Here is a 254,116-nt window from a genome sequence, read left to right as displayed (position 1 = left end):
TCTGAGATGGGGGCGTCGGGGGTCATGTGTCCCTCTGCATCACAGACATGAGCCAATGATGACACCCTGTCCACTGGGAATTCCCTCTTTTTGGGACAAAGGCGCCACGATTTGGGTTATTTATGCCTTTATACACAGTACAGCATCATATTGGTTTTAATCAGGTAATTCTCACATCTAATGATGTCAATAATTGTGGTAATTACCTAACACGTTCTACAGTATTTGCAGGTTGCAAGCATTTCATGTGTTTTGCTTTTCACTCAAAGTTTTTGTAACTCAAAGCACAAATGTGTGCTTTTATCTCTTGTACTTTAGACGTTTGCTCTGTTTAGTCCACAGAGAATAAACCTAAGAATGTCACGTCCAACTAATTCAAAACAGGCATTTGTTCAAAACATTGCTGTTAACACTATTTGGTCCGTGCTGGTCATTTAAGCACTCGTCTATTAGAATGTGTTGTATTTGCTCATCCAGACGTTTGGCAGAGTTTTTTTTTCACCCACTCAAATCAACCCAGCCACTACTGTTAGAGATAATGGATGTGATGTGTTTGCTTTTAAAGTCATCAGATGAAAAAGTAGGGAAAATAATGGAGGCAGTATTGGTAAATTAGCATTTATTATATATGCGAGTACCATCACATGGGCCAAAAAAAGAGGCCATATTTACGTAAAGGCAAATTGAAAGGTTGACGAACTGGTGAGATATACTCACATTTCAGCAGTCGCTATCCAATCTCCACCCTAACTGGATTAGTGTGGCTATCGTAATTATCGCAGGGATTTGTAATTATTAAATGACAGCTCTCTGAGGATTAATTTGGGGGATGAGGAGTCAGACTACAATGGGAGCCGCACGTCTTCTGTAAAAGCAAAAGAAGGAAAAAAAAAAAAAACGAGAGACCCTCATATTGAGTCAAGTCACTTCCTATTTGCCCTTCTCTCCTGGCTCACTTTACCCCTACGTCTAATCCGCTCCCTCCTTTGGTGATGAGCAGGTCAGTAATTGCTTGATGAGGAGTCAGGGAACATGAGCTACAATTTCAGCTTGTTTCCAAAGGGATCCCAGTGTGAAGGGCACAGACAGAACCTATAAGGTGACTTCAATTACTAATTATGCCTTGTGCTTGTTAGCGGCCGGATCAGTGGACCGTGCCAGCTGTCCTGCCCTCTGCCCTGCAATTACCTCAGCTGTTAATCACAATCTCATGTAGACTGATTGCTTGGCAGCAGCCTACATCTCATTTTCATATTAAGTATAACTGGAATTACAGGGGCTTGTTGCTTATTATGGCACATTTATTGGTCATAGGAGAGGAGGTTTTTTATATATATGTACAGTATCTGAATCTTTCATTGATTTTTTTCCCTTCAATCCACTGTACAGTATATGTCTGCGAGTCCAGGAAAGTAACGACGTCAGTACTTTTAGAAATGATGACAGTGGTTTCTCAGTGCCATTTCAAATCTGTGTCTAACTTTGCTACATGGCTATTCCAGTAAATCAAAGTGAATAACAGTGATGAAAGTGAACAAATGAAATGAAATAAAACAGGGTCACACATCACTGGAAGGGCAACAAATGGCCACTGAAATGGAAGTAATTTTTTTTCCCTTGTGTCTCGGCGAAAATGGGAAAAAAAAGCCACGAGCTTTGGTCAAAAAGCAAGTTGTCATTTTGCCTAAAGCGCCGCTAACCGCATCAACAAAAATATAGGTCTGCGTGGAACTTTGTGTGACAGAGGGGGGTCACTCATTTTAATGTGAAAGGACAGTCCTTTTGTGCAAAAGCGCTGAGCGGTCCAGAACCCGGGCGAGGTAAACGCCATCCGAGTAACCTGGATTTTCTGCAGAGGAAACCAGGTGAGCAACTAATCTGCTGCATAATGAAACATTCACCGAAATGTTTGCATATTTCACTTTTAATCCACTCTGAGAGATTACAACTATTCCATTAAAATGAATGGCATAATAAAATGTCCTCATAGCAATGCTGAAAGGTTACTCATTAAAATAACAATTATTACATTAATGCAAGTGTGTGTGTGTTAATGAAGTTAACCGTTAATGACTGTTTTTACTCCCACAGCTGAAAATATTTTTAAAATGTAATGAAAATAACATTTTAGGATTATTTTCTTAGAGGCTTCCAGCATAATTCAAATAGTTTGTCTACTGTGTTAGAAAACTACTTCTGACAGTTGTGAAGAGAAGGTATTTAAAAATGAAACAAAATCATATTTTATACATTGGCTCCACAGAGCAATGACTGGTCCAAGCAGAGCTGTGGTCTCTTCATTCGCCTACTCATCTGAATCATTATTCTGTAATAATGATTAGTATGAAACCTTTCCATCATAGTTTGTGGTAGACAATCTGCTGCGTTACAGTGAGACAGTGGGAGTGCAGGAAAATCAGCATCTTGCCAATGTTTATATAAGCTTATTCCCATAAGAGTTTATTTAACACTTCTGACAGTTTTGAACAGCTGCCCCAGAACCACATCTGCTGCGAGCGGACGGACAACTCCCCAGTCAAATAATAACTGAAGAATTATTTCTCAGCCCAACGTGAAAACAAACAGGGAAAAAAAGAGGATTCTTTTCCCTCTGTTTGCGTCATGAATTTGACCTGATGTGACTAAAGCCGCTATCATTCATAGTAAATATTAGAAAGCAATTTTACCGCAAACATGTTTCTCAAATCATATTTTGGCCCTGAAGGAGAAAGCCTATCCCTGGACCTCAGGGACGTACAGGTGGTCAGGTTTCTGAATGGGGGAAGGTGGTGGCCTATTAGGAGCCAATAACCACCATGTGGAGCTCACAGAATGATGCCTCGCCTTTTCCACCCACTCACAGACGCACTGTGATTCATATGGACCGGCTAAACAGGAAGTATTACAGTACCTGTCTCATGCTAATGTGTTAACAGCCCTCATTTTCTACCAACTTCACAACAACAACTGTGCCACGAAACAGCAACTAAAATGAAGTGCATGTTGTTACATGTTCCAGCGTCCCTCTTTTCTCACGTTCTCCACTCTCCATTTCCATTATTCTGCACAGCTTCCGCTCGATTTCCGCGCTTTCTCCGTTTTAGCCTCGCACCGAGTGACGCGCGGTCCCCGGCAGGTCGCACATGAGTCATGTGGGAGCGGAGCGGGACCAGCGTCACTGAAGGCCAAACCCCCCCCCCGCCTTCCTCCCCCATGCCCTCGCCCCCGCGTCCCCTTCTGCCCCTGCAGGCCTGGCACATGTGTGTGGTATAATTGATTCATTAATAATGCGAGCAGATGTTCCTGGTCCGGTCTGGAGCCCTGCCAGCCTGCCAGCACACCATTCTACAGCCACGGTCTGACTGACAGCCTCTCATTAGATTCCTATTGACACAGAATGGAGGGAAGTGATGTGTTTTTGATCTTCATTAGGGTGGAGGTTAAAACGCCATTACATAGGTTATATTTATTATACAAAATATGCATGAGCATGTCAGGAAGAGGCGTCAACTATTAACCAAATAACACTTTGTCCTGGTGCTTATGGAAATTGTCAGTTTTGTTGTAGGGACGTTGTGAAAGAAGCTGCTGACCCTGATCAATTTCTCTCCCTTTCCGCTCCTAATGCTCATATTGGTGATTTAATCAAACTAGCAGCAGCCTTTTGATTAGTTACACGGTAACACCAGTGTCCTAATGGTTCATCACTGTACTGTGATAGTTATGTAAATCATTGTAATCATTTGGTCTGTCACACCTTCAGGCTCCAGTACTGAATCACGGGTTAAGTATCAAATCCATATTAATCAGCGGGGACTGGGAGACAACACAGTCGGGAAACAAAACAACTTGACGTCTCCAACTATGGGAGCAACATCGCACACTCCAATCTTATCATCGAGTAACTGTGCGCGCAGACAATATCAGTTTTCAGTAAGTCGGAAAGGATACTGTTGTAGCCAAGATGTGGGGGCTTTTGTTCTAATGAGATGGAAAAGAGAGGCTTTACAGCTCGATGTGAAGGTCTAATTAATCAGTCTCTGTGGCAGTTTCCCACAGCTATCCATTAGGGTCTTATTCAACAAGTCACTGGAGCTTCAATCTCACTTTCATTGTTGGAAATAGCTCCATAATAATAACATGATTGTGGATTGATCACTGGAAAGCTCTGAAGGGAAGTGCATGCGGTGAGGAATAATGATGGGCTGCATATATCTGCGTGGATAGCCCTCAACAAGAAAGACTTTATACAAATTCAGGTTTCAGAACCAATTCAAAATTGTTCCAAAATCAATTATGTTTTTCCATAAATGTGAAACAGCTTGACAGCAGCCATAAAGGATTTTCGCAGGACTCCCTCATACTGTGCATATGAAGTAGAGGCGAGGGCACCAGGTTTTGTTTGAGGCGGGAGCTGCTGCTGAGCGCTATCTGGGCCGTCAGCGTAACGCCTCAGCGCCCCGTGGCCACTAGAACACATTTGGGATGGGAACAGTCCGTATAAATTTAAGACAACTAATACCGGCAGTCTGTTAACATCTGCTGCCCTGCGAGGTGTCACCATGGCGACCGGATGCAGGGCTGAGGACCTGGTTGTAGGGCTGCGTCTTGATTTTGATCTTGCGTTTAGTGCAAGTGAGTGTGTCAAAATCAACCCAACACATCTGTTTGAATGATTAGACTTTGGCTGGATCATGTTAATATCTTGGTTCTGTTAGTTCTAGTTCTAGTTCTGGTTCTAGGTCTACTTTGTGTCACCATTAAGCATTTGTCATTATTTTGTTTATTATATGTAATCACTGTTGATTAAGTGTCAGCATTGGTGGCACATTGTTGATTGTTGTTGAAAAAATGTTGAGTTTAGATAAAAAAAACTAATTAGCTATTAATTTTGCCCATAACATTTTGTCTGAAATTTCTGGCAGACATTCCCTGTTTGGCTGGGACTGTACAGACGCTTGGCTATAAATGTAAAACTGATCCGCCGACAGCTGATCGACAGATTACAGTATGTGTAGAGGAATAAACCCAAATATTTTCACTTAATCAAACACATTTTGTTTGATTTGCCCTGTTAAAATATACCAAGAATGAAAATCATCACCATCAATACACATTCTCCTTCAGAAAACCTTTTGCCTCAGGTCATCTGCGTTTAGTGAAGTTAAATGTCTGTGTCAGTAAAAGTTTGCGTCTTCTTTTTGCAGCCGCTGGTGATTGGACTAAAAGCCTCTCCTTAGGCTTAAGGAGGCCTTAGGCCTCATTAATGCAAAGCTAGGGAAGGGAAATTGCCTCCCTCTACCCCATAGCCTGTGTGTTGAAAGGGAGGGACCACGGTGAGAACACCGAGAGGTTAAGCAGCCTGCACATACGCACATACGTACACACACACAGCAGCGTGAGAGCCACATTCTCCCAAGCAGCAGCTAAAAATACCTAAAAGTAAGACATAGAGAATCAAACAATTAATGTGTCACCGCTCACGAGAAGTTCACGCTGCTGTCGTCAACAGAAGCAAGAGAAATAATCGTCTTAACAAAGGCGAGGACATCCAGCGTTTGTGTATCGCTAAAATTAGAAAATGTTAGTCACAGTGGTGGGTTTCTCTTTGTTCTTGTCACTTCCAGCCTCTTGGATGTTGTCCTGTCATGCAACTCAAATAAAGCTGAGACTCACCAATTAAATTGACATGGCTCAAAAGATTCGCTATCAGTCTGAGCACATACGTAATAAAAGAAATGGGGGACGTGCGGGCAGCAATAGTCTAGTTCCAACACCACAAACTGGACCAGGACTGAACCCGAAGACGGAGGTGAGCGGAACCCACACTTGTGTCGGTCAATGGCTTTACTTAATAAAAAAAGATGCAACACAGTTGAAATGCGATCACTGGAAATATTCAATACCTACTATATCACACATGAGAGAACAGGAGACTATTTAATTAAACTACACGAGAAAGCAATCTCAAATGACAGCAGAATATCTGGAGAACAAACCATACATTTAGGAGCTAGAACAAGTGGCTCCATGAGGCAGCAGCCTTAGAAAAATAGTAGACTGACTCCTAGACTCCTAACTGTAAATAACGCAGACTGACCACCTGACAAAGCAATTAGTGAACATACAATTACACAACTCACCACATACTTTGGCCAAAAATCGTTTTGTTTGTGAATTGACACACAATGTTTAGAACCTGTTCCTTCCAATGTGACACATACTGTAATGAGGCTTTGTTCAAATGTTGTTTGCACTACTACATACAGTATGTCTGCAAACATGCGATTGGCTGAAATCGGATTGACGTTTGTTTATGGTTTCGTTGCAACATCTTGGAGAATAGCAAAAAAAAGAAACGCCTTAATACTACGGAATGAAAACTGACTGTCTGAACAAAGACACAAGGGCATAATGTCCAAGCAGGAGACGCCTTGTACAAACACACACTCCTCACTTACAGTGCGAACGCGTCAAATTGTGACCGGAGGCGCTGCGGTGAAGCGTGCGCATATGCACACATTGTGTCTTTAACACATGGATAAATTGGGTCCCGCGGAGAGATTAGACAGTGACATAAAGCGAGGATGAGCGGTCACGTGGGCGTTTCAGGTGGGAGGAGGCCCGGCGCGTGTCCATCAGCCCCTGCCACTGTGTAATGAGGGACCGCAGCGCTGCAGGTTAACATTCTGTCCGTCTCCCGGAGACGACGCGTCAGTATGGATTAGGCGGCGAAAGTCGCCTCGGAGGGGGAGAAAGCCCCATCTTCAATTACAGTAAGCACAGCTCCTGGGAAGGAGCGAGGCTGAGGGCAGGAAAGTAAACATTATTAGCCTAATAACGACTCCGTTAGTTGGAACCTGCATAACCTAAAGCCAAACAGCACCCGAAACAAAGGAAGGACTGAATCCTAGTTTAAGAAGCATCACAAGGCCCAAACCTCAACGCACGGTAGAGAGTCTCAGAATTTTCTAAAGTGAATTCTCCGTGTGAGCCGGTCCCAGCACCACAGTCGGAGCCCGCTGTTTCCCATAATAGTCCCATTACTGGGTCTTGCTTTACTTCGACCTATACGCTATGGACTATTACCGCTGCCGTAGCGACGATGGAGATGTGTTTATGGCACATTATGGTGCGGATACACTTGTCTGAACATTAACTGTCTACCCTCAAGTGTTCTAACTGATAAAATGAGATTGAAACAGCTTTATGGTCCGAGCGGCGTCTAGGTGCTGCATCCGAAGCACCAGTCACCATCTGCTCTCACTTTATCGCTGGATTTACGTTTCCAGCAAATACTGGGCCAGTGTGCGAACCCTCGGACTGATTCGATCGTGTTAATGTTTCCCATTGTGTGTTTCCCATTAAGGGCAAGGAGCATCTTCGCACGGTGTCTGGGCCGCCACAGCTGGCTGCAGCGGAGGCGCACGGAACGGAGCCGCGGAGACAATGTGGGAGTCCGTTTTCTCCTCAGCGAGGAGCTTTAGCTCCAAAAGCACACTTCCATTCAGAATGAAGCAAATTAAGAGCTGTTAAAATTAAGAGACCTAAAAAGTAATATTGTCTTAAGTCTATAATGTACATTTGAGTTGATCCACACCTGTGTTATAAAAAGCAGGAAAGTTGATGTTTGGATAAAGAAAGAGACATTAAGAAGAGAAGCAGATTTAGATCCTAAGTGTTCTCAGCAGGGGGGAGATGTTTGGGCTCCCATATCTTCTGGGAGTAGCTTTAAATGGTTTTTACTGGAGAGTCATTAATATTTTACAGAGTGTAATAGGCCCTGAGCCCTGGGACTAAGTTGGCACCATCATTACAGCGCACACACCCATTAAAACTGATTAGCTCTGATGTGAAGGGCAGCCCGTGTCCACAGAATGCTCCGATAATAATTTTGTTCTAAGTATTAAACGTTGGGGCCTTTCGAGGCAAGTGAATAAACACGGCTTTTTTTACTCAGCGTGGCTCTTGCCGAGTGAACCCCCCCACTTCCCCCCTCCTCCCCCGGGTGCTAAACAACCTCCATTAAAGCCCGACAAACACTTTCGCCGCGTCTTTATCGTGCGTGCCACAACAGTTGGGGGGGGGTGCGACTTGTTTAAATCGCCTGAGCAGCGTGAAATGATAAAACTAATACGCACAAACCACTTGATCTGGTGCAGAAATGTTCTGTTCAAACCCATTCCACGCTTTGCTTCACCCTCACTTCGCCATCTCTAACTGTGTATAATCAGGCAGAAATGTTGTCAGGCTCCTTTACATATTTTTAGACAGTATTGATTTTTTTTTTTTTATTCTGTGAACCTCAACTCAATTCTTCGTACATTATACTCAGAACCACTCTGACCTACTGTACAGTATCACTGGGCTTGATTGGTCCCCAGCACCAGAATCCAGACCATCGGTGCAGATGAAGGATGCGTGAAGGTAATTTGGTGGAGCCGTGCACCATGTGCGCCGTTCCCTGCGGCTTCGCGGGGGCCGCGCTGCACTGCGAGCTGCGGGGAGGATTCCTGAGAGCTGGACGCCGTGCGGGAGAGATACGGCCATTACTGACAGCCATCCCTCCAGTGCTGGAACAGGCTCCATCAGTGCAAGGCTGTGGGCCCTAGTTATTGGCAGGTGGTGCGTGAAGCCAGTTGTCCTTGTCAGGACCCCGGGGGCAACTTTCAGCTGCACTGGGAGCCCGGAGACCCTGTCAGCTCTCTGTTAAGCATAAGCATGCTGTGATGGATCCGTCAAGGAGAGTTTTTAAGTTGTTAACACAAGAATGCGAAATTCAGTTCCTCTAAACCAACATCACTCAACTACGATGTACAGTTATATGGATTTGGATTTGGACTTTGACAGATATGTGTTGTTCTGCCCAATTTTTTGTATAGTGATTATTTCAATAGGATGTGCATCTGAAATATAAAACACATCCATAAGTGAAAATCACTCCGCAGATGTTGCACAGCAGCCAAACATTTAAAGAAGGAAAATGGCCAAAACAAAAAGGAATTCTTATTTTGGTCATAGTCCGTAAATAGTTTGTTTTAGTTTGTACAGTATTTTCTCTAAGTGTGTTTTCTTTACCTATATAACACCGATATCATAACTTACTGCTTGCTTTTATTTGTAAATCAGAAGTGGATTAACCTGGATTCTGTTTGCCATTTCAATACACGTTTATTTATTTTTCTATGTAGATTTTTCATTTCTTTTATTGAAATTCAGTCAAAACACACAATGTTGTGTGGGTTTTTTGTTGTCAAACGTAAACCCTCCAGCCAGGAAAACCACAAACCTCACCAACTGTTGGAGAAAATGAAAAACTCTGACAAGAGTTTTCTCTCCCGTTGCACTGACAGCCCATATGTTTGCTACTAGATCTCCTCTCCAGGGGCTTCTGCAGCTGTCAGCATGTCTAGGAGTCCAAGTGAAACCAAGAAAAACACACATTAGAAGAACTCAGCAGATGAATTGCTTTAATACTGGTTCCAAATCAGATCTAGGGCTGCACCTAGCACTCATCGGGGTGGATATGCTGCATAAGTACACATGCAGATGTTTATTTGCTCCCTCACTCTGGCAGGTTATCTTGACCATACTGTGCCTCTTTAGCACTGACACACAGGTGCTGACATGGAGACAGATGGGTTGCCAGTTGCCCCCTTGCTCTCCTTCTGATGGTTTCTGTGAGGATGGATGGGCTTAATCTTAAGGTGCAATTGGTCATCGCACAACCTGTGAACAAATTGACTCATTTATCGACTTGCATAGATTTTCTTAGCTCCCTATGAACGAGATCCGCTCATGAGCAAATAGCCAAACAATGCTGCCAGTGCATATCTTTACACGTATAAAAAAGGGGGACAGCTGTGATAACACACAAAGAAATCTTCTGGCAACCTCAGTGCTGTATTTTTGAAACATGTTGCGATAGCTTTTGAGCTGCCACACGACACAGCTGTTCGCAGAGGATGCCAGTTAGAAGCTACAGCAGCAGAAGCAAGCGGCTTTATGAAGACGCTACTCTGCATCTTCTGGCTGCAGTGTTTGTGTGTGTGTGTGTGTGTGTGTGTGTGTGTGTGTGTGTGTGTGTGTGTGTGTGTGTGTGTGTGTGTGTGTCGGTCTGTCGGTCTGCCTGCCTGCCTGCCTGTCTATCTGCTTGTCTGTCTGCCTGCCTGTCTGCCTGCCTGCCTGCCTGCCTGCCTGCCTGCCTGTCTGTCTGTCTGCCTGCCTGCCTGTCTGTCTGTCTGTCTGTCTGTCTGTCTGTCTGTCTGTCTGTCTGTCTGTCTGTCTGCCTGCCTGCCTGTCTGTCTGCCTGCCTGTCTGTCTGTCTGTCTGTCTGTCTGTCTGTCTGTCTGTCTGTCTGTCTGCCTGCCTGTCTATCTGCCTGTCTGTCTGTCTGCCTGCCTGTCTGTCTGCCTGTCTGTCTGTCTGTCTGCCTGCCTGTCTGTCTGTCTGCCTGCCTGCCTGTCTATCTGCCTGTCTGTCTGTCTGCCTGCCTGTCTGTCTGCCTGTCTGCCTGTCTGTCTGCTTGGCTAGCTGGCTGGCTGGCATGCTGCGATGCCAGTCTGAAGAAAGCGTCAGGAGCTGTTCCACAGATCTAGGCATTAAACTAATGTGCTGAGATCAGGGGCCAGCGACTTGCAAGCTGTCTCTTTGGCTGAAGGCTATAATAGAAATGGGCACTGGGTGAACACTGGCGATGGCACAGAAACCAAACACCTGCCGAAGTTCCTTTTCCAGGCCAGATAAACACATCTATTTCCATCCATCCCAACATCTCCGGTTGTGATTAGTGTGATCAACGATGGACCCAGGTGATGAGACTAATGCCCTGCATTGTTGGCCAGAGGGGCTGTTGAGAGCCCATGATTGGTGACAGTCATGGGTGGGACCATGCTGCACCATTACATTTTCAGCCAGCACCTGCTACTATTTATCTCACTGACCACAGCTGGTGAAACCTATGTGTTATAAAAGTGTTATTCACTGCCTTTAATGCACACAAAATAGCCTGTAACATGAAAAGTACATCAAAATGTATTTTAATAAATGTTCTTGTTTCTATTATTATGTGTTGTAGATATAATATGTAATATATAAAGTCTTATTTGTAAGAATTAGTGCTGCAGAAAGACTTAGACTAACCAACTTGATATGAAAGGAGCTTTACTTTTATTCCCAGTCATGAATTTTTCTTGACACGATCCCTGACAGACGCTGTTGCTTCTGTTTTTTCCCAACTTCTTCAGTCATCTTGATACCTCTCTAATTTCATCTCAGATCTCTCTCTGCCTCGGCGCCACCGCATTGGGCTCAAGTGAAGGAGGAATGAAACAGGAAGGATGGATTTGTTGTCGCGTCCCCATCAACTCTGAGCTCCTTAACTCTCGGAGTAAAGTAAAGAAAATGAAACCGGGATCCCTCTCAGTACTGTGTCTTTTCAAACGGATATGATGCCGAGTTTATTGTTATTATTGTCGGAGGCATCTGTGCAGTGTTGGAGGTGATCAGGCTGCACTTACAGCTCGGTGAAGCCTCCAGGCCGATTTTGTAACCTGAAAGTGTGCCGCAGCGTGGAGACCGGCGATGTCTGGAACGGGCTCCCTCTCCTCCGCTCCAGACATCACCGGTCTCGACACTGTGGCTCATAAGAGACTTACATTCTCCCCTTGTCTGGCATTAGCAATTACCGCTGCTGTGGAAAGGTCAGGAGATGTTTTTAAAATGTGACCCAGGCCTTTACCCGGCTGCTCCGCTGAAATGTTGTCATACATTCATTGGGTATCAAATGAGGTACGGCGCGTAGAGCCAAGTAGAAAGCCTTGACATTCTGACATTTATTACCAAGGTGAACGTCTGTCAGGGAAGTTTCTCTCTGTGGTTTGTCTGTTGTAGTGTGACCCGTGCTCTTTGAAAGCCTGAAGTAAATTAGCAAATGAATCAGGTCATTTCATTAGACGAAGAGAAGACACACAAAAGATGGACGTACACAATATTAACATGGATGCAGGTTTTGTTGTATTATGTCTGTGACCCATTTAATACATTTGACGCTAAATGACTGAGCTCCCCTCTCTACTCAGCAGGACTTTTATTTTAGCTAAGAAACAGGTTGATAACAGAATTGTCCAATATGTGCAGAAAGCACATTGTAAACCAAAATACCTGTACGTGCATGTACGCAATCTGACACATATTAGTCTGATTTTTATAATTTTGGTACTTTCATATGATGTTTTATATTGTGTTTTACGGAGCACGGGCTCTTTCAGCAGAGGGAGGAGGTTTGCCCCGCCGTCGTCCCTTTTGATTTTAATAGTGAAATGTAAGTCCTAATGTGAGCCTAATTCACTTCACCCCTCAGCAGTTTAGGCTTTGCCTCATCCATCTCACTTAGAAACTGCACAGCTAGCCAGATCCCCGCTGTATAAAGACATCAGCTTTATTACACTCCCTAACACAGGGATGTTAAATTATTTATCTTGTTTAGCCATGGGATTGCAAATAACCAGCAGACCCAAGTGGAATTCTAGTTAAAGTCTGTCCTGCCTACTGTTCTGCCATAGTAAATTGCAGAGGAGGAGCATGAATTATGAAAACATGTTTAAAGGTCACATCTGTATAAGTCGGGATTTGTTTAGGTTTTATTGTAATGATTCTATAAATGGCACTAACTGTAGTTCGGCTGCCACTTGGTAATCCATTCCTTCTTTCATCAAATCTAACATTTCAGACATGCTTCTATGTGATGATGAAGATGTGTCAGGTTTTGTATTCACACCAGTAACTTGATAGGAATGTCAACAATGACAAGCTCACACATTAACGCACATGGGCTTTATGTTTCCAAATGAAACAGTCCGTACTGCCACATGCAGCGATAATTATAGGAAATGCATGTTGGGCTATAGATTTGCTTGAAGCTACAGTAAATGGAACATAAGATGGATTATGTTTTTTTGAGAAATACATATATGTCAGTAGCATGTGAATGTATTATGTGCAGAACCCTGTTGCTGCTGCCTCTGCTGCACTTGCAGATTTTATTTTCTGTAAGCATTCATCACATGTTGCAGCATATTAGCTAACCTCTTACAGCTGAACTTAATCTTCTGATTATGTTACATCAGAAATCTGAGAATTCCCATAAACTTCCTTTCTCTTTTCCTCTTCAAGTTCCGTAATCAATAGATGAATGTATTTATAGGATACACTGTAGGTATTACATGTGTCTGGGTTAGAAAGCCACTACTCTATGGATAAACTGGATGATTATCATACAGTCTGCTTAGACCTCTGTCTCTGCTGGCTTTGTGTTCAGGCTCTCTTGTTCTACCTCCACACAGCCAGGAAGAGATAAGGGCACCAGAACAATGGGAGAGCCAAGGTGCATTGTTTGTTTGCTTGATAAATTATGGATAGCATTTCTGAGACGATACCATGGCCTTTACCTGAGCGTGACACCCCCTATGCCCTCATACTGCCATATTCCTTCTCTGGCCTATCCATGGTGATATTAATTATAAGAGGATGCGAAGGCCAGCTGTGGTGGTTGGAAGAAGGAACCTGGAAACGAAGTGTGTGTCCTTGCCTCTCTACACAACTGCTTTAATGAATGAATAAAGTGCAGTGATGAATTGAAAATCCAGCTTTCCCTAATTCTTTCATCATTTTAGATTATGTTTGAATGAAGCCAAAATGTTATTGAGCTGCAAACTCACCGCTGCGATAACTGACCTGGTATTAACCATTTTTTAAGCCCGTTTTTTTTAAAACAGGCATCACCAAAACTACCTCCCCCAACCACAAGCTTCAATAAAGGTTAAAGGAGAAACACAAATTACTTAGAACAACATAACCTAATTTCTCTATGTGCTTATATTGTAAGTTAAGGTAAAGGGAGAAATATGTTTATTTAAATACAACGACTTGTTAAATACTCTTAAAAATGTTTTTACTTTCATATCCGATAACAGCCTATAGGAATTATTCAGGGAAAAGATTATCTGATACTGTAGGTGTATGAGGAAGGACAAACAAACCTGAGTAAACTTTCACTTTAATGGGCAGTGTGTCATGGAAGTAACAAACACAAATTGGTCACAAACAAGAGGCACAGCCTCTAGGAAAAAATAATCAAAGCTCCAACAGAGAAAATGAAAAAATAACACCTTGATTTACTGTGTGAGATCTCCTAGTGAAAGACGTGCCTCTGAAAAGCATTTCTGGGAGTAACACGGAAAGATGTGAGCAATTTTGGAGACTCAGTCAGGAGGCACACAAGAGGGGAGTGGAGAAAGCTTTTTGACTGTCATCCTCTTCCTTGTGTCTGCCTCTCAGTGTAATTAATGCCAGCTAAAAGCTCCGGTGACCTTTTGGATAGATTTATGGACTTCACAGTGCAATAACTTAGTGTTTCCTTGTGCATCCATTTTCCTTACATTGACAGTTGTCATTTACAAGGTTCAAACATTGGCCTTTTATCTCCAGCATGAATTGTTTCCTTCCTACGTTGATTGCTTGGCACAGAGTTATAAATAGTCTGGTGTCATCCTCAGCAATTACACAATTCACCCTAAAGGCTTTTTGGAGAATGATATAATATTGCAGTTTTACACTTTGGAGTCATTATTTGACATATAGTAAAGCAGGTGTTATGTAGGTACGGTGTGATGGAAAGTATAGAAACCCACTGTCCTGTACAAGGTGTGGGTTAAAGTGGCATGTGTGTATTTGTACAGCTGGTGTCTGAATTATTCGTAGACCGGAGAAAAGCTCCCCTGAAAACCACAGCTGTGATTCTGTAAGTGTAATACTACTAATAGTAAGTACTTCTGGGAACATCTCTTTGCATCCTTTAAACATTAGTTTAAAACAAAAAAAGGATCTGAATGTTTTTGGATGCAATCATCTACCACGTGGCTTTGTACTGTTGTGTTTGTGAGCTTAATAAATAACTAAGAGTGAAACAAACTTTCTCATTTTTATCCATTTAGGTTCCCTTTATTTGAGTTTGAAAAATGAAAATCAGGGATTTTATGAGAAACAGACTCCAAATCAGTACTGCATGTCCTATTTTATTAAACTTATATTCTTCTTTATATTATATTCTTCTTTTTCTAGGTGAGGTTTTTTTATTTTGTTGTATTTAGCAGGTGTTGAGAAAAAACTCCTCTGGAATTGTGTAAAAGTAAAAGTTTAAACATTTTAACATTTAAAATGTTAAAATGTTCAATGTTCACCTTAAAAAAGGTGAACATTGAACATTTTAACATTTTAAGGCCAAATATAGGGTAACGTGCTTGTCCATCCCATAATATCACCGATGAGAGCGGGATTTGTTTTGTTTCAACCGGACGCGGATTGGCCCATCTATACACCCATACATGTATGTACCTTGCTTACATAAACACCACAGAAGAAGACGTATCCTAAAGAACCCATTTTAATAATGGTAAATATACAGTAATCATATTCAAATACAACACTATTAATTGTTTTTAAAATTGGAGGTGTGGTCGGTGAGTGCGCGAAAACAGAATGTAGAGACCTTTGGCTGTTAAGGTGCTAAGCGCGTTAGCATGCTAACAAGCTAACAGCGTTAGCTAGCTTGTTATGAACGCGCGAAAAGCTAGCCTTACTCTTTGCATGTAGGTCTTTGAATTTGCACCTGAGTGTTTCGTTGTTTGAAGTGACCGAGAATGACGCTTGGTTACAGTGGACTGGAGCGACCATGAACCGTTCCCCGCCAGTCCTCATCACTCATCCCGCAGTTTCCTCCCGCACATTCTGCAGAAGACGCTCCATGGGCCATGGATGTGTACTGTAAGTACATGTACCAAGGAATCAACAATCACAGCTACATTTGTGATGTGCAGTTATCCCCCAAACTACGTTTTAATCTCACTTTAAAACATATTGAAATTAAAGCTTTGGGGAAAAGTGACACACTGTTACTTACTAGTTTTTTCCTTGTGTGTTCTGTTCAGTCTGTAGTTTCTATATCCCGGTAAATATGTGTCCGCAAATCACTTCATCATGATTGAACACAGTAGGGTTGAGCTGTTGATTTGAGTCTTTTTGGGAAAGAAGCTCATGTTGTGGAGAAAATACAAGCCAAGTGCGGTATAATAGAATGGAAATGACCCGGCTGGCTGATATTTGATCAGAACAATGTCAGTGCTGCTCTGCCCGTGTAGCCTATTGTAGAGATACTTGAGTGCCACCGGTTTGCAGCAGAAAAGGCAAATGCACACCAATAGTTGTTTAATGGAAAATGACAGAAGTTAAATTTTATTTTGTCAAAAGAAACGACTATGGTTGTATTTTTACAACTACTCTAATGCTTGGACATCTGTTTTGCAAGAAAAAAAGTTAAACGTAAGCTCTTTTTTATTTCAAATGAAGATCAGATAAAAACCTCAAAGTTTTTTTTTGTGACAAGAGTTAAGATAAACCGTGAGATCTCCTTGTATCATCATCAAAGGTGGAGCATATTAATGTTTTTTTTATAAGATCATTAGGAAATTCCTTTTACTCAGAATCCCTATCAGTGATTCATATCATTTGGTTCTGTCATTTTTTCTCCGTAATTCAGATTAGTAGTTACAGGTTATATTACATTACATTACATTTCTAATTATTATGAAGAAAAATTCAATAACATACAGTAAGTCTGTATTAAGTAAAACTATTGTCTTACTCTGCATGTGCAATCATAGAACACAACTCTATTGGATAAAAAAGCCTAAAGGTGGAATGTTTTGTTCAATTGTGAGAAATAATTTTGCACACAATATGATCATCTCACTGCCGTCTGATCTCTCCCTGCTTCAGCAGAGGATTTCTATTGGCCATTAATGGTACAGTAGGACAAGGGTTGCTCAGTTCTCTGTGCTCATCAGCAGTGGTTAGTGTCATGAGTTTGTTGGGATCAGGGGCACTGCTTGAGGCGACAATGAGACATTGCTTGATTTACACCCATTATTTATTTTGTATTTTCCTCTGGGATTTGAAGGAAGAAAAAAAACTCTTGTGGCACATAATATCTATCTTGAAAGCAAATGTAGTACTTTGATTTGATTTGATGTGATTCATGGAAGGCACAGTTTGTACAGAATCTTTACAAACGGTAAAATCTTTACAAACTATTTTTATAAGGAAAAATATATGGATGATTTATGAAATACTTTGAAAACCTACAGTAAGAATGGTTTCACATCGTTTAATTTGATTTGTGTAAGTATAACTCTGCCTGCTTTAGAAGTGAACACAGGATAGAGAGATGGATCAAAGTGTTAAAGGCTCATGGGCTCAGACAGATTTTCTTTTAGAAAACTGTGTCCGTTATCCCATACGTTAACAAGTACAGACAGCTTCCTATTTGTCTCCAGTGATTGTCCACACACCTCAAACCCTTTGTGAAATTTGGGCTCCTACACAGAGCTCTCCATCTCAGTGAGTGAGTGGAGCCAGGTCCCAGGCAGACACCGTGAAATGGGCAGAGCTCTGGATCACAGAGCAGGCCAGTAAGCCCATACTATCCATAGCTGGTCCATTTACCATGGCCCATTAGTATGATCATGCTTTGCTGGTTCCACAAGCTTGCCATTCAGTCATCCTGCTGCTCCGAGAGTGTTTGACCACACTAATGTTCAAGATACTCTGTTCAGCTCACTAGGTAGCTTCAGTGCTAATAGCCTTGGGCTCCGTGGGCTAGTAATGACTACAGTCTGAACTAGATATGCAGGATTGATAGTTTTGATTAGATGGGGTCTCTTGGGGAATATGAAGCTTGGACTTATTGATTTGTTTTTTGTGAGATATTAATCATGACACCATCCACAAATTAGGGATGTCAGGCTGACGGAATTCTAATGAACAACCATTCTATTGTCTTTTAATTAACAAAATAGATGGAACCAGATCATATACAATAAAAATTGAAGAGGATGAATGATGGTGATGGTTCTCTAGTGTTGTTATGTTAAATATAAAATCAATAAAGTAAGCCTCCGTGTTTAAACCTAGATTGCAGAACAGTGCTGTGTTTGTGTAAAGAGAATGTATGTCCCCTTTCTGAACATTTCAGGTCATTAAATTAATACAGGTAATGTTGTGTAGGTAATGTGGTGATTTACTTTGTGTATAATACCAATGTACTAAAACCAAATGGTATATGTATGTGTGAACGCATGCAGAGCAGTTATGTCTGTTTGAGTGCTGCATGGATTCATTTACAGCTCATTGGGACATCATTTAAAGGACATATTTGGGTGCATGTAAGAAAGAGGCTGGTTGTTGAGCTTAAGCACATTCACTAGAAGTTTTGTATGAGTGACTAGTAGATTCAAGAGCACTATTCCTGCCATTCCGGTGATTTATTGGCCAGCTTGAGGCGCTTTGGCCTGGCTGTGCCTATCATACCGGGTCACGGGAGTCTCCCCATGCAGCCACAAAATTGCCCCACTTTGCTTAACTGAGGGCAGCTGACACATGAATCTATCCGTTGACAATGTGGTGAAACCTTGCGGGTCAAATATCAGAGCAAAGGTTTAATGTGAAAACAGATTAAAAGCCATAAAGGAAGTAAAGTGGGATTGTGTTTCTTGTGTGGGACAGGGCCATATGGGATGCAGGTTCAGGAGAGATGTCCACCATAATCTCAGCAGCACTCAGTAAATGTGTTTGAAATATAAAAAAATGTGTTTGCTATTGCACCTTTTCTTTACAGCCTACACTTGTTTCTTACCTAAATTACTCTTGTCCGTAAATAGCTTTGTCCCTGGTACACTAATTAGAGGACTAATTAGAGCAGAGGTCTCTCTCCTATTCAGTGTTGCATGAAGTGGACATGGCGTGACCTCTCATACATCTGTTGGCCCTTTATTTCACAGCTTTTGGGCTCACATGGTAGCTGTCATGAAAAATAACTCATGTTTTTTCAATTTTAAATTTTTTCATTTTTGCTTGTATCATCTTCTGTGAACAATGTTATTATATTGTTTTGCTGATTCATGATTTATTAACCTTATAGTTATAGTTAGACAATGGATTAATATATTATTATTAACATTATCTCTTTCTCTCTCTCGCTCTCGCTCTCTCTCTCTCTCTCTCTAGATATGGTGTACGTTGTATTATCTTTAGTTCTAGAAGTCTCTTCCTCTGTATTTCTTTCTCCCTGCCAACCCATCCAACCCCGAGGCTGACATAACTAGTTTTCATAATGGACCTCAAGAGGCTCCCACTTGGAGGAGCCTTGGTAATGTCACCGTCACATTGTTTATTTTTGGGCCTTGAGATCAAGGGCATGGGGGGCTTGGTGTTGGAGGGGCGCTCTCACCTTCACATTTCACAAGCACTAATTGCCCTATGAATTATTAACCTTAATGGAACGATGATGACAGGTTGCCTTGTCTTTTGCGTTCTAAGATCTTAATAAACTCCTTAAAAAAAGTAAGCAGACGTGTTCATATTTTATCATCTTTGGGGACTCTGTTCTTTTCTGTAGCAGGCTTCCTGGAAGACACACACTCAAAGTGAGCCAGGAAAAACTTATATAATGAACGTGAAGATATAATTAGTGCTTACATTTACACGCTTGGCTATGTTTTTTTGTGCAAAATGCTTTTTCCCTCCTGGCTAAGGTCTAGCTGCAGTAGAAGAAGCAGGTTCCCTGCATTCATACAAAGTACAGTGTATATAAATTGTTTTCTTCTCATGGATTTCAGTTGACATTTTGCCTTACGGAAGGGAAGAAAGAAAATCATTTGTTCATGTTTTTCAATGTTCTAGTGTAATCTCAAGTAACGTTTTTTGTAATAAATAATTCAGTATGCTTTCAATTAATAATGACTGTTTTATTATATCTACAAATGACAAGGTAAATGTCAAGAGCTGTGACTTATTTGATCTGAAATTGGATATGTACTGTATACAGACCCTAGCAAGAACAGGATAGTGTATACTAAGAAGTGGAGGTAATTGGGTTATTATTGACCAATGTTCCTGGTAAACTTTCCTTCTTGTTAAAAGATACTGGGCACTAGCTATTTTTTCCTGTAACCTTTGAGAAGGGATCTGGAGGATCTACTATAGAAGGAGGTGTTTCACCCCTGCACACTTTTGGCTTTTCAGCTTAGACCTTGTTATCCACAATGTTGAGTAAAGTCAGTGTTTGGTTTTCTTGCTGGAACCAGGCCAGGTTGGAGTGTCATTTTATAAATGGCCTGCTTCTGTGATAAATGTTCTCCTGTTTTAGGATCAGGACCCTGAGACTGTAATGCTCTGGGATAAGGCTATTCATAGAGGAAACTAAACAGTCGCATCCAGTAGCAGTAGAGAAACCTACCTACCATGGCACTATCCCTATTGAACCTTTCAAATTACATTTAATCATGCACCCAATATCTTAAATAAGTATATGTATACACTTCTCATGCGGCCTAAAAACTTTAGCAAATTGAATAAAACACTCATAGGAAGAGCAACAGAAGAAAACAGTGAAACAGAAAAACTTAAAAACAATCTTTTGAAAACACCACAAAATGTTGACTGCAGACACTAAAAACACCTGGATACTGTAGCTGTCATTGGTGCTGAGAATGGTAATTCTCACCTGGCGTCACATGTTTAGGTCAGCGTAATAGCCCTAAACAATAGTGTGACGTCAAATGTTGTTTTTACTAACTGTTTTATACTCTTCAATCCTACATATACAACGTACAGTATGTGTTTGTTCGTACGCTATGGTATACGTGTGTTATTATCTGTCTGATGCTGTTCAAAAGTGGGTTTGAATAACTTGGAGTCTGAACCTTTTCGTGCTGACTCTGCAAACCGTAGGTCAGCTGTCTCTGCTGAGTCCCATTTTGGATTGTTCAGCTCCCTGGTGTCCCCCTGCAGCCACACCAGTCACTAGGCCCATATAATTCCTGCTGACAAGTCACAGGGACGTCTTTGTAATTTAAGATGTAATTCCCTTTTCCTTGGAGCCGTATAAAATCTATATTGCAACCCTAAACAATAGAGGCTTTCGTGTAAGCCACACCTTGCTCCTTTTTATGTATGCAGGGAGATATTAGAGAGATGTGCAGTGGCAAGCAGTTGTTTCCAAAAAGGCCAAGCAGCAATAAAGTGGAATGAGCCCGTGTTACCGGTCATCCTGGTGGAGCTAGTTATAACCTTTTTTATGCTGTACAGTATTCCCTTTCTGACTGTGCTGTAAATCGTGTTCATATCATCCACACTGTGTGGCAATGTATGCACTTTTTTGCAGTTTAAAGGATAAGGCATGAGTATTTGCAGGGTGAAGGGCTTTCAAAGTTTCTAATTTTTACAATTTAATAAATCTAGTTTTTTCGTTAATGATAGTCAGCGCCTTCACTACTATACAAAGTGATAATCTTTTGTTAAGATGATCTCATCGTACATATGTATTTATTTAGAGCACTGGATACAGATTCATGTCACATAAGTGAAATAATCATTGTTATTATTTTTTTGCTGGTAATTTATCATTTGCCAGACAAAATGTCAAAAGCATTGAATTTCAATTTGGTATTGTTCTGCAGTAAGGCTAATTATGCATGTCTAAGTCTCCAGCTACCGTAACAATTTGTGCTTATGAGGCTGCTCATTGTGGCAGCTCCATGTGTCTGCTGCTGCAGAGGCTCCAGGCATTATTCCACTTCAGCCTGACACCAGTGTCTCTTCCAATTCCATCTCATTGCATTAGTCATTAAGCTCGGCACTGACACCACCCATCATATCATAGCCTTAATCATATCTGAGTTCCACTGTGTGTATATGAGCATATCATTAACACACACTTCCATTTTTCTCTGTCCCTCCCTGTCCGTACATTTGCTCTCACTTTGTTTTCTGGTACAGATTTGACCCTGTGTTTCATCCATCACACTGTGGTGTCCAGGTATCTGGGTAGTGACAAATGATATTCATTTTATAGAGATTCATTCATAATCATTTCCAGTGCCTTGTATGCAAAATTATTCATACTTAGGGCAGGTTGCTGGGGTGATGGAGGTTACTAACAGTGAAGCTGTGCGAAGGAGGGGGGCTCCAACATTCAGAAAAAGTCTACTATTAGCCATCCACTGGAGCAGGGAGATATGGTATTGGTGGGATTTTTCTATCTCCTGTCTCCTGGGGTAATGATGAGGGAAGTCGGGCCAGCCACACTGATTACAGAATGTGTGTGTAGGTGTGTGTGTGTAGGTAATAGCTTGTCTGAACTTTGCTGAGCTGGTGATTACAGACACCCTGTCACCCATCTAATAGACAGGTCTGGTAGGTGAAACCAGGTCCCATTTGCAGCCAGGTCCCATTTGTACATGTATGTGTGTATACTGCAAACTTGCACATGCTTGCAGACACATACATTAAGAGTGCAGTGCATATGTGTGCAGAAATGAACCAATGAGAAAACTTTTGCCCAGTAGTAATTTGTTTTCAATTTTTTTTACAGTATATGATAAAATGACGACTTCTTCCACAGATGAGCAGATAAATAGGGGGAAATTCTTAATAATTTACTGTTCCACTTGGGTCTCATGGTTCCCACTGTACTGTACATCCATAGCAGCAGTTGCTGTGTATGCTGATTGGGTAGCCACTACAAACTGGAAGCTCGGGAGGCCTAAAGTCTGCTTTACCCTCAGTTCACATTTGTGTGCTGCAGGTGCCTACTGTATCTATGACAACAGGGATCTTGGCACTTCCTCAAGCTATGGTGGATTAACCCTATCTGTAATATACTCCATTTTCAAAGCCTGACGGATGCTTGTCACACCCAGAGTCCTCAGGAGACACCATGGTCTTCTGCAATCAGAGGTTTATATGGAATTAACACAGCTGGAGTTGACAGGGAATGACAGCTGCCGAGTCCCAACTGGGACCCACTTTAGCAGGATGAAGGCATTTTTACTCGTTCTTTCTTCGTTGTTTATGATTCACAGCGATGTTCGTTCCCTGGTCACTCCGGTCCCTGGAGAGAGAGGAGATCTTGTGTTGGTTCACCACACTACCATGACAAGATGTTACTGCAGAATTACATATAATTACAGGAACATGTCAGCAGTTGAGTGGAGTGGCTGTAACTAGGAATTGCCACTAATGACTAGTTTCATAGTTACTTACTTTTAGCTATTGGATGTTTCACAGCCTGTAAGTGGGCTGTGTAACTTACACTAAGACTGTTGTGGCATTTCACTGCCCTCCCCTTCTTTTCCCCATAGGCACTCAGTGACCGCAGGTAACAGTCCTCTTCAAATGCCTGTGAACTTTTACATTGTTTTACAAGGTGAAAGATAGGAAGTGAGGATAATTAACAATGCAGTGATGTGACGTGCTATAAAATATAACCTATAGCTCCGAAGGTACTGTATGTTCTTTCAGCTGCCTCGATAGTAAATGTCAGCTATGGTTCAGCCATTGTTTTTCCACAGCAACAAAAGTGGCCACAGTGTAAGCTCTCTACACTACATGTCATAATGGCCACTGTTAAAACCTACTGTCAGTTACTTACTGTACATGGTTCATAATAAATTCTGGCCTTTAAGTGAACAACTTATCAAAGGCAAAATGTGTGAGATTTATATGAGGGTAAAATTCATCCTCTTACTTAAATATATGCATATACATTTTTAAATGGATGCATAAACCTGTTTCTGCTCAGCCATGTAAATTTCATTTACCTGTACATACTGTATCTGTTGCATAGTTGATATCTTCACAATTTTCTTCTGATTGTCTGCAAAGGTTTAGAAACAAAGACATGACGATCTGCATTTGTGTTGTACAGTGTATGTTGCAGTACAGAACTGTTTGGTGAGTTAAAGGAGAATATGTGGAGCACTGTTTTTCTCTACTTTTATTTTGTTTCATGTGTATAAGTTGTTTACTCAGTTTGGCTGGATCCACTATTTCCTAACAAAGTCCTTTCTACACCATAAATGCCAGCATGAATACTAAAAAGGTTTCTTAACTAGGATCTGTTTTAATGTTGAGGACAGTATCTGAGGTTGCAGCCAGGCTTACGACCTTAGATATGTTTTATATACAGTATATATACTCTAATTGCAGTATGTATATATTCTTCATTATCCATTATAATAAAAGATGTAACAGAGATGGTTCATATCTGAGTACATAAACTCAACAGTCCTGAACTAACCAGGCATCTGTCCAGTAAATGCAACTTCTAAATTCAATGCCCTCAATGCAAGTGGCAGGTCTGTCCTATTAAAAAGGTCTCCCCTCCCCTGTCTTTGTCTCTGTGTAAACAGATCTTTAAAAGGCGATGAGGTTGCCTGGCCCGTGCTGCTTTATCTGCAAAGTTACGATTGTCTGGAGAAGATGACCCCAAGCTATTGATTTGTGATCCCTTATGTGAACACAAACACACACACACACACACACACACACACACACACACACACACACACACACACACACACACACACACACTTTCTCTGTTTGGCTTAGTGTCACTCTTCTTTTGGCCTTCTAAAAGGTTATTTGTAGCCAGCCCATGAGATTTACAGACAGAAGAAAAAAAATCTGTCTGGAAAAACTTGCATCTATGTTTCCATAAGGGCATGTGGGCAGGTATGAAACGGTTGCGGGAGAAGCTAACTAACTGGGCATTTGCCATGGCACAGCGTCTTTTTCTCTGCAACCTTGCCATTTCTTGTCACTTTGCAGAGGCTTGACTATGTCAAGTCAATGTCAAATTTAAATGTTAATAGAATCTTAAATTATTCACCATGCATTTTAGCCCATCTGACCTCTTCCCTGGCTCCAAATGACTTCTCCATATAAATTTATAATGGTAAAATACGGGCTTGTCCTGACTTCAAGGTTTGTGTGTGTGTGTGTGTGTGTGTGTGTGTGTGTGTGTGTGTGTGTGTGTGTGTGTGTGTGTGTGTGTACACACACACACATACACACATAGAGTGTGTATATATATATATATATATATATATATATATATATATATATATATATATATATATATATATATATATATATATATATATATATATATATATATATATATATATATATAATAGTATACAGGAACATATATATATCAGCCACTTCAGTTATGTTCCGGTGGTACATCCCGTGCAAGGGATGCAAGGGATATCCCGTGCAAGGGATATCCCGTATCCCGTATCCCCTTGCACGGGATATATACATATATATAGCGTATATCAGCTCATTGGTGAAGTGGCTGATCTCAACAAATCCTACCAATGGCTTGAAAGGGCTGGGCTGAAGGACAGCACAGAGGTACTCATCCTGGCTGCACAGGAGCAGGCCCTGAGCACCAGAGCCATAGAGGCCCAGATCTACCACACCAGACAAGACCCAAGGTGTAGACTGTGCAAAGAGGCCCCAGAGACGGTCCAGCACATAACTGCAGGGTGTAAGATGCTGGCAGGCAAAGCATACATGGAACGCCATAACCAAGTGGCTGGCATAGTATACAGGAACATCTGCGCGGAGTATGGACTGGAAACCCCAAGGTCAAAGTGGGAAACACCTCCCAAGGTGGTGGAGAACGAGCGAGCCAAGATCCTGTGGGACTTCCAGATACAGACAGACAGAATGGTAATGGCGAACCAACCAGACATTGTGGTGGTGGACAAAGAGCAGAGGAAAGCCATAGTGGTGGATGTGGCAATACCAAGCGATGGCAACATCAGGAAAAAGGAACATGAGAAACTAGAGAAATACCAAGGGCTCAGAGAAGAACTGGAGAAGGCTTGGAAGGTGAAGGCCACAGTGGTGCCTGTGGTGATCGGAGCACTAGGGGCTGTGACCCCCAAACTGGAGGAGTGGCTACGACAGATCCCTGGAAAAACATCCGAAATCTCAGTCCAGAAAAGTGCAGTCCTAGGAACAGCAAGGATACTGCGCAGAACCCTCAAGCTCCCTGGCCTCTGGTAGAGGACCCGAGCTTGGAAAGTGGATGAGACCACCCGCGGAGGGTGAGAATAGAGTGTGTATATATATATAAATAATATATAATATATATCGTTATATATGTAACGAATCCCCGTTAGGGCAAATAGGCATCCAGTGTGGGTCCTTGGGCAAGACCCTTCAAGCTACCGCCTACCTCATATCATGAGAGACAATGAACCACATGAGATACCGGCTCAGACGTCGCCCGGTCTAACAAGGTCTGCGTCAGGTGTTGGGGAACCAGAGCACCTTGACAAGAAGTGGGCTACTGGAACAAGAAAGAAATGGCTGAGATGCGAGAACAAGGCTCTGTTGGAATGCTACTACTCAAGTAACCCTAGTCAGAGGGGCTACATGCAAAGAATGTGCGGTGAATGGGAACGGAGAAACCCACATTCAAGGCTGACGGCGAAGCAACTAGTAGCTCAGTGTTCCAACATCCACAAACGGCAACTGCTATCACAATTTGAGATTGACGAGATACAACACAAATGCTACGGCAAGGGGGAGCCAGGACGCCAGGTCAGAGGGGAGGTTTCACCATCTCCCCAACCGGAAATTGGGTATGAAGCCTCAATAAGCACAGATACGCTGAGCGAGGCAGCGACTGACCTGAAAGATAAGATCATGGCGAGATTGAACAGGCAACCCCGAACCCCACTACAACGGCTAAGTGAAGTACCATCAGAAAGTCTCATGGAAGATGTGAATGCAGCATTGAGAGCGATCCCTACCACAACAATCACAGAAACCAATGAGCTGATATACGCTTCAGCATCAGTGATCCTAGAGGTGCTTGGCCATAAGAGCAACCATGGGAGCCATGAGAAACAATACCCACCATGGAAACGAAGGTTGGAGGCAAAAATCAAGGCAGCTCGGAGGGAAGTGAGCCAAATGACAGAGGCCCAGAGAGGTGCAATGAAAAGACCGATGCCCAAGAAGTACAGCCAGATGCCAATACCTGAAGCACTCGAAACTGCCAAGCAAAGGCTACAAGCCTTGGCCAGCCGCCTAAAGAGATACACCAGAGATAACGAAGCCAGACGAATAAACCGGCTGTTCGCAACACAACCTGCGAAAGTGTACTCTCAATGGCAGGGTAATAACAGCAGAGCAGACCCACCAAGGCTGGAAACTGAACAGTACTGGAAAGGGATATGGGAGAGGGAGGCATCACACAACAACAATGCACAGTGGCTGGTGGATCTGAGGGAAGACCACAGCAACCTCCCTGAACAGAACCCAGTGACTATCACAGTGGCAGGCATCCAACAAAGAGTCTCAGGTATGAAAAACTGGACAGCACCCGGCCCTGACATGATCCACGCCTACTGGCTAAAGAAACTCACTGCAATCCATGAGCGCCTGGCAGCACAAATGAACCAGCTGCTAAGGGATGGGACTCACCCTGAATGGCTAACCAAAGGTCGAACGATCCTGATAATGAAGGATCCCTCAAAGGGTACTGTCCCATCCAACTACCGGCCAATAACCTGTCTCTCCACAACATGGAAGCTCATGTCAGGCATCATCGCTGCTAAGATAAGTGGGCACATGGGTCAATACATGAGCGATGCACAGAAGGGCATTGGTAAGGATACCAGAGGAGCCAAACACCAACTCCTGGTAGACAGAACAGTTGCCCAAGACTGCAGAGCGCGACACACCAACCTGTGCACAGCCTGGATCGACTACAAGAAAGCCTATGACTCAATGCCACACACATGGATCACTGAATGCTTGGAGGTGTACAACATCAACAGAACTCTAAGGGCCTTCATTGCAAACTCGATGAGGTTGTGGAAAACCACACTTGAAGCCAATGGCAAGCCACTTGCCCAAGTATCCATCAAATGTGGCATATACCAAGGAGATGCACTGTCCCCACTGCTGTTCTGCATAGGTCTGAACCCCCTCAGCCAAATAATAAACAAGACTGGCTATGGATACCGACTCCGGAACGGGGCCACCATAAGTCACCTCCTCTACATGGACGACATCAAGCTGTATGCTAAGAATGAGCGAGACATCGACTCGCTGATCCACACCACAAGGATCTACAGCTCAGACATCGGGATGTCATTCGGGCTCGAGAAATGTGGGAGGATGGTGACAAAGAGAGGCAAGGTAATCCACACAGAAGGGGTCTCACTCCCAGAAGGAAGAATAGCAGACATTGAGGACAACTACAAGTACCTTGGAATACCACAGGCGAATGGCAACCTTGAACAGGCAACAAGGAATGCGGCAACAGCCAAATACCTCCAACGAGTAAGGCAAGTCCTAAGAAGCCAGCTCAATGGCAAGAACAAATCCCAGGCAATAAACAGCTACGCCCTGCCAGTGATCAGATACCCTGCAGGAATAATAAGGTGGCAAAAGGAAGAGATACAGACCACACATGTTAAGACACGAAAGCTCCTCACCATGCATGGAGGGTTCCACCCCAAATCCAGCACCCTGAGACTATACGCTAGCCGCAAGGAAGGAGGCCGAGGACTAGTGAGCGTAAGAGCCACTATCCGGGATGAAACATCCAAGATCCATAAGTACATCAAGGATAAGGCCCCGACAGATGACGTGCTGAGTGAATGTCTCAGGCAGTGGAGCACAGAGGATGAGATGCTGGAAGAAGGACCATCATGGGAGGACAAGCCCTTACACGGGATGTACCACCGAAACATAACTGAAGTGGCTGATCTCAACAAATCCTACCAATGGCTTGAAAGGGCCGGGCTGAAGGACAGCACAGAGGCACTCATCCTGGCTGCACAGGAGCAGGCCCTGAGCACCAGAGCCATAGAGGCCCAGATCTACCACACCAGACAAGACCCAAGGTGTAGACTGTGCAAAGAGGCCCCTGAGACGGTCCAGCACATAACTGCAGGGTGTAAGATGCTGGCAGGGAAAGCATACATGGAACGCCATAACCAAGTGGCTGGCATAGTATACAGGAACATCTGCGCGGAGTATGGACTGGAAACCCCAAGATCAAAGTGGGAAACACCTCCCAAGGTGGTAGAGAACGAGCGAGCCAAGATCCTGTGGGACTTCCAGATCCAGACTGACAGAATGGTAATGGCGAACCAACCAGACATTGTGGTGGTGGACAAAGAGCAGAGGAAAGCCGTAGTGGTGGATGTGGCAATACCAAGCGATGGCAACATCAGGAAAAAGGAACATGAGAAACTAGAGAAATACCAAGGGCTCAGAGAAGAACTGGAGAAGGCTTGGAAGGTGAAGGCCACAGTGGTGCCTGTGGTGATCGGAGCACTAGGGGCTGTGACCCCCAAACTGGAGGAGTGGCTACAACAGATCCCTGGAAAAACATCCGAAATCTCAGTCCAGAAAAGTGCAGTCCTAGGAACAGCAAGGATACTGCGCAGAACCCTCAAGCTCCCTGGCCTCTGGTAGAGGACCCGAGCTTGGAAAGTGAATGAGACCACCCGCGGAGGGTGAAAATAGAGTGTGTGTATATATATATATATATATATATATATATATATATATATATATATATATATATATATATATATATATATATATATATATATATATATAGTTTTTTACACACTAATCCTGACCAGTAATCACTCTGGTTCACTGGCTAATTCTAGTTAAAGGGAGGTGGAACTTTACTTTGCTAAAAGCTTATACAAAGCGATGCCACAGCACATGTTAACTGTGAACTCACCACTAGGGCAGTTACATGTATGTGTCTGGATCCTGAACAATCTCCAGACTTCAAGCTTGTCCAATTTTCCATAACGAACATGGCCGCGCTTCTGGATTTGTGGTATTGAAAATACAGATTTTTGCAGAATAAAAAAAATGTCACTTATTTAACAGCTCCAGTTTTCATTGTAGTGACACTGTGACTTTTCTCCTGAACTTCCAGTGTGCTAACTTACCAGAACCTTTCTTTCAAAGTCACATGATGGCAGTGCTACAGGGCAGATGGCACCTTTGCAGATATTATTGTTAAACATTTCAGATGACAAGTCTTAAATCCCAATATTGCAGTGACCTTTTGAAGCGCTCTATAATCATTTCAGTATTATTTCCAGATTCCAGCGCTGGGTTTACTGTTTGTGCTGTTGTCAGTTACCAAAACAAACAGAGCAGAGCCAACATTTTTTTAAATGTCTTACTGTAGAGGCAGTAAAAAAAGGTGGACAGAGATGTTTTATTTTTTGGTTAAAGCACAATACAGTTGTTAACGAGCAAGGTGTTTTTATTAGGAGGTGTCATAGGTGAGGTGAAGCAGTTTACTGTGAATGAGCCAGTGGCATCTTCTCAGAACAATCTTTTGTTATTACAGAAAAAAAAAGCAAAGATTTCAATTAAATCGCCATGAAATAATTTATCACTTTTATTTGTCTCCAGTATCTGGCTTGTTGTTCAGCCTGGAGCTCTGCGAATAAACACAGACGAGGAAGTGCAAGGGATTGGATCCATAATGGCAGCAGCAGTGGGTAAGATTCTCATGTGTTCCAGATGTTATGATTAGACATAATGGCCTTTTTTAAATGGCAAATGAGGCTGTGGCCATAAACTATTAAGCTATGTGTAAGTAATGCATGCTAAACATCTATTATGTAATCATAGGCCTGGGCACCATATGTAAAATCAAGTCTTTTGATATCCTCACTACAAGAAAATGATAGCGAATGTGGCAGGCGCCATCATTCTTACACCCATCTGTTCCATCGCATAATCGCATCGATTGGCCAATCCTCAAGCAATAACACACGCACAAACACCTGCTCATACAAAAACTATAGGCATCTGTTGCTAAAGACTATACAATTATTACAGTTTGGAGATACACATCTCATTGGATTTGTTGAATCTACTGGAGCTTAATTCTGCAGCGGAATACAAAAAACTGTTAAGTGATGTTTCACTGGGATGCAGACAAATAATGACAAGTGCTTTGTAACCGGTCAGACCTGTGCTTTGACATTTGGGATTCTTCGACCAGATGCTCAAAAATGCTTTAGCACATGTCTGCAACTTTATAATACATACAGTAGACAAGCTGCATCCCTTTGTATTTGTCTAAACCTTGACAATGTTTCCCTAGTCTTTCATATGCATGCTTTATGAAACCACATGTCACTCCAAGTGCAGTTGGTGTGCTGCAGTGTCTATTTGAGTCTTTAAAATATGTGACAAGGTTTGAAAACAACAAAGCCCCCACACTTCAATCAAGGAAATAAAAACACATACTGAAAGGCGGACATGCCCACATAGGCAGAAACGCACATGCACGTCCCCGCGCACATGCTCGCAGTCATACACAAAGGACACGTAAAAATAGAGGAAGATGGGTTATCAAACAAAAAACGCCACGTTTAGCTGGATGAGACTGTTCAGCAGTAGTCTGTGTGTGTGTTTCTTCCCTGAGGCACAGTCATTTAACAACTGATAACCAAAAGCGGACGGCCAAATATTAGTTTTCTCCATCTCCCCCAGTACATACAGTAACTAAAGGGGTTCCCACTCTCCCTCCTTTTCCCATTCCCTCTCCTACGCCTACACTCATTACCTCTGCAGGATTGATGTTTTCTTTTGATAAAGCACCAAGGCAATATCCCATGGATTTACGAATTAATAAAATATGAAGGACGTTAATATGCACAGCATTTGCTTTTTGCTATTATTGCACAGGGGCTGGTGAAGCCCCTCACTTGCCCAATCTGGCAATCACGCTCCAGGTAAACTGTGGCCTCTCTGCCCCAGTCGGGCGGGAGGGGAGCACCGCTGACAAGACTTCAAACAGCTCCCTGAAGGACATTAAAGGGCAGGTTAAGACACAAGCAGCGCGTGTCTCTGCATCTATGACCTCATAGATTTAATGCAAATGATGCTCAGAGAAACCAAGAATCATTTTGTTTTGATACATCTGCTTCAAAAATGTCAGTAGTGATCAATAAGGTTTTAATTTGAGATGAGTACTTTTGTCATAATGCTCTATACTATTCTACATGTTAAAATAAATATTCCAATGGAGCTGTTTAATTTATGTATATTTCTTAATTATTTAGATATATAGTACTATTAGCATATAGTGGGTAGCACTGGGTCCTCACAGCTAGAAGGGCAGCTGTAGTTTGCATATTCCACCCATACCTACTGTATGAAACCTTTGAGTTAAACATGCTTTTTTTCCCCAGTCTAAAGGCATCCAGTTAGATTAATTAACGGCTCTACTGTAAATTGCCCATAGATGTGAATGGTTGTCTGTCAGCTCAGTAAAAGTCTCGTGACCTGTCCAGGGTGTGCCCTGCCTCCTGCCTAATGACAGCTGGGACTGGCTTCTGTGAAACCCATAACCTTTACGAGCAAAGCAATTAAGATAGTGGATGGACGTATGTTAGCATATATTATGTTAGTGTAGCAGGAGTTATGAGCAGCTCATTACAAGTAACAAATAGCTAAATAAAATTAAAAATAGGAACTTCTGTCATTTGGAAACAATGAACTGAGTAAGTTCATTAACCAATTTCTATTAACCAAAGCTAATACATAAACATAAATAATAAGTGAATGTGTAACTGTAGATGTATAACCTAATTATAAGAGTTATAGTATGAATGGATTACATCGTTAGGGACCCTTTGTATGAACCACAGCATAGAAATACAGCTGCACAATGTCTTAAGAAAATGATGACATACTTGCTTATTATCCTCTGCCTCTGCAAAATATTAAGATGCAATTAATTTAGAGTTTAAAATCTTACAAAGGGTGATATTTATTTAAAACCACGTCTTTCTTTGTTTTCAGAAGGCACCCTGTGTCTCTCTCATCATTGCATAGGTTGTCCAGCACTGTGGCTCCAGGTGGGTTTGCCTGACAGTCTTTAAACATGACAGATAAGAGAGAATAATTAATTTATCAGAGCAGGCCAGGCTTTAATCCCTGGTGTCCTGGTGATAAGGGAAGGCTTCTTCTCCCCTGATTCCTCTGCCGATACGGGCTTTTTCCTTGGCGGTTTCCCGTTAATAAGCCTGTCAAAGAGGCATACGACTCTGGGCTCTGTCCCGTACAGGTTATCTTGCTGCCACACGTTCCCATCTCCTCCCTGACAGCCGACAGCAACCGGGTCGCTGGGCCTTTGAAACCCTGGGAGAGCAGGGACTGTGGGCGTCTCTCTGAGGCGGCGCTGTCATTTAAACCAGTTAATTCAAACATCAGGTGGGTCCAAACCCACAGGAGATACCAGAGAAAAAAGCACAAAGCCAAGACAGACCAATGACCAGGGCAGACTTTCACAAATTTTTTTTTAAATAATCTCTTTCAACGCAATTAAATATGCAGCCAAGTTAATGAAGCTGATTGGTTGTTTGCAATATTGGAGATGTGGGGCCATGTATCATCCAGCCATAAGATGAAGTTTAAGCTCGGATGGAAGAGTAATGCGATTTTGTTGAAACAGTTTGTGCTATATAGTGCAGCCTTGGTGCAGTACTCAGCTTTAGTTCCAATAGGAGAAGATGTATAAACTACTGTTTATGCTGGATGTGTTGAAAAATCTGTCAGTCTAAAGGAGTTGCACAATATTTCTTTTCGACGATATTAAGGCATTAAGAAGGAAATGCAATACATTTAAGCTAAATCTTGAGGACCTAGTGTGATTATACTCCACATAATAGATGCAACAATGATAGTGGCTCATTTAGCTTTTAATTTGGAGGCTGAGTGGCCTGCAGAGTGGGTGAGGAGGACGACGTGTGGATCTCGGGGGAGCAGCTGGATTTGTGCTACGTAGCAGTGTGTGTGGTGGCCTCCACTGCACCGTGGTCCTTCATCTTCTCCCTGAAGCCTCACCTATTTACAGGCTGGCCGAATGCATTATCATATTTTATGTGGATAATAAAATTCACAAAGATGTTGCACTTTTCAAGAGAACTGCGTGTGAAATTTTATTTGCATGCACATTTTGTATAGAAACACACGTGTAAAGGTGAAATTTGAACATTTGGTCACTGCTATTTGAAATGTTTGACTATATAGTATATTATTTTTTAATCTAGTCCTCAATACTTTACTGTTTCATTATTGATGTTGTGTAACCGTCTTTTTTTTTTTTTTGAACCAGTAGACCAGTTTACGCAAAACAATCAAGCCAAGGTCAGTGCTGAATGATTTACTTTGTGTCTGTCTTCTGGCTAACTGGAGCACTTCAACTTTTTCGATCTGTCCAACCCAGGAGAAAAAAAAAAACATTGAGCCAATGCTTCTCCTTATCTCTTTCGCTCTTCTAATCTCCTGTGAGCGGCAGGAGTGGAAGCAAAGGGGCTGTCATTGTCCAGGGATGTGAACCTGCAACCTTTTCAATTTCACCCCACACTTCAAAGCCCTTCCGCCTGGACGATCGCACGTCCCGGACAAAGGTGCCATTTGCTTTTCATTTCCTCAACAATAAGAGAGGAAAAAGTATTGTATATTGTAATGTTCCCTCACCTTTCTGACATCAGCAGAATTGAGGTGCAGGCAAAAGATCAATACAAATTAAAAGTAAATACAAAAAAGAGAGAAGAAGAATAGGAAATACGTTACCATGTTTGGCTTTTCCTGGCTTCTCAGTGCTATTGTGATTTGCTCAAGAGATGACAGGAAAGGAGGGGAAAAGAATTTGAAACTTAAAATCCCGAGCGCTTTTATTGCTATTGTTTCAGAGCAATCACATTTAAAAGTGAAATTCTTTTAGTAATAGTGTCGTTTGAAGGCCGTATTGTCTGTTTTCACTTACTGTGAATTTACGGTCCCACATCTACTGTAGCATTCTTCATATGCACTGGTTTTACTGGGTTCCAGCTGTGTGGTTATTGTACTGGAGAAGCTGTTTCACCTTGTGCAGTGAGCCACACTACTGCATGTTAAGATGTATCGCGACATTCTTTCCACATTTCCCATAGACATTTCAGTGTTCACCTTTTCATTTGTCTTTCCTGGCATCTTCTCCTCACCTGCATTAGAGGGAAAATGCAATGCGATACATTACAGTACCAATATCTACACAACATTAAGCAAATTACATCTGCTTGGCAACATGTTCCAGTGTCTAAGCACACCTCATGGCGTGGTTGGTGGCCTCACATCGATCAAACGCAGCAGCACTGCCAGGACTGGGTAGTAGGCTGCTTGTAAAATGCCTGTTCTTGGTGAATGTGCTTTTTCAGACACTACTATCTCCTTAACAGTCCTGGAGTTAGAATTACAGTTAGTAATAGTAGTACAGTATGTTTGGAATTTAAGTTTACTTGCATAGGTTGTAATTAAGAACGACATCCCATTCCTTAAGAGTGCCTAGTATGGAGTCAGTAGAGAATCTATAGCCTCTGAAGAGAAGCTTTCATGCCATTTGTGAACTTGTGGCAGCCTTTGTCCATTCATATCGTAACTGGAGACTCATCGTAAAGGCATTGTAAGGTACAGAATGTACAGAATAACCGATACCACCATAGGATAAAACAAGGTAGGTTCATCTGGTGGTTGATCAATCCTGGGGATGTCTTTTAACATTTGCACATGACTAATACCTGACTGGTCAGTTTAATCTCCCAGACACTCAAAGTGAATACATTAGTAATGCTTTTCTGTCATACAGATGGGATATTGGAACAAAAAGAAAAGAAAAATTTTCTTCTAAATGAATACATTGTGTTATATTGGGCTCAATTTATCTAGTGTTTGGACTTGCATTTATTTGTCTAAAAGCAAGGAACATTCTCATACAGTAGAGTAATTTACTAAGGTCTGAATTCTAAAAGGAATGACTTCGCTCTGCCGTTGTCCAGTTTGTACAGTGACATCATGAACAGCATCTTGTGTGACGCAGTGCCATTTGGACTGTTATTACTTCTCCTGCAAACATATCTGAGTCAAGACATCGGATTACAATCAGTACAAATTAAAAACAAATAAAGGATGCAGAAGGAAACAGAAGGCAAAGCTCTGGATCTATTATGCTCTGATTTATAGATCAGTGATCCATAGCAGGTTGGGTCAGTGAGCTAGTGAGTGTGCATTCTAGCAGCCTCATTGCAAACTTACCTGCCAGTCAATAACCTATTTAATTTAATGTCACAGCCTATATGGGCAAGGCATATTGACAAGCTGCTGAATGCACGTTCGAGAGGCCCCCAGCTGCAAGTGCCAGATAAACTGCTTTTGAAAAATTCAATTTTGCTTCCGTGGATGCCCCTGGGTCTTTATAAATTATTCAATCCTCCGCCCAATAACACGTGGGGTAAAACTTATAGTTGAGGAGTGATTTTTGAGGGTGATCGGTTGTTGATCACCCCCCCCCCAGATCACTAATCATTACTATTCCTACATTACATCTAATTCCCATCTATGGGAAAGCTTCCTTCCCTCATACTGTAGATGACTCTCCTTTGTGATTGTTTTAGAACAGAAGATCTGCTGTAACTTTTCAACATTTAATAAAGTGGATCGCTGCTCCAATGTGTTATGCTGCAGATTGACACTATTAAAATAACCTGCTTTGCTCTTTGAAAACCATATTCACTTAGCGGTAAATGTTGAAGAGGTATGATGGCACTGTTTGAACTCTTGACAACAAAATCAAATGTTGGCATACAAATCTACTGATGCATCCTTGTGTGCATTTCAAACACTCCATTGGTTAGACGACATCTGAAGGTGACTTCCTCTACAAGTCAACATTTTTGATGCCTCTGTCCTGTCGCAGTCAATAAGCCATTTAATCTTAGTGCTCAGCCGGGTCGATGTGGCCGATGTCATGTCCGGAGCTTATTGTAGATGAGACGGGGGTTCTGGCCAGACCTGATAAACCATTCATTTCCTTGAGCTCTTTTGTCTTCCATTTGGTTCAGAGAAAAGAGCTCTTGGCCTATTTCAATCATGGATGCCTCTCTTTAATGAGCTGCTTTAATCCTGCGCTGCGAACACAGCTCGCCTTTCGGCATGACGAAAATGTACTAGATTAGAGGATTACTCATGTTTTGTATTCATGTACTAATTTGTGAACACAAGCCATTCTAGGAATCCCGTGCAAAACAATGAGATTTGAAGTTGGGGTCAGTTTTCCTATCAAAAGCTTGCATTGTCATTGCTACAGCTGGGTGATTCACCCTGCAGGTATTTGTACCTATATCTTCTTTGGAAAGCTTTCAGACCCCTCCCTTTTTTAGGTAGGGGTCTTTATACATAGGTAAAGACAACATCTCTCCACAAACATATAACATGCAGTACACATTATTAGGCAGAAAAATGCCTAATAACTAAAAATACTTAATAATGAAAGAGTAAGATTTCAGTAATCCCACTAATGGTATTTTCCACTTATGCAATGGAAAGACGAAAACTTTTGAGAAACGCTCTTTTCTTTCTATTTGATTATTTTTTTGAGGGCTGAGTAAATGAGTCTAGTTCACTTTTGTTGCTGATCAGTACAGTGTACCTCTGACTTTTCACCCTTTGATTTGTATACATCTACACGTAGGGCTCCTCACATTCAAAAAATTGTCTGATTTAGTTTCAGTTCATTCAAATGCAACCTGTGTAACGTAATTCTGCAACCCCCTCTTCAACTAGACAGTTTATAATGTGCTGCATCTCGGGTCTAACAGAGAGAGTGCTCAAATACATTTTTATTAATTTACAGTATTTCATGGCATTTGACCACAATGCAGAATTATTTCTGAATTTCTAAATGTGTGAAAATCAAAATAGCTTCTACACACTGTTTTTGCATTTGAACCCAGCATTGAAATTGAAATGTTTATTGTTTTCACAGCATTCAAATTAATGTTTAAAATTTAAATGTATTTATCTAAATGTGACGGCCCTAAGAGTAATGCATAGAGATATGAATGTTAATTCAAATGGATGACTTTTCAAGAAAGAAAGTGAATTGTGTGGCTGAAAGATCAGGTCTTTAGTTGTTTTTGTGGGAAACAATCAGTGTGAGGGGTGTTGGTGGGCAGACAAAGTGCAGCGGGACGCCTCCCAGGCTCCTCAGGATCCAGGCACAGAACATCTCAGTAAATGCGGTCAGACAGATGAGGCTCTACTCGGAGCGCTACCTCCCAAGGGCAGAGTGACATTTTCTGGGGACAATATGGGACTGCAGTGACATAGAAAACATTTCCCTCCCCCCTGACACACTGCAGTTCTGTGGCCCCTCTCTATCTCTCCATCCTTCCCTCCATTTCCTGCTCTCTTCCTCTCTGCTAATTTCCCTGGTCCTGAGTGCTGCAGTAACTGCCTCCTGCCTTTTCGTTCTGTTACAGGTCAAAAGACTTGGCAAAGTTCCAAAAGCCTGGTGGCATTATACCAGGACGTGAAATGAATGAAAATGTGAGTGGGTTCAACAAAAGAAAATGATTACAGACAGAAAGGGTAGGCAGCACCCAGTAAAACTGCAGAAGTGTGTAGTTGTTTGGTTCGTGTCTCAACTATTTTAACTCAAAGGGGTTGGCCATTACATAAAATGTAGAGTATCGTAATATGAGATAAGTCTAGGCTTTAGGTTTTTATTTTTTTAGGACCTGCAGACTTTGGTACTTCTTCTTTAATGAACTGCTGTTTATGCAATTTATTTGGTTTCATCAATCCACAGGTATTGCCGACTTTTGAATTTTTTATTTTCACATAGGGTTATAAACATTTTACAGAAGTTTAGACTACTTCAAGCATCATTTATCTATAAAAATGTCCTCCAAAAATAATATATATATAAATAATATAAATATAATTATATAAATAATATATAAATAAAATAAATTGGCCATTTTAATATTTTTAGATGAGACTGTAATGATTTTATATCTAAACAACCAATAAAGTACTTTTTAACTAAATGGTATTTGACATTCATACCTTTTAGCATTCCACTTGATCTACCCTTATTATGTGACATCACCATACATGTAGACTAACACTTTATGCCAGCTGTATGTCAGTATCCCCACATGTATTTGCTGTTTAGCCTCCTGTACTGTGCTGTCATCTTTTAGTCAGACTGCACAGCTGTCATTGTGGATTGGTACGGTGGTCTGTCTGACAGATGAGTCCTTCCCTCTGAGCGAGAGACTCCCTGCGGGGAAGTGCAAATTTCTGCACATCCAAGCATTAGCAATCATGCATAGCACCTTGATGAGAGACAGGCCCCCGCCACTTGATTGACTAGCATGCTAACGTGACGCAATGGCTACAAACACCAGTGGCACAGAAACATAAAGACTGGCGACATGCAGCCCTGTCAGGGAAACACAGAAACACGCTTGGACACACAGAACGAATCACTGCACATTAGCAGCTCATCTTCCTCCTCTCTCCTGTACTAAATAATGTGACTAGCTGATATCCATGGCTAATCCCATTAGGCTATGTCACAGAGCAGGGGACAGGTTGCCATTGAAGCTGAACAGATTAGGTATTATCGTTGATTACACAAACACAAGACACTCCATCACGGAGGAAGATGTTCTATTGTCCACTTCAGAGGAACAATAATGTGTTCAATCAGGGTTTGAGAGTTTCTTGACATGGACAGTAGAGGGTCAGAGACAATTAACTTTTAAGGGTCTAGTGAGAATCCGGGTTAAAAGCAACCAATCACATCAAGCCAGTAATTTGCTTTCCCCCTTCCTGCACATCCTAAGCCAGTTAGTGGTCGATCCAATTAAGAATTTGGTTCAAACCCGACAGCATCCTGCAGAGGAGGCCTGTAGGCTATAGCATAGAGAGCAGGACGGAGATCTCTGTGGAGGGCTGTCTGTCACACAGGGATTGTTTGACACTCGGCCTTGATTGCTCCATTTTTCTGTGCTGGGTTCCACTGTAGGAGACTAACAGGCCCAGTTCCCCACGACATTTCTGAATGTGCTCCCCAATGAGGACAAGCATGGCTCCCGCTGGGTCAGCAGGACACTGATTGGGTGAGAGGCTTTGTGCCTACCGCGAGCGAACGAGAGGATGGACCCGGCGGCCGTCTTGTTTGTTTAAGAGCAGGGAGCCGCGTGGAAATGCCTAATGTCTTAATTGGCGTGAGTGGCAACGGACGGTACCTGACGAGACTCATTAATCAGAGCAGGGTGAAAAGGCTAGTGGGTTGCATGGCGAGGGCGAGAGATGTGTGTGTGCGTGTGTGTCGCACTTTGTCCTTCTGGCTTGTACCAATCTGAAACACCCACTGACACCCTCGCAGCTGTGTCTGTCACACTCGGCACAGTGTGCAGAATGATAAAGCAACAATAATTAGAATCCATTTACACCCACACACACATGCATGTTCTCAGCAGGCATGACACAAGCACGACAACATTACATGTTTAAAAAAAGAGAGAGAGACGATTTTCATCGTACAGAGTGTGTTTTCCTCTGGTTGACATGTCCAGCGTGGCCTTTCCTATTTGGGGGCCATTTCAAGCTTTGTCACATCTCTGTTTGCAAGCCTCTAGAGGCAGCTCAACCAGTAACACACAGTCACTTTAAGAACTAGTCACAGAGACACTTGTATACACACATACAAAAGCACCCCCTTAAGGCTAGTCCATTAGACAGCAGCCATTGTGCAGGGAGTGATGTTCTTTTCTCCACTCTCTTTCTCAGCGTGTCCTTTAAGCATGTTTGGCCTGATCTTGTCCAGGTCACTTCATCTAATGGAGTAAAATTAAGGCCCCGAGGCTGGAAGTTGTGTGCTGGTCACATCCACGTTTCAGGGCAACTTTCTTTGTTTAAGGACTGTGCCGCTCTTGCGTTTCTGCCTGGGGCTCCCGCAGAAAGGAGTCACTTAACGGTCTCTTACGTTGCCGTCTTCGCTGGGTATTCATGGACGCGCCATTAAAGCAAGACATGCACTTTATGTTTGTGTGACTGCATTTGTTGACCGCATTTCACTATCCTGCGTTTCTTTGGTCGACATAACAACCAGTTGAAACACGATATTGTCATTATACTGCTATTGGAAGGCTTTATACTGTACAGTAGGTCATAAATACAACATGCATTTACTGTTGGAGTTGCTTTCACGTGACCATTTGTCAAATACTAACTTTATTTTTTTAAAGATGATGTAACACGCTAGGCTTTAACTTCAGTTTGAAGAAAACTGAGTTTGACTCTTTGCCTTTTTTATTTTCTTGCTGTTTTCTGCACCTCCTATTTTGTATACTTTTATTATTCTCCTTTTGGCTGCATTTTTATTTTAGATACTCCACAGAAAGTATGTAAAAAATATTATGCAAATGTTTGCTCAGTGTTACTTCCTCAGATGAATTCCTCAGCATTTCAGCATGATAAAGAAAACACTGGGATGAAATCAGTGGTGTATATGCTTGTGTAAATTGTGCATACACCATGTTTGTAGAATGCTTTGAGAATGCTACCGACATCTCTCTAAGTGAAATATTAACTTTGTAGAAATTGAAGGATCTCTCACTAATATCCTACCACCTACATACCACCATGAGCATCTCTACTGTAGATGACCACCTACATGCACAGTCCCACACAGCCCTTCCCATCAGGCACCGCACCGGAGGGACAGTCTGCCTGGTGGGCATGGCTTTCTTCAACTGTCCGCCCACCAAAACTCATCATCTTAATTGTTCCTTCTGTTGATGTGAAATTCAATAAAAGTGGCAGGGACCATTCTGAATTGATTGTGAATAGATGCCACTGCCTCGCTGTCTACATGACAGCTCGAGGAAAGTTGATGTACTGTATTAGACAAAGTGTGTGTGTGTGTGTGTGTGTGTGTGTGTGTGTGTGTGTGTGTGTGTGTGTGTGTGTGTGTGTGTGTGTGTGTGTGTGTGTGTGTGTGTGTGTGTGTGTGTGTGTGTGTGCGCGCGTCTTCTTCATTATCTTGGCTTGAAAAATGCTTTCCTTGGAAATGTGGCACGTTGGTGACAAATTGTGTCTGCATCGCTCACCCTCTGTTTTTTACATAACCTTGCTTGTAGGGCACTGAAAATATGTCTCCTCGCATTTGTACAGACATGTTGAGTTGCTCACAGGGCATGAATTTCTCATTGGTGCTGGAAAATGGTAAACATGAAAAACCATCAAGTGACTTTTTACATGGTTGCACTCAGGTCATAGCTCTCTGAAAGCTCAGCCCTACAACTTAAGCTCTGAATAATGATGTTTTTAGCCCCTTTGAACTTGTGCAGTACATGCAATTCAGCCAATGTTTAACTTATATTCTCAAGGCATGCTGTCTTTTTCGATGCTCCTTTACAGGTTGTACAGTGCACAGTAGGTATTGAAATCCACCAGATTAGTAATGTGTAGGTAGAAGGATAAAGGCATAACCTTCATTTATGAACTACGCTTGAAAAATGTATGAAAGAAATACTCTTTCATATCTGGTAAACGAAAGAAATCAGAATGGCGATCGTAGCAAGACGTGTCGTAACGATTGTAGCATATCCGAAATATGTGTAATAACTGGAAAATCAATATCCTAAAAGCTAATACTTCAACAATATGGAGACAAATGTTTACACTTCAATCATCTCTGCAAAAAAAGAAGAGTTTAAGTCTTCGTATGAGAACAATCAAAGTGTTTTTTTTAAACAACGCATAGGAAAAACCATCCTTTCACAATTTGGGAACACCAATGGTCTCATTTCATTCTGAGCCCAATCTAAAAAAAACAAACCTAGTTTACTGTGCACCAGCAAAATCAAAAGCAAGGAAAAAGTGACTCCATGCAAGCCCTGAAACTGGTTTTGTGCAAATTTGTTATTGGTGTTTTTCCTTAGTGCATGACTCATTTTTATAGATGGCCTAATGTAGCCAGGTTTACACACTTCTGCCATTATTTTGATCAAGATACTTAATCAACAGCTATATATTGGTAATCCTGACCCCTGTTTTGTAAATATTCTGTAAAAAAGCCAGCTTCACTTTTAATACTGTAGAACAAAGAAGTTTGGCAATTTGGTAACAGCATTAAATGCTTTTTGTGCCTTGACAATCAAGACATTGCAATGCTTGGCAGCTATTTCCTCTCTCATACTCAGGCTACATCGATTTTATGAAAGCACGGCCCTTCAACAGCCACTTGTCACTTTAAAGCCTCATCGTCCTCTAGCCCATTATTATCGTGGCTCATGAGCCCTTTCTGCCAGGGGGAATAAGACCAATTGGAAAATTGTTGCCTCATTGCCATTTTATCTTTGTTTTAAAATCTCATTCAGCATTTTTTTTACACTATTACGTGCAAGAACGTTTTCCCCAATAGACATAAGTTGAATTAAATGTGTTCACTTCTGCTATTTCCAGTGGTCTACATGGTGCTCACTCACCAGCCATCTGACAGCATTGCATCTTGTGGATGTAGGATTGCCATGAACATTCACTACAGTTCACAGGAGGCATTTATTATTGTTTCTTGTCAGTCTCATTATTGTTGCTTGTTTTTTACATATGTGGAAACCAGCTTTGTCAGCTTTAAAAAATCTATTTACCTATGTATGCAAGACTAGATTCAATAGGATCACATTTGTAAGATGCCAAAAGTAAACTGAATATCCTTAATCATTGCTGTTGCCTCAAGCTCGCTCTCATTTCAGTATTTATAGATGCAGCACATCTCAGCATGAGGTTAATGTACAAGTGTGTCAACTTGGGAGGCTGATACATGATGTCAGTGAGATGCCCATACCCACTGGGCCTTTCCTAAATGATGTAGATTAATTTCCAGTATCGGCTAAAGTTGAATGGTTTAACACTTTTTGATGCTTGTGTTTGTACTTTTAGTTTTTATAATGATGCAAGTACAGTAACAGGAGGTGCTTGTGTTTGACTCGTAGTAGAGACTTATAATGTTATAGTTGGTGCTGTGAAGGACACAATAACTTTATGCTTGTGTACTGTTAAAATAGTAAATGTAATTTCACATACAGAATAATATTGAACACACCCATTCCAAGAATTTTTGCTTATGATGTACAGAACACACTTTGATCAGACATACAGTAACATTACAGCCCCAGACAGTTTGATTTCAACAATAATGGCATCTGTTGCTACAGTACAGTAAGTGTGATATTTCAGGGAGCAAGTAGATGCATCTGTAATTTGTTTTTGACAAGGGCAGGACTGTGGTGGCTAAACGACCCGGTCAGAGCATTTCCAAACCCACAGCAGTGAGGAGTGATCGCAATCTGCAGTTGGCAGTGGTGAATTGGCGACAGGGTCAGGAGCAGCGAACGCTGTTCTGTGGTTTGATCCAAAATACAGTATGAGCTACTGAAGCTGGAATTGCTGAAAGTCAATACTAGATCTGAATAGGAAGGTGTCAGAACACCAGTGCGTAACAGTTAGGTGTCTAGAGGGCTGCATACAGTAGCATTTTTATTCAGTGTTGAAAACAATACACAAGACTTCATATTCAGAAATCCAGAGCTTCACCCTGTTAAGAAGATTAGATTTCATAATATTTTATTCTAAGAAGATTTGTAGCTTTGAGAATAATTGTGGAAGAAATTGCCTCCAGTGTTAATGTTTTTTTAATTCACTTGAAAGTAGAGCTGTGCGATATTACAATACATATCTTCTGTATGGCAAATAAGTATTTCCCTGAAAGAACCTTTAGACATGTTTGATAGAACAGCAATAGCTTTCATCCTATCAATGTAATCAGGCTACTGTAGAAGAAGCAGTAAGGTTGTGTGTGGGCTTCTGCTGTTTTAGTCCATCATACACAGCTCAAGACTTGACTGTGTTTCACGGCTGGTGTTTCCCCCAAAGCATTCAGAGCATCTCACCTGCACAGTGGCAGGTGCAGCTGTTCTCATGTGAGGTTGTTTGTTTGGGGCAACACATATTCAGATGAGTATATGTATATATAATATATTGTAGATGTATACTGTAATGACTGTGTTTATCTACTGTACTGTACATAAATGTGTATTGTTATGAAAATCCTAAAGTCTATATATATGTCCTATAGTCCTTATAGTCTAATATGTGAGACAAGGCTGGATCACTGCTTTGTGGACTCTTAATGCTGTTACCTGCTGCATCTCGCTTTGTCTGTCTTTGTGTCTGTTGAATTCTCTCTACTGTGGAGGCATCATGGAGTGTGCCACTGTTTGTGCTAGGATTAGATGTGGAATACATAAATAAATGGATTAGTGCGATCAGTGTCAATCTCCAACAGAAATGGTTTGTATTGCCTAAGGTGTCGTTATTCTACTGAGACAAAGACAAGTCATGATTAATTAGTTCCGAAACGCTGCATTATTGCGGTGACTCAAGAGCGAGACGAACATAAACAAATTTAATTTGGAATACAGTATTTTTTAACTTTGATGTTGTATGATTTTTGTTGATATTCTCGTAATTATTCTTATGCTCAGTAAATCTTCTACTCTGTTCAGTGAAATGCATCTTTCAAATCTCGCCTGGGAAATACGTCCTGTTATTGCCGTGGATAAATAAATAAATTCAGCTATGTACCATGTCTCAAATAACTCTGGTTTCAAAGTGATTATTGCTCCAGTGGGGAGCGGTAACTAAAACATGGGAGAGTCTTATTGGCATTAAAGGAGGTATCATAACAGCTCTGAGTCACTCCCAGGTCCAGCTGTGCTCAACAGAACAAGAAGTTTCTAATTTCATCCAGGTTTATTGAGGTGTCAGATTGCGCGCGCCATGGGCTCACACTCCAATGGCCTCTCAGACCTTAACTTTCTGTCTCAATCAGGGAAAATGATTGCCTGGCTGGCTGCTACCGGCCTTCACCATCCTGTAATTACACTTACTTACATTTAGAGACACATGCCTGGCAGCTGTGGCTGGGCCTCCTCAGCTCCCACTGAGGGGCTGAGGTCTATGCATCTACAGTATAGGGGCTCAGCTGATGTAGCAGGTAGATTCATAGAACTTCCTCAGTTTGCATTTAATTCAGCATAATAACATTAATAATTACGTGTGTTAACCTTGTCATATTGCTTTATTAGATTTTTTTTAATGATTCAAGAAACACATACTGTCAAACACGCCCACGTAGAATTTTTTGATTTTGGAACAGAAAGAAAAAGCGCCTATCATAAAGCAGGAAAATAACAATAGAGCAGCTCTGGGGTGTGTAATGATGCTGTCCTCCTCTAAACAAGCCCACGGCGGGCCCATCCGAACAGCTGCATCGCCTCACCACTTTGGCTGTGTTTCACAAAGCCGCTGTGGCGCCCAGTTTTGTTTATTCTGCAACTTCCACCAAAGCAGCCTGAGCTTCCTGTGTAAACCCAGCCCAGTTGTTTAGAAGTTTTGTTGGGTAGGCTCATCGCACACTAGGCTGGGCGGCCATCTGTTAAGTTCATTGTTTCTCTGCTTAATGAGTTTTATACATCACAAGAACAAAAAAATGTCCTCACATCAACATAATGGGACGTCTTTCCCTTTTTCTATTTGTTTCTGGATTGCCGACACGGAGATCTCACGATGCATTGTTTGCATATAATGCATATGAATATATTGTTATTCAAATACAGTACATCAGTTCACGTTCATTGTCAAATCTTACACTTAAACATTGTTTAATTGTCTTTTTTTACTCTTTAACTTTTAACTAAAGTGTGATAGTTTTACTGGATCTGCTGAAAGAGGACACTAAGCAAACAACTTGGATTTAATCTAATGCCATCTTTTCAATATAAAAATGGAATGTTTCCAATGTAGATTATGTCTTCACATGCACTGTTAGTCTTCGTGCTGCATTCAAGAACCACTTAGTAGTGACAGACTGCCTTCTGGTGATGCATGTGAACATTTTATACATACAGTGCATTGAAATTTTAAAAATCTCTCCTTTGTTTGCAGTAGGTCTTAGGAGACATGTGCCACCTTTTTAAATTATCAGTGTCTTCTCTCTGACCTCATCTGTAACTTGCAATTATGAAATCTTCAAAAGGTACTGTCCACATTTATAGAACTACAGTATGTCAACCTACCTGTATTTGCTCAATTTGCTTTGTGTACTGTGGAATTACCCTGTCTCTTGACCTCCACGTTATCACGGCGCGGTTAGTTTCAGACGGTTTCATGGTTCAGGGCGTTCGCATGTCAGAACACTGGCATGTGACCGCACATGACAGCACCTGCAGATCTGATTGTCTTATTAAGTCGAGTCTGATTGCACTTTGAGCATGAAATTAACCTTTCAGGCAATTTGCCTTTCACTCTTCCTGCCAGCATTGGTTCTGCAGAAAAGGTGTCAGCAGTGAGATGCGCGCGGTTGTGGTCTCTAAATTCAAAGTGAAGGCAGGATAAACATGACCATGAAGACAGACAGAACCACAAACAAAACATTCAGCTGGAATGCTCAAACAACACACAAGCAGTAAGTGACGCACCCCAGCTGAATGCCTTGACAATGGATAATTTATCTGTCATGTCCATGGCATATGCCTCAATTAGAAAGTAATTTTCTACAAACATCATTGTTGAGCTTTCTGGTCTATTTTTCTTGCTTTCCGCAGTGATTCAGCTGCAACAATGCTATACATTAGGCGCATTATCACTGCCTCCAGGGGCTGTTTGATCACAAAACATAGAATCCAGCTTTCTAAGGACTGCAAGAGAGAAATCTGGGCCAAGGGTTATATATTGCATCATGATGATGGGCCATTTTGCAGAATGGAGCCCAATATGGAATGACTTTCTTTAGGAAGTGCAGAAAATGGCCATCAGAGCTGCAGGCCAGAACAAAGAGGCTTCATTATCGTCTGTGGCGCTCATTCTGTGACTGTGGAAGTAATGAGAAATCAAATGGAACTGCAGGGAAAACTACAAAAAGCAGGACCAAATGTTTAAGGTTACACAACTGTTGAAAATGTGTTGAAGCTATAGTATTTCACCGTCTTGCATGTCAATAATTGCATCGACTTTTGGAGGTGGCCATATTATCGCATTTCTGCAGGATATAAAGGACAAGTCAACCTGCATGTGCTGTAATGAGCTTTTTGATTAAGAACGAAAATCCGCTGGAGGGAATAAAAAGTCTTGAGATCGAGTAATTTCTCTGGTGCCACGCCGCTACGCCTGCCTGCGTACATGGAGAGCATTAAGCGGCTGCTGTAGCCAAGCGTCCTCATCCTCCTCCAGCTCACTCTGCCCAGCCAGGAAGTCGGAAACAAGCGCTTCTGTTCAGCGCTTATGCATCTGTGTGCATTGTCGTTTAAAATTCCATGGCTTGGTAGCAGCTATTTAGCCTTTTAAACGCTCCTATTAGAGCCTCATTCAGATTTGCACTGTGGATGTGTGATGGGCAGAATAGCCTGAGTGTGGATGAGAGGGCATTAGCGCGGCGTGTGTTCCTCTGTCGGCCCCTGGATGAGGCCCCTGCCATCAGCTCCATGGTTAACACGCTCCTTTGTCACACCTCAGCTTTGTTATTTATTACCGCCCCGTCTTTCTGTCTCCATTCCGCTGCCGTTGTTCGTCTGTGCATCCTGTTCTGCTTCTGTTGTACGTTTGGCCCATGTGCCCACTTCATTATTCTCCTCCTCGCTTCATTACGGTCTAAAGATGGGCTGTCATCACAGACGACTGCAGTGCATTAGCGGTGTCCTCTCCTCTTCCCTCTGCTGGTTTGACAGGACACCCAGCGCAGCACAGCAGAGGCCACGGTGTCATGAGGCACGGACATGTTTTCATGTCTCTTATTTGCTAGATAGCGCTACATCGGCGCTCGTCCAAGATCCTCCCCCAGAGCTGTTATCAGCGGGAACAAAAGTCACCTGCCTGCCTGTATGAGATCCAGGCAAATCAAGCAGGAGGCTTCTAGAGGGAGGAAAAGAGGCCATAGGGATGCTTCTAATTAAAGCGCGTGGTGAATTTTTAGGTATCAGTAGGGTGGCTGTGTGCTTCGCTGTAAAGCTTCAGGGCTCTGGTAGGCCGTATATTGACAACATGCTGGGGCTGCACACTGAGATAATCATCCTCTATTCAGATGAGGATCAGGCAGTTTTGTCTGCCGGAATCCTTAACACCCTGTCCCTGCGATATAAACACCAGGCACGCGACGCCTGGCGGAAGGGCTGACACCGATGAAGCATAGCTGCTGATTAAATTACGCCGTTCATCAAGTGATTTTCTTTTGAGTGATGGCATGAGTCACACTCGCTCCTTATTGTTCCTAAGAACATTCTGGTAATCAGGATGAACTTCTTAGACTCACAAGGGTCTATGACAAGATTTGTGGTCTTCATGAAGGCAATTCTTAAAAACAAGTTTCTCATTCCACTTGAATGAAAAGAGACACCAACTGATTTACAAGAATCTGACTCATCTATGTTTTTAGAAATATGTAATTACAGGTTTTAAAGAGCATCAGAATATTGCAGCGGCAGTTATTCCTACATATCTTTTCCTCACAGCCTTAATTTGTACACTCACCTCTAGGGGGCAGTGTGGGAGCCTGACTTTTTAGGACTGCAGGAGCACTAATTTCACGCCTGTATAAAATATGCCCTTTTATCCAAAGCTTGTTCAATGAAACATGCTGCAATGATACATTTCCAACAGATTAATTAATGTGTTTTTTTATAAAAGCATGTTAATAGATGTATGCATTTAATCAATATGTAAATACCATGTCTTATCGGTGCCTCTATTGGTATCTCTCTCTCCCCCTAAATCCATCATCAAAGCTTTTTTTCTGGGGTCGCCACTCCTCATCATGTTATCTATGGTAAAAAGCTGGCGGGAGGGATATAAGGCGTGTGATGTATACGGCGTAGTATGGAAGTATATGGGCCCAGAGTCCATCTGTGGCAGAACATGAAGGTTCCTGTGTCATTACCCACTCCACTGCACTTACATCTTCAATTAACAGCAGCCAGATACTGATTACATGTTTTCAGGATGTTGCTCTGCCTCTGTGACCGATCTCCCCACACTCTGCTGGGCTCCAGGCTGCCAGCAGAAAAGCAAAGGTTGCGCACACATGGAATGAAAGCATATGCGCCTTGAGTATCTTTTTCGCTCTGCAGACGCGCTAAGAAAGTGTAACCGAGGAAGTGGTGCATAATCACCACTCCAGGTGTAAAGAAATGTGCCGCGTGTTTTCCCCCGTCGTTGCATATGGGGCGCATAATCAGTTAGCTCTTGACCTTGACTTGTATCATTAATTCAGTGAGTAAACTTTTAGCCTTTCTCACCAGCTGTGCTCAGAAATGACAGAATTGGTTCCCTTGAAGGTTAAGCACCGTTCAAGAGTTTTTACTTTTCTTTGATGGGGGGGATGTGCTGTCAGCTGTCTATCTGTGCATCCATCCAGGCCCTTCTGCCTGTAATCCATCTATTTTGTACAAACATTTAGCCAAACATTTGGGATACACTATACATTGTCTACAGTCAAAGGCTTCTGCCTATTGTTGGCTGCACTGATGAGGTGCCATAGTCCTTTTTCGGCCAGCTGAGGGTGAATTATAAAGCACTCAAGTCCAGTTTTACTTAAAATAGTTTCTGTCTGGATGTCTCCCCACCAACGCCCCCACCTACCTTCAAATTACATTAGGATCCTCTAGTACATTAACCACCAGACAAATCAAATTGCCATTTCTGGAGGAGGATCACAGTTAAATGAACCTTTCAAGAGATTTGGACCCAGACTGACTTTTAAAATCTCATCAGGCAAAAGGCTTGTCCTTGGTTTGCCCTTTAGACCCCAGTGCAATACGGCAGCACCTCCCTAGCTTTAGTTTACAAGGAAACAATGTCTACCGCTCCTCACTGTTTGCTGTTCTACAGAAGTCAAATAAAGCGGCGCTGATTGAAGCAGGGTCAGTGTAGAGATGTCCTCTTCTTCGGTGGGACGTGACTATCTAAAGTGAAATGAGCTGGAAAATCTGCTGTCACGAGGTGAGAAAGGAGACCCAGAGCGAGGAGGGAAATGGATTGTAGTCAGTGTCAGATCTGACTTTTGATAACAGCCGAGGGGGCCTTTGTGTGAGCGGACACACTTATGTGCAGTTAGCGGGGGCAGTCATGCTCTAGTCGATATAATTCACATGAACCGTAAAGGGCAGAGGTCAGACGCTCACTCACAGTCTCGGCTGCGTTGCATTGAAGCAAGATTGCAACATGCTAAATGGGAAAAACCCAGTACATTTGAGGACAAGCCCCCCCTCTTATTTTACAGTAAAGCTGTGCTGCTTTGAGTGTTTGGGTATGATATTTTATGAGTTTTTATTTGCATAACCCAGAGAAAGGTAAGAAGCGACTGAGATAAATGATTCAAAGATGGTTAGACAGATGTAGTGTGAGCACATCAGATCTGATGCTCTGACAGCAGGACCTTTAAACCTGAACATTCCTCCACGTTTACTGTACCTTTCCTCCTGCCCACTGCAACAAACAGTGTCTGGTGACCTTTATTCAGTAAAACACAACAAAATATCCCAAACCTTGAGCTCAGTGACTCCATGTTAGTAGAATGAACCACCTTACATTTTCAAGGAAAAAGTACACAAGTAGCTCAGCTGTAGTACAGTACAGTATATAGTTCCTGCTGCTGTGATGCACTATGGTACCAGCTTGTGGAGCACCAGTCTGAACTGCTTTTAGATTAAAGACATAGAGACACAGAGATTGTATGCAGTGGAATACAGTAGTACTTTCAAAAAAACTACTATAAACTGTGTTTGTTTTGCTTGACAGAAATTGTGTTGTGTCGTGGTAAATGTGTTCTTTTCTATATTTGGGGGTCCTGAAATAACATGGCTGGAGGGCAAGGCACCCATTCTGACTATGGGGTTTGAAAACCTTACGGCCACAAGGGTGTAATTGCTTTAATTGTGGTAAAGGTGAAGGCAGTTTAAAGGATTGATTAAGGGATTTGGTTTCACGCTGAACAAACCGAGGAGGGAGCCAAGGTCACAGCCAGGGGCCAAGAAAAACAAATATGGCTGTCAGCCTGCTCTGTCGCGCATGGAATGATGCAATTTACACACATCCACTCTCAAAGAAACAAAAACACACCTTTAGTCCTCTCACACCTCTCTTTATATTGAGCGACAATTTTTTCGTACATTTACACAGTCTTGTTTACTTCGACAGTGGTGTTAACCAATATCCAAGAAAATACAACGCTTTGTCTTAATTTTTAGTACTAAATCCAATTTGTTTATCCTGTATCTTGCATGAGATTTAATTAAACTTGACATTTGTTATCTTAATCCAAACAGCTTGTATATAAACAGTTATAGTTGCAGTGACGTGCATGTTCTTTTTTATGCTCCAAGCTTAAAAGGTAAGCAGATTGAAATATTTTATTACAGCTTCACTATGTGCAACACGTCAGAGGTTAAAGAACCCTGAATGTCAGGAAATGTGGCTTATAATGGGTCTGTGTTTATCCTCCTGTTCTAATTCAGTGGCAGCTCCTTCTGCAGTGAGAGACCTTTTAAACACAGGGTCAATGCCACCGCTAAAGATAGTGGTTTATAACTGAATTAGGAAATTCAATCTCCTAAAACAAGATCGTGCCTTCTTTCGAAAAAGACTTACTCCACACTTTTAGTGTAATTGCCAACACAATTATGCTAATTTAGAGGTTCTGTACTTAATGCAGAGGCTGTTTTTTTCTTAACCAAAATCGTGCACTAATCTAAAGAGAGAAAGTTCCTTTATTTGAGATAAAGGACTCAGATAAAATGCCTGTACAGTACTGTACCCTTTTACTGCCTGTAGAGTTCTGTCTTGGAGAAAATATTTTCATTCAGATTTTATCCACTGTGCACATTTTTTTACTTCTAAATTTAGTTAAATAACTACAAACGCCGTCATTTTGCACTCACTGGATCCTTAGAAGCCTTCAAAGCATCCTGTGCCACACATAGTGTTTTCCTTCACTTAGAGATGTATTTGCCTCTGGCCTCTGCTCTTCCCAGCTGGTCACATCTGTGTGAACAAGCAGATCAGCCACAGCCATACAGCCTGTGTACGGGACTCGTGAGCAGTTGTTGCTTGGCAACCTTAAAACTCTTGGTGATTGGGGATGTCTAGCCGCATGGCGGATGGGGAAGGTTAAATGAAGAGGTTTGAGCTAAAAGGGCCGAGTTTCTCAGAGGCTAACCAGCTCCTCTCCTGCCCTGTTAGGACATATTCTGAATACAGATGTACAACATCCTGTTGGACCATTCCCTGCCACAAAAACTCAAGAACAGCATGTAAAGTGTCGTTTAAATGAAACAGACAGCGGATAGATTACGATTCCCTCGCAAGTTGAACTCACTGTACGGGACACAGAGCAGTCCACATGTGGGTGTGCTTCTTTTGTGGAGTGTGGGTTTGTAGTGTAGTGTGTGATGCACTGTGTCACCATGACACTGTCCTACACTGTATAGCCAAGGGCATGCAATCATAATTGCTGCGAGTGATTCAATTATGATTTAATTCTGTCTAATCCACAGGGGGCACGAGGTGCAATGGGACATTAGAAATGGATAATTTACTTCACTGTCGAGAGTTTTACACTGCTCTTCTTTTTATTCATGTCAGAATACACAATATGCCGTGCACCAATTAAAACACTGCACATATCTCATACAAACATTTACAGCTGTACAAATGTGTTTTGGTGTTTTTCCTTTTCTTCCTGCGATGTCTCATTAGGTCGTGGCTCCATTAGCGCCATAACTCTCACAGGGAAGCTACAGTCATGCTACATTAGGAATATGGCCTCATAGATTTCACATTAAATTCCTTTTCTTTGGCAAATCACAGCATTAATAAATAGTGGTGCTCAACAAACCACACTCAGACGCTTGATAGTGCTCAAGCTGCTACACAGTGTTGAAGAAGCGATAGTGTCACACTCAGGAGGGCTGTTACAGTATCTTAATGTTTGCTGCTTCCCTATCTGTGGTCATAGTGTGATGAGGCCTGCAGTCTGGCAAACAGCAGTCATGTGTGAACTGTAATCATGGGGTGTCAATCATGTGCCTGAAGCTTTCACTCAGGAATCAATCAGCCTTGGGCGACTTACAGGCAAATCAACACTTCTGCAGGTGGAAAGGATGGACTGGCTGACTGGCAGCTTATTCTCTCTACCAGGGGAGACGTCCACACTGCAGACTCACCATTTTCTATATCGCAAATCTCGTACTGTTGTCTGTTATTGGAGCAAAAAACATTTAGTGCGTTGGAAGGGTTACGTAGATGTGTTATATGTGATGTAATAAATACGGTGTGTAGATTTAAGCATAAAGGGTTGCACCGTTTGATGAATTCATGCTTTAATAATGTCCAATAACCAAATAAAGGTAAAAAAAATGATTTATGGAAGTATTCAGACTATTCGCTCCCATTTGTAGTCAGGTGCATCCTGTTTGCTTTGATTAGCTTTGAAATGTCTCTGGAATGTGTTTGAAGTCTGAACTGATGGGGCACATATGGGAGCAAATAAACCAGGCGATGACGTGTGTGTGAAAGTCTTTGTAGACCTCTGCTTATTCTCTGGGTAACACCGTTTGCATTGGAAAGCACAGTGGCAGCAGTATCGCGCAGACAAAATCCAGAGGTCCATTAAGAACCTGGTCCTCGATTCATGACCCAAGACCGCTCCAGCAGCTCTCGTTCCCACATAACAGGGATTTAAAGCACACAGCTACGATGACGCCGACACGCCCTCTAACAGTCCTTGAACTTCACACGTGGTCTAGGTCCATATGTGACCCCTATAGAACATCTGGGAACATCTAAGGCTTGACCTACCAAACCACAACAAGTTCACAGATGCTCCTCATCCAGTCTGATGGGCTTTAAAAAAACTGCCAGTGGTAATGAGTTAAACTGCCTAATTTCAGAAGTGAGAAGCTGGGCGAGATTTAACCAAGAACCAAAGCTGTTATTATGGATTCGTCCAGAATCACAGCTGATTGGCGTAATACTGGGTGCATCATTTACTGTAACCTTTTTTTAATGTGAAAGTTTTCTATTTTCAAACAACAGGCAAACTGTGTAACTTTTATCAACAACAGTTATTGAGTTTACTCTGATTGTATCTACTACAACTACAGAATACTTGTTTCTGTAGATGCTGTTGGCTGGGGAGAATATACACGACTGTGTTGCCCTTCAGCTGAACTTGCCCCTTGTCTCTGCTGCAGATCTAATCACTGTATTGACATGTTTCATAAACATTTAAGAGACTTTTTAGAACTTAAACAGATACTATACACACTCTGACCTCTAAACACTCCCTTTTTTCAAAGAATTACACCCATTGTATTTCACCAGCTACAGTGGGTTCTCATGGGTGGATAAAAAATATACTGTACTGTATATGCAGCATACAACACAGAAGAAAAGGCTTAAACCAGGACCTGTGTCATAATAAGACCAGTTATCTTCTGTCTTGTTTCCATTGTCTTGTTTTCCTGAACATAATGTATAATGCATAAATTAGAAAATGTCAAGAAGAGAGAAACATGCAGACGCAGAGTAGGATCACAAAATACCAGTAACATTTGGTTCTGTTAATTCACACCGAAGGAAGCCTTGTTTCTCCAGAAACAGACTGTGACAGCTAAATAATATTTTTTTTCCTTGACATTTTCTCTGGCCACAAAATTCTTGCAACAACATGTTTTGCTTCAAAAAAAAAAGAGCAGAAAAAAGCACTGAATAGGCTGAAAACAAGAGTGAGGGTGTGTGCTCCTGAGGTTGTCTGTGGAAATCATGCTGGAGCCTCGCTGGCATCAGCGGCGCTCGGCGTGCGGCACAGAGGTACATGCCAGAGCAGGCTGCATAAAAATAGTAGCGTTACTAAGGATCTCCACTGGTCATGGCTCCCTGGGGAGGAAGCCTCCATGCGCTCCCTGAGACACCTCTATGCACAGTCACATATAAACACACCCAAACAAACGAGGGAAACAAAAGCCAAACACAGAATGGCTTGATGAGAATCTCATGGGAAATATAAAGGGATATAAGCCTGTTGTACAAGATCCTGGCGCTGATAACTAATAATTGTTGTTATAGTCGTACAATATTTTTGTAAAGGATGGGAACATGTTTGTGGCTCTATTGAGAGACCTGAAAAAGATATGGAAGATAATTACGGAGAAAACAAAGCAAAGATTTAATTAATATTAATGCTTAAAGTAATTGCCTTAATAACTGTAATGACTGGGATATGAGATGGTAAAACATAAGCTTTTCTTTATGCAAATTCTAATAAATAAATAAATAAATGATAGATACTGTAATAGGGTCATCGTTTCTTAAATAAAAGATGTATAACATAAATAAAACAGTAGAATGCAAATATGTAATGTATATTTCTCATATGTATTGACAAGGGGTAACTAGGGAATGGCAATAGATACTGAGCATTCACCTATACTTCTATGTCTTTACCCCTTAAACGGCAGCATTATTGACACGTCCTCTGTACACACAGATGTCTGCATTCTATCCAGGCTTTCACTTAGGAGAAGCAAGAAGCTTTATAAATGACTCTGTAAATGTGGAGCTCCGGTAGGGATTTCTCTTTTTTTACCGGCCAAAATATTGCAGTGAACACTTACTGTATTATTTGTCTTGTTAATTTGTTTTTTTATAGTTCTACGAGACTAACAAGATTTATACAGATTCGAGAAGCAGCTGTAACAAATTCAAGTACGTGTTGTTAATTATCAAACAAGGTCATGGCTTCACTACAAACTAACAACATTCTCTGAAGTTACATGAAATTCTAGAGCCACAGACTCTAAGATGGTGCGTTAAGAAACTAGGCGTGGACCCATGAGGGTTCAAACAAGAGAACTGAAGAATAAAATGCAAAATACAAACAAAGTTCATAAATGAACCAACCAGAAAGCAATATCACTGCTAAATACAGGAAGTACTAAATGTGAAATGGCAAAAACAAGCATAAAAATGGACAGACACCACATCCATATACACCACAACATGCAGGTTTGACTGTCCAGTAATTGGCAAAACAGGAAACAGCATTGCAACATACACAAAATGAAGAAAAACCCAAAGACACCTCTATGAATTTCAGCATACCCTGTATATACAGTACCATGGATTATTACGTTTGCAGCAGTGTGTTTACTGCCAATGTCAATTTATGTTTAAATGGTGGTGTAGTATCTAACAGTGCATTTGTGTGGACTGGATAATTAGTGGTGACGCAAACACAAGCACAAAACATTTGTTTTGTGAGCTGCTGTTTTTCACTAATTCACACGTGGATGCTTTCATTGCTGCTTGGTTTCTTTAGAAGGATGTGAATGAAGCCTCTCGTTTTTCACAGCTTGTTAGCTTTAGTTATACCTGTTACATTCGCTGAAAAACAAGGCAACGTGCCACAGAAGAGTCTCTGGGAGAGGAGCCAAGGACTTTAAAAGACCATGTACATTTTTAATGTCATTTTCCTAGCTGATGATAGCCCAGGTCGACCTAAGGATACATTTGGTGTTTCAGCACCATTTCAATGGTGAATAATTTATGATTAAGAAATGAAAGTTTGATCTGATCTGATATAAATTCTAATCACTGGCAAAGTGAGAAATGATTGAAGGGTCTGGCGATGGCCGACAGATGCTGCAGTGGTTGTTGCTACGTACAGTACAGTAATGTATGTTGCTCCCTGCCCTGCCGACAGGAGAATGAGGCTGAAAAAGCTGATTCACATTCTTTATGTAACACTGCAGAAAGCGTGTTTATGCATAATGTGACCCTTGATGGTGAAGTGAGACCACATGTATTGTGAGGAGTAATTGATTTGTGTCACACAAACTGGTTTTGTCCGTGTTCAGTGGAGTTAGTTTGCAGACTGTCCTGCTTCTTATCGCGCCTTCTTTGAGCCCAGGTCCTTGTTTGATTGAAGGAATGAAGGCGCTAATGACTGTGTCAGATTGTGATGCTGGCATTTCCCTGTTGACATCCTCAATCCCTCAATTACGCTCCATATCTGGACGAGCCCCTGGCTGGGGCCCCATGTGAAAGGCCAGGCTGGATTAAGGTATCACTGTGATGGCATGTTACCTTATGGACAGACAGGCAGGCAGAGCGCCTAAATCCCCGTCTGGAGCAGAGCTGGTCTCAAGCAGCTCGTAAGCTCTCATCAGTCTCACCTCCTGCCTTGCAGCTCTCCCTCGTACTTAGGAGATCAAGCATGATGGCGTATGACGGTGTGTATAATTGCTTTGTCCTCTATCTGTCTTTTTCCTTTGTCCAGTCTCAGCTGGAAAGAACCAAATTAAATGAGCTGAGACATGAGGAGAACCTGAGTTATTTCTGTCAAAGGGTTTCTGTCTCGTGTCCAGGAGCAAATGTCAGATTGCTGACATTCCAATGATATTTTTATTCATGTCATCCAGTGTTTCACCCTCACTTTCATACATCTGGTAACTTAGAAGTGCCGGAGTCTCCTGTTTTTGTATTGAAGTGGCGCTGGCTGTATATCTTGTTCCCGTTGTGTTTTACAGGGTTCATAAACCCTAAAATCAGCAAGCTAAGGTAGAGCAGTAATCCCAGGCATCGCAGCCATTTGTGGGGATTTTCCTCCTCTCCTTTACAGATACCACGGATAACGTGCTTGTCTTATTTTCCTCTGTAACACTCGTGAGTCAGAAAATGTCTTTCTCATTGTTGCAGAACATATCCTCCCCTCCAAAACCGTGAAGGATAAGGATATTCAAGGTCCCTTGTTAGTATGCAAAACAATGCATCATATTTTCCACAGTGTCTCATTTCCAATTGCAAATGGGGAAGGAAGGGAAAATACGCGGCAGATTACGGCGTTAAACAATTTGGTTCTGCTTAATAGCGACTGCTTTGATTTGGTGCTGCGTCGCCGAGATGAGCGCGGACGAGGAGCGATTGAGATGCGCGGGGGAGCCTGTTCCTGGCCGCCCGCTCTGCTAAGCAGGCCCACTTCACCGTGATAAGAGGTCATCGCTGGTGGAGTGTGGAAATGTGTCTAATTAAAACAAAATGCTTTATCAAGAGCTGCAGCGAAGTGAGCGGTCTCGGTAAAATAAAAATAGCCAGCAATTTCCTGAGATTCATATTCCGATAAGCATCTTATTAAAGCGGTCCACTGTTAAGGGAAATGCTTTGCATTGTAAGAAGAGTTTAGCTCATTTGCTCATGTACATGAGATGATGTACAGTAGTAGAACATCTGCGTGCGTGCGTGTGTGTTCATGTGTGTAAGAGTACAACAAACTTTGGGTTTTGCTCACCTTGCAGTTACTGGAGGGTGGGGTGTGAATGATTTGATGCTGTGGGCACAAAGGACTTAATTGTTTTTTTTTTACATCATCATTATTCATCTTTTGTGACAGCTCAATTGTGGCACTGATGTGTTGAAAGATGGACCATCTGTAATCGCTCTCCCTCCCTGTTGCTATTTTGGAGGTGCCATGTTGCCGTGCTGATGGCAGCTGAGTCCATGATTTGCTGCCACGAGTCTGATGTGTGATATTACAACCCGAGCCCGCAGCTCATGCCTCCCAGCGAGTTCAAAATAATAATAAAATAATAATAATAATACAATGCCTTTCTCAGCAAACACACCAGAGCAGCTCGCAATTACCAGGTCTCCTGCGATCGTATCTCTGTGGAAATTAATTGCTGTTTTAATTTAGTTTCTCCATCGACAAACGCTGACGGGCCTTAAGAGTCGCCTCCAATCGGAGCCTGAGGTTGGAGACGCAGATCGGCCGCATTGTGTTCAGCCGGACCTCAGGGTAGCAGAAAAGCAGCCACAGCTATGAAACCTCTTCAAAATGCACTCAGCAGAAATATCACTCTTATGCACCAAATAGTTGCAATTTGTTGACTAACACCTGAACTGAATGTGTTGCTGTTCGATTAAATTTGACTTTTGCGTCCTCTCCTAGTCACGCGAACTATTCCTCTTCAGAGTAGAGCGGGAAGCGATCATCACAGCGTGGCGGTGGGCTGCCGAGGCTCCATCAGCGGCCCATTACTGATGTAATGGGCCACCTGTACGAATGCGGCTTCTGTGTGGAAGCGCCTACCGCATGTGCGTTTGCTGATTGCACGGCATTAGTCCCCAGAGCCTTTGGAGTATTTATCCACTACCCACTCTTAACAGGTGGACGGTAGGAACTAAGCAGCGGGGGTGGACTTCCTTAATGGACCTGGTTCAAATGTAGCACACATCTGCGTCCTGAGACACATGCTGCACATTGTGGACTCTGCAGTGAATAACAAGGTGATGCTCTGCAGAATGAAAACTGAATATGGTTTATTTTAGTAGGATGTAAGCGTGTGTTTTTGTTGCTTGCCCTGCTTGAAGCGAAACAAAGCTAATATGTGTAAATCATTACTGTTATGAATTAGTATCTTAACTGTCTTCACAGTTTAGACCCTGAGAGTTCAGTTTTCCATCTAATTGTTTTCTGCTCTTTGTTTTTCTACGCAGCTCACGCGGCTCAGGCAGGACAGGGATCGGGCCTTCGGTGCAGTCAACAGGTTGCCACGTTCCCTCGTGATACCTACCTTCAAATATGGCCGGAGGGCGAGAGAATTAAAGGCATCACAAGAGGCCCCTTTGAAACCCTCCAACTTAGCGTGAAATCACTGCGCGCCAGCACTTTGATCCACAAATGGTCAAGCGGCAGCCGACCATCGCGCTCCGCTTCCGTGGGGAAAACGCACGCCGGGAACAGCGCCGGCACCCCCCCCCTCCCCTCCTGCACCTGACCGCCTTGATTTGCTCAGTGAACCGATCCTCCAGCTAATAAGCTTCGTGCCTCGCCGCACTGCATTGCCTCCTCTCTGTCTTCCATCACGCGTGCCTTTCGACGCGGAGCTGCCCTGTGCAGCCAGAGGTAAACAGCAGGTACTGCGCCGCATCACAGTCATAATTCCACTAATTAACCCCCTCACCCACCGTATCCCTCGAGTGTCAGCCGCGGCTCCTCGCTCGCTAACTGATCTGTCTGCCGGCGTGGCTGCCGAACAGGACCATAATGATCGATGACGTGTGCTTTGATTTCAGATTGGACCTGTTCTGTTTCCACTTCTAGAAGTGGAGGAGTGGTACCAGTGAAAACGTGGACATAGACCTTCACTACTACACAAGTTGGGAGGTTATAATAAAAGCCTTTGACTAAAGGTAGGCCTGCATGATGAGCACTGCCCTGTACTTTTGCTCATGAGTTGGGGTGGATGAAGCAGAACAAAATAGAAATCTGGATGCTTTCCAGTATCTACTTAACAGAAGGTTAAGAAATTAATCTTATTACACAGTGTTATGACAGGGACACGGCCGTAGTTGCATTCTTTGCCATCTCAGACATCTTTATTTCCCTCGTAGACAATGTTAAAGCAGTCGACATGAGGCTGATAGAATCATACATCATGTACTAACCGAGCGCTCACCTTGTAAAACGACTTCATCCATCCTCCCTTTCTGCGCAAAACAGGTAGAAGCTCTTCCCGTCAGTTCTGTGCAACAACATGTTCTTTTGATATGAATTGAGTTATGCCGCAATCAAACAAATAATGGGCCCGATCCAAACAGGGCGCCTCCATACCGGGCCTTGACTAATGGATTGAAAAAGTCTGTATTTGATTACCCCCGCCGCCCAGAGTTGACTGAGATCCATTTGAAAGGTAGTGCAGTGGAATTCCAATATGGACACCCTCCAGCTATTGACCCTGTCTTTAAGTGGGCACTGTGCTTTTAGTGTACTTACACTGGCTGTTCCACATCTTCCTCCTCCTGGCACTTTTGCAATACTTTTGATGGCAGACACTGGCTCCTTTTTTCCCTACGCCGCATTATTGATGCATCGCAGAATATGGATAGCCTACTTCTTGTCATAACCCAGGAAGGACACGGATGCAGCAACACGGTGCCGGCGTTGATCTATTTACGTACAGTATCTGTCCATGTTTAAAATAGGGGAAAATAAATATAATATCCTGTAATCAGGATCCATTTGATTGGCTCAAGGAAGGACATGAAGTATTGAGATCACTAATCAAATATTTATCCTTTATGAATAAAAATGTGATGTAATGATGGGCAAGTTCTTCTTAGGCCTTTTCTCTTAAATGAATACAATTTAGTGCTGTTTCCAGCCCATGTAACACAAATCTTATGACTATAAAAGAAGAGACTAGACTACACGGTAGCAGCACTAAGTGAGAAAGATATAGCTCTTAATGCATGTTTCCACAGAAAAGCGCTTAACATGCACAGTCAGATGGAGTCGGGATGATCTCTCCACCCTATTGAACTCCTTAAGCGGAACCCGCAGAGCACCACTCCACTGATGCCGTGCCGCTTTTAAGACCACTTTGAGACTGAACTTTCACCAAGGCTGGAACATCGTCTGCAGCGTGGCGCGATCAGCGAGGCAGAGAGCGAAGGAACTCATAAAAGGAATGAAGGAATTAAGAAACAATATGAGGAGAGGGGGGGGGGGGGGGGGGTCTGCGCGTGAGTGGGAGCAGGTTTCCAGTGTGGTCCATAGATGGCAGTGTTCCTACAGTAACCGTTGGACGGACTCGTCACTGACTGGCAGGCAAAACTCCATGATGGGTAAGAAACGTTTCTTTTACAGAACGTGGAGCAATTGTTTCTTTTATAAATGTCGGGAAATATTATCAATATTTAATCACCGTGTAATAACGATTTCTAAAGGGTGTGATAATTAGAGAAGTGGCATTCTTAGAGAGCTTCTCCGAGTGCTCTCCAAATTGTAGGAAATTACGCTCTTAAGTATTTCAGAAACTTAAGAACATTAATCAAGGAGCGGGTTATTGCTCATGTATTCTCTACTGTACTGTAATTACTCAGTTTGTCATTAGCAGAAGTCAGCTGTCCGCATATATACAGTACGTGTTTATAAATACAATATAGTATAATCCTGATGCTGCTATAGAGAATTTAGACACCGTGTGTTGTGTTGTGCATTGCTGGTGTGTGTCTCTGGGCGGAAACAGTTAACACAATAATGAGCCGGAGTGCGAGGGGGCTGGGTTTAAACGCGCAGCGTGCCGGCGGCGGCGAACACACACTACTGTACATTGATGGAGGCGCTCGTCGGTGTCAGCCGGGCAGAGCCGTGTGAGGAAGCCACGCTGCGGGTCTGAGGCGACGGACGCTGCGAAACCCACGCCGGCGGACGATGGCAAGCACCCGGTCACGGCCCGTGCGTAGCCCGCGCGCGCTGTAGAGCAGCCGAGGGGGGGACGTCCACTGAAGGAATGCGTTTCCCCGACGAGGGTCTAGCGAAGTGACGCCGAGGGGTCAGCTCAGATGCCGGAGCCTCCGCCGCGAAGTTTGCGCACCGAATTCGCAGCGACTCGCGGGGATGACGGTGTTTTGACTTGAATGAATGACGCCGCCGCCGCTGAGCAGGTTTCACGCGCAGATTGATTTAAGGACCTGGAAGAAGTAGTGAACGTGAAATTATCGACGCATCCTCCAAGGGAAGATTTTTTTTTTCCACACCGAGCATTTGGGAACATTTTTTTTTAATTCTCACTGTGGATGTGAGTGCAGCGCATCAGTTGAAACCAACAAGGCAGCACCCGCGCTGCAGGGGATCAGAACCGGGAGATCCAGTTTAAATGATGGGGTGAGTGACGGTCATCGCGGCGGTTTGGACGAAATCCGCTTTGCGGGGTGTGAATACTTATGTAAATCCCGCATGATTGTCATACGCTCTGCGAAACCCAAACAGCCCCGCGGGTCCGCGGCTAAAATCCGACACTGCGGTGAGACAAGTGAACAGAGACGTTTTTCATTTGGGGCTGCGGGCTCACGCGCGGCAGCAACGCGTGTCAGTGTTTCATTGTTGCCTCGCCACAGCTCCACGCACTGCCACGCGTAAATGAAGGATGAGCTGCGACCAGAAATTGTGCGGTTCGGCTGGAATCGGCGCGTTGGGACTAGAGCAGACTTTTAACACAGGTGTTGCTCTACATCCTTTGCCACCGTTTACGCTCTACACTCCTTAATTAAAATGATGCCGGTACTTTAAAGATGACACCTGCTCTACAGAGATGATACTTTAACTTAGCGACGTTCAAGTGAAATGATCCATAGTCTGATCTTGAATATCGGAGTTTGGAGACTATGGACCACTCTTTGCTGTTGTGTGTCTCATATTGTTGAATTATTTAGGGTGGTTTTATTTATAGTATAATAGATTGATATTTTGTATATTTTAGCAGTTGACCACAGACCTGTCACTGTAGGAAGCGAACCTTTTCAGAGCTGAAGACTGATCGAGTCCACTTCCTCTAAATTCGGTAAATTTCCCTGACGGCTTTGTTCCCCTTGTTCTCAAGTGGCAGAAGCCGAAGCCCAAATTGCAACAAAACACAACAGTTGTAATCACTGCAGCCAACTGGCATCGCTTTAGGATTCCAGACAGACTAAAGACCTCATCTGTCCAATTCAGCAGATGCACCTACAAATCTTCATTCTGTGTCAGACAGTCAGCGCTCTGGCAAGTGCCCGTGACAGTGACTCTAAAGAAAATAAATGTTGTCTTAAGTAGAAAATTGCCTCCCATTTGCATGAAAATAAGTTGCATCTGCCACGGTTGATGGGTAGCATATTAATCCCTCTGCCCGCGCAATCAAAACCCGCTCCTTCTTGGTGAAATTACTTTTTTGCGTGTTTGAATGGTGACCCCCCTCACATCATTATTTTATTATCCATCTCAAAGCCAATCAGAAGTTTGACCCTGGAGCAGCCACCAGGGTGGAAATTGCTGCCTTTGGTAGAACAAACCGGCACTCAGCATTAGTTTGATTATCGCATGCTGATTATATTCACATAATTAGCTCCAAACTAATGAAAAACAAAACACTCGCTCGTAGTGGGCTGCTACCACTGAGCAATCAGTCCCTCTGACCGCTCGGCTTAAGAGCAGCTGCCATTTAACCGTTTCATCTGTTGCCGAAGTTCACTTTCTTCAAATGTAACGTCATCAAAAGACTCTGGCGTTGTGTAAATAATTGCATTTTCATAGAGCAGAGCTGTTGTTGATATCCTCACTTTCTGCTTTGCTGCTTGTTCTCCCTTTAAATAATGGAGGATATGAGTGAGGATGTTAGGAATTCTACTCAATGAATCACTTTCAAGTGGTGCCTTTGAAGGCACGCCGTCCAAGAAAGCCTTTCAAGAAGCACAACATCACACATCCAGCCAATCAATAGGTTAAACCCCACCAAGCTGGGCAGATATTGCTTGGACTGGGCCGACGTGGGCCGATGGCTGATGTTTGTCGGCCGCTGCCTCTCGTCTCTTTAGTGGCGCTGCGGTCCTTTGAGCGGCTTCACGGGGGAAGCTGAGGGGTCAGGTGGACGTTTAGGGGAATGCAGGAGTGATTTGTAGAAGTCTGCAGAGAGCTATCCCACATCTCACCCCCCCAGAGACACTTCAGCCTGCGCTCCTGTTCTGTACCGGCTCTTTACTTGTTGTCAAATACGAGAATATTTTTAGTCGGCGTTGGGCAAGACTTGTGTTCACTGCACATCTAACCTTGACCTTTGGGAAGCTAATTTTGTTTACAGATAAGTGACCGATCTCAGTGAAATCTCTTATCTTTAGAGGAACTGGCCGTCGGATGTGTCCCGTGGTTTGTTGTCAGAGCATAACCCTCCTGTCGCCGTCTGTTGTATCAGCATCTGCGATGATTGGCTCACGTGGCTCAACAGCGTCCTCTGTTGATGACCGGCACCGGGCCTGAACCGCGAGCCCGGCTAATTGCTCAGCCCCCTCCACTCACTCTGCTGTGATGACGGCGCGCGTCTCCTGAGTAGACGCTTAGGAGCGCGTTGTTAGCGTTTGCTAGCGTTTTACCGTGTGCTATGTCACCACCAGCGTTCACACAACACAGAGCTTCCTCTCCGGATTCCCCCTGAAGGCAGGCCGGATTCACTGTAGTTTAGCTTGAGAGATTCTGACAAGTCGCTACGCATGCAGGCAGCATCCTTGACCTATTTCTTAATGAGTGAATACTGCAAAAGAGCTCAGTGGCTGTGTATTTGGAAAGAAGCTACCCCCACCATCCCAACTGTCTTTGGCTTGCACGCACACACACACACACACGAACACACACGCAGATAATAGTGCTCTTGTGAGTCCACTGACGCATTCTCCCACAGATATAGATCCGCTCCTTTCTATCTGCTGGAGTGTACAAATAGAGAACGAGTGTTTGTTTTAATGCGATTCCCTCCCTGTTTATCTGAACCTCTCAACTGTCCAGCTGTCACAACAGAGATCTCAATCTCCCTGACCCACACGCGCGCCACGCTCACTCAGCCTTGTTGTGCGCCTGTTCGCGTCGGGAAGCGGCGGCCGCGGCCCGGCGCGCGCGGGCGCGCATGCGCACGCGCATCGACGCGGGCGGAGATCTGGATCTGCGGTGACATTGATCAAGTGGAGTGCAGCCAGGGAGAACATTTAGCCGGAGAAGCGCCTGGCTCCGCTGAAAAGCAGGAGATCACAGCTGCCGCTTTGGCCAAATCCACACAGCGGGCCCCTCTGCACTTTCTGCCTCCTCTGTGATCAAAGATGCACAACATGAGTTTTCCACCTGCCTTTGATGGTTAAAGGAACCGACTCCACAATAGGTCTCCGCGGGCCCAACAAACATTAGAGCTGTTGGTTTACTACTGTGCTATGCAGATTAGGCGTGTGAGGACTAGCAAGCGTGTCCCTCAGTATCAGCTACAGCTAGACACATTTTGCTACAGCGATTCTAACACTGATACTCAGATATCAGGGAGGTGTCAGGTAAAAGCACGGTGCTGACTTTGGACACTGTGTAACAAAACGACAAAACGAATTGCAGCAGCAAATCAAAATGATCCCTAGACGACAGCATTTAGCAAACATTATTACAATTCATCTAGTTAAATGTTCTGAAGCTTGATTTTCCCTGCGTATAATCTAGTGATGCGTAATCATCCTATAAACATGTTCCCTTAATAGTATTATCATATATGTGATCATAAATACTCATATTCAGATCTGACATTAGTTTTTTTTTCTCAAATTGCCAAGACAACAGGAAACCACACAGCTCCATTTTTTGGTCTGGTGGCGCTGCTGTAGCCGTTTTCATCATCTTGAGTAGCAGTGCTCATAGCCTTCACTGACTTATTGAATCGTTGAAGCCATTTTAAATTGATGACTACAGGCCACTACATTGTTAAGTAGCAGCTTGCCCAGTATGAGCAACACAGAGTGCAAAAATCAATGCCACTCCTTTGCATTTCATTTTTCACCATACACAGCCGGGTGAAGACCACACTTTTTTTTTTATTGCTGTGCACTTTTTCTGCTGCCGTGTTTTCTGTGCTGGGACTTTTTGTTGTTTTTTGATGTGAGCGACCCCCTAGACCGGCTCCAGCTAGGACCGACGGTGAACAACCCCGTCCGGACCCTGCTCAACCCACTGATGGGTGCGAGTTAGCATTGAACCCCAGTGTGCACTCTGCTGTCCCAAAGGCTTGCCAGTTTGCTGAAACAAAGCCTTTTGTGGGGACGCTAAACCCAACAGATGGGGAAATGGACAGTAAATGAAAGTGGAGGGGAAGGGGAATAAAGGAATTTAGTGGAGCATGTTTGTGGGAAGGCATTTAGGCTGCTCCTTTGGGAAGCCTAACACCCTCACAATGCCATACTGGCAGAACTTAAATGTACTCTCGTTGACATGCTGCGAGAGCGGCTGTGGGCCCTGTGTGAGTGGAAGGCAGCCCGCTTGCCGGGGCTCTCCAGGGCCTGGGAAGCCTTTATTAAGATGTTAATAGAACTGCCTTCATGACACATTTCCATGGGACAGGATCCCTCGCCTTTGCCATTCTTTAGTGCTTCAATCTGCCTACCACAATCATCAGTCCCTCTCCCTCACGCAACAGCCTGCTTAGGCATTCAGCTCCATCTCCGCATTCCCCTGTCCAGGCGCTCATTCTGTTTATCTGATCTCAGCCGTCAGAACCCATCCTATATTTTACCCCGTGTAACGAAATTACGCGATGCCAGCGATAAGGGCAGCAGCCCTGGCACAGGGACCCGGCGGAATAACAAGTCCGGCTGTTTATTTGTCACCGATCTTCACACCGGCTGGAATCAGGCTGTCACCCTAGCAGGCCACGAGGCCTGTTTCGCTCTTTCTTCCCGCCAAAGACATTCGTCTGGCAGCTTGTTTCCAGGACGCTACCTACATTGCACTTCTCTGAACCGGCTCCCAGAGCAGCCCGAGCAGCGTATCGAAGCAACATCAACAAAAAGGAGAAAAGTGGAGAAGGACCTTGAGCTTTACATACAAATGCCTTGACTTCATTCTAGTCAAAGGCGTTGAATGTATTGTTCTCTACCATCTCCTCCTTTTACACCCTTTAGAAGATGAGCCTCTTGAGCCTGGCACCATCAATAATCAATTAGCTGGTGCGACGGGTGGATGTGCGTTTTTGTTTAGTGCAAACTTGACAATAAGTGAGCAACAAAGGGGAAGAGAGGGAGCGAGGGGGCTTGTGTTGGACACCAAGGGAGCAGCTGGCGGGAGCAGATGACGGTGTGCATGTGTAAGTCGCGTTTGTCTGCGCGTGTTTGTGTCCGTTTTCCATTTCTGTTTGTTTGACTGTGTGACACATGCGGCTTTTTGTGTTTGTGGAGCTCGCGTGCATGTCCTGGGGGGCGGCGGGGTGGGCAGCGGGAGCGGTGCCGCTGTGGGCTGCCCACACTGCCCCCTTGTGATGAGGATGCCCCTTCCCGCCACCGTCGCCATGGTTACCGCAGTGCGAGAGGCGCAGACATTGTTTGTCTGGTCTGCTCGTGTTCCATAGGGGAGCGCAGCCAACTGCTGCTTTGTCTCTGCACTCCATACACTTAAGCCTGATTTCAACCAGGACTATTATCGCCATTAGCCCTGAGCCATTTCAGAGCCCAGTGTAATTTTCTTACACAATCGATTCGAGTAGCTTTTTTAACTTTTGCCCAAGAACACTCTCTACGTTAACTGAATTCGTTCTGTATTGAAGCGTCCTGGTGGAGTTGCAGGCGACACACCGCTTGTTCACTTGCTGTGCTTCGGGGTTCTGTTGCATGTAGGTACATGCGTCGCCTGTGCGCCTTCTTTGTTACACTTTTGCAGCCAACCTTGGCTTTATCTGGGTAGATAGCTCCTCTCAGTGTGAGCCAGCAGCTTTAAGTCATTCTCCGGCCTCAGCTGAGAACAGAAAGCAAATAAGGCCTTGAATGAAAACAGAGGAAATAAGGCCTTCCAGATTCATTCCTGAGTGAGATAGCAAAGAGAAAAGCTGGTCTGGGGGGGTCCTCCCTCCTCCACGTACAGCACAGTATAACGGGTTCCTTTTCTCGCAGACCTGTACTGTAGATTTTCGTTAAATTTTTACATGAGTTGGTCTAAATGCTGGTGAAAGACACTGAAACTCCTCCAATTTCGAGACAAAGTGCTGGATGTGCTACGATAGAGCCCGGTGTGGTGGCTTGTTTCCTTGCAATGCTGTAAAAGTGTGAAGGCAAATGTTTGCAAGCAGTGAGCTGAGTGACACATCTATATATGTGACATGCTAGGTCAGTTTCCCCTTTCCTTCAGTGCCTGCTTGTGGCTTTACAAAGTTCTGTGGGACACATCATGAACAAACTTGTGGGTTGTGCTTCTGCCGCCAGTCCTACCGCTCCAGACTCTTTACTTTGGCACGAGGTGATCGGAGGTGTTCGGGCCGGGGGAAATGGAGTCTCCTTTGGGATAATGGTTATGTTTATACATAATTAGACAATGAAGCCAGTGGAAGAAATGGCATAAAAAGTCCAGAATTCCCACCTCCATTCTGTGGCTTCCCTGGAATTCTTACCATAAAGTCATTATTAAGATTTCAAGAACGTATTTGCTTGTCTTGTTGATTTTGACCTTGACTCGACCTTAAAGATTATAGCATTGTATTCCAGTGCTTCATTCATCAAGGACAGGGTTTTGTGGAATGTGTGGGATGCCGAGGAACAATAAATTCCTTTCTCCCCTAATGCAGTGCATTTCTGGAAGCCAATCTTATCAAATGATATCAGCAAAAATGGCCGCTGCGAATCACGCTGTACAAACTAAAGCCAGCTGCAGTTTTACAGTGGGTTTCTGTGAGAGTGGTAATTGTCGGGGCCAGCGGTATTGTATCAAGATGCATCCATCAGGGAGGAAGTTCCATGTTGTTTCAGCGTTCTGCCTCGCTAGTGCCCCTCGCTATCAAAAGGAAGCACTGGATGCACTCACCAGAAAGGCAGCAGCTCAGCGAGCTGATGTGACAGCAGCGTCTCTCACCTCACCTGAAGTAGACGCCAGGACAGCAATTAACAGAGCAAACGACAGAATACGATAACACGCCGTGCAAAACACAAACAAAAGGCGCTCCGGCTTCACACATCAGTGGCAATGTAGGTCAGGAGCGCTGTCGTGTCCGCGGCGTTTAGGCGGAATGAGTCGCGGTATCTAAGACAATTAGTGTGGGAGCGACGGCCAAGGCTTCTGCAGCCGAGGACTCCAAATCCCTGTGTCGTCCGTGGAGATGGTGATTAAGTGTGACTGCAGTGTTACATTTGCCTGCCTGAGGGAGGCAGGAGGAGAAGAAGGGAGAGGAGTCAGAGGAGAGGGCAAGTCGGTACTTGAACGCAGCGCGCGAGCATCTTTTTGTGTCTTCGTCTGCAACATTTAGGGACTCACTCTGGTAACTGGCGACTGAGGCCGCGTTTCCCAGCCGGCCGGGTTCACGGAGGGCACCCGGCAGCTCCTGCGACGTCTCCCACTCGTCCTGCCAAGAGGACGCGGGAGACGCTCGGCGTTAAAACGATCCCTTCCTCACTGCAGAAGGCGTCTCTGAGCTTGTAGCTGCAGTGTTCTCTGTTAAGCACTTTGAACAAGCCTCATTGCCTCCGCTGCCGCCAGCCCCCCCCCCCCACACACGTTTCACAGAGAACATGTTCAACCTGACAGGGGTGAATAGGTGAGGCGGATTTGCATTTTATTACACAAGGCGGACGCAGCGTTTCGGGCAGTCCTTCGGTGAACATAATGTCGAATCGAAACAATTTGTTGCGCGAGGTTTCAAGTCGCTTAATTAATGTTGTTATTCACAAAATCCACATAACAGGAGGATTTGATCTGCACAATTAGGCGTGCGTGGAGTCCAGTTTATGCCTTCTTTCAGCGCTGGCGATTAACAGTATAGAGTTTCCTCTCCTTGGTTCGCAGTCTGCCCTCCTGCCTCCTCTCTTCATTGGAGTTGTGTAGACGGACGCCACAGCCGACTGCCACATGACCTACAGTGCGTGCTTGGAGGTGTCAGCACATTTTTGCGTTCACCTACATTACTGAACAGCCTGCGGTCTGCTGCTCACCTACACACAGATGGGAATCAGAGGGAGGGGCACTGTGGATGGGAGAACTTTCACTGCTAAGTAGTCATAAAGTCTACATAAGCACATTCTTACGCATTAGAGTCCTCACACACACATATTTTTTTCTTACCGCAGCGTAAATCCTTCATTTATTCCTGCTATTCAGCTGCTGACAAGGTTGATAAAGGACACCTCACCTTTGTTTATTTTGCCAAGGCCACGGTGTTTGTGGGCTTTGTCGAACAAAGCAGCAGGAGATTCAGTAGCTTATTCCCTGAAAAGCTCAAATGCGGTTGCCTGCGTGTCCGACCACCTGAACACGAACAGTAGGTGTGTGTTACACCATGCAGCCCCACCACCTCTTTCTTTTTAACCCAAACGCAGTCGCACTCAAATGCAGACAGGAGGACGGGCATTCTGGTTGCTCTGCCTTTGGAGTCATTGTTCCTTTATTTTGCTCCTGAGCTGCCAGAGGAATCTGTTTCTGTGATTATGTGACATCTGAGCTGCGTGCAACATCTGGCAACGCACGGCTCTTAGTAGGAAATGGAATGGAAAGGAATTAGCTGCTGAACGACACGATTTGAAGCGCATTACTGGCCGAGATGTATGACTTCATTCAACTGAAACGCTGGGCAACACTGAGAGGTGTCAGCCACAAGCTTTCTCTCCACTTCTGGGGAGATACTATCATTGATAATTCATCTCGGCGAGATGGTGTGTGTAGATGAGACAGATTCTGTGAGTCAGATGAGGATATGAATATGGGGTGCGTATCCTCAAGCTGGACTTGCTGCTTTTGGCTCATACTTCTCCCTTGACTACTGGAGGTCAGGGGTCATTTATAGCAGCGCTCAGGAGACGGGCTGTAACAAGTCGCCGAAGGTCCGGCCTGCTCTGCCACTGGGACAAAACAGAGGAAGAAAGAGGGAGGTCTGGGCTTTTAAATCCGTGACACTGAGTCAGACGGGAAGAGGGGAGGAAGCTGGAAGGGAGGGACGGAACAGGAAGGCAGAAATGTTTTCGTAGAAGTCAAGGGCACGGTCGGTGCCAGGCCGAGGTGTAAGTAAGCGTCGCATGAAAACACGGGGCCGTGGGTTTAGAGGTTGATTTAGGTGCTTCTGCTCCAGACAAGGGGATGATATGCTCATTAAGTCCTAGTTTGCCCCAGCCACACTGAACCAGCACTGAAGCAAGCAAGCAACCAACCAAGTGCCCTAATTATTCCTCCTCGGCGTGTTAGTTTGCCCCAGCTGCTGCCATTTATGTTACTGATGAAATGCTGAATGGGCCCTTTTTCCCCTTCGTTACACATTCTCCAGGGGAGCAAATAGTTGATTTCTATCGCTTTTCTCCTTCCTGTTATTGCAGGTTTCTGCTGAAGTATGATTATATGTTTTGCCTACTGTTGATGCAGTTTATGCGGAGCAGCAGCAGCAGCAGCAGGACTGCTTGGCCAAAGGGGGCGGCTGCCAAGTGCTCCAAACCGCGGTTTGCCCTCGTATCCCCCGGCTGAGAAATGACAGAATGTGGTGATAGGAGGAAATACTGGGACTGCCCACGGCTGCGTTTATGCTGACTCCAACGGCGGCATCAATTTCATCATATCCTCCGCCGCAGCACACTTATCATGGAGAGGTTTGAGCTGCGCCCCTCGACTGGATGGAGCGAGGCCGGCCTGCCTGCCTGCCCGGGCCTCATTTTACTGCTTCACTAAACCCGCGGTCCACTGTGCTGGCTTTTAAAGCATTCAAGCCGCAGCGTCCTCCCCTCAGCTTCATCATCTCCGTGTGCGGTCGGAGGAAAAAAAAACCTTACTGTGAGGTAAAAGCTGCCACGGTGGAATTCAAATGGCCTGCGTCTGGCATCAGACACACTGACCACGCATGGGAACGCGCCTTCCTTTGATTATTGCTCTGTCTGTTCATGTTCTTTTTTTCTTCATATTGGTCTTTCCGACTTTATTGCTCCTTCTCTCGCCTCGTTCTTTTTTTTTTTTGGTGGCGCTCTGTCTTTTTGTCTCTCTCTCTCTCTCTTTTACGCTCTGGGATCTGCTCCCAAGCTGCTTCACTCTCCCAACAATGAAGCAGATGCTAATTTTAATCATCTTACCAGCAGAGATGAGTCTTTGATCAAACTTAATGCTCGGCTTGGCGGCGAGATTGTGGCCGGGCTTGTAAATGTGATCCGGTGACTGAGGCGATGGCGGCTCCTTCGTTGTGCAGCTCTTACACTTAAGCTTGTTGCACACGTATTTCGCTCGCCCAAGACCTTCCACGATGTGCAGTCGCTACATTGTGAGAAGCGCACTCTATTTCACAGTGGAGCATAGAGAATTTAGGCAGCTCCTGCTCTGAATGTCAATATTATGCCTCCCTCCAGCACTACTTATGCACATCCATGTGCGTGTGATTACGTAATGACATGCTTTCCAGAAATCCAAGCCTCTCTCCCGGGCGACTCTGCGGACGTGGAGCCAGAGGAATACTGACCGACAGTTGTGCGAGGCTCAGTGGCCACGCATTAAAAATGCCCATCTCCAGCGTGTGTCTGAGGAATATGGACGGCCTGACTATCTCCTTGTTAAATCTACAGCGGGGCAGGGGACATATTCACAAGCCTCTGGCCTGTGAAAATGGGCATGAGGCACTTGTTCCCAGGCTCAGTGATGTAGAGTAGATGGCTGGTAGTAGCTCTTCATACAGTACGTTACAGGCAGCCTCGACAGCTATGACGTACGGCGGAGGCTTCACTGGGCTCCGTCTCATTTCAGGGAGCTCGGCCTTGCGCGGGTCACCGCACAGGGCCGGGCCGAGGCCCAGAGTTACTGCAGGTGTGACGCCTGAGAGCGGGACCAGGCAGGTACATGCAACGCCCTGCCTGTTTGCAGCCGCACATTATAAGTCAAAGGAGTCCGCCGGACCTGTTCTCTCGCTGATGCCGTGCGTCATCACAGCGGTGGACGACAGCCCTCACGCACACGCTGTCGCCATCACTGTATCACACGCTACAGTCCTCAGCGTTCGCGGATGCAGGGAATAATAGGGCGCGTTGCTATTACTCTGGCAGCGCGCTGCCATTTGTCATCGTACACCTTCTAGGTCACCCTGACATTCCTTTCTTCCACATCCCACCTCCCCACCGCTCGGCCTTTCTGCTTGAAGCAGGTGGGAAGCCGCGGTGCCACACGTGTAATAAATGTGCTTGACGGTACTTTGTGCATGCTTATCCTCCTGGGCACGTGCTACAGTATATGTCACCAAGTCTTTTTATACATTTTTGCTGAGTTTCAAAAAAGAATGGAGGTAGGTCGTTTAGAGCCTCGTTGTCAAATTTCTTTGAACTTTTCTGCGTAGTATTCCAGCGTAGTTCTTCATAAGGCTTCACAGTAGCATTTTGATAGATGAGCCCTTTCTTTGCTAATATACCTGCTCAACTCTCACAGGAAAGCAGCCAGTGCTGATTTTCCAGCGTATCCCAGCCAGCAGTCCATCCTGTGCGCGGGTTCACACGGAAGTGGCCGGAAGGCGGGCGTGCGCGCCCCAGCGCCGGTCCAGCCAGCGAGGCAGCTCGCTCTGTCCCGTCCCGCTCGGACCCGTCCTCTCACGGCCCCTGCAGCCGCTGCAGAGGGTGATCGGGCGGGCTGAGCTAACGCTGACTGCAGCGCTCGCTGTTTTATTATTCATATTCCTCCTTGGACGTCCATGCAAATGGAGTGTGAGCTTTTGTTAGAACTGAGCGTTGGCAGCAGTTAATAAAAATATTCCTGTTTAAGCTAAATCTCAGCTCTTTAAGCACTGTTACACATTCTTTCTGCTTCATTTCTCAGCAAAAGCTTTGTATTATTTCATCTATTCATGAAATAAAACACTGCTAAAGGATATCAGCTTGTAGGCAGCTTATAGTTTGTTTTTGCTACAGTTGTTGCACATATGGGTTCTCTTCCACCCCGTGCTCTCTGTAAAAATACCCCTGCATGCACAAAGAAACCTGACACCATTGTTCTCTTTTGTAGTAGCTTGTCCACCGAGCCCTCGGTGAAAGCGGTGCATTCTGCTTGCTCGGCGTGTATCCTTCTGTGAGTAAGCACCCAATTTTCTCACCACATGCTGTTATTGCCTCTTATCCTAAGGGAGATTGGGCTAAGTAACTGGCCACAGACTTGATTTTGCTGCGCTTTATCACTGCTGATGAAATTACAGAAGCCTCCATCAAGCTGAAGTAGAAAGCGAGGCCGGCTGAGGGCGCGGTGGAGGAGCCTGTGTGATAACATGTTACAGGTTACATTTGTATGAAAAGCATTTCGCTGCTAATCTCAGGGTCTCAGGCACCTGGGGTTACGGCGGGTCGTGAATACAATGACTGAAGGTTTCCTTCCACTTGTAAAACTTTACATAACAAACAATACAACCCGCAAATCAACAGAAATTAGTTATTGTAACTATAATACGATGACATAATGATGTTTTATTGCGTTATTATCATTTTTACACAGTTTGACTATTGTTCACGATCCTGAGTCTTTCTAATCATAACCTTCCTGCTACTGTGGTCAAACATCCTAAACTTCTCTCCTTTTACTTCTGACCTCAGAGCGCGTTATCTGTGCTATTATTTATTTAAGACTTGGTGATGTTCTTATTTTTGCCCTTTTCTGACCCTTAATCAAGTTTGGTGAGAACGCACACAATGTGAGGGCAAAGCACGATGTTTACGCTTGAGTCAGGAGGAGAAGAAGCACAGGTCAATGGGTTTAACTCCCCACACACGCTCCTGTTTCTATAAATCACAGTCATGAGTGTGAGATAAGTTTGGTTTCTGCTGCAGCGACCGCTGATCCCGAGAAGGCCGCGACTGAGGCTCTGGTTAAAGCAAGTCATCGACCTGCTGACAGTCACATTTTTGAGTTTCCTTTGTGGCAGCACATTTTTCTCCTCTCCAATTCTGGAAGCAACGTGTTTATTTACAGTATCTAGTTTTGCCGTGTTCGTCAAAAGGTCAGCGGAGGAGCGTGACCAGCTGTAAACATCGTTATCTGGGCGGCCAAAAAGTGTCTGCCGCCGTGAATAAGCGGCAGGAATCAAATTATCCTCATACACAACACAGTGTCTGCATCTGTACACAGCATTTAATCACGAGATGAACAAATGATGAGCACCCGCTTGGTCGCTTGACTAAAAGCTGGGCTTTAACTCTCATAAGATTCATAATGAAACACGGGACATTTTCTGGACCTTGCCCATAGCGAGTATGATCATTATTCTTTTGACACCAACTGCCAACTGACCTTTCTGGGATTTATTGGTTGGGGAATGATGATCACACATATTCTAGTCTCTTGTTAATTGCATTGACAGAAAATTGATTTTCACATTGACGGGTCTCCAGCTGCTCCTGCAAGGCTTCACAGTTCTATGGTGTACATGCATTGCTTCCAATGGCGTGTCAGCGATACACAGCACTGGCCCCGTGCCTTGTTTCACCGTCAACAACACACCGAACCCTTCTGATTCCGCTCAGATGATCCCTCGCATGCTGCACAGCACTCCGCGATGATCTTTCGCCACCTTTTGGGGGAGCTCAATAGAAGAGTGTGTTTCCTGCTGCGTTTCCAGCGTCTGGGTGTTAGGTGACCCGGAGTAGCCTCATCGTCTCAGTCAGCGCATGATTACAGAGCTGGAAAACTAGACTGACAGGATTCCCACCGATCCTCCCCCCCAGAAACGATTACATAATCATTTTGGATGTTGGCCGGTTCATATGGAGCGAAATAACAGTAATCATAGTCTAATGAGCGGCTAGAGTACATATTTACACCAAAATAATAGTTCTATTTAGATTTTTGTCCACCTCCTTCTCTCAGTATGTGTCTTTTGATTCTGACTGGCTCTTTCTAGAGTGTGTTGTGTACAGGCTGTGTAAATTTGCATCAGTGGCTATAACGTGCCAGCTACTGGAGTTGTGGCTGTGTCGGCTTGCTACCCAGCTGGAATAATGACTGAATGGCTTCTTCCTCTTCCTCCCCGTCTGCCACATATCGCCCCCTCGCTCTTCCTCTCTCTTACACACACACACACACACACACACACACACACACACACACACTGTTACGTTTTGGCCTTTTTGCTCACTTTCACAGACCATCATTCAGAGTTTCCGTCCCCTTATCTCAATCCCTCTTTTGCTGTCTTCTTATTGCCTGCCCTCCACTTTCCCCTCTTTCCTCCCCTCTCACGATCCCTCCAGCCGAAGCTGCTGCAGCCACTGAGCCACACTCCAGCGCGACTCTGATCCCAGTGAGACAGATGATGAAGCAGAGGGTTGAGCGACTGAGCCAAAGCACGTGTGGCCATTTTTCCATGTAATCCTTCACAATAGTACATTGGAAATGTTAAACACTCCATGAAACTGTTTAACGTCACCTGCTCGCACAGCGGTTTGATGGTGTTCCACTGTGGAATTGGCATGATTACCTGACAGAAGGTTTGGTCCGCCTGTGCCCGTCTGATTGGACAGTGGCACCAAAGGTCAGGGTCCAGATTTTGTTTGGCGCTGCAGCTGCGGGCAGATAAGACCTCTGCAGGGATAGTCTGATGATAAAGAAGGGAGACACATGCACATGCAGGTCTTGCTGTGGCCCATTCCTGCCTCTACTGTCTCTGTCTTCTCAGCTGGTGTGGACCTGACCATAGCTAGTCCTCACTAGGACAACCTTTCACCTGGGTCTATTCCATCGAGGACAGACTCAGACCAGTGCCAGGAGGGCAGAATGTTCCGATCTTGGTTTTATTCATCCATTTCATGTTGTATGTTTAAATTCATGTATATGTATTTAACTCTAAACTAATAGACTGTTAGCATGAATAGGTTTTTATTCCAGGCACCATACACCGTAGCCACATTCAGGTTAGACAGGAACATACAGTAGCTTCACATATTTCATTATATCAAAACATAAACGTTTAAATCGACAGGATAGTGCAGCATCATCAGGATTCATGCGGGGAAGGGTTACAGCGCCGCGACTTGATAAAGTGTGTATAGTGTCAATCAAAGCGCTGCATTCAGTTCCAATCTGTGTGTAAGCTGAGGTGAGCTATCTAATCCCATGGCCTCCAGTGACATCCTGCTCTGTTTGTTTTCTTCCCACCGCCGAGGATTCCCTGCGCTCTCGCCGGGGCCCTTTACAATTTAGATTTATGGAAATGCCGCCTAATAGAAAGCTGCTTTCACAGGATGACAGGCAGCGATGATGATACGCCACGTAGCTACTGGTGGTGGCGCCGCCTGAGAAGATCAGGCCCCAGGATTCCGCTTCCAATTTAAAAAGGGAGTGCACAAGGCTGGCGCTGGTGTCAGTGGGAGCAAGGATGGAAGGATTATTTACTGTGCAAGGCGCGTGTGCGTGCGTGTGCGAATGCATGCCAGCTTTTGATTGCGGAGTGTTGATTTGTGCGCATCTCCGCTTGTTACGAGCCTGTATTCGCGGCTGTACGTTTGGAGGAGGTGGCAGCTCCGGGAGGGGAAGAACAGCGGCATTGTAATCCCTCTCAGCGGATGTCATAAGCTTTAAGTGTAACACCAGCATGCGTTTGCTCAGACGTGGTTTGAAGTGTCTGACGCTTGCGGGAGGAGGGTGGGCGGGGCTTAGCAGGACAGATGAAACACACCTGCCTTTGTTGGCTTTGGGGATAAGCGGCTGTGCGGCGGCGCCTTTGTTCCTTTGTATTAACGACACGTTTACTGGCGGAGCAACAGCACGAGTGTGATTTCATATTTGCGTCGTGTCACACGAGGAGGAGGAGGAGGAGTCGACTGCGCGTGTGCCTCCGACGCCGCATCGCTCCCACGCAGACAGTGTTGCGGCTGGTGCGGGTGTCCTCCCTCCACCGTGTTATTGCCTGGCGGTGGCTGGAAGGACGGGGGGACGCACAACATGAGTGCTGAGTTTTCTTGGAGGCTGACAGATAGAGTAGAGCTGGCACCGGAGCAGAGAAATCCATTTCCTATGGAGACAAAGGAGCGGATAAATATAACTCCAGCTCCACAACTCAAGATGCCAGCGAGTCCTCTCATTAACTCGGCTCTTGATAACGGCAAAGAGAGCGGACTAATGGACTCACCTCTGCTGCTAATCGCTTCTAGGAGGTCTCCCCTTAGTGCGAATCCAACGTTCTGTTTTATCCTAACCTTGTCGCACACTTACTGGACTTTATTCATTCTGATTTGATTTTTAAGGCCTTTTCTTTTTCGACTAACTGTTTTTTTTTTTGTTCCAAATTGTCCCTGTGATTTGTGGCGTATCACTTTTACTTAGACGTTAAAATTTCACACTCTACATCATAATCATTTGGGGAATAACACATTAATCCAAGGCATGAAATTACAATCTCCCATTTCCCTTTCCTGGCCCACAACAATGGATTTAGCACCGTAATACGGATTTTGGTTTATGGTCTTTATTTCCTGCAGTACAATTGCTGTAAATGTGAATTTGCGAGATCAAGCAAATTTGGCTGCTTGTTTAAGAAGCTTAGTATGTACAGTGGGGACAGGACGGGAGAAATCAAAAGGAAGAAAAACAGAAGACCTTCTGCCTGTTTGAGGGTGACAGAGGTTCAGAGCTGCTCCCAAAGCCTGCTCATTCCTGATTCTGTTTGCTGGCTGCTATGCTGCCCCCGGGCTGTTTAGTCCAAAGTGCTCAGTGGAGGTTTGCATAGCTTATCGTGTTATATTTTATCATGTCTGGTCTTGCCTGTTACTTCTGCTGCCTTTAAGCATCTTTGTGTGAGATAATCTGCCACAATGCAGCTTCCTTTGACCGCGCTTGGCACAGACGCTGCGTCCCCGGGTAAATCGCCCGCTTTCAGCTGGGACCCCCGACCAGATAAAGTGACGGAGCCCGAGCAGCCAGTGGGAGCGGTTTGTCTAACAAGTGCTCAGAAGCAGCCTGACGTTTTGTGTGCTAAAGTATTCATTATGAACGGGAAGTTTTACAAAATACTTCCTTTTCTTTCTTTTCTCTGAGACGCGATCACTGATTGTGTGTTTGCTAAAATGAGCAAGCTCTTTTTTTTTTGTCTCTCTTTGACTTTTATGTCTGCGAGATTGTCAGAAGGGAAATATTCTAACAATGACCGACCGCGATGTTTTGATATTTTTTAGGGATTGAGTGGTGGGTTCGGAAACAGGATATGTGTGTGTGTGTGTGATTTTGTTAGACAGACAGCGCACGAAATCGTTCTCGCCAATTTTGAAAACTTACAGTATGCGTGCGGTTACGCAAGTGCTGCCTTTACTCCCCCTTACATTCACTGTCAACACAGTCATTCCACGTTCTTTATGTAGGTCAGCAAGTAACTATGTTTAAGTCCTGCTTCATTTATATGTTAATTCCCTTCTAGGTGATTCTGACTTCTCCTAAAAAAGGCTGTAAACTAAAGAGCACAAGGGGTGAGCGTTGCTGTTCCGATTTGTTGCAGATCTACTCCTCAGCTGCATCTGTGCAGCAGTATAGAGAGGTCCCTGTCAGGTCTAACAAAGGAGTGGGCATAAACAAAAACGATGTTCCCGAAAGCAGTATGAGTGGACAACCTCCGCGGAGCCTTTTATTTCCACCATTCAGCCTCTTTCTCCTGCTTCTGCATCTGCCGCGACGCGAAGGATTGATGCATGCGTTTCCTCCGTCGAGTGGCAAAGAGGAGGAACAGAATAAAGGGGAGAAAAGATGGATGGGAGTAAATGTCATGTACACATATAGGAGCAAGGAGTGAGGCTGTAGCAAAAGCTCTATAGGGCGAAATGCGGTGGGGCTCGGCCAAAGTGCTGGCTCAGCAGGCGGCTGATTTTACATCCAAAGAGATCCACTTTGCATATCCAGCATGTACAAACTCCAACAATGGAACGTGACAGAGTGCGGGCAAATGAAAAGGCTCGAGTCCACGCTGCTTTTTTCCGAGGCGCTGGCACTTTTACAACCATGCTAATAAACTGCTTCTGGGACAAAGCGCCTCCCACACCTCCGCCTGCACGCACGCCAAGAACAGCTTGACTGGGCCTTAGGACCTGTGTTTATGGACACATGGATCAATACTCTCCCTAAGGGTCTATATTTAAGTCGGAGCTGAGTAGCATACCCGTTGATCACAGAGGGGAGGGGAGGGACTCTGAGATGGCCATTACCAGATTTGGAGGGAGGTCTATTAAAGGGCAGACACGGTTCACGGGGAATCCCAAATCTGCTCTGCAAATCAATCCGGCCCTGAGCATCGCTGATGCATTGGCCTGGATGTGCAGCGTCTCTCTCTATACCGCTCCTTTATTGTCAAGTGCTTGTTAATTCAAGGCACAGTCGCTGATTATTCCAGCCACATCTTTCACCCTTGATTCTCTGTGCCCTCACTGCTGGAAATGCAAATCTGGAGCGTGACAAACGATGTCGGGCTGTTTTTAACACGCTCGAGCCCCCGGCGTCCCCACAGCTCTCCCCAGCTTACCTCCTCCAGCTCCACAGTAATTACCCTTGTTGGATCGCTACGCCTAATCATACTTGATTTTGGGATGCACTGCCATTGTCTCCACTTGTTAGCCTCTCACACTGTTCGGTTCTGATAGAGTACACTGATAATACTAGCGGAATGAGGCACTTACACACAAGCTCACAAACACAAATACTGTATATTGTGCTAACAGAGTTTTTTTTTTTATTATCAGGGAGCTATGTACCGATCTAATGCGGTGGCTGATTAATTTAAAGATTATTGTGCCGCCAGTGATTAATCCCTCCATGATCTGATCATGTCAGCAGAGATGCACAGAACAAAAAAGATAAAACCAAACAACAACGATGTTTAGAAAAGAATAATTAATACAGTAGATGCAGAATCTGAAAAATGGAGAGCGAGAGGAGGGGTTATGGGTAAGAGGCTCCCAATTTGTTCTCACTTTCTTCCAGTAATAAGATCCAGGCCCTCCTTTCCAGTGGACGAGATAATTAACTCCTGGGGACAGAGCACAGAGCTCCATGTCTTAGTTTACGGCGCACGGAGGAAGATCTGTGCAGCCCAGACCGAGCACGGCTGCAAAGATTGCAAAGACTTTTGTTTGATGTATGTTGTCTCAGATTGATATGGAAGGCGTACAAATGACAGAGCCGCTGGTAGATGGCTCGCCGTAAGGGGGGAGACGTAGAAGTGAAATAAGGGGGTGGTTTCAGACAGTTCCATCTGTGTGCTAATGCAGCTGGCTGTTGAATATGGGTTGTCTGTACCAGCATAAGTTTGAATAAAAAAAAACCCAAAAAGATCGGTGAGTCATTGTCCAGGCTTTGTGTTTGTTGTGGGTGTGTGGGCATTGTCAGCACTAGACGTTGTTCTGTTCTTAGAAACAGCTTGCTCAGTGTGTGACAGCATCGGCCCCAGTATGAGTCAGGTCGGGTTAATTTCCGGTGCTGCGACGGGCCTTTCTTTCCTGCGTTGTCCCCGCAGCTTCTTTGGAATGCTCACCGTAACGCTTTCCGCCAATTGTCCGTTTAAACCTCCCTTCCCCTTCTCCACAGCTCATCGCCTCCTTTGAGCTGACCTTTGACCTTTTGGAGCGGGAGGAGCTCTAATGAACAGCCTTTTTCCATTTGGTCATGTGCTTTCTTTGCAGCATTTGAGTCATGCTTTGAAATCTAACATCTTCTATCTCTTGTTTTCTTTTCCAGAAACATGTGAAGACCCTTGTGGAGCTTTGACCTGCAAATTAGCCTTTAACAACAAAAAGGCCAAGGTCCCCGCCCTTCTTCCCCTTATCCGTTATTTCTGCCTCCGCTGCACTTTCCTCGCAGGCTCGTTAAACATGGAGGCCTGGCAGGCTACGCGCAGGACTTTCTCACCGCACCCTAAAGCAGGAGGTGTAGCTCTTCTGCTGGCCTTCTGGCTCCTAGCAACCCCAACCTTGTGCAGTGGGCAGACATTTACTAGCTTCCACCCGGAGCGTCGGGACTGGGCCTTCAACCACCTGACGGTTCACAAAACCACGGGGGCGCTGTACGTCGGCGCCGTCAACCGCGTGTACAAGCTCTCGGGCAACCTGACCCTGCTCGTTTCTCACGACACAGGCCCAGAGGATGACAACAAGGCCTGCTACCCCCCTCTGATCGTCCAGCCCTGTTCTGAGCCCCTCGTCTCCACCAACAACGTCAACAAGCTTCTCCTAATAGATTACTCCCAAAACCGATTGCTGGCCTGCGGTAGCCTCTACCAGGGTGTGTGCAAACTCCTCAGATTGGACGATCTCTTTATCCTAGTAGAGCCTTCCCATAAAAAGGAGCACTACCTCTCCAGTGTCAACCAGACCGGCACCATGTACGGGGTGATTGTGCCTTCACAGGGCCAGGATGGCACCCTCTTCATCGGCACAGCAGTTGATGGAAAACAAGACTACTTTCCTACTATCTCTAGTCGAAAGCTCCCCCGTGATCCAGAGTCTTCTGCGATGCTAGACTATGAACTGCACACCGACTTTGTGTCCTCCCTCATCAAGATACCTTCAGACACGCTGGCGCTGGTCTCCCACTTCGACATCTACTACGTGTACGGCTTTGCCAGCGGCAGCTTTGTTTACTTTCTGACTGTCCAGCCCGAGACCCCCGAGAACAGCATGTCATCGAGTGGCTCCACCAGCGACCTCTTCTACACCTCTCGCATCGTCCGCCTCTGCAAAGACGACCACAAGTTCCACTCCTACGTCTCCCTCCCCATCGGCTGTGTGAAGAACGGCGTCGAGTACCGCCTGCTGCAGGCCGCCTACCTCGGCAAGCCGGGCAGCGTGCTCGCCGCCTCCCTCAGGATCAGCGCCCAGGACGACGTGCTCTTCACCGTCTTCTCCAAGGGCCAGAAGCAGTTCCACCGGCCGCCCGATGACTCGGCGCTCTGCGTCTTCACCATCCGAGACATCAATGCGCGGATCAAGGAGCGCCTGCAGTCCTGCTACCAGGGAGAAGGGAACCTGGAGCTCAACTGGCTACTCGGAAAGGATGTGCAGTGCACCAAGGCGGTGAGTAACAGTCATACATGCCGATTAAATCGGATTTATAAGTTCGTCTTTGTGTGATTTCAGATGAAAACAAATCTCCTTAACAAAGAGTCTTTTAAAACTCTAAAACCGTATTCGAGCATCCGCCTTCGTTCCACGACACGTAGCGCTTGTTTCCTCTCTTAAAATAACTTTGGGATCAGCGAAGGGAATGGCTCAATGCCAAGACACCACACCATTTAAACGTCCTGGGGTGTGAGCTGCAGTGAAAATAAACCCTGCAATCACCAGGAAGCGCTTTTACTTTGTCTCTCTCCACCTTGTGAAGCGAGTGTCACATTCCACGTAATAATGTCAAATAGTTTTGTAGCTTTGAAATCAGAGAACAGCAATTTTCAATAACATTCAATGAGACAAATCCAGGAGCGGTTTATTTATTTTTGGCAACCATCATAGTGATAATACACATAAACACACTCTCCGCTTCCACAGAGGAAAAAAAACAAGTAGCGGGGGGTGTCACTTTACCTCTGATGCCGGCATAGATCACACACCAACCTATTTCTTCAGATTCTCCAATTATCCTGTCGTACAGGGCCATGGATCCGCTGCATGTTGTCAAGTCCAATTAAGTTTCTTGATTTTCCCTCATTCCCAGGAGGCTACAGTCCTCTGTGCTTTCATTCTGTAATTGCAATGTGAATTCACGAATATGAAGAATTAACGACTAGTTAACCGTACGAGTAGTGAGTTACAGTCTGCGTATGTGTGTGTGCGCCGCATGCCGTGCACTGCATGTAATCTATGTAAGAAAGGCCTGTTCACACTGCACGTCTGTGTGTGGTGTGTGTGTGTGTGTGTTTTTACAGTTTAATGATATCGTTACCCTTGTTATTATGAGAGCCACTAATCAGCTTCTTTTGAGGCTAATCCCCCTCAGGGCTCTCAATTGACCACTCTTATTAAAGTCAGTGCATTTTCCATTAGCACATTGTCTGAGTTGATTCTCCTCTGGGAGGAGATGGTTGGGATTTGTTAGATCAACTGGGAAGATGGGTCAAGAGGCTGGAAGGCGCTGGTGTCAGACACCAGTGACACTCATGAGGTTTCTATCTGCGGGAGCTTACTGTAAATCACAACCGTTTCACAGTAGAACCCTGAAACATCTCTGTTTGGCTCCCGGGCGGCTGCTGCTTCATTTTTCAGACATCCACTGCCAATAAACTCCTGCTTCTTCTTTATACCCCAAAGACCCACACTCGCTCTGTGTGAAGCCAAGAAGTTGAGGCGAAGTACAGTAAAACACGTCCTTAAGACCTTGTGCTCGTGCTCATTGAGCAGCCAATAAATCTATAGTATAACATGCGTTATGCAGATTGATGTCAGTGGACAAAGAACACGTACTGTGCAGCACATACGAGTTACGTTTAACAACACGATATGCCGTCCTTACTAACATGATCTGCCTGTAAATCCCCAGCTCAAGCAGCGCGGCTGCTTCAAAGTGAATACTGTATATGTTTCAGTCTATCTCTGTGTGATATTTTTAGAGCACCAGTGTCTGAGAGCCATCAAAGTAGGAGGTGATTCAAGGCCAGACCCGTCCACAGGACTGAGTCTTTGTTAACTCCTAAGTGTATCTCATTTGGCTTCTGAGTAAATTACACATGCAGCCCCGACGCCTTTCCTCCGGCCCACAGCTAACAGCAGGTAGCCAGCGATTTTAAAGCACAGAACCTTAATTATACCCCCAGCTCTCGTTCCTGCCTCTGCGCACTTATCGCTGCCTGTATGCTCACATTCAGGCCAAGGCTGAGCCTGGGAAGGCAGCGGAGGCTGAGGCTGAGGCTGAGGCTGAGGCTGAGGCAGGGGAGTCAGACACATCAGCCAATCAAAGATTTATCACCCAGCCGTCCAGCCTTCTGCCATCTGGAGGTTCACACCATCTCTGTAGTCACTCCCATGGAGGAGAGCCATGATGAGGCTCTTTATGTATCAGACTGTCTATACATGTCTGTGTGTGTGTGTCTCTGACTAACACTATCGCCCTGTCTCGCCTTCCGCTTATCCTGAACCAACTAATTATCTGCCCGTGAGAGCAACGGGGCTCTGGTTCTGATACCCCTGATACACACGGGAGTGAAACTCCGATATCCTGTCACTTTTAAGCCATCCCTCAGTCAACACTCTCAGCCATTGTTTAAAACATTTTCATGCAGTGTGTCGCTGAGGCCGACCAGGACCCAACTGCTTTGCCAGCACAGATTAAATGTTACACTGAGATTTTTGATAAGGATTAATCATCCAGAGTCCCCGTCTATTTTTAGCCTCTCCACAGCTGCGCTAAAGATAATCAATGTAATTTGTATGCTACAGTCTGAACATGGCAAATCTACATCTCCTCACTGCTCGGAGATTTATGATAAGGCAGGGGAAAAACAAAACTTCTGCAAGAAGGTTAACAAGAAAACGCAACCGCAAAGCATCCGTGGGGATTTAACTTGGCAAGTCTGCTAAGCGTACATCATCTAGACGATCTAGATATAATCAGAACCAAATGGTCTGGAGCCCAGCAGACCATATGCGGAATAGCTGAGTGCGTTTGAGGGAGTAGCTATTGATAAGCTGAAGTCTGGGGCTCGCGTCTGTTGCTCCAGATAGTGTTTTCCCATCCGCTTCATTATGTGCGTCCGTGTCTAATCAGAAGCCGTTTAAAACAAACATCCCACTGTGAGATCCTTCACATGTCGCTTAATAAACATAAAAGACCAGCATAATATCAGCTTAACTGTGTCTTCATGCGACACTGCAGCGGTGCACCCTGTAGCAATCGGTGCTATTTTAGACAAAGGAAATGAAGGAAAATGCCACGAAGAGTGGGCGTGACTGCAAGAGTGGAGACGATTATACCCTGTCAGCACTATTGCTTTGCTCTGCTCATGGAGATCCGCGTAGCACGGAGAGGTTTCGCAGCCGTGGAGCGTAGTGAAAGGTGGGAGCAGCCTCCCAGACTGGGAAATGTCACTCAAGACAGTCTGACAGGGACAAAGTCTGAGAAAGAGAAGAGACGGATGAGAGATGGATGTAGTGGCAGAAAGAGAATTAATGAGGTGGAGTTGGAGACGGGGCCATATATATATATATGTATATATATATATACAAGGTCCCCTTCCTCATTCACCATCTCTTTCCACAGCCCACCTTCCAATCTTATCTCGGGGTTCTCTGTATTTTCCTAAATTAGAACTCATTATTTCCCTATGAAAAACTAAAGTCGAGTTCTTTGCAGCCTCTTCACCTGCACACGTGTTTCAGAGTTGCCTCCTCGTGCAGGGCGTTTGCTGGTGGACGTAGTTATCATGCACCGTGTGTCCTCCTGCAGAAGTGTGATGATAGGCCAAGGTAATGAGCCACAGTGAGAGCAAGGTGGAGCTCAGTCAGGCGGAGCTGGAACACGTCTGCCAAGTGAAACAGAAAGGCAAATGTTTGGCTGGGAGCCTCCTCGCCTGTGCACATCCGCCCGTCCCTGACCTCCCTCGCTCCCTCGCCCTCCTCAAGCCCGCGCTTCCGTCTCAGACGCGCGCTGACACCGCCGCGGTTCCTACGACTTTGACCGTTGCCTTCCCCTTGTGTCACACGCTGTCACCTTCATCTTTCCTATTTACTCAGCTGTCTCCTTTTATAACACTCTGCATCTCAGCCTCTGCGCTCCACTAATGTCTCATTCTCTAAATCTGTTTCTGAGATATTTTTGTCTCCTTCTCTCTTTGTCTCCACAGCACATTTCATGTCAAGGACTTCTGTGTTTAATATGACACATTTGCCTTATTCCTGCTTTATCTTTGTGTTTCTTCCTACATTTTTCATGCTCTATTTTATAATATGTGTTTCTGTCTCCAGCCGGTGCCCATTGATGATTCCTTCTGTGGTCTGGACATCAACCAGCCACTTGGTGGTTCCCAGCTGGTGACTGGTCACACGCTCTACACTGAGACCCGGGACCGCATGACTTCAGTCACCTCCTACGTCTACAACGGCTACTGTGTGGCCTTTGTGGGCACCAAGAGTGGCCGCCTGAAGAAGGTCCGTACCACTTCCTTCCATTTCCTCCTTCCGCCAGGAGTTAAACACTTCATCACTGCGATCCATCAGGGCTCAGGCTGTCCAGTAGTCCACAGGGTACAGACACTGTGAAGTGGTCCTATTTCCATTCTAATAGATCATAGTCACCGGGAACTTACCTCTTTAATATTTATTTGCCTTCTGCCAAAGTGTTGAAGAGGGGTAATGGCGACGGCCAGCTCACTGTACTGGTCATTACCGCTTTCTTGTTAAGTGAGCTCCAATGTTGCCGTGTTTAATAACCTGTACTGGCCCATTAATTTTAATAGGTACCTTTGTGACGGTGACCCACTGAGGTTATGCGGTAAAAGCACAGGCACGTGCTGACCAGTTAATACTAATAGATTTCATACCCAAGCTACAGAGGATAAGGTATTAGATGAGTTTGCTCACTGATTAGAAGGTGAGGGAAGGGGACGATGTGTTATGGCTTTGAGGAGTCACACTGTCAGTCTCACATGTCTGCCGTATATTGGTGGTTAACATTGGACAACTGTTCTATGTTTTCTCATCAGCCGATGCTTAGGCAGTACGTGCATCTGTGTGGGTGCATTGAAGTCTGTTGAAAACCGAGCCTGCGGCGCGCATTTAGACAGCTGCTGGAAGGATTTGCCAGCTTCACCTGGCATCGCGTCCCGTGGGGGTTTCCCTGCTTGTTTGATCGACAGCAGGTGTGTGCCGCAGGACCGGCCATGCGGCCCCTGGCTCGCGTGGTCACTCCTCTGCCGACAGCTGCATGGAGCTCGCGGGAAAGAACGGAACCAAAGTCGCCCTGATGCTTCTTCTGGCAAGTTTGTAGTTGAGCTGACAAATGCGGTGGTGTTGACCTGGGTTATTTTTAGTCTCTGGGTCTGTTCATAATTAAATCCATACACCAATTAAGCCGTGGTAGAGACAATATCCATTCCTTGTAATCCCTTGTTTGAGGTGTTTAATAATTTAGCACCTTTCTCTACTTATTTAAATTAGATGTGACAGGAGAGAGTGTTTCCCTGTTGCGTTGCTGTTGCCTCCATATTGTTTTTCCATTGCTGCTTCCCTGCACACGCTTCCTGCCGCCTTCCCTCCTCCCGTCCTCTGCGTCTCTCTGCTGTCATTTGAGAGTCATGCAAAGCAGCCCTGCATGCTACTGTGTACCTAGGCTGGCTTCTCACTGGGGCATGGCTGTAACCACAGTAACGCTAACGTGGGGGAGGAATTAACCAGGAAGGAGCACCTAGAAAAGAGGCACCACGGTCCGGTGGCCGGAACAGAAGATCCTAGCGGAGCGCTCAGCCACAGAGGCTGATCAATAGTTTAACAGAAGAATTATTGCATGTCACTTCCACTAGAAAAACATTTTTCTGAAGTGAGGACTCCCATTATCGGATTTATTTTTATCAATTAACCTTCAAGGTAGCTTGATTACATCCAGAAAAAGATGACATTAACAATGGCCCTCAACGTTGAGGCGTCAAAGCAATTATCAGCGTTGCATAATGAAATACTGAGTACGAGCTCAAACAGAAACCTTTGTAATTGAAATTGCGATCGCTGTTGAAAGAGTAGTTTGGTCTTAATTTGAATGTGATTTAAATGTTGTGACAATAACCCCACCCACGGTGGCAGAGAACATAAAGTACTATGGGCAATGAGGAATCAATAGTGTTGCATGACTGCAGCCATAAGAAGCTTCGCCTGCTGTCACTCTGCGTATCAGTGCGTTTCAATGTGTCTAAAGTATGCATGTGTTTACACGGAGCATGTTATCCGAGTGTCACAGGGAGGGCAGAGCGATAGCGTGACCCGATGAGCCCTGGTGGAAGTTCTCCTGCACGGGGCTGATAACTTCTGCAGAGCTGCGTGAGGCGCGCAGACGGGCCCGGGCGCTGCAGGCATCGTTCAGATCTTCGCGTGACACAGCTATAGGGTGACGAGATTTGAAGCTTCTCCGTTCCGGCGCCTCTTCCAGGCAACCATGAGAGGCGGATAGATGTGGAACGGGACGGGGCGCGGCGGTGGAGGGCGCGAGCGCGAGCCAGGGCGAGGGAGGCGTAAGAGGAGACAGTAGCGGGATGAGGCAGAGATGGAAGAGGGAGGGAGGAGGTGCTGGGGGAGGGAGGGAGGAAGAGACTGTTGAAATGTGAATTTAGTGCCGCCAAAGCAACCGGGGCTGCATCGCTGCCTGTAATTGGATTGGCTCCCTTCCCAAAGAATCCCCTCCCTCCTCTGCCCTCCGTCTCCTGCTTTCCCATCCAGCCCCCCATACATGCTGCTGCTTCCCGGGCTTTGCTGGAGCATGGCAAAGCAGGAGGGATAGTGTTGGCGGGTGTCGCCGCCCGTGGCAGGCTTTTACAGTGGATTGATTGAGAAAGAGGGGTTAAGAGGCGGGGGGGGGAGTAAGCATGCACTAAGGTGAGCACAATGCATATATACAGTGGTGTGATAGGCTGCGAGATGCGTTTCACAGAGAAGAACAGCACTTGCACACACGCGCGGGGGGGTCAAGTAAAACCATTGTACCGTGTGATGTAGGCGTAAGCAAAACAATCTGTTTTTTATGAAGTTGGATTGCACCTATTCCCAACCATGACAGAAGCCCAGTACCAGCATACAGTGGTTACATATGTGTTAGATGTTGAGTCTTACACAAATTGCTCGTAGAGCTCTGGGTGGCAGCCTTGGAGGCAGTGATTGATCGCAGAGGGCAGTATATGTTGACCTCAGCAGAAAACGGCTGAGGGGACAATCAATAATCTGGACTCTCTCAGAGTTTTTGTAGCAACAGTGAAACCAGTTCAATCAGTACCAGGCCCAAACTTCCAGTCCACTCTCCTCCACTTCTGCTCACGTGTTAATGCGTTATTTAAATTCTAGATTTACACTGATAGGCACAAGGCTGTATATTATGCTCACCAGGCTCAAACCCCCCGTGTTATCACTCCCACGTACCAAGAGACCGAAAGACGGCTACAGGGCTCTGCGGGTCAAATTACAGAGATAGGTGATCAGCTATGCAGTTTATTCTAGATATGCCTTACCCACAAATTGCATCATCTGAATTGGAATTGGCTGTGTGTGGCTCACTTTGTGGTTAAGCGCAGGCAGATCCCGCACGGGGCCTGGAATTGGTGGGAAGCAACAACGGCATTAGGGAGGAGAGGAGCTGCAGGGAGCGCTGCCTTTGATATAGACGGAGATGGAGGGCGCGGATGCTCGTGTAAAATTGGATGTTGAAATACATCTCGGCGCTAGATGAATGGGGAGGTTAGGACAAACTCAGCGTAGGCCGGTTCAGGATCCACCTGTCAGTCAGAATCCATTCGCAGCCCGTGTGTGGCAGAGCAGGGGTTAAAGGTCAACCTCAAATGCTCCCAGATGGAATTCTGTGGTTGTTCAGGCCCCATACCTGGGTCTTCGGGGCCTTTTGTCCGTCAACCGTGACGTTAGCCTACCTAATTCTCCCCATCATGCTCTGGTGAGTAATCGGGAATTGGTTTGGATAATGGCTCTGCCAGCTGACGGGGGGCGACTTGAAAGGGTGGTTCAGGTGTTTAACAGGACGGCGTTGTTGGTGAGCTGGTCGACGCAGCAGAGGCCGCCCGGCTGATTGGCCCCGGCCGACCTGAGCAGCAGCGGCGCGGACACGTGTTGTGCAGACAGTTCAGCGGAGGCGCGGCGGAGAGAGCAGCTGATCACAGGGCATGAAGTGTCGGTGACTTGAAAGGCTTGTAAACGCAGACAGCTGCTCCTGCAGTGGCCCTGATGGACAAGCAGACATGGTCGCCGCTGCGCTCTGTCTTTGCACTTCGCACAATGAGCCTCAGAGAGTTTGTGCTCAGATTTGTCACCCTCAAAGGGGACGTGATCTGAGAGCGCCGCTTGTCTGCTGCCTGTCAGCCCAGAGGCTGGCTCACCTGTTTAGGCCTGGCTTTGCTGCGGCCCAGCTTGGACCGGTCTGATTGTGTGTTAGCTGAACGAGGATATTAAAGAGGGAGAGGAATGAGGGGTCAGATTTGAAAGGCTTCTAAACAGGTAGGTATGTATGTGGAGCAGACACGACGTCCCGCCAACAACAAGGAAACCTGTTTCTCTGGGTCAAGTTTTCGGAGCACAGAAGCAGTTCCTTTCACCTGCATGCCCTAAATCATACGCACTTACTATGTTGATACCTATAATATGAGCGTGAATGAATGTTTACCTCATAAATAACTTTCAGTTGTTCTTTTCAGTTGGCCATTAGCATCCACTCATGCGCTTGCAAAAACACAGCGAATTAATCATCTTAATCACTTTATTAAACATTTCCATAGTTGATGCATGACTTGCATTAACCTTGAGCTAGCTTGAAATAAAATACAATTAGGGAAACAATGTCACAATCGCCAACAGGTATAATTTGTTTCCAATCACCACAGTCACAAATAGTTATTTTTATTTCTCGCTGCGCGCCTTGTGTAATAAGCGTAGCATCACTTTGTTTCAGACTGAATGGTGCGGCTCAATTAATGCAGCACACAACAGATAATTGCGGCCTCTTTGTTGAACCGCTGTTTTTGCTTTGCCGGTTGTGCGGCCTTACTTGATTTTCCTCTTTACAGGAATGCATTAACATTTCAGACCTGGCCAGAATGACATAATGACAGGTGGCGCTGAGGCGTTTCGGCTGCCAGCCATCGTTAGGACTGTGGCCGTGGGATTGTCTGCGATCTCCAGGATGGAGATAACCTGGGCAGCGGAGCCTCCGTTTGCCCACCGGCAACTGCCCGCACAAGAGAGACAAGGACAGATTTCCTTCCAAACACCACTCGCAGCACTTTCACAGAGGCTCAATCAGAGGTCCTGCAGGAAAAGCAGCTCTATTTGAAGGAAACTGCAAACAGAAGTAGATTTTATTTTCTTGTTATCTGGATCTCAGTGTTTCTGTGGATTCCAGCCCACAGAGAGAGTGTCAGTCATTCCTCCCAAGCCAAGGCCGAGATGAAGAAACCTGAAGACTACATTGTTTGCTGTAATTATCAACAAAATGTAGTTTATTAAATCCAATTAGCATTAGTGGGACAGGTGACCTTTACGAACGTGGTCTCCACTTGACCTCCTCTTGATCAGTTCTTAACCCTGAGCCGGACGCGGGTTGGCGGCCGGCGGCCCCCAGGCTCTATGTGCCAGACCTGGTCCAGGATTCTCTAAACACTTCACAGTTAAAAGGCCAGAGAAAGAATGAGAGCCCCCGCTGTTCCATTTATCCCCAGCCTTATATCTGCTTTTGCCTTTTTAGTCTCTAATCTACTCCCTCTCTCTTTTCATAGAGGTCACTTAAACGCAGCCTGGTCAGTCAACCGGCTGTTGCCTCTCATTTTCGGACTCTTTTCTTCTTCTCTTTCTCTCTTTTTTCCATCTCGATCTCTCACTCATGCTTTCTTCGAGCCTTCTTTCTGCTTCTCTTCCCTCCTCACACTCCTACAATGACACAGCCTTCCCCGCAGTGATCTCATTAATCACATTCACACAGCTCTCTGTTGCCTTCGCTCTATCTGTCTCCCTTTTCCATTCTCTTCCTCTAATTGCTTGCTCTTTTCTCTGCCAGAATCTCAAAGGAGGCGTTTTTCATTATCTAACAACAAGAGACAAATACTCACACAGTGCATACATTTTACTACAGATGGATTTTATACATGTAGGCTTAATTTAGCCTCAAGATATACAGTCTGTACAGTGATGCCAATGGAGGCAAATCCCAAGAGACGCAAAGACCAAATCACATATGCCCATAAATATGTTGTGTAATACTTGTTCATTAATTTATCACAGAACACTTGATTTTATTTATTAGATTTGTTGCAGGCGATTCCTTTTATTTCTTCGGAAACAAATTACCCTGTACAGCGCATCCCATAATTAGACTTAACTTCATGAGTGAGATTAATTAACCCGTTGTTGATGAGAGGCACTTTCCACTAGAGACGGTGTGGAAAGAGAATTGCTGCACGAGAGCTTCTTCACTTCATTTTTTGTTGAGTGGGCTACAAATTAAGCTGATGGCAACAGAATTCACTTCCTCGTGGAGACTTTCTCGTGTTTGCACGCACTTGGGCCCTTAAAGGGTAAAAAAGTCCCAGATCCCGACTGGGACTCGTACTGTGGCTTGTGTGGGTTATGGTTGGGAGCTGTGGGCTCATTAGCATTGGGAAGCCACATCAAATGCATTTAGCGGATTTAAGTCTTCTGGTTTAGGCAGAAAGATGAAACGTGCAAAAGTAAGGCTGAATATTTCCAAATGTCAGAACTGACCGTTCTTGTGTCTCATGAATATGATATTTCGAACCCACGCATCTTCATAATTAAATGTTTTATGTGCAACTCCAAAGATTATGCAAGAGAGCCGTTCCTCTGTTCCTCGCAGCCTATCAATATTCTTGTTTAGTCCACAGCCAATGTAGGCACCACAGGGAGGACATTTGAAATTCATAGAAATTCTTATCAGTTGTTGCGTTGCTGTTATTGATCTGTTACTGTGGAAACAGCATGGCGCGGCCGTATTTTTAATGTTATTTATTTATTTGCCCGATGTCTCCAGTACATTCCAACACTTCTAGCAATCAAAGGGAAAAAATTCTCTCCCTGTCAAATGAACTGTAAGCACCGAGCGGTCGTCTTTTGTCCTGTGAGTTGCCAGCTGGCATGAAGCGTGCTCTCGTGTGTGTTTTTTTTTCTTTCCATCTTCGGCTTTTCCCCCTGACCTTGCTGAAGTACGCAGAGACAAAATAGGACAGACAGAGTAAAGAGTAAACAACTTTAGCACAGAAAAAAAATAGATTAGCCAGCAACGTCTGTCAAAGTAGATGGCTGGCTCGGTGCCAGGTTTTATTGATTTGCCTTACAAAGCGCTTGAATGGGCCAGATAACTGTGATTAGCCAATTCATTACTGCTGGCTCTTAGAGTGGTCCAAAATTAGATAAAAGGGGGATGAGGAAGGACAGAGGGGGAGAACGCGCAAACTGTTTCTTTGTGAACCTGCACAAAAAACTCTAACAGTGACCCACAACCCAGGAAATCTTTTTTTGAAGCTCTTGATTAATTTCCCCCAGCTTACATGCATCGTAATGATCTTCCTCATTAGCAGCTGTTATGAAAAAGGAAACCATGGGCATTGTTTATGTGTTTGATAGCATGCATAATAATTCTACATTACTCAAGCAGCCGGAACAACAGCGCTCTCATCTACTTTGCAAATGCGCGCTTCAGCTTCGAGTGCCTTTTCAAGTTTCACGGCTCCAATAGATCTCGGAAATGAGAGCGGTTCTGACTTTGATGATATACTAAACTGTTGTCTGTGCGAAGGCAAACCGAGTGTGACAGCAACTAATGTTTCTGTCTGATAGTGAGACAGCTTTACTGCTCCTCTGTCTCCGGCATCGTACGAGGCGGCAGCAGTTATCAGACCCTCGGAGCTGATGGCGCTCTTTAATGCATTTGTTTACAGGAGTCTTTGATGGGCTCTCCACAAATCATTTCTTTGATATATGCTTTCTGACATTGGAAACCCATGTGGTTGTTGTGTATTATGGATGTTATGACAATGAGAAGTAGGGACTGCATTGTTGTGCGCAGACACTGAGATACAGAGTCCATGTTAAGCTCTGTACACTCATCAGACAGTGAATGATCCGTGTAAGACAGTCATTGTCATTGTGGCTAATTTTTCTTACTCCAATTTCCTTTTCCCATTCGTTCCGGGCACAGTGTGTTTGGATATTTCCCTCCTTCTCCCGGTCTCCCCGTCCCTCTTGCTCTCAACCGCAGGGCTGTCGAGTCAAGTTGAGCCAGGCGTCAGCCTAATGAACAGTGATACAGTGCTAATAGCATGTGATAATATTTCAGGCCACTGGTAATCTCCACACACTCAGCCTTTACCTGCTTGTCACACACACACACACACACACACACACACACACACACACACACACACACACACACACACACACACACACACACACACACACACACGGGTCATCTCTTTCTCTTGACAGCTGCATGTCAGGTCTTGGCCTCATGCTGTCATGAAATGGAGCTGTCAGCCTACATATTGTATGTGTTCACCAGCCGGACACAGACAAGCTCGTTAACACTTTTCATCTCTTTCACGTTAAAGACCATACCACTGGTCTTTTATATTTATAAGCACCAATTTTAATCAGATCCTTTCTAAATTTAGAGCGTTAACTGACCTTAAGAGCAGGAAAATAACACAGACAGACAGTATGTAGCCCATATGTGACATGCCATTATTGATTGATAGATTGATGTTGAGCACCAGCTATAGATGTAGAAGCAGAGAAAGCAGCGAGGCCATGTGTGTGTGATTGCACAACGCACCTGCATCAGCAGAAAACCCATGCCAGGCCACAGGCAGGACGTTTAGGGGGTCACGGTATCAAAGGATGGAGCTGGAACCGGTGGCCTCCTCCGCTCACAGGTCGGCTCAGCTGCCTGTTACTCATTAAACCCTAATGGTTAGCTGTTAGGAAAACATTATGTGGGCCCCTGGTAAGTTGGCTGAAGGTAAGGGTCATGGCCAGAGGTGGGGGGGGATGGGAGACACCCCCAAGCTTGGTGACACGGGTGCCCTGCGACCTTGGATTAGCAGCCAAGACAGGGAGGGCGATCTGATTGAATTGCAGCACAGCGGTGGACCTCCAGCATTCCTCTAAACGGGGCGTTCTGTGGGGAATTAGGTGGCACCAGCAGTTATACTTAAGTGTCTTGGTCTGCGCGACAGCCGCAATTTGGTGCGGCTGGAAACAGCTGTTGGCTCAGCGGGGGGTGTGGATGGTGGGGCTGCTTGTGTGTTCGCTGACTGTGATAATGAATTAGCAGACAAACCAGTTTTAGGGTTCATTTAAATGTGGGATCACAGGGCAAAGATCTTGTCTCTATCATTTGCATGTGTCTCCCCCAAAGTGTTTCTGTGTGAGTGTGTAGTCTTTGTACATGTAAATATGAGCATAGTGTTCTTTGCCGTGTTGCCTTTACAGATTTTTACCTATTTGTATGAGGGAGGTGTACAGAGATCCCTTGATCACACATTCAAAAGGCACCGTACATTTCACTTTATTTCTCGAGTGTTACATCACGCACAAACGCGTGCCCGCGCACACACACATAAAGACACGCGCACACCGGTAATGAGCACAGGGCTTTTAGGTTCCAGCTGATTAGGAAACGGGGGTGGGAGTGGGGGGGGGGGGGGGGGGGGGGGGTCCGTGTCATCAGTTCCTACCACTATAATCCCAGATTGGTGCTGTTGTGTGAGCAGTTGGGCGTGGGTCGGCTTTGCTCGGGCTGCGCGGGGGCACAGGGTGAGCCGGGCTGGGCCGGGGTGAGGGTTTGGATCCGGGGGCGTGGCCAATCAGTGGACTGCGTCGACTCCGGGGGGCACGGAGCCGTGTTTGGGCTGCGAGAGCCGTCCTCTTTGGGCGAGACGCCCTCGAACAAAGTGCATCTGATCAGATTAGCGCGGCTGATGGGGTTTCCCAGCAGGTCGTTGGCTTCCTCTGTCTCAACATCTTGACTAGGAAGTGCTGTTAGTACTAAACACACAGAATAACAAAGGAGTAGATTGAAGGGATCCACCAACGTTTGTTTAGTTGGGAAATTCAGGAGATGATGGGTGAAACAGTGGTTTTATTGAATTCTATTTGCAGTAAATGCAGCCTGGACTTGTTGAAGTCTGTGTGTAATACTTACCAACCAGTAGCAGGTTAAACTGCACCAGTCGTGCTCAGTTTGCTCTAGTGTGACTAGTTTCTGTTGTTGGGGGCGGATGAATCCTCTCCTTTCAATACCAGGGATCATTGCAGCGACATCAGAGGAGGAGAAAACAAGGCCACAGAAAGGCAGCGTCTTAGCTTTTCCCTTTCACTCGGCGTCTCAGACTCTGTCGCCGTCGACTACTTTCCCCCAAATCCGATCTCTGGCGTCTTTGTCTTTGTTCGCCCCGTGTTGTTTTTTCCTCAAATGCCCGGCCTCTGTCTCTGCCCTCGCCTTCGGTATTTCTCATTCTCCGCGGCTTTTCACCCGCGATCCATCCGGGCCGAGCCGCAATCCCTTATAAGGCCGCTGGAAGCCTCCTTCTGGCCTCCGATTTCCATATCAGATCTGCAGTAACAGACAGGGCTTAGACGGGATCAGGCCTGGAATGCGAAGCTGCCTCTCCGTGGGCTGTGCCACAGACCCTGCTCTGCTCCCTGCTCCTGGGCACAAGCCTGGTCAAACAGTACAGAACCTCCCCCCTCCCCTCTCCTCACCCCCTCCTGCAGCTTCATCTCCTCTCGCCTCTCTTTCCCCACGTTCCCCCCTCCTCCACATCCCTCGTTTTACTCCTTGCCGTTTCCTCGTATTTGTCCTCTTCCTCCCTCTCTTCGCCTCAACAGTAAACGCACACAAACGCGCTCCCACCTCTCTCTCCTCCACAGTCTGTGGACCAACGCGGCGCGTGGCTCAGATGGTTGCTGGCTCTAAGTTCATCGCTTATAGTGCGACGCAGCAGCACACAGCTGAACAAAAGACTAACCCGCATCTGAGAGCGAGACGAAAGGGAGGAACGGAGTAAAGGTGTGCGGCACAGCTCCACAACAAACACTCGTAAAACTGGCTCCAAAGGAAACGTGTGGTTCGGGCTTGTGTTTTACTTAAAACCGTCCATTCTTTCATCATCATCGCATCGCTGTCTTTCTATCGCTTCCCTTCCGTCCCTCATGCACTCGCCAAGTCTGTTCCTCATTACAATTTGATGTTTCCACAGGCTTTTTTTCCCCCTCCGCGCTGAGCTTTAATATGCAAAGTGTCGACTTTCCCGTGTGTTTGCCCGTGCGTGTGTACAGTGTGTGTGTGTGTGTGTGTGTGCGTGTGTGCGTGTGTGCGTGTGTGTGGTTTGGTTTGTTGTCGTAGTAGGTCTGTTTCTGATCAGAGCTCTCCCTTCGCTGCCACAGTTGGGCCTTGCTTGGCAGTGGAACCTTTGCAGTGAATCTCATCCAGGTCTTAATTGTTTTAAAAGACTCGCGAACTTGGCTTTCGCTTTCGCTTTGGCTCCTTTTGCTGCATCTTTCCCATCCTCTGCCTCCTCGGTTCGGTCTCTCTTTCTCTGCTCCTCTGTTTCTATTCCACCACATTCTCCTTTGTTCCTCGTTGCTCTCCCAGGGTCTGACACAAATGGAGGGATGAAGGGATGAGAGGGGATCTCATATAGCCTATAATGCTTATCTCCTCTGGGGCCTGCATAGCTCATTAACCTATGTTAGTCTCCACATGCCTCCATTAGGAGTCACACCTGGATCCCAAGGGCCCTACAGGGAAATGACAAGTCCAGTCTCCTTTCCCTTGATCAGCATCCCAGACGCACACAGGGAAACGATTCCTTACAGCTGCTCTTGTGGTATTTCCTTTATTGTGGCTACGGCGGTTATTGATGCTGATGTGTTGATTTCCCCGTCATGTCAGCTGTGATGCGATGTGACATATATGCTACACACTGAAATAGTGACACGCTCATTATGCGCAGGCGGTTTCCCATGAATAACAAGTAGCCCCGGTTCTGGCTGCGAAGGAGCTCTGATGAGAGAAGCGTCAACTTCCAGAGAGCAGGAAGCCACAGCTCGCGGCCGTCCACGCGGCCGCTGCGTTCAGGGGGAAACGGACTCCTCGGTACCGCGGTGAGGCTCAGATTAGTCGAGGTGCTTTTCAGAGCCAGGGCGGCATTAGCTGAGTTCGGGGTTACACATTGAAATGTATACTGTGAGTAATTGCCAGTGAAAAGCCCCAATCTGATTTGGGCGATGCGTCCCAAAGTCTGTGTTCTGGTCCCACGGCTGGCTCTGGGTAATCTGCTCGGCCCGGCTCTCCCCGTCCACTCTCCCCGCAGTGCAGAGGAATGCAGAGATAAGCAAAAATTCCCTGCTCCCTGCCACCTGGCCACGAAACAAATAAGCGCTATCAAATGCTTTTATTACAATGGGGGATGAAAGGACATGCAGATGGCAAGTTTTGTTAGCTTCCGTTGTGTGATTTTCTGTGACTTCCTGTTTCCCTTTTAGTGTTTCTCACATTTTTTTTCGTGCCCATCTGTCCCGCTCTCTCATTTTGTTTCCACCCAGCACATGTAGATCTCTCAAGCGTCCCTTTCTGGCACTAAGGCACGTAAGCTGAACTGCATGACTTTAATGTCAGACTCCATGTTTTCCACAACACTGACCTCTTTGTCTTTAGCGGCCTGGAGTTTCTCTATCCTCTGCTCTCCCCTTCTCTTCATTCCCCACTACTCCCTCTCGCCCAGTGCTGTGTCCGTGTGTGTGCGCGCGTGCGTGTGTGTGTGAGTCCATGTGTATCTGGCAGACAAGTAGATGTTAGGGAGTTAAAGTGACTTGGAACAGTCACAGTAGATTCTCTTTTCACCATTGCACACCCTCCCCCCCTCCTCTTCACTTAGTGTATTTATTTCTCTCTTTGTTATTGCGTCTGGGTGCTTCTCATTCTCAGTCTATCTCTACTGCTAAGAAATATTAGCATATCATTCTCGTAAAGAGCTTCAAACTTCACGATTAAAGGGTTTTAATGGTTCCCCAGGACTCACCATTATGTGGCCGTGCTTCTTAGCCTAATCCAGAGGGGACCGTATGGGCTGTGGCTCGACTCCATACGCTGGACCCAGAGGTGCATTGAAACCAGTGGGGAAGCGGAGCTGGAGTGTATTTAAATCTAGAGGAGCTTTGGGCTTCATTAAAGACCAAAGACACTTTATTTGTTAGTGGTCCTCAGACGCTGGGCTGGGAGCAGTAGGGACTCTCCTTCATTGTCCACTTGGGTTGAAGGTGTGAAAGCAGGCAAAATGCCCACTTATGCATGAACGATCGCTAACGCAGACCAGCGATTTGACGTTGATATGAGCCTTTCTCTCACAGCACTTACTTAGAAATCTGGGGTTTTCACTTTGTGAGTCACTCACAAGAAGCTGCAGTGGCACCATTAGTAGGGAAAAGCTACGACTCACACGAGGTTACGACATATCCTGTTAGGATGTTACACGTAGCTTCACCACAAATTACAATGTGCAACCTAATCCCACACCTGCACAGGAGGTCAACTCACTAAAAGCACGATTGTTCTGCTCTGTTGTAAAGAGACAACTCTCTCCTGATTCGTCATGATCCGGTGTTTGTCTGAATGAGGCTGCACATGAAAAGGTCTTTACTTACAGCCTGGGTCACTTTAAATCCCCCATCTACCGAGTCTGAAGAGACCCCTGAGAGACCACCGGGGAGCTGAGTTGAACTGCAGCATCGGCAGAGTTAAATAAACACGACGCGTGACACACTGATGAGACAGCATGTTTGAAACGCCGAGATTTATGATCGCGGATTGTGTTTATGTTGAAGCACTCGACTTGCCCTGCAAACAAGGCGTCGGTGCTGTAGGTTTACGGGCCATCTGTTTACATTTAGGTGCCTCTAAGTACACGCAGCGTTAGATAGACTTCATGCATATTTCTCCCTTTTATTGCTGAAAGTCGTACTTGTCGTGCCTGTCACTCGCTGGATTGTTTTGGAGAAAAGTGAACTGATGAATGAAGTTGATTCAGCAAACACGACTGTCCTTTCATTAGAAAACTTTAAACACCTTCAGACATTGTCCTTGTTCACCGACAGTGATCCAATTTGGAAATCCAATGCAATCCATTCAGATGGACTGAGAATAAATTACTTGAGGTCAGACTAACTGAGCAAGCAGCTAACAAGCTAGCAGACCCTGGTCAACACCTGAGTGGAAAGCAGCCAGAAAAGCTCTTTACTCATTAAAGCTCCTGCCAATGGAAACAGGATTAAAAACGACTAAAGACGGTGTCTCCTCAACTTATGCACTTTTTTCCTCAACCTGATCCGGTCGGGCTTTTAATGTAATGCATGTTATATACAATGCTAGTGGCGTTGCAGCATGTACACTTCATCTTCTCTTTGAGTGTGTGCGTGTGTGAGTGAATGCCAGGAAGTGGACAAAGTGCTGACGCGGGCTTTTTGCGTCTCCGTCCAGGTAATGGCCTGTGGCGGTGCTGCAGCCCGGGGCCTGCCAGAGGAGGATGACATTTACTGCCACCTTAACTAGCTCATTAGCCTGCTTCACAGTCCCTCTCCCTCTGTTCCCTCCGCAGATGGGAAGATGTGATGAGAATAGCGCTATTTCACACCGCCAGTTGTTGTTCGGCTCTTCCCATTTAAGGCTATCAACGTGGAGCCCTCGGACTGTTTTGGAAAATGGCTCCGCGTTCTCTGCTGTTTTAGCGGCAGCGTTCGCTCAGCCTGTTTTTGAGCAAACACTTGATCAGAGTGTGAAGTCTGTATATGAGCTGCACATGACTGCTGCATATTCACCTATCATCCGTTAATCAGGCCTGATCTCACACTGATTGGCCCTATTGTTCAGCATACAGACTTTTAAAATCTGCCTTTCATTACTTCCTAAGTACACAAACATTCTCTCCCTCACAGACACACACAACTGAACACACTGCTACACATTCACGTCTTCATTATGCCACTTCTTCGCTTGATTGGAGGGCTGTTGGGTTATGTTGATGTGGGACAGACTCAGCATAATCCTTCCTCCGCTCTCTAGCTGCCTGGTATTGCTGTGTTCTTCATTAGCACCGTAGGAAGAGAGGCACAGACGTGACGGCGGCTTTACATGCAAATAGCGACGATGTAATTAAAACATCAACACCCAGCGTTGGAGTCGGTCCTCCTCGGCTCCGGTCGGCGCGTTGAGCTCCCCGTCGCTCTTAAGTTGACGGGAGCCGGATCAAACGTGTTTGTTTAGTAGGCGTGCGCGTGCGGGAGTAACAGTAGACAGTAACACACACACACGCACGCACACACACTGAACATACAAATGAGCGAGCAGCCTGCAGAGCACACGTGGTCCAGTCAGGCTAGTGGAATGCCCCGGGCCCAGGGTCTTTGTTCTGGCTGCGCTTTCTTCTTGATAAGACCCGCGGGGAGTTAAAGACAACAAGCGGCGACGGACGCGAGTGAATGGAACTGCGGCGCACTGCCAAACACACAAAAAGCGCATGAAGACGTTGGCGGTAACGGCCGTGGACGGTATGATTTCGTCATCCGGCGTTGGCCTGGTTGGGCCGGTTGTCTGCCTGCTCCGGTGCTGGTCAGCGTCCCTTGTCTGTTTGAAAACAGCCCGGGGCCTGTTCTTAACGGCTGATCCCCCTTTGTCTTCCTGTCAGTAATTGACTGCCTGTGTGTGTGTGTGTGTGTGTGTGTGTGTGTGTGTGTGTGTGTGTGTGTGTGTGTGTGTGTGTGTGTGTGTGTGTGTGTGTGTGTGTGTGTGTGTGTGTGTGTGTGTGTGTGTGTGTGTGTGTGACTCCGCTGCAACCACCACATCCTGTGTGTGCCGGCCTCTGGACCGTCTGTGACTCATGATGAGCTAGCGTAGCTTCTAGAGGAGCCGCTCGGAAGGCACGGCCGCGGGCCGAGAGCCCAGTGCGTGTCTGCGCTCCTAACAGGTATCAGGCCGCATTACAGGTTCCCACAAGAAGCGGATTAGACAGCACATATTCCGCTCCTCAAAAGTAAACACGCCTCCGCCTTCGAGCCGTGTCAACATCAGCCCAGTCTGCTCCGGTTCAGACGCTGCCGAGGATCACCGGCCTTATGAAGCGCTCTGGAAGCTCACGCGCTGTCAGAATTCCGGCCGTTTTGCTCTTTTGACCTCGCTGTGTGGGTAAAGAGAAGTGAATCATTATTGGCTCATCTGTTCTTGATATTTACCCTCCGAGTGTAATGAAGCGCTGCTAAAGCCCCGCACCGTCCTAATGGAGACGTTCCCGCTTCCCCTTTTGTTAAACACGTCTGGAGCCCTAACGAGGTGCCCGTTTGGCCGGCACCTCTCACGCCGCGGCGTTCTCTAGGAAACCCACCGGAGAGGAAGTGTCCTCACCGAGCAAATATGCCAGCTGTGACCAATCGCAGAGCTGCCCCCGTGGCCCTCCTCGCTCGCAGCCTTTGCTCGTCTGGATCCCCGGACTGCTCCTGGCCAGAAGAGTTGTTAAAGGGCTTTTTATGGGCTTCCGAAACAAAAGTGACTGCACGCTGTCTCTCTCTCTTTCCACGCACCCTTCGCTCGTGGCCTCCGCGCCGTTAAAGCAACTGCTTATTTTAGGCCCTTTGTTTGTCACTTTAACGGCTGCATTAGCCGCGTGTCTATATTTCCAGGCCAGCCCGCTTGCCTAATAACTGCACCGGTCACAGCGTAGTTAACAGTATAACAGTGGATTAACGTGGAGGCCTCTCTCCTCAGGCTCCCTCTGTCACTGATCTGTCAGACCCCTCGGAAAGCTCTCGCAGCACAGCCCTCGTCTGTCGACAGACAGCGCCCTGCTGACACACTGGGGAGGAGAGGCATGCATGAACATGAACGTAAACAGAGAAGATTGAACGCTCACATTTAGTGCATAGGAAAACAACGGATAAATGTGCTGAAGCTGATATGACCCCAGGGACTGTTGTAGCTTTGGCTTCACTAGATGAGTTCTACATTAAATGATTTTATGGTCGCCTTTGTTCCCTCAGACGATGAGCTGCGGTGTGAGTGAGTCATCCTGTCAGAGGCAAATGCCAAAGTTATTTCAATAACTAAAAGACAGCTGTCTAGTTAATAATAAAGGTTAATAGTAATCTGTAACATTTGAAAGTTGATGCTTTTTTCTTTTTTTAGCTCTTTAAATAGAATTTTCAAGGCACCTTTAGGTCTGTTTTTATAATAATGATTCATATAGAAGCTTGGTCAGACACTAGATTCATGAATATTTGGTCTACAGGGTGGTGAATCAGACCAGTTCTCTTTATCTGTTACTGTTACTGTAACTATTGCCACACACACAGTTTCTGGTGGGTCTGTAGTTCGTCTCAGGAGATTTAGGAAACACCACATCCACTAAATGTCCTCTTGTTGCTGTCCTGTGATGACCCCTGCACAGGAATGCCGTTCAAAATCAGCTATAGAGGAAAAACAAGGCAACCTCTGAGCTATAGTACGCTTTTCCACTTACTGTACGCTCCACACACATACGCACGCACACACACACACACACACACACTTCTCACGAAACAACAAATTAGTTGTTTCAAGATGATCAAAGCCTCGTGTGAGAAAGCCCCGCGCTTTAATTAGCTTTAACAAGTACATTCCTACAGCACAGAGACCGTTTGTTGTCTGCTGTAGCGCATCTCCAGACCTTATGAAGGAATTACAGACAATTTGGTCTCATCTGAGGCACTTACTGTATTATATGTGTCGCCGTAGCTAAGTAACTCATCAGGGCTTGTCCACACACTGGTGACTAAGCAACTGAATGGAGATCACGGCAATACAGTGCTCTGGCACCAAGATAGGCTCTAAATGAAGCCATGATTATTCTGATAAACACTAATTCGTAATAGACACAGAGACATAACAAATAAAATCATGCACATGCGCGACAATAGAGTCGCTGGGTAATAATCCTACAGCATTAGTTGTTTAATACTGCAGCTCTTGCCCTTACTGTGTGTGATTCATTGTCAGGCCAGGGTCAAAGGTCATAATAGAAATAATAAGGCTGTGCATCCAAGATGTCATTCAGCCGTCATGCCACATTAAAGGACAGGTAATTGATTTGACCAAAACATGAGTGATAGGTGACCCCCTGCTGAGACCATACGCCAGTGTGTTTAGACGTCAGCTGCCTGCGCTTGAGCGTGCGTGTGGCGGGTCGCAGGCCAAGGTAACGGTCACGGCCGCTCACTCATCCGGGGGCCTGCGGGAGGCAGCTGCACTCCTCCTGGAGGGCCGGGGGTGAGGCGGACGGGGGACGACAGGAGGCAGGGTGTTTGGTTAGAGAGGCGGGAGGGACGGATAGGATCTCTTTCTCTGTCTGTCTGGCTGGCTGCAGGCAGCGTGTCAGCTGGGCCTATTCCCCAGGCCCCCACCCCACTACCCCATTTCCCCATCCCAGTCTCTCTCGCCAATCAGTGATGGGCCAATGGTTTGGAGGAGGAGGAGGCGCATGGCCTGTTAGTTCCACCCCACAGCACCCTGCTTTATTGGGCTTTCATTGGGGATTATTGTTATTGAATTATGGAGGGCCTCCCTTCAGACCAATCTCTGGCAGGAAGCGGGGACAAGGGGCGAGCCGTCGTACAACCCGCTGATGTGTGACCCCCATTGCCGCCCCCCACCATGCGTCCTCCAGCTTTGCTCCAACCATCCTTGGATAGCGTTTGGATCTGCGTGCTTACAGAGTGGACACACGTGCAGGTGCACACACTCAAACGCGAACTCAGATGGCAAAGGAATGCACCATTTATAGTCATTTGCCCTTTGGCTGGCATTACCCAAGCATTAAGAGAAGGGCAGAATAAATAAATGGAAAGTGTCGGGCTGCAGATGAGTTGTGTGAGGGGCTTCATATGCGGGATGGTTTTGGGGGGTGGGTGGGCTCGTCTTTCCATATTGTTGCCTGCCTGTTTATCACAGTCCATCCCCATCATTGCCCTCAGGACCCTGCATTCCTCACACCCATCCCAACTCCCCCAGCCGCTGTCTGGCCTCCGCGCTCCTCGGCCTCAAGCCGCACACGTGTTCAGCGGAGGGGCGCAGACCAAGAGACACCCAAGAGACTGAAAAACGTTTATGCATGTATGAATTTTTACGCACGCACACACACGCGCACACACACACTTGACATCTGCTCACCAGCAGCTTCGTCCCTTTGTAAGGTATTGAGATTATGATTCCCTATTGTGCTTCACCCACGGGATTACAGTACAATCCTTTCTGATGTCTGAGTCCTATGGACATACAGTAGATTAGACTTTGTAATTCATACAGAGGCAGAGGATTGGTTGATGTCATGAAATTATTATGACTAGCCACCGGTCTGAAGCCTCTGCAGTGGCGTTTAGCCGATTACGGTGAGTTAATCTGGTTAAAGACACAGACTCTCACAGATTAACTCTGTGTCCAGGAAGCAGTTCATGATACTGGATCTGACTCATTAATATTTCCTTCAGGCCCTCCGACACGCTTCATTCCCTTTTCAAATAAGATAGCTTATGAGGGGATTTAATGACCTTTGACCCCACCTGCTCCCCCCACCATCACCCTCAACCCTTATGGATTTACACCTACATGAAACATGTGGCATCTGCAGCTTCAGGTTAAAACCCAGGAGCAGTCAGTTATGCTAAGCTAATACCGGCGCTTAGCGCTAACGTCTGGTTGCTGTGGTAAAAACGAAAGCAACTGAAATTACCAGGGCTTCATTGTTGGGTGTAAAACCTTATTTATCATTTCTTCCCCCTCTCAGGTACTGTGGGATATTCTGTCTATTCTGTGTATAGGTTCCTGCTATAAATCCGTTTATTCTGGCCGAGGTATTTCGGCATTGCAGAATACGAACATTATTCCTCTGCTCATCTGCACTTTTCTATTTTTTTCCTTTTTACCTAAAATCTACACTATTTACACTTAGACATTAAATTAAGCGCATAACTATTGTCCCCTTGGCTCTTATTAAATGCACCATGACCTTTATTTTATGAACAGTCCCTTTTGGGGGGGGGGGGGGGGGGTGCATGTATGTTTGTGTGTGTCTCGGGGGGAATCCACTGTTTCCCCCTCTAAGACACAGAAAGTAAGTCCTCCCTGTGTCTGCCAGAAACCGTTAACCAACCAAACGCCTCCTCCTCCTCCCTCTTCGTCCTCTTTCTCCCCATAGTTATTTCCCACATATGGACGCAGTCATTTAGTCTCTTGTTGTTGTGGAAACAAAAAGAGTTTTACAAGCAGACAAGGGGGAGAAAAGTAGACACAATATATCAACTTGCTATGAATCCTTCCCACAAGACCTTCACTCAACCCATGTTTCCCCTTGCTTTCAGAGATGGAAAAACAAGCTGCTTAGGTTTGTGTTGACCCAAACATTTGTGTGGTTATTATACTAAGTAGAACAAGGAGGCGGGACTCGGAGAAAAGGGGTGAAGAAAAGAGAGGTATTTTTTCCGAGATGGACAAAGAAGCCCAGTTGTGGGATAACAGGAAGCTGGGGGGATCTGGAACGAGGCACCCAAACATGAAGCCGTCTGGCCGGAGTCTGTGGTCAGCTCATGAAAAGGGAAAATGGAGAAAGCGGCTGGTGTTTGATGTGGATCCTGAAGCTTATTCTCTTTAGCTAATTAAAGACAAAAAAGGATGCTGCGCACAAGTTGCCAGTTTTGCATATATTTGAATAGCACCCTCGAATCAAGGTATCAATTATATTTAGGTTGAGTCAGATTTTAAAGGCATAAAGGCATGAAAATGTCCACTTTGGAGAATGATCTCATCCTGAAGTTGGCTGGAGTTATGATAGAGCGGGAGGAAGGGAAAATGACAGTATAGTTTAACATGCTTCCTTTTTGGATTTCACAGTATTCTTGTATGCTTTTTGGCAGAAGATTTTGAGTGTAACAAAACCCTCCACGGCCCCCGCTGCTAATGCTAGACATTACCTCACAAAAGTGGATTTATACGGAGGAAATAGCTAATCCCTCAGGTAATATGGGCATGAATCAGTCAGGCCAGACAGCGGGAAAGATCGCGCCCGCTCCCTCCCTCGCTCCGCTCCAGACACAGCAGAGATTGCCCCTCAGTGCTGTGGATGTGCTGTACAATGTGGGGAAGAGGGAGACGACGAGCTGTCACAACCCTTTAGGATTTCACTCGCGCTGTAGCTCAAGGCTACAGTGTGGAGCAGGCGGTGTATGTGTGAATGTAGCAGCAGGAAAGTAGAAGGAGTGGAGAGTGTGCTTTAATTCCTTGCGGTTATATGATTTGCCGGATAAAGAGGAAAAAAAACACACACTGTATGTGTTTTCACTCACGCTGATATTATTGTATTGCACTGATGCACGCTCGTACGTGTGCACCCCAAATTGCAGCGACTGATGAACTGGGGGCACATTGTTGTTCTCTGTCAGGTTTTCACATCCTTTGAATATGCACTAATCATCACAGAATCAGATTTGGTGTTCTCCCGGGGTGCGTTACTGCACATCCCCAATGTCTTCCCCGCACACACACACTCACGTTTGGCAGTTGACCGGCACTAATGCCCTAATGGCGCTGTCCTACATACTTGGTGCGCTAGTGTCTGTTAGCAAGCCCGCTCTCCCACCCCGAGCTGGAGGCGCATGGGTTGGGGTTGAAGATGCTGTCACACACACCTCAGCGCATTTCCCATGCTCGGCTCCGACCACGGTTTGCTAGCAGAGCAGTAGCGTCAAGGCTGAGCCATCCTGATTACGCAGCATGAGAACGTCTGTGTGTTTTTAATGCACGTACTGGACCTGCTGAACGCCATTGTAACGCATCAGCCTCCGTGCTGTAAATGGGAAAGCCTCACTCTCCTTGCTACTGTATGTCTGATTTGCATTTAAAAGCTTGGGCAATCGCAGCTAATGTGCAGAACGCCCTTGCACTGCACTGAGAGACACACGTCCTGGAGGCTGCATGTAGATTACAGTCAGGACAAAACACACTTACTGTACACACAAGCTCCTGGATGGAGTCAACCACTGTAATAGGCTGTTTATTTTGCTGAAGACTCAGCTTAGCCTTAGTATAGCAATAGAGGAAAGAAGCAAACTGACTCAACGCTGCATTGTTGCAACAGCATGTTCCAGCCCTGTGGTGCCCCAGCACAGGTGTGGATAATATAATGAATGGTGGCCTCAGGTCCTGGTAGTATTCCTGCTGACCCATAAGTGGAAATGACTGTTAAGGATGAGCGTGTTGCTCAAATAAATAAAAGTTGACTTTGTAGGCCAACCAATGGAAATTTGCTGCTTAGGCTCTTTTTTCATTTTTGATTGCTACTAATGATGTTCTAAATGTGTTAAACCAGCTCCAGCCTATATTGACCTGCTCTGGCCCCTGTTTATCCATCCTTTAAACCCTCCCCACACCCTTTGAATGTGAAAGATGCAAAAAGATGCCCTGCACTGTGATGGAGGTGTGTATTGACCTAGCAAAGCGCTGTGGACGGAATACTAATAGGGTTAATAGAATTAATGGCGCTGTCACCCCTGGTTGGGGAGGAGGACCCGGCATCTTGCTGGCTGTTTGCTGCTGATTGCTTCCTGCTTGCTGTAGCTGTACTCCAGCTCCTGCTTCGACCGTATCAATCTGTCTCCGTGTGACAGTTACCTTCCATCGCTACATGTTTGCCCGTGTCGCTCCTCTTCCTCTTTTCCCTTTACTCTCTACCGTACAGTATTTTCCTGCTCCTCACTCATTCTCCCATCAAATGGCTAAAAGCTGCTTTAACATCGTACCTTTGTTGCAAACATCCTTTGTTGGTTCCGTTATTGATTTTATAAAGTGGTTGTGATCTATAACTCTTTATGCTCCTCGTGCCAGGGGCCTGATTTGTGTATTTGTGTGTGCGCGCCTCGTGGTTATGATTCCGTGCTGGCTGGGAGGCAGGCGGCGCGTGTGTAATAATGGAAGGTTGACATTTAAAGCAGTGTATTTAGTGCCACCGAATTAGCATACTTTAACTGGCTGGACTATTCTTTCTCCAACGATGCAGGCATTAAATCCTGGCGCAAGATTGCTGAGCAATTTTAAGAGCCTTAGTGAAGATTCATAGACTACAAAAGGTGCTGGCATCGCGCACAAACTGTATCGTCCACACACTCATGCACGTGCTGTCCCACCGCCGCCTCTCGGCTTCCCGTTCCACTCAGCCTGACCCGGGCGCGCGCCGCCGGCCCGTTCTGCATACGCAGCATTTGCTCCCGCCGCCGCTCCGGAGCGTGCGCATGAGTTATGAGCGGATCCGGACGGACGGGGAGGCTGCGTGTGGGTGTGTTTGTGTCTGAGTGTTTGGGGGATAAAGGAAGGTACTTTGTCACCAGCATGTCTCCGCTGATGAGTATCTCTGATCCCCTGTGCTGCAGGAAGAGTCTTGCTGCTTTGCATGTATAAGATGCATGAAGGGATAGAGCGCTGCAGTGTATGGCGTCAGTAGAATCCCTGTGTATACAAGCATATGCCTGTCTGATCACGTCTCTGTGTTACTCCCACTAAATGAAATCAGTGTACGGGGCCATACGTCATTATTCACAGTGTTTTCTAATTAGCAGACTAATGAATCAAAGCCTTGTTTGTTGTTGACATGTAGACAAAGAAGCCTGAAAGTCATTAGTGTGTTTTTACGCGTGGACAGCATCACACACGCACACACGCACGCTTGGACTCGCTTTACAGAGGATGTGTAAATATCTTGTAGACAATTTAGGCAGTTTTTATTTCACGGCTTTACTGCTTGTGTGCAGTAAATTGCATTCATTTCAGTAAATCAAATGATTATTTTTCATGTCAAAGACAATTAATAAACATTTCATTGCTTTTTCTGTGACTTGGCACTCAGCCCTGTCATTATCAACATAAACTGCCAAAAAAATTCAAATGAAATTTTGTACTAATTTTGAAAAATCTCAGCTGGAAATTGATACAATTCAAAACAATATTTGTGGACTGGAATGAGTCAAAGTGTTATTTTTTTATCCTTACCAGAAGACTGAGCCGCAGAGATAAATGGGGTTTGGCAAAGTCATGACCCAACATATCCTGTTTTCTGTCTGAGAGAGTGTTTGTGCTGGATGCCCTTGCTTCCTGGCAGGCTGATGTTACAGCAGACTCCTACTGGGCAGTGCCAAGTCTGGCCAATCGTCCCTTGAAGGACAGAGACTAGAAAGGATCTGGATCTAGAGGCTCCTACCTGTTCCGCTCGTGACATAACCGATTTCATTTCCCCCATCTACACACATTCACACCGAGACACACTTTCAGTTGATCCCCTGCTGATCTCCTGCCCAAGGGGGAAGGGGTTACCACGGCAACCGTTGTCCGGCAGAGGCGTTGTGGCCTGCTTTTCTTGTGAGCATGCTGAAAGGGGGGTCGCACAATCCAATCACCCCCTCCTCAGCTTACGGGTAGCATCACCATCTCCCTGCAGAGCACTGATTGGATCATCTCTGTCCCTCATACTTCAGCCCCGTTTTTGTTTTTTTTTAAACTCTCACTTTGTGTCTGTTGCCCAGCAGAGGTTAAAAGGTCACAGCGTGAGTCCTCGCTGCCCCCTGGCTCCTTGTAAAGACCTACAACAAGCAGCTGTAAATATCAAACGACTGTCAGAAGCTTGGGCTGTTAGAGGGGCAGCATCAGGTAGAAGGTCACGTCGCTTGTCACCATGGAGATGCTTGTGGTGTAGCATTGCTTCAATGTCACATAACCACATCTCTGAACCTGCTCCTTACTGCAATTACCCTCAGCAAAATGTTCACTCCTAAAATACTACAGATATGTACGTCCCACAATGCAACAGTCACAGCATAGACGCAGGACATATGGCGCATGGGGAGCGTTACAGGTGTAGGAGGAGGGCTTGATTGAAGTGCTTTTATGCTCTCATTTGCTGCACTGATCCCGCTGGCTATAATTTCCTGGTATCTCACTTCTACCTGCCAATCTTGGCCCACATTTAAATCTTACAAATCCGGTGGGAGAGATTGAAATAATTTCCACTAATTTGCCCCTCACCTGAACCTTTCTGAGCTTCTCTTTGATTGACATATCTTTGTGATCTACTTTGATGTGTGTCGAGGAAGAAAACAGGAGCTGTGATATTTCCTTCTGGTTCAGACTGTTGTGACATTCATGTAATTACTACTGTCTAGCCGTCAGTGCATTGGTTGCGCCTGCTGCATCTAACAGCGGTGCGGCTGCTTTGTCCCCTGCTTATTCTCTAAGATAACACTAGTAGAGCTTTTCTTTCTTTTTAAACACATGCATCATACAGTAGCAGCAGGAGCTGCTCTCCTGAAACACAATTTTCCCTGAAGGGAAAGCTTCATTATTAAAAGTCAGGTTTATGTGACGCATTTATTTAATTGGTCTCGAAACATGGATTTAATTTTTTTTTCCTTGTCTCTCACATCTTTTCCTCCTAAAGGAAAACAATGACATTTAGAACATCTTCATTGTCTTCGTGCTTCGTGCGCTGGAGTCAACAATCAGTGCAGGTTTTGCATTAAAACCTGGACCCATCAAGAGGAGGAACAGACGTTGAGCATCTGACAGAATGACACGGCTGAAATGTGTCAATAAAACTACAGAAAGCTAAAATAACTCCGGCTTCTCCACACTGGTAATTAGCCGCCATTTCTGGTGGCTAAGCACAAAATCCTTCCCTCTCCACCACATCGCTGGGATTGTGCTCTCTCTAAACCTTCCTGGCCCACATCCAGCGCCAGTGCACAAGCCTCTGTTCAGTATTTCATTGTGGAGCTAAATATAGACCTCTCCTCGTGCTGCTGTGTTTGGGAGACAAGAGTTAAGGCTTGATTTCATCCCACCACAGACCCCTAATGCAAACTGTGGCTTCTGGTTGCTATTTGGACCTGGGAGCACACGGAGGGAAAGTGCTGATATAATCATGTTCATGGTTGGAAGGTATGTGACGCAGAGCAATGCCAGTAATACAGAGCTCAGGCGGAGGCGAAGACTCCCGCACGGAGCTGTTATGAACGGGCCTGCTGCAAGATTGGTTGTTGAGACTCGCCGCGAATCAATTTAATGGGACGTTTGCCTTTCGATTTACACTGGCAATCAGTGGCAGTAAAAAATTGGTCGTTCGAATGGTTATCGCGTGCGATTGGTCCGGTACGGCCTGCTGTCCAAACAGATAAGGAGAGATGCTGTTTAGGATAGGGTTAACTGCTTTGGACCGTAGACTGAGCACAGAAGCAGATCAATAGGCTTTATGTTGCCTGGACAAAAGTATGAAGTAACTGCCCCTTATTGACTAAAGGCTCGGGTTCTTAGTGGTAGAAATTCAGCCGGTGAGGGAGCGAAAATGTGAGTGGAGTCATTCCTCTAAACGCCTGCCAGGCTGCCCCTCCAACCACGCTGTTTACCCTCCATATTTTCTTTTCTCCTGTCTTTCCTCGTGTCCCTCTCTGTTTCCAAAGATAAGCTTCTCCAGGCCTCAGTCTGTCCAATGGAAAGTGACACGCGGCGCATATAGGCAAGCAGGCTAACATCCGCCTTAGAGGAGCTTATATTGTACAACAGGAGCAGGAACAAAAGAGACAACAGGCTGGGCTGGTGGGAGCCATCACACCCACATATACACAGTGCATTTCTGCATGCCGCTCGCTACTGACACCAGAATTCTTCAGCCTGACACTGGTGATGGATTAGATGCGTTATCGAGGCGGAGAGAGGCTTCGTGTTTTCTCCCAGTGTGTAGGGAACGACGGAGGGAGAGCGACACACACACACACACACACACACACACACATGCATAGGCAGCTGAATAGCCCGTACCCATTCCACCTGAAGTAAGGAAATACAATAGCAGCCTGCTACATTTCAAGTGGGGTTTCCAGGACAGACGTGCGAATAGATAGAGTTAGTGAGTCTAGCTGGTACACAGTGTTCTGCCACCTGTCAAGCATGTGTGTGTGTGTGTGTGTGTGTGTGTGTGTGTGTGTGTGTGTGTGTGTGTGTGTGTGTGTGTGTGTGTGTGTGTGTGTGTGTGTGCCTGCACATGGATGTTCCTCCATGAGCCGCGCACCCATGCGTTACAGAAGCAGACTCATTCGCATACGCCTCCGGTCACTTATTAAACTGGAGAAATAAGGATGAACTTGTTGAGCCCGATGTCTCACTGGTATCTGACTTTTTGTGTGTTGCTGGTGAATCATGCTGTGGGGTCGGAGTGGTGGTACCAGACCACTCGCCCCGTAGCACCCCGAGGGGGAAGATGTCATCCCAGGCTGGGCATTAGTTGTCCGTCTCCGGGCGGATGGACGGTGGATCTGTCAGCACGCCTCACACCCGAGTGCAAGCTCTTTGTGACTGTCATGTTCCATGTATGAGTGTAAGAACGCTTACATAAAGACTCAATGCACTTACTGTCCACATACTTTCATAGTCTATGTTTTTTTTTTTTTTTTTAAACCAATTTCCTTTGTGTGTATTTGTTGGATTTAACCACAAAGAACTAAGTTCTAAACACTTTGCAGGAGTTAAAGTAGGGACAAGTTATGAGTTGAGTAAATGGCAGAAAATAACACTGCCTTCACCGTTGTGCTCGCACCCAGCAGCAACAGGAACCTTTCAAATCACCGTTCACTCCTGACAGGCTTCACTGGCTCTTTTCACCTTGCCATCATTTTGTCGTCTGGTAGAGTAGCGACCAATTCAAGGCCATTTGCTGTACCAACGCTGGGATCGGTGAATGAATTAGATTTAATTGGATATAGTTAAGCCTTGTTATTGTCAGATCACCCTGACCTGTGTATTTTTGGTGGCGTTCATAAGAGACAGAGCCATAAACTGTGTGGTGCCGGTGGTGGGGGGGGGGGGGGGGGGGGGGTGGGGGGGGGGGGGGGGGGGGGGGGTGGTTGTGAGTCTTTGCAGAATGTAATCCAGTGAGTGGGATCAGGCAGATAAAGCCAATGCTTTTCACTCCAACACTCAAGACTGTTGAACTGGATTAGCACAGATGCAGCAGATACCGGCCGGGTCGCTTACTCAGGGAGCTCCGCTTTCACGCTCGCCGCCGAGAATCAGCCATAAAAAGCACAATCTGCCTAAAATCAACGCGAGCGTTTAACTCCTCTGGTGCAAGGAGTGGGTGAGAGACCTGTAATTTGACCCAATCCTGCCCTGAGACGAGGCGTGGAGTGCGCCGTGGACCCGGCTCCGCTGCAGGTTCCCACGTGCGGGCTCCCGTCGGCTCGGCTGAAACGCGGCGCTGAACCGCCGCACGCCCTCAGACGTGTCCGTGTTGGTGTTGGCAGCCACCTGTTGACATGCGCGTTCGGAAACACTGACCTCTCTCAAGGCCGGGGGTCGGAAAACAGCCTCTTTTCCAGCGCCGATGCGAGAGCGGCTCTCAGGTAATAGTTAGCAGCTGTGGCCATTAGAGGAGGAACGGAGTGGCTGGCGCTGAACAAACACGCCGAGACGAGCTGTAAAACACAGGCCCAATCAGTAAATCAGCAAATCATCCCTCACAGTGTTTTTCTTGTAAAACATCTGTTTACGTTACAGTGTTTTACTTTTAAAACCCGATTCAAACACGGACGTTGCATTTTTCAGCAGCCTCTGGTGCTTTTGACGTTATAAAGAGAACTGAGGCTGACTCTCTGCTTCCACCTCCGGGCGTCAGCAGCCGCAGAGCCCGACAGACACACGCCCGGACGCACTGTGCACCCGGGATTTATTCAGCAACTCTCACTCGGCAAATTGTTCCACACAGCCCCACACAGTCGGAGACGCCGGCTCTGGCACGGCGTTCAAAACCAACGAGACCGAGGGAGCGACAGAAAGAGAGCGAGGGAGAAGGGCAATTTGAATTGGAGTTTGGTCAATCTTCAAAGGTTTTTCCAGGGTGCTTACATGGTCTGATCAAAAGCACCCCGCTGGCACAGGCCCTTGTAGCCACAAGGGGAGGCCTCTGATGCCGCTGCCATCGCTTCCCTGCTGGCCACGCACTTCCCCCCCCCACTTCCCACAAGCTTCTGTCTGACTGTGTTGTGACATAAAATTTGCGCATGGAAACAAAACTTCCTCTTTCAATCAGCTAGTTTTTTTCCGACCACTCTCGTGACTAGTCAGATTTTTTTTTTTTGATGTCTGTCATGTTCTGATGATGTGTAGCAGCAGCAACGCATACTATTACAGTATGTAATATATGTATAATAACCCACAAAACCTTCATACCCATTGCAGTGACTTTTACTTTGATCATCACGCTCTTAAGCATCACCCATTATATTCTATAACTCAACATACTTATACTACTACTACAACAAATGGACCAGCGGGGTCTCACCCACTTCATACTGTACGTGCCGTAACACAACAACGGCGCTGCAGCCAACACATTTAGTCCAAAGTTATTTAAAAGTGGTGAAAGTGCTTTGGATTTTACAAACTAAATATGGAAGCCCTCACGAAGGAGTCCTCCCACTCAGTGACGCCTGGGGACATTTATTCCTGGCCTTCCTTTTCCAGGCGTCTTTCACAGTGGATGTGTGTTGTGTGTGTACGGAGAGAATGGTACAGTATCCCCCCGTGAATACGTGAAGAAGTGTGAATCTGAACCTCAGCTTTTAATCATCATTTTTCGTCTTCGTAGACAGCACTTTTTTTTTTCTCTTTTCACAAGTATTAGCTACACGGGCCATACAGCCTCTGGGGTGCATGAAGAATGTTTTTCAACGCTCTCATCCATCTTCAAAACCCACCCACCCCCCTACCCCCCCTTTTCCTCACTCTGCTCAGTTGCAGTTCAGTCCTGGTGATAGAGAGAGGCTGCTTAATGGTTCTGCTGTTGAAATGAGGGACTATGAGAGACCAGGAAAAAAACCCGCGACAGCTCTCCGCGGTCGCTGGGGGTCGTTCAGCGGATGCGTCCTCCCAAAATAAAGAGGCGGCGGTGTTGTCAGAGGGGCCCAACGTGTTCGCAGCCGGCCTGATGAATAATGTGGGGTCAAATGGGGCAGTGCGAGCACAGGTATCCATACCTGAGAGCAGGTTAGAGGTGGACGTAAAGTGATTCGGAGGAAACGTAAGAACGAGGCCTGAGAGTTTGCTACGGAAGGATGCGGATACGGCACCGTAGGCTGCGTGGGAGTGAGCGTGATGAAGACATGAATCTAATAAGCACTGCTCTGTCCGGCGCTTTCATTTGCTTCTCTTGGTTCCGCTTCCAGCCGGAGGTGAGCCTCTGCAGAGCACTTAGGCGTCTAAGTGTAACCTCACACATGCGTACTGTACGTCTCTTCACATCTCTACAGCATCTCTATACAAAGAGAACGGGTGTATACAGGGACATCTGTACCCACGTGCACATCTCAGCCCAGATGATGATTAAAGGGGCACATAATGCCTGAGTAATTGCTTGGCCCGGTGTGTTACGACCCCCGCCTGCAGTGCACGTTGTGCTCCCCACAAACTGTGTGTTAACGTGTGCGCCTGTGCGATAGCGATCAGATTCAGATGAACTGCAGGCGTGCGGGGAGAAGGTCGGGCTTAATCGCGTGATCCCCAGCGGCAGCCCGCTGGGACGCGGCCTTGTCCGCGCCTCGCGGATGAGCGCGTGCGCCGAGGCCGCCGTCCGTCCGTCCGTCCGTCCCGACGCGCCGCCGTGTCCGCGGCCAGATGAAGCCTGGCACAGGCCTCGCATCCTGCCTCTCTCCGCCCGCATATGGCTTTGGCATATGTCCTCCTTCCCGACGTTTGGGTTAGCGTGCCAAGGTCGGGCGTAGGTCAGGCGTGGAGGACTGAGCCACTTTTAACTCCGCCTGCGCCGCCTGCTGTCTTGTTCTCTGCTAACCCCTAAGCTTTGAAGCCATGGCTCTGGGGGCTTTGTGTGAACTAACATTGCATTTCTCTTACTTTGCCATGCAGCAGTTTGACACAAGCACACACTTACGTTCACAAAGAGCGTGTGTGTGTGTGTGTGTGTGTGTGTGTGTGTGTGTGTGTGTGTGTGTGTGTGTGTGTGTGTGTGTGTGTGTGTGTGTGTGTACACATTTGCCCCCCGCCCCGCCACCACTACATCTTCTTTTGACAGACATATGACCTTGGCTTTCCCCTCTGTGATATTTCACAGAGAGTCTGTCTGCTCTTTGCTGCTGTCACCATCTGAATAGATAGATAAATGTTTGGGTGGAGGGGGGGGCAGGCGGGGATGGACAGATGATAGAGCCATCAGGTTCTGGTGACATGTGACATCACAGAGGCGCCGTGCCGCAGCTCACGATTTACTGCCCTGACTGTACATTCAGCCGAGTTTGGCCCAGCTGGGGTCACAGAGGGTTCCCCACCTCCTGTAAGTCATTACAACTGTTTTTGTAGTGAGGTGGTCCTGGCCTTGAGTTCAAAGCTGTCATGCGTCAGGAGAAAGAGGAAAGAAAAACAGGGCTGAGGGTTCACACAGGCATAGTAATATCTGTAAATGGCTTTGAACACACGTTGCAACCCGATCCTGCCTGGAATCGCAGCCTCGGCATTTAGCTCATTCTGTGAAATAACGGTGCCACAGGCGTCTGCTCAGCTTCACACATCTCCATCTACCTGAATCTCCCAAGAAGCCCAATGAAAGTGTTTTGCAAATACTGTTTGACCCACGCCTGTCAGCCCTGTCAATCATTCCCCGCCTGTTTCCCAGCCTTTGCTGTCACTCCGATATAAATAGCAATCGCTGACCTTTTTGTCTTCTGTCTCCCTCAGATCCGCGTTGATGGGCCTCCTAACGGCGGCGTCCAGTACGAGACCATAACCGTGATCAAGGACGGCAGCCCCGTCCTCAGGGACATGGCCTTCTCACTGGACCGGAACTACCTCTACGTCATGTCTGAGAGACAGGTAGGTGTTGGAATGCAAAGCCGCGGCCGCCTCGGACGCCCCGGGCGTGTCTGCATATGTTTAAATGTCAGGAGTGAAGTGTCTGAATATGCAAGCGGGGCCTAAAATGACCAAGCTCTCCACATCAGCGGCAGCACCACCCTCTGCTCGCTATAAATAACCTGGGCAGCACAGCGGGGAGCGTTGTGACAGCTTTGGATAATGAAGGAGAACAATGAGGGCAGGAAGGAAAAAGTAGAGAGAGGAACAGACGAGAGAGAGGGAGAAATGAAGGGCACTTGCTGGTCGGCCTGTTGACTGTCTGACGCACAGTACGGGTGAGAGAATGATGAGGGGACGAGGGAGAGTCGCCGAGAGAGAGACAGAGTGCAGGGTCATCGTTTCACACCTCTAATGAAGTGACACAGCACTGCCGGCTCAACGGGAGGCGCAGGTGACACATTAGGCATGCAGGCGAGGCGAGGCCGGAAGGTGACGCAAGGACGGGGGGGGGGGCTCAGCACAGGCACAGGTGATGGACGGCCGCCCTCGTTCCTCGTCGCCGCCTTTAAGACGTTCAACAACTGGCCGGACCGAGCTACAGGCGATTATCTTGACAATAGAGAGAGTCCGTTTCCAGGAGGGAGACGCCGTCATGATTTAAAAGCAGGTTTTTTTTATAAGCATTCAAACACTATTAGTGTAGTGTTTAGTTTTATTTCTACAGCATATTCCAGCAGAATGGGTTCAAACCTGCTAAATTCCCAATAAACGCACGTCTCCAGCAGTAAGATGACGACAGCGTTGCAGGGTGTGACATGAATTCCTGAAATAAAGAGGAGTTTGTATTGAGTCTAAACTCTGTTTCCTAAATTTGCTAAATCCTTTATTTCCACTTATTCCACGGATGAAACAGGCTTTTGATGTTGAGCTTATAACTGGTAGTCATCGGAATGAGAAGTGATGTTGGCGAATATTATTAGTATTCAGGCTGCCGACTCCTCTGTCTTGCTCTCCAGGGGTTGGGGAGGATTGAAGCAGACACACACACACACACACACACACACACACACACACACACACACACACACACACACACACACACACACACTGAAGTGTTCTTTGGGCATGTTGCCCTGCATGTTTAAGGACGCCACTTGATATTCACACCTGACAGTGTAACTGGATTGGGATTCAGTGTGACCACACACTAGTTCGGCCTTTTTTCATTTTTTTTGTCAAATGTATACAGGATTCAGTTCTTCGGTGTGATTCTGGACACTAACAAACGTTCTGTCACAGGGTTGCAGCCCACAGACCTGGAGCTGAGTGTGAAGTTCACTGAGTTACAGTAGCGTCGTTTACAGACACCTTCGCTTCACTTTGCTCTTTCTCACAGACGTTCTGTGGACGATATCGCTTTGACCTTTATGTCGTCTTTAAACTAAATGTCACCTCGGGCTACACTTGAAGTCAGACAACCAGGACATCACGAGGTCTATCTCGTCTGCGCCCGACTCGCTCCCGCGTGTGCGGCTGATGCTGTCTGAGGCAAATGACATGGTGATAGGAGACGGGGAGAACAAAGGCGGGATGATATCAAACAAAACCCAGGGCAGATTGGGCTCCAGTCGCATTTCCTACTCTGAATAACAACGAGGCCCTCTGTGTTTGGCACAGTGGGAAAGAGCGGATGCGGAGAGCTGTAGACTTGAATGAGCGCTACAGTAGAGAGAGAGAGAGAGAGAGAGAGAGAGAGTGTTTGCTCAGCGAGGCCATGCTCCAGAATCTGGGCCCTGGCTCCCTACAGTCCTCACACCTGTCTGTCTATGTGTGTGTGTGTGTTGTGTTGTGGTGAGGCTGGGAATCGTGGGATGTGCGAGGCCTTTGTAAACACAAACATGCCGACCGGCGCCCTCGGGGACGCACACACTTACGCACGCGGACCACATGCTCCCTCGCTTTTTATTTGCATAGGTACCGACACAATCGCGCGCACACTGAAAAAACTATTAAGCAACCTCCCATTCAGTATTCAAATGGGAGTCCTGTGGAGGCGACTAGCCTCTTTGTCTTCCTCTTCATATATATAAGTCTTCTTCCTGCTGACACGTTTACCACCTACTCCAGGTTATCTTTCTTTCTATATAAGAGAACTTTCTGTTCACTCGCATTCTCATTTGTTTCTTCAGACACCCACACCAGATGCCATCATTCACTCACCCCCGAAACATATTTAATGGCCTTCTATTTCATATTCAATCCGTGGCGCTGCCATGTTAAACCGTGCATTTGTTTTATAGATGTAATGACAAAAGCATCCACCATATTAATGATGTGGTGAGATTGGCCTAGTGCGAGGCACCACAGTGGAACTGATGAAAAGACGTGGCTCAGTGACTTCCTCTTCTCCGGGAGCAGTGTGAGCGCCTCCATGTAGGGTGCTGTATCATTACTGACAGTTGTGAAATATACAACAGCAGGTTTTTCATCACTTCTAGATTTATCTTCAGACATCTGTTTATATCCACTGGTGGAGCCTTTATTGAAAAAAAAAAGTCAAAATCAGACCCGCTGCATCATCTGTGGATGATCACAGCGCTCCTTGTAGCTCCGTGCAGCTCTGGGATCATGGAGGACCACCATATGGGGTTCTGCTGGGTCACATGTTTGAGTCATGTGTGTGTGTGTGTGTGTGTGTGTGTGTGTGTGTGTGTGTGTGTGTGTGTGTGTGTGTGTGTGTGTGTGTGTGTGTGTGTGTGTCTGTGTGTGTGCGTGTGCGTGTGCGCGTGTGCGTGTGCATGACTGCTTCTATATTTAGAACAGTAACTCTTGTTCAGTGATTCTTGGTACTTATATGGGTAGAAGTGCCGGCGGCAAACGCGGTGATGGAGAGAAAAAGGTCATAGCTGTTGCAGGAGATTGAACCGAGCCGCCTCCTAAACACGTCCTCGACTTTATCTTCTCTCCTTTCCTTCTGCCTGCGTCATCTGAAACGTCTCCTGAAATGCCGCACATCCCTCAGACGCCGTGGCGCGTTTAATATTGCATCACAAACCTGCAGAATTCAAACTGAATGCACCTTCCACTCCTCACCTAGATGTGTGACATCTCCCTGCGTTTTGCATTGCGAAGCGCCGGGACCCTTAACCTTCATCGATGAGCCTTTCACGCAGCCAGAGCCCGGTGCCCACAGTGAAACCACAGCGAGCAGAGGCTCTAATCAGACACTATTCATGTGTGATGGGACTATAGGAACGAGCTGAACCACGGACTCTGTTGCCAACTCATGCAAATTCAGCAGTGGATCCGCTTGAGTGTTTGGCCTCATCTCCACTGACTGAGTCTGTCTCATACATATTTTTTTTTGCTTAACAGTGATAAACATCCTCACCTGCCTCTCGTCACCTGTGTCCTGCAGCTTTGCAACCGAGCTTAAGCCAATAACGGGACGCGCCTCACTACGACCCACGCGAGGCCTCCGGCGGCGTCGGCCCCCTTTGTTGCCACTTTATCAACACAATGCAGCGTGCTGGGATGAATGGCTGCTACTGTAGCTGTAGGTCCTCTGAAGCGCGGATCATCAGCATTTCATTCCCCTCGTGGCGCATTGTGCTGCCGCGGCCGCTGGCATCGGCGGGAGCCGCACTCAGCGCACATGGCGGAGAATCAGCGGCCGCATTATGATGGCGGGCGCTTTGGTCAGCGGCCAGTTTGCAGCGCTCAGGCTCTGATGTATTATTCATGGGGAACAATCAAGATTTAACATCTGAAAGGGGTTTGAAGTGATACCTGTGGCGTGGCATTAATTCTGCCTGAAAAGGATTTGAAAACACCTTCACGACGAAAAGAAAGTGGAAACTACGCACACAATATAAAAGGCGGTTGCGATTTCTTTCATCGGGTCGTAATTAAAGTCTAAGAAAAGAGGCAGATGTTGACTTTGTAATGGAGCTTAATGGCGTTTGTCTCTTTTACATAACAGTACATAGATCCTGACAGACTTTGTGCTTCCAGTGAAATAGTGTCCGTCTAATTGCCAGCTCTTTATGAGGATAAGTGTGAAATTGGCGCGAGCATAGCCGGCCGAGGGAAGCTGAGCTGGCTTGTACAACAGACTGCTCTTTCATGCGCAGACACACAGCCGTCCCCTATAGAAGCGTTCAGCCATGTGCTGCTGTCACTCTCCGATACACTCGTGGCTCTTTAGCAAACATTAAATCCTTTCAGCCCGGCCCTCGCGCGCCGCCCTTCCTCCCTTAGCCGGAACCATGTATGGAACGGCAACATTACAAATCGCAGATTATCAGAAAAGAAAAGAGGACCTCCCTTTTTTTTTTTCTAGTCCTGCAATTTCTTCCAGGTGCTCGGCTGTGAAATTTGAAATCCATGCATGGATTCTTTCTTGTTTTTTTTATTTTGCTCCATCTCCAACCTGTTCTCCACAAGCCCCCCCCCTCTCCTCCAGAGTCTCCTGGTTCTTCTGTCTCCCCTCACTTGTCCCCCGCAACCTTTGTTTGGCTTCTGTGGTGAGATTGGGAGGAAATGGGTTCAGTGGTTATCGAGGCAGGAGGAAATGGGATTCATTCACACCTCACCCAGGCTTAGATGAGCTGACATGCTACTTGCTCATCACTATGCAGGACCTGGGTGTGTATGACACGCTGATTTCCTGTGTTAATGGGCACGGTGGCTTATAGCCAGGCCTTCCACTGTGCACTGTGGGCCGCACAGCTCACGCAGGCAAGCGGCAGTGCTGGTGAAGAGCGCTTTGTTTGCTGCGTTTAATGCTCACACCCTTCACGACCAGCAGATTGCACTCGCTAATCTCCAGGGCACTCGTTCAAAGCTTTAAGTATGTGTCTGTGCACTTGGGAGATTCTCTGACCGTCCAGCTGTTCACGAGCCCACCGGGGGATGCTGCGTCCCTGCAAAGGTGCAGAGCCAAAAGCGTGGTCGTGGAGGAGCCCATTTGTCTTTTGAACTGTTTGTTGCTTCGCTGTGAAGAGTTTGCAACGGCTCCCAGCGGCTCGCTGCTGTGTCCTGACCCCGCGTTGGCCCCCAGTCTGGTGAGCTCGCAGCTGCCGGGGAGTGAACAAGTCCAGGGGGTTCGACCATTGACCCACACGTCTGCATTTCTCACCAGTCTGTCTGCCCGCGACACGCGGCCAAAGAGTCCCGATAACCTGACTTCACATGAACGTGAGCCTAAAACCTGATCTAACTTCACTTCAGCTTAGGTTAAATAAGGTTTAAGTCAGAGGCGCTAAATAAGCCTAGCAGTCCATAAAGACCACACCAGTGTGTATATGGAAGAAATGACCCGAACAGAGGTTCTCCGCGTAGCTGTGATACCATGTGCCAACATATGGACCACACATCTGGTTTCCATTTTGCCCTCAGTGAAGCTGATCGTAACAGAGCAACGGTGGCCGTCGTTCACTGCAGCAGACCAGCATCTCTGGGACGTCTCTCTCTCTCTCTCTCTCTCTCTCTCTCTCTCTCCGGCGGACAGTTGCCGCGATGCATCAGCCATCGTGCTTTATCTGAGTTGTAAGCGTAACATTGGGGTCAGTGCGGCAGCCGTGGGGGTGAAGGCCGGCCAATCAATCGCACGGCTGCCTTCCCACCCAGGTGCTCTGCAGTCGAGTGTGAGGCTGGAGCCGCAACGCGGGACCTGGGACCCGAGATTCTTCACTGTAGCCCTGACAGCTTCACTTGGTATTGACACCCGGACAAATTAGGATAAATCCCCTTGTCAATATACTCATACAATGTTATTGATGATGCCATTTAGCGTTTCATTCTGAAGAAACCACTTTCTTCCCCGTCCCACTTGTCACGCTCTCTAATGTGGTGATTTGTGTGCATCTACACGTTTCTACATGTGCCTCCTCACTCCTGTGTGTACAGTATGCGCCATGTTGTACAGTAAGCTTGATGAGCATGTATGTTGACACACATGCTTGTGTTTTGTGCGCGATGCATCTCTGCATTCCGAGGTCAGGGGTCGCGGGGAGTTCAAGGGTTGACCGAGTCGGTTCATCACACGGAGGGGTCACGCCGAAAGGTCGTAAAAAAAGCCTCCCCTTTATTAAATCGCGTTTTTATAGCGACCATCTGCTTGACCACCGCTAGTCGGTTCATTCTCACCTCGCGTCCTTCGACCCGTTCAGCCGCGCTTTAGCATCGCTCCGCACGTCTGAATGTCGAGCTCTGTTTGCTCCCTCCGCACTCGCCCACCGAACAAAAGCACCTCATTTGCATGAGTCCCCGAGCAGCCATTGTTAATTGACTTAAGCCAGGATTAGTGTTAATCAGGTTTTGTGTCCTGGAACCACTGGCCAATCCGAACCTCATTATTTGATAGCAGCACACGTCCTGTCAGCCTCCACCGAGCTGTTAATTAATAGAAGCCGGTGCACCCAGGCCCCATCCTCAACCCCTTCTTACTTCCTGTTTTTAGATCCATCTATCCCCCTTCACCCCAAATATCAGCAGAGCTCAGGACATACAGTAGCAACACACTGTACGAGCTGTGAATTCAGTGACTAGGCCAGCAGACTGCGTTAGCTTCATATGTGCTTCGGGTTAAATGATCTCCAAATAGTGTCAAGTTCGTTAGGAATGGGTTTTGAGGCTCACGGGAGAGCCTATGGCGGGTGCGTTTACAGTGCGTCTGGCTTTGCAGTATAATCGTGTATGTTTCTGCACATCCCTCCGTACAGTGCCTGTTTCCAGCCAGACCCCCGCAGGAGTCTCACTCTGACATGATATGAGGTAATGAGCGAACGGAGACCTGAGCCTTAGACTCTCTGACACCTCCGCTCATGTCTGTCTAAACTTTTATCAGAGTCTACCATTAGCCAGCTACCACCCGACAAAACAATGGTGAACCATTATAAAGTCAATAAAGAGATTGGGAACGGGATAAATGGGCACGTAAATATTTCATGAGCTAGTTTAATCCAAACACTGGCAGGTAAACACTGAGTAGATACCGTCGCCTTTGGGCTCAGAATCCCAAATCTAAACATATTTAAAGTCTTGATCAGGAGTTTGTTTAAAGCTTGTATTCCAGAGCAGATGCATGCAGAGTGCAGAGCAGAGCTGCTGGAACTCTGCACGTTACAAATCCAGAGCATATCTAGTTCAGTTAAGAGTGTATATGTGCATTTAGTTCCCATTTGTGCACGTTTCCCTGCACACTTTGTCACTTTGTGAGTGAGTGTGAGCCAAAGGAACAGTCCAGAAGCCATCCTGCCAGAATAATCAGCTCCGTAATTAAGAGCTGTGAGTATGTCAACTGCCTTCATAGACCAACCCCACAACCCCCCACCCCCCCCCCCCCCCACCCACCACCCACACCAACCCACCCCCCCCACACCCCACCCACCCACACCCACCCCCCCCCCCCCCCCCCCCCCCCCCCCCCCCCCCCCCTTTCTGTCTTTCAGTCTCACTGTCTGTCTGCCTCCATAATGGCGCAGCGTTTGTCTGTTTCCTCCCTGCGTCAGCGCAGAATGCTCATGACATTCATTGTGAAACTAATGGCAGTGCTTCACTCCTCCTAATTGTAGGCTTTAATTGCAATAATTATTTACAAGCCTAATTAGAGCCTGGAGAGTGTCAGGGAGAAGCACGAGTGCCAGTCGACGGAACCGCGACAGGGTTTGTCAGAAGCCAGACGAAGAGTAAAGTGAATGGAGTGGAAGTGTTTGCTCTGTAATTGGGGGAGGCCATGTCTGCAGATCTCCCTGCCTCCCTCACTCACTTTCCTTCCCTCATTAGAATATTTTTTATGTTTGGCACTTCCTGTACCTTCTCGATCTGAGTTGGAGGCTTTGTCAGTGGAGAGTGTGAGGCTTCATCCCCAGCATCACATTAACGTATCTGATTTCCCGTTTGAGAGCGGACATCTCACTGCCCTAGACCACCAGTTGCACTTCGTGCTACGTGTCTTCCGACCAGGACCTTGGTTGACTGGGTGCAGTCTGGCAGACCCTCAGGAGGTCTTCTCCTTTTTCATTGGTGCGTGTGTCTCGCTGCCAGCCCTGCAGTATGCTCTTTGTCTGCCCTTCACTAGGCCACTCTTAGTAAACAGATTCCAGTAGGAGCGCTGCTGGTTTTGATGGGCTGCTCATGGCAGCTCGACGCTTTCTTCATCCTATTGGAAGAACAACCCCCCCCCCCCCCCGACACCCACCCTTCATCTTTCCCTTATTCCTCTTTTGCTCTTCCCTTTTCTCCTCTCCTGTCAGCGAGCGTCCGATGGGAGGACTCAATCCCACAATGCCATTCTGCTCTCCCCCGTGGCTCACTTTGACAAAGCCGACAGCCTGAGCACTAGTGATGGATCTAGAATTGTACAGTGTTTGTGTGTGTGTGTGTGTGTGTGTGTGTGTGTGTGTGTGCGTGCGTGCGTGCGTGCGTGCGTGCGTGCGTGTGTGTGTGCATTACTGTAAATGCATTTTACAAAGTTAAAACAAGTCAAACCCTCTATTTCGGACTCTCGCTGGGTAGAAGAATTGTCTGTAATCTGTAAATCGCGCTGCAGATGTCGTTTACACACGTGTGCCCCACATTCTCTGTTTATCCTTCCGACTTTTTCAGTCACCGCTGGGAGAACTTGTATCTGGGTTTTTGGTAAGTGATGACTTCACTCCACAAATTTACTTGACAGATATTGGGGGGAATGCTTGCTGTCGCTCTTTAAGCCGATGGACACAGCGTTCATCAGATGCGCTAGAAATCACACAAGTTCACTGCGTCTGCTCGTCTGCAGACACGCACGCGGCAGAAATAAGGGGAAAAGGAGGAAGATGAATGTGCAGGACTGGATAACATATCTCCTAATGCAATATTTGAGGAAAAATATTAGAAAGAGCACAGGCTAGATAAGGCCAGTGATTTAAACAGTGTGTCAGCAGACAGCCTGTTGAAATATTACTCCTTTGCCGACTTGTAAATCGGATATTTGCAGCCAGAAGGATCACATGGCGGTAATAGATACGGCCACGGAGTGACGGATTGGGCCGCGTGAGGGATTTGGGGAGGAGAGCCTCTACGAGAGATTTGTGGTGGACAAACACTGTTACCTATACTCTAAATAAGACGGTGCACCTCAGAGGGAGAAATGCTTATTTATTCCATACTTTCCAAAAGCAACTGGGGAGCAGTTAATTTGGCTGCACACAAGCAGCTGTCGGAGAGTCGTGGGATGAGAGGGAGAGAGGAACGGAGGGTGGAGGGAGAAGAGAGACGAAGAGAGTGAGACACAAAGGCAGTTCGAGCTCATTATGTTGATTTTTCCTCTACTGCCAAACAAAGACACCCAGGCACTTTTCGACACACCACCATAGATCAGTCACAGCTTTCTTTCTCCGCTCTCACCCCACAGAGCTCCTCTATAGGCAAATCTAATAATTTTCTCTCCACCGCGGGAGCACGTTTGCCTTCAGCCTTTATCTCTGTATGCACTATTTCTTATGGAATCAAATTGGATTAAATCATAGACACTCTTATAGTGTCTGAGGAGGTTTTTAGCCTCGGTAATCCTTGTAGACTCTCATTAGCGTATCACCACTGACATGCGAAGAAACCATTTTCTAAGAGTAATTTCTGGGATTCATACATACACAAACATGTGTGGACCGCATGTGTGTATTTTTATGCATGCATCCATGCAAGTAAGCCTCTCGCACAAACACAAATGCTCCATCCCATACAAATGTATGTACACATACACACTCAGTTTGGAATTAGATGAAGTGTCCCCCACCACCTGAGCCTAGTTACTGATGCCCCTCCTTCCTGTCTGTCTCGCCTTCTCATGTACACAGACTAACATCATCTAGACACACACACACACACACACACACACACACACATTGGCAACAGCCCCGAGAGTAGTGGGGTGTAACAGAACCCCTTCATTTGTATGTTCATCATGTACACTGGGAGAGACGCTCAGACAAAGAGAAGTAACGTGCACACACACACGGACAAACAAACACACACACACACACGCTCGCCGACTGAACACACTCAGACATGCACTGTGCGGTCCCTGTATGGATCAGAGATCATTTCTGTCTGCCTTCCCCTCTAAATCAATAGCCCCATTGGACGACAGACAACCGTGAGCCTGCCAGGGAGGGTCTCCAGCCTTCACGCCGTCCCACAGCACACGCACGTGCCTGTTGATGTGTGATGGCCTCTGCTGCTTCCTTATTAACTCCTCACATGTTGACTGGAGCATGCGCCTCATTACGGGCTGCATTGACAGTCAGGGATCCCACTGAGAGACACACAGACACGCTGGACTAAATCAGACAGGGCCAGAGACACATAGACAGGCAGAGGGGTACAGTGAGGCGACAGACAGTGACAGCATCACACAGAGAGGCGCCCCAGACGCGAAGGTAAAAAATGAAGACAGCCAGACTGAAAGAAAATCTCAGCTGAATGAACGTGGGGGAGAGAAACCCACAAATAAATATGAGTGATCGCCGTAGACACAAACTGCAGAGATGCAGAGATCTACAGTAGGAATGAAGGAGAAGGTCGATACTGTGTAGGAGTATCCAACAGTAACAGGTTGTTAATGGAGTCCATAGGTATCACTCATGCATGATTAATTTCCCTTAAGAACTCTGGCCTCTCACCACTTCACAGGTGACTACAGACCTCCAGCCCACTGCTAATCTCATAATGAGTCACATTAGGCTCTGAAGTAGCCGCTGTTCAGACAACCCGTACCTGCAGTACAGCATTAGTGCCCAGTTTGGTACGAGCGTGTGACGGCGTCTGAGTGGAGGCGGGCTGACTTTAATTAGAAGTACAGCACTCTCAAAGTCTAAAAAGTATATAACATATCAGAATACTGTTTAAACATAGTGCATGTGACTGTGCGCTTTGTCATGAGCTGCTCCACTCCAGTCTATAGACTCCGTCATGCTCTGTTCAAACCTTCAGGCAGTCATTGATGAAATGCAACAGAACTAACTAATGAAGTGCAGCTACTGTACTCTACACACACACATGCAGATTCAGTTGCACATACAGTATGTTTCATGTATTGTTCTGCCAATAGACTGCGGAGTCAAATTTGAATTCTGCAGATGAGCTGAGTGTCATCTTAGGTAGCTTACACGTTCACGCGGACCCTCTGTGCACCTGCACAGCCCCCGTTTCCATCCCTTAAATGTCAGAGTGGGCCTTTCAACCAGTTGCCAGTAAGCAAGCAGGGTGGAGGGGCCCGAGAGTTCAAAGTGGTCAGGCAGCGTGAATGTAATTTCCTCCTTTTAGCCTCCTGACTGAATTACCGAGCAAAGAGGCCACCTCGACTGGGAGCCGCGAGAGCGAGCAGGGGAGCGCAGGGGAGTGGGTTTACAAGCGGTGGGGGAGGCTGGGGAAGGAGATGGGGGGGGAGATAAGGCCAAAAGAGAAGCGAGACGGGACCAGGGGAAGGAGAGCCGGGGACTTTCAGATCACATCTTCACCGCGTGTCAGAGGGCGCGCACGGGAGCAAAGTGAAGTCGTTAAATCACGCATGCCGTGACTTTAAGTTGTGTTTGGCTAAGGCCATTAGATAGATAGATGGATGAAAGACAGCGAGAAGCAGCAAAAAGCATGTGTCTGGCCTGCTTTTGTTTTCTTCTGTTTTCTTTATTAACACATTTATTGAACTGTGTTGGAGCATTTTTAAGCAGCTGGCACCAGGGGCTCCACCGCCGCTCGAGCTGCTCCGCACACAAACAGACACAGTTGTCGGTGTAACCTCTTCCCCTCCTCTCCTTGCCCAAATAGAGGACTGGAGCCATAAATAATTGATACACTCCTTGCTGTATTGACTGGCTGGATTTTTTTTTCCATCCTTCCTGCTGGTCGATTCCCTCGCTCCATTATTTCTCTGCTCGCGCTCCCTTCGCTGCCTCACATCCCCCCGTGACTCCTCCTTCAGCGAACACACACGGCACAGCTTCTTGTTGCCCTCCTCCCTATTACCCACTGCCCCGCTTTGTTTCTGTGGCATCCACAAACAGCACAGGTGATATGCTGTACTACAGTATGTGCCGTGCTTTTCACAATAAAAGCTGTTATCTTAAAATTGAAACCCACTAACCAGAGGTGGGGTAAAGTTAAGAAATTGTTATAGTGCTGAAAACATATAATATTTGAGTCAAAAGTCATCACCCTACAATAGAGAATGTGGAATATATGATTTGAGCTCTAGTCTGAAGCACACAATACGATCACGGGCTCAGCAACAGTGACTCAGTGAATCACACACGAGGTGTCAGACAGGAAACGCTCCAGTTTATTATTCCCACTTTAAATGCGCGCTCATTGTCCCGGGGTCAGCGTGGACTCATAGCGGGTGCCTGGCTCCAGGGTTCAGGCGGCGGTCACAAGGCATACGCCTGACCTCCCCTGCTCCTCCCCTTCTTTCCTGCCTGGCACTTTGTCTCCTACCAGTCTGTTGCTTCTGACGAGCTGCCAGGCACCAGGCCCAGACAGGACCGAGGAGCCGGGGGGTGGCTGATCAACGTGTGAGGACTAGATATTTGCTGTAGTATCAGTTAAGAGGCAGTGGGGGTTCCACCCTCCTCCTTCGACTCTCCTTTATCCGCGGTCTTGTGGTGCTATAGGTCGTCTAAATATTTAATGCTTCAAATCTGAGGCGTTGGGCCAAATCCAATAAGGAAAACAAATCTGTGTGCATGTGTGTGTACGGGCCTTTTGTGTTTGAGTGGACTGAATAGACGGAAAGGAATAATGAAAGGCGAACAGACAGAGATGACAATAAATGTTTATTGTCATTTCCCAAATACTTCTCAGACTGTGGGACATGACGGTTCGTAGATGAGGGAACTTCGCCTCAGCCTTTTCTCCCTCCAAGGTCCAGACTCTTAAAATCGATGAGCAATATCTTCTCTGAGTGCTGCGCTGCTTTACTGTGAACGCACGCCGACCTTCAGGGGAAAAAAAAACACTCCGAACGCACAATGGTCCTGCATCTCCCAGTGAACTCACTGGTGCGGACCCCGCTGCATTGTGCATTAGTGTGGGAGACAGTTCTTTAATAACCGTCACGCAGTAAAGACGAATCAATATCGTGTATTTTTGCATCTTTCAGGAAGAACTCTGACATCTGTTTCACCAGCAACAGCACAAACAAGCAGTTTAAAAGCAGTTTCACTCAGTGAAACAGAGCGAAAGGTAGAAGGAGGACGTCTCCAGGGGATGGAGGTTCTGTTTTTTATGTACAGTATGATAAAAATGATTTTTAAGTGTCTTTTAACAACTTTTACCCATTTGCTGCTGCAGCCGTCATTAAAGCTCCTGTTGTGGTGACTCTACACGTTGGGCGCGGGGCCTCAGCGGGATCGGTGCTCGTGCGCCCCATCGACCTCGCACATGCCCTTGTGCTGGTCGTAATCATAGTGGGTGTTATTGGTGCCAGTTTGATTATCCTCAGTCCAGACCTCTGCACTGGACCAGTCAGGCTCAGGACGAATATCGATGATTTGGTTCAACCACGGACTGACCCCAGTCTCCCGCTGTAGAAACACCTCGATGAGTCATTTATTCCCCATTTCAGCCTTAAAGTTGAAGTCGAGCAAAGTCAGCGGAAACTTGCACCGTGCATGAATGCCGAGTTAATCGCCTTTGTTTTGTTACTGCGAGGAAATGCCTTTTCTTGCGAGCGGAGGTCAGTAAGCTGGATGGGACGCCTCGGCCACAACACAACAGAGCAGATTTGTTGGGGATTTGTTTGACAGCGCAGTGGAAGGACTTTGCGCGTTGAGACAAGGGATATGTGGCGGCCGTCCTCAGGAAGACCCTCGGTGGGATTAGTGGAGCAGATTATAGAGTGGTTGATCAGGGGAGTAGCTCAGCCGTGCCTGTGTAGTTAGGCTGGACACAAGGAACACCGGTTGCAGGGTCACAGTGGGACTATGAGACCCGGGGGGCTGTGGATTTCATTGGCTTTCATTCATTCAGTTGCAAGAATTTGCTCTGCTTGTGTGCCTTTGTCATTAGCTGCGCTCAAACACACACACACACACACACACACACACACACACACACACACACACACATATAGAAATACACGCAGGCCCCCTCCCATGCTCTCCCTCTTTCTTTCTGCTGGAATGGGTATTGTGTTCATGATCGATGTGCCTCATTCCAGTGACGTGGTAGCCTGGCTAACTCTCATTAAAAATGGATAGGGTATAGGGGAGCCGTCACTGGGCACCGGCGTGTGTGTGTGTGTGTGTGTGTGTGTGTGTGTGTGTGTGTGTGTGTGTGTGTGTGTGTGTGTGCTTAAAATGGGTTTTGTAGGTGGCCGGAGGTCCCAAAGGTGCCAGCTGTTTACCGAAGGTGAGGGGGGGTTGGCATTAGTGGTGCTTGGATGTTGGAGTGGTGCAGGGGTCAGAGCTGGGCCTGTTGCCGTGGCAACAGTTTGCAAAATAGCTTCTTCTGCATTACTGGTAGTGTGGGATTTTTCCCCTCTCTCTGCACACTCACTCTCTCTCTCTCGCTCGCTCGCTCTCTCTCTCTCTCAGCATGGCGAGGCACATCTGGCACCACGGAGAATAGGTCTCATCAGAACACAGAGCAATGGGCCGCTTCCACTCTGCTCTGTCCTCTTTTATCCTCCCAGTCCCCCCCACCCACCCCCACACACACATCTTTTCTTGCCCCTCCGCCCATGTGCCCCCATCTATCACAAAGGTGCAGCGAGCGTGGCTGGATCTGAGGGTAGCCAGGGCGAGCGCAGCTGAAATGGAGCTGCTATTCATTCATTCACCGCCTCAGAGACCCGGGAGCAGATGAAAGTGTTGCTGCCTGTTGTTAATGCACATACTGTACATCCTCAGCCTCTCCAGGGTGCCGGAGCAGACCCTCTGCTGCTCTCATCTGTCCTTCATTTGAAACTTATTAAAAACAAGCAGTAGGCTTCACAATTAGCAAAAAAAAAACATGTACACTGACTTTTTTATTACAGTAGATGCTAAAGGGACAACACCTGTGTGCTTTCTGTTTGTGGTGAAGTTGCTCTTTCTGGAGACACAATATGCACCAAACATTAGCCAAATGCATTATTTATGAAGGTTACACAAGAAATAATAGGTGCTGAAGACTTCATTACACAAAAATCATGTTGGTTCATGTGAATACTGTTTTGATACCACTGCAGGTTTGTACTTTGTCATTTAGGCCGACACAAAAGCCGTGGTCCTGCCACTGATGTGTTAAAGCTGGCCATTAATACCGGAGCGCAAATCCCCAAAGCTATAGGTTTCAGTAAGACACACTGCAGCCAAGCATTAGCGGAGGCTTGGGAATAATAATGGGAGCCGAAGCCTATTCAGCGTAAGCCTTTGAAAGAGAGGAAGCTGTTGTTGTTTTAACCCCTCGGCTGTCAGTCAGTCACCCAGGTTGGTGCCGTATGTGACTCCCTGCTTGAATAACCCCCCGCTAAGGTCATCCTAAGCTGGAATTTTATTAGCATTCATTTACCCGCGCGCGGCGTCGGAGCCGGGCCCGAGCGGCGAGCGGAGAAAGTTGGAGGCCACGTCGGCTCGCACGCGGCGCTTCTTTGTCTTCCTGAGGAAACGCGGACGCAACAATGTGCACATCCGCTGTGGCACCGACAAACAAACACGCACGCATACACACACACACACACGCACAGTGGGAGAAGGGGCTTCATTGTGCAGCCCTGCTGTGTTGAGTGACTGTAGCGTGTGCTGGGCAACAGCTGCTGTGATCCCCCCCACCCACCCCCCCCTCCACTGCTGGCCCATGCTGGTCTAAACAAATCAATACACACACACACACACACACACACACACACACACACACACACACGCACTGACACACTTGGAGCACATGGCTCTTCTTAGTGCTGTTGCGGCCTGTTTGCCGGTTGCACCTCGCTCTCCTTCTCCCTTCTGTGTTTTTTACTTTGCATACTGCTCCATAAGGGACACCCCCAGCTGCCGGCGCTGCTCCCTGACTCACCCCCTCACCCCCCTCACCCCCTGCTGACAGCTGTCTCTATACTGTAACCCTTTCATGGAGCCTCTGTGAAAGTTAAACCCTGAAGTTTCACCGGAGTTGCGCGTGTTCGGGGACGGATCTGACGGCTTCTTCTGCGGCTGAGAGGGATCCGGAGGCTTGGATCCGGAGACTCCGATCCGGAGGCGCATACGCAGACCGAGCCGCTGCTTCCGCGGCCAAGTCCCGCTCCTGGTGGGCTTGTTTGTCATCGCTTGTAGCTTCTGCTGCTGATGTGACCTCGTCTGCAGCTCATTACAGCGTGCCACCTGTTTGTCCTGAAGCTAGGCAACGCACACACACACACAGGAATAGAGTCTGTCGAGGTGACAGGGTTAATCTAACAGGAGTGTCCGTAGCGGAGCTGCCGCACAGTGCAGGGACTGTCAGCGTCCCACCGTGTCAATGGCTTTCTTTGTCCCCTGGGCCCATCTCGCTGTTGCCGCAGGGTTTAGGAGCTGGTAGACAGGTGGAGAGTTATGGAGCTTTTGAGAAGCAAAGACAAAACAAAGGGGGAGATATATGGGGCTGGAGCACTCAGAGTTTTCACAGCAGCTGACAGGTTTGCCCACTACAGCTTATCATAGGCCATGCAACAGCGGGAGCAAGTTACACATTTAGCTGTCAGCTTTTTTTTTTTGAATTTGAATTTGATACGTTGCAATAAAGAGAAGCAGTTGACGCACACCCAGCTGTTATCTCCTCCTAGCTGACAGTTAAGTCCAGCCCGTGGTGCTAACGGTAATTAATATCACCCAGTGGGCGACTGGGTGAGTTTGAAAAAAAAACACTTAAAAGGTGTTATTTGCACCCTTTATTCACTTGCCCACATTTTGCAGGGGACCCACTCATTAGGCATTGATCTGAGCGGGAGCGTCGGAGTCGAACGGGGCACGAGCTGCCATTACCCGACAAGGCGACTGCCAGGAAATTGAAAGGCAGACACAAGTGGAAATGAATCTGCGTGAGACGCTGAAAATGCCCGGTTGAGCCCCTCGCTTGTTCTGCTGTTTGTCTGCTGGTGTTTGCGTTGCAGTTTGTGTCAGTGTGCGTTAGCTCCCGCCGACTCGCCAAGATGCAGGTGTGAGCGGGGGCCGCCCCGCGGGACGCTACACACACACACACACACACACACACACACACACACACGCTGACCTCCGGATTGCACACCGCTGTGCTGCATAAACAGACCGAGGGGCCAAGTCTGGCAGATGGACAGACACAGACTGAGACACACACACACACACACACACACACACACACACACACACACACACACATGTACAGTACATATAGACACCAACAGAAGGAGCCGCTGACTCACGCACACAACGTTGTTTTTCCCAGAAGACATGTTCTGTCGCCGCTTCCCTCATGTATGGAAATACACGCATGTAAATTCTCAACCTTGTGTTCGTACAACTATAATGTTAAATACATAAGCGCATGAGCAAAAGGATGTTTGTTTTCTATTCACACGGTTGTAACAGCCGTGTGTGGATTAGTGCGGATTCGTGGGAGTGGAGTGTATTTGCTTTGTTGCTGAGCTTATTGTGCTTATTCAAATTCCTTGCTGTTGACACTTTTCAGTGTCTTGCTTTGAAAGACTTATTTCATCCTGAATTCATTCATATTTTCGAATGCATCCTCCAACCTTAATAATTCATTTGTCGCTGTTCGGCGTGCGACGCTGTCGGCCTGTTTGTTGGGTAAAGTTGATCTTTACATAAGCTTTGTGTAGAAACGTGGCCCCCAGTCGCAGTCACATTAGTCCAAAGCCCTACTTTCGTCATCTGACTCGAACTGGTGGAAAACATCATTCCTAATAGTTATGAGTACATTTATCCTGACATAGTTGCCATTTTTATAACGAAGTGGGACGTGCTCTGGAGAAAACCGTCTCTCGCTGCTTCTCAGTGTGAAGGTGTGTTTGCACAGGCACGATGTCCCCGTGCAGACAAAAGACCATTGATGGCATAGAAACAGCTTTCTCTGGCCAACTGGTCCCAGCTGCTCACTACTGCTCCTTTGGCTTACGATGAAGGCAACAGTTGCCTGTGCAGTTGACATCTCGCACACTGACATACAGGCACACAGCGAACTGAACGGGACAAGTCTGGCTGACAGAAAACATTAACATAGTTGTGATCCCCAAGGGGGAGAAAGGTTGTGTAACGAATTATAAGCGAAGCCTCTAATGACCCAGGAATCTTATTTAAGTATAAGTCAACGCTTCCTCATGTGTTTGTTGTGTGACTGAATGAGCATCTTTTGTGCATCTTGTGATATTTCAGAGGTTCCAATGTGACCATCACTGTTTCATGTGTTTTCAGGTTACACAAGTTCCCATCGAGTCTTGTGAGCAGTACGGGACCTGCGGAGAGTGTCTGAGCTCAGGGGACCCACACTGTGGCTGGTGTGTTCTGCATAATATGTAAGTACCTCCCCTTCATCATCTTCACGCGCCTCAACACAAACATTTTACTGTACATGCAGATTTCGCTGTACGTCCTTCATCTTCGCAGCCGGCACAAAGGCAGACATGCCTCTTATCTCAGGATCAAATAGAATTAAAGGAGCGGAGCTGGCGTCTGGCTGGAGACGGATCTTCGTGCCTCAGAGGTGCAGAGCTGGTTCGGATCCACCAGCCGCAGTCGTCGTGGCTGCTGCCCTTTTTTGACAGGGCTTGATATTAACAGGAAATGAGTCCATCCAGTCTGCGTACGACTTCATGGAACTTCAAAAGACAGACACAAGCAGACCAGAGAGACTCATTATTCGACCAGAAGTGCCATACATTCCTTCCACTGTGCTGTGATGTACTTAGTGGACATTGTCTAACAATATATTAGTAGTGTGTGTTTGAGCCACTTAGGCAACGTTGAGCTTCCACTTAATCTGCAGCATCTGTAAGGTTAAGCTTAGAAACCATGAGTGACACCTGCTGGAGCTGAGGTGGTACTGCAGCTGATCCCACAGCAAAAGAAATATTTAAAGCAAAAGAAAAACAGTGCATTCATTATACTTTGGGTCTGACTCGTTTGAATTGATTGCGGCTTTGTCTGTCAATGGAGCTGAAGTGACTGAATTTAAATGAAACGATGCAGGGGATGAATATAAACTCTGGCTCTTTGTTTCTGAATCGCACACATTTGGTCATCAGTCAAAGCTCTTTTCTTAGCTGTGGAGTGTCTTAAATCTCTCCCCCCCCCCCCGCCCTTCCTAAATGCAGACGCCTTCTCTAAAGATAAAGCAGAATATTTGCGTGTCGGAGCACTGCCGCAATCATCATTATCGTGATCGCAGCCCCAGCAAAGTGCACTTAAAGTAATTTACATCACTCCAAAGCTGGGACAGGACAAATAATTGCCTAGCGACAAGGTAATTCTGCATGTGCCTGCAGAGGGGGGGGGGGGGGGGGGGGGGGGGAGGTAAAGCTCTGTGCTCCCTGCAGCCTGCATGCCTTCACACAGGGATCGTTTACCACATTAGCCCCCGTCCTAGGCCGGTAATGATATGCTTTTTGTGTAGGTGTGCTGGGAAATGAAATAATTCAGGTTGGAAGGGAATCAAATCCAGAGCAACTTGAATGGGTTTGGGAGGCGTGAGCGTCAAAGCCGCCGTTTGTAAGTACCTGGTTATAATGTGAACGGGAGGGTTTGCGTGGCTCGAGCTTTCACGCGCGCGGGCCAAGCGCCGGTGTGCGGTGGGCAGGAAAGGTCACCGCCCCGGTTCACGTCAGATCAGCCATCTGCTCCCCCGACGCCGCAGACCCTCGTGCCACCTGTCCCCGGTCCTGATCCCCCTTTCTCTGTCCTGACCCAGCAATGAGTGTGACAGGACCCCCGTCAGCTCTGGTGAGTTACTGCTCGGGCAAAGTCACTGGAAAAATCAGTTGCTGCTTCTCAGCGTGGGCCTGTGTGTGCATAATATTAATAAAGATGTAATACAGAGCAGACACACTAATTTAGAGCTTTGTATGTTATAGAATGACCAATTCAGTAAACATGCAGCTCGCTACTTCCTATTTTATGAAATGTGATTAAGTGTGACATCAATCCAACTACAGGTGAGTCCTAATTTACCTTAATTGGACGAAGGGACTCCAGATTTTCATTGGAAATGTAAATCACGAGGCAGTGGAGCATAAGTTAATGGAGCTAAATGGGCTTGTGACATAACTGTAATTGTGCTGGCGTGGTGCTGAACGTACGCTGCAACCAGGAGCAGAAGGAAGTACGTGTCGAACGCTGCTGAGGAGAAAAGCAGCTGCGCCCTTCTGCTGAAGAGCCCCCCCCTCGCTCCACCCGCCCCCGAATCCCATCCCTCGCCGTCCGCAGCTGCGATGGCGGCCGCTTCCTACCGCTCCCCCTCTCCCCTCCGTCTCTCCAGCTCTCCGTCATCCGCCCCTAAGCCACTGTTGATTTTATAAAATTATCCTTCCCCTCCCCTCCCGTGTTTGCGTGCACCCCCCCCCTCGCCTCCCTCGCGGCAGATCCAGCATCCGAGCTGTGCCACTCATCTCGTCTCCTCTCGGCTCCGCTCGCGCCGTCTCCCATTTACACACTCTCCTCGCCGGAATCAACTCTTCCACACTCCAGAGATGGTTGGCTCGCCACATATAAACAGCCCTCGCTTTGATCATCCCCCCTCCCTCCTTACACAGCTGCCATCCACAATACCCCCCCCCCACCCCTCGCCTTTTTCTTTACGTTTCGGCGTGTAGGCTCATTGAAGTGCAGCGTTCGAAGGTGGCTAATTAGCAACACAGAGGAACATTAGTTTGGTTTGCGATGACGAGGAGAAGGAGGGAATGCAGGAGCCGGCCAGGAGTGGCGTCTCCGTCGTCCCTGTCGCTTTCTTCTTCCTCTGATTCAGCGCGGTGTGAGACTCTAAAGTCCTTTAATTACCAGCAGCTGCTAGGCATCCGCTGAATGCACGACGGATGAGAGGGGAAAAAACAGAGGAGGGGGGGGGGGGGGTAAGATCGGGGGGAAGAGAATGAGAGAGGGGAGAGAGCGTTTGATGCCGCGCATTCATCGGCCCACAAAACCGGGCAGCGTTTTGATTGCAGCTCAAAGGGAGCCCATCATCTCGAGCGCTCTTCAGCCCGCGGCCGCGTGAATGCTCCGACCACGGCCCGAAAAAAAGGCAAAGTTACAGCCATCTCTACCTCGCGCTACCTCTCTCCCTGCATCTCTTGGTTGATTAGCTCTCTAGTTAGGTCCAAAAGACGCTCTTCCCATCTCAAACCGCTCCCTCCGTCCTCTCAGCTCACGCTCGCATTCCAGGAGGGGACTGGTGATTTTTTGTCGAGATTTGTCATGATTGGTCACGAGTCTGACTCGCGTCCAGCTCGTGATCGGACCAGCGGGCCGCTGCCAAGGTCAGGCTTCAGCAAAGCGGCGCCGCTTATGGCGACCGGAGCGGTGACAGAGCGCAGGTTGTACTGTAGTTACGCAACGTGCTCATATAAGAAATTCGGTTCAGTGTGTCGAAAGGAGCGCTCGTTTGCTGCGTGGATGACAGCTCGGGGCTGTTGGTGTAGTGGGCCCCAGCAGAGCCTGAGTCAGCATTCCAGGGCTGCCCCGAGCGCAACAACACACACCGCCGCTACTGCGCTGTGATGCTGCGTCGCCGTGCTCAGATCTGTTGCGGCGACGGCCCACGCAGCTGTCGTCCTGCCCTGAACCGCTCGTGGGGGACGCGGCCGAGTGTTTCGCAGCATTGTTTGCAGGTTCGGGCGTGAAGCTGCAGCAGCATCCAGAGCGCCCGAGCGCCCTCGCCCTCTTTGGCCCGCTTGTTTATGTGGCCTGCTGGTTGCCGCGCTGCAGACGACGCACATAAAGTCTGCTCTAATGTACTAATGGCAACAACAATTAGCCTAGCGCTGGCTTAGCTGCTCCGGGCCATTGTGGATGTCAGGCGGTGTCTAATGGCCGCCTCCTCAGCTCCGGCCACAGTTAGCGGGCTGAGGAACGCCGCATCCATCTTCCCAATTGTGCCTAATGAGATATCGATCAGGAACATGCGGGCCTATCAATATTTCCACAGATTCCTAGCGCATGGAGCCTGTCCAGGGTGGTTACGTAATGAGGGAAATATGGCGCTAATATGTGGAGCGTGAGCGGCTCAGACGTCGGAAAACTGCACGCGTTGTCTTTTTGAGTCGCTTCCATCCCCGCGACGCCTTTTCTCTCGGCTCAGCCCACGCAAGCGAAGCTGCAGCGTGATGCAGAGCCCTGAGTAATGTTCTTTTTGTAACCCCCCCCCCCTGCTTTATCTTGGTCTTTGACAGGGACCTACAGACAGGGCTCACGCAGACGCTTTGTGCCGGTCCTCGTGCGTCCGCTCTCTGCGTGTGTTGGAGTTGACTCACTTCCCACTACATTATAGTGTCTGTATGTGAAAGATGAAGTGAATGCTTAACGGATGTCATGCAGTCGGATGTCAGTCATCTTTGACCCCTGACATGAGCTTTGGATTCAAACCTACACCCTCACGCGTCCACTTAGGCCCACAGCACTGTGAGCTGGTAGAGTCTTCTATCCTTGTTGTGGTTTTGTCTTCTTTTATTTACCTTTCACTCTCTTTTTGTTGTGCATGTCCTGTTGTTTGCATTTAAATGGATATTGTCACACATTAGGCGTGCAGCAATAAACCTAGCACATTTTGTTAGGCAAATACTCATAGTAGTACATCTACATACTGTAGTTCAGTGTGTCTGTACCCTCCCAGCATCCACAGCATTTCCATCCTCACCCTCCTCGTCAGTTAAGCGCCTCTGCTTTTCCCTTCTGTGTGGCGTTCAGCGGTCTGGCTCCAGTCAGGGGAGGAAGGTGATTTTAAAATGGCTCCCCCTCTGTTCTCTCCTCCTGTTTTTTAAACACAGTGCTCACAGCTAGAGCTGCAATCAGAAAGGCCTTCACACATTCACTGAAGTCCTAGCATGTGGTACAGTATGGGGAGGGGAGGGGAGGGGAGGAGGGATGGAGAACAGAAATCCTCCCCTGTCTCCTCTTTCTCCTGCTCTGCAGTCAAGGCCAGTGCCTGTAAGATGTGCACAAATGTGTGATTGCCTTTAAGTACCTTTATGTCATTATGCATATGAATGTATCAGCATGATTTTCTTTCATGTTTGTGGGTGTTTTTTTGTTTTACTCTTTATGTGTGAATGGGTGTGTGCACTTGATCCTCCTGGGCGTCTGTCAAAGTTCTGCACCCGCACAGACGACAATGTAATTGCCTGTCTAGGACAATGAAATTATAAGCAGGCACTGGTGGAATGGACGCTGAATTCTGGAGACTACTACTATCAACTTCCCAAACCCTGTCTCCAAAATATATATTTCTTTTTTCTATTATTTTGTAGGAAATACAATCTCAGCCGTATTACTTTATTATTAACGTAATGAGTGTGTATGTGGAAAGTAGCCATAAAAAGCAAGTGGCAAATACCTAATTCTGAACACACAACAAAACTCCAACAACATATCCAATATATCAGCACAGCATCCAGCCTGTCTGAGCACAGCTTTATTAAACTTTAATAGATGTATTAAGCCACATGCGGGTGAAAGCAGTCAGTCAGCAGCAGGGTCTGAGCGCGCTCTCTGCTAGCAGTCGTTATAAACATCATTTAATACAATGTTTGTAAGTGCTGGCTGGGGAATTTGAGCTAAATTGTATGAAAAAAAAACACAAAAAACACCAAGCAGTTGGGAAAATGAGCCAATCCATGAACCTTTGGCTTTTGACACATAAACAAACCACGTATTGGGTTTTTACCGTGACAGCCGTCGCTTCGCTGTGTCTCGCTTCCCATCTGTAAACATTAGCACTTTATTTATTAAAAAAAAATATGTTCCATTAGAACATTATCCGTCCAGTGCGTCACTCTGCCTAGAAAATCACTGTGTCTGCAGTTCAACTGAATAGCAACATAATTATTAGGAGACAGAGCTGAGCACCTACCAGAGCACAACTCTACAAATTACTGTACACTGAACATTTGAATAGTTTACTGAATTCATCTGTGTCTCGCAGCTCCAGGTTTGTCAGTGTAGAACGATTTTTCTGTCAGCCTACTGTACATTACTACGTGTCCTGCTTAGAACTACTGTAGCAGTCACCCACTGCAGGAAGTCCAGTTACTTCAGCACCACGGACAGTGCTTTGGCTGCAGAGAAAAGCATGGAGACACGTTCTCATACTGTTTTCCACTTGATTCTACTTTTTAACAAAGAAATGTAATGTATGATTCATGTTACAGTACATTGTTTCTCTGTGAAGTCCTCTTCTCACAGAACTGAAAGCATAGTTGAAGCTAATGAGTGACAGGCCAGGACCAGACAGGACCAAAAATTGGGGTATATAGGGAATGGAAGGGGGGGTTCAGGATAAGAGAAATATGAGGAAGGCAGGATTCTAGTCAACACTCAGTGGCATGCACTTCAGCTAATGAGAGAGGCAAGGGGTCAGCTTCTAACTACACAGAGATAATGACCATCCTCTGAAACCATGGCAACAGCAGCCGTCCTGCACCCCTGCCGTCGCCTCACCTCGCTTTTGCTATGCTCTCATTTCGCTTCACCCCACCGAAATGAATTTTATTTTGTTCAAATCACAGAGAGGAAAATCAATGCCGGGCTTTTTGTCAGTTAATGACCACCCGGGATTTTGCATTTACACCGATACAGCCCAGAGACATGCATAAAACATTGCGCCGAGGCTCACACACCTGAAAGCACATTAACTATCATTTTCTGCTGCCATTGTGGATGTAGAAGAAGCGCCAAATTGCAGAGGGAGTCACACCTTGGGTAAGAAAGGCCTGCTGATTTCAGCTCGTGTAAGAGTGTGACAAAAGGCAGGGACAGAAGAGCAGAAATGTGGTAAATGTGCTAGTGGTGAATTCATATCCTGAGAAAAGTGTAGAAATATACAGTACAGTAGTTCCAAAAGTGAAGGAGGGATCAGATAATCATTTAAAAAAGGAATTCAGCAGGAGCACCCCCTGCCTCATTGTTTCCCAGTGGGAGCTTCACACTAGTACACTAATACTACACTTTCTTGTTCTCTGAAATCCCCGGGAGCTCTGTGCATATGTATGTGTGTGTGTGTGTGTGTGTGTGTGTGTGTGTGTGTGTGTGTGTGTGTGTGTGTGTGTGTGTGTGCGTGCGTGCGTGCGTGCGTGCGTGCGTGCGTGCGTGCGTGCGTGCGTGCGTGCGAACCTTGCTTGTGCCTGTTCATGTGAGTCTGCTGGGTACGGCTTGAACTTCTGACAGCATAATTACACACAGACACAGTGGATAAAGATGTAGCTCAGAGTCGCTACGTGTGAGAGTATGTGGTTAAGATGAATGATATGGGCTCTAACTCCCACCACCACACACACACACACACACACGCACACACTGTAACAGCCAGGGGAGAGTGGACAGACCTTGTAGTGACACATCATCGCCGTGGACAGCGGCTGAGCCATCAGAGTCCAATTAGAGCTGCTGTGGCCAGACAGCGAGTTAGCCAAACACTCAGACTTAGACGACAGGGCTGGATGAGGACAGAGAGGATTGAGAGGCTTTGGTGTAATGGGGTGAAGGGAACACAGAGTTTTAATAAGAAGGAGGAGGTGGCTGAGTTTTAATGAGGGATGTGGTAGATTGTGGGGGTGGTGTATGATACACTGTCTGACCATTAAGGTTTCTTATGAGGGAATGGAATGTAATTTGCACCAGTTACAGTACATCTCCCCAGTCATGCAGTGATTGAAGGATATAATTTGGGTGTGTGGCTCCCGGTGCTGTGGCTGCGTGTGTTTGTGTGCTGTAATAAATTACCCACTGGAGGCAGTTGTTCCAATGCTGTTCCCACCACTTGTTCCTGTGGTTTATCGCGAGCAGCTGCCTTCGGGCCACGCTCGCTTTCTGCTTCTCAAAACTTTTGCCGCTATATGTTCCAGACGCCAGCTGCTATTGATGACGGGGACGTCGTGAAAAACGTAGTCTTAAAGTTTTGGGGGGTTTTTTCCGCCTGTAATTGATGTTTGAAGCGATCCTACGCAACTGATTTAGATGGTGGAGTCAACGCGCCATCTGTTTGACGAAACAAGACAAAGAAACACTGGAGCACGTCTGATGTAAAGTCTCACGAAGCCGTCGGAAAGTTCACGGCGAATCCGAATAGCGGGAAAAACAGACTCCTTAGGCCTGTGGTTCAATAACAGGTATCACACGTGTCCAACGAGGACGGAACCGTTCCGGCCGCTCGCTCGTCACGTTAATGGAGCGCAATGGGCCACACACGCACACGGAGGCACCCGTCAGCACGCGTTTGCTCGGCCGCGCTCCACGCGCCCCAGCGCTCATTAGGTCTGTCACCGAGGAGAACGCGGGCCGAAAAAGGGCCATTTGCACGGATTGTAGGTCACCGGTGAGGAGGCTATTTTTAGAGCGCCTTCTTCCAGCTTGTCTTGGCTGCGATGCCGCACGTTTCATTTCTAAATGTCAGAACGATGCTGAGACAAACTCAACGTAACTCTCGTTGGTGGGGATGTGAAATGGTTGATTACTGGTAAACTGGGTGGGTGAAGGTCACCCGCTGCACAGAGGCTCCTGCTGCTAACGCTCAGGTTTGGAATCTATACAGTAGGCGATTAGTCCTCATCGCCGCCGCTGCTGTTCCTTCCATCGCATTGTTTAACTTTTCCTTTCTTGTGTTTTCGCCATTTTGAATCCTTGCTTGTGCTGCTGGGTTTTAATTTCTAACATCTCCGCTGCCGTTACTGTTTTATCGTTCCCGGGCTTTTTCTTTTTCTATTACGACTACGTTTTCACCTCTTTCCTCGTGTTTCCGCCTGTTTCTGGTTGAAGACGAGCATCGCTGACCCCTTGTTTCATCCGCCCTCCCTCCTCCTGTCTGTTCAGCTGCTCGCAGAGGAACCGGTGTGAACGTGCGGACGAGCCCTATCGTTTCGCCGCCTCGCTCAACCAGTGTGTGAAGGCAACTGTGTACCCAGACAGCATCGCCGTGTCAGAGCCCAGCGTACCTGTGAGTGCACACACACACACACACACACACACACACCCCGACCATAATACGTCATAATGAAAAACGAGTCTCACTTCTACATATTTCCTGCCCACGTACAGAGGCAGTGGATTTTTAAAGATCTCACATAACAGTTTGCCCAGTCTTGATTGTGGCTGATGCATAAACATTAGATGGGGAGGTTGAGAGGAGCTCGGCGTGGGCGTTTCAGCGTGCATATGCTCGCTTGGTACTGTACAGAGCAGTCGATATGCGTGCCAAGACGTGTTTGCGTGGGTGGACGTGTAGGTGTTGAAGTTGTCCGAGTGCGGCAGAGAACAGCGCAGCGTTTCCACATGGGCCGAGCCAAAACGCACACACAGCGCAGAGTAAAAGCCGGTCGGGGGTCCGGTGAGCGGTGCACACGTGCACGCGTGGACTAACATTTACTTTTTAAACACTGCACTGCTAAAAGGTCATTTACCCAAAACACAACAGCCAAAGTTTTTTTTTAAATCTACTTAAGCTAATTTTGCTGAGGTTCAAATGTGCAACATGTTCAGTGTTGGTTCATTTAAAAATCCATAACCAGGGTGATTTGTGTGCATATGTTATATTATGTATTAGACATCCTTTTGCAAACATAATTCCAATTTACAGTTAGTGTGATTAAAATGTTGCTCATACATTTTCACATGCAGTGTTTTAGCATCGTGAGCCAATGAATGAAGCCTTTGTGGTAGTCTGATGATTTCACTAAAGCAGGTAGTTGCAAAACTGGACTTAGGTCAAAGTATAAACATACAACTCTTCCGCGGTGTTCTAGCAGCTCTGTAGTTGTGTTGTATCTCGCCCTCGAGTGCAGCCTCAGCGGACCTCACCTTGTTGTCCAGCCTACAAAGAGCGCTTCATCAGCGAACATGTTGCAGCCACGTTTGCTTCCTTCGGAGCCAGCGACGGGTCACCTCGCCAAAAACAAAAAAAACCCTCACACGTTCACAGTCCACCAGTTCCACCGGGGCAGGCAGCTATCTCCATGACAACGCAGCCTCTTCACGTGGGCATCCGGAGACTCAGCAATACGGGGAAAACAATCAAACTACTGTACCTTCATTAAAAAACAGCCAATTAGGGCCGATCGCTGCTGCACGAGCTGCGAAAAAAGAGCAGGCTCGCTTTCGGTCTCCGCACCCTGCACGCGCGTTTGTGTGCGCGCAAGCGAATTTTGAATGTTTCCCTGTATACGCGTGTCTTTTGGCAGAACGACGAGAGCTAATTAATGTGAGAGGTTACTCGGGGAATTCTGCTTTGAACAAAAGACATTGATTGCCGTGATTGCTGTAATCAAGCGTCTCTCTGACACACCTCGGCGCGAGGCAACACAAACACGGTGAAAGCAAAAACAGGGGAAGGATGAGAGGTCCTCGGCAGGAAAGAGAAGCCATCGACGCTCTCAGTGGGTACCGGAGTAAGCCGGCTAACGAGGGAGGCACCGCAGTCGGCTACTGAGGCAGTCAGCGTCTCTTGAAAGGCCCACAGTTAAGCTGCTCAGCTGCCTCGCCTGTCCCAGCGGCCCCACAGTGTTTAGTGAGAGGCAGATAAAACAAAGAGAAACATCAAACGGTATGGCCCAAAAATAACAGCTAATGGAACAGGGCTGTGAAATGCCATGGTGATAATTATCCAGGCTGCCTCTCTTGGCCGGAGAGCCAGATCGCACGCCCCGCGCGCGCAATCCATTTATTTATAGGCCGAGCAGCTGAGCGCTGGCCCCGGTGTCACGGCTCTGGAGAGAGTGACATCAAACGCACGCATACACGTGTAGCGGACGCCACGCGTGAACGTGCGCTGGTGCTTCAGTTATTCCTCGTCCCTGTGAATTTCTCTGTCTGAAGAAGCAGCTCATTGACCACCGACTAAGTCACATTGTCCTCGTCAACCTGTAGAATTATACCTAATACTTGTGCAATAAGACTCATTTTTCCTATATTTATGGTGATGCTGAGCATTAATGAGGGGCAGCATCGTTTCTTGGCAAAGTCCACGGACGTCTTTGCCAACACCACTGTGTTTTTTCTCTATTTGGCGCCTATTGCTCAAGCCACTCGGATTTTGAATTATTTCCCAGCCTCGCGTGTCGAATCAAAGGCACAATTATAGCGTTGCAGTTTCGCCGCGCCGTGCCAGTGATTGTTTGTGATGCTGATGCGCAGATGCTGGTGAAGGTGACCGACGTCCCAGACCTTTCCGCGGGCATCACGTGCTCCTTTGGGAACCTGACGGAGGTGGAGGGGCAGGTCAGCGGCAACCAGATACTGTGTGTGTCTCCTGCCGCCAAGGATGTGCCGCTCATTCCCACCGACCAAGGTAGGAATACAGTAACAAACGCACACGTGCTTCATAGTAACACAATGAGCTGCCGCCTATTATCCCTTCTTTCAAATACAGCTCTGGGAGGACTCAGTCTCCGAGCTACGTCCTAATGCACACGCTGACACATCTCTATTGATTTAACACTCCTAATTTAAGCCAGCCACCCTATGTAACAAGCTCCCACTGATACCGGATCAGTCATCAGGCTGTGAAGTGTGCTAGATTCAAGGCCGGGTCCTATTAGAGCTGCTGGGGGATCAGACCGAGGTCCCCTGGCCTGTGGCTGAGCTGCAGATCACCATATTACTGGGCTAATATGTGATGGATTAACATTCAGGGTGAATCGGCTGGGGGACGATTTAGTTGAAGGTACAGTACTACCGGCAGGCAGACGCGATCGATTATGATATAGGCAAAGGTAGGTTCAATACTTTGTACCCAAGAAAATACACAAAGAAAAATATCACAGTGGAATCGCATAATATTTAAACAAAGGTCGCAAAGGTCCAGTCGTCCGTGTACGTGGCTGGCTAGAACATATATAATCAGTGCCTGAGACAACGTTTATCCAGCTCCAGACATGCTAATTACCGCTAATATTTTATTTATATCTGGTGACCTTTCCAGAAGCCCTCCGGCGAGTTTTCCGCAAATCCGCCACGGCGACTCCAGCCGCCATTTATATGCAAACATATATGTGATTATGGATAAAAGCACCTGTTGTGGCGCAATGAATACCTGTTGTTTGCGCGCCAAGATGGCTGCAGGGTGACAAAAGCAAACACGCTGAATAATATATTATGCGCGCTGTGAGGAAATCACTGTGTGTTTTGGGGGTTTGGTAATTCACCTGCCTGCCAGTAAATGACAGTCCTGTTTGCCCAGGGTTCCCCTGGGGAGGGGGTGCATCAGGCGCTAATATGAATGTTCTCCCCCAGGTAAATGTCAGCCAATCCCCCTCTGTAAGCCCTTCCTCTATCCATCCTCGCCTTCCTCCCTGTCTCCACAGCTCCCTCCTCTTTCATTGCCTCCCCCAGCTGTTTACATTTCCATTGTTTTCCTCCACATTCACTCCCCTGAGGACTCTTCCTCCTGACCTCCCCGCTATCCTCCTCCATCTCCCGTCCTCAAGTTCTTGCCTTTCTGTCTGCTACGCATCAACATCAATCGTCCGGTGACGATGACCCGAGGAGGAGGCATAAAAGGTGGCGGGGGGAATGGGAAATAAAACAGAGAGGAGCAAACAGAAAGGAAGAAGCAGAGGTTAGGATAAAACTGCGACTACGCTGGGTTTCCAATTAAAAAAAGGAAAGAAGCTGACACATTTCTCCACAAAGGAAAAATAAAATCCCAGAAGGGGAGCGAAACTTTGCTGGTCTTTGTTTGCGAGGTCCTGCGAGACCGGCGTGCGCTGGTGGAAGTCAGCAGCGAGCGCGCTGCACAGACTGCTGTGAGACGGAGCCTGATTTCCAACAGGTGCTGCAGAAGGAACGGGCCGCGCAAGGTCGTTCGAGCCTCCTACACAGTGAATGTCATCAGAAATTCAGGCTGCTTCACGCACGCGCGCGCACGCACGCACACATTTATGAGTTCGTATTCCCGTGGGAGGAGATAAGAGGCTGCGTCTGAGCCAAGGCACCGGCCGAATTTTGTTCAGGAAATTACAGGGAGACAGAATGTGTTCAGATTAATTGTTTCTGTGTGCGATTTGCACTAATGTGCAGTGCATTACGTGTCCACAGTGCAATGAGCGCTGTCCTACTGGCCCTATGGAAAAATGAATCAGCGTTGAGCTCTCGTCTCCCCTTTTTCAGACTGGTCCGGCGTTGAGCTGAGGCTCAACTCCAGGGAAACGGGTCAGATGCTCATCAGCACGGAGGTCAAGTTCTACAACTGCAGCGTCCACCAACTGTGAGTACATGTCTCTGAGCCCATTCATCCTCTCTTCATTTACAGAAGCGCCGTCCCAGACCCGCTGCCCGATTCCACCCGATCAATGCTGTGGGAATTAGTTACAATTTGTCCTTAACCTCACTCGGCCCCCGGCCCCTAAAAATATCCCCTGCAGAGACTAATGCAACCTGATCACCGGCGGCTCCCTGAGCGCCGTAACAGGAAGTTTCTGTGCTGCTGCTAATGAAACGTTCTCCTTGAGCGCGCTCCGGCAGAAAACCCGCCGCTTTGTGCCTAGGTAGAGATTTCATGGCCGTTTTCATGCCCGTGCTTCTCCCCGATTGAGTGATGTTGAATTGAATCCCAGGATTGCGCGTCTCAGCGTCGTCGGCGCCTTTTTCAATCGCTCGCCCTGTTCCACATTGTGTTTGTGCGAGCCTCCGACGCGTCGCTGACTGGTCGGGAGCATCACAGAGTGGACAGCAGGAGAGGAGGATATCACTAGCTAGGGTGTAAGAATCATAGCATGTCACATTATCCTTTCACTATCCCCTTGACATTAAAACAAAATGTTGTAGACAGCTCTTTTGCCGGATAAAAGCAGGGATTGTTAGTCTGCGTCTCTCTCGCTCTCACTTTCACTCTCTCTCTCTTTCTCGCTCGCTCCTGCTAGCTCTCCCGCACACACACACAAACACGCCGCTGCCCTATAGTTTCATGGGGCTGTCTGCGAATTGTGTCTGAGCAGCACAGAAAGCAATTACCGGCTCCCACATCAGCTCAGTTAATCTGCAGCGACAAACATAGTTGCACACAAAGCTACACACACACACACGAACACACACTAAAAGAAGAATGCACACAGACACACACACACACACCAAAAGGAGGATGCACACACTTGAAAAGGGCAAACTCTCTCCCTCACATGCTCTGATGCGCGCTTGAGTTCCTTCTCTCCCACTCGCACCAAACACACACACACACACACACACACACACACACACACACACACACACACACAGACACACTGTTTGACCGATGGTGATTCAGCCCTCTTCTCCTGAATTGCCAGAGAGATCCCTCATATGCTTTTTGCACCGATGAATATTTCACAATAAGCGAGGATGCATAGCTCAGCCTTATTGCGGAGAGAGAGAGGCAGCGGCCGAGCCAAGCAAGGCTACAATGCACTTTACGAACAGTTAGTGAGTTAGTGCGCAGGGTAATAGTTTCTAGTGTGTGTTGTGTTCGGTGCGGCTTGTAAACCAGGAGCATCATGTGTTCTGTGGTCTGGGCCGTCACTGCTGCCTGTTTGCTTGTCGGTCAGTGCATTCGCTCACGTCTCCGTCTGTATAAAGTGCATATCATGCACTATGTCGGACTCTGAAGCACTCTGCTGTGTAAAAGGAAGAGAGGAAACCGAAGGGTCTTCAGCATGTACCTCTGTAGTGATACGTAGACACTTATAATTGTCCATGTAAACAGCCTACACAGACACACACACACACACACACACACACACACACACACACACACACACACACACACACACACACACACACACACACACACACGTAACAGCTGGTAATTACAACGACACTCCAACAATACAGGGCTAATGGTAATTGCAGGATCAAGCTGTGCCAATGTCTTATTTGTCCTCATTACTCAATGTTCCTCTGCTCCATCTCTCTCTCTCTCTCTCTCTCTCTCGCTCTCTCTCTCTCTCTCTCTCTCTCTCCCCCTCTCTGCCCCTCGCTCTCCATCTGATTCTGGTTATGATGGCTAACACGCAGCCTCCAGTTCACACATGACACGCACTATAAATACAAGGCAGGGAAAGTTAAGCCTAGTGGCTCGTAGGTGCCCTGCCAACCACAAGGGCACAACAACAGCAGGTGCCCACTTGGGATCTGAACTCATTTCCTCTGTCGCACTTGCCCACTGTACTGCTCTTTTTTCTACAGTTCCTCACTCCGTGTGTGTGTGTGTGTGTTGCATCAATGCAGGTGTCTATCATGTGTGAACAGTGCCTTCCGCTGCCACTGGTGCAAGTACCGCAACTTGTGCACCCATGACCCTTCCAGCTGTTCCTTCCAGGAGGGGCGGGTTAACGCGTCTGAGGTGGGTAGAACACACACACACACACACACACACACACACACACACACACACACACACACACACACACACACACACACACACACACAAAGCAAGCTCGATTGCACTGTGCCCGTCTTTTGCCCCTTTCTCTCCCCCACACTCCTCCCCTCCCTCCCCCGGCCTGCGTCCGGCTCTGTGCTCCGGCTCAGCATCTGCCTCGGGGCATGTGCTCAGAAGGACGGGGCATTGAGTTCTTTTATTTCCAAATTGGCATTTTTTCATGTACCGCTCTTGTTCTCTGCAGTAGCAATTAACAGTCCATTATCTGTGGAGTTATTGAGCCCAGTGTGTCTTTACAATGACACAGGATCACTTTACCAGAGTCAGTCAGTGGATACAATCTGCTTGAAATGTGCAGCTCCTCTATGTTTACATACTCTTTATTTACATTTGCTTCTGCTAAAGCATAGAAAATGTTAACTGCTGCCTTTGGTGTTGCATTACATTGTGTATGGATCTGCTGGCACCACTACAGTGCCTCCTGTAGTCTCCCTATCCATCCATATTTTATATACATCTTCATTATTTAGGCGAGATGCTTTAGTCCCAGTTGGTATTATGAATAAAATCTATTTTCTCCGTCTTTCTCTTTCCACTAGCAGCTATTTAAAAAAGACCAAATGTTTCCACATGGTGTAAAGATTGTTGTAAATCTTATCTTCACATTATACCACAGTGACCTAGTGGTGGAGACCGCGGAGCATGTATTTGACCAGCTGGCTAATCTGTGAAGCTCCTAAATGCTGAGGTGTTACGGTTGCACCCTGTCCAACGTTGTCATCTTTTCTCCAGGACTGTCCCCAGCTTGTGCGCTCTGAGGAGATTCTCATCCCTGCAGGCGAGGTGAAGCCCATCACCCTGAAGGCCAGGAACCTGCCCCAGCCCCAGTCTGGACAGAGGGGCTACGAGTGTGTCCTCCACATCCAGGGGGTCAGCCACCGGGTCACGGCCCTGCGCTTCAACAGCTCCAGTGTGCAGTGCCAGAACAGCTCGGTGGGTGGTGACGCACCTTCTTGTGTGTATTTTTGTCTCATTGTTTAGGTCCACATTTACATACAAAATACGGAAAGAACGCTGTCTTGCTATCTATAGAAGAGTCCCGTAACGCTGTGTATTTCTGTGTATGAATTCCTGTGTGTGTCATGTAGTCAGTGGAGGCGCAGGAGATGCAGCCGAGGTAATTACACTGGAGAGGACTGCAGCACTGCTCTGCCCTCCAGTCAATCATGCCTCGGATTTTCTTCCTGTATATTCCCAGTGGAGCCGCGTACAAACACATTCTCTGCATGTTTCTATCTCGGTCTCTCATGCACTCGCGCTCCCACACTCCCACAAAGAAAGTCAGGCTAGAATTAAGGGCGCGGGAGGCAGTTGAGGACAGCATCCTTAAAGGCCGGGAGAGGAGCTCAAGCCTCTGCCCAGCTGCCCCACTTACTGTGGGTTTTCACTTTGTCAGCTCTCTGATGATGTAAGGTCGTGGTAACAGTGCAGCATCCACAGTACAAGGACACTCTAATTCCCAAGCTTCCCATCGAAGCCTCCTCCTCTATCTTTTGTCTTTATGTCCACCTTCACATGCCTCTCTCTGCGTGTTCTCCTCTCTAGTATCTGTACGAGGGGATGAAAATCAGCGAGCTGCCTGTGGATTTCTCAGTGGTGTGGAACGGCAACTTCATCATTGATAACCCGGACAATATCCAAGGTAGGAACAAGAGCTGGCGAGCAGCACACTGGTTTTAGAAGTCTCTCTGAATGATGTCTTTGCTAAGTCAAGCTTACACTGCAACTATTTTTATGGTATGTAAGTCATGTATTGAAATATGTGTTACTGGTGGTAACAGGAGAAATAGCCTGTGGGGCTGTTTCACCAACCTGCTGTTTGTTGTCACGCTCTGAATAACCGTCACGTTACTCATCTGCCGCATCTCCGCTGCCTCTCCTGGATCCTGTTTCTCTCCTCCCACAGTGCACCTGTACAAGTGCGCGGCTCAGAGAGACAGCTGCGGCATGTGTCTGAAGGCGGAGAGGAAGTTCCAGTGCGGCTGGTGCAGCGGCGAGGGACGGTGCACCCTGCGGCACCACTGCCCTCCCACCAACCCCTACACCACCCGCTGGCTCAACCTGTCCAGCAAGAACGTCAAGTGCACCAACCCACGCATCACTGAGGTCAGGGGGCCCGTCCGCACACACACACACACGCACGCACGAACGCACGCACACACACACACACACACACCACCCAGTCAATGTAAAAAGATTTTACTGTATGTGGCTGATCCTGTAGGACACAAACATACAGACTAGTAACGTTATTGTTGTTTAGTTTTCCCTGGCTGTCTGTATGAGTTAGTTTCCCCTTCAGAGCACATTCAAGGGCAGTGGCGCTGACACGCACCGGGCTCGTCGGTGATATTCTGTTTTTAAGACTTGTCTCTTTGACAGCTGCCTACTGTTTGCAGCGGATGCCTACTTGTAGCGTTTCAAGCCTGTTGTCTTCCTGCAAGGTTATTCCATCCCTTTGAAGTAACTTTGGTACCAACAAATGGCAAACAAAACGAACTGCATAAAGCTACAGAACAAACACAAACAGGCTCTTTACTGGTGGAGCTGGTGTAGCGAGCAGAGGTACTGCGGAGGTGTGCTGTAAGTAAGTGTGCCGCCTCATTTGTTCTCCATCTACCCAGCAATGCTAATGTCACGACCTGGAAGTGCTTATTTGTGAGCCCATCGCTGGGCCTTTGGGTTTTTACTCCACCTACTGCAGTGGGCCCACAGGGGATCAGGCCAGAGGAACACCGTGTTTAATTAGCTGTGGTAACGCGCCAGTGCATGGTGGTTAACCCACCTGACCCCTCCACCTCCTCATTGATTCTTCTGGCCTCTCGCTCCTCTACCACATACTCACATCTAACTCTAGCCAATTAAAAAGTGGTGCTAACAACTTGGCTAATTGATTTGCTACTCTGTGAACAGATAAGCTGGAAAAGAAGAAGCAGAGGAGCGTTCCTGCTCGGCTGTGTTTCTGTCTCTCTCGATCGGTTTCTGTCTCGCCTGCCGCTCCTTCAGTCGCCCTTCTGCCCCCGAGCTTCTTTACTTTTCTTTACTGCTTTTCGTTGTATGCCATCCGTGGAGACGTACTTGCTCGCTGTCAGTCGGGGGAGAGACGGGGTTCACCCTGGTCAGGTCGCCAGTCCTTCACAGGGACACACGCGGAGAGAGACCAGACAGATGCATTTACAATTTACAATGTGTAGTGAACCTCATTGGATGTTTTAGAGAAAAGCTCACCACATTCTACATAAAAAGCAGAAACAGGGCCATCGCGACTCACGTCTGTTTACGACCAAACCAACTCCGTGTTGATTTACAGGCTTCACACGAGCGCACACTTCAGAGACGCACCGGCGTCTCTCGTCTTCATCGCCGCTCGTTTGCGCCGCGCCCCGACCCCCCCCTGGTTTCCCAGTGATTACAGTTTCTTTACGAAGCAGACGTCCCCCTGGTGGGCTGAATTTATTAATAAATTTGGTTTTGATTGTGTGCACCAAAGCCCCCTATCATGAGCTGATTTGTATACATACTAGCACATTAGTAGATGTGCCTACCACAAGATAGGCCTTTTGAATAATTAATGTTCCTATTAAGTGCCATGGTGCCTCCCACCATCGGCCCATTAATATTAAAGGCATGTAAGCCCCCGCTAACAGCAGAGGGAATGACATCAAATGAAGCTGGGAGTTGGCTGGGCGTATGAAAGGCAGCTCCTCACTTGGCTTTGGCTGTGGCTTCAGTGTGAGTTTACTGCACAGCAAAGAGGCTTCCCTGGCTCTCAGTGGCAGCCAGTGGAAAAAACCGAGACGTTGCCTCAGAAAGGAAATAAAAAAAGTGTGGGATTCCTGCCCCCGTCCCCTCATATAGCCTGTGCGAGCTGATTGTTGATGTTTTGTAGACCACGGGGATGGTGGGCCTGCCTGTCAGTATCAGAACAGTACTACTGATCCGTGGGCCTCAGAGAGCTGCCCAGCTCCGCGGTACTGTATGCGCGCTGCACTTCATTTAACCGCGAAGCAGAAGGTAGAGTGAAATGTCAAACATTAAAGCGTGTCTTCAGTGTTCGGCGTAATGCGCACAGGGCTCTCACACACACACGCACACACACACACACACACACACACACACACACACACACACACACACACACGGTATATCATCTGTATACTCACAGAGGAACTCGCCCTTTTAATCTTATCTCATGTTTTCTCTCTTCTCCTTCACCATAAACTCTTTTTTTTTTTACCCCAGCTCTGTATCTCTTGTCTGACTACAAGATGTTTAAGACCCCCGTAAAGTATTTAGGATGTATTTTGTTCGAGACTGAGTGAACTGTGGCGTTTAATCAAGACCATTAAAGACCGCTCACAATTAAACGTGACATGCTCGAATTAGTCTGAGCAGAGTCCAAAGACAAAGAGATTAGCTGAAAGCTCCTAAACTGAAACTGTATCAAGGGCTATTTAATTCTGGAAGGATAAAATACAGCCACAGAATGGAAACACATCCGCTGTCCTGTGCTTCACGTACCCCTGGTGTAATTCATGTGTATTTAAAAGGTTGAGAATAAAAAACAAACCGTAAAATTGCTGATATTGTGTATTTCAGCATAGAGGGGATAATTAAACATCATTACCCCGTGTGCTTGCTCAGCTACTGTACCACAGTTACAGGGGGCGTTGTTTGTTTAGCTGTGGCTGCATCAGCACCACCTTCCCCTCCGTTACTTCAGCTCACACCGCTTTGACGGACACGTTCACTGAAACCTCGCTGTTTTGCTCTAACTCAGATTCTCTTTCCTGTGAGGTTCCTCCTCGTGGATCAGAACGCCTCCGTTCTCATTTCAGGTCATGTCACGCCTCTTTAGCCTAATCTTTCTATGGCTGTTGCCAAATCCAGCAGGATGCGGCAGCAAGTGATCAATACTCCGATCTCCCAAACTGGAGAAAGATGGATTATGCCATAACCAGTGTTGGAGTGGGAGTGAGGATTGCGATGCGGAAGCTGACTGCTGACTGTTTACTGGGAATTACCCTCTATTGACACATCGGCAACGCCATGCGGGCAGCAGCTCTGCTCCTAAAAGGATTACACAGGGAGCATGGCACGGCAGCACCGTGTGTGTGTGTGTGGGGGGGGGGGGGGGCACGAGCGCGTCCTTTCCCTCTTCCTTTCGGAAAATCGCTGCGGTGAGACAAACAAGCAGGCCGGCGCTTGGAGGAGGAGCGGAACGTGTCACTTGGCCGGCGGGAGACGAGATGACGAAAGGCGGGAGGAAAAATGGAACAGGGACGCGAGGAGGAGGTCGCAGTCAAATATGAAGATCTCCCGTGCCCCCGTAGAGACTCCGGTAGGGCTCGGTTTATGGGCATCCCATAAGGAACGCAGACGCAGAGAGCATTGCTTCACTCAGTCCTCAGGACGGGATTGGCGAGGCTTTGATGTGGCGCTGCCTCCATGATCCACTGATGAATCGAGGCTCTATCTGCCAATGGGAGGCTTAGTCAAATGGGTTTCATGCATGGATTAGACTGTCTCCCTGTGTCTGGTCCACCACGGGAACGGCTCCGTTTCAGCCTCAAGGGGAGACAGAGGAGGTCTCCCAAGCTTTTAGCCGACCCATCTGCGATCCGGCGCTGCCGCCCTGTCACCATTCCCGCCTCACCTGTCATCCATCACGGCTGATAGGACTGAGCAGTGTGGCTTTTACACTCACTGCTGCTCATCCCGTGTTCCCCGCACTTCCCCGTATTCTAGTTTCATTTCTCCACTCTGCTGTTCACTCTCCTCTCTCTCGCACTCTCTCTCCCCCTCTCTCTCTCTCTCTCTCTCTCTCTCTCTCATTGTCTCCCGCCGCCCCTTCTCCTCTTCTCTCATCTTTCTCTCTGCTTCTCTCCCAGGCCCTCGCGTTGCTTATGTAACCATCACTAAGTCTACTCGAATAGCTGCTGCCACTGCCTGACATGGATATATTTAGCCATTGTGCCCCCCCCCATCCTCCCCACCCCCCTCTATACTCTGCATGCCCAAGCAGTGGTAAAAGATTCATGTATTCAGACCCCTCCGGCAGTGCAGTGACACACTTACTTTACATCCAGAGCAATTAATGTCCACTAAATCTAGATTACAATGCCGGCATCCCACAGGGAACCCGCATCGCAATAGTGGGCCGGGGTGCAGCGCTCCGAAGGGTTGGCGTCACGCGGCACTTTGTGCGACTGTCGGCCCTCGTCTTCTGCTCGCGCGGCCGGTAATAGCGTATCGATTGTTTACACAGCACCAGCAGCTCCACACAGCGAAGTGACAGTCGTCCCCACTAGTGCCCTCCTCTTCCTCAGTCTCTAAATAGTGGGTCAATCTACTTGGCTGGTCCTTTCGTAGCGCTCTCCTTTTCTCCCCTCCTCTCTTCCTCCTCCACCTCCTTCTCTTTTCCTCCTCGTGCTTAAAGGGCTGGACGGCGTCCAGAGCGGAGCCTCAACAGGGCCCTGCAGCACAGAAGGCACTGTGCCACTCTGTGCCAAGGTCATGCTGAGCAGCCATATTGTATTTTATGAGTAGGTGGTCTGCACTAAGTATTAATATGGCCCCTTGTTATAGTTGTAGAACAGCGGTAGACTCATCACGCTCTTGATGAAGGCTCTGATTTTTCTTTTTTTTTATTAGTGGTTTATTGTTGTACAGGCGCAGGGAGGAAATAGTTGCAGAAGTAAATGAGAAGATGAAACTTTGTGCCGTTGTGTGTGTTTGTGAAAGACCTACAAAGTGTGTGCAATTAGCTACCGTCGTGATGGTCGCTTGCTCTTGGCACAGTGACTCATGGCATGTTCTGACATTCAGTGGATGCAGGCATGGGGAGAGCTCTTAATTGCTTTTACAACCACCTGGACCGAAAGAGCATTTTTGCCCTTGAGCGTTCGAGGAAAACTGTGTCCACTCAGGAATCTACGATGGCGGAGAAAAAGCAACGCACACTTTTCTCCCTGTCGTTCAGGTGACGCCGACGGCCGGACCCCCGGAGGGAGGCACGCGGGTCACCATCCACGGAATGAACCTGGGTCTGGCCTTCGCCGACATGGTGGGCAACGTGGAGGTGGCGGGGGTGAGGTGCACGCCTGTGGAGGACGGCTACATCATCGCTGAGCAGTAAGTCACACAGAGAGCTTCATGCCTGATGTTCATGGACAACTGGAAAAAGCAACAATTGGACTTAGATGACTTAGATGATGACACTCTCATCACAAGGAGAGTGACATAGAGCTGCTTTTCTCTGGTGGAGGCTGGAGCATCACTGTTGCCGCCCTGCAGCACACTACCCCACTTCCCTCCCCGAAGCGCGGCCCATCATAAACAGTCCCACAACAGCTGTGTGTGTTTACTTCTGTTTGCCTCCCTAATTGTCCCGCGCTGCGCATACGTCGCGCTGAAGCCCGTGCCGCTCGCCCTGAACTAATGAAACGTGGCCCGTGCACCACCTCCCCCCGGCAGGACGCGCGCTCCTGTTTAGAGTAGAGGCCTTGCGGTGGTTTAAGCTCTTCAGGTGAGTCAGAACCCACAGGCAAATGTGTAAATATGCGATGTACTTAAGAGATGCTTTAACTTTTGCTGCCTCTAAGTGTTGGCTGTAAACCCATTATTGAGACCACAGCAGAAATATTCTAGTAATATTTTTAGGAAACACAAACTCTCCTCTCCCCACTGTCTTGAAGAGAGCAGTTTAAACTTCATAGCTGACACACATACAGTACACAGATCACACTCGTGACTCTCAGAGGAGCCTTTAACCCTAATTCTTCCTTTGGCCTATTTCTGCCCTCAGAGTGAGAGCGGCCCGGCGCTGCGCCTCCTGCGGCGCCGGTGCAGGTCGCGCGCCGCACACGTGGAGCAGCAGCGGCTCACCTGGCGGCTAATTTAATAAATAAATCATTGGGCCTGATGAGGTTTTGGCGTCACGCGAGAGGCACCGCAGCTCATGAATAGCAGTGATGTGATACAGTGCAGGACAGCTGTGGTTCTCAGCTCATTACTGGGCAGTTGTAATTAAGATTCACCATGTGCCGCTTGGCTGTAGGGGACAATTTGTCAGCAGCGCATTGATCTGACAGCACTTTTAATCCAGTTGGGGACAGGCCAGGGAATTCATTTATACGGCATGTAAAAAATAGACTGGATGAAATTAAAAAACTCACCTATGACCCCTTTAGTCTAACCTCTAAGAAATCGGGTGTCTTTGTGGTGGTTTTCGGAGCGGGTCTGTCACTCAGAGCATTTTGGGGTCATTGGCCTGAGGTTCATTATAACCGTCTGTATCTGACTGCGGCTGTTTATGTTTAGAGCTTTAACTGAATCATCCGGCCTCCTGTGATGGGCTGGACTGATGTGTCTAAGGTGCTAAATCTGCTATGACTTTGAAAGAAACGCGACAGCTGTGGTATTACGGAGGCTTCACGTCCATCTTTATTAATATTTGTAACATTTCCAATGAAAGCCTGGCATCTTACATGTGGAGCAGGCCTTAATGGCGGTTGAGGCCGCTCAGCTTCGAGAAGCAAGTTCCTGTTTGTCCGAGGCCCCGGCGAGATGAAAACATCAGCTCTGCCAGTGAATAAATCCTCCTTTAGCCGCTGTCTTTCACGTAGCTCATCCAGCAAAGCTCTTGCACAGTGCTGTGCTAACTCATCAGCGCTGCAGAAACAGTATGCCTGCCTCTCCAGTTCCCTCCCGCCTGCTTCCCCGCCGCATACTCTTTGATTGCTTCTCGTGCTTTTATTCCTCCCCGGTGCCAGCGATCGATGGGCGTCCTCGTTTTATGATGTCACCTGATGTGGTCACCTGCAGCGCCGGCTGACTCTTGATCACATGCTAAGGTAAAGCGCTATTGATCCTGCTGTGGGAATGACAGCGGACATATGGCACCGGCACAGCACCAGCACCAGCGCCGTCAGGTGTCTGGTGGTTGTCGGGGAATTTACTAGCGCTCCAGCTGGCGTTTGCTGGAGTGGTCTCGTTCGAAGGCGTCGCCGAGGGGGGTTCCCGTCGATGTCTGGATGTGTCCTGTAATGAAATGAGAAGAAGATTGCGTTCAGAGTGGCGGATAAATCGATATGAGGCAGAAAAGTATTTTGATGACTTTCTCTCTGTGTCTTCGATTAGGCATTGAGATGTACGGACAACTTTCCAGCCAAGTTACCTTTCAAAACAAAAGCGCTGCCTCCTTGTGAGAGCGAGCGCTCAGCCTCGTGGCGTCGCTCCTGATGGTGTGTGTGTCTCTTCTAGGATCGTGTGCGAGATGGATGCAGCTCCTAAAGACAGCGCGCCGGGTCCGGTCCAGCTGTGTGTCGGCGAGTGCAGGCCAGAGCTCACGGCTCGCTCCTCACAGCACTACTCCTTTGTGGTAAGAAGCATCACGCCTGTGAGTTTGTAGAACATCACTTACAAAAAGTACAAATTGTGTTGAAGTCAGCATTAGCAAAAAAAAACACCAAAATATGTAGTTAATTAAATGGAGTCAGTTAAATGTTGTAAACGGGTTGTTGATGGGCTGCAGGCACATAGTAATGTGTGCGTTGCCATGACAACCAACAGCCCACTAAAACTCAGCGTGCTCATTATTATTTTTTCACTGTAACATTCCTCTAATAACAGTTAGAGGATTTTAAAGGGCAGAATATCTGATCCTGACTTGTTGCAGATGGTTCCAGTCTCAAATCAAATCTCACAGATTTCTCCGCTGTGAGTGTTTTTCCTCTTCTCTGGTGTTACAAGCGAACATTTTCTGCCGGGCTGCGTTATGTAAGCTGAGCATTACCCAGTGGATGGCAAAAAGAATAATTTAGTCCAAGTTTTCCTGGAAGCATTTCTGCTTTTGTAATATGATGAGCTGCTTCTGTATTTTGGGGTATTGGTAGACTTAAAAGTTCTCTAGTAAGTATTAGCTGCGATAAATTTAAAACAGCTGATGGTTGCGGGTGATAAACACGACCTCCTCCCTCTGTCACCTGCTCTCTGCTCAGCCTGCAGCTAACACATAATCTGCCTCCCATTCGTTCCGAATCACACCTTCACAATTAGCACTCCCTTAGCAATTAGCAGCAGCTAGTAATTACTACCGTTGTTTTCGGAGGGCCTGATTTCGGCCGCATCCTGACGCTCACACACACTCTGGCTGACAGCGTCGAGTCCTGTCGGTGGGGATGCTCGGCCACTTTGTCTCACCGCTGTTCCAGCTGCTGCTCTGGGAGGCGGCGAAATTCCTCGGAGGATACGAGACAAAACACAGTATTGGCGCCGCTTGCGATTCCTCTGTAAAAAGAAGAGGGAGAACACTCCATCACAGAGACGCTTTTCCATTTTCCCGACTCCCCCGTGCCGCCGCCTGTTTCAGCCAGCACCGGCGGAGGAGCTGCCAACGGGGCAGCGCCGCCGACAGAGCGGGCATTTAGTGGTTTTTAAATTGTTTGTGTGCAAATGTGTGCGTGTGCTGTTGCACGCGTGTCTCTTTGTATGACAGCCTGTCTACTCGGATACTTCTCCATCTGCCTGTGTCGCTGTAAACACTGGTTATTTTTAGAAGCGTCTTTAAAAAGCTTCGCTCGTGCACGGTAGGAGGATCTCAGGGACTCCAGGAGCTCCAGGTTTGCATCCCTCGCTCCACTCCCATCGGCCCCGGCGACGTGAAGAGCCGTAATTTGCCGGGGACTTGTGATGATCCTATGTGTGAAACTTTCTAGCGGGTCTCCGTTTTGTTTTTGTGTGTTCTAACCTCACTCTCCTCATGTCTCTGTGCTGTAGACCCCGACAGTGACGGGCCTGTCCCCCAGCAGAGGCCCGGAGTCCGGGGGCACGAAGGTCACCATACTGGGCCAGAACCTGGACGCCGGCAGCAGCGTCAACGTTCAGTTTGGAAACCAGACGTGCGAGTTCTTCGGGTGAGAGGCTTTTCTTACGTTCCTCCAAGCCGTAAAATCGCTATTAGCTGCCCATAAATTTTAATTTGCTAAAACAGCCTGCGTGATTGAGCTTTCTGCCTGACCCGGACTACTCGGGGCTCTTTATTGCACATTAAGATGAGCGGGAAATGTTCATATTCAATAAAGTGCAAATGAAAGACATAACTTTGACTCCCAGGTTTAACGCAGACTCGCGTGTGAAAATAACTCACTTACAATGAATGTCAAAAGCAGTAGCCGTGGCTAAACTGAGTGTGGGACGAACTCAAAAGCAACAGGATCATTTTTCTGTTTTGTCATGTTTGCACTTCTTTTGCAGGATCTATATGTATTAGATTCTGATTTGCATTTTGCAGCATCCACACCATTTACAGCGTGCTGTTAGCATGTGCTGATATCAGGACTATGACTCGCTGTTTCTTTACTTTCCCTGAGCTGCTACATACATCACAGTCTGAATATATAAGATCCGTGCCAAACAGTGCCCCAAGACAAAGTACAGCAGCTTGTGTTCCCAGTGTTGTATAGATTATTCCTGTTAAATAAGACTCTATACTTCACCAAATTCTTGTGTTTCTCTCCTTGATATTACTGAGAAACCCCTCAGGGCAGAGCTTCTCTCTTCCCTCTGTCAGGAGCTTGTGTAAATCTTAGCAAGGTTTTGATGACCCTCTGCATCAAACCCTGCAATAACAGTCTCCATTCCTGTTCTTTATTATCCACCGCCTCTTCCTCGTTCTTTCTTTCTATCATTTTGTTCATTTGTTCTGACCCCCACGATTTTTAATTCACTTTCTTCCTAGCTCCCTCGACCCATCCCACCGTTCCTCTCTTTCCTCCTTTCCTTCTCCTTTCTGCTGTGTCTATTTTAACCCCCCCCCCCCCCCCCCCCCACAGTTGCCTGAATATGATGTTATAAGGTTGAGGAGTCTGGCCAGATTTAATGAGATATGGGGTTAATTGCTCGTTTGTGTTTCTCTACCATATTTCTGCCGTTGGAGAGAGAGGAAGATGGGCGGGAGTCATTACAGGCGTGACTCTGCTAATGAACTGGGACAAATTCAAAGGGAAGAGCGACAAACACGGAGCCACGAAAAGCCTTGGAGCACATATTCATTTACTAAGAAACTTGTCAACCTTTTCAAACTTATTTGTGTCAAATATATGAAGCAATCGAAATAACAAACAACAAAGATCAATGCTCAATAGAGAGAGCAAGCATCCTCGGGGCAATGCCTGAGGCCTGTCCAGCCTGTCTATTCATCAGAACACTTGTTTGTGGGTTCAGTTATCAACATGGGCAGATGTTGTCTGCACTGAGCTGATTCATGTTGCAATAATTCCATTCATGCTGGAGTTTGGTCATTTGCAGACGGACCATGACGGAGATAGTGTGCTACTCTGCGCCTTCTGTGTCCGGTGTCGGCCCAGTGCAGATCAGCGTGAGCGTGGATCACGCCCAGATCAGGGAGAGCCTCACCTTTGACTACATAGAGGACCCCACCATCCAGCGTATCGAGCCGGACTGGAGCATTGCAAGGTGAGGTCAAAAGGGTTCCACGGCCAGCACATGCTGTACTCGCATATGCATTCAGACTGTACACGGGGATTATTAGTTTGTCCACGTCCTGAGTAAACAGACAAGGCCAGCCAGTCCAGACCAGTGGCAATAAACACACTAGTCAATATTGCACTTTCAATTACTGTTCTGCTCTCTTCCAATTTGTCTGGGTCTGGGACTCCTCACACGCCGAAGAGGGTGGGCGCTGGTGAGACCGCGATGATCTTAAGCAGACAGTTGCACATGCAGCGTACACTACTAATTAAAAGGAGGAGAGGGATGTAGATGGAATAGCAGCTTAGCAGAACAATGTGCTATGAGAGGTGTGAATCCACAGCAGATGGCATGGACTTAGAGAGGAGTGGGGGGGATGCTGCAACAGAAGGGGGGGGGGGGGGGGGGGGGCACTTAAGCGAGACAGGGAGGATCTCGTGTTGGTTATGCTGTCGAATGCTGTCGTCAGACAGAGAGCAGAGCAGTTAGTCAGTGAGTGTGGTTTAATGAGCGCGTACTGTATAACCACCTCAGATCTATTATCGCACTAATATCTGCTCAGCATCTGGATTCAGATTGACACCTTCATATTGACAGGAGCAACAGCAAAGAAAGGGAGAGCAGCTGGGTAATGGAGGCCAAGGCCACCAGGGTTGAGCGGAGAGTTGGATTTGAACTTGTTTCTCTTCCTGTTGCTGTCCTTTTCCTGCAGCGGCCACACCCCTCTGGTGGTGACAGGGACCAACCTGGACGTGGTTCAGGAGCCCAGGATCCGAGTCAAGTACGCTGGCCGGGAGTCTGTCAATGTAAGAACCACACAGCTGGTGTTTTCGCTGCCCTTGAAAACAATATATAACACATACATTACACGTGCTGGATCATGTACACCCGCGATTTCCTGCTCGAAACTTGCAGTCTCAAGCAGTACTTTCATACAGAAATCCATGTTATGTTTAACAGTTTGTGTAAAAAAAGGCTTATCTTTCACAGCAGCCCCTACAGCTCTTCGTGCAGTACCTACTTAGGTTACACTTAAACTAGGTGGTCTCAAGCATCTAAATAATGCATCTGGCAGTGAGAGTGGTCTTCGTGCAGGATTTGATTAAGAGTTTACTCTGCTAATTTTCTCCAGGCCAAACCGTAGCTCTCCAACGCGGCTCCGGCCTGCCGGACCCTGTGCTGTTGTACTGTCACGCAACCTGAACAGCGTTTTAAACAAAAACTGAGATTCTCAGCATGTACAGTACAGCAGACACGTGCTCGGGAGCAGTGGAAGAGGCCGGAGGACAGTTTGGAGGAGGGGTGTGAGTGCGTCACAGGGGTGGGGTTGGAGGTGGGCAGCGATCGGGGCCAAGGAGCCTAATGTGCTTCAATAGAAGATTAACTGCGGTCAGAAGACTTTGGTCAGCATAAAGAGCCCTTGTATAATCAAAGTCTTGGCTGCGGGAAATCGTTACAAATTGCATTTGAGCCCCTGTCCTGGGGGCTCTTGTTTAATTAAGAGGATGGGATTTTCTCGGTGGTGTGGTGGGAGATGGGAGCGGACAGATGAATGGACTGAACGGAAACAGGAAGGATGCGGAGTGAATCGAAGGGGAGAGCAGGTAGAACAGTAGAGCTTTAGGATCAGAGTTCTGCCAAAGAATTTTACAGACAGTGCTAGCTATAAAAAAAACTAAAAGATCTGTGTCCGTAGAGGTGAAACACAGGTTGTCTAAATAAAGATACTCGGGTTCTGAAAAGATTAAACCAAATCTAAACAAGAGAGAGACGCCTGCCACCTCATTCATACTGTACGACATCCTTAATGTCTGGATTTAGACACACGTGTGTCCCAACATGCTTCTTCCCCCTCTGCGCCTCCAGCTGCCCCATCCCTGACATTAGCAGTCTAAAATTGGCTTTAAGTGTCTGACTTGCTTAGCGAACGGTCCTTTACTGGAAACTTTAACTCTGCCCTGGAGGCGTTTTTGCGCTACACTGTTTCCCTTTGTGAGTTGTGAAAGCTGAGTAATTATAAGAAGAGGCAGATATTTGCTGTTTTATGTTTAGAGGACAAAAACGAGACACTCCTGGATCTGGTGAAATGGGATTTAACTCTGTGTGTGTGTGTGTGTGTGTGTGTGTGTGTGTGTGTGTGTGTGTGTGTGTGTGTGTGTGTGTGTGTGTGTGTGTGTGTGTGTGTGTGTGTGTGTGTGTGTCCCATGTCACTTGTCTTGATTGCCCCCACAGCCACATAGAATGAATTTGTATTAAATGCTAAGGTTACAATTATCCATTCTTCATCCTATCTCTCCCCCCTTCTCCCCTCACCCCTTTTGTCACTGGAGGAAGGCAAACAGCAGAGCAGCCTATAGCAATAACAGCTGCTGTCTGTCAGCCAGCCTTCAAATGATCACCTGTCTCCGGCTAAATTGCTTCTCTTCTCTCCCTCCCTAGTGTCACCTGCGCGGATTTACAAAGAAAGTGGGGGAGAGAAAAAGACAATTTTCTTTGTGAAATGCTCTGTATCTGTCACCAGATTCTCAATTGAAACATTTATCATAATCTTGATTAAAGCTAAAAGGGTTATTTTCCAGCACCAGAACATTTCCCTGTCTCAGAGAGATTTCATCTGCCGCATTTGCCACGCTTAAGATGTCTGGAGTGTCAGGCTCGGCGCGGCAGGTGCATTTGCAGCCACTGCTTATCGCCCAAAGTGTTGAGCGTGGATGTGCTGTCTGATTGTCTGAGCACTAGAGGAGGCCGCCGATCAATGCCACAAGACACCATTATCGACTCTCAAAACATACAATTTACATGCATTTACATGGGAATTCACTATTTCACTGAGAGCAACTATTTGTGCGTCCGAAATGTGGAGGAGCAGCGCCGTTATTTTTACAGTAACATTTCTGTTGCTTCATAAGAGGGACGGGGATGTTTGGAATTAGTCCCACCCTGGTCGCGAGGCGTGTGGCAGACGATGTTTCCGTTTCAGCCTGTCACACATCTAAGAGGAACATTTAACTCTGTAGCGGCGCTCGCTCACATCCTCACAGACCTCGGGGATGAGTCACAGCCGAAATACGAATTAATGCCAGTTATTAACAAAGCACCGGAGCCGACAGGGAAACGGATACGGCGCTATCAAGCACAGTGACTGGCTCCTTAATGCTATCCACCAGGTGACCTTTGACTCTTTGATTCCTCGCTCCGCTCCCACGCACATCCCCGCAGCCCGTCCATCTCATCTGCACCCTCTGCCTCTGCCTTCCTCGCCGCTGCCCCGGCCAAAGACCTCGGAACGGTTGGGCGGGTGCGAGCAGCACAGTAGATCATGGTAATGTATTCGGCCAGAGGGGCTGGAGTTTTACTGCCTTAAAACACCCCGGCCCCATCCAACACTAGAGAAGGAAGACAGATGAGGCCGAGATTCCAATTATTTTCTCTATCTGTTGACCTCAACTCACTTTATCAATGCTGAACAATGTGTATCTGCTTCCTCCACATGGCCTGAAGGAGCAGATATAGTCTACTGCTGGATGCATTTGGCAGTGTCTCAACCCGTGTGTTGTGATGTGTTAGAGAAGAGCCGATAGAAATAATGTAAGGTATTTGGAAGTGCAGTAATCCTGCAGAACTTAAAATAAAATAACATGTTTGATATGTATTTATTAAAGTATTCTTAAATACAGTTACTGAATGAACCTAATACCCCACGTTTTTCAAATCCCGCGATGCCCCATTTTCCCATCGCTGTTTACTTTACTCATCGCTCTGGATTTACACACGTCACACTCGCCGCCTGCAACGTCCCACATGATCGCAGCAGTTTTCTATCTTGACGGGATTCGGCGAAGGAAAGGATTTATTAAGCGAGGACGGTTTAAGAGGGAAGAAAAAATACCCACAGTATCCGTTTCGGGCAGAGCAGATGGCAGTCGGAGCTGCAGTTGACTTGCAAATGCCTCGGCGTTCCAACGTGACAGTCACGAGGACGCTGCCGGAGCATCTGGGCCTGTCTGTGCGAAGTGTCGCCATGCCAACAGTAAGACAGCAGCTAAGCTTTGGTTGAACACTTCTACACTCTTAAACCTATCACCGTACACTGTAAGAAAGAGGCAATATTTAATTCTCTTATCAGGTAATTATGACATTAAAGCAGGGCTGCTCTATACTAGGTCTTTTTTATAGTCATGTTTTATATATATATACTGCAGATAATTCAAAATCTATTTAAAGTTTATGAGGTGTATTTGGCTTTCAGTGAAGTGTGAGCCAATGCATTGTGCAGTTTCTGTAAAATTTTCATCACTTCTTCCAGATTTTCATTGGCTAATGTGAAAGTATGCCAGGAGACATATCTGCTTGTGCTATCTATTTTTCAAAGGGCTTATCTCCCTGCTGTTGTTGCTGTAGTGCAGCTTGTAAAGTGGGAATTCTGAAGAATAATGTCACAAGACCAGGGAGCACGTCCACTGAGCATCCGCAGACAGGCGCATTCCTGTACGATGTCACCCTTTCATTGACCTCTAGGCAGCAGAGACTCAGTTAAAGTCAGTTCATTTTAGACAAAGGTTATTGTTTCATAAATTAAAAAAAATCATATAATATTAAAAGCATGAAACATTTTTATAATTCAGATTTTTTCAGCATGTTTGTTTGTGCATATGGGGCCACCTGCCCAAGGTGCATCCTGCCTCTCCGGTGTCCCATGACCCTTATAGGATAAGTGGTTCAGGGTAATGGATGGATGGATTTAATGCTCTGCGTGGCAGCCTTGTATGTCAAGTCTAATTAAGTCTATCGGAGAGTAAACCAAGTGAGGAGGCCTCCTCCTGCCTGCACAGACACACTCCCAGAGTTTGCCTCGCGCCGCGCTGGCAACGTACGATTGCCCACGCAGAATACGTTTGCATCGATCGCTCTGGCGCGCTCTGGTGCAGCAGACAACAGGTAGGAGGCGTGGTAGTCACTAGCATTTACCAGCTTTGATGATATTTACTCCTAATTAAGTTTCTTCCCCAGAGAGGGAGAGAGAGGGGGGGGGGAGTGAGAGGAGATAAAAACCTCTCTGAGCGGAGGGAGAGCTGTGCAGCAATCAATCCTGTCTCTGTCCGTTCCCTCCAGAGCTGAGTTGGGGAGGATGGATGGAGCGCGGGGCTCTCATCTGGGCAAACTGGAGAGAAGTAATAAAAGAGCCATAGCTCAGCCTCTACCTGAGGAGACGGAGGAGCGATGCCTCCATCCTTTGTGCTTGTTGTCCTCCGGTGTTTTCCAGTGAAGCAGAAGCAGCCATTTGTTTTCAGTTTTATGGAGGCCTCCCCTCCAGGAAAGATGGATTTAATGACAGACAATAAGTTCTTTTCTTTGAAAATAATGAGGGTTTTATATAGCAATTAATCGGCAGGCAGGCTCCCTGCAGGGATCGGGTTGATGCCCTCGTGTTTGAGTTAACATCACGTTATAAGTTATAACAAACGAGGCATTATATAAAATTGAAACATGATGTTTTGGAGCCGTAGTGAATGAAAACCTTAGCTTCTCCACGCAGCGGTTGACTGAAACCCGTTTATTGTTCCTTCGCAGCAAAGTAACATACAAGCGTTGTTCTTTCCAGGTGTGTAAGGTCCTGAACACCACCAGCATGAGCTGCTTCGCTCCCTCCCTCGTGGCAGAGTACCATCCGGGCCTGGACACCGTGAAGCACGCGGACGAGTTTGGCTTCATCTTCAACAACGTCCAGGCCCTTCTGGTTTACAACAACACCAACCTCCTGTACTATCCAAACCCTTACTTTGAGCCCCTCAGCACCACTGGCGTCCTGGAGCAGAAGCCAGGCTCACCCATTATCCTGAAGGTACAGCAAGCGTTCATCAGTGTGTATTCACCGTACAGTAAATCTATCCGTTTTATTCTCTGGCTTTAAAAAGCTTGGGTGAAGCTTTGAAAGACAGGGAATTAAGTGAGGAAAATACTTGAGTCCTGATTGCCAGCTGTTTCCACCGCTGTGAGATGTATCACCTGGTTTGATCTCAGTATGGGATCAGATTTGGCCCCAGCTGCGCCCAAACATCGGGATCTAATTTACGGCGTATTTAGGCGACATATTGGCTTTGCGGCTTTTTTAAAATGGTCTGATGTTTAATGAGCCGTGGGTTTGTGTGTCAGACGTCTTCTCCCAATTTCACACCCCTCTGTCAATCTCCACATGCCCACAGGGCAGAAACCTGGTCCCTCCGGCGTCGGGAGGGGTGAAGCTTAACTACACAGTCCTGATTGGAGAGACTCCCTGCTCCGTCACCGTGTCCGAGAGCCAGCTGCTGTGTGAGCCACCCAACCTCACCGGGCAGTACAAAGTCATGGTCAGTATGGGCGACGGTCCGTCCGCGCTCCTCAGCGCCTGTCCTGGTGCATCTCCCACTCTGTTTCCATCTGTCCCTGTATTTGGAGCCTCTTCTTCAGAACAGTTGGCCTCTAAACTCCATTATTCACGCTCTTGTCGTTGCGCGTTCGGCTGAACGAAGCAGGTCAAAGAGAGAACAGCGCCAGTGTGCTCCAGCTGTCAAAAGGTTCTGACAGAATCCGCCGCAATTATTTTTAGTTGCCTTCCTGCTTATTGAGTGCAGGACCCAGGCTATTTCCATCTCAGCGCTAGCGTGTAGGTGGCCGCATGTGTTTGCACTCCGTATCAATTTCAGCAGACAATATTTACCCAACGTTTTGACACAACTGCTTCGCCGTGTATCAGTTGCAATGTGATAGATCCTGAGATCGTTGTTTGTTAAAATACGGGCAGATTATGCAAGTTTTTATTTTTAAGCACATTCTAAGCACATTACTGAGCTGCATCGTGGGGAGGAGGCAGAAGAAGAGGTCGAAGTAACAGTAGAAGCAAGTGGATGACATGATCCAAAGCGATACGGTGAAGATAGAGCATCACTTCCTTAGCCGCGTGCTAGGAAGTGATGCTCTTCATAGGAGCTGCAGTGAATCCCCTGACACTGTGTGTGTGCCTCTCCGCAGGTCCAAGTGGGCGGGCTCCACGTCTCCCCCGGCGCCGTCCACATCATGTCCGACAGCCTGCTGACGCTCCCCGCCATCGTCAGCATCGCTGCCGGCGGGGGCCTCCTCCTCATCATCGTCATCCTCGTCCTCATCGCCTACAAGAGGAAGTCGCGCGAGAACGACCTCACCCTCAAGCGCCTCCAGATGCAAATGGACAACCTGGAGTCGCGGGTTGCCCTGGAGTGCAAGGAAGGTGAGTGAGCCTGGTGGTGAGTGGGGGGTGATTATGGGTCTACTTTGCTTGGAATATCCATTTACAGCCGGTAATTTTAGAGGCTGCTCTATCACTCACTTAGTTGAATAGGGCTTGTAAAATGCATTTCACTTATGAAGGTTATAATCAGGTAAAATGTGTATTTATGCATATAGCACATTAAGTAAATTACTGGTCGTCTGTGTGTGTTCAATAATAGAGTGAACATTTTCAAAAGTCTGTGCTATAGTGAGTCACCTTGATTATATATCACAGTCACACGTTTGCCTGCATTTGACATGTCACCTGTTACATTTTGTTCATGTTTAAATGCGCGCCTCCTTGCACAAAAACGCGTTCCGGTCCTGCAAAAAGCCGACAGCGGCTGCGATTAAATGCTACATCCCCACAATCCAACACACAGCTGCTTTAGACTCACTCATCCCTTGTGGCTCGGGGGTTAAAGGGGGCCACAGTAGTCCATCTGACATTTGAACTTCGATCCAGTGGGGACGACCACAGATAACCTCGGGCCGACCTCCAGCTGCCACTCCAGCGCTGCTGCATTCTGCAACTTTCAGTTTCCTCCATGCTAGGAAATAAACAGCTGATTGGCCCCTAACGTCATCATTGGGGTCATTATCTATCACGGAGACTGCAAACTTGTGCTTTATGCCTGACAGTGTTCCGGGGATTTCATCAGCCGGAAGGACCTTATTACTTATGCCCTGCGGCCGTCCCCCATCAGGTCTCCCTGCGTTAATAAGCAGCAGAAGCATCCTATTGCTGCAAACTTGGTGTCTGGTCGAGTGACAGACAGTTACGGCTGGCAGACAGACAGAGCTGGCAAACAGGGGGAATCAGTCACGCACAGACAGCCTTGGGAAAAGAGAAGATTAATGTTTTAACCATTAGCAGTGGCCAGGAGTGTACGGGCCCGCGGGGTGGATTTAGACGGGTACCCGGGTACGAGTATGAGCGCTTCCATGTGTGCCTTTAAGCCCTCGTGCAGGTGTGTAAACCCAGGGCTGGAGGCCATGAGGCGAGGGTTAGGACTGGTTGGAGAGTAAAAGGGAGTGTTGAGGCGGATTTGGGGGGGGGGGGCTCCCGAAGGGCGGCAGAGCAGGGCAACAGAGCCGTGGGCCTGGGCGCGAGCTAGTCAGGATGGAGCCAATTAACCGGTGCTCACCTGCAGACTCACACTGACACGACACAGGCTCTTTGGGGCCGGAGCTGGTGGTAGATAAAAATAAGTGAGAATGGGAGGCGTTTGTGTGTCTGGGTGTGTTGGATTCTGCCTTTTCTAGGAGAGAGATGGTGAAATATTGAGTTTTTCTGCCTTGAAGAGTGTCTTGGGCTTTAACTGTCAATGGTAGTAAACACCATGAAGATAAGGGGGATTCACATATTTGGTCCCAGGGGATTAAAGAAACGTTTTTACTCTCATGCCGTACTGTATGTCTCAAGGATTCCCTCCAACTGCTCTCCTTCCTTTTCTCCCAGCCTTTGCAGAGCTCCAGACGGACATCAATGAGCTGACCAGTGACCTGGACAGAGCCGGGATCCCACACCTGGACTACAGGACGTACGCCATGAGAGTCCTCTTCCCCGGCATCGAGGATCACCCTGTCCTCAGAGAACTGGAGGTAGCGGAAGCGATACTGTAGCAGACAGACAAAGACCGAGCGCGTAGGGAGCAGATATATTAAGAAAGGGCAACGGAAAGTCAAACTGAGGGAGAGGGAGAGAGATGCTGCTGCAGGGCAACCTCCACAAGCAGCAAAGTGCTGGAGGGGGAAGTAGATACCAGTTTGCCACATCCTTTCCACCCTCTGGTCCTACACATATATAACTGATGGTGCAAAGGACGCTTCACATGCAGACGCCCTGATGGAAAACAGGGCCCCAGCACACGGCCATTTCACCCACCAGCGGTTGCAGCAGAAGGGTAATGACCTGGCGAATTCCCATTCCTCGCGTAGGACTGTGGGTTAAAACTGGGTGGTGGATTATTTGCTCCCCTCTTTGTAGTTTATTGAAAGTGGGACACACACTAATCCACTATTTGAGATAAAGAGGTGCTTCATGATATCTTGGTAGATAGATTGGTGGGGTTCATCAGTGCTGTACAGTAGGTGGGTTGTGCTTCATGCTCAGCTGGCCCTATTCCTCTCACCTTGCACAAGCCTGGCTGCCTGCTTTTGGTTGGAAAGTTGGAAAAAGATGGTTTGAAAAAAGTTGTGTCACTTTGGGATCGTGTTTCCCTGCCAACTTATTTGGCATTTGGCCTCATAGTGCAATAGCTGTAATGCTCTTTAACGGGCACGGCTCCAATATTGATTACAATCTTCTCAGTTACTCACAATGAGTGGGAACCTCTGTCAGGAGTGAAACATGAGTGAGCCTTTTGGTGCCTTTGGAAAAATCTTTATTTCGCGTGGAACAAGGTCAGGCTGAGAGTTGAACTGCAGCACTGCTTCTTCTTTTTTTTCCCAAACACAGCTCATTGCTATTCAAATTACTGCTGCGCACCATTTATTCAAATTAGTGCTGGAAATTCCACAGCAGCGACATTATTATTCCTCCATCCCTCTGTCTCCAGGTGTCGGGCAACGGCCAGCAGAACGTGGAGAAGGCCCTGAAGCTGTTCGGCCAGCTCATCAACAACAAGGTGTTCCTGCTCACCTTCATCCGAACGCTGGAAATGCAGCGCTCCTTCTCCATGCGGGACCGCGGGAACGTGGCCTCGCTCATCATGACCGCCCTGCAGGGGCGGCTGGAGTACGCCACCGACGTGCTTAAACACCTGCTGTCGGACCTCATCGACCGCAACCTGGAGAGCAAGAACCACCCCAAACTGCTGCTGCGCCGGTAGAACACCCTCTCCCTCATTTATTTCATTTAAAGCCATTCATCAAATAGTTTAATTAAAGCTTTTAAAAGTTAGACCATTTATTTTTTACTGCAGATGATTAGAAAGAAGTAAGAAGTTCTTGCATGGAGTAATATTAAAAATAACACATCATGGTTTTTTTTTTAGATGCTTGATTCGATTAGGAGCCGTCACAATAAGAGCACACATTATTAATATACTACAGCACTGTCCTGTTTTAAAAGCGAGCACAGTGATGTGCTGTAGGAGGATGTGCGTATAGACAGACGCACGTTATGTAAAGCTGTATGTTGTCCCCCTTTTCCTCGTGGGCGGATGGATTCGCCGCTCTCCCCCGCGTTCCCGCGGAGGCGCTTTGCAGAATCGGGCGTGTAACGTCAGCGCGCTGCAATGCTACAGTGCATCTACGGCGCACGCAGATAAACTCCACGCGCTCCCCCTCGTCGGGGGAAACATCTGAATTCTCTACATAATTCCGCGTTCTCCTTCACGCTCAGCCCTCTTCCCCCCCCCCCCCCCCCCCCCCCCCCCCCGTTGCCAGTGTCAGTCCCGCTTATCCTCCAGACTCAGGCTCCTTATAAAGCATTCAGGAGCGTTTCCTCCACTCTCTCTGTTTCTCCGGCGCGCATTGTTTTCCGGGGGAGTTGGGATGATGTGCTAAAACTTTAACCACCTGCTAAGTCCTCGCCCGCGTGTCCTCAGCTGCTGTGGCGCCTCTGTAGGTATAAAAAGCGCTTTGAGGACAAACAGAAACAGACGATACAAAGCACAACTGCTGTGAACACACTTCCTGAGCCCGACTGCTTTGTCAATGACTTTAATTATGTTTACATGACTAATAGGCAGAAAGTGAGAGGAGGCAGCTGCTATACAGTACTTTTCAAGCATAAACTTTAGGCTGCTGTTAATCTTTGTAATGGTAAAGTCGCCGAGTTAAAAAAAAAAAAAAACACTACACACAGAAACAGCCACAGAGACAGAAGCTGATGTGACACGTGGACCAAAGCGACTCTGTCAAATGAACTTAGATTGGGATGTTATTTCGCACGACAGCAGGGCCTCGCGTCACCTCTGCAGTTTCATTATCCGCCCTCATTGGGAAGCACAGCGGTGCATAATCCTCGGGTCCAGCTGTCGAAGCCTGAGGAGCTAAATGTCCTATAGCTTTTACATATCACTCACCGTTTTTGGAAGATTCTGGGGGATTATCGATTTGGCACGACGCTTCTCTGTTGTCGTGTTCCTCGTTGCCTATTTAGTGAAAAGCCCAGACATACACACACACACACACACACACACACACACACACACACACACACACACACACACACACACACACACACACACACACACACACACACACACACACACGTGCGTCTGTGATAATAGTCAAATTGAGCATGTCTCTAAGCAGTAATTGTGTTTGTGCAGGGCGTAGAGTGAGGCTGCTGGGCTGCGCTTTGTCGCCGTTTTTCCATTCGGTTGTCTTTTCTATCGGCTCTATTCACTCCATTATCACATATAATAGCACAGTGAAACGCTTGCTATTGTGCTGGATAAGACCCCCAATGGTTTGTGGTATTAATGAATTAGAAGGTCCTAGTGAAGTTTTCTTCCTTTGTGTGTGTGTGTGTGTGTGTGTGTGTGTGTGTGTGTGTGTGTGTGTGTGTGTGTGTGTGTGTGTGTGTGTGTGTGTGTGTGTGTGTGTGTGTGTGTGTGTGTGTGTGTTTGTGTGTGTGTGTGTGTGTCTACTAATATACTGAAACAACGGCTGCGTTTCAATCTGTGGAGATTAGCAGAAGTAGTTCACTGTGACTCTGAGTGTTGTTCTAAGTGGGTTATTGGTTGACTTACACTCCCCAGACAAAGTTTACATGGCGACCGCATAAGGGAGGACCACTGCGAGGTGCATCCCTCAGCCCCACACACACAGAGACCAGCGCTTCCTGTCCTCATTCATATTACAGTGGGTTGAAAGTGCATCTCGGATGCTGTGGAGTCGTAGTGAAGAGCTTTGCTTCCTTTGACACTCTGCTCACATTTTTGCTTCCCTCCAGAGGGGGACATTTTCACAAGCTGCAGTAAGATGCTCATCCTTTTAGGAGAAAACTGCAATCACACAAGAATTGCTGATGAAGAGACCGAAATAGTTCCATCTGTCATGAAGCATCATGTTTTTACATTTCCCCCTCACGTTTCCAGTCTAAGTTAACTTTGCACAGTGAAATCCAGTGTTTTTTTGTTTTTTTTTATTAAAGCTGGTTATCAGTTGATCAATATGGACCATGTGTCCTTGTATGTTTTCAGGCTGTAAACAAACCATGTGGCTTTCCCAACACCTCTGAGCTGCCAACTTGGAACTTAACAATATTTTGACTGAATACACTGAAGTACTTGGTCGTGCTGTGAAAAGGACAGGAAATGCGAGGGGCGGACCTCAAACCAACTATCACCCCTAAGTTCATCATAATGAGAGAGCACATCACCTGGTGCTGCAGTGTGGCATGTTTGTTAAGCATTAGTAGTTCTGAGTCTGAGTCAGCTGCAGCTCAGTATCATGTGGGAGTGTCTGATGTACTATCTAATACATCAGATCCCACAGTGCCTTAACTGATACTAATAGGACGGAACAATGTGAACATACTGTACTTTCCTATTGGGCGCTGGTAAGTGCTAGGTCCCATTTCCTCATCATCCATCACATCAGCCCAGTTAAAGCGAATTACAGCACATACAGTATCTCGCCTTTATGGAACCCAGATGAAAAAGCCTGAGCCAGTTTGTTTTTCAGGAGATTATCGTCTCGCTGGTTAAAGATTCTCACTGTTGGTGTTGGTGAGAATGAGTTTAGTTATTTTCTAGCGATTAAACCAGCGAACTGGCGGCAGCTGCTGCACCTTGTGGTGCTTTGGACTGTATTTTGCACCATTCAGTAAATATGCTCCCGTCGCCTCTTCGCCTCTTACACAGTTGCTGAAGCTCCTGTAGTGTTTTGTCGACCGCTAACCAGAGCATCCCAGAATAGTCACCCATTTCGTTCTTACATTAAAATCTGTTCTCCAGCCTTCTTCTCCTCAACTTTTCCCTTTCCTTTCATCTTTTTTTTCTTTATAATGGTCTTTTAATGGAATCACAGAACATTGCTTCTATCACCTTGAGACTTTTCAATCTTGCATTATTTTTCTCCTCAGCGTTTTTGTAATGAGATTTCCGCCCATGCAGAGCACTGGAGTACAGCATTATTGAGAGAGCGCATATTGTGTTTGGCATTAGTTTCATTGAAAGACATTCCACAGCCTGCTAATATACTCCTCCCCTCCGCCTTAGCTGCCATTAGGAGCCCAGCGATGGAGGGGGAAGCAAGGCCCTATTAAACACTACGTGGCATAATGAAATCCTGATGTTCATTAATGAAAGTCAATTAATAGAAAGAAGGAAGTGGAGGCAGAGGAGGAGGAGGACGAGAACGAGAGGAGAAGAAGGAGAACAAAGTGCAGCCCCCCTCCACTGCGCTCAGAAGGGGAAATATTAAGAGGGAGTCAGCAAAGCCCCCGCACAAAAGACTTTATTTGACTTCCTTCTTTGGGACTTGCTGAGCTTATTAAAAAGCTTAATAGGTTCTATTAACTCCTAGCGCGCTCAAGTCTCACACAAGCTGGGAGGAGTACATGGTAAGCACTTGGGGGTGGGGGGGCTCAAAGAAGGGTGAGTATTTGTAGAGGAAGGAGGGCAATTACAGAGGGATTTGGGGTATTGTCCAAAAAAACTCAAAGCAAAATATATCTAGGTTTGTGCGGTGAAAACACTGCCCCAGGCTCTCGCGGTGGCGCCTAAACGTGAGACTTGGATCTTTTCTGTTTGTCCTCTTTTGCTCATGTACATATGTACACATATATGAGCTTGTGCTTTAGAGCTGAGGCGGATGCACTCACACACATGGACATGTGTATATAGTAACATATAGTCATTTCCCCATTGCGGGACAATAAAGGTATTCAATCTATTCTATCTATCTATGTACAGCTTTTGTATTTTCAGGGATGCTTCACTCCCACACCTGAAACTGGGTGAACTGCGCCACCGACCCCCACCCCCCCTCTCTCCCCCTCCCTCCCCACCATCACACCTCAGATCGGCTGTCACGCGGAGACGCCGATAGGCCGTCCGGCCGTCGTTTGCAGGGGAACACACGCCACCAGCGCATTGTTCCAAACAAAACGTAACCTCTGCCCCGGTGCCGCTCGCCTGACGGCAAGTGGCGCATTTGCATGTGAAAGGGACGAGGAGTCTCACTCAGTCTCAACTTAATGAGACAGAAAGGATGACTGACACTCGTGCTCGTCTGTGCGACTGAAATGTTAACTGTTCCAACCTCCCCTGGTACAGACAGTCCTTCAGGGACTTCTGCCTCAGTCTCAGACTCTTGGTTATAGCCCTCAAACACGACTTAGCACAATTATCTCCATAATAGTCATAATCTCCCTTTAGGTCCATTCAGAGCTTGAATAGGTATAATCATCCCCAGCACTATTTAACTGGAGGAGACGGGAGCCTTCTAGCTTGTCTTTAATACCTGACTGCTTCGATTCTGGCTAATCCCCAGTTCAGCGCGGAGCCCTGTAAGGCCCCTCCATCATATCCACCAGAGTAATCACAGTCATTTCCTGCTACATTAAGAGGGTCACTCTTTTTTTCAGTGTGTTGCCATGTAAATGGGCAGCAGGGAGTGATCGCTCCCAACCAGGTGACAGTCGCAAGCTGTGGCGCGCTCTCAAACCTGGGCGAGGTCCAGGGGCCAGTTTGCCTTACTACTGTGTGTCAACTCGGCGTGTGAGTGTGTTAAAGCCAGCGCGGGTGACGGCGGTGTTAGTGGTCTGCACCAACGCTGTGCTTTAGCTCAGAACTGGAGTTTGCCGGTGTCTTGATTGTTTTAGCACGAAAGCGAGCTTGTAGATGATGAGGAGGATTGCTCTTCGGCCACAGCGGACACAACCCCTTCACCTGCGCCTCGCGCTCATTAACCATTCACACCTGGACGCCTGGTTTTCCGCCCAACGTCTGTCTGTCCGGAGGCGCAGGTGAGCGGGAATCACGAAAGCTCGTCCTCCGTGCTCTGCGGCAGAAATAGCCCCGAGGTCGTCGCACACACTTGTGTGTTTTCACGCCCAATCAAGCCCCGGCAGCGAGCTGTGGCTTCATGTGTGACTTACTGGGAGGTGGAGATGAAATAGGAGAGGGGGGGGTTCATTTTGGCTGTGATCAGGCGTTACCTGACTGTGACAGCGCTCGTCTCTCTCAGCAGCTGAGGCCTGTCACAGCTGCTGATGTCCCGCTGCGCTCGGGCTCTCCTTAAAATGCACGCGCGCGCACACACACACACACACACACACACACACACACCCTGCTCACTCACTGTGACGGCGCTACATCCGCCCAGATAACAGAAGATAACCTCCCTGAATCCTGCACATAACCTCATGAATGATGGAGCACTTCTATTACCCAACACTCCTGGAATATCAAGAGGAGGAATACAGTGAATTTTGTTTCTACTGATTTTTTTATGTAATTTCAGAACCGAGTCGGTTGCAGAAAAGATGCTGACAAACTGGTTCGCCTTCCTCCTCCACAAATTCCTCAAGGTCAGCACACCGAGAGCAACAAATACACATACACTGGCTGCACCGGATTTGAATGTATCATGTAAAAAGCATGGCCGCTCTGCATCAGACGTGTTCCGTCCTCCGGTGTGAATCTGTTGGTCTGTCACAGGAGTGTGCCGGGGAGCCTCTGTTCATGCTGTACTGCGCCATCAAGCAGCAGATGGAGAAGGGCCCCATCGACGCCATCACCGGCGAAGCCCGCTACTCCCTGAGCGAAGACAAGCTCATCCGCCAGCAGATCGAATACAAAACCCTGGTACGTCCACACACGGAGGCCTGGATCCAGCCTGCTTGCTTTTAGTTGAAACACTGCCACACAGACTCAGAGGCCCACACCCTTATTTCATGTTTAATAGTTACTTTTGTAACTTGACGTTTTCGCCATGAATTGTTTTAATGTGACAGAGCTCTGTCTGCTGTTCCTGTGACGAAAATACAATTAACAAATGATCCCACCAGCCTCGGTGTTGGTCCAACATCAGGGTATGTGGCTGGGGAGATAGGAACGCCCCAAAGACCCCTCTGTAGCAACTCACACACACGTAGAAAATAACACTCACAGCCAGCACGTGACACGGCAATGCTCTGATTGCTCTGACTGGGAATTTGGCTCATTACGTGCTAATACCCCAGCAGAGCTGGAAATTGGTGTCCCGCCGAAGGTGTGAAATTAGATTTCAGGATGCCAGCGAGGGCGGAAATGGTTTCCCAAAGCTCCTGCTATGCTCCGAGGAGATTCTAGTGTGGGCAAAACCTCAAGCTGGACCCGAGTCCAGGCAGTAACGGCACATCAGCAGCCTGTTCTTCTGCGCCCTCATTTCCTCATTTCTCTCCTTCCCGTTTTTCGCATGTGTGCGTTCCAGATCCTGAACTGCGTGAATCCAGACAACGAGAACAGTCCAGAGATACCAGTGAAGGTGTTGAACTGTGACACCATCACCCAAGTGAAGGAGAAGATACTAGATGCTGTTTACAAGAACATGCCCTATTCCCAGCGGCCTCGCGCTGTGGACATGGACCTCGGTAAGGCACAACACACACACACACACACACACACACACACACACACACACACACACACACACACACACGCACACACACACACGCAGGTGTGAAGTCTTTCACACTCACAGATTAATGCATCAGCGAGAGAAAACCAAGCCATGTGTACAGATTATCATTGCATTAGTGTGATAAAAGCTGTGTTCCAGCAGCCCGTCCCGTCAGCCAGCGCCCCTGTGCCGCCGCCAGGCCTTCTATCAAACTGACTGACAGTGTGCGATGCAGCCCCGCCGTCTGGCAGGCCGCGCCGCCCGGTAGCGCCAGCGAGACAGCTCAGATTAGGCCGAGAAGCGTGCGCGTCTTTAGGCGCGTCGTGTTCTGGTCGACCCGGGTAAAAGCTGGCGCGTTCGGCCCGTCCCTCTCATTTACATGGTCTGAGAGACCCCAAAGCCCCCACGCACATGTAGACCACCTACCAACCCCTGCCCATCCATCACACCCCAATCTGTGCCTCTGTGCATCCTCCTATGACGCCTGTGAATCTGCACATCTACGCCTGCTTCTGTGTTCTCGCTAAAAGTAGGTTGTGCTGCCAGGCAGAGATATCATGTGGTCACCTGGCAGAGGCGCAGAGTAATAAAACCCAGTCAACAGAGGAGAAAATCAATGATCACTCTCAGCGTGAGCGCCACAACGGTTGTCCACTTCCCCGTCAGCTCCCTTATTATCATTTCATTACCCCACAACAAGCCGTCAGCCGCCGCTCTGCTCGCAGCCGCCACCTGTTTCACCCCGCTTCCCAGTTCCCCCCTTTGAAAGGAGGCGATTTTCTCATTGTGCGCGTCTCCATCCCGTCTCGTCGGCTCCGCTCTTCCATTCTCCCTGACCCCGAGGGGCCAACTGCTGCGTATGCTAATGGGACGCCATCTCCACAACACAAGTACCAATTAAAGCGGGCGGCCTGCCTACGTGTGCGTCCTGGAATTGCTCGTGTGTAGCATTTAATTGTGAGGCTCGTGGAGGAATAGACCTTCAGAGCTGCAGGTGCTGACGTGCGCTTGCAAAGCTGAGGCGCGTGCCGCTTCGGGAGCTCCTCCGACAGACTGGGAGGCCAACGATGTCGTGTACGTTTTTCTCGGCTCTCATTTGTCGCCGGAGGTTCGTTTCTCTGACAGCGTGGGTGTTTGTGTCCTCAGAGTGGCGCCAGGGACGAATGGCTCGCGTGGTGCTGCAGGATGAAGACATCACCACCAAGATAGAAAACGACTGGAAGCGGCTCAACACCCTCCTGCACTACCAGGTAGGTGCTGTTTTCCTTAATTAACTCTCAAGCTCCCTCTTTCTTACCAGGACGATTCCACTTCCATCTCCGCCGGGTGCTTTTCTAATGGAAATGGCGCCACGCGCGCCGCCAAACTTTGATGTTTCCCGCTCTTGACTTTTGAGGCAGCCAATTTTCAGCTCCTCATTTGCATTCCCGCGTCTGGCGTAGTCCAAGCGACTCACATAATGGAGGGCAATTTCTGTACAGGTGGCGGGAGAGATGAGCTCTCGACGTCTCCTCCTCGGAGAGATGGAGCTGCTCCAGTGTGGAGGGCAGCATCTCCGCCTCCACCCGCTTCTGCTGTTGCTGCCTGATTCTGTTCCTTCACATGTAGAAGATTCTCACCCCACAGTTCACGGGTGGAAACCTGTTGCCCTGTGTTAAACAGAGAGGGCTGCAGCGGAGGGAAACCAAGAGCAAGACTTTTGCATGTTGTCGTCGTAGTTGCTGGAAGCGTAAATGAATAAGAGAGACCAAGAGGGAGCAACAACAAAGCCAGACAGAAATGATGACGGGAGAATAAAAAGGCATCCACCCCACGGTTCGGGTCAAGCACCCTTTGGAGTGGAAGTTCGGCCGGCTCTCATTAGTCAGCCCAGGGGGAGCGTCTGATGACCGGCCTCATGGGGCTCAGTTCAGGAGTAAACAGGCCATACAGGAGACGGGGGGGGGGGCTTCATCTAAGAGCAGAAAATGGGAACAAGGTCTGAGGGCCCAGGGCCTCACGCTGTGGGGTCAGCGTGAACCGGTGCCACGGCAGAGGACGCGATGAAGCACCAGATGTTGGAGTCATTAGACGCAGAGTCCCATCGCCGTGTCCTTCATCGGCAGCCCCTCAGCTTCCTTCGCCTTTGCCTCTCCTCCTTTATCATCTACTTTCTGCCTCACCTGCTTTGTCTTCACTGTTTCAGTTTTCCTCCTCACACTTGTTTTGTTTACGCTCCCCTCGTCTTCCTCTGCTAACGGGCAACAGGCGGCCTTGTTTTTTCTCTCTTTCTTCTCTTCCTGCCCCCCCCCCCCTCGTCTCGGTAGTGCTTTCATCCTTGATGGAGCGTTGCGATGTGTTTGCTTCCACACCATAATGGGCTCGGCTATTGTTTTTTCTTTGCCTCACAGACCGTCTTCCATCGTTAGCCAGGGGAGACGCCACCGGGCGTGTAATAACACACGTGTGGCCACTTCTCTTACTCGCTGGCTCAACCTCAGTGCTGCTATTGATCACAGATCTGAGGGTTGCGCGTGTAGAACGCAGACGTTCCACGACGATGCAGGGTCCGTGGCGCGACGCACGCCCACCGTTGCGAGCAGCTGCCATCAACCCCCCACCCCCCAAGGTTGTGATCCCCTGTGTGTTTTGCATCACACACCGTGGCAACTGCACTGGCAGCTGCAACAGCACATCTGGCCCTCTACCGCGACGAGAGCGGCGTAGCTCATTAGACCCCAGTGTGAGGGAGAAGATCGGAGGAAAAAATAGGAAGAGATAAAGAGGAAATATTGGAAAGGGTGTAAAATATGTGACGGTAGCAGAGTAGACTGGAGCATTAACATGCATAACGCTCACAGCAGCTCGTAAAAAACCCACCGGCTATTGGCTGTGCCACGTGGGAAAATGGTTTACATAACTTAGACATGGAAATACACACCTTCCCCGTCTCCCTTGCTGGGTGAAATTAAAAACATAAACGAGCTTGGAATCGTTATTCAGCTCCTTCCGGTCTCGTCCTCGCAGCCCACTCTCTCTTTGTCTGTGTTTTGTGGAGACACAGAAACACGCAGCGCACACTACACATGCTTAGATACAGACACAAACACGGGAGTTGAGATAAAAGATTTATGCGATTGGGGAGTTTTGAGCTCTTTGCTGATGATTTGGATCTGTCTTTGTTGATTAATCCTTCACCCCCCCCCCCCCCCCCATCAAAGCCAACCTTTTGATCACCTACCTTCCCCTTCTTCTCCCACCAACTCTGTGATCTCGAGACGCGGCTGCTGCTGCCGTAGTATCTGGGTAGTAATCAGGGTACCACGGAACCGTGCAGACCGAATAAGGGCAGCGTGAACAGTGCTCAATAATAGGACATTATAAACTGAAGATGTCAGGTTGTTTATTCATAACGACTCCAACCATCGACGGACCCTCGCTGTATTTCACCGAGGCTCGATGTGAGTAATTACGCTGATGATGTTTGACAAAGCGTTGATTTATTACAGGTGGACGGAGGCTCATTTTTGTATGGACACATGGGGTGTGCATGTAGTACCTGGAATATTAGTCCTAATGTGCGGATAAGTGACAGCAGAGGACAGACTGCCCCCTCTGTCACTGACACTGCGTCACAGGAAGAAAGGGGAACTCTTGCTGCCCGGTGACCTTCACATGTCCTCTGACCTCCAGGAGTCTTATATCCACCTTTCTGGCATCACTTTGGGGCATTGTGAGCTATTTCCAGCCCCAGACACGCCGGATACGACTCCACTGCTTCTGTTCATTAATCTAATGCTGTGGCTGCATCATCTGACATAATAACCCAAATATACGCTCCCTGATCAGCTGGGGATATAAAAGCATAGAGTAAATAAATAGCTTTAATCAAGTCTGCGTTCCATTATGGCTTTGAGGCATATGCAGTTGATTTTTTCATCACTGCTTCATCCTCGGTCACGTCTTAAATAGTAATAAGTAATTTCACATTTCACCGTTTTAGAAATTTCCTCAAAAGTCCTTTAAATAGCCGTTAAAGTCTTCCGAGAAGCCTTTGTGACACTCGTAAGAGAATTACATTAACACTTTTACACTTAGTCGCTTAATGTGATACATCACTGACAACGCTGTTAATATGCACGGGATGCGTGTCTCCGAGCTACTGGGCAGACTCGACAGGTGCGATAAGCATCGTGATGCGAGAGTCCAGGAGAGACGGGACATGGAGGGGAAGCGGGGCAGCACTGGGGCTACGGTGTGAGTGTAGACGGACGAGAAAAGAAAGATAGAGGCCGACCAAACTGTCTGCTAGACTCTGCACTGTCTAATGGAAGGTGTTATCACAGGCATGGCCCACAGCCCTTATCACACCTGCCCACTATCAGCCCCACACTGGATTATCCCTGAAGGGCAAATCTGCACGCCTTCAATCATTTACTCTATCACAAGGACCCATCTCTGCTGTAGCCTCTCTTTCAGCCGTAAAAAGCAGAGAGAAAGCGAGATGGCGGGCTGTAAAGTGAGTGTGTGTGCAGAAAAGCAGAAATAGTGGAAACTTCACGGGGGTCCGCAGCGTTAGCGTGTTAGCGGCGTTAGCGCGGCGAGGCCATAGACATGGGCTTTAGGGAAGCAGAGACAAATGAGGAGAGGAGAGGGAAAGACATCAGTTCCGGGTGGAGGTGAGGCGGTAGCGGAGACTTTTTCGTTCTCCTCCAAGACGCCCGCGTGCCAGAGCTGCGTCTTTAAGAGGATTCCTCCAGATTTCATCCCCGGTTTCGAGTGCCTCTCGATTGCGGCCCGCAGGAGCCAGATGGCGGCTCCGACTAATAGCACAGACGAGATTAGTTTTGGAAGATTGGGAGAAAGGGCTGAGGACGAGAACAAGGGCGCGTGAGATGTGGTCGGCTCTCTTCGGAGCGGGGAGGAATTCTACCAATATCCGCGCTGACTCCTAGCAGCTTGTATTCCGACGGGGGATGGAGCGCCGCCCGCTGCTGCTGGAGCAAATGAAAAGATGAATTTTCTCTCCCTCCGTAGATCGTTTGAGGTTCTCCTTTTGGAGCCTGGCATTTGCCTTTTGTTTATTTCTCCGCTGGAGGCTCGTCAGTTTTTCTTCGCCGGGTCCGGAGCAGAAATCCCTCCTCAGGGTGGCTGTAAATGCCAGCCAACAAGCTGTTTGTTGTCTTGGCTTTCGGAAAAGAAGCTCAAGTTTTGTTCGCGGTGTTTTGTGTTTTTACTGGAACGGGATGTTTTGGTGCAGTTTGAACATTAATTATAATTAAACTGATATAATAATTAATGAAGAAGAAAGAGGGGCTTCATATCAGATTTGCAGGACATTCCTCTAATGGTGGCTTGCGTCACTATTTCCTGTCATAACGACACATAGAGCAAGTACAAAGCATGAAGAATGAACCTGTCTCTTATCCATCACCTCTTTCACGCAGGCACTTCTCTTCTCATCGTCTCTCTTTGACACCTTGCTGCTCCAAATTGCTATTATTAAACCTCTATACCCTATTTTTAAGGGTCTGACGTGTACATGAGACGAGACATTCAAGGCTTGTGGTCTCTCCTTCTTACTTTTCTACGACTTTTAGCATCTTCCCTCAGATCCAAAGCTCACAACGTGCCTCTAATCTCTGGTGAGACGTTTGTGTTGTGCAGCATCACCGCTCTCTCCTGCCACAGGGCTGCGGTGCAGAACAGCGGGGATCTTCCATGTGACAGGGTTGTGGGCTGTGGAGGGCTCTTGGGAGTTGTGTGTGTGTGTGTTTTTTTCAAGGATCCGAACATTCCCTTATGTAGACGCTTCCCCGCCGCGATGACATAAAATCGAACATGATTCCCGTGTGTTCACGTTGCATGTGTCTGGTCACACAGGTGTCAGACCGCTGCGTCGTGGCGCTGGTGCCAAAGCAGACGTCCTCGTACAACATCCCCTCGTCGGCCAGCATATCACGCACCTCCATCAGCCGATACGGTGAGTCGCTCTCCTCACTCCCCCCGTAAACAATCACGCATGCAGGTGCAAGCTGGCTTATTACTGAAATGCATGCAAATGTAATTTAGCTGCTTTTTTGTGTTGGCTTAGCTGCTCCAGGTATGAACAAAGCCAGAGCCGGTCTCCCCGAAGCTCCGCTCTGATGCATTTGCAGCTGCTCATCTCTCTCTTTTTTTACAGCCTTTTTCTCCGTCCAACTGTGCATGTTGCAGTTTGCTTTACACTTCGGGTCCAAACTGCTACAGGCACGGAAAGGAAGAGGAGAGTGAGAAACACGGGGAGTTCACGTGCACATGCAGCAGCGTAGACACGCTTCTGCTTCTACTTCTTCCCAGTTTGGGGCTCGGCCAGAAACACGCAGCAGCATCAGGCAGCTTGTGATTTCTAATTATTCCGTGTGAATGATACTTCACACGGACCGAAAAAGATAAGTGAGCATGGCCAATTATCAGGACTGAGGACGGCAAGCGAACGCTGCCTTTAAAATGCCCAAATGTGGAACAACTGCGTCCTCATGCCAGCAAGTAATTAAAGGACTTATTTGCAAATGTATGGAAACGCAGACGTGTACTGTCGAGTGGTATTTGCTTGTATATCTAGATAGTGGGCGTAGCTGCAGGGAGCGTTTCTGCTGCCGTGGTGTTGGATGTGCATGGCATAGAAAGCAGAAGCTCCGCTGGCATCAGCCCGTTCCTCATCAATCACGGCTTGGCACAGCAGGCACAGCTGCACCTCGACACCTGCTGATGGATTCATACCAATTTAATGTTCAACACTTAGCATCTTGACTCAATTTACGCCCCCGGCACCCCCTCTGGCCATAAAATGAGGCTTAACCCACTCCCGTGCGCGCCGTGTCCAGGCGTGTGGGGACCGCGGCGCTAAGAGGGCACGTCCTAGTGTGATGGGAGGTATAAAAGGCAGAAGATGGAGGAGGCGATCATTTTAAACTAAACCTGAGCTGTAGCGCTTTAATCCACAAGATACACTTAAAACCCCGATGCACAGCTTGGTTACATTTGAAAGGTGGACACGCACCCATACGTATGGGCAGCAAAACATCTTTGTTGTTGAGCTCGGCTCTTTGAAGCCGGGTGAGGGAGATCCTCTTCGAGATCCTCAGATCCTGAATCTCCAGAGAGACCGCTGCCAGGGGTGGACGCCGGCTAATTAGGCACACCGAAACCGACACCATTCGGGCCGAGCGGAGAGCGAGGAGGTGGGAGCACGCGTCAGGGAGGGCTCCTTCTGATGCGTTGAGTGAAGTGCGCCGGCACAGTGTGACGCTGGGAGGGAGGAGCCTCCATCCTGCACGCGGCCGAACCAGCAGCGAGGGCCCGATGTCTGTGCGCCACCAAGGATTTCAGCTTTAAAAGGGCCCCCACTAATCAATGTGACACCACAGGCCACAGCTTCCCCTGCCTTCAATAACACCGCTGTTTTGCTGCGTTGCAGTTTTTTACAGGAGTCAAGGACAGTGTGTGTGTGTGTGTGTGTGTGTGGTGGGGGCTAAATTAAATGAGCTGCACCTACTGTAAGAGGCACCTTTCGTAACCGCTCTCTGGCTTTTCTCGTTTTTTCCCGGACAGACTCCTCGTTCCGCTACACGGGCAGCCCCGACAGCCTCCGCTCGCGCGCGCCCATGATCACCCCGGACCTAGAGAGCGGCGTGAAGGTGTGGCACCTGGTGAAGAACCACGAGCACGGCGACCAGAAGGAAGGCGACCGCGGCAGCAAGATGGTCTCCGAGATCTACCTGACCCGGCTGCTGGCCACGAAGGTACCGCGCGCCGGGCCTCGCGCTCGGCTCAGGGCCCGCGGTGCCGGCAGCGCCGCGCTAACACCTGTGCGTGTCCTCCGTCCTCCAGGGCACCCTGCAGAAGTTCGTGGACGACCTGTTCGAGACGCTGTTCAGCACGGTGCACCGGGGGAGCTCGCTGCCCCTGGCCATCAAATACATGTTCGACTTCCTGGACGAGCAGGCGGACAAACACGGCATCCACGACACCGACGTCCGCCACACGTGGAAGAGCAACTGGTGAGGATGCGGCGGAGCGCGCGGCGCATTCCCTCCGCCCTCGCACACGGCTCACGCCCCCTTCTCTCCTTCCGCCCCCAGCCTTCCGCTGCGCTTCTGGGTGAACGTGATCAAGAACCCGCAGTTCGTGTTTGACATCCATAAGAGCAGCATTACAGACGCCTGTCTGTCTGTGGTGGCGCAGACTTTCATGGATTCCTGCTCCACCTCAGAGCACCGCCTCGGCAAAGACTCCCCATCCAATAAGCTGCTGTACGCTAAAGATATCCCCAATTACAAGAGCTGGGTAGAAAGGTAGGAGCTGATGCAGTCACTTCTTACACTACTCTCATCCCCTCTGTCACATCTTTTTGTAGCCGCTTACAATAAAAACTGGGCTCTGGGAGATTTGCTTTATTATTCTTCTCGCCTACGCTTGTGTAAATTTCTCTGGCTGTGAGAAAAAGCAACCTTTTATGAGTGACTGTTAGGAGAGATGCATTATTAGTGACAGTACAGCTAACGTTGAGCTCTTAGGCTGACTCTGAGTGCCCGTCCCCAGGTACTACGCTGACATCAACCGGCTGCCTGCCATTAGTGACCAGGACATGAACGCGTACCTGGCAGAACAGGCCAGACTCCACTCCACGGAGTTCAACATGCTCAGCGCTCTCAACGAGATCTATTCCTACGTGAGCAAGTACAGCGAGGAGGTTGGTATTTGCATGCCGATGACTGATGATGACGTCTGCTCTGTTCTTAGCTTGCGCTGGTGCGGCGTCGTCGCTCAGTCGTCTTTTTAACTCCAGCACACCCTCCTCCCCCTCTCTGCCTTTTTACATTTAATGGCTCTTGATGCTTTAATACTGTAGTACAAATCCCCGCAGGGTTCTACGATGTTCTCATGTACAGACAGGCTCTCTCAGGTGAAGTCATTAGTAAATGATTTCAAGTCCTGTTGCTTCATTCAGACAGATGCCTCCTCTGAGTGACACATTTCACGTTGCACATGTACCTGTACACACTGTGAGCACAACCTTCAATCAGCTGTTTGTCCGTACTGCACATAAGCAACATGCATCTACTCTATATGTTACTCTTTGTGTTACCAGACAATTCATGGCAAAGGTTAGTGACGTCGGCTCAGGCTCTTCCTTCCCCGACGCCCAGAGGTCTAGTGAGACCTGAGCTTAACAAGCTCCTGTGTCTGATCTGTGGAGTAGAAAGGATGTCTACAAGCTCTCAGCATGCTGCGCTGTCCTTTGGCCTGTGCCGAGTTAGAGTGTTATATGCTGTACGCTGGATGATCACACACACACACACACAGATACACTGTCAGATCACAGAAAACATAAAAAAAACAGGGAGGAATAGGGATGAGAAAGAAAGGGGGAACATTTATGGAGACATTCTCTAATGTCAGCTCCTCCTTTGGGAAGCATTAGCCTGACCTTTAAGTTACAGCTCTCCCCCTCTCCCTCTCTATTTCTTACTTTCCCTTCTTCTTTTAGCTGCTCATTCCTTCACTTTTTACCTATTATCCACTTGGCTTCCCTTTTGCTCTCCATGAATATCATTTGCAGTGCACTTGCTTGTGCTGCGTCTGCAGGTAGAGCACAGGGAGGCCGGTGCCGACGCACTCACTCTGTGTTTAGCACGTGCACCCCATCGCTGGTTGCAGTAGCTCCCTCCCCGAATGCAGCGCGTGAAAAACCTCGTCTGGCTCCGTTAATGCTTGCTCATTCTCCCGCCGGCTGCCACAAAGGCCCGCGTGTCAGGCTAAGCGGGGCCGGAGCCGCGGACCACTTAAATGGATTTGGGAACGGCAGCGGGAGCAGCACCTGCACACTGCGCGCTGCGGATTAATAATAGATCGCTATCGGGGCCAGTGATGAGGAGGAAACGCTGTGCTTGTAGCTGCCAGCCTTTAAGAGCACTTAGGCAGATAAGTGGAGGATGGGAGGCGGGCCGTTCGTCAGCGGGACCCGCCGCAAACAAAGATAACGTGACATTCAACAAGCAGTTAGTTTTACAGTAAATGCACAAACTGGCATCAATAATCTGAGAGGAGGACGCGAAGGACTGGCGTTCCCATCAACTGCCACACAAAACGTACAAAGAGACCCAATCACAGTTCAAAAAGTCTGGTCAAAGCTCGATGTTCTATTAATATTTACCATTGATGCATTTCAATTGCAGCCAAAAGCAGTGATCCTGAGTATAAATAAATGACAGACGCTGAATGAGTGCGGGAGCGTTTCTGTTTAAATGTGGGTGACATTTCTTTCCACACTTATTCAGTATTTATGTTTTACCTTTAAATTACATCGCATAAAAGAGGTTAATGAATAATTTTGTCAGAATTATGAATTATTGAGCGCCGGGCTGTATTTGCTGTCGTAGTGTAGTCTGATGTGAAATGGAGCTGCCACAACAAACACACACGCAGCGCTGCAGAAATGAAGCAGTGACAGCAGCGCAGCAGAATGTGGAGGCAGAGGCTCGTGGTGTGGGTGACGACAGTGTGGCCCATATTGTGAGATTTTACATTGACTTTAATGGCCTTTACCGCGTAGGCTGGCACCGCTCTGGCTCCGATTCATCCTGACAGCTCAGACACCGGATGAGAGAGCGGCGAGGAGACCTGTCTGATCGCCTTTTGATCCCGACCTGAAAAATGCCAAATTTACACCAGAGGAAGCTAATACACAGATCCTTCTGTGTCGACGAAGGCGCTGATGTAATTCTTTTCCTTTCATGTCGTGTCCACGCAGAGCCTTAAATATAAAAAACAAAGCGCATTCATTTAGGCCTCAAACCCCCCCCAAAACAAAGCCGCATTTTCTATGAAACGGTTCTATGAATGTTTCGTACTGTAACTGTCACGGTTGTGGTTCCTGACACTCCTCGTTTGCTCTTTCGCTCGTGCACAGATCATAGCGGCTCTGGAGCAGGAGGAGCAGGCGAGGAAGCAGCGGCTGGCCTACAAGGTGGAGCAGCTCATCTCCGCGATGTCGCTGGAGAGCTGAGAGCGGCCGGGGCTGAAGGGGAGCGAAAGGGAAGGGACCCCCGTCTCAGGAGCCTCCGAACAAGTCCCGCGTTGCTTTCCTCTTCGCGTGGACACACCTGGGACCCGCGTTTCCTCCCCTTTCCTTCCACGATGGCACCAGCTACGCGCCCAAACACTGGGGCAGAGCCGCCGCTGCTGAAGGCGTCAGGAAGGAACCACAGCAGAGAAGGCAACAACATGGCTTGCAGTTAGTTTGTTTTGGTTTTTTTTCCTCACAGTTTGACAGGAAACTGGTTGCATGAGTGCGAGTTTACGTTGCGCTGGAGACAGCAAATGGAGGAACAGATTTATCTTCCACTCCGTCAGAAACATACTCCCGGGTGTGAGACGGAGGAGAAACCGAGGAGCAGATGTCGCGTTGGACAGTTTGCATTCAGATCTCTCAGATTTTATTTTTGTACTTGTACATTTGAATATTATGAGTTGCAGTTGAAACATCCGGCGGGGATTCGCTACATCGGGGTGGCGTGTGGGCAGTCAACCAGGCCGTGGTCCACGTCTTCTCTCGCGCCTTCCTTCTTCGGACTGACGCTTCGCTTCGTACCGCACCACACGGACAGGACCGTCGCTATTTATCCAATCAGACGTGTACAGGAACTCGCAGTGGAAGCGCCGTCGGCGGAGCTCTGCTCGCGGAGTTTGCAGTCCATCCAGCATCGCTTGCACCTAAACTGAAGACGATGGGGATCGAGCCTCCCGTGTATTTTAGGAGCCTTGGCTTTAGAGGCTGGAGGCAGATTTGGGCTTTCAGCAGTTGGGTCATTTGTGTATGTACCACTCGATACTTGCCAGTCAGTGTATGTGAATGTACAAAATGTTTGTTTGTTTGTCTATTTGAGCTTTGCAATAACAAAGCGGCTCAGCTTCCCTGAGCTCTGCAGAGATCTGCAGCAGCTCATCAGCTGGATGTCTCCATTCGTCCGTCCTGCGCATCCAGCTGATGACTCACCCCGAATCACACGCCTGCACGGTGGCCGTCACAGCTGGTGACGCCGGAGCAACTGGTTCCTGTAGGATACACCTGGACACGGTCTCACGTGAACTTTGCATGCTGTCACACACCAGAGGTGTTTAAGGGTCCGTCGTTGATTTCTAATCAAGTGCCAACGCAGCCGCTGGCCAGTAGAGACGTCAGCTGATGGGAGACACCTACTCGGCCACCACCGTGTTTCTGCATGGGAAGATACCGACCCTAGCTGGGTGCAGTTTGACCAAGTGCCAAAAAATCATGAATTGTTCATTAATGTGTCAAATGCGTACGCTTTACAGGGAGCCACGCTCTGTGCGAGCTGGAACACAGAGTTTGAAACTCGTGAAAGGTACGAAACTTAGGCAGGAGAAATGAGGTGGTCTCTGAATAACGGATAATTCCAAAGCATAGACGTTACACAGGTGATGTGATGCGGAGTAGACGCGACTCCCGACTCAAAACCAAACGGTCACGAGCTAAAAAGTCGAAGGAATCCTCCGATCTTGTAGCTGGACGACTCCGGCCGCTGGACACAGTAGGTGATTTGATCTTCTTCCGAGATATATGTTTGCTTGCTGTTTACATCAAGTACTTGAAAATAGGTTGTATTAAAGGTTGTACAGTATACTGCAAGTGTGTGTGTTGAGAGCATGATAAACACCGGTAGTGGGTGAAAGGTGCTTCTTTTATTCGTGGCCTTAGACACCCTTCTGCTTTAGTGTTCTTGATCTCATTAGTCCTCAGCCCGGGCACTGTCCTTTTATTACTACCAGTGATGTTTCAGTCAAACTTGGCCCCGGCACTCTGCTGAGAACTATCTCGGCGAGATAAAGGAGAAGGTGAAGAGGGTAGGGCCCGGCTCAGGCAGACACTGCCTCTCTCAGCACTCGGCCGGCTGGAGCTGTTTGAAGCGGAGTGTCGGGAAACGCGGGGAGAGGTAGAGGTAGCGAGCGAGCGAGCGAGAGAGAGAGAGAGAGAGAACCCCTTTAGCTCTAGTTTCCTGCTCTGGCTTTGAAGCTGCTCTTTGATCTGAGTTAGTTGTGGGTTCAGTATGATCAGGAGATGGGGAAAAAAATAAAAATAATAAAAAAAATACATCAAACTAACAGGCTACGAGAAATAGAGAATGAGCTGATGATTGATGTGCTGTTGCTACATCCGACCAGCAGGGGTCAGAAGTGGGAAAGAGCTGATGGAATGTGTTCCCTCATCCGAACAAGCAACAAGTACACACACAGATAATACATACACAAAGCTTCCTTCTTTTGATTAAGGCGTCTTCCCAAGTTCAGCAAATAGTATTGTATCCTCCTCATACCTCACATCGTCTGTATGGAGTAGTGCTTGTTATCATTTTGAACAGGACCTAAATGCCTTTTCCTTTTCCAAAGGATCAAATGCTTGTTTATTCCAACTCCTTCCAACACGAGCTCCCCCTGTATTGAAAATTGTGTCGAGCGCAAACGAGCGGCGCACAAATTGCTTGAAAGTGGCTTTGATTTGACTCTCAGAGATCGTTTATATCAGGATGTTTACTTTTGTCTTGTGTGAGTTTCTTTTTTGTTTTGTGTTTCTTTTTTTGCATGTCTTTTGGTTCTGCCTGGTGTTTCGCATCAATGCGCGCCGCCATTAGTCAAACTGCAGTTCTTCCCGAGAGCCCGTTTGTGTACGTCCTCAATCACAGTTGAATGCACCTTTGTTCTTTTAAGTAATAGCTTGTTCCTATGCTGTACGCTCGTTTCTGAGAATGTTTTAATTCAGTTTGAACCGAGGAGACGACAGTTTGTTTACTCGTTCTGCAGCGCAGAATCCCATTTGACTGCCAGTTGTATGAGATATGGACAGACGCTCCATAAACACGGCCTCGTTTCGGCTCAAGCTGATTGCTAATTGGAGACGCTTTGTGCACTTGTTTTGTGGTTTTTGACTGGCACATGCCATTCCCTACACAAAACGAAACATGCAGTCAACGTTTGTTCGTTTGTTCATTGTCGTTCGTTTGTTTGCTTTATGGCATCAGACAGAGAAAATAGAAACCAATGTATTACTCTTAAGTCAGAATATCACCAAGTATAAAATGAGTATCATTCCTTTTTAAACACGTTGTAAACAAACCCTTTGTAGACACTGGAGTTCTGTAAAATAGTAATTACTGGCAATGATGATGATGACAATGATGATGATAATAATAATGGCTGTCTGTTTTTTTTGTTTTATAAATGTGTTGTGAAAATTGTAAGAAACTCAAAGTATTTAAAAACGGATGTTCTCTTGTTTTTTTATTTGGTTTGGTTTTGTTATGATAATATATTATTGTGTACCTATTGTAAATATGAAGCACACCTATTTTGCAAGCCAAGGATTCACTTTGTACTGTTGTTATATATAAATAAACTTTGCTGGTTAAAAACTGAACAGAGCCAGAATGTGTATTTGTGTCTTTTTTGTTAACCCTTTGCCTGTTTTGTATATTGGGTGTCTGTTAAATTAAAATGGTTGTTGTTTCTACAGAGCTACATTATTGAATGTGTTATCACAGGAACAAAAACGCCTTCGAATAAACGATCTTTTACAGTTATACTGTAACATCTTACGCATCTTACTGGCTCCCGGTCACAGCTCAGGAAGAGTCCAACTCCTTTGTGTTGGTGCTGTCTGACAGACACCACCTACTATCTTAACCCAGACCCATGCTACATATTAAGCTGTTTTGGGTGTCAGCTGAACTTTAAATTCGTTTATCAAAATGGAATACCTGCTAACAAGTCTGCTAACAAGGTACAGTATGCTATTTCAGGCTACAGTATGTATTTGAACATGTGCAGTACTGCAGAAGTCCACAAGGTGTCCCACCACCGGGACAATCGGGTTCCTGATTTAGAAAACAGGCAAAAGGGAGAATAATATATTTCCATAGGCTCCTTATAGCATCAATTTCCATAATATTTTAGAATAATTTAACAGGAGGAACAATCTTACCATGGTTTCGTGCACTGTGGGTCGTGTTTCTTTTCCATTAGTAGTGGATTACTTAAATACAAAAAAAAACCCACCTTGAAAGAGTGATTTCCATGCAAGAAGCATCATTTCTGAATTCTAACCAGAGAAATTGAGCAAACACAGGGATAATAACACTCAAAGACAATGGAAGCCACACACAACCTGAAACGTGTTTGGGGGACGTCAGGGTGGTCCTGGGCACTTTTTTGTCTCAAGTTCAGTGCAAATTGCAGCAATCTGGTGCTAAGTGTTTTCAAGTGCTCCAATTGTCTTTGCGAGCCGTGTCTCTCTTTGTTTCCTGCTGATGGAGACGCAGCCTAGCAATAAGCCATTGGTTGCAGTATTGCACGCGCTGGCACGGAGCTGAGGGGAGTCTAACAGGATGTGGACGTGGGTCACGCGTGTCCCAGAGGTGGGTCATTTCACACTGTTGTCCACCTTTGGGATGGACTTGACTTTTATTACAGAGGTAACAGTGGGCAGGGGTAGAGAAGGTCTGGAAGGGGAGCATTTAGGCCCTCACACCGACACAGTGGTTCTGAGCTATTTCCATCATCACCACGGTGAGAAAAACACCACATGAACACGTTTTCCACCTGAGACACGAGCTGATTAAACTGACTGAATATTCACCGTACATGACACTAATAAACTGCGTAGTCTCACACAGCTTACCGAGGTGGACGCCTTTATGCAGCCACTATATTAAACATTATGTATTCTATATCTTAAGTCTCTAAGCCACCCCTCCTCCTGCATTTCCTCCGGGGAAGGTCTAATCCCCACTGCTTCTAATCCTGTACTGCTGAGACCAATTCAAATCCACACGGGACTTAACGCCCTGTAATGCCTTTACGAGTAGTTGCGTAAAGCTGACATCCCATTCGTTCTGGGCAGGATTCTCAGCCCGCATTACAAAGCAGATTCTGAAATAATTAATGTGCGTTGGCGAGAGAGCCATTTAATAGAATGGTTGGGTATTCATTTCACAAGGGAACAACCCGTGAAGCTCGGTCGGGTCGTCCTCCGGGTTGTTTCACGTCTTTGTCTTTCAAGGTTGATTCGAGCCTGGCGGTCACGTGATCAACCCAAAGAGCACGCGCTGCAGCGGCGGGAGCCGGTTGCGAAGGAACCAAACGTGGAACCAGGTGACATACGCTCTCAGCGCAGGCTCTATTTATAGCCCGGCTTCCCGCCGCTGGAGCTGTCGTCCTCCGCGCGCCCCGCGGCTCGTCTAGCCGGCCGCGCGCTCATTGGAACTCCGCGGAGCGCAGCAGCGCGCGCCGCTCGTGTCTGCGGACGCCGCGCATGACTCGCGGGTCAGAGACTCGCGCAGCGGCATGTGACGCCGTAAAACCTCGCATACCACGAACAGAGGCTTGAGAGCAGGACGCAAACAAACAGGTGCACGATCAGCGGGACGAGATGGGGGATTTATTCAAACGCTTGTTGTCTGGAGAAGCTTCCGCGCAGCCGTTAATTAAGCGCTTCGCTCATGCGCAGCTAAAGGTTTCCCACTGACATTCAAGATCCTCCACTTTTCCGGGCACTTTAGCCGTCTCCCTCTGCTGACGTGCCTCGTCCCCGCTCCCTGAGACGGTAATGAGGCTCGGCGTCGCTGTCAGCCTCCTGTTGCGTGGCCTCACCTCTTTTTAGCGACGCACAGCAAAAACAAAGAGGTGGGGGGGGGGGGGGGGGCGCTCGACCCGCCGCCCCCCGCGTCCACCCGAGTCACCTGCGCTTCCGGAAAACTGCAGGCGTAAGCACTTTTCCAGCCACGCACACGCACAAGGGAGTTAGTTGCGTGTTACGGATACGAAGTCACGGCGCACACGTGATTCCGTTTTGCGTGCGTGATTCGGAGGCAGCCGCCCCGCCCTCTCCGGCGCAGGGCGCGGGTGAGGCGCCGCCGCCAGATTTCCCTCGCCGGAGCCCCTGTTTGCATATGCAGATGTTAATTACCGCCGGAGCTTGTTGGGGCCAATCGGCAGGCTGCCGGAACAGCTTGCGCGCCCCCTCTCGCGCCGCGCTCCCGGCTCCCCACAGGTCGCCGTTTCCACGGTTACTCCCCCGGCTGATAATAAAGATAATCACCTCCGATTTCCTTCATGGCTCATTTTCTCCTGCTCGCTTCTTAAAGGCCAGGCCGCCGCCGTCTCATTCGCCACGCTGAGCTCTTATCGGCGCGCGGGGGCCGAGGACCGGGGCGGGGGCGAGTCGTCTGTACCACCTGCCACGCGCGCACCGGAGGGGACAGATTCGTTCAGTCAGGGCCGCAGAGACGGGGGAGATAATGAGCGCGAGACCATCCATCCGTTATGGTGTAATAGTGGTTCGGAAGAAAAGGCCCGCACGAGAGGAGGGTCAGATCGGATGAGATCGGTCGATGGTTGACAGTGCTCCGTCTGTTCGCACTAGTAGACACTGGACACGTATAGTTCAGTTAAAGGTCCCTTGTTTAAATTATGCCTTTGTTGTTGCAACCATGTTTACATTTTATCGCTGCTCAACATTACTTACCTTGATAATCTCGCGTCATTAAACGCGGTCTATCGCACAGTGTAGATCCAGATACTTCCTAAAGCGAGTCGTCTCATCCCTAATCACCGTCTCGCCCGCCTTCTTTATCCGCCTCGCTCCTTTCTTCTGCCTCCCCCTCGGTGCTACCTTGAATCTATTGTCCGCGGCGCGGGAACGTGCCGGGGGTAGCAAGGCCTCGCTTTCAGCGCACTTCTTTGAGAATAATTTAAGACTTAGGAGTTTCTGTGAAATGAATATTTGATGCGGAGGACCTGAGCGTCTCCCAATGAGCCCAGAGCCAGACTTCAGAGAACACACACACACACCTACACACACACGCGCACACACCTGCACTCATTTAAATGAGATCAGTTTTCTTCGGTCCATTTTAAAAATAGTCTTTCTTCCTGCTCTTGTCTTCACCTGATTTTTTTGAACTATTCGTGCATTTGTCGGTTCTATGTGTTTGATGTGGCAGGTATCAATAAAAATTCTACATGGGAGATATTAACTTCCTCCTTTTGCCACGCGAGTGCAGAGTTGAGCCGTCAGAGCAGTGGCGTCTGAGCTGCCTCGAGCGTCCCCGGTCTTACAGCGCCACCTCGTGGTTCAGCGTGCGCATGCGCCTCGTGGTCTGCTCTCCTCGTAAACCTAACCACACCACTCAGGGAACCGCGTGAAGCAGGAAGTTGAAAACTGTTTGGACAACCAATAATTATTGCTTAAGCAATATAAATTTGTGTACCTGCTTTTCAGAAATCCAACAGGAGACGCAGTAAAACATTGAACATTGAATAGATTTTAAAGGGGAACCTAGAGACCAGTAACACCAGTCAGAGCTGAACACTGGACCAGTGTTGCTGCTGACAACCCGAGTTATGTGAAAGTCCTCCAGAGATGAATGTCAAGATGTGAGATGTTAATCTCACAGACCTTATCTGGCCAGAACACACACAGTTAACTGTTGGCTCGCAGGATGCCAGTGCTGCGGCTCAGCTAACCGTGTGCTATTCTGCTCAGATTATACTATTCTTGATCCCTCGGCCTCTTGCATTTAATCAGAAAAAGTTACATAACTCAGACGTTGAAGACAAAAGAAATGATGGTTCCAATACAACTGCAAAAATATGAGGCCGTAAAACGCCAGTTGCAAAATCCCTCCTCAGTGATTTGGTCTCATTCTCTGCAAAGGCATCCAACAAACACAGACCCAAACCCATAACGCATCCACTGGAAGGAAACCTGGATCGGGGATTTAAAGCCCCCGGGATCGCGACTGGAGAATCTCTGAGACCAAATAACAACTCCCACCCGTCACAGCTCTCTCAACCTTGAGCATGAATCATTTCAAGATGTCTGCAGCGTCACCCAATCAGAGGCAATTAGTGAGAGTTACAAGCGTGTCGAGTCTGCCCTTTAAAAGACATAAAAGAGAAAAGGAGAGGACACGGGGAAGTTTGGGACAAAGGAGAGACTGAAATGTGGGTTGAGGAGAGTCAGAAGGAAAGCGGGGGCGTGTGAGGAGGAGTGTGCGACTTTTATTACCAGCATGCTTTTCTCCGCGCCACCATTTGTTGCCGTTGTTACTAGTATGTCTAAATTTCCTCTCTGTGTGTTATGAGCAACATCGCACGAGTCCAAGCGCTGCGTGCTCGATGGGCCGGGCCCAAACAACGGCTCTGACTTTACTTTTGTGCTTTTTCTGACAATGGGAGTGGACGGCTGCCAGAGGGGAGAGCTAAAGGAGAACATATGTATGGGATCGGGGGTGGAGGAGGGAGGGAGGGAGGGAGGGGAGAGGGAGGCTTTTGGGTACAGTCATCTCTATCAGAGATTTCGCTCCTTTTGTATTTTTATTTCAGGTTTTGTGGGTGAAGCGGGATCAAATTCCTGGCCTGGAATGTTCTAACTGATCCCAGAGCTGCTAGATTTCCTCTTTACATTGTGCAGTGAGCGCTGGAGAAGGATAAGATCTCCATATTGTCTCAGAGCTCACGTTATGCTATATTGCAGCCTCCATCATGTCTTCCTGTGTTTCTTTTTCCCTGCAGCTCCCTCGGCGAGAAACCAGACGCAGGCCGGGCGGTCCGGTTTCACCCGATCTGATGCGACCGACGCGGAGGGCAGATCCGGTCGCTCCGCACGCATGTGGAGACGGTGGACGCAGGAAGGAGAATGGCAGGAAGCAGAACAGGAATTTAGATGCGTGAGTGTTGATGGACGGATGGGTCGACCGGATGGGTGGGGGGGGGGGGGGGGGGGGGGGGGGGGGGGGTGAGGAGCCCCTCGGACGTCCCCTCAGTCTCCACACATGTATATGTCACAAAGTAGAAGCCACGTTTAACAGCTTCGTAATCAAACTCTAAACCTCAACACAACTCAGACCAAACACCAAAGAAGAAGAAAGGCTGAAAGGAACATCCCTCAGAACCAGCCTCAACTAATGGCTGTGAACAGACACATGCTTCATGTTTCCTCGAAGGAATAACGGCTTGTCAGGAGAGAAGCTCCAGGGGACGTCCAGCAGTCGGTGCATCACGTCCATGTGTTTACACATCATCTGTCCACTTACTGACCCACTAGCAAGCTGGAACGTGTTCGTGGATTAGGGCGGTTTGTTCCCTGCATCACACCTCCTTAAAGCAACTTCAATGATGTGATAATGAGAGCGGATCTAAATATTTGTCCAGGATTATTACAGGACATTTTCCTCCTCACACTGAAGTTCACTGAACATTCTCCAGGTGGTTGCGTTGGTGCTGGAGTTGATCCCAGTTCTTATTATTTAATCAGATTTCTTTGCCTATTTCGTTGTTCAGGAGTTCAGGTTTTACAAGCATTATTTGTAAAGGTTCAGACCCTCTATTCATCACACAACCTGACTGTGAATAACACTTAGCTTTTGTCCATTTCCCACAGTGTGTCCCGTGAGCAGGGTTGAATCCAGCCTAACATGACGTTAGCTTTAGCTACAGGCTCATTCATTACAAAGGGAATTTCTGGTGGCACCTCAGCTTTGAAGCCCACTTCCCGAAGGGGCCGGCGGCAGACGCGGTTCCCAGACCCGGCCCGGCTTTTGGCCGGGCTCAGTCTCGCGCGGCCGCGTTGTTTGACAAGCAAGTCTCCAGACGGTCGTCCTGAAGCCAGCGGTGGGGCCGCAGCGCTTCCAGATGTGGCCTGCCTTCATCTGCTGGAGAGCCCGCCTCCGTGTGACCCCCCCCAACCCCCAACCCCCAACCCGCTCCTTCAGCCTGACATGCCTCTTTCTGCTGATGTGGTGCGATTATGAAATAACGTGTGTATTGTGTTCATGATGCCAGTGTGTGTGTGTGTGTGTGTGTGTGTAACGGCACACACAGAAAGGCGTGTGCACCACATGTTAGTGTGATTTTGTACTTTTGTGGCTCCATGGATGACTCACTGGCTGTTCGTCATCTGTTCAGGGACACACAAAATCTGCAGCCAGGCTTCGTGTGACGCCATGTGCTGCTGCAGCCCTTCCATATGTGCACAAGACGCAGGAGGAGGGAGGGGGTTCATGTTGACCAGGTGCATCTTTCAAAAGGGTGCAGCCAGTGGTTTTACAGTACGTCACACGTCTTCATTGCGTCTGTAGCTCATCTCTTCAGACGTGCATGAAATCGCACACACACACACACACACACACACACACACACACACACACACACACACGGGGGGGGGGGGGGGGGGGGGGGGGGCAGGATGGAGGTGGGAGCGCTGCTTCGGGGGAAATGGGTTAACAGCGGGCTGTTAGGGAAGGGGGTGGGGACAGGGCAGAGCGCCGAGGAGCTGGAGGCCTTATAAAGAGCAGATCACGAGCCGGGCTTCATCCCGCCGGTCCGTCCCGCTCGCTCAGACCTCACAGGGAACTCCACACACCCCCCGCCCTCGCCCGCCACGGTTTCTACTTTCCCACCCAGTTCCACCAGCGTCACTGACTCTGACCCGACCGGATGGCTGCAGTCATGTGGAGAATGAATGGGCTGTGGAGAAGGATGGCTGGAGTCGTCATGCTCTGCGCTTTATTGCTCAGCAGTGAGTACCGTCATTATTACTAATTCTATTATACTCTACATACTGTGTGTATCCACAATATCTTCCATTGTTTGTTGACCTCAATTTCATTTTTAAAGTCTTGAACTTGATCTTGTGGAAGTTATAGAAACCTTTTTCTTGGTCCCACTGTGGGGGAGTTACGGTGCGTTCGACCCATGCCCTGGGGGAGCAGCACAGAGTCTTTACAAGTCTCTTAGTGTCTGGTGCTGCTATGGAGCCACTGGGCATGTGCTGTGATGAGCTTTACTACCAAGCTGCACACAGATGCGTGGCTGCTGGTGGGGCAGCTGCAGACACAAAGGGTCTGTTGAAAGTAATTATGGTTTGAATCTGGGTGGAGCCGGTTCGAAGCCACACACACAACACACTGTGCAGACCTACCAACATACATGTAACCCCTGACTGTGTACAGGTAATAGCTCCACTGGAGTCAGTGTCACTCATGTGCGACAACGACCACACAACTTGTGGGTTTAAGAGGTCAACAACTATTCATTTGACCGCCTCACTTCACTTCATGTGTCTGTCCACTGTCTAATTAGTCGGAGGCCTCATGCTAATTGCAGGGCGAGGTGTGGTTTGGATGCAAGAGCTTCAGCTCAGAACTGACGGCTCCCACTCCTCCGTTCGGCCCCGTCTGTGTGCACAGGAGCCTTCAGCGCCCAGCGTGACCTTGGGCCGACCGTGGGGAGGATTCCACAGGGATGGAAATAACTCAGGGGGGGAGAAAAGATCATGAGACGGCGGAACATGCTCGTAGTTTGCTGGGTAAAAAGACGCGCCGCGTACCATCTGCATCAGCAGCCCAACAGATGGTAATTAGATTTACAGGGGAATGTAATTAGTCTGGGTCCTGTGCAGCGACGACCATTAAAACACAACTCATAATCGAGCGTTTATGTCCGATGACTCGATGCCGTTATGGCATTAACTCCATAACTGGGGGTTTGTTTCCAACCATTGCATTCCTCGGGATGATTTCTGCCTTAGTATCACATGGGTGTTGTCTCACGCTGACCTGCTCTCAGGTCCACACCTCCCAGCTGGCCTCCAGTCACACAGACCCGCTGCATTGTTGACACATGCGGTGCAAACGTAGGAGGCCACGAAGACGCTGTAATTATGACTCATCAGCGATTCGTTCCACATTGATCGTCAGCATGTTTACACTGTGTTGATTCAGTACTTCCTTTTTATGTCTATCAGCCAAGTCACAAGAGAAGCGTTGTCGACCCAGGGCTTTCTTCATGCTACATCATCTTTAAATTATTAAATTTAGTCACAAGGAAATCGTTAGACTCTAAATGGTAAATATGTGAGAAATGTCCCCATTAGGCTGCTGTTCCTTCGCTCTGACATCTGAAAACCATGGTAACGGCCTTGGACCGAGCATAATGTTGGCGTAGCACAATAGATGGGCAAAGTCCTGTAGGTGGGAAATACCAGCAGCTCAGTGAGTCTAGCGTGCAGCTAACGGACAATATAGTTTAGATCCGTAGTTTTAAAAATGACTGGAGAGCGAGATGAAGGGGGCAGGATGCAGCAGAGACAGGATGGGAGCGAGTGATGCATTCGACTCTGTTCATCAGAGTAAACATCCATCGCCCCAACTCTCCCGCAAACTCAGGTTCTGTTTACGCGCCCACTTCCCATGGCTGTCACTCAGTAGTTATGCAGTCGTGCAAATATGCAGCGGCGAAGCGGGTCTGTGATGTCGAATGATGTCATTCAGCGCCCCGACAGGCATGTTGTAATCTGCCTCTCGCTCTCGATTTCTGGGGGGAAAACCCAAAGCTTTAACGCACTCGGGAGATGGGGCGGAACAGAAAAACACACGCTGCTCCGCTTGTTCCAGCCTGTCATCTGCAATGAGCGCTCCTGCTTCCCAGCCAGGGCCTCGGGCCGAGCACAACGCGCCGCCGCCATAAAAGCCCGATGGTCGGCGGCGGCTGGGACGTTCCACATTGGGAAAGCGCACGGAGCGGGGGTGAAGTGAAGTGTGATTCACGCCATCTGCAGGAGGGCGTGGGTCTCTTTGCGTAAGCCTTGGCAGACAGCGGCCTGTGTCGGACTGGGGTGTGAGTCCGTGTGAGCCCAGCGGCCATTATGACGGGAGGTCGTAGCTCTGTCACGGTGCCAGTGTGTTTCGGTGACTTTAACCTGTGAGATCGTCCCGTATGCCGTCATATATGCAGTATATTTACACAGATCAGACAGAGGGTGAGGTGGAGACAGGCGCAGGGTTTCCGCATCTGCGTGACGGTCGTTTGAAGCTGACTCTGTTCCAAACAAAACAGATTAATGACAAGAAGACGAAAACGCCGTCGCCACCGACTAAATGATGGCCCAGAAAAAGGAGTGGACCTGGAGCATTGGCTCGTCCAGCAACAATATTTACCTAGTGAAACGGTTAATGAAAAGCAGACACCGGGCCCGCGTCCTGATCTTCCCTTTCCAATTACTGTTCTGCTGAGCTTATTGTTCCCCGCTCCCCCCGGCACCCTGCTGCAGTTTTACAGCCGTCGGGTTTTACCAGCGTGGACGGGAAAAAGAGGAGCCTCCTTCTGTTTCGCCTTCGTTTTCTCGGGCCCAGAAAGCGCGTTCGCGGCGGCGTCGCGCTCGATCGCGGGCCTTTTCGCGCCGACCCCGTTCCGATGCGAGGGGGCGCGCGACGTCACGCCGGGCGGCGGAGGGAGCGAGCGCTTGCTGCGTAACCAGGCGAGGCCGTCTTTATGGAGGGCTGCACTGTTTACCCCGGGGGCAGAAACGCGCCTAACGAGGCCTGGCTGGAGCCTGTTCGCTGCCAGGATAATTGCTCATAATTAATGCCGAGTAAAAGCCATGTTGCTGAAGCAGTGCTTCGCGTGTCCTAATTGAAAACACAAGACGGGGCCCGTTTGCCGCTCGTGAAGGTCCGGACTCTGGACGCCTCTGTACGTCTGTGCAGGTGCGTTGTTCTACTTAGCTGTCGCCTCGGGTTTTGCTGCAGGGCTGTGACCATCGCCTCCCCCTCAGCCCGGTGATGCCGCAGCCACGTCGCTCCAAGGCCGCGGGCTGCGTGTCTTCTCACAACCTCTGCCCGCACAGGCTCACGCAAAAGCGGCAGCTGGAAGTGGTCCACGAACATCTGCTGCCGCAGACAAGTGTCAACTCTGACGCCGAGAGCTGCAGCGGCCTCTAAAAGCAGCTGGCGTCGCGGCCAAGTGGATGGAGTGTTTTGGCAACACAGGTTTTGGGTTTCATCGTCCTGCTGGAACTATTTTAATGAGTAAACGAAGGGGTTGGACCGAGGCAGGCGCTGGTAGCTGCTGTTCAAGGCTCTTCCCCCTCAGCCTCCTTCTTTGCACCATATGTACGAATACAAGGCAAGTCAAAGTTAAAGCTGCGCTGTTCGACCCACCTCTGCCTCCACACGCCGACAGGATCCCGCTCTGTCGGTGTTTGTCTCCATTCCGGTGCTGGTGTGTGTTATCTGGATCACACAGCAGCTCACAGAGGTCACTGGTTGCCACGTGCTGCGACGGCCACATCCTGTCATGAGATGTGCACCGGCAACATTCCAGCTTTTGCTGTCTTCTTTCCAAATCGATGGAGTTTTTTGTTTAAACACATGACGAGGGGTGTGGGCAGGATGGATTTTTTTTGTATCCAGCTTCACAGAAGCAAAAATAGATCTCGTGGTTGATGACCTGACTGGTTGCTTGGTTTGTTTTTTTTATATATTCAATATTTATTCACAATACCAATATTATCTAGAAAAACTGTTTTTGTAATGGTAGGAACTTGTTGCCAAATTTATTTGATCCACACAATATATATTCAGATAATTCATTATTGTTGAAGTCATTTAAGAAGCCCAAAACCCAAACAAATCTTTTTTCAGATGACTCACTAATGGAGCAAACCACTGGCTCCGTGCCAAGGTTTCCTTAAAGTCTGCAGGGCTGAAGCTGAAGTTGAAGCGGGGGTCATGTTTATCTTGGTAGAAACAAAAAGAGAGGAAAACTGTGTGAGTGGAGACGCCGGGGTCCATCATCGGTGAGCAGAGGACCCGGGTGGGGCGCGTCACCATAGCCAATAGCCAAGGCGGCGTCTCCATAGTCTGGGCGGAGGTCAAATACACGGCCGAAGATTTAGAGCTCAAGTGTTTCCTCTTAAGCGTGGTGTCACAGATCTCAGCCCTCTGACAGTACAGCACATATGCAGGGCGGGCAAGTGCTCCCTGAGGAGGCTCCATGCAGCTGCACAGCCCCCCCCCCCTTCAGGCCTCCTCCCCAGGCTCCCCAGAGAGGAAGCAGGCCTCATCCTCAAACGGCACCAGCGGAGGACCCACTGCATTCGTTGTGGCTGAACACGAACTGAATCATAAATGTGCACTGTGCTGCACCTTCTCCAGCTGCTTGCGGTCGTGTCCGACGGTTGAAAAGGAAGAGTTGGAAAAAACCTTAGTCAATAACGCGCAGGGTGTGAAGTCGAACAGCATCGGTCGTAACAGTTTCACTAGGGCGGTGATAAGAACCGCTTTCCTCCCTTGGCTCGTTCACCAACTGACATAAAGCTCCAGCCCAGAACCCTCACAACCGTCTGCATTCCTATCTCAGCGCTGCGATAGGCGTTCGTCAATGAAGCTCAGTGCCCTGAAACGCAAGCGGGCGCGTAAGCTGAACGCAGTTGTCATCCGCGCGGCCGCCTCTCTCGCGTTATTTCTAGATGGACGATCTGCTGCAGGCACCCGTGGAATTCCTGACAATCTTTGCACGGCACTAGAAATGTCCCGGAACCCGAGCCTGGTGCGCGTAACGTGAGAGGAGCAGCGGGATTTGAGCGCGTTGGGGTGAGAAAGTCACTGGCTCCGGCAGCAGCTGGCTCTATTTCAGCCGGACGTATGTGTTGACTGTTGTGATTCTGTAAAACCTCCAGACGCTGCGCGCTACTAGCATTCAGGCGCTCTCTGGACGGAGACCAGGGTTGTGTTGATGGAGCGGGAGTGTTATGTTTGCTCCCCTGCACTTGTGTAAAGACTGGCAGGCTTCACGCTGATGCTCAGGGGGCGGTCGGAGATGCACTGAGACTTCACACACAGCTGTTTGAGGCGTCTGTGTCCACGGGGCTGGACTGCTCCTGAGGGCGTAGCTCGCATGACTTACTGCTATTACTATGTAAGTTCACTGGCTCTAAGCTCAAAGAGGAATTTGTGTTTTTGAATTTGACCGTCCGTCATATTTATATAAGTGTATTCTGTGACTAAGTAAATAAGGGTGATGCACAATGTGCCCGCTGTGATAGCGGCATATTTCTGTCTTAACACATGTTGGTTTTTCTTCCGTGCGGATGGATTCAAAAAGAATGATGTCTTTGGGCCGAGAGGTTTCAGCACCACCTCATATTCCCAACAGAAACAGAAACGGGGTCTCTCTGACGGATGGATGCGTAGTCAGGGGGTCATGACCTTCTCGGTGGCCTGTTGAGAATTCCCACCCCGCCCTCTCACCACCACATGTATGTGACTATTAATTAACTAGAGGCCTTGAAAACTCTCCTTTAGGTTGAGAACAAGCAGGTGAAGCTGTTTAAAGGAAACTCTGCCCTGACCTTATTCACACATTCCACTGGGCTTAGGCACAGAATTTCCTGTCAGATTATGCGCATGGTTCATCTTTCCACTAACGTAGTGGGAAGACCACTGGTGCGGTAGATGAAAGCTGACGTCAGGCTTTTTGCTTCTGCTCTCCTCCCTGTAGATGAGATAATGTGTCAAGACACATCAGATGCACCTGTAACTGAAACGACACCTGTTATAAGCAATGAAGGTAGGAGCTCTGGCAAATTTAATGAGAAATGCATAGGAGTGACATCATTAACATCAATGTATATTCTGTTATAGGAACAGACAATGCAGTAAAAGACACCAACACTGCTCCCCCAACTGCAGATGTAACAGGTACCCAGGCCCCAACAACTGATGTCACGCCTCACTCCGACCCTGGCAACCAACCCACAACCACTGTCACCGCCAATGTAATAAGTGGCGTTTTATCTGGCGTCTCCTCTCAACAAGATGCGGTGAGTATTTTAGATGAAGGGTGTTTGTAGCAAAGTGTTCACTGAATACCTTGTGTGGAGCACTGTATATGCTGTCATCCTGTGGCCTCAGTGACTTGCATTGCTCAGCCTTGATGCGGAGTGGTTGTCAGAAAAGGCAACACAAAAAAATCTACAAAAGAGAATATTTTAGAACAAATAAAAATGTTGTGGGAGACACAGACAGATGGAGAACGGGTTCAGAATCACAGAAGTGATTTTGTGATTCGGGTGCTGCCTCCCTGTGAGCTTCTCCTTCCCTCAGTAAATGTGATGTGGGTGTTACAACGTAGTCCAGCTGCCGCCCCACTCCCAAATAACTGAGGATTCAGGGTTCGCTCAAAGTGGTGTTGTGGGAAAACTGAGAGCTGTCTGGTTCGGATCGAAGGAACCGGAGAGAATAAGCTGGAAGACCGAAAGTTGTGAAATGTGGTGATATCATAGTTCAGAGTGAAGGTAGGAAAAAAGGCGCGGTCAGCAAGTTTTCCTTCCAGCTGCATTTTGTCTTCATCGCACACACGCACCCATGCATGTGCTGACAGTCAGCTGGGAAAATTCAGGAATTCGGGACAGATCTGATTCCTGCCCTCGATGACTCTATGCATGCGGGAAGCTGCAGCATTAGGCTGAAAATGTGAAAATGTGAAATTGGTTCTGGTCACAAGCTTCATCATTTATTCACCCACAGGTCACTTTTAGAGAAGTCCAGCCTTCATAACAAAAAAAAACCCTCCCTCTCTTTCTTTTGCTTCGCAGAATGGCGCTACAAAGAGCAAGACGCCTTCAACTTCAGACTCCTCGTCAGCTTCCTCAGGTTCCTCAGTCTTTGTTGGAATCCTCGTCACGGGTCTGCTCGCCGCCCTGGCCATCACTTTAAGCTACTTCAAATGCCAGCGCAGGTCTGAACCCAAAGGAGTAAAGCTGGTAAGAGCTCCGCGTTAGCACGGCCCGCTACAAACAACGCCAGCGCCTCATTCGGGGGACATTCACTGCTGCATTTGGCCTTTAACGGGCAATGAACAGATTTTCTCAAGGAGCATTTATGTTTTACCGCATTTGAAGAGCGGCGCCATTTCCACTCCCTGGAATCAATAGCTGCTGGTGTTTTAATTGTGGAGTGTTGCTGGCCGCCAATCAAAGACTACGCAGAGAAAGAGAGCGCTTCCCCCGATCCAGAGGCCCACGCCCTGCTCTCGGCTGCCTGATTCATCTTTGAGCCAGATGCAGCGGTGTCTCTGCTGCTCACAGCGTCACAGGACGCTCTTACGAGTGATAAAAGGCCTTCAAACAGCAGAATGGTTGAAATGTGCATCACACAACATTGTCAACCTGTTATTCAGCCATCCTTTTTTGTTTGTGCTGCACTTTCAGGCGGAGGAGGCCTATTCAGGCAATCAGGAGAGCCAAGGGAACACGCTTGTGTCCGTGGCCCCCCTCAACCCTCCCCCCGAGACCCCGGAGAAGCCCAGCATCAACGGAGAGTCCACGGAGCCGGCCAAGACCGAGCCCCCCGCTCCCGCTGCCGCTCCCCCCACCAACGGCCACTCCACCGCTAAGACTGCAGACACCGAGCTGTGAGACAGTCTACAGAAGCAACTCACACACACACACACACACACACACACACACACACACACGTGCCTGTACAAGCTCACCTCGTTCACTGGACCTACTCCGACCTAACAACACAGCAAAGACCTGCATCAACGCTCCTCTTAGCCCCAACCCCCCCACACACACACACACACACACACACACCTCGCCCTCCGGCCCCGTGCCTCAGCAAAACCCAGGGAGACTCGCCTGATGAAGACCTCAGTGATGGTGGTAAACGGTGGCGACGATGACGAAGGCTTAGTCCTTGGGATGTTGACGGCAGTGAGACTGCAGATCAGAGGCAGGAGGTGGTGAACATGAGTCGGCTCAGGTGTCGTGATGGAGCCGTCGTGACCAGCGGGGCCTCTGCTCGTCGTCCGGGTTGAACAGATCCCTACTCACTTGCTGCAGTGCATGTACTGAGAATCACATACAGCATCTATGATTCTCTCCAGTTGGTCACGGCGACGGATCAAAAGAGCCACGAAGGCCTCGATGCAGAGCCTCCTACTGTCAGCTCTGTCTAACCAGTGTTATCCTCTCCAATATACTGTATATGCTCTTTTTTACTATCACTATTATTTTGTTAAGTGTGTATAGTATGACGACTGTTGTGCCTTGCTTTTATTTTGTTATGTTTGTTATATTGTTATATATATGTTTCATTTAGGTTATACAATACAGGAACATGTTGAAGGCTGATAGAAGGAATCATCAGTGGCTCAAATCAGTGCTTTGTTTTTACTGACATACATGAAATGAAACACAAAAGGAAGAAGGGAAGTTTCCAACTGAACTGGACAGAGAACACGTTCTGACACATAAACAGAACATCCAGCACTGATTCCTTCTTTCAGTCCATTTTGTGTTTTTCTTTTATTAGCATTCCAGTTTGTTTTACTAGCTGCTTGTATTTTGAATTGGACTCAACGTGAATTAATGAAAACTAAAAATAAATACTGTAACTTTTTTAAGTCAATTGTCAGTGTTTTTAGTCACATTTTATTGTCATAACAATGAGTAAACTTTAACAAAGGTTTAGAAAAATCTTTGTACATACATGTCTACACACCTTTGACTTAGCATTCTTGAAACTAAAATCCCACACATCCCATAATATCATACAGCTGGCGTGCATGACGTCACTGCTTTGTCGTACACAGCTTGGGAGGGGCAGTGAAATCATCCCCCAGCTGTCCACTGCAAACAGACGCAGCACGTATTAATGACCAGTCTCCCTGACCATGAACTATGTACTGCGCATTTTAATCACAAACTATGACTTTTGTTAATCACATAATATATTGTGACATTTTTTTATAACAAACTACTTTATGACAAATATTTTTTACATACTACATGATTTTCTTTCACCATACTATATTACTATGACACTTTTTTCATCATATACTATACCTTGGATTTTCTATGACTTTCTATGATTTTTTTTCACCACAATCAATACTATGACACTATTTTTTACAAACTACCTTTTTCCGCAAACAAAGCACAGAGCACGGTGGAAAGTGGGTTGCGTCTGCGCAGCAGTTAGTCTGTCAACCAGTCAACGGAAGCAACAGCAACTGTCACTTCCAGACGTGAACTGTCTTCAACGATCCAGCAGGAAATGAGTGGATGGCTGTGGGTGAGTGGTGGCAGAGACAAAGCGCAGGTGTGTGAACTGAACCAATAACCCAGTGAATAGGGACAGAGGGGGGAAAAGGAAGTGGGTGTGGCCCAGGGAAGTGGGCGTGGCTATTGCATGAGGGCAAGAGAAGAAGAGAGAGATTCACCCAGGGACCTTAACAAATATACTATCACTCCTTTTTTTTTACTAAATCCAATACTTTGACTTTTTCACCAAATACAGTATTCATTGTTGTTATCAGCATCCTCTATAAGTACAGTGTGACTGGTTTATTTCTCAACTTTTACGCCCTTCAATCAAGTCCCATGTGAATTCCCGCCCTGTCCTGTCCTCCTCCACACCCTGAAAGGCACATATTTCCATAAGGCCATTTGGCCACGCCGTGAAACAGTCCCGCTGTCGCACCATGCCACGACCGTGGCGCCCGCACAAGCAGCACATACCGTAGACAGGAATAAATCGAAATGCAAATCCCTGTAAGACGTGGACAGTATATAATGCGAATCCTCCGCTGAGGTCATCTCACGTTGCACACGCAAGACGCCGACTCCAGCCATGTGAGGATCCCACGTCCTCTGCACGTCACATGGTCTGCAGAGCGCTGCCCAGATGCCTTTATTCCACTAGAAGTGAGTGTTTCATCTGTAGGATGGCTGGCCGTTGCACCGTTCACCTGTCGACCCCTGTACCCCCACACTACTGTACATCATCCCGATATCTACAGTGTCACATAAGTGCTGCAGATCCAGCTCCTCCTTCCTCCACCCCTCCTCTTGTCCCTGCGGCCAAGAGCAGTGTATGCGCTGTGGAATCTGGGACTGTGAACAGAACTCAGCCGGCTGTTTTTATTGTGGGGAGTCTCCCCCCTCGGCGTAGCTACAGCCGCCAAATACGTCATGTTTTTCCCCGCCAAGCCAAAGCGCGCCCCATTCTGAACTCATTGATGGTAAGATAATACTGAGCGGGTGGAGGGGTGGGAGGGAGAGGAGAGCAGACGGTGGAACGAGCGAGGCCCTCGAGCTAGGAGGTGTAAATTCTAAGGAAATGAATACCTGAGAAACATTCAAGTTCATGAGAGGGTCACATAAAGGCCAAGTGGTGTGAAGAGGTGAATAAAGAAAACAAATACATATAAAAATAAAAATAGTAAAAAATAATGATGGGAAGTGATAACCTGCAGGCACATTAACAACCCCATCTTTTTTGTTATCCACAAATACGCATCCTATAATAATGAATGAAAGCAGAAATACATCTAATCATTACATCCGTTTGTTCAACCTGCATTTACTCTTTTTGGCCACGTGGTGGCAGAAGACACACGCCTGTGGCTTATTAATTTAATTGGCAACCTAATTAGCGAGCAGCTACACGATACATCCTGCAAGGAGCAAACCAGTTTTCATCAAAGTTTGGAGTCCGATGAACTGCCTGATGTAAGTGACATATTCATCCTCCTTAGTCTAGTTTTTGTTAATTACTGTAAGATAAAAATAGATTTGAATCCTCAGGTCAATAAAAAGAAAACTGCAAAGGTATTTTTACAAACCAAATTGCTTTTATTAATCACTTTTATCGTAAGAAATACAAACTAGAACTGTTTTTAAAAATAGCATGCTTAACATTTAACTCAAGACATATTCTCCTTTAAAGTTTACTTACTACTTCCTCACAAAATAAGTTGCAGGATGGATGTAGATATTGCATGTAGTTACACTCATCTGCATAATTGTACAATTGCGTGGGTTTCTGACCGTGACGAAGATGAGCATCCTTAGATTGATATTATTTATGTTCTGGGCTCCTTGGAGGTGTTTTAAGCTCATTTCTCATACAACATCCTTGAGTTCTGTCAAACAGATGGAGAGAAACTTGATGCTTCTTTTTAAACATGCATCATGGGAAATGTACGATGCAGTTTCAAAGCTGCATTTCACATTAAGGGAGGGGTGTTCTGCGAGACAAATATGGCGCCACGCTCCCTGATGCATAAATACGAGGGAGAGAGCGGACACGTTCTACATTTCTGTCCCATCAGACAACTGTGGTTCACAGTTCACAGTTATAACACTGGAATGTTCTTTCTATTATTATGCTTGTGTAGTTCAGTGTCTAAATGAATTAGGAAAGTGAAAATGAGTCCAATTTTACATTTTGTCTCCATAGATACGTTTACAACAAATAACAATGGAATCTTCCATTGATGCCCCATCTGTTTCCTTCACACTACTCTGCAGCGTCGTTGTGTATTAACAACATCTGCTCTAGGAAACAATCTGGAAAGCATTGTCTTTTTTCCAGTTCCTTTCACAAAAGGCATACAGAAACGTGAAAAAACACACAAACAAGTCAGTCTTATAACGATGATAAGGCTAATTTGCAAATTTGACAATAACGTAACACTTCCCTGGTTTAATTTATAAAGCTAAATAAAATATGCCCTATTAACATGTAGTACTTTGTACGTGCTTTCAGGTACAGTGACAAATCATTTTGAAATAGCCTCATACACAACTTATAACTAAATAACAATGATCAGCATGGCACTGAAATGTTTTAAAGCGAGAGCATAAGGAAATAAGGTTCGAATGTAATAGTTGGGTTAGGATGCCCCCTGCTGTGGCCTAGCAGCAAACATATAAAGAACTAAAGCAAAATAAAACAAACAGTGGGCAAATCATTTGTATGATTTTAGATCTAACGAGTACATTTTGATCTTGAACTCTTCTCATACAGATACTTTATGTTGAATTCTAATCTAGACAGTTCTATTAACGCTTATGGGTAAAGTGCACAAGTGGTAACACCTCATTCTTTTTGTTACGTTGCTATTTATTGCTATTTATGTTGAAGAGCACAGAAATACTTTATGGCCTGTGTGATTTAAAGCAGGAGTTAGACCGGCGGCCCTGTGCCAGGGTGGGACCATTTTGAGGGTTGGCGTGTGCCTGTCTCCGGGGAGCCGGAGGCGGGCCTCCCTGCCGGTGTGTGGGGGCGGACCTGGGGGTGGAGACCTGGGTGACCTGAGTCCGGGGGACTCCCTCTGGGGGTGCCTGCCTGTGCCCGGAGGGGTGTCTCTCCCCTGGGGCGCTGCCCCTGCTCGGGTGGGGCGCTGCCTGCCCTAGCGGTCCGACGCCCTCTGGTAACTGCTCGGGCCTGTTGCAGGGGGGGTTGGCTGACTACTCAGGCTAGAACCTTCATTGGGCCCTGGGCGAAGGCTGGCCCTCAATGCACAACCGCAGAGTATGTGTGTGGGTTTGAGTGTCACACTACACGGGGCGAGCATGGGCATACTTGAGCGAGAGAATGGGTAAGTGTGAAAGAAGGGTGAGGATGGCTCTGGCTGTGCTGCGTGTGGCGCCTGGGCAGTAGTACTGCAGTCCCTGGGTCTCGGCTGTCCCTTCCTGGCTGGGGGTTGTGGGGGGTGGTGGGATAGGTAGCAGAGCCAGTCGGGAACCTGGCTCTGCGGACCCTGGTGCTCTGCTTCCCAACTACATTTCTCCGCATTCATCCACTTAGGTCTGCAAGGGGCGTCCTGCTGATGGAGGGACCGGGGCTACTGGGAAGTGGTTCCGTCCCTTCCAAGTGGGATGCTCTGCAGTTTTAATTGCATTAGTCATACACACTTGTCCAGGAATCTGGGGGCTCCTTCCGGGGGGGCCAGTAGACGGAGCCTTCCCATTGATGGCTCTGTCTGCTGGACCCCCCGGAGAATTGGGTATCTCCCAAAGTTCCTCATACTTAGCTACATACACATACATTTTGGGCCGGGGGTGGGCTCTTTCACTGGGGCCTGGGGCTGAGGCCAGTTGTGGCCTCGGCCACTGGCCCTGATGGAGAGATCACCACCCAGTTTTAACTGCAAAAAGACATTTAGGGCGAAGGGGGGCACTGTCCGGGGGACACACCGTCAGCCAGCGGTTGTGCTCCTGGAGGTGTCACCCACCTTCAGTGCACTTTAGTTCCACACACTCACGTCCAAGCTGGGTTGCAGGGTTCTGGGGTACCTTTTTCTACTGCCCTCTGCCTCCCCCGGGTTGGGGGGGTTGGTCGGGGCTCGGGAGGAGCTGCGGTCCCTGCCTGGGGCCACATGGACGGCAGGCCGGAGACCTACCCTCCCCACGAATGTGATCAAGCGAATGGTGTGGGTGCGAGAATGTATCTGAGAGTGCATTGGTTCACGTATGATTGACTAGTTTGTTGTGAGAGACTCTATGGTGTGTGTGTGTGTGTGTTGATGTGATGATGTGTGTTGCACATGTGGGTGGGTGTATGCGTCTGTGTTTGTGTGAGTTGGTATGCGTGTGGTGCGGTTGAAGTGTGGGGGGTCCGGTTTTCCGCCCGGGGTACGATGATCGTCTGCCTGGGTGGTCTCTTTTCTGCTGACCCCACCAATTGCTGGCCTTGTGCTGCAGGCCGCTGTGGCGCCAGGGGATGAGGTCGGGCCGATGGGGTAGGCCCCGCTCCGCCCATGTGGGGGTGGTGGACTGGGGGCGGGCCACACTCTGGGCGCGGGGGCATCTTCTGGCGGGCTCCCTACGGACCGTGGGTCCTCGGGCTCTACTCTTTCGGGCCGACCCTCCCGCCGGGGGGAGTGTTTGCCCCTGGTTCTCATGGGGCGGACAGCGTTGACCCCCGGTGGCCCACTCTGGCCTCGGGTGCTGTCTCTGTTGCTGCTGCAGCTCTGCCTGGGGGGCTCTGTGTGGGCGGCTTGGGTCGCAACACCTGCCCTCCTGGAACTGAAGGTGTGTGGGCTCCCTGGCTGCTGGGATTCCTTCCTCTGCTTGCTGGATGGGCGTAGTGGCGGAGCCCCTCACATCACCCTGGCTTCCACAAGTGGCATTGTTCATGCACCAACGTCTGCCTCACCCTTTGGGTGAATAATGTTAAGCTACAGCCTTACTAACCTTGTAGTGGGACACTTTCCAAATCCAACTGTAAGTATTACTGATACTTATCACTACCAATATGAATAATGTGTGAATATGGAATTTGTGGTGTTGTATGTCATGACTTTTATTAAGTAGTATGGGATATGTATAATAATGCACATATGTATGTAAACCACAGTACAAAAATTGTTTAGTTATGAATGTGTTAGCCTAAGGTACATCCATGCTTCTTATTCATTTTTTTTATCTATTTTTTTGCTCCGATTGTTTACTTAACAGATTTGCTTGGTTTCAGCAGCTGGTTGCACCCCTATATAGTATATATATTCTATATATACTCTTCTTGTTAAAGCAAAGCTGTCCATCACAATGTGGCATTCAGCGTAATATATGCTGCTTGCTAAACTGCTGGACAGAACAAAAAATAAAAAATAAAAAATAAAAATAAAAAAAAATAAAGCAGGAGTTACTGTAGATTCTATTGGAGATTATAAAACAAAGTCACTTTACTATTTAGTGCAGCTCCCTAACATTCCAATCCTTTTCCTTTTAGCCATTTAAATGCAGTTATAGATGGGCTTTAGCCCATATTCACGAGCAGAACTCATTTTGATTAACCCCCACCCTTTGATTAAGGCCCCACAACTTTACAAGACCTCTATGCTGGGTTACCATGGTGTGGGGTACTTTCTGGAGAATTGCGTTTGCTTTATGTCAGATATAACAGGATCTCAGACATGTGACAATTAGTCAGCAGATGACTTATCAGATCCACCCTGTGTGGCTGGATCTCTGCTCTGTGTCTGGTGGACTGTGGAGTCATCATGAATGACCTTTATCGAGGTCAGAGAGGCCTAAATTGTTTTAGATGCTTTCCTTGAATCTTTTATGACTTACTGGAACAGACCCAGAGTCCTGGCTCTGTAGCCCTCCCCAGAGCAATCAGCTGAGTTTGGTAAATGTTTGGTAAGTACAAAAAGGTCACTCAGGCTTAGTTGTAAGCCCATCATTGTGTTTTATATTGCCTCTAAGGAGGTTACGGTTTAATTTGGATCAAACTTACTAATTAACTAATTGTTTCAGTGACTGTTTTCACAGGTTTAGTTGCACATGTGTGCTTAACAATCCCCAGTTTATCAGATGTGGTTACAGTGACTCCAAAGTCCAACTAAGAGCTAATACACAACTGATCTTTATAGCGAGCGGCGTTAAAAGGAATTTAAACCGAACCCGGAAGTTATGGGGACAGAATCCTCTCGCTTCGCCAGACTCATCTCTGAGCTATTTGTAAACATGCGTCAAAAGCATGTGACGCTATGGACGCATTTCGGGGCGTCGTCCAATCAAAAGACGGGGGTGTGTTCTATGGGCGGGTCGCGATTGTGTCGCTTTGGAAATGTCGATGGACAGAATTGTCAGTAGGGCAAGAGACCCTTTTGGATTTGAGAATAAGCAGGAGGTTGATAAAAGCTTGTGGTAGCGGAGACAGATTAGTTATGGAAGCTGAAGGGACCGGAAGTGTTGCGAAAGAGGCGTTATGGGTAAGTCATCCTACCTTTGCAAAAGAAACGGGTTTTTTGCACTCACTTTTTATCACTTACTCATATACATCATCGCTTAGCGTCTGATACTGCCTTTGTGGATGTTGATAGTCCATTTACTTGTCTTTCTTCACAATCGTCATTTGTTTATTCTTGGTATTGCAGCGTTAACAGCTATGCTGTATTTGTTGCATCCATTAAAATACCTGCATTCCACCTAATTATGACCGAAATCTCATAAGAACTACGCATGGCCGTGATTAGATTTTTTTAAGGTGTAGTGCGCAGTTTCTAACGTAGCCACCTCTACCCGGAAATAAGGCAGGTATTTGCTCTCAGCTGTTTCCTTGTGATATATGTCCGTGCCGATGTGTGGCTTGTTTTCCTCAGAGCCAGTGAGAGGAGAGGGGAGCAGGGAGGGATGGAGAGGTGCGCTGGATGTTGCTGCAGGAGGATGTTGCGCACTTGAAATTTACCTCAGAGCGAGCGGCCAGTTCATCCAGCGGTACGAAGTACTGATTTCATTTATGGTTTTATATTTTAGTCTGCTTAGTAGATTTGATTCAGTTGGTGGCATCTTTTAAAGTAAAAATAAGTATTATATGTAATTTAAAGTTAAGAGGGAGGGAATATGTTTTTGAAACTTATGTACTGGCGAAAATAAGTGTAGTCAAGAAAACGCGCATCACCTTTAAGAAAAAAAGATTTTGTAGACGTCACAATTGAATCACGGCACCTGTCTGTGCCTAAAACAGACAGACACAACAGACGGCGTTTTAAGTATATCACAATTAGACGACGAGATATGATGAGTCAGTTTTTATTTTAATAGTCTTGTTTTGTATAAAAAGATATATATTTGTAGATATATCTTTCTGTATATTTTCATAAATCGATTTGTTTCAGTGGATGTATTGTTTCTTTAAAACCTATAAGTGAGTTTTATTAGTCAGTGATTTAGTTTGTGAACCTATTTAGGCCTTCTGTGCCAGCGCCTTGACTCGGCTCCATCCATCCAGAGGATTCTATGTCATACGCACTTTTTATTCCTGATGTAAACAAACCCTGCACAAGCAGTACTCGTAGTTACCACAGCACGGCGCATTTGTGCAGACTCACCGTAGAGCAAGTACTGCGCAGGATACAATTAGGAAATTATTGGAATGAGTCTGGTTTCTCTCCTCCTTATTTACAGGATGGGAACTTTGTTCAGCAGCCATTCAGATACAACCCCAGAGAATAAGACTTATAATTACCTGTCATGCTGAAGAGCAGCTTTAAATTGACTGAGTGATGTTTTATCATGTCATGAACCAATGCCTGGTCTCCACAGCGCTGGCTGAGGGTACAGCTCTGACCTCAGACGTTCTTCTTACTCCTTTTTTGATGCCGGAACACGAGCCAACAGTGTTGACGAGCGACGGTTCCAAGAGGAAACTTCAGATCAGGTAAAAGCAAACCTGGTTCCTTTGTTGGTTTACAGTAAAACAGTCACTAAAGGCAGAGTAGCCTTTTACAAATGAGCAACTATGTGGGTGCTTTTGGACTCTTTGCCTATTGCTCAGTAAAAAAAACAGTATCAATGGAGCTGACTGGGCACCTTTCCAAGGCAAAGATTAGGCTTTAGGAAGTGGAACGGGCATGGCTGATAGATGACGTGGCTAAAATTAACGCACTGCCCGCTGGATGAGAAGCATAAATAGCAGACAGGAAGAACCGGCAGTTAGATGGAGGTATCTTTAAAATTCTAGTGCCTTTGTCAGCATAAACACAAACCCGTCACTGTACAGCTTCCTATTCTCTTCAGAGGCTAAACGTTTGTGAAACAGTCAGCACTGCAGGAGTTTGGTTATAACATTGAGATTGAGGACAAAAGACAATGTTTATTATTAGAGTCCTAGGATTTAGTTGGTGCAGTAAACGTAAATTAAAAATTAAGCCGTAGCTACGTATCTTGCACAGAATGCACCCATGGACTGATATCTTTATCCTAGAGGAGCAGATAGGCTCGGATCAATACTCTGAGCATCTACCAGTCTGCTCCGAGCAAACCTGCTTTGATCCCCAGATCCCTTACATTTCCCTTTAGCTTGAGGGTGAAATCTGATTCTTTTACCGATCCTCTCCTTTCTCAGCACAAGATGCTTGTGTCCCCTGTCTCCAGTATAGCTCCAAAATATATATATATATATATATATATACATATACATATATATGCAGTATATATAAAACATCACAATCACAAGATAAATCTACTTGTAGTGTAAGGGTTCAAAGGGTAACGGCAAATCGAAGAACGAAGCTTTTACTTCCCCTTCGCATACAAAGAGAACTTCATGCTCCTAAAACGCAGTCAGACTTAATAGGCACATCCTTGTTTGGAACAGACAAGCTCATAAAAGAGACAGAAACAAGCTTGTTCTTCTCATTTCTTTGCTGCCAACTGCAGCCTTGGCTGCACTGACACAAATTGGCTCGTTTGACCTCCTACCATAACATATTTAAAAGAATCGTTTGATTGGGCCGACAGTTCCTCACTAATTATTTATATTAGCAGGGAATCGTTCGTAGCTCATGATTAATAACTTTGTTTACTAGAATTCTGTCTTTTGGTTCTTATATGTAACAAAGTAAGAAGAGCAATTTAATGGCTTTAGCCAACGCTGTGTGTTTTTCCAATTTCACTCTCATGTGCCAAATCATAATCTCAGTATTTATTGTCGATACTTAGACCATTATTTTCTGGCTCTATATCATATGGGGATTTTTTTCTGCTCCCACAGTTCCTGGATCCAAATTACAGGAAGAAACGATAAGTTGTCTTTAACAAGGTATGTAAACAAAGAAACCCAGAAACCCAAAGAAAAGAAATCTTCAGTAGAAAAGAAAGCCTTCAGTTATGACTAAAACTAAACAGACTGAGATAAAGGAGAAAAATCTTAATCTTCTTCACATTTATTCACAATAGTAGTTGTAATCAGAGGAGATTGTGAAATTATTGTTTGTTTTATAGCAATATTGTTATAGAAGTCATGTAGAACTTTAGAAAAGTAAGCGCTGCTTGTCGTCTGTCTGTTGTGATATTAAACCACCGGCTGTGTTCGCAGCGCTGACCTGTCTGTGGAGGTAGAAATGCGTAACACAAAGCAACGTGAGTATTTCAACTGAATCACACCGCAGTGTAAACACGAGCATCCAGTAAACGCGCCCCCCCGCGCAGACGGCACACTACAGGTCCGCGAGCGGTATTTAAAAGGCCCAGCGAGCGTCCGAGGGCTTATGCAAGCGCTAAACTGGTGATGTGCCTTTAAACCAGTGGGATGTCAGGTGATCGTGGAGGCTCAGTCAGCTCAGCCTCAGACAGAGCCGCCAGAGTGTGTCTGTAGCAGAGAGGCAGCGGCGCTCGCTCATTATGGGACACGGGGGGAAACGGGGACACGGCGCCGGAACGGACGGGCGACTGGAGCCACGGGGTCCGTTTACCTCCGCCTGCGCCGCAGCCGCAGCCGCAGCCGCAGGCGGCGCCCGTGACTCAGCCCCATCACGGAGCCGCGCTCCGCTGCCGTAACAGTGGTGTAAAAAGCAGGCAGAATTAAGTGCTGCGTCACAGTCAGGAAGAGGAACAGTGTGAGCGTGCGCACACGCACGCACAAACGCACTGGTGTCTGGTCCGCTCCGCTTCTGTGTATGTGTTGGTTGGAAGCGGCAGCCTAATGGCTGATCCGCTGTTGCAACTAGATGAAAATAAAGAGTGCGTGTGTCTGAGAGACGAGGAGAAGGAAGAGAGAAACACAGGAGGGAGGGAGAGCAAGTCAGAGTGAGAGGGAGATTGTGGATTAGTTGCTACGTCACTTTTTCTTTTTTTTCATGTCGGGGAGAAACAGAAGCCGAGATAACAGAAGCCCAGAGTCATCGAGATTTCCACCTGAAGTGGACACGGTGGCTTCGGACCGAACCGGGGCGTTCTCCTCCCGCTCCTCGTCCTCCTCGCTAGTTTTAATCGGCTCTGCCTGCCGCTGCCATGTACCAGTGTGTGTGTCTGCGTGCGCTCGGAGCTGGTGCCTGGGTTTCAACATGGATGCTGGAGATGTGGCACGATTGTTTAGGTCTCGATACGAGCCCGCGGCTCGGCCCGAGGTGCGACGGGGTGCTGGACCAGGGAACGTTCTGGAGGGCAGCTCGGTCCGGACCGTTCAGCTGAGTAATATGGATCTGTGAACGCCTCCTTTGCCTCGTGGAGTACGGAGCATTACATTGTTACATGTAGGTGAATGCGGTGGTGCTGCGTGGAACAGTGTTGCCTTTAATACACCATTACATTGTAGCCGGTCAGTTGAATTACAGGATAAGTTTGCTGCTGAACAGCGAGGACTGGAGGACGGCACAGGCTGGTCGGGATCCAGACGGCTTCGGCGCCGGACGGGTCGGACCCGAACCCGGGCGCCTTCGTTCCCACCCTCCAGGGCCGCCGGCATCGGGCGACAGACGTGTTTGTTTCTGCGTAGCCAGGAGCGACAGAGACGGTGACGCAGTGGCTTTTGGGCTGGACCTCCCTTCAACCAGCACACGGCTCGCATCTGTGCCTTCCTCCCTGCTCATCGCTCTGTTCACTCGCAGCTCCCTCGCCCTCCTGGAGGGAGGCAGCAGTGGACAGGATCACAGACCCCGAGCGCAGCAGAGGAGCTGTTTGCCTTGCTCTCTGGGTGACTCTGCTTTGGCGTCTCTCCAGTTCTCATGCGCTCAACTTCCTAAAGCTACTGTATCACAGTCCGGCGTGCCCAAGCTGGGCTCTGATTGGACGAGGGGGCGGCGCCTGATTGGTTGAGTGCGAGCAGACAGCTGGAGTTCAGCCTGTGATTGGTTGAGAAGCACCGTTCTCTTTATACAAAGGCTTTTGCGTGGATTCATGACCACTACATGTGTTAGTGTGTTTCTGTCTGTGGAAGTGGTTTTAGTTCATATGCTTTAATATACATAGTCACGTATCTTGTGAAAACATGTTAACATTGGTCAGTGTTTCAATATTAGCAGTTGACAATGCAACCATTTAACGACGTAACAGGTTTCCTTTGAATTTATTACAAATGACACCAGGACAGACATCAGTTCCTGTAAAAGTCAAAGGAAACCGACGGACCTGTGACGTGGCCGAGGCCTCTGTGTTCGCTCTACGAGCTGCCCAGCATCTCCTGCAGAACCTATGGGACTCTGTGGTACTGATGCCAGTGTTGAGGCTGTCGCATTCAGAATTGAGGCCCATAGATTCGATTAGGTGAGAGGTCTTGAAGCAAAGGATGCCACGTTTCCTAGATGATGCAAGACCATGTGTGCCTGCCAGTGGTCTGCATTGCAGCTCCCGCTCCTGGAGTCAGCTCCTCTCGCTCCTTCTCTCTCTCTCTCTCTCTCGCTCTCTCTCATCTAAATGTGCTGATGTTGTAGCAAACTACACAAGGGCAGCGTGTTTATGCTTCTTTGTGAAGGCGGCGGCGCTCGCTGGGATCGCGGGGCTCGTTCCTGTGATAACGCCACAGTTAGGCTGCTTGTCTGTGGAGGCTACTCATTAACAGAGTTTATGTAGGAATGTGAGTTTGATTGAGTGCACAATGCAAGCGTCCCTCTTCCACAACGAGCTGCCGTTTAAGGATTTGCAAAGAAAAGTGCAACCGCTTGATATCAGATTCCTTGTTATGAGCATTTCACCGCGGTTCAGTCGTTTAATGTCTTCGGCCCCTGATGCGTTTTCCGCAGAGTGCTTCGCAGTTCCATCCTGATTCTGTCGCTGACCGTTCTCCGAAAGCCTCCTGTCCCTTTAAATCTTTTATAAGCGTTACACAACAGGTCCAGTGGCACACAAGCAACAAACAACCCGAAAAAGAAACCTGACGGGGTTGGGTTGAGTCACCGAGGCGAAGGAACCAGACACCTACGGACAGACAGTCCCTCTGATCAGAGCTGTCACTGTGGCTACCGCACACACACACACACACACACACACACACACACACACACACACACACACACACAGCTCTGATGAGAGAAAATAATTCGGCTTGGCCCATCTGGAGCCTGATAAGGACTCGTAGGAGCTGTGGGGATTTTCCTTTCCCCTCTTGTCGTCAAACCGAAGTAGATCACGTGACGGCTTCATGCGCTGCATCGATTGCAGTTGTCGTCGTAAACACAGACCGTGCGTGGGCGTGTGTTGTGGGAGACAGAGAGTTTGCAGCGAGGCGCTGACCTGGTCGCTCTCCACCTGTCGCGGCTCCGCCCCGTCTGCGTCGCCTGCTTCCGCTTCCCTCGCGGTGACTGCAGAGGCCGGGCCTCGCGCCTCCATGCGAGCGTGCATGAAAGCAGAGCCGGCCCTCCTGCATGGAGCTGCAGGTGAGCCCCAGCGCCTCCGTGTGTGTCCGGCTCCTCGCACGTCCGCGGCGCTCGGATCGCGTGTCACGTCAGTCGTGTGGTGGTTCTAGAGAGGAGTGGAGTGAGAAGTGGGTGAGGGAGGAAGAGGTGCTGGTGCTTTCTCACTGGTTTCCCGTTTCACGTGGCCTCTCTGCCCTCTGCTTTCTGTCCTGGACCAGGGCAGGTAAACAAACGAGCCTTAAAGAGCAATGCTGCTCATTCTCTGCATCACACTTTCACCAACAACAAAACAATGAATTTGCTTTGCATACAATTACGGAGGATCTGACTCATCGTGTTCATCCGGATCAGAATCTGAGGGCTGGACTGTGTGGTTTTGCTGTGTGAGGGCTTAAGCACAGAAGATGCTGTCAGCTGCACGATCGCTTGCTCCGTCACAGGTGAAGTTGTGTCTTGCGTCCCGCAGGCTCCAGGTTGACTCGCGTTTGGCCACAGCTGCACCTCCAGTGCCCTCCTGCTGTGTTGGAGGTGCTTGGTGCCCAGGCCACTGTCATCTCAGTAAGTCTCTGTTGTGTCTCCCTCTGGATTCCTACGTGTTCGCATGTATTGTACTGTAACTGTCATATCTGACACTTTCCTCTTGACATATTCATATGTCATCATTCTTTACTATGGAGTGAAGATGTTGTAACGTGTGAACAGCAAAGTATTTACTGTGAAAGTGAAATGGTTTTTACAATTATTTACAAAAACTAGTATACAACATATGGTCCTGAAAGTTACTCATTCTCAGCATAACTGAGACAAGGGAGGCATTTAAAGATATGACCCTTCATATGTCACCATATAGTGTCTGCTATTACAACATGTCTTGCATATTGTTGGTTGGACATATCCGATCTGATGAGGATTATTAGTTAGACATGTAGGCCCAATCACTGCAGGCTTTTAGAGTGTGTGTGTGTGTGTGTGTGTGTGTGTGTGTGTGTGTGTGTGTGTGTGTGTGTGTGTGTGTGTGTGTGTGTGTGTGTGTTGCAGACTCGCTCCTGGTTCATTTCAGTGTATGTACATTTTAAGTCTTTTTATTTTTTTTTTATTTTAGTAACGCAGTTGCTTCCTTTATTCCCCACAGAGAGCCCTGTGTGTGCATCTTTACATGGAGAATCACTTCTGGATGGCTGCTAATGCTGATTTTTGTCCATCATCTGCCACTGTTTTGTTTATGGCACGTTTTACGCTACAGAAAAGTGTCTTTTGTGAGACGTTCCCCCTCTGGAAGCTGGTTTCAGATGGTGGCTTAGAGTATTGTCACCTATCTAGCACCATTTGAAATCAGTGTTCTTGGGGTGTGAAGTTTGTTTCACTATCCTTCAAGGCGGCCGCAGAGGTTTGGCGATAGCGATAGCTGCAGGAACTGTCAGCGCCTGCATCGATGCTCGATGGACTAAAAAGCGCAGGAGAACAGTGCTGCTTCGACAGCTCCAGCCTTGTCCTCTCTCCAAGGTTGACCGGTTTCTTTTGGTGTTCAGAGTCTGCTTTGTTTCTAGCACCATTTGAAATCGGTTACAGTGAAGGACAGATAGCATCTTACCTTGGAGGATCTTTGCACAACAGCTGTGTGGATAGCGATAGTAATGGATTGCTCCCTCAGTGAATTGTAACATGTTTGAGAATTTTACCCCAGGATTTCTCATAAACATCAGTGTAAGTAAAAGTAGCTACATTTTATTCTACAATGTAGGAAAACAGTCATTTTTTCTGGTAAAATATTTAAGTTTGAAAAATAATGTAATATAATATAGAGAATACATGTTAAATATCTAAATACAAATGACTTTAAAGTGTATGTAAGTACTGTACTTAATCACTGTATTCCCCATATTCCTACACTGATATTATCATTTCAATATTTTGTGTCTGTTTCAAATCCCTACTGTGTGATTATTTTTAGTTCATTGTTGAAGGATGTTTGATATATTTGATTATTATTATTATTGTTAGTGATAGTAGTAGTAGTAGTAGTAGTAGTAGTAGTAGTAGTTATATTAAGACATGTACTTGAAGGCAGTGCTAGACATTTGTTTTGTGTAAATGTAAATTTGACCTTGTGGTCTAAAATTTACAACCTGAGGCCAGCATTAAATCATCCAGACCTGATTAGATAACGCATCTCTCGGATTTTTGGCCCAAATACAAGAACCTCAAACTTTACTATGAATTTAGTAGAAGCAAGTGAGATTGTCTCATAACATCTTAGCTTCTTTCTTTAAGTTCAAAATGTTTGGACAGTGCCAGTAAAAAGATTTTTGGACTCCAGTCAACATTTCTCAGACTGACTGACTTTGCAAAGTTTTGTGAATAAGTTCATCACAAAGCTTTGTGTTGTGCGTTTTGTGTGGAAACTAATTTATTTTGCATTAACCTAAAATAAATAAACGTGCTAATTAAACACCATGTAAAATCTTTAAAATGTACATTTCATTATCTAATTTCTTGAACATTGTTAATGATAAACCCCAGAACTCATTAGTGGAATCCTTTTCACTTTCATGACGTTTCAACAATCATCATCATCAATGCTTTAGGTTCTGACTTCGCAGATGATGTCGCCATCTAGTGGAGCAGAACGAATTTCGGTCACAGGAACTAACAGTGCGCTGGGACTAGCTTCATTTTACATTAAAAAGTCAATATTCTGTCGCTTACTTGCTTTAATTATAAAACTTGATTGACACCATAGTTATGTTAATTGACCAGATAGCGCAAACTTAAGCATTCTTAGCATGATTTATTTTGTTCTGTTTTATTGTGTTCATGTCTATTATCATCATGGTGCCTATGGTTTCGTACGACAAACCCTGGCGCTGCCCAATCCTGCTTTAATTACGGTAATGCAGCCACTTTCGTCTTTAGCGCTTACAAGCAACATTACGGTAACTACGGGGCGTGCCACTTTTTGACAGTCAAACATGGCGCTGTCCTGTTCGAGTCTGTGCAGGCAGGTGTCTTTAATCCGACTGTGTGGCTTCAGGACAAATGTTCTTCATTCTCCACACGTGTCCCGTCAAACCAGGTATGTTTAAAACTCTCTGAAGTTCACGGGTTGACGGTGCGTCCCTAGTTTTACTCGTCTCTCTGCTTAAGCTAGCTTCTGGACTTCCTCACCGGGGTTTTGGTTTTTATGTGAATAAACGTTTCAATACGTATCTCATGATACATGACACCTGCCAAACGTGGTGTCACCTCCATGCAATTTATGTAGAGTGATGCAACATGGATGTGGGATAACGCGTCTAAAACAGTCCCAATGTCGGAACTGAAGCGTCACTGAACGCATCACGTCTGTTCACTGCCTTTAGTTTTTATCTTCCACACAGAGCTGCTGTTTACGCCTTTGTTTACAAAGTATCATCACAGTTCATAAAGGGTCTCTACAAACTTATCAAAGCTAAATACTATGTCTGATAATAACCCATGGCTACTAACATTGTATGTAGTCTTAGGTCATATGAAATAATTATTCTATGTTTTTATGTCTATAATCATCATTTTCTACTGAATGTTGGAGGACCATGAGTCACACTGATTGAGAGGCGCTTACGCTTTTATTTCCAGCCTGCCCCTGAGTAGACAATGCTCATCATCCAAAGTCAGACGAGGGATTAATCGATATGTCCAGTGGGTAAACAGCAAATATGAAGATTTCCTCAAAAGGAAATTTCCCCGCTTTTATCTGCTCTACCACACATTCAAGGAAGGTAAGCCCGCTGATAACCCACATCTCCAGTTCTAAAGCATTAATCATGAAATACACAGAGCTAAAGAAACGCGCAATGCTGAAAGAGGAATATTTGTATGTCTTAAATGTCATGCCCTTTAAAAAGTATTCACCCAAAAATGCTCAAGTTAGGATCTGTAATATTTAAAAGAGCTGTAATAGTTGTTGGAACTACAACCTGACATTCTGAATAACATGGTATTGTTATTCTGTTGTTTCTCACACTGAATAAATCAGCAGCAATTTTACATTTTTAACACAAATATATTTGCTGTCATCCAGGTTTCAAGTCATTGTTCTGTGATGCCAAAGATGTGAGACGAATAAAAGAAAAGATGATATCAGGAGTAAAGTTTGAGGATTTGCCCTACAGGGATATGGAGAAACTCAGACAGGTGGGTGTTCTACCATATGGGACTCACCAAACTTTAAAGTGGGGACTTGTACCCTTATATTGTTAGAGATGGAATTGATTATTCAGTCTGTCATTTTAATCAGAATTGCCAGACTTCTGCAGGTCTGCACTTCTTAAATCAGACGTCTGGGATTCAACTGCAGGTTTTGCAGTAGGGATTGTTGCTTCAGGTTTTCAGTTACTCGACATTTGTTTCTCAGTTCCGCAGAGACATTATCAAGGCTTTTCCTCTGGTGATGATATCCATTCCTCCTTTTGCCAACTACCTGGTTTTAATCCTGATGTGAGTTACTTTAAAGTTACTCATCTTTTTATTTCAGTTGACACACAGATTCATATTTAGCTGTCCTGTTCTCCCCCTGTTAACACCTCTTCCTTTCGCCCACGTCTCTGCTTTCAACCCCTCCTGTTTCCTGCCAGGTACTTTTTCCCCCGTCAGATGTTGATCCCCCACTTCTGGAGTCCGAGGCAGCAGGTGGAGTTTCGGGCAGTGTACCATTCCCTCAGGGTTCGCCACCACTGGCCAGTGCTCAAAGTACTGAAAGATGTGAGCAACCAGGTCAAAGACAGTCAGCTACAGACACGCCTTAAGGACCTGTGTGCTAAAGTGAGCAAACAAGTTGGACTTTAAATGGCAAGCTGAAGGATGTAACAACTAAAATATGTAATGAATCTTGACACATCTGATCAGAAATTTGATAGAAGGATGTAGCTGTGTTCAACAATACAAATTAAAATTCACTATAATTACGTATCTTGTCACATCATATCATCTGAATATGTATCTAGTGTAGTTAACTGACTTTTGGTATATTTCCAGGTGCAAAATGGAGAAAACCCCAGCGTGTCTGAAATCCTTGCAGTCCGAAGCTTGTTTTCTGCACACCCCCTGGGTATGAGGAGTATCAGTGTGGATCACATGGTCAGTAAAGCTCCTCTACTCTTCACTCACAGAAGGCATGGTGAACATCAACGTCACTAGAATATCTATTGTGTGTCCGATCAGAGACACATCAGCCCGTTGCTCTTCCTCACGCCACACCTCCCGGGTTTTCTGATCAGCCGGCGGCTCAACAGCCACGGGCTGGAGCTGCTCCAGCTGGACCGAGCCCTCAGCAGAATGGGGCCTCTGCAGCTGAGTGACTCTGAGCTTAGACAGGTCTGTAAGATTCATTAAGTTTTTATAATTGTATCTTTATTATGATCAGATCTTCATCCAAGTTCCACATTTTAATTTTAACAAATAACTCAAATGCAAAACAGTCATAGATATACATTGATAGAGTGGTACTCTAACATACTGTACTGGGCAAATGTTAAGTTTGTTTTAATGTTAGAACACAGGACTAGATGTGATTATGCCAGCATGAATCAGCAGCAGGAAATATCATAGACTGAAGCTGATCTACCAGATCCAGTCAGCACAGTAAATATCTAACTGATGTGGTGAATACAGTTTGTACTTTTAGTTGAAGTTACTGGCTCGTGAGTGACTTGTGACTTTAAGTGCACATTAATGTTTAATGCTCCAAAAGGGTTTTCTTGTGACTGTGTATTACATCACTTGTGTACCCTTGAAAAGCTGTCGGTTAAAATACTTTTTTGCTCTAGGCTTGTTATGTAAGGGGGCTTAATTCTGACAGCGTTGACATCAAGCAGTGCCGTGACTGGTTGTCCCACTGGCTTCAGGTGTCCTCCTCATTAAAAGGTAATTTCATTGATATACAGTATTTGTGTTTTTGACTGCAGCTATCACAAATCATAACTGTAGTTTATTACTTAGTTATTGTCATGTATTGACATTTATTTTGTTGGAGCACTTGGAACTGTTATTGCAGCAACAGTCATCATACTTAATTGAATTTCTAACATCTTAACCTTCAATCACACCAAGCTAAAGAAGAAACACCCAAGACATTAACAAAGCTTTTCAACACACTGTAGCGAGAGGTGGTTTGGAGATTATCTTAGGACCCCATGTATTCTTTACTCCTTGCCTGCTTTGTCTTTAATGAAACACTATGTTTAAACCTTTGTCAAATCTTTTGCAGACTCAGAGGTATCCCTGCTTTTGCACAGCATGGTGTTGCTCTCTGCCAACCCCCTGAATGAGCCCAGCCGCTGCTGACAGGAAGCCTGATACAATGTGCTTCATTCATGAACTGGGCAACAGAACTTCCCTAGAAGTTGTCAATGCCTCTTTTTTTTCTAAAGGAAAATATATTTTAAAACTAGCAAAATCTTTAGTCCATGCATAGCAGAAAAATGATGTGGATCAATGTGGATTGTATTTGCAAACTACAACAACATGCACTTTGGCTTCAAAATCCTGTTTGGCACTTGTTTGTGATGCATGGACTTATATATTTAGTGGAGATGTTGGTAATAGCGTGTGACCATGTGCAGGCGAAGACAGTCACCTATTTACTTTTAAGCACACAAAGACAAGCGGGAATGGCAGCATTGTTTAGCAAATGCTGTTAAAGTGCGTGGGTTTATTTGTTCGGACACATTCCATTTATAAAACAGATGACCTAATTGGATGTGTGCTGTATATTCATACCTCATGTTCTTTGCTCTAGCTTTTGTTTTAGGAAAATGTTACTCACAGTAAAAAGCCAAATGAAGTTATATGGAGTTTTATGGCAACACAAACGTAGGAGGAACAACTGGCTGACAGAACAAGAAGTGGACGACCCAAAGGCAAATGTTTACAGATCAAACGGACTAAAGACATGCATGTTTCTGTGTGTGATGAAAGGCTGAAGCTTTTACTATACATCACTATTATCTAACCCACCTGTGCCACTTATTGTTTTGCTTTTAAGGCTGAAAGGGACATAAATTTATCCTGGTAAAACAACATGAGCACATGTTTCCACGGGACATTTTGCCTGTTTCAAGGTAACTGTTGGAGGAAGTCACTCATGCTTTTGTTCAAGCAAAGTGTCAATTAGAAAAACATCTGAAACAAACTGCAATTAGTTTGTTTATAATTTAAGTTTGAAATTATTTGCTTGACTAAATGTGGTGTTGCTGTGCCAAGAATATATGTCTGAAAATAAATTCCTTTTAAAATGGGGCTTTTTTTTAAAATTACACTTGAAGCACATTTGGAAAGGGCTCTAAAGCTCTTTAATAAAAACAGAAACCAGCAATATATAAAGTCAGCATCCAAAGTTGCTACCAGAACAAGCAAAAGCTGTGAAACTAGACTAACATACTAACAATGAAGTGAATACCAACCTATTCTACCATTTTGGTTTCCGCACAAGGTTTAGAAGCAGAGATGTTAACTTATGAAAATATAATCTAAAAGTGGATACAGGGAAAAACATTGTTCTGTGTATTATATCTAAAAATTAAGCCAAATATAATTTGAATTTACAAATGAAGCTCCCAATAAGCGCGACCTGAGCTGGCTGAGTGCAGCTGCTGCTCAGGCGTGAAGCTGAATCACATGACTTCGTAGCCACTGCGGATGCCTCTCATCAACATACAGGCGAACACAATGCCCATAATCTGCAAGGGAAACAGATGATTGACATTAGCATCTGTTTTTTTTTTAAGTTGCTAGTGTTATTCATGAGCCTTACAAAAGTAACCACATTTAAGTACTACTGACAGAATATGCTAGAATAAACGTGCGCTTCTACTTTTTTTTCCACCTGTTTGGTTACATACCTGCAGGAAAGCAATAATAAGAGCAGCAACTATGACCCACTGGATGTTGTCCTTCAGTATTTTCTCCAGAGCAACAGCACAACCCTGCAGCAGAAAAGCAGCAGTTTGAGACATATAGAGACGCCCCCAGGTGAAACATCTTACATCAGTTTTCGATGACATTTGCTTTACTTAATCTCCTTTGTACCCTAATGACGTACACACACAAGTATTTGCTCGGCTTTCTATGTAGTTGAATTATATGCCCTGTAAGGTCTTAACCTTGATGTGCTTCTGTTGGGAATTGGCCCTGTATAACTGAATAGAGTAGTATTCAAGTTTGTCATTACACATGTACAGTACATGGTCCTGTAGTATTTCTGCATTTGATCCATCCCCTGGGGGAGCAGTGGGCAGCCAATGAAAAGTGACCCACTACAGCCCTGAGCCAGATATGGCACAGGGTGCCTGTATTGGGTGTGTGTGCATCAACCTAATGGTGTTGTTGTGTTTGGGTCTAATATTTACTTTTCGTCTCGGCATTGCCACTTTACCTGCTGGTTGACTATAGCGGAGTCTTTCATGTGCCCGATTCCACAGTTGGTGGTGATGTTCACACAGCATGAGTCAGGCACGGAGTTTTGATCGGAGCGGAAGCCAATCCAGTCAGCAGAACTGTTCACACCACAGCACTTCCACTAGGAGAGAACATGAGTCAAATGGAAAACATTAATACACTCATGCCAGGTGGAAAGCCTCACAACCAATAAAAGAATATAACTTGTGTCAACAAGTGGTTGCAAATGGATTCTCACGCCTGGCAGCACCAGGATACAGCAGGATGCTGCAGCCTTATGTAAATATGCTTTCAGATTAAGTAAACTGAGAAGTGAACTGAACTCACGCTCTTCTGTATTTCATCCAAGCTTTTCCTGACTTCTGACGTGGTGTTGTACTTGGTAACCATGTCACTAAGGCTGTCCTGCACAACTTTTGAGATCTAGATGGGAGAAAAAAACAAAAAACAAACAAAAAAAAAAAAAACAGCAGACCTATGAATAAGTTAAGCCTCATAAATAACACACAGAATGAATTTTTACACTCACTTTATTCCTGAAGACATATCCAGTGATTACGGCAGCTATCTCCACAATGATGATCAGTGTGAGAAGGATAGCAAACTGGAAGAAACAGAAAACACACAGAATTAATATAACTAGTTCAACGTGATCGTAAATGGCAGAATTAGCAAACATTTTTACCATGGTGACCATGCAGTAGTTCTCCTTCCAGGCGCCGCAGCAGCCGAAGAAGGCGATGAAGAAAATCACCACTCCAACGACAATGAGGAGGATGGGAACTGCCGAGGATGATGTATCACTAATCATTAAGGATTTGTTCAGTCTCACCTGAACCACAACTCCCACCACAATCAATGCTAGGCCGCATATCTGTAAGAACAAAGGGATCATTTATTCTTCATATGGCTCTGGTTCAGGAGGGCAGGTACACAAACTGTATCAAACCTCCCTCTGTGCTCCCAATATTAAAGTGCTTCTCTGCTTTTAGCTGAATGTTTTCTCAGTTTGTTAACAGAGACCTGTTCCTCTGGGACGTCGCCACATGGACATTATGAAAAACATGATGGCAGAAGCGAAGGGTATCGCAAGAACACAAAAACAAAATGTCATCCATGTATCCATTAGAGAGGAGTTGTTGGGACTGTTTGTCAGGACTGAGGTGCCACGGCTAAAATCTAGTGTTTGGGTAAAACTTTAAATACTAATAAAATTAACTTATCTCACTTTAAACTGATGGCAAATTATTCCTTATGTAAAAACACATTGAATTAAATATATTATTACGTACATCATGATAAAGTGCTAAAAGATAAAAGTACTTGACCACTTTTTAATAAGAGTCATGAGAGTCTTTGCCGTCATTGGAAACCTTACTCACAAAGTGAGTAATTATCTGAACAGAAGGAAGTTGCAGCAGCGTTCGTTCCTGTATGTGGTGATCAACTGATGCACTGGGTGCTACTGTGGCTGGGGTGAGGTCTAGGTTCAGAGTCAAAGTAGACTCAACTGGGAAAAGGATTTAAAGAGAGCTGATAATGAATTGACTGTTCAAAAATAACTAACGTTACTTCTTATGCAGCTTTGCATACAATCATTTTAATGCTTGCACATGTGCTATAATAGACTCAGAAGATGACAGGATATGAGTGTGTCTAAATGAGGGTGTGACTGGTCAAGTGACAGATGACGGTACATGTGGGATGGAAAAGAAAAAAGAAAAACTTGCCACCCACACATCATAAACGAGTTATGATAAAACCCATAAACTGGTAAACTGCCAATAAATTAACATCAAATTAGGTCAATGAAAAGAAAATTCCTCCTACTGACCTTATATCACTCTCATTAAACAAGTCACCAATATGAGGCCAACCCACTTAAAGGTTATCAGCAAAGACTCGCTGATAAGCCAGCTGTGAACTGAGCATATCCAAGTGACGTAAACACAAGAGCCCCGGATACAGCTGCTCCTGGCCAAACTGGCCTTACCCGGTTAGAAACATATTTCCACTTAAAATACGATAGTCAGAATTAAAAAAAAAAAAGACACATCAGGAAGTGATTCAGCTGCTTTACAGCAAGATGACGCATCATCAGGCCACAGTATGTTCTTCGTACTAGTTGTCCACGCAGCTGGGCCCATTTCCTTGCTGCCGCCACCAATGTCAATATTTACGCTGGAGTCAAATAGGCGGCTAATGGTTGACTTAGCCACACATTAGGGAGTGAACAGGGCAGACAAACAGAGCGAAGACGCTCACATCAACCCCAGAACACAGTCAATACCGGAAAACAACAGGGGGTAAATGGCCACCGAGGTCCTCTATGCACATGTACGATTCGTTCAAGGGCTGTGCAGCATAACACACTAGGAAACTGCTTGGTCACACATGCACTTCCTCTCGTTCTCCATCAAATGTATTTTCTGTCTATGCTTGAATTTATTGTGCAATCTGCCCCAAGGTGGAGAACGGACTGGTATCCGGATCTGAGCCTCTTGGCAATGTGGTCACAAGACGCACATTCCATCATCAGAGCCGGCAAAGCTCCGGAACACATGGTGTGAAAGGGCGAACCGGTTTCCACAGAGAAGCCGTCGGGCTGGTCCAGGATGCGAGCGGGCTGCTCCGTGTTTTCGTTTGTCAACAGGTTCCCGAGCAGAACGTGGCCGCGTCCCATCATGTGATACACGGACGATTACACGCTGCACTTTAACTTTGGGAGTAGAGTAACACGCGTGACTCACGCCCCAAGTCACGCGGGCGGCAGGAAGCGCCACGGCCCATCCACACGGGAGAACGGTCCAGTCAGAGAGGTTCTGTTCTTATCGCGCTGTAAATGAGATGACCCGTTTTATCCCCCGCGTCGCTTTCGTTTTGGCGAGCGGTGCTTTCTCCGCACCAGCGCCTTTTGCAAGTAAACGCTTCACAAGCAGTGACCAGCTGTTACTTACCCAGAAAATGAAGTTGAAGAAGAAGAGCAGGTACTTCACACATTTCATTCCCCCTTCTACACCCATGGCTGCTGAAGTTCAATTGCCTGGAAGTAAAAAAATATATATTGGAACAATACGAAACAAAACTATTTTCCAGGCGGAACTATTGATCATGGAAGTTGTCGGAGCTGTAAAAACAGCTGCGGGACTGTGGAATGTGTGAGCCATTAATACCAGAGGCAGAGACGAGCATTCGCTTTTATTACACGCCGTTAGATCTGCGATCATGAAGCTGCCTTTGTTTGACCTAATTCACTTTACAGCGCTCGCGGCACCACACACTCGAACTTTATCAAAGTCCACAACCGCGACATTCTTGTCGGTGGCAAGAACAACTGTTACAGCAAACACGAGGAGCAGGTGTTAAAGTCTGTGACGTTCACGCTACCGCACAACACGGGCCTAAAGTTTAGAAAGGAAACAGCGCACGAACGCGTCACCTCGGAGACCCCACCGCAAATCAATGTCACTTTAGCCAACAATAGCAGCCTTGTCTCGGGGTAAATTACACAAACTAAGTTGTCTAAGTGAATCTTTAAACGTTTTATTATCGAATCAGTCTTAAATAAACATCTTAATTGTCTCCGTTTTTCATGAACGCAGCTCGCGTGGAGTAACGTTATTTTGTTGGGGGGAAAAATATAGTTTGCTAATTAAGTAGTCGACTATTCGGTTCAGAAACTTGTTAAAACCCGTTAGAACAAATAACAACGTTGAGTACTTACGTTTTTTGCGGCCTGCCTTTAGTTTGGGGCTTTTTAAGATCCTCCGTTGAAGGGTCGAAGACGACGTTATGTTGAAATTCAACTCTAACGCCTCTTTACCCTTAGCAGTTCCTCCCCCAGCCTCTTCGGAACGGGGAGGGGGTGTGTTGCTTTCAAGTCTCCTCGTTAAAACGGAACTTTCCCCTTTGACACTAACACTCCGCTGACTGCGGTACTGAAGTACACGGAAACGAAAGAGATGCGTAAAACCTTAACTGTCAGAATTTACGTCAGGAAACATTTTATTTTATTATTTTATGTAAGTTTGATAAGTAATTTACATATACTATTTTGTAAAATGACAGTTTGTTTTTACCAATCAACAACAGTGGCTGATGAGATTAATAAAAACAGAGCTAACTCCAACGCATCATATTTTTCTAATTTCCAGCTTGGTCCTCAGAAGAAGTCTTCTTACAATACAATGCAGCATATTTTAAAAGATTGTCTCTTCTTTATCACATTTAAAAACATTTATTTACAGCACAAATATTACTGTGTCAAAGTAACTCAACCCCCTGAAGTGTTTCCGCTTTCACACGCTCACGCCTCTAAGTGCAGGACAACTGTCTTCTTGTGTAACACCTTCAAGACAGTCACTGACACTAGCCCAGAATTTAGAAACAGTCAAATTGACTGACCATAATCTTGAGTAACTTCGTACTCACTGTGTTGCAGGCAGTTGCTGCAACACAGCGGCAACGCTAGTCACACAGTTGTGACTACGCTGTGGATTTGTCAGTGTTTGAGATAGAATTCATTTTTAAAAGCTTAAATCATGTGTGTGCAAAAATAAAATAACCTTAGTTGGTCTCAGTGCTTGAGTGTATGAAAATCAAACATCTAGTTGTGAACTAGTTTAATGTAAAACCTTCCTTGTTTAGTTCAGTTATGTTACTCAGAACTGGTAGAGGAATAACTGGTTCAAATGATTCATAATGTTAAGGTTTGTCACTTGACAATGATAACATCATGTATTGCAGCCATTTGACCAAAGGCTCTAATGAACATGCAGAAGTAGATCAGAGGTCTGGTGTTTAAAATGAAGCATGTGATCTGTTGTCAAATGTTTAACTCAATAAACCCTGTTGTTTTGTATCTGTATTGCGTGACTTTAAGTAAACTGGCCATAACATGCTTGCAGCAACATTTCATTATCATCATCTGTCTATTCAGTCAAACCTATATAAAAATCAGTTTGTCCAGCAGTCAGAGCAGCAGGGTTCAGTCAGGGTTAGTTCCTTTTTACCATGAAATATGATCTGCAAATGTGAGGGGCAGCTTTTCTCTAATCATTAGGTTGGTGGTTCATTTCCTTTCACACCCGGAAAAGTTTTTTTTTTTGTTTTAATGGCTTGGCACAATTTGATGACACATGATTGAAAACGCTCCAAATTGATCAAGAAAACGTTCCTAAACTACACCTAAATCTGAGTTTTCATACAACTCTGGTGAAACTTGATATTGTAATTCAGTTTTGCAAATATACAAATGCATTCAAATCTTAATATAAAAAGATATGTCATTTTTTCCCATATAGGTTTAAATTGATCTGGTAGCCTAAAAAGGCAAATAGAGAAGACAGTGACGCAGGACGCAGGCTACAGACGTTTAGTGCTGTGATTGGCTGAGCGACGTGTAACTCAACCGAGCAGAGAGAGAGGAAGAGGCGGGACAAGACGCCGGACAAGGGCAGTGCTCTCATCATGGCGGGAGGCATGAAAATCACAAGTGTTTTATTCGATACAAGTGCCAAGTTAATGCTTTTCATGGCGCTGCTCAGCTGTTTACCTCAACCCTCGCACCAGGGCACGGGTAAGTTGTGCTGATACGGTGCAGTAGCAGAAACATACGCGTAAATGTCACTTATTTAGAACAAATACCGCCGCTCAGGCTAATGCATGTTAGCTTGTGTTTGGGCTTCGATGTTGAGAAGTGTTAAAGCAGTTCGGCCTTTTTTTGTTCTCATGGCTTTTAAAGCTGTTCTAGATTTGTCACAATATAAATGAGTATATAACATTAATGTTAATAATTGACATTTGTCCTGTTTAATCAGTTTTATTGAGCCAAGTATGTAGCACATGTAAGGAATATGTTTTGGCAGATGCTGAGCATACATTTATGCCTGAGATCAACGCTCGTTGAGCCACTGAAAGAGTTGGTCAAACACAGTTGTAGTATTGTTAACCTATTAAACAACAATATAGTTATATATATATATATATATATATATATATATATATATATATATATATATATATATATATATATATAAACATAATAGCAGAAGCCCAGCCATGTCATGCCAGTGCATTTTATGATGATAAAAATCATCTTCCAAGCTTGATGCAAATGTAGTCTTACATGTACACTTCTACTTGTCACACACAGGCAATAAGCATCTAATAACTGACCTGCAGGATGGAGAAATGTATGTTATGACGGGGTCAAACAGGTTCTGTTACAAAAACCCCATGATGCCAACCTGGAGGCAAACATGGACAAGAATTCAAGTAAGTAACTTTAATACTGACAGCCTGGCACTATACAGGGTTCTGCTCTATGTTTATCCACTAAATGTTGTCAACAGTTGCCGTATAGAGGTATCACACAGATCTTACTAAATTTAATTTTGGAAAGAACATTCACTTGGTGCGTAATGACTGTGTCTGGCAGGTTAAAGTGTGGAGTTCAAATGTGTTCAAAGTGGAGATTGCGGAAGGTGAGGAGGAACTCCAGGAGTTGGAGGGCTTTAGTTTTTGGGGTTGGTTTCAGAGCTTGTTACGCGAGCAGCACAATGAAACCACCATTAACGTCAGTCTGTTTAGCAAGAGGACCTGCTTCAAGATCAATCCTGCTGACCAAACGCGATACACTGTCAAGCTCGTTCGCAGTAAGTCCTGAACGAACTCAGTTGCTCCTTCTTGACTGGTCACGTGGCTAATGTGATGTGGTCTTTCCTCGCAGAGTTTGATATTTACCTCTTCTTGGTATTCCTTGCTGGAGCGTTATTGTTTATCTTTGCAGATTCACTCAGCAGGTAATTGCATTTTTATGATAAAAAGTTCTAGTTTTTACACATATTACATACATGAATTTATTACATTTACAGGTATGATACCTCATTAATTATTGACACTCTTATGCAGGAGTCAAGTTTTTTTCTACTCTGCTGGGATGAGCACTGGCATGATTGCATCTCTCATCATCCTCTTTTTCATTTTGGCACGCTTTCTGCCAAAGGTAACATTTTATCGTCTTCAGGTTATGTGATTTTTGGCCTCATACCTTATTTCACCTTCTGTGTTTACTGCCTCCACAGAAAAGCCCTTTCTACGTGCTGATTGTTGGCGGCTGGTCATTATCTGTGTATGCCATTCAACTGGTCTGCAGGAACCTCAGCATAATTTTGCAAGAACACTGGCATGTGGCATTAGGTACAGCTTCTCTATAAATAAAAAAAACATATTAGTGAGTCCTTGGAACTGAAAGTGATCTAAGCAAGGTTTACAGTAGGCATGCTTAAATATAAAAAAATAAAAGCCTGACCGCTTCACTTTTAGCCAGGTGTTTGAATCACCAAAGGTTAAAATGTTACTTGCATGCCTGCATGAATGAATGACTGCAGGCCAGAAAGCATTGAAGCAAATAGCTAGAAACATTTCATGTTGGTGATTCAGCAATATAGAGTCAATGTGTTCCCAGAATTCTCTCCTGCATTTCTTCAACCCTGACAAAGTATTTCTATTTTTGACAGGTTATGTAGTAGTTGTGGGATTCGTCAGCTTCGCTGTATGTTATCGTTATGGCCCTCTAGTGGATGAGAAGAACATTAACATTTTGTCATGGACCCTGCAGCTGTTTGGACTGCTCTTCATTTATTTAGGGATTCAAATTCAGCAAGTTGCATTTGCCATTATTGTGGCAGCTTTGTTCTCGAAGAATCTGGAGTACCCTGTCTACATGGCAGTCACTGCATGGAGGTGAGTGTCACAGTGTAGACAGAAGGTGGCATAAGAGGACTGTACTTCACAGGTTTGAATGGTGCTCTGATTGCTGTTAGACAACATTAGCTGCTTTAGAAATGTTTTTGACACTACACAGTCTCACGGATTACTTCTTGTTTGTTATTTTATAACTTGGCATGGCCTAAGTCACTGAAGCCACTAGCAGTATTTCTATTCAGTTCATATAAATAACATAATTGAGCACTCGTTCTTTTGTGCAGGAAAGCTAGACAGTACATTTACTGGAAGCCAAAGCCATATCGCCTGTTGACTGAAGAGGAGTATCAGAAGCAGGGGGAAGAAGAGACTCGACATGCACTTGAAGAGCTGAGGAAGTTCTGCAACAGCCCGGAGTTCAGTCCGTGGAAGGCCGTGTCCAGGCTTCAGTCCCCAAAAAGGTCATTTAAAAAAGTTTTGTACTGCCCTCATTCCATGCAAAAAGTACCTTGCAGCTGAGATTCATATAAAACTCCGGCTATTCCACTGCACTCAATTAAATTGCTGTCAGAGTTAGTCTGTTAAGTGAGGAAGTGTGTGAAATAAATAGCTTCATAGCAACATCATATATAGGTGTTCAACATTACATATCCATTATTCTGTTTGTTACACAATGTTATTCCACTTCTATGGCTGTAATTTACAGGTTTGCTGATTTTATTGAAGGGTCCCCTCACTTGATGCCAAATGAGGTGTCTGTCCATGCGCAGGAATATGGCTTTGGAGGAGCTTTTTTTGAGGATGAATTTTTTGACACAGACGATGAGGAAGAGGATCTGAAACCTATGATGAAACCGGAGTGAGACTTCAGTGTTGAAGATGTGACCTGCCCTTCAGGGAAATTTTTAGGGAAGAGCTCGCCAAGGCTCAACGTCCAGCCTGACCTCCAGCAATGCAGTGTCGAGGCTGAAAACCCTGGAGTGTCATTTCAGCCATAGGAGTCGCTCCCTGTTTTGGCTGTCAACAGTATTGACTGAGTAGCAAAAAGAACGTTAGCAATTTAGTTTAAATAATATTCATTAAAGCAAGATCTGTTTTTAAGGGAATAAGTGATTTATACTTGTTGACTGGAAGCTGAAGGAGGTCAAGGAAGTGAACTTTTATGGTGTGATTGTAGTTTGGCGTTCTTGCGTCATAAATTTAAAAAAGGGTTTTAGTTTTCAAGTTATTTTACTGTATGTGAACAGCCTCTTGGCGTGAGGTGGGCTCAGTGCAATCACAACATCCAGATTACATTAGTGGCCACTTTGGTAAATTTGAAACTTTCTGCTCAGGGGAGGAAGATTTTGGTTTGTTATTCACATTGCCACTAGATTCAATGACTATAACTTTAATGATGTGCTCCAACATATGTGTAATAAAAATATATTTGAGCACTTGCATGTGTTATAATTGTATATAATTATTTGATAAAAAATTTTGAGCTGGTATTTGTATTGTATATGTTCACAAGATTTTGGTACACAAGTGTGTACTTTATTAACAGCAAACTATTTTAATGAAAGGGACAAAGATTATTTTCAGTGGCACAAATTTCAAAATATGACCAGGGTATAAAATATAATGCAACATAATCACTACCTGCAGTATACAGTCATTAATTCCTAATACATTTGTAAACCTGTTGCCTGATAAATACTGGCTCTGAATGCTGAACGAACCTGTACTCATAGCTTGAATAACTACTTTTACTGACAAAAATATTAAGATACTTGATCAACACCTTACTGCATCTCTATGTGCATCTTAATCGCTGTGAATGATTTTGTCAATATTTCAGATCTGCACAGTCCAAAGTGACGTTTCCAAACATGGTAAAAATGGTCATTCGGGGACATATTAGTCACCAGCAGACTTATCAGGAGACAGCAAGAGGCGCTTATTACACAACCCGTAGGAGGAAGATGAAAAGGAACCTGTGGAATATCCCACCAGAAACAGCAGGGAGCTTGTGTTGAACACTTGCATAAGCAGTGTTCGCTTAAAAGAGCCACAGAAAATGGTTTGAATTGGTTTGTTTGGGAAATGAATCACTCTAAGTCAACATAATGAATGACACCTTTTTCTTCCCCCTCTCAGTTATCTGGAATCCTACATTCAACACCCACACCACGCCTCCACAGCAGCCTGAATGGGTTGCTCAATATCGTGGACAGGGCCCAGAATAGGCAACACCTGAATGATGTAAGAATCCACATGTAGTAGGTCTAATATGACATTAAGGGTTACTCAGTTCATATTAAATGTTAAAGCAGAACAGGAAAACTGCAGTGGATAAGAATTTCCTGTTCACCTTTTAGCTTCAGCTTTTTACAGGCAGCTTTCACTATATGCTGCAGCAAAAACCACAGCGTTCACTTTTCCTACACAGGTGTCATCGAACCATATCTAATATGTTGGGGACAGGGTGACATTTAACCCAGTCTCCATCCAACCACTACCTTCCTTACATTAATGCCTTTGTCCTTACAACACGTGACGGCAGGGGAACACGCTTGCAAATAATTACACTCCACTGCAGTGTGTAGTTGAAACAGCTGATACAGCTAGCATGATTTGCATGTGTTTCCCAGGGTTTGGTTGGCATAATCAGCAGTGTATTCACATGCACATGATTCCGCCTTTCCTTTGTACTAGTTTCCAAAAAACATACGTCACAAACAGGGAAACCTCGCTGCAATGCAAACACGACCACAGTGAATGCGGAAGGGGGGGAATCCCTTGGATATATGAACATATTGCAAACACTGTGACAGCCCACCTATGGTGACTTCATGTAAAGTGGCTGGAGTTCCCCGCAGCTTGCAAAGTGGCTTTTCCAAAACTGATCACAGGTTCCTATAAGCCCCCACAAAAACTCATGTTGCAGTTTTTCAACCGACCAGAGTCAAAATTGAACACACCTGTTCATTAAATAAAACATCCAGTAATTCAGATGATTGCACGTATCACTCTGTAGCAAGACAAGAACTGCAGTGTTTATTGTGAACATGTACATGCATCCTGCAAGTATATCCTTCATAGTAAACCAAGAAAGTAACGTGACAAAAATGGCCTCGTGCCTTAGAATGCGACTAGACAGTTGTAGAGATATGCTGCAGTCAGAAGAACTACATGAAGGTGACATGGATGAAGAAACATGACATGCATGTAGTGCCATGCACTTTCTCAAAGACAAAGACTAATTATATATATGTTTTGGTGATCATCAGTAATGTCAGTACAGAAAAAAATACTTTCATAAAACACCAGTGCATTTACTTTCAGGCTGTAGAAGATGGTACAAGCTGCAAGTTTGTACTCCTCACAGTCGGTACAGTGATGACAGATCAATAGACGCTCTTCCAATGCTAAACATAAAACAGCACAACAGGGAACCTTAAGTCCAGCGTGGGTGCTCATTCAGTACTTATTGATCCCAAATATTCGTACACCATGAAACTGAGGCAACTTTGGGAGGAGAACACTGAGGAGGGAGCACGTGTTAATTAGGAAATGTGTTGGATCATATTTTGTGTAGAAACTGGCCAGAATATACCTGCAGAAAGAAGAACACCGTGTGAAACATTTCTGCTGAAGCTGTGATAGTACATTATAAGCAATGAATGAGATTTTTTGAGTGACAAATATGGCATTTGTTGTTTTTGTAACATCTTTCTGAGAATATTAGTAAACTGAGCACAATAACATTAAATGCATATTGGTTAATTGTAAGAAAGCTTTCTGTGACACCAGGCATCAATCAAAAAGTAATTTTTTGCAACAATGTCTGCAGATTAAATGAACCTCGTGCACGAGCAGACAATATGCAAGTAAAGAGTAGTAACATTAGGACTAAAATCATTCCTTCTTTCTGCTCCTCTACATGCATGCAAAATTTGCAGGATCACCAAAAATACTATGATTTGTTTTGTGGGAAACCTTAATATTGCTACAAATGTTTCTCTTGATTAAGAAAATGTTAAGATCTTTAAGTCAATAGCAAACTGGCTCATAAAGTCAGAAATTACTCCTACATTATCAGGTAAAAGAATGAATGTATTATAGGAACAGGATACTGGACCCAAAGGTGGCACCCACTCACTTGAATAAAAATGCTTTCCTGGTGCATAAGCTAAACAAATTTGCTCGATTCCAGATTTACTTCTGCAATTTGCAGCCCACTGCACCATAATGTGTACACGCATGTCTTAACTGGTGAGGCTGCAGACATTACATGATGGCATATTATGTAGCCATTAGGTTATTATTATAGGCATCTAAAAGGAAGAGAGATGAGTCCACTAGAAGTATGTACTAATATAATAAGTATATACTAATTTAAAGTATAAACACAAAATAGTAACAGGAAAACATTATTCTGCCAGCAACAAGTGAGAAAATCATCTTGTTGCAGCTGTGCTTTCTTAAGTTACTTGTTGGAGATCAAAAATCAGCTAATGACTTCCATTATCAAGCACAAAAACAAGGACACCCGTATCATTCAATGAATACTTACTTAGCTATAAGAATAACATAGACCTGACCTGCACAGACGTACAGTTCAGGGGCCCTACAAAGAGAATACAATCATACACACTTACAGGACAATTGGTGAGATGGTGAGGAATTTGCGTGAAGATGTGAATTGGACGCCGTAGTCCATCTGCTCCCAGTGTGTAAGCAGGCGCGCTTTGCCTTGGTCTGGTGTCTCAAAGGGAGTACCCTTCACTGTGTGTAGAAACAGGTACATCACCTGAGCAGAGCAAAAATGGAGAAGAATTCTTAGATCAGCATCAGCAAATGTGCCATACTTGCTTATTATTTAGGCAATTGATATTTTACAGAAACAGCTGCAGGCAGTTGTGATAAAAAATATGAAATTATGACAATAACAATTTTCTTCTATTAATTCTCAGCAGCTTTGCTTCGCCTTATCAACAGACACAATCAAATAAAGTATAGAACTAGTGGTCTTCACAGAACTTTGACCGACCAGATTGTGGATGACATTGGTGAGGGTCCAGACGAGCGGCACAGTGAAGAAGGGAATGCTGAGGAGGATGATGTGCAACACAATGGTCAGGAGCAGATAGGTGAGCCAGATCCCCCTGCTGTTCATCACCCGTGTGTTGGGGTTCACCTCACTGTGAGCTACGCCCACATTCATCCTGACACCAGACGGAGAAGTAAACACAACCTGAATTACAATGTCAGGCTAATACAAATAACACATGAGCTGTAATGAAGGATGTATAATAAATACCACTGAATCAGACTCCATTTACCCTTTGATCATAAATTTTGTTTGTTTTGTATCCTGAGGCCCCAGTCAATGTGCAGCATCTTTGTTGTGTGATTATTGCCCCATCTGATAACAAGCAACACGTGTTTATCGGCAAACACGTCTCTCCTGTTCGTAACATGCAGCGGATGGATTTTCCACAGCTGATGTACAGTTAGGATCTCCACCATGGAGCCTGTGGGCGACAGCCGGCCCTCAGGGTATGTTCATGGCACAGAATATGGAAACCTTGTGGCTGATCCCTGATGCACACACTAGCCTGCTGTTTTTAAGGCTAATCAATCACATTAGGAGACTTTAAGACTGCGACTACAAATAAGTGGCCGTGCTACACGACCTGATTCCTCGTCTTAAGGTCAGATAGGGGCTCTGAAGTAAAGGCTGCTGGTCCCAACAGCGTAAACAATACTGTGGAAATGACTCCGCCCATGTGAACTGTTCTGGGTGAGAAAACACGCGCTTCCTCTAGCACGACATCACTCAGCTAAGTTGCATCTACCGGCAACATTCTGCTACTAACGGGGCCAAAAAAAGTTGGAAAGTAAAATAAAAGGTCTCATGAGGCTATAGCTGACAATGACATGATGATAAATTAGCGTCTAGATAATTTAGTTTCACGTCTACGTATGCTAGCTTACAGCTGCTATCTACAGTGTGTCAAGCTAACATTATGCTAAATTTACGGTAAATGTGATGTAAAGGTTTCAGGCGAAAAGGTAAAAACAATGAAGGCTAAATGCTTCTGTTAAAGTATGAACAGGTGGCCATATGCCGTATTTCGAGGTTTAAACATTTACATTTCAGCGCAGCGAACTTTACCTTCAAACGTTGTGGGAGCGCACCAGGAATTTCCTTGTTGTTTCTGTAACTCCGCCCTCGCTGGACCGGGGCTGGATCCTGCGCTGCAGCGGGCACCGGTCAAAAACTCCGACTCCATCGGCACATAAACAGGTAAACGCAGCGAATACAGCTGTCCTCCAAGAAAATCCCACTCGGTGTGAACAATAGTTTAACACTTCCATTAATTCCCATAAAATAAATTCCACCAGCATACGAAGAGACAGGAAAGAATATTTCGACTCTGCTTTTGAGGTTTTACAACTTTCACCCAGGCCACAAAGACTTTCAGTTGAGCCTTTATTTCCCTCGTGGATCTTAAATAATCTAAACAGTAGATTCACACGTGGTTTGCAGGGTTTTAATGCATCTAAGCCTATATAAATTCTTCCATTTGACTCTTAACATTTTTATTCGTGCCTGTGGTTTATTGCGTAGTGACTGCTGCAAAAAAATATGTAAATACACGTGGAAATACTTTTTTTTCATTACATGTACAACCAGGTTTGAAAATATTGCATGGAGTGTCTTAAATACTGCACAGTGAGGCGATTACAGCAAGAGCATAGCGCAAATAAAGTTCAGTATTGTGGGTTTAAAAAAGAGAGTGATGAGTGAGTGAGTGAGTGAGTGAGTGAGTGAGTGAGTGAGTGAGTGAGTGAGTGACAGTGACTAATGGATTATTCTGTTATTATTACTTTAGATGTACACTTTACTGTAATCATCAGATTTATCTATAGGTTGCAAATTCTTAAATATTTTTGTTATTACTGCTTGTATGATCCTTAGTGTACAGTAACTCTGGCAGATATGTTATTTTGTTTGTTTAGAACATATAGATTGCAAACCATTGACTCTACCTGGTCCATTACATAACACTAACGGTGATCAACATAACACCTGTCATTATCTTGCCATCATTCTTGGAAAGTCTGCTTTATAGTAATAAAGTCTGCTGTAATGAATCATTTCCCCCTTTGCAGGACACCATGGCCTGACTCTTCACCTGCACATGTAAACGAGAACTCTGGAGTTTTTACCACAAGATTCCTGTGTGTTGGATATGATGACGGGTTGAATAAATTCTGGATAAAGAGAACAGACTTCCTTGTTGAGCAACCCAGTACGTTTACACTGAGGTCATAGCTACTTCCTCTTCCACATTAAACGTGACACCTTCCTTTTTTTTTTTTTTTTGGCTTTGAACAGTGGAGTGTCATCATCACTGTAAGAAGAAACTGAAGTGAGCACATCTGGCTGGGAGGAAGTATGCAGGAAGTTGTAGACCTGGAGTGTTTTAGGAAAGCACAGCTTCCTCCTTAACTCAACACATTTGTGTGGCTTATGTTTTGGAAATTTATTTTAAGTGCCAGTAACTTCTTATCTTTCCTTACTGCGGGATTATTGATTGTTTATTGTGATTGTTTTCTTTGGAAGGAACCATAACCATGTGACATAACTCATGAAGCATTGATTATTTTTTTATTGTGAGAAAAACAATAACATGTATACATAGATAATGTAAATACAGAGGCTAATTGGATTCTAATAAATAATGAAAAATAAATACAATAAATACAAATTGAATAAATAGAAGAGTTAGATTAACAATTCCATGGGAAATACATTTTACGCATATGTTTTAAAAACCAGAGTGCAAACACTGTTGTACAGTAGCTGAGCCTGATCAATATGATCAAAGACAGGATAGTTTGCATGCTTCACGGGCGCGTGTCAACACTGAAGACCCGCTGACCTACATGCACCTGTGAGCGGAGCCCCCCGTGTGATTGGAAGGATCTCCAACAGCGAAGACGCGCGCGGTGAGGATGGAGAAGGAGAAGAGTCTGTCCATGGTGTACTGGCACAGCAGAACCTCCTGCCAGCCGGGGATGGAGCGAATCTCTTCGATGCTGTTGTGCTGAAATAAAATAAAATAAAACAAAATGCATAATTCGAACACATGCTATACCTTTGAGAAGAATTGAATAGTTCAGTCTTGTACCTTTTCATAAGCATTGCCTCCCCTCGACTTCACACACGTGCTGATGTCTTGTTGCAGTCTCTGTATCGCCGGCTCCACGTCGCGGACACGTGCCGCGCAGCTTGCGAACACCGCCACCCTCTCCACCGCAGATTTGTAGCTCGCGAGCACGTCGAGGATCTTCCCGACACACGTCTGAGCGAGCGGAGAGCAATACAGTGAGAAACTGCGCGCGGCACAGGCGCGTTAACGGCGTCGTGCGTGTCTCGGGCGCTTACGGCGGAGTCCCGTTTGAGCGCCTCCGGGTCGCACATGTCTCTGGACTCCATCCAAGCAAGTGATGTGGAGAAATCCGTCACGTCTTTGGACCCGTTTCGCGCCTGAAACAAGACGACTCAGTTCAAATCAAAAAGAACCTATGCTTGTTTTACTCTACCACCACGACCAGATCTCCCCTTAAAAGCAACGCACCGTTATAAACGCATTTCTGGCAACTTGATTAAGCTCCAAAGAGCTGCTCCGCGCGTCGGCGCACGCATCGTGCGGATGGAAACCGGCGGGAGCGCCGGACGCGGCTGTGACGAGCAGAAGAGCGGCAACGGTGGTGAGAGAGAGATGCATGGTGGGCGTCAGTCGGCTACGGTGAGTGAGTCCCGCGGTGCGCTCGCCTCTGTGATGTGGCAGTAATGAATGTTGTGGGCCTGAGTTGTGCCTGTTTTATGCGTAGGCTGTGACTAACCGGGGTTTTCATGGGCATCCCTCTCAGGTGAGTTCATGCTAAGTGCAAATCACTTCAGAGCGTAGTACAGGAAGGATGGGGGTTTTAACAAATGACAACACATGAGAAGGAAATTAATGTTTTTTTTTTACGACCGGTGCTTGTTAATCTTCATTAGCGTGTTATACCAATTAAACAGGATTGATTTAATCAGGTTTCACACCTGGCTGTGCGGAGGAAGTGAGATTAACCTTAACGCTTCTGGGCCATAATTAACCTCAAATGTTTCTCATAGATGGGACAAACTTTCCATTTGTATCCACGAGCAGCCCCTTTTCACTACCAGTGAAAACCCTTTCAAAACTGTTCATCAGAAGTTGTTCTTCAAAGCAAGGGAAGACATTATATAGATAATTCAGACTTCCTCCTACTTTCCCATTTTACGACTGTAAATAGAGATTTGTTATCATGAGAGTTAAACACGTTTATTTATTTCAAAACGTCATTGAAGAGGAAAGAATAGATAGAAAGAATTCTGCAAAAGCACTGGACATTCAACAGATACAAAATAGTCACAATGCGTTCTACATGTCTGTTTCTATGAACCACACCTGAAGTTTTAAATGATGAACTGTTAGAAACCATTCCTCTAAAAACATTTACATGTTACAATTTTTAAAACTAATCAAAGTTAAGCTCCAAATTAGCCTATTTTGTTCTGTACTATCGCCTATCACTTTCATTTGGAGTAAACATTTTATGTTTCCTAAGCTGAAAATTTTAAATACCCCCATTTGCTCCAAAGCCCACAGTTCAAAACTATATATTACATATAATAGTCAGAAAGTAAGCGCTATGTTTTTTGCCCAAATATGCGCAAATTTGACATATACTTCTTTTAAGGAATTTTATCTATTTGACAATGAGCTAGAAATAAATACACACATATATATAGAGATAATACAACTAAGACATCTAGACAAACTTTTTTTTTATTAGTACTTGCGTGATGTTGGTGCTTTGCGGCTTCGCGCTGTTCGTGCCGCTCTTGAACGCGCTCTTTGACTCCGGAAGCGTTTAGTCCGTGCGACTGTTATTGTTGTGATGAAGCGAGCATGGACCAGTCTGTGTTTAGCTGTGCTCCATGAATAGGTTGGTGTAACTTTATATTGTTATGTCAATGTAACCGTTTAACAAGACGAAGTGACGCACGCCATTGAGTGTTATGTACGTGCTGCTTGCACAATCCAGTCGTAGCCCAGTGTGGGTCAGCCGCTGCAATTAACGCTGACGTTAGCGGACCATGAACGACAGCTAGCGTTAGCATACCAATGCTATCGTAGGCAAAAGAAACAATAGGTACACCTGCCATTTATATTATATATATTTGTATTATACCAACACCAAAAAGCTTCCGCTAGCAATAAGTTCTGACCTTAGTTAGCGTATGCTAGCAACTGCTAGCTAAATGTTAGCTCACATAAAGTTTATAGACTCGAAGCTATACTTGGGATTGACACATTTATTGGACTCGTGTCCAGATATCGAGGGTAAAAATGCCTCTAGCCAGTAGGTTCTTATCTCTATGAAGTAGATAAGTAATTTGTATTTTTTCAGGCTGACGTTTTTGACGTTTGACGTTAGTTTTGTCCATGATGAACTTTGACGGCCTCGACGGTGGGATGGGGGAATACTCGCCCAGTCTCCACGGGACCCTGGACGCGGGTTTGGAGCCCTCTCTGGACCCGCACCTTAACCCAAGTTTACTGCAGGGTGTGGAGCTCGATCCGGAGGCGCTGGCCGTCACAGTCCCCGAACCAGTGCACCTCATGGAGGGGATGTTCTCCGAGCTGCACACTGTGGTTTCGGAAGTTGGCGTTCCAGTTACTGCGACGCATTTTGACGTGCAAGAAGAAATGCTTTGGATGGGAAACCACAGAGTAAGACACTTTTATTGTGCTTCTGGTGGACTTCTATTTAATCGATATGTAGTTCAGCTTTGTTACTCTCTTTAATATTCATTTAACAAATGACTGAATGAATGAATGAATGAATGAATATCAAATGACTGATGTTCTGTTCTTTAGGGTCACGCAGCCTCTTTTTTTGGACCTACAATGGGCCGCTATTCTTCTTTTCAAGTGCATGCAACAGATGACATCCGACACATTCAGAGTCTGGAAACAGGCGTGCTGTTTCTTTCTAAGAGCAACCTCAAATGCTCCACTCGTGGTGGCCTTGTCATGTTTGATTATCCGTGAGTGTCACAAAAATGTTTTCACACAGATATATTGTTGACAATGCGCAGATTTAAAAGAATGTAATTATTTCTTGAATTATTGGCTTAATGGATCAGTGTGGTTATTAATAACA

The 254,116-nt window shown here is 46.7% G+C and overlaps 7 protein-coding genes and 2 long non-coding RNA genes across 26 annotated transcripts in view; 6 read left to right on the top strand and 3 right to left on the bottom strand.

The window, feature by feature from the left end:
* Positions 1-15,349: 15,349 nt before the first annotated feature.
* Positions 15,350-197,583, top strand: plxna2 (plexin A2). 9 transcript variants are annotated; one of them, XM_029157357.3, is made up of 37 exons: positions 15,350-15,451; positions 15,716-15,822; positions 30,382-30,470; positions 60,097-60,216; positions 60,427-60,835; positions 61,006-61,122; positions 83,099-84,432; positions 88,312-88,494; positions 119,912-120,046; positions 138,433-138,533; positions 147,028-147,151; positions 149,344-149,497; positions 151,318-151,414; positions 153,409-153,523; positions 154,355-154,555; positions 155,168-155,264; positions 155,529-155,728; positions 160,605-160,756; positions 162,887-163,004; positions 164,402-164,538; positions 165,932-166,099; positions 166,827-166,920; positions 171,717-171,956; positions 172,318-172,461; positions 173,123-173,357; positions 174,861-175,003; positions 175,960-176,228; positions 181,826-181,892; positions 182,023-182,169; positions 182,777-182,936; positions 184,112-184,215; positions 188,828-188,927; positions 190,538-190,728; positions 190,817-190,986; positions 191,068-191,280; positions 191,528-191,678; positions 193,899-197,583. In XM_029157357.3, the coding sequence occupies exons 7-37, from the start codon at positions 83,233-83,235 to the stop codon at positions 193,992-193,994; spliced, it is 5,706 nt and encodes a 1,901-aa protein (XP_029013190.1). In that variant the 5' UTR covers positions 15,350-15,451; positions 15,716-15,822; positions 30,382-30,470; positions 60,097-60,216; positions 60,427-60,835; positions 61,006-61,122; positions 83,099-83,232; the 3' UTR covers positions 193,995-197,583. The 9 variants fall into 9 exon arrangements, with proteins under 9 accessions (XP_029013190.1, XP_055366071.1, XP_055366073.1 ...); XM_055510096.1 differs by having other exon boundaries at positions 60,427-60,846; XM_055510098.1 differs by lacking the exon at positions 15,350-15,451 and having other exon boundaries at positions 15,675-15,822; positions 60,427-60,846.
* On the bottom strand, positions 94,538-96,988 carry LOC129604299 (uncharacterized). Its single transcript, XR_008695080.1, has 3 exons — positions 96,890-96,988; positions 96,223-96,348; positions 94,538-95,256 (listed from the first exon to the last, which is right to left on the bottom strand). It is a non-coding gene; the product is annotated as an uncharacterized LOC129604299 (long non-coding RNA).
* Positions 197,584-204,355: 6,772 nt separating the features above from the next.
* On the top strand, positions 204,356-213,253 carry cd34 (CD34 molecule). Its single transcript, XM_055510407.1, has 5 exons — positions 204,356-204,581; positions 210,344-210,412; positions 210,487-210,665; positions 211,440-211,607; positions 212,055-213,253. The coding sequence occupies exons 1-5, from the start codon at positions 204,500-204,502 to the stop codon at positions 212,259-212,261; spliced, it is 705 nt and encodes a 234-aa protein (XP_055366382.1). The 5' UTR covers positions 204,356-204,499; the 3' UTR covers positions 212,262-213,253.
* Positions 213,254-220,196: 6,943 nt separating this feature from the next.
* On the top strand, positions 220,197-233,995 carry letmd1 (LETM1 domain containing 1). 6 transcript variants are annotated; one of them, XM_055510222.1, is made up of 14 exons: positions 220,200-220,360; positions 220,751-220,865; positions 221,694-221,808; positions 223,144-223,191; positions 227,187-227,278; positions 227,853-229,793; positions 230,336-230,478; positions 230,781-230,893; positions 231,114-231,196; positions 231,334-231,520; positions 231,734-231,835; positions 231,920-232,072; positions 232,525-232,621; positions 232,965-233,995. In XM_055510222.1, the coding sequence occupies exons 6-14, from the start codon at positions 229,690-229,692 to the stop codon at positions 233,039-233,041; spliced, it is 1,059 nt and encodes a 352-aa protein (XP_055366197.1). In that variant the 5' UTR covers positions 220,200-220,360; positions 220,751-220,865; positions 221,694-221,808; positions 223,144-223,191; positions 227,187-227,278; positions 227,853-229,689; the 3' UTR covers positions 233,042-233,995. The 6 variants fall into 6 exon arrangements, with proteins under 6 accessions (XP_055366198.1, XP_055366197.1, XP_055366195.1 ...); XM_055510220.1 differs by adding an exon at positions 223,468-223,511 and having other exon boundaries at positions 227,187-229,793; XM_041071531.2 differs by having other exon boundaries at positions 223,144-223,511.
* A 30-nt stretch (positions 233,996-234,025) lies between these two features.
* cd63 (CD63 molecule) lies at positions 234,026-239,031 on the bottom strand. The gene is made up of 8 exons (XM_029156047.3): positions 238,878-239,031; positions 238,111-238,196; positions 235,839-236,027; positions 235,683-235,757; positions 235,481-235,576; positions 235,131-235,274; positions 234,598-234,681; positions 234,026-234,435 (listed from the first exon to the last, which is right to left on the bottom strand). The coding sequence occupies exons 2-8, from the start codon at positions 238,174-238,176 to the stop codon at positions 234,370-234,372; spliced, it is 720 nt and encodes a 239-aa protein (XP_029011880.1). The 5' UTR covers positions 238,177-238,196; positions 238,878-239,031; the 3' UTR covers positions 234,026-234,369.
* A 1,115-nt stretch (positions 239,032-240,146) lies between these two features.
* On the top strand, positions 240,147-244,636 carry nemp1 (nuclear envelope integral membrane protein 1). 2 transcript variants are annotated; one of them, XM_029157067.3, is made up of 9 exons: positions 240,147-240,731; positions 241,308-241,429; positions 241,593-241,809; positions 241,884-241,956; positions 242,066-242,159; positions 242,239-242,353; positions 242,674-242,899; positions 243,145-243,321; positions 243,587-244,636. In XM_029157067.3, the coding sequence occupies exons 1-9, from the start codon at positions 240,623-240,625 to the stop codon at positions 243,609-243,611; spliced, it is 1,158 nt and encodes a 385-aa protein (XP_029012900.1). In that variant the 5' UTR covers positions 240,147-240,622; the 3' UTR covers positions 243,612-244,636. The 2 variants fall into 2 exon arrangements, with proteins under 2 accessions (XP_029012900.1, XP_029012899.1); XM_029157066.3 differs by having other exon boundaries at positions 240,150-240,731; positions 243,567-244,636.
* Positions 244,637-245,868: 1,232 nt separating this feature from the next.
* Positions 245,869-249,161, bottom strand: ormdl2 (ORMDL sphingolipid biosynthesis regulator 2). Its single transcript, XM_029157068.3, has 4 exons — positions 249,024-249,161; positions 247,896-248,070; positions 247,504-247,655; positions 245,869-246,458 (listed from the first exon to the last, which is right to left on the bottom strand). Exons 2-4 carry the CDS (start codon positions 248,067-248,069, stop codon positions 246,323-246,325), a joined length of 462 nt encoding a protein of 153 aa, XP_029012901.1. The 5' UTR covers position 248,070; positions 249,024-249,161; the 3' UTR covers positions 245,869-246,322.
* LOC114859140 (uncharacterized) lies at positions 248,643-250,351 on the top strand. Its single transcript, XR_003786469.3, has 3 exons — positions 248,643-248,920; positions 249,009-249,155; positions 250,025-250,351. It is a non-coding gene; the product is annotated as an uncharacterized LOC114859140 (long non-coding RNA).
* A 2,420-nt stretch (positions 250,352-252,771) lies between these two features.
* The window catches only part of pan2 (poly(A) specific ribonuclease subunit PAN2), a 10,986-nt gene continuing 9,641 nt past the window's right edge, over positions 252,772-254,116 (top strand). Inside the window, exons 1-3 of one of the 4 annotated variants that reach the window (XM_029156316.3) lie at positions 252,772-252,895; positions 253,361-253,683; positions 253,831-254,000. In XM_029156316.3, the coding sequence (XP_029012149.1) occupies positions 253,396-253,683; positions 253,831-254,000 (458 nt within the window). In that variant the 5' untranslated portion in view covers positions 252,772-252,895; positions 253,361-253,395. Of the gene's footprint in view, positions 252,896-252,946; positions 253,103-253,360; positions 253,684-253,830; positions 254,001-254,116 lie in introns of those variants that run through there. The other 3 variants (XM_029156319.3, XM_055510188.1, XM_029156317.3) reach the window with 3 other exon arrangements.

The sequence above is a fragment of the Betta splendens genome, chromosome 7 (assembly GCF_900634795.4).
Source record: "Betta splendens chromosome 7, fBetSpl5.4, whole genome shotgun sequence".
NCBI lineage: Eukaryota > Metazoa > Chordata > Actinopteri > Anabantiformes > Osphronemidae > Betta > Betta splendens.
The sequence above is the reverse complement of the archived record's forward strand: the minus strand, read 5'-3'. Positions and strand labels throughout refer to the sequence as shown.

Coding starts and splice junctions, on each gene's coding strand:
- cd34 (XM_055510407.1), top strand. CDS start 204,500: ATGGCTGCAGTCATGTGGAGAATGAATGGGCTGTGGAGAAGGATGGCT. Junction 210,666..211,439: donor TCTCCTCTCAACAAGATGCG/GTGAGTATTTTA, acceptor TTTGCTTCGCAG/AATGGCGCTACAAAGAGCAA. Junction 211,608..212,054: donor AACCCAAAGGAGTAAAGCTG/GTAAGAGCTCCG, acceptor CTGCACTTTCAG/GCGGAGGAGGCCTATTCAGG.
- ormdl2 (XM_029157068.3), bottom strand. CDS start 248,069: ATGAATGTGGGCGTAGCTCACAGTGAGGTGAACCCCAACACACGGGTG. Junction 247,656..247,895: donor CCAATGTCATCCACAATCTG/GTCGGTCAAAGT, acceptor TGCTCTGCTCAG/GTGATGTACCTGTTTCTACA. Junction 246,459..247,503: donor ACCATCTCACCAATTGTCCT/GTAAGTGTGTAT, acceptor TTCTTTCTGCAG/GTATATTCTGGCCAGTTTCT.
- cd63 (XM_029156047.3), bottom strand. CDS start 238,176: ATGGGTGTAGAAGGGGGAATGAAATGTGTGAAGTACCTGCTCTTCTTC. Junction 235,577..235,682: donor GATATGTCTTCAGGAATAAA/GTGAGTGTAAAA, acceptor TCTCCCATCTAG/ATCTCAAAAGTTGTGCAGGA. Junction 235,275..235,480: donor TGGATGAAATACAGAAGAGC/GTGAGTTCAGTT, acceptor GTTCTCTCCTAG/TGGAAGTGCTGTGGTGTGAA.
- letmd1 (XM_055510222.1), top strand. CDS start 229,690: ATGGCGCTGTCCTGTTCGAGTCTGTGCAGGCAGGTGTCTTTAATCCGA. Junction 230,479..230,780: donor CTACCACACATTCAAGGAAG/GTAAGCCCGCTG, acceptor GCTGTCATCCAG/GTTTCAAGTCATTGTTCTGT. Junction 231,836..231,919: donor GTATCAGTGTGGATCACATG/GTCAGTAAAGCT, acceptor GTGTCCGATCAG/AGACACATCAGCCCGTTGCT.
- nemp1 (XM_029157066.3), top strand. CDS start 240,623: ATGGCGGGAGGCATGAAAATCACAAGTGTTTTATTCGATACAAGTGCC. Junction 240,732..241,307: donor ACCCTCGCACCAGGGCACGG/GTAAGTTGTGCT, acceptor TGTCACACACAG/GCAATAAGCATCTAATAACT. Junction 242,160..242,238: donor TGGCACGCTTTCTGCCAAAG/GTAACATTTTAT, acceptor CTGCCTCCACAG/AAAAGCCCTTTCTACGTGCT.
- plxna2 (XM_029157355.3), top strand. Junction 163,005..164,401: donor CACAGCACTACTCCTTTGTG/GTAAGAAGCATC, acceptor TCTGTGCTGTAG/ACCCCGACAGTGACGGGCCT. Junction 172,462..173,122: donor CCGGGCAGTACAAAGTCATG/GTCAGTATGGGC, acceptor GCCTCTCCGCAG/GTCCAAGTGGGCGGGCTCCA.